The following is a 210,108-nucleotide window of genomic DNA, read 5'->3' as shown; positions in this document are numbered from 1 at the left end:
CTTAAAAAAACTAACAGTCCAATTGTGATGAATCTAGGACTGCGTCCACACGTACACGGGTACTTTTAAAAACAGAGATTTTATGTGTACGTTTTTTTTTTAAGTATCCCGTCCACAGGTGCAGTTTTGAAAAATATCTCTGTCCAATTTAAATGCAAAAAACACAGTCAAATGTTGTCAAGAACATGCCAGATCCTAGCCCTGTGGAAATGTTGTCCAATAAGAAGTCTAGAAGCCTGGGAGGGAAACAGTAAAGAGGGTTTTATGCAGTACTTCTGAAAAGTTTTTCTTTAATAACAAAAGACAGTATTTTGGCTGGTGTAGACTCACAACTTAGGAATGAACAAAATCCATACAGCAGGCCTAAATTTAACTTTTAAAAAAAATCAAGTTTGTTAAAAACTGACGACGACATCAGTGTGTGAATGTAGAAGTTCACCCTGACGCCTCTGTCTTTCTAAATGGAGGTACAGTAACTTTGTGTGTATATATAAGCGTGTAAAAACTGTAGATAATCAGATTAAATCTCCGTTTTCCTCGTCCACATGTAAAAACTGAGTTTTCAAAAATCTCCACCCCGGCAGGAGTTGATAAAAATCTCGGTTTTCAGTGATTGAAAATGCAGTTTACGTTTTGGACGAAAGATGCATAGAAAAATCTTTTCAAAAAACCCGTGTACGTGTGACCATATTCTACGAGAGGGTGGAGCTTTGATGAAGGATACTCCCTTTTAGGTTTTACTTTCTTTCTCTCTGCCAGCAGTGGCTGAACACGAGAAAAGAAACAGTTTACAGTCTGGTCAGTTAAATTCAATTTTATTTATAGAGGACCAAATCACAACAGCAATCACCTCCAGGGGATTTTGTATTTAAGGATAAAGACCCTACAATAGTACAGAGAAGACCCCAAAAAACAGATGACACACTGTGACCAAGCGTTGGGTGACAGTGGGTAGGGAAAACCTTCCTTCATAAGGAATGAAACCTCCAACAAAACCAGAGAGGCGCAATCATCTGCTGCGACTGGTTGGGGTGAGGGGAAATTCAAGAAATATTCATGGAAAATGGAGCAAAGCACAGACAATGGTAGATTCAAAGGATCTCGGCTGATTTAAAGCTCAAAAACATTCGGCTTTTGAAGCCTACCATACAGCAGCATTATAAGAGAGACACAAAGCTGCCACCAAGTGGTCAAACTGGAACACCGCCATCCATAAGTAGGTAAAGGTTAATTCTTGGACATGAATTGACCTGTGGTTTGGGGAAGGCCTTGAAAGGGATTGGCGTCGGTTCCTGGGCCTGGTTATGGTTATCAGGGGTTCCATGGCCCCTGATCCCCATGTACCTAATAGAAGTGAAGAAGTTACAGAATTGAAAAAGGGAGGAAGGGAGGGTGAGGCACGTAAATGAGAATCAACAACTTGCAGAACTGGGGGAACCTATCTAGATGAGAACCGGAAGGAGCGTGTTGGAGACGTGGTCCTGCTCTTGAAATTCCGCTACTTAATATCCAATAATTACTTTCCCACACACTTTCTGAACATATTTAAAAAAGAAAACCTTCGACTCATTTTAAACATTTTGACTACAGAGCATTGTTAAAGACTAAGCAGCACCTTGAAACAAAATACACACGAACACACTGAAGCTCACAGAGCCACTGATAAACACAATAATACAAAAAGGTTTGACAGAGATGAAACACATTTTACATGATTGAAGTCTACAGCTCATTCTCTACTGCGTGCCCAGATTGGTATAAATCTTGACCTTGTTCTTTATCAAAAAACAACAACAGCAGCAGCAATAAGTAGCACACCTAAAAGTGGCAGGCCAACTTTCAGTCCAACAGATCCATCCTCCTTCCCTCCATCCTCTGTGTCTCCTCCTGGCTGACCTGCAGGTGAGAAACAGGTGTGAGGTGTCAGCTGTCAGGTAGGTGATGAGTGAAGAACAGAACAGAATCCATTTCCTCTTCAAACTGCTGTCAGACATTATCTACTGCACTCTGATCACATCACTCAGACCAGCTGCTTTCTACAAAGTCTCATCAACAACATCTTTAGAAACAAACATCAACAACCAGGAAGCAGCTTCACCTCTGATCACACACTCAACTCTACTCACTCACCTGGAGGAACAACTCTCAGGGTGATGTTGCAGATGGGTTTGGTCTTCAGACGAACTTTTGTTGCACTCATGAAGACATGACACTCGTATATTCCAGTGTCATTAATCGTCACATTCTTTAGAATCAAAGACACGTCTCTGTCCTTCATCTGTCTGTCTCGCAGATCCACACGGTTCTTAAAGGATGGATGCTGGTTTTCCAGATCAAGCTTCTCATTCCGATACACAAAAACATATTCTGGTACCAGGTCAGCTCTGCTCCACTCTACAACAATGATGGGGTCCGTGTTATTTGGTGCCTGACATGTGAGATTGACATTCTGCTTAGAATCAGCTGTGATGGTTTCCTGGTCTGAAGGAGGAAACAATACAGAGCAGAGAGGTTAAAGGTGAAAATACAACTGTTCACTTCACAGTGAGGACCAAACAGAGATTCCTGAGCTGTATTTCATGTATTTTTAATCATATTTTACATTTAAATCTTAGGTTTTATTCCCTTCTCAAATCAGTTTTTATATACTTTCCTTATTAATCTCACTGCCTTTACGAAAAAGTACTTTGGGTCAATCCCTGTCGTTTTGTATTCATCTGTTTGTTAATGCAAATGACTAATTAGCCAATAAAATGGAAGCAACCAAATGCATTTAGGCATTTAGACATGATCAAGACAACCTGCTGAAGTTCAAACTGAACATCAGAATGATGAAGAATGGTTATATAAGTGACTTTGAATGTAGGATGGTTGTTGGTGCCACATGGGCTGGGCTGAGTACTGCAGACAGGTCTGATCTGCTCACAGTCATCGCTACAGAGAATAGTCTGAACAAGAGGAAATATCCAGTAAGCAGCAGTTCTCTGGATGAAGTGGCCCCAAGCCTCTTCTTCAACGCCTTTGACATTGTTGTAAGTAAAGAAAATGTGTACAAAAACAAAAATGATTGTAATTTCTTTGAGTTTATTGCAGTTTTTAGCAGTTTATGTTGTTGCTGTCGACGTAATACATACAAATTAATAAAATGTGTAACAACATGTAAAAATGTAAAGATAAGCTGTCGTGGACTTTTTTCTATATTAGGGTTCGCTTCAGTCGCAATAAATATCAGGACTGCCAAATGTGTTACTTAGCTACAAGATATAGTCTACTCCATTTCCACACAGCTTCTTACTTCCTCCAATCAATCAATTGTTCTTAGTGTTATTAGTGAGCTGCTGTTATTTTGTACTTACGGGAAAACATGCAGAAAAAAAGCAGCAGAATGCAGCAGAGCGACTCAGTCACTGCACTCATTTTCTCTTCATCCACTTCAAAGTTCAGCTGTTAAAAATCCAAGAATGCTGATATTGTCAGGAAGACAATCTAACACTGTAAATGTCAGGTAACTGATATAAACAGTCTTGCTTTGACTTGAGGTTGAGGGTGTGTGTGCGGTGTAAAGAAACCAGATAGTGGGAAGAGTGAAGCTGAGAGGCGGGAGACACATGTCTGAGCATGAAAGAGAAATAACAGCAAAATAATGAAGTAATTAAAATTTGAGTAAGTGAGCTTGACAGAGCCTCAATTCTCAGCTCAAATGTTTTACATATATCCTCCACAAGTTTTCTTTAACCCTTTAAGACCTACCATAGAACCAAGGCCGCCAGAGCTTACTTTATATTTTTACAGGCTGTAGTGCCATTTAGGGAGCATTTAAAGTTGCTATACATCAATACAACTGTTATAGCCCACATTTTAATAATATGTATGCATTAAGTCCATAGTAACTACATAAATTGCAAAAAAGTGCAATAAACTACAAAAAAATTTAAAATCGTTTTTGTTTTGTTTTTTACATATATTTCTACTTGGAGAAATTTAAGAGGTTTATCCCTCAAAACTTTAAATACAAAAAAGTTGCAAAAAAAGTAGTTTACAACCACAGGAAATTTATTTTGAGTGTCTTCATAGTTTTATTTTTGAGATACACCAATTTTTATATAATGCAGAAAAAACGAAAAACAATCTTATGATGCAAATTTGCAAAGAAAACAGCATGTGCATCAAAATAAACTATTTAAAGCAGTGCAATTTGAGTTCTTAGCATCACAGAAACTATTCAGAAAAGCATAAAGTCAAACATGACTTATAAAAACACCAGTATAGGCTTTTAAGGCCTACAAGTAAAACACTACATTTTCGGCGAAAATGACGTCACTTCTGGTTTCAGGCAGGTAATGGCGGACATGCGATCGTTCGCGCTTGTCGCTACCTGATCCGTACCGGAAACCCGATCGGTACCCCGCATGCGCAAATCTTACATCACTTCCTCTCTTTGCCAGCATTGCGACATTCAATATATTTGAATGATACGGTTAGCGCCCAGTTAGCTCCTGGCATTTCTCAGCAGCTCTGCCTCCTTTTCGACTACCGGGACATTTAAACAATGGATAATCCGTATACAAACAAATTCATGCTTTTCTTCTCAACAGAGAGCGTTCCCCGATTGAACAACAGCGCCGTAAAATAAGAAGAATGGCGCCTAATTACAGAGTTAATAATACAGACTTTGTAATATGTCACGTGAAGATTCCTCAACCAGATGAAGTGTTTACTGACAATTGACAGTGATAGCAGACATCATCATCAGTATTCCAACAATCCTCTCCACACAGACAAGCATAAACACACTCGACTATCACTAATGCATCCCTTCCGAGCCCTGGGGACCAAAAATGGTCCCGCCCCAAAAAGTGCAATAAAAAGATTATATATTCATATTTTTTTCCACTTTAAATTGGTCAGTCTTTTAAAACTACTTCTCCCTGAAATATTCATATAAAGTTTTAATTATATTTTCGTTGTTTTAACCCTTTAAATCCCAGTTTTATTACATGAGCGCCCTGTTTTTTTTTTACAAAAAACTAAATATTTTCCAAAAAAAACATTTGAAGTAATATTCAATTGTTATTATAATTAGGCCTTTAGATGGACTAAAGATTGGCACCAACATTCATTTCGATCGCCTTTTTTTTTTTTTTTTTAGGACCAGAAAATTGTCTCCAGGCGGCAAATGCTCCTCCTCTAGGCCGAAAACAGTGCATCTTGCCGGGGTAAGTCGCGACGATTACCGGGGCACGATCACCGGGGACCCCTTTTTCCAGCACACACGTCCGATACCACGTGATAACAAATACGTCATTCCCTGTTGACTAAAAAAAAAAAATGCACCCTCTCACGGCCCTAGGGACCGACAATGGTCCCGCCCGATCAGCGGGCCAAGCTGCTGCTGCACCCCGGGAGGAGTGCCTCTCTCGCGGGTATGTGTCGAGCAGCCCCGGAGCAAAGTGGTTGGGTCGCCGCTATTACTATTTTTTTCTAGGAGCACAGTAAATGTAATAAATGGTGATCATGTTTTCACTTTTTGCTTATTAGCACTTATTATTTACTTATTGCTTATTACCACTATATACTATTACCTTGTTGTGTTCTAAAATAAAAAAAATATGAAAATAAAAATACAAGATCACTTTGAACAAGAAAACATTTATTTTTAGAACTATATAACAATGAACATATACTGGAATATTTGGAATGGGGAAAGGTATGAGTGAGAGTGGGGGCTGGAGAGGAGTGAGGGGGAATCGGCTGGGGGGGGGGATCGGCTGGGGGGCAATCCTGCTCAGGTGGAGCAGTTCCTGCAGGTGGTCAGGCTGTGGTCCCTGCATGTCACGTTCCCACATTTGTGGCAGACGCTGTAGACCCTCTTTCTTTTTCCTCGGCACAGCTGACATTGCCTCCTGAGCTTTGGTTTGATGGCTGCAGAGGGACCGGGAGAAGGATCTGCAGCATCGGGAGAAGGATCTGCAGCATCGGGAGAAGCAGCGGCCTGCGCCTGTCTTACAAACTCTGCTGTGAGGACAGAGCGGGGAAGTCGCTCTCTCCTAGCAATGCATGGTTGCACTAAGGCTTCTCCAACCTGCTCTATGTAGACCCTCCTCCTGTAACCTTTATTTCGCTGCCAAGCTGGGTCCACCGCGGTCCACAGGACATAGCCATTATAAAGAGAAATGTCAAGCAGATGGTGGAAAAGGGCTAACAGCCACCGTCTCGTCCGCCTCCTACAGCTGTAGTCGTTAACAGCCTAATAAAAACACAAAACACACACACAAAAACATTAAACCTACGTATATTTTACACAAGAATATATGAGCAAGAATGAATAAATTTGTGCGCAACTGATGCTGACACCTACCTGATCGAGTTTGTCCACACCTCCCTTACATCTGTTGTAATCCCTTATTATGTGCGGCTTTCTCTTGGGTCCGTCGCAGATTCCTGGAGTCCGGTGTTTGGAGCTCAACAGGAGCACATTTTTGCCGCGGCGAGGGACGTATGAGACGGCCGTATGCGTGGAGGTGAAAGCAAACACGGAGGAAAAAACTCCTCTCCCCCTTGTCTGCAGCAGTTCTGGCGGAAGCTCGGGCTTGTTCTTCCGAATGGTGCCAACCAGGGTATTTGTTCTCCTCAGCAGCTCCACTGACAGAGGGTAGGAAGTAAAAAAATTGTCACAGGTGACGCTGTGTCCCTGTAGCCCCTCCGTCAGCTCCAGAACCACTCGCATACCCTGGTTGGTCTCAGCGCGCCCAGTGGCTGCTTTGCCCGTGTACAGCTGCAGCCTCCAGGCATAAGACGTCTCCACGTCGCACACCGCCCATACCTTCAGTCCATACCTCCCCGGCTTTATGGGCATATACTGCCTGAAGCTGCACCTCCCTTTGAATCGGACAAGCTGTTCGTCCACGCAAATGTCTTTGTTTGGGAGGAACATCATTTCGAGACGATGGGTCCACATGTCCCAGATCTTGCGAAATGGACCCAGTTTGTCGTCAGAGTGTGTTGGTCTCGCAAGTCTGTCGTCGAATCGCACAGCTCTGGTGATGTGGCGAAACCTTTTCTCCGACATGGTTGCACGAAAAATCACCCGGCCGGATTTCTTGCTCCAGAGGCTGATCGTGGCTTCGTTTCGGGAACGATAAACACCGGCCAGAATTATTAGTCCGACATAGGCACGCAGCTCATCGCTGTCCACGTCCCTCCAGTCAGCCATAGCACGTCTCCCCTGGAGATTGGTCATTGACACGATGTGCTGGATAATGTCATCCGTGAGGAAAAGGGAAAAGCTGGATAGTGGGTCACTGATCCGGGCCAGGGCGTATAAAGTGGGTCCGGTGCGTCCCGTGGCCGCTGGAACGTAGCGGAACGTCTCAGCGTTCGTAGGTGACCACCGTGTTCCATTTTTTGAGATCCACCCCGCTGATTCTTCCTCTCCGCTCTCACTTTCGGACTCCGATCCATATGAGTCGGAACCGGACTCCTGCTCCTCCGTTTCCTCCTCTGAAGAAGTATCCGATTCATCCCCCGAGGATGGGGCACTTTCCTCGCTGTCGGGGTCCATGATGAGTTGCAGGGCTTCCTCCGCGTTGTACCGTCTTGCCATTGTGAAAAAGATTACTCCCAGCTACTGCTCATTCTTATAACCACGGTTTTAGTGCAGCTGCACAAACAACCCGAGCTTGCAGACAAAACAAGTCTAATTTGGCTTTGGTATTCGTTTCATATTTGATTTGTTTACATTGCAGGGTGCACTGAACTGCAGACTTCAAAAGGAGAAAACGTTTTAAATTAGGCACACACTCTTTGATTCTGAGGTTAGACACACACTCCTTTATTTTTTTTAAGACACACACACACATTGATGATGATCCAAACTCATCATTTGAGCAGAAAGACACTGCTTTGAATGTGGGATTTTCCTCTGTAAAACTTGTATTTTCCAGCAGGCGTCAAATGTGAAACAAGAGCGCCACATGATGGACAAATAAAAAAATTACAATTCTAAGCACACACGTCCGATACCACGTGACAACAAATACGTCATTTCCTGTTGACTAAAAAAAAATGCACCCTCTCACGTCCTAGGGGCCGAAAATGGTCCCGCCCGATCAGCGGGCGAAGCCGCTGCTGCACGCCGGAAATGAGGCTTCGTTTCCCGCAGGTCTGTCTAAGCAGCCCGCTGTTTTCCAGCCGGGATCAAATGTGGAGCAAGGGCGCCACCCGGTGGACAAATAAAAAAATTACAACTCTAAGGCCCATAGACCAAAACGAAACGGAAACATAAGTAATCACCAAGACATTAATGGCAATAATTCTGCAGTGAAAAATAGCGTTTATAATGGAAGTCAATGGGCCAAAAATGGTCCCCAGGGCTCGGAGAGGATGTGTATTGTTAGCTTAGCCACTGAAGCTAATTTAAGGAAGTCAGACTTGAATTTTGAAATGAAATTATGCCAAGTTTTTTTTTTTTAGAGGATTTGGCTATATTCCATTCAACACAGTGCAAATGGCTTGTACCTGAAAACCTAAAGGGACCATTTATGGTCCCAGGGCCACACAGGGGTTGTAATGACGCTAATTCAGTTTACAAAAGGGTTCATTCGCTCGGTCAGCAGGTGGCAGTATCCTCTTACACTGGGGAGTAAACTGCCATTAAACGAACAGAAGAAGAAGAAAACCCCTGCACATGCGTGGTACGGATCGGGGAGTCCTGATCCGTAACTATCTTTTTATTTTTCGTTTTTGTCTACATTATATTGAAATGTTTCATTATTGGAAACATTTTAAGAGATACTTGTTATTCTTAACAGATACTCTGACCCGTAACTATCGTAAAACGCAATTAAAAGTCATAATTCCACACTGAGATTTAATCTGATTCATTACAACTTACTCCCAATCATTCCCATCATGCTGACAATAATGTGGACAATCCTGTAATTTGAACAGCCTCGTCAAGTTTAAGGTGGTCTGGGCACACCTAGCACAAAGGAAAGAGCTGTTTCTGATGTTCAGGTTGCTGTGACATGACATCTTCTGCAAGAGATTGAGGATTTTTCTTCTCTTTAAATATATAGCATATACTCCTTTCCACAGCAGCATTGTCCTCACAGGAAGAACCCTCCTGGGTCATCGGTGATGGGGGGCCTGATGATTGTAGCACATTTGACTGGAAGAGGTCTGTCTGTGTCTGAAAGAGATGCTATTTAGCAATGTGTTTTATGAGGACATGATATTTGTGGCTTTGAACAATGCCAGGTCTTCCTCTGCGCATTGTAAGTCACAAATATCTTTCCAAACTGTATTTCAGGCTTAAGTACAGAGAAACATGTCTGTGAAGAGGATGCACCAAAATCTACCCTCACACAAAGTGGAGCATGTGCCATCTGGGCAACTTTCTGTCTCCTTTTCCATGTCGCAGCCTTGGCCTCTCCAAAGAATTTCAGGATCACCATTTCCATCAATATAGCCTCTTGTGGAAATACCTCTTTCACAGTTTCACAAACTGAATACTTTCAAACTGTGTTGCTCCACTTCACAGACAAGAACAGAACAGAATCCATTTGTTGGATTTGTTCCTGATGGGTGATGGGCACTGCCAGGGCTGCCCTTTGTCACTGATTTTGTTTGCAATTTTTATGGACAGAATTTATAGGCGTAGCCAAGTGGCGGAAGGCTTTCACTTGGGTGGTCTCAGAATCTCATCTCTGCTTTTCGCAGATGATGTGGTTCTGTTGGCTTCATCGGGTGATGGCCTCAAGCTCGCCTTGGAACGGTTCACAGCCGAGTGTGAAGCGGTGGGAATGAGGATCAGCACCTCCAAATCTGAGGCCATGGTCCTGAGCCGGAAAAAGGGTGGAGTTCCCACTCCGGGTCAGGGCAGTGGCGTGTCTAGAAAATTTTTGTTGGGGGGGCCAGGTAGGGGCACAGATTTGGAGAAGGGTGGCAGATTTAATTGGCAGATAATGTTTAAAAAAAAAAAAATTCTACCAACCCTTAACCATAATTCAATAATCCTATAAACCTAATAACCAAATGCACTTTTAACTCTTATTAGAATGAGATTTTAACCACTACGGTGCAAAGTTTTTAGATACTGCGTTGATAAAGTACAAGAGATACAATCAGTGCTTTGTCAGTGTTTACTCAGCATTCAAGGACATCAATATTTGCATAGTATTTTTACTGACATATAGTGCACATATGTTTTGGGCAAAAACATTTTTGAAAATTAAAATACGAACATTTGTAACAAACAATTGACAAATTAGCCAATGCCAATGCAAAACTTTATCTGCCTGTTAAAAAAAGAAGATAATCTTCTCACAAACTGGTGTTTGATTTTGAAACAGGAAAAAAGTGGGGAAACAAATGAAAAGACTAACATTTGAATAAAACCTGAAAGCAAGTAAATACTTTCTATGCTGCCTTATGGTAAACTTTGGTAATATTGATAAAGAACAACACTGGCTGATGATGAAATACAGTCAGCTGGCATGGTGACACTGCCAGTATAACCTGCAGGGCTGGACTGGGACAAAAAAATTGGGCATTTTTACTACAGACCGACCCACCAGGTAGTAAAGCCATAAAGACTTTGAATGAAAACAAATGCTGTTGTGACAGTGATGTACAGTCTTGTTGGTATATGTATGATTTCTATACATTTTACGTCAGATAAAAACTTTGGTTGTAAGATTTAGATAATTATTTAATAAAAACTAGGTATTTTAAATGAGAATAAGAAAGAAAAGTATTTCTTTGTGCCTTTCCCTGTTAATGCCCTACCTGGCCCCCTGGCAAAACTTTGCTAGACCCGCCCCTGCACAGTTACCAGCTGTCAGCTACATAAAAAAGGATCCTGGTGTTATTTATCTCTCAGAAACAGTTGATAACTTCAACTCATTCATGTCACCTAAAAGGTAAACCTGTTTCTCCATCACCTGTTCAGCTCTGATGATTCAGTAAGGACATCTCCTGGTTTCATCTTCATGTTTCCCTCTCACCACATATCTAAACAGACATCATGACCAGCAGCTTTACAGCTGTGGCTCCAGCAAACATCAGCTGATACTAGAAATTAATATTAAATACATTCTAACAACAGCTGATCAAGCTTAAACGTGCTGCTGTTGTTTAGCGCGACATCTGCTGGTTTCCTCTTTCTGGCGCAAAGTGGGCGATAAACAAACAAGAGAGAAAAGCCGATCAGCTGATCATTGATCAGTTTCATGATTGAAGTAGCAACAGGAGAGGGAGGGGGAGAGAATGAGAGGAGAAGAGGCAGCTGTGCAGCATAAAGACAGAATGAATCCAGCTTTGTGTCTTTTTTCCATTCTAGCTAAAGTCCGGGACAAACTGCGTCTCTTCTCAGCTCAATACGAAACGTGTAATATTTTCTCTGAATGAGGGACCATTCCATTTTTTTAAGGAGCCGTTGGCAACTCTACTAACCTTATGAATAAAATAAAGTTCACTATCAGTAACATCATAGCACCCACCCAGCTGTATAAAAACTCCGTCAAGCTGGCTAGAACGCAGTATGAGTTATTGCAACTGACAGTAAAAAGTCAGCAACATGAAAATAAACTCCACCTAAACTTGGTTCATATCTGACCCAGATAGACTGCAGGTCATAACTTCTTACCTGAAGTTCAGTTCACCTGACACTCGGACTGGCGGCTGCTTCGGGTCTCTCCTCCTGCCTCCCCTTCCCTCATCCACCTGTTGCCTCTGTGGAAGCCCCGTCATAGCCACCACCAAACAACGGAGTTATTTCTACACATCGACCTGCATCTGGCCAATCCACCACCTCTCATTGTTCATGCCATTACAAAAAAAATAAAAAATAAGTCACTGGGGATATGCCCGATGCCCAGTCCAGCTATGTTAACCTGCAACCAAATTTGCAGCTCCATACAGCAATGTTACGACTTAGATTACATTTTATAACTCATAACTCTTATGTTAGCTGCCCTCAGTAGCATACTGTCTGAAATATTCCACAGCTGCAATAATTCTTTACGTGTTATTTTTTTCCTTGGTATTCTAATTTCACCGAAGTTTACTAAACTCAACAAACTTGATATTACTTACCGGGACATTTATTCTGTCCTCATTTTCTTTCACCGAAAAATTGTTTCCTGCAGTGCCATCTTTCGCGCTTGGCTCTCCTACCTTTGCTAACGTGATGCGCATAGCGCAGAAGCGATGCTGCATTCACTTACACTCGGATATCTGAGCGTCACCGTGAAAACATAATCGGACATTTGATATTTGATTGAATTTTATTGTTTTGCCTTTGGGGTGGCACCTGGGGTGGCCAGTCTGGTTTGGGGGGTGGCCTGTGCCCCCCCAGGCCACCCCGCTGGACACGCCATTGGGTCAGGGACGAGTTTTTGCCCCAATTGGAAGAGTTTAAGTATCTCGGGGTCTTGTTCACGAGTGACGGGAGGAGGGAGCTGGAGATCGACAGATGGATTGGTGCTGCGGACGCAGTGATGTGGACCCTATACCTGTTGTGGTGAAGAGAGAGCTGAGTGTAAAAGTGAAACTCTCAATTTACATGTCAATATACGTTCCTACCCTCACCTATCGTCACGAGCTGTGGGTAGTGACAAAAAGAACGAGATTTTGGCTGCATCCAGACTCTTCTCACGGTCAGAGGATGGGCAGCATGGTAGGTAGCACTGTCTTTCTGTGTGGAATTTTCATGTTAGGTAAACTGGTTATTCTAAAGGTGTGAGTGTGAATGGTTGTCTGTGATGTCCTGTGACAGCTGGAGTAGACTCCAGCACCCAGCCCGTGACCCTAACTTGGACAAGTGTAAGCAAATGGATCATCTGAGGATGTTGCAGGAATATAAGCTTACACAAGGTTTTATCCCACCACCCTGCATCAAAAAATAACAATCCTGCTGTTTTCCAGAATATAATGAATCAAAGCCAATTCAATGATGTTCAGAAGCACCAATAAAATATTCAACTGTGTACAGTTCTGGCCAAAGAAATGTGATTTTCTTTCTCTTTTTTCACTACAAGTCAGTTTTTTATGGCAAAAAGATGGCATTTCAACAATCTGGAGACAAAACCTCATTAGACACATTTCTCTCATTAACTAAACCGGTAAAGCTGGGAAGCGGTGTTTCGTCTGAATGTGGTACAGGTGTCATTGCTGATGAAGGTTGGGGTAACTGACAGAAGATTTAGATTTGCAACTGCTTACAGAAATAATGCCAAAAACATATCCCTTCATATCATATCATATATTTTATTTTATTTTATTGCATTCCAGTGTTTTCTAATTTCTGCTACAAAGCTTTGCACTTTTGCTGTAATGAAGCAAATTTCCCACCTGCGGGACTAATAAAGGTCATCTTATCTTATCACTGGAATAAGAAAATCCAGAAAAATCTCTTTGTCCACACTCGCAGGTTTTCCACACATACAAACTGAATGAGGAGCCCACAGCTCTTTTTGGTTGCCCAGTTTCATAGCAGAACAAGTACACTAAGCTCTTTTTGTATTTTTTGGGAGTAGAGCTTTACAATACAACCTATGCTAAGATGGTTTAGTGGGGTTATTCACCCACATCAGGTTAACTGATCATTCTTAAACTAAGTGAAACATTTTAAACATTGCAGCAAAATGAGCAGGCTTCATGTGACCTACTGTTTATGAAAAACTCAGACACTGCCTGATCCAAATGTCTGCAGGGGAATGAAAGACTGGGGTATTCATGCATAAGTGAAATGACTTAATTAGAAATAAAAGTGCATATTTCACTGGTGCCTACAGGCACAGTCCTGTCTGGGCTTGAGCTGAAGTCAGTTACTGTATTTTTACTGTATTCTCCCTCTGGTGGCAAAGGTCAACCTCAGTTACAGACACAGATCTGTGTACAGAAAGAAGTTCAGAGTATCTTCAGAGTAACAACTTTAAAGTCATGTTAGTACCAGGGCTCAGTCTGTTTAACTGAAACAGACTGAAACTGAAATCACAGGAAATAAAACCACACAGAGAGGAGAACTCTGAGCAGAAGGTATTATTTAAATAAATAAAAATGTGTTATAACTCATTACTGCAGGCCTGTGTCTGTCTTTATAAGCTCATGTATTATAAATTTACATTTACGTGTATGCTGTTGGTAATCACTGTGCAATAACAGCCATGCACCAACTGTGACAACCCTCCAGTTAGGCAGTGGTACTCTTCACTCTGTAATAAGAGCTTCCTGGGATTGTCTTTCATCACAGATGGATGTCAGAATGGTGACTTAGAGCCAAGCACACTACACAAACATGATAAGAAGCCAGATTTATAAACCTTTTTCTGTCAGACAGTGATAAGCTGTAATTGTGTTTTTCCCTTAGTACTCATTTTTTTTGATGAATCCAGGGTTTAGATCAAAGTCTAAATCAGATTAAACATTCAGACAAAAAAAGACTTCTCACAGCATTATGCATTATATTCAGCTGTTGTTTTCAGTACACAGTAAAAATGAAATGTTACATTTAAAAAATACAAAATAAATGTAGGACACATGTTACTGCAAAACTTTTCATCTGATTTTTAATGGCTCGTGACATTGCAGAGAATAATGAACAAGCTGGACTTTTGTAGTTCAACAAATAAAGGTCAAGGGTTAAAAGTTACAGTAAATTAACATTTGTTTGCACTGGTGGGAGGGTCCTGCTCAGGTTTGAACGCAGGATCAGTGCTCCTAACCTAAATATTATCAAAACGTGTTGCTTCTCTGAATTAAAACACAATTTGCTATCACTGAATTTTCTATTATAACATCACCTCCTGTTGGTTGATGAGCGTGACGACGAGTGGGTTTGACATTCATTGGAATCTTTCCAGTTGTGGGAATCTTTCAAATCCTGAATGACAACAGTGTTGACTCAGAGTTCAGCTGGAAAATTAAAGATAAACATTTTTTTTAAAATTCCAAGACATTTCCAGGCAGGTTTTCTACGGATCAAAACTCACCAACAAGAACAAACAGACCAGCTATAAGTCCAACACATGCAATCATGCTTCCTCCATTGCTGACGCCTCCTTGTAGACCTGGAGGTAAGAAACAGGTGTCAGCTGTCAGGTATGTGATCACAGACCTGAGGCCTGTACTATGACATTCACACGCCATCTTGCAGCTGTCTGCTGATAACTCTGCATTCCTTCACACAGAAAACATCCTACAGCAGAGCCTATAATGAATATAAAGTTTGACATTGAAAAGACATCCACAACAGCCCCTTCAGTGGACCAAAACTGGACATCCAAAAAATACCATATAAAACAACATCACTCTGTTGTTGAGTGGGTTTACTGACACTGCATGATTTTCAATATTTTCTTTACAAGGAAAGATAAAAATCCCAGTTTGTGATCAGTGCCAACCCCATCCCGTACACCCCCTCTGAACACGCTCTCAGCTGAACTGATAAAACCTGGGTAGATGTTTCAACAGACAGTATACTGGGTAAGTTCAACTTTCTTCATAGTACAGTAGACCCAGCTGCTTTCTACAAATGGTAAATAAAATACAAAGTCTGATCAACAACCAGGAAGCAGCTTCACCTCTGATCACAGACACATACTGAACTCTACTCACTCACCTGAAGGATCAACAACAGTCAGCTGGATGCTGCTGATGGGGGGAGTTGGAATATTAAGACTCTGCCGTTGACGGCATTTAACGACACGACAATGGTACGTTCCAGTGTCGTTCGCCCTCACATGCTTCAGAATCAAAGACACGTCTCCATCTTTGATCTCCCCATCCTGCAGATCTACCCGGTTCACAAAGGATGGATGCTGGTTGTCTGGATCAATTCGCTTCTCTCTGTAAAAAAGGACATAATCTGTCCCGAGGTCAGCCCTGCTCCACTCTGCTACGCAGATGGACGAGGTGTTGTTTGGAGCTCGACATGGCAGAGTGACATTCTGTCCGGGCTCAACCGTGATGTTTCTATGGACTGAAAGAGGAAACAACACAGAGCAGAGAGGTTAAGAGGATCAAAGTACGACTGTTTACCTATCCAGCAGCCAATCAGAGGAAGAATCTAAGAGAAAAAGGTTTTCCTCCACACGTGCATGAACTCAAAGCACGGCTTTATTAACAGAAAGGAAAAGGGCGATACAAAACTACACTGGGATGAACTAAAACTAACTCACAAGGAGGCACAGGGAAATCACTGGGAAACGCACACAACACTGAGGGACGACGCGACATGGAACAGAGGGAGACTTTGACATAAATACACAGAAGATAATGAGGGAAGTGGAATCAAACAGGGAACACAGCTGAGGAATTTACACATGACAGGATGGAGAGGACACGAAACTGAAAACACTGACACCAAGATGCGGACCTTAAACGTAACACAGGAAATTTAGAGAGAATACAAGAAACTCAAACTAAGACACTAAACTAGGGCAACTAAGTGAACTTAGAACAAATCATAATAGAAAATCACAAGGACACAAGAAAACTCAAAGTGTAAGATCCTGACACTGTTAATAAATATACTCTCTCGGGAGCGAGTTGTGTGTTTGATGTGCAGTGTGGATATATTTATATTTCACATTTGAAAACAAAGCCACTCTGTAAAAATACCCCTGCATTCAAAATGTTGCTGAAATTTGGAAACATGCATGTGCTAAATCTTGAATAAAAGTTGTCACTGAAGGAAACATTTTATAATTATATAACATTATGTAACATTTAAAGGGTCTCATTGATATTTAGGGCCATATTTACAAAGAAACAAAAAAACTTGTAGGCTGTTAAAAAGGTTGGGGTGAGAGAAGGAAGACAGGATAAAGACATGCTGTGGAAGAGAGACAGAGGTTAATAACAGATATGATTCAATGCAGAGAGGTCTATTAACACATAGTGAGTGAGAAAGGTGACTGGTGACTGGACCAGGTGAATTAAGAAGCAGAAAGTTAGCGGCCATCCAAGTCTTTATGTCTTTAAGACATTCCTGCAGTTTAACTAATTGGTGTGTGTTATCTGGCTTCATGGACAGATAGAGCTGGGTGTCATCAGCATAGCAGTGAAACTGTATGCTATGTCTTCTAATGATGCTGCCTAAGGGAAGCATGTATAATGTAAACAGAATTGGTCCTAGCACTGAACCCTGTGGAACTCCATAATTGACCTTAGTGTGTGAAAAGGACTCTCCATTTACATGTACAAACTGGAGTCTATTAGATAGATATGATACAAACCACTGCAGTGCAGTACCTGTAATACCTACAGCATGTTCTAATCGCTCTAATAGGATATTATAGTCGACAGTATCGAACGCTGCACTAAGGTCTAGCAGGACAAGCACAGAGATGAGTCCACTGTCAGAGGCCATTAGAAGATCATTTGTAACCTTCACTAAAGCTGTTTCTGTGCTGTGATGAGCTCTGAAACCTGACTGAAACTCTTCAAATAAGCCATTGCTCTTGACGAAGGCGGTCCCACTTTTCTCCTCTCCTCCTCTCCCTTAGCTTCCCTGCTTAGCCTTTTATGTCCTTGTCTAGTCTCGTGTTTTTTGTATTACTTTACCCTGGAACATTCTCTCACAGTCTGTTCTCTAAAACCTAAAAGAGGAATTATGGATTTGATCAACTGGTCCCTAAATGCAATTGACACCCCTTTCTCAACGAGAAGTTTGGGCTTGGGTGAGCCTAAGTGCTGAAGATATCTACCTATTCGGAACCATGGTAACAGGCGTTCTGGCTGATCAGAGCTGGCTTGGCCCTGACTTATCGAAGATTTAAGAAACCCCCACAAGGCTGCCCGCTGGGATTGAAACGATGGGAGAGGCGTGAGTTTCTCAAAATGGGCTCATTGAGTGCAGCATGGATAAGATCTTGGAAAAGCTACGGCTGCTGCGAATATTCATAATAAGATCTCTGAGTGCAGACTGGATTACACCTTGGGGAGGCTCACTGTGGTCGTGAGTTCTCAGAATCGGCTCTTTGAGCACAAGAATGACAACATCACAGAACTCAAGTATGGCGAAGCTCACGGCTCTCCAACGGGAGATTGAGAGACCAGTGTTGGACTGTAGAACTGCTTTAAAATTCATATGAGTTGTTCGCACTAAAGTAAAAAGCACCATCACTTCATGCAGATACCCTTTCGGTGCCAGCTGCGGTTGCAAGGCTGGAGCCGAACAAAAAACACCCTGATAACGACTGTGTTTAGACTGTTCCTTCCCATTCCATGCAAGGCCACCTGGGTTGGCTGGCAGACTGTTTACTTAGCCTAGCAGGGCGAAGGACACTGTCTCAGCTGAACTCTGGACACGCGCACACATACATATACACTGATATGCACACACTCATCCCCCCTCCCTTTCCAAGCGCCTTCGATGCTTGTTCCTTCCTGGGAACACGGCGGGTCTGAGCCCGCGGTGGAATGGTAGCGCTGGGCAGGATGGCTGCTGTGTTTGGGTCGGATTACTCTTCACCCCCCACCCGACCCTGTGGCTTGTCACGTGTTCCATACTGTTGTGCTCTGGACATTTATGTGCTTTTTTGTGCAGAGGAGTTTTTTTGTTTCCTGTTCTCATGCTATCCTCCCAGGAGCCCAACAAGAGTAGAGGTCTCTTTTTTTCCTCTTGTACTTTCCCATTGTAGTGTATATTTCAGCGTTTGTTTTCTGTAACGCTACCGATCTCCGACCTGTATCCCCATGTGATGTCTGTGTTGTGTATGTAAGGTCCGGGGGTGTGTGTGTCCTATTTCACTGCAGGAAGGTTGGAGATTGGCCTATAATTAGCTAAGACTGCTGGGTCTAGAGATGGCTTTTTGAGTAAAGGTTTAACTACAGCCACCTTGAAGGCCTGTGGTACATAGCCGATTATTAGAGATAGGTTGATCATATTTAAGATCGAAGAATTAATTAATGGCAGGACTTCTTTTAGCAGTTTTGTAGGAATGGGGTCTAAAAGACACGTTGATGGCTTGGAGGAAGTAATTATTGAAGTTAACTCAGAAAGATCAATTGGAGAAAAAGAGTCTAACTTAACATCAATGGTACTAAGAGTAGCTGTCACGGACCCGGCTCTGGAGGACTCGGGGGTCCTTGAGCAGTTTTGAATGTTGTTGTTGTTATTATTATTATTAGTAGTAGAGATGGACCGATCCGATATTACGTATCGGTATCGGTCCGATACTGACCTAAATTACTGGATCGGATATCGGAGAAAAATAAAAAATGTAATCCGATCCATTAAATATCACGAAAGCACCTCACAAAACTTGCAACACGCCGTAACTCACCTCAGAACGTTAGCAGTCGGAGCAGTATGCATCACGTGATAGAGCGGCTGTGGCATGCGGGACCTGTTGGTGGTCTGGATAGCATTTGGAGCTTCGCTAGCAACCTGGCATTTCATCTACGACAAAGTTATCCCCGAGAGAAGTAAAGCAAGTGTGTAAGTCCATCTCTGAATGTTTGTAAAGCATTCCCACGTTAAGCTTAACGAGCGACTGCCTCTCGCTCTCCGGCTGCTACTTCAATCGTGAAACTGCTTAAATGATCAGCTGATCGGCTTTTCTGTCGCGAGTCCGTCTCTCATTTGTTTTTGGTCCACTTTGCGCCAGAAAGAGCAAACCAGCGGCTGAACAACAGCAGCACGTTTAAGCTTGATAAGCTGTTGTTACAATTTATTTAAATATTAATTTCTACACCAGGATCTTTTTCTACGTAGCTGACGGCTGGTAACTGTGCAGGGGCGGATCTAGCAAAGTTTAGCCAGGGGGGCCGATAGGGCATTAACTGGGAAAGGGGGGCACAAAGACATACTTTTCTTTCTTATTCTCATTTAAAATGTCTAGCTTTTAATAAATAATTATCTGACACCCAAAGTTTTAATTTGATGTAAAATGAATAGAAATCAATTACTGTATATAGTGATTAAGTCTAATATATATACCCTAGTAAGCTATAGTACTTTTTACTTTGGGAAGGTACCATCTGTGCAGTCTGCAATTTTGTTGAAGAAAGATGTTGAATCTATTTAATATTTCTTGAAAAATAATTGATTTCTGTGCATTTTCTTTCACACTGCATCAAATTAAGGTTGATTACGTCGATTAAGCATCATGAGGTGGCGCGTGAGGGGTGGTTCCCTATTTTTTATTTATTTATTTTTGTTGTTGCTGGGAGTTGGAACCCTATTAGTTAGGTTGCTTAATATTTACGCTAAGTACTCTTTAAAATACCAGAATAGGGAGGATGGTGTAGGTCTAAGTTTATTAGATTGATCAGTATTGCTGAACTATGAAATATTTTTTTTGTATACAGGTATAACAGAATAGCTTTAGTGTAGTTGTTGTTTTAAACTTGAGTATGAACTTGCAGACTTGCAAAATGCAGCAAGATATTTTAAAAAACAGTTTTGTTGATTAAAAAACACTATATCGGATTCATATCGGTATCGGCAGATATCTAAATTTATGATATCAGTATCGGACATAAAAAAGTGGTATCGTGCCATCTCTAATTATTAGTAGTAGTAGTATTATTATTATTTGGTGATGTGTGTGTTTTTCTGCACAATGCTGTGTTAGTCTGTGTTCCACTCGTATGTATAGGCAGGGTGTGGGTGTGTAGGTGTGTATGTCTGTGGGTGTGGCTGGAGGATGGAGCACAGCCACCTGCAGGCCTGATGGGTGTGGCCCTGCGGGAGGACTGGCCACACCTTAAGTTTCTGCCACACCTGTTGGTGATCAGGGCTCGTCGGGGGAGCTACTTAGGAGAGTGTTGGAGCTCCCACCGGTGCGGGATCATTGAGTTATCGTACTAAGTTAGTGTGTGTCTCAGCATATGTCAGTGCTGTTCATATATGCCCGCCGAAGGTTAGTGTTGACGGCTGCTTCTATGGTTTCCCTGCAGGAGGAAGAGTGGTCCAGAAAGGCAGCACGCACGGGGTGTGCAGAAACACAACAGCGGGGAGCACGAGCACAGACGTCGGGGGGAAGCACGCACACAGGGTTCAAGGGAGCAACGGGGAGTTATTGTGTTTACAGCTTTTCACTGTAAATAAAGAGCACTGTTTGCATCGCAGAGTCTGCGTTTTGGGTCCTCCTTTCCCCACATCCCCACGGTCCACCAGCCAGACCATGACAGTAGCTGTAGACAATATTACATCTGTGGGATGATTGTTGGTATTTTTTTTCTCTAATGATAAAAATTTTAGTTGTGAAAAAGTTCATGAAGTCATTACTAGTTAACGTTAAAGGGATTGTTGGCTCAAAAGAGCTCTGACTTTTTGTCAGCCTGGCTACAGTGCTGAAGAGAAACCTGGGGTTGTTCTTTTTTTTTTTTCAATCAGTGACGAATAGTAAGATGTTCTGGCTTTGTGGAGGGCTTTCTTATAAAGCAGCAAACTATTTCTCCAGGCTAAATGATGATCCTCTAGATTTGTGACACGCCATTTCCTCTCCAGCTTACGAGTCATCTGCTTTAGGCTATGTGTTTGAGAATTATACCACGGAGTCAGGTACTTCTGATTAGAGACCTTAGTTTTCACAGGAGCTACAGTATCCAGAGTCGTACGTAGTGGTAAATGGCCTGTATTTATATAGCGCTTTACTATTCCCTAAGGACCCCAAAGCGCTTTACATATCCAGTCATCCACCCATTCACACACTGGTGATGGCAAGCTACATTGTAGCCACAGCCACCCTGGGGCGCACTGACAGAGGCGAGGCTGCTGGACACTGGCGCCACCGGGCCCTCTGACCACCACCAGTAGGCAACGGGTGAAGTGTCTTGCCCAAGGACACAACAACTGAGACTATCCAAGCCGGGGCTCGGATACCTTCCGATTACAAGGCGAACGCCCAACTCTTGAGCCACGATCGCCAGTGAGGAGGTAAAATTATTAACAAGATAATCGACCTCTGTTGGGGTAGCGTTCAGATAGCTGCTCTGCTCTGTGTTGGTACAGGGCATTGAAGATGATAACAGTGGGTGGATTATATTCTTAAACTTAGTTACAGCACTTTCAGAAAGACATCTACTGTGATAAAGTCTACTCTCCACTGCTGTGTAATCAATTATTGTAAATGTTATCAGGAAATGATCAGACAGGAGAGGGTTTTCAGGAAACACTGTTAGATGTTCAGTTTCTATGCCATATGTTAAAACAAGATCTAGAGTGTGATTAAAGTGGTGGGTGGGTTCTTTTACATTTCGAGAGAAACCAATTGAGTCTAATAACAGATTAAATGCCATGTTGAGGCTGTCACTTTTAGCATCTACATGGATGTTAAAATCACCCACAATAATTGTTTTATCTGAGCTGAGAACTAAATCAGATAAAAAGTCTGAGAAATCAGGCAGAAACTCTGTGTAAGGCCCAGGTGGACAATAGATGATAACAAAAAAAAAAGTTGTGTCGCGCTGTTGGGGAGATTTGCGGAATTTTCTAAGTTGTGGCAGGATGCTAGATCATGGCTTTCAATGTCGTTTTGAGCACTAAAGGCTCTTCGTAGGGCAGCTGCTACTTTCACTTCACTGTCTGCCTTTAACTGATAGTGTTTAGTTTTCTCCTCCTCCAACCTTGCTTTTGTTTCCAATTCCTTTAATTTCCACTCAATTTCCATTTGTCTGATCTTGGTTTCTTGTGCCAGTATTTCTTCTGTGGCTTTTGGCTGCAAGTTCAGCTTCTGCTTCCACCTCATGACTGCCAGTAGAATCTGCCTTTGAGTATGCAACCGAACCATCTGGGAATGATGTTTCAGTTTCGGTATTACCAAACACAGAACCATATTCCCCTTTGTTTAACATCACTTGTACTCTTTCCCTTTCAATATTTTCCTGTCGTTTAGCAATGACTTCACAAATGTTAGTTGTAAGCACTTCACAAGCATCTGTTCGTTTAACAATGTCTGGAATCATGGATTGGCTGCTAGAATGGGTTCATAATGCCGTTGTACTACAGCGTGCTTATGTCTTATGTCATGACTGCCATTATTTAGCTCTTCAGGTGAGCCAAAATTTTTAACTTTGTTCTGATTTCTTTAGCTGCCTTCTTCCAAGTGTCATAAGTCATAATAATGCCTTCTCATTTTTCCCAGGAAAAGTACAGTTTAAAACATGTACCTTAATTTTGTCTTGTATCACGCTGCTTCACGCTTCATTGAGAGCTGCATTGTGGCACATGTGAGCCACAAAATTGGGTCTGAGCTGGAAGTGCAGCTTGTGGCTAACTACGTGACAGGTCCCTCTGCTGGACACTACCCATAGCTATGCAGGCTTATATCAAGAAACAAAAACTGACCTTTACAAAAATTATGTTGCCGTTTAAATTCTCCTAAATATTACAAAAATACTTTGTTATAAATAAATAATACATAAGCTATAAATTATTAATTCAAAACATCATTTACAACTTTTTAAAATGTTTATTTATTTATTTTTTGTGTAGATGCCTCACTCTGTAAACCTGATCTTCCTCTCGCATTATAGTTTTTTTTAGCACAAGTTTTAAAGTATCCATGAACACAGACTGACAGGCATTTTCAAAAGACCGGAAAATATAAAACAGCAGTGTTATCGCATATTCACTCCTGCAGCTTAAAGCCTAACAGTTGCAAACACACTTGCGGAATGAACTGGTTTCCTGTTCCAGACCCTGCTCAGACTCACCTGCAGAGACCAGCAAGACGCAGGCAGACAGCAAACCGCAGCAGAGTGACGCAGATGTACCAGCAGACATCTCTCCTCCTTCAGCCTTGAAAAACTTTTAACTTCCTTGATGACAGACGATTTAACCTTCGAGGGGGCGTGTCCACTGATAGAATCTAGAAACAGTGCATGAGGAGGAACAGATGTTTTACATTGATCGGTTGTTTAATTTCTTTAAGATGTTCAAACTTTGTGCCCTTCACTGTTTCTCTGCGTGATTAAAAACCTCTGATATCTGTCACCCTCTATGTTGCTGTCTTGAGCCATATGTCATCTCTATATATTTTGCCTCCAGGCAGCCAGACTTTATTGTGATGTTTTAAAGTGGCCTTGAGGAATAGTTCTTCAATCATTCTTCCTCACCATTTTCAGCTGTTGTTGCTTGTTAAGCTACTTAAGACTGACCCTTCACTAGCACGCTGTCGCCAAAACACATTTTTTTTCGCAGCTGCTTAAAACAGATGCCATGATGTTTGCTTAATTGTCTAAGTACTGATGATAATGCAAGATTTTCTTGATTGGTGCTTGCGTTTCAGTAAAACCATGAAAAAAAAAACCAACCTGAAATCAGCATGAAAACACTATTTAAAAAATAGCTTTGTCATTTCTGATTATTACAAAAAATAGTTTTGTTGTCCTGTTTTATTCATTTGGGCTGTTTGCACTTTCTTAGCAAACACTGCAGCTGGTGCAGAGGAACCTGCATTCAGGTTTGATGTGCAGCAGTAGAGTGAAGTGCAGGCCTGCAGGTAACATGTAAAAACATATTTGCAGTGTAGTGTAACACTGCGGTGTCACCAGACTTCTGTAGAAATAAAAAGTGGAATGTGTACATGTTATCAGTGGACTCATTGTTCTGCTCCTTGAGATGAAGTCGTGTCTGAACTTGAGCTGCATTTTTCCACTATGGTTTTAAAGTGACTTTTCACACAAAGTCACTTTAAAAGGAAGCTGGCCCAGGCTCATAAAGGACCAGTGGAAGCACGGTTGGCTCCATCCTGTTGGCTAGTTGATCCCCAAAGCCCAGCAGTAAAGCTCAGTCTGGTGTTCTGAGGGGACCATACAAAAGTATAGCCACCAGGACTCCAACAGGAGCAGAAGAGACAGCTGCCAGTTGGCTGTGGGTTACAAGTGGTGGTGATTGGGTAAAGCTGCTGGGACAGGGCTGGATCATCTAGGTAAGGACGTGTAATGTTGAGAGGCCCGAAACACCCATAGAACCCAGGAAACATCACTTATGATGTGTACCAGTATGACCACTAGATGCGCCTTTCAACAGATCAAAGCTCACTGGTGTCAAGTTTGTCAGTGTGGCAGGCAAGGGTAGGACCCGAACACATAGGAGGAAGTAAATAACTTAAGCAACAGCTCTATTTGCTGTGAAACGGAACTAAAAAATAAAGTACAAAGAAACACTAAAAGAAGCAAACAAAAGATAAACTAGAAACAAGGACTCTTGTAAGCAAGGAACTTGGCATAAACAAGAGAACATGAAAAATGCAGTAACAAGCAGAGGGAGACTGAGGACTTAAATATACACATGATAACAACAGGATGGGAAAAGTAGAAACACAGGAGACACAAATCAGACATAACGACAAAGGGGAAGCGAACCTGAACAAAGTGCATACAGGACAAGAGACAAATCAAAATAAGACTGGAAACACACTGACAGAGACTCTGACACGCAAGCTGGACAAAGAAACTGGGGAGACAAGAGTAAACACGGGGACAAGACTGACTAAATATAGAAGATTAGACAACTAAGGCCACTAATAACAGAAGGCTAACAGAAACACACTTTAAACTTGGCAAATGAATAACCAGGAACCTAAGAATTATAATATTTTTTTAAAACGAACACCACAATGTCCAGAACTAGAAAATACTGAGTCACAGACGTAATGAGACTGGCAGTTTGTGGCTCTGTCTGCTACTCCCGGCACCCAGCAAGGCTGTTTCAATCTGGGACTGATGGGTCTCGCTCCACCCACCAGCAACCCAGAACACGTGCAGAAGGAAGGCTGAGTAAAGGGCAGAGGTCATCGCATCATGAAATTAATCAAAAGAAAGATCCATAGCTGACATCATTACATTTTTATTGTGATTTCTTCAAGATTCACAAGCTTTATTGTCATATACACCAAAAACACAAGTGGTTACGCAGAGCAATGAAAATCTTGCTTTGCCAGTTCCCTTCACAAAACTAAATAAATAATAAATAACAACTAAACCCAAAGTAAACTTAACTCTGAGCATAGAAAATAATAAAACAAGTGCTTTGTAGCACTTGTTAAATCCAAAATTTTCTCAGGTTTTTGGGAAGAAGAGTCGTTGATGATCTGCTGTGTGTTATGGGTCCATGTGAGATGCTCAATGAGGATGTTGGTGCCGAGGAATTTGAAGGTCTTCACTCTCACGCTGAACATTTCATTAGCTGATAAAATTAAATGAATCAAACAGAATTCAAATAGACTCTCACACATTTAAGCAACCCCATAACAGAGTCTATGTTTTCTAATCCTTCTTCTATTTCTCTAATACTGATTAAATACATGTTTTATGACCATTTGTACTTCAAATATAAGGGGATTCAGGTCATGCTGTTTCCTCTGGGAGTTAAAGGTAGACTGTGCCGGTGTTTTCATCTGCAGTTACTTTAACATGGCGCAGTGTGTGTTTTGCTTTCTTTGGGACAGGTTCAGCTGGATTGCAGTGCTGTAACGAATCAGAATCAGAGGCTGACTGAACTGACTGTGGATGAAAAGGTTGGATAAATACAGCCAGCAGGGGGCAGCACTCTGACTTTGTTTATGTTTATGTTTATCCTTGGCAAACATAAATAGAAGAATAATCTATTCAATCTATTCATGCTGACTGTATAACACATTTCTTCTTTGTGTGTTGCATCTGTACTTCTTGCACTTGTTATATGCATGCTGTGTCTTCCTACACATTCTGGGCACACACACTGCAGCTCTTCTTCATGTTGCTGCTGGATCTAGAACACACTTCTCCTGATCCGGATGAATTTTTTGGTGGAATCTGTGATTAAGAGTTTAATGTCCTGCATATGTTACCTGCACATGGGTAACCATCATTTGTGTCGGCCCTGCATGCAAAACATTGGCAGTCATGCAGGGTGGATATTCCTTAAAAAATATAATATAATGAAACCTAAACAGGGACTATCACTTTTCTTTAATATTTGTTTAAGTGATGTCTTGAAGCACAGAATATTATATGCACATTTATATACCCAAATATTATCAGTTCTTTGATCTAAGTGTTCTTTCAGAGCGCTGCAGAATTATTGAAAGTGTCAAAAACAAAACAGAGTAAAAAAGTTTAGCATCATTTCTTCACTCACAGCAGGCAACAGCTGACCCCAGGCCTGCGTCTGAGTGCAATGAGTGAAAGAGGTGTTCCTAATAAACTGGCTCCTCCCTCACAGCTGTTTGCAGACTAAAAGTGAGCTCTGGGTGTTTTGTAAATACAGAGTCTAAGCCCGATTTACTCAGTCCTCCTCTATCCTGCAGACACTGATCACAACCTCAGCAGCAGCTCAGCACTGAAATGTGGATCGTCTCCTGCGTCCTCATTGGCTCTCTGGCCTTTTCTTTGCCAGGTGAGTTCCATGTGTGTTCATACTGCCCGCTTCATCATTTTAAAACTTGAAACATGATATATATTTTTTTTATTTTGAAAATGAAGTGTTTATTTAACCTACTAACAGAATTTAAAATAAAACAAATCTATATTAATTTGCATATTTGAATTTTTATTATATTTGCTAGCGTCTGGTATTTTTTTAAACTCTATTTCCTTAAAAATGGTGTAGAAGTCTCAAAAAAATAACAAAAACTTAACTAAGAGTTAAGGAGTTATTTTTCTGAATGGCTGGGTCATTGTTCAGGACACTCAGCAATTATTTTTATCAATAAATATCTTTAATAATATTAAGTAAAGAACAAATTCAGGAGACAGAGTCTCCAATAAAACAAGTTAGGAAGCCAGCCTTTGCATTGTTTTCTAACCAGGTTTAGGATTTAAGCCATAAGATTTTAAAAATGCTGGAATAAAGTTGTTTCTTGCTCGATTTCTTGCTTCCTTGCCCATCAATGTACAATGAAGACCATTTGTGTCCATGTGGTCTGTGGAATCTTACAGATCTTGTTTCTGAAGTACTGATTGATCAGCGAGGGGTGGGTTTGGACCTATTCATCACTGACACGAAGATTAGGTCTGCAGCATTTGTTGTCATGGTGAAAGTAGTTTAAAATGCTGAAAACACTCAAAAAAAGATTTTCTGCTTCAAACAGAAAAAAATATTAATTGAAGACTGAGACCAACTGAAAACCACATATAATTCTGTAAAGGTCGATAACAATGAAAGAAAAGACACCCTGGCTTCATGCTTCACTACTTTAACATGTGGACTGCTTTGTGGATGTGACTCATATTCAGTGCTTTCTGTAGAAGCCACAGTGGTTTCTGGTTATAGCTTTCTTTGTTATCTATGCCTTTATTTTACATTTTCTTTCTTTATTACTTGTAAGTAAACATGAGGAGGAAACTGTGTCAGGTTTATCTCACAGGATGTCTGTTTCTGGTTTGGTGGATGGATGCACATGAGCGATTTTCTCAGACCCTGTAATTTCTCCAGGAACATGAGATGCTGTAGCATTTTGTGAAAGTCGCATGACTTTGATAGAAGTGTCATATGTAATCGACCTAGTCTACTTTTCAAGTAGGTATATGCACTGTCACCTCAGTTCTTTTCCCCTTTCCTCATTTTTCTTAGTTATTTGCATATTTGTCACACTTGAATGTTTCACTTTATCAAACAATTTTAATTTTAATCAAAGATAAAATGGGTAAATACAAAATGCTTGTGGAGGAATTTTGGTCCACTCGTGTTTGCAGAATTGCTTGAATTCAGACACATTGGAGTGGGTTTGAGCATGAAGAGCCTGTTTGAGGTCGTGCCACAGCATCTCATTTGGATTTGAATCCAGTCCTTTAATGACTGTGTTTGCTTTATTTTAGACAATCACAATCACACTACCACACCTCCACCTACATCTGCCTCCGTCACTCCATCACTCATTGCTGTGTTGTCATCTATGGGATCAGTGTGTGCTGTGGTTTTGCTTATGTTAGTGGTTCTGGTGGTGAAACGATGTGTATGTGGAAAACCCAAAGGTAAGATTATTACATTTTTTAAAAATAATAATTTTATAGATTTATTTTGAAACTTGTAATAACAAACATGTCCAACACTTTTATGTCCAAGCAGTAAAATACATTGCTGTTCATTTTCTTCATTTCAGAGGATGCAGAAGAAGTTAGAGAAAATGACATCACAGATGGCGTCATATACAGTGAAATCATAACCTCAAATTATCAACAGCAGCCAGCCAGACAGAGCCCAGGTAGTGTTTTATATGCTGAGGGTCCATGTTGCTATCTTTATGGAGTCCAGTGTCACTTTAAATAAGTTACAGGGAAAGTTAAAGAAAAGAGGAAAGGGAAAACTTGATTTAAACATTTAAAAAATTCTCCCCAGAACTCCAGAGAAACTCAGATTCTCACCAAAACTCTCTGAACATTATAACCAAACCCCATCAAACAGCCAGTTCATTATTTCAGATCATATATTTCCTACATTCTTGTGTGTCTTCCTGCAATGTTTGAAAGCTCATTTCAGCTCTCGCCTGTTCTAGCTGCAGTGATGTCCACTGTGTGTATTTATTGTGCAGAGAGCGATCCAGCTGCAGTCTACTCCACAGTGAGGAGGGAAGACGTCACTTATGGACGAATCATCATCAAAGACAAGAAAAAACAGTCAAAGAGGAGAGGTGAGGTACAACCACTCTGCTTTGTCACTGCAGACCCCCACAGCTCACAGTGGGGCTTTATCGTGAATCCAGCCTTAGACGCTCTTGGTCTTAAGCTAAAGATTGTTTATTTTAAGCTGAATCTCTTTAAGTTTCTAACTTGCTGTTCTACATTGAAATTCTGCTGCTGTATTTTAAATGGTATCAGGGCAGCTAGAGTCATGTTCACCACATGACCAAAATGACCTGATCTGCACATTTCTTCTCTAACAGCATCAGAGCTATACAAAGTTGCCGATATAGAATCACCACACTGCTGATACTCTTCTCTTCTTTGACAAGTCTTTGTTTTTGGATGTAATTAGACCGATTACTATCGGGTTAAGGCCACACCAAATGAGAAATATCATAAAAATGGTATATTACCCAACATTTTTATTGATCTTCTTCAAACTTCACAACATTATACTGGGCCCTGGGTCACATGAGTCATGATTTCAATACAACGTCACAATGAAGCAGTAAAGTTTCCTAAAATCCCAGTCTGCATGAACACATGTTAAAATCCTCAAGTTTATACAGCTTATAGATTTCTGCCAGTTGTGCTCCAATCATATGGGTAAAGATAATAAAATACACAGTTTTCGTATATAATTCTTCAAGATCTTAGGTCAAAGGTTAGGGTCAGATGAATTAGGAAAAAGCTTTAGTTTCCATTCGGTTATCAGTTTTGTTCTCTGTTATGTTACTTTTCATTGTAAGAATTGAACAAAAAGGCTGCCAGTACAACCTGTAAAAACCTGCAGCCTTTTTTAAAAATTGCTTCATTGTGGAGAGAGTGATCCAGCTATAATCTACTCAGAAGTGTGAACTAGTTATGAACAAATTGGCTTCAGAGCAAACAGACCTGCAGGTACAGTTATTCTTCACTATAAGATGATTAGGATTTTTTTTTCTAAAAGGTTGAAATGATCCTTTAAAGTGACCAGGAAATGTATCTGTAGCATAAACACAGAGCAGGTCCTGATCTGCGGTTTCTGGGTGAGTAACTATAAGATAAAGTTTGGGTGACAGAAACACAGTCAGCACTCTGCTGAGGCTCATTGTTTCTTTTCCATGAACTACTAAACCCAAGCATTTCCTGCTGGCTTTCTTTCAAATTAAAAGCTAATTTATGACAGAAAGGCTGAAAAACTTTTAATGTGAAAATGCTGGAGGAAGTACTGAGCTTCATTCATGGTGTTTTGACATTGATAAGGACAATGAGTTTTAGAAAGATGAACACCCTGCCCTAAAAATAACATTTATATTATTTAAACTGTCTGAGCTTTGATCAATAATGTTTCATTTTGATGACACTCAACAGTTCTTTTGTTGTTTTGTTGCGATTTAACTGCATATAGGTTTGGTTTTGTACAGAGCTGTGGGTTGAGCTGTGCATGTTTGTGTGCTCAGATTTTCTGGAGCCAGAGGTCATTTACTCCAATCTCCAAAGTAGTCGACCAGTCCAGCCAGTGGAGTCCAGCTGCTCTTCTCGTGTTGTCCTGTGGGTTTCATGAAGATGACTGATGGAAAATTTGAATGGACTGATAAAACATCTGTCTTCAGTTCAGATAGGAAACAAACAAATTAACTGCAACCACAGACTATAAACAGCATGAGCATCGCTGCATTGTGTGGGTTACAAGCAGCAATTCATATGACAGTTTTCAGAAACCCAATGAACTGTTTCATTATTAAATTAAAAGCATTCTGTGCTTTCAAACTCAAAATCGTGAAATTTGGTTTGATGAAAAAGAAAACATTTCATCATGTTTAGTCAGCTTAATTGAATTAATTGTTTGATTGAAATAATTCAACTCAGTCAATTCAGTTCCATTTGTATGGCAAATAAAAAGATCACAGCAACAGTCGCCCCGAGGTGCTCAAACTGGACAGCTCCCCTGATCCAGTCCAAAAAATTATAGAACCACAGTTAATCATGCTTCCATCAGATAGCATGTATTTTAAATGTGAAACATAGAGACAACGAACACAAAGAAGAACATAGACATGACGTTAGTTTTGTGGTTTATAAAGGCCTTCAGAGTCTGCTGCCATCTTCTGCTAATACTGGGTATTAGCAAATGAAAAACTACTTAATGTCTATATGTTGTGATATGTTTATAGTTAGTTATTCAGAGTTAAAATGTTTTTATTGTTGATGAAGGATTACCAGACTGAAAATACATCATATAAACACACATTTTTCTGTATCTCTCCCACATGTGATGAATACCTGTTACTGCAGTGGTCTCCAACCTTTTTTGCGCCACGGACCGGTTTATGCACGACAATATTTTCACGGACCGGCCTTTAAGGTGTCGTGGATAAATACAACAAAATAAAACTAGTACCGGTACCGAAAAAAAAGGTTTAGTCATAACACACGTGAAAAGACCCAGGAAGACCGAGTTAACGATCAAAACAGTAACAAAATAAGGCTGAAAACCGATAAAAACCCTGAGAACTATACATTTCACACCTGAGCCTCAACTCTCGCGGCCCGGTACCAAACGACTCATGGACCGGGACCAGTCCGAGGCCCGGGAGTTGGGGACCGCTGTGTTACTGGATGAATCTGAACATTCTTTGTTTAAATGTGACTCTTTGTTGGGGCAAAATAAACAAAAGGAACTGAACTGTTATCAAATGTTCTTCCACATTTTGCTTTAAGATAAGTTTCTGGATGACATCCTACTGCCTGCTGAGGGTAAGTATAGGTGGGTTGGACATTCTTTCTTTTATTCCCAGTTATAGGAATGTTTGAAATCTGGGAATGAAAACTAAAATAACTGGAACAGCAGCAGGAGACTGAGCTGGAGGCTGCTGTGAATCCTAAATCTGTTGTTTTTTTATGTTTTATTTTTGTTTGACGAACAGCAAGGAGGCCACTATCAATCCAGCAGATCCCTTTAACTCCCCTCCAATATTAACCTGTTTTAATAGGCAGTGTTGGGGATTAACGGAATACATGTACCAGCGTTACGTATTTAAAACACAAAATATGAGTAACTGTATTCCGTTCCATTACCATTTAAATAGGTGATATTCAGAATACAGTTACTTTGTTGAACTAAATAGAATACACGGTGGTCACTTCCTGTTCCATATGTTAGGCTATCCCCTCTCTATGCCTTCCAATTTTGGTTTTTTGGGGGTTTTTTTGTTTTTTTTCCCTTCCCGTTTGGAAAGATGCCCAACGGATTTACTTTACTTAGACCCAGGAGATGTTACCCTTTCCCCTGGGGTGGAGACAAGCAGATCGCCCCTGGCTCAGTAGTAGCAGAGAGGCTCGCATCCCAGAACCCAACCGGACGGCCAACACCTCCGCCCAGCCCTGATGGCTAACAGAGAACGGGGGTGTGTGAAGACCCCAAACCTAGGAGGAGGAGTTGGCCGTCCGACTGCGGTCTGGAGTGTGGGGCCTCCCTGCTGCTACGGAGTCGGGGCGGTCTGCCTCCCCCCACCGCAGGGAAAAGGGTAACACCACCTGGGTCTGGGTGCAGTTCCCCCCTCCAGGGGCAAGGGTACCTAGACCCGGTTTGTAGAGTACGCTTGGGGAGTCTGATCGTGTGTACAACGTCTCTTTATGTCTGTCTCCACGTTGGTTGAGTGTGGAGTGAGTGCATATGAGAGCATGAGGGTGGGAATGGATGTTTGTAACTGTGTGTGCCTGTATTTCTGTGTCTATATGTCAGGTTGGGTATCAGACGCCACCTCTCTGGGGACATCTCAGGCCCTCCAAGGTTTGGAGGCCTATCTCCCCCTACCACCACTTCCCCTGCCAGTGGCGGACTCCCTCAGGTGTCGGTGCGTTGGTGGTTCTTTGTGTCCGGGGATGGGCGTCCAGGTACACACCGGCTCATTCCTTGGCGGCCGCTTATCGGGGCCTGGAGCCTGGGGCTTGCTCGGGCCACTTCAGAGGTGGGGTGCCCCCGGCCTCTCGCCCTAAGGCAGCTGGGATAGGCTCCAGTGCCCCCCACGACCCTGAAAAGGATAAGCGGAAGAGGATGGATTTTTGTAACACAGTGAAAGAATAAGGATCTCTAATGTCTGGATTATTGGTCTTGACTGTATTACAAACTGCTTAGAAAATGCTTTGAGCTATTTGATTTACACATGTGTCCATATCCTTTCAGTCTGATCCACAAACAGTTAGTCAGTACAGATGTGTTTATTTATTTGTTAAGCTATGTTATAACATTACTTTTATAATTAAACAGAATATTAGAAAATGTAAAAACAATTAAATAATGTAGTGGAGGACACACACACACGTTTGTGGTATCTTTCTCTTACCACAGTGTAATTCTGGAACTACTGTAACAAACCTGAAACTGCTTAGCAGTTTGTTTGTTTTGGCAAAAACATGCCCAACAAGAGACAAGGAGGGCAGGTTACCACCATGATATAGCAGATGAATTGGCAGTAAGTAGAGGACTGAGCTGGCGTAAGTATCACCTCAGTGATTGCCTCCAATGGATTGCAGCTGGGGAAAACAAACGAGGGCCTTTGGCTCCACCCACAGGGGCGGGCACAGGAAAGCACAGGTGCTAGGCGGAAAAACACCAGACACTTACCCAGGTCATGACAAAAGCTGAATTTAACACCATTGCTGGAGCGAGTTCAAATGTACAGCATGTTTTAACATATCACAGCATTCTTCTGTGTTTAAATATAGACTCGAACTGGTTACATTTTCATTTGTAATGGAGCTGTAAACCATACTTGCCAACCTTGAGACCTCGGAATTAGGGAGACATTCAAAAGGGCTGTTCGTTATATGGGTCGTTATATACATATACACACAAAAAAAACTTGAATTTGACAGTGTTTATTTATCAGACAAAATAATTTAAATTATATAGCTGTCCAGTACCTGTGCAACAGATGGTAGTCATGGTTCAATATTTGGAGGCAGCATTTCCCTTCGAGATGTCCTGGACAAAATCAAATTCTTTTCCCCAATCATTTCAGAACTTGCACACATATTTCCTTCTCTTATTGGTCATTGCAATTTCTCTTCTGCTTCCTCTTCCTTTGTTCTGATTCCCGCGCTTGACTTCGAGGTCTTACCGTTATTATTGTCCAGCCGGAAACAGGAGCCCAGTTAATGATATTTTTGTTCCCAAATTTGGACATCCAGCCACTAAAATTACTTTTTCTGTTCGTGAATGCAAGTTAACAACTGTAATTTGGCATCAAGGATTAGTTTGCTTTGTTGTAAAAATAAAATGATTTTAGGGCATCTGTGACATAAACCTTACACAGGGTGTTAGCCTGCTAAATTTGTGTGTATAAGAAAGGTCGCCATTAACACTCAGCCACGCAGGCGGGCGGTGTGGACACCCAACACTGTGAACACGATAACTTGAAAATGTGGTGATGTAGGATTTTCAAACTGATAGCATAGGTGCATCACCTGAAAGTCTCCTAAAAATGTCAGATACGTTTGAATGACAGTGATCTCGAGGTCAGAGGTCATGTTTTCTAAAAATTTTGCGGGGTTTTTGTGACGCTGTGTGAGTCTGATTATGCTTATCTGTTGTCTGTCTGACCAAATCTACCACTCTGAACCTGAATTAATCCCCCAAACACATATTCACTCTATATAGGCTATTTATGCATTTGATCACTCAATTATTAATTACTATCTTTACCCGTATGAGATAGGTGGAGTGAGACAAGATGAAAATATAAAACAAATGTTTTGTGTCTCTGTCTTAGGAAGCAGCCTCGCTATGACACATGTTACAGCTGATGAATAGAAAGTATCTAGTTCTGCCTTTGGGGCTGATGGAAATAATATAATTGTTATTTATATTAAAAAAATGTTTCAGCTCATCCAGTGCAACATATTGCCCTCAATCACCTAATTAGTCAAAAGTCCTGTTCTAAAAATATTCTGATTAAAATATGACACTGAATGTGTGGAAGGTGATTCAGCTGAAAATCTTTTCCTGTAATGTTTAACAACTGGATTCAATGGGGATACTGTGGCAATACATATTTAAAATCTAATGAAATACAGGATTCAGTTGATGAACACAAGATTCAGTTCAGTTCAGTTCATTTTTATTTCAAACATTTCAAACATGTGCCTTCACAATCATTACAAACTATTATTCCATTATTTGTTTGAAAAGGAGTAGGCTGAAGTATTTACTTATTTGTCCCTACCCCCTCAAGTTTTACCTCTCATTCATTTAATTCTTTTTTTGTCTTAAATTAAACAAACAATATATGCAACAAAAATAAAGCAAAACAAAACATACATAAATCAAAAACAAGAAATTAGCTAGCCCCACCACAGTATAGTTTCTTTCATATGAAAAATACAGAATGTGTATACATATATAATATGTAGATTTAGTCGAAAAAAAAGAAACTAGTTATTGTTTGCGACTATGAAGAGTTAGATGCTTTTTTAAAATGTGTGCAAGGTGTGTAAGTCTACTTTGAGCAGACTTGCACACCTGCACAACACCAAAGCTGTTTTACTTTGAAGCAAACAACTGTGCTGAAACGTGAAGAATAAAAATGTATAAAATTGATTTGGGTAATTTGTGTCATTCAAAGACGAAAGTTGATTATTTCTTTGTAATATTTTGTTACTTCCCTCTGCAGCCCCTAATCTCTTCAGTGGGTTCAGCTGTTGCTAATTGACCTAATCAGGTGTGGATAAAAGGTGACCTGAGGCAGGCTTTCAGGGAAGCTCACTAGTCTTTGCCTTGGAGGGAGCCATTTTAGCCAACCTGCTATGCCATTTTAAGATAAAACCTCTTCTCACTAACATTCTGGTATTCATCTCCTTTTTTATGTGGCGGCTTCTGAGCCGGGTCGCAATATATTTGTCAAGCAAGTCTATAAAAAACTATTTGTTTTTAATCAATTTGAATATTAAAAAGTTAGTTTCAGTAGAAGCAACCAAAACACTACAGACATAAAGCAGATACATAACACTTTGCCAGAGGTCTGTAAATTAGATTTTCATGCATGTCTGTATTACTGTTTTCAAATTCTATATTTGCACTCTCTCCATAAAAACACAAGGTATGCTATCCAATGAGTCATAGATCTACTAATTGGAGCCTTTGTCTTAAAACAATGCCAAGGATAATGCAATAACCTTAAAAGTCAGCTCTGCTCTGAAAAATGGAGGTAAACTATTTCAGACAGCAAAGATGTTATCAATAACAATCTGCGTAACGCTGCCGCCTGGAACAACAGAACGTAGCTGTCAAACAAACCCAAACAGTCCTGACCCGCGACAAAATGAAACAGGAAAGTACCGCAGTGTAATCCATTTATTTCAACAAAGTAACTGTATTCTGAATACCACCTTTTTAAACGGTAACTGTAACGGAATACAGTTACTTATATTTTGTATTTTAAATACGTAACGGCGGTACATGTATTCCGTTACTCCCCAACACTGTAGGTATGAGTGTTTATTCTTCTTCCTGCTCCTTTTCATGCATAGAAACAGTGTTGCTTTAAATGAAAGGAAGGTTTGTGTATAGGACATGGATTACTGCTGTACAATGTGTGAAACAAAAAGAATGAATGAATATGCCTGTATACCACTACATATGTTGTGCATGTGTCATTGTAATTTCTATAAAACAAACCAAGAAAAATGTTTGTGTTTCAGAGTATAGATCGCTTCAGTAAATAATGACTGTGATTTTTTTTCAACTTGTTTTTATTGCACAGAATTAATTAAATTGTAATCAACATTTTGACATACAAAATATTTAAGTGTTTCCTCTGATAGCCTGAGACTGAGCTTCTCTTAAGGAATGTGCAGATGCTGAATCCAGTTGTTCTTCAGCCTGTAGAAACTATTTCAATCTCCTGTCTTCCTAATTAACAATCAATGTTCCCACAACATTTTTAAATGTTTCCTACATGTTTAGTCAGTTTTTATTAATAAAAATCACTCAAACATTAAATAGACCAACAAACAATGGAAGCACCAAAATAAGAAAAAGTTTATCCTGCAACAAATTTAACAAAGGTCTCAAACTATTCTAAAGTTATAGGTTCTATTATTTAAAAAAAAAAGTTGCAATGGTGTACAGATTTATCTGCACTACACCATAAACTGCAAAATGTCCAAAATGTCACATGACAGCACTGAAGATATATCTTCTGTGTAACATAATGACTTATTTTTAGTATGTTACACTGAAAACCTGCCTGTCCACTTTGTTTTTGAATGCACAATAGGAGCCTATGACTCACTGGGTTTGTGCGTCAGCACTGACAAATGTATAGATGCTATTCTTTGACGTCTCCACACATCAGTCAAACATTTCTGTACAAAGTCCCTGCTGCTCTAAAAAACACTAACACAGCCCTGAACACATGTTAGAAACACATGTGAATGTGAAAGATTTACTTCAGACCTCAGAGTACCAGCCTTTAAAATTCTGTGCCACAAACAACAAGTGAACCTGTTTGATTTGTTTATGCTGAGTTTATCTCTGCACACATTCAGAACCCTGAAAACACAGCAGAAAATAAAAACCATGGATATGGATTTATGGATATTACAATAACCTAAATAAAATATAAGCAAAGCTTCCTCTTGTTTTTGGTGGAAGATGATGTCTCAGGCGTTTCCAGTTACTGAGGCAGGAATGCATAGCAATGCACTTACAACATACTAGGTCATTCAAACCTGTTGATCCTGTGTCTGGAATCTATCAGAATATCTAAAGCCTTCCTTCTTTTGTTCTCTCTCATACCTGTAAAACATTCACATGCATTCACTGACACTTTGTCTATGGGGAGAAATGGCACAGAAAGGATTTAAGATTGCTGGTGACAAACTCTCCTGCGCGATCTGTTTGGATCTACTGAAGGATCCTGTGACTATTCCCTGTGGACACAACTACTGCAGGGACTGTATTAAAATTCACTGGGATGGACAGGATCAGAAGCACATTCACAGCTGTCCTCAGTGTAGACAGACCTTCATACCGAGGCCTGCTCTGGTGAAAAACACCATGTTAGCAGAGTTGGTGGAGGAAGTGAAGCAGACTGGACTGTATGCTGCTCCTGCTGATCACTGCTATGCTGGACCTGAAGATGTAGCCTGTGATGTTTGTCATGGGAGAAAGCTGAAAGCCTTCAAGTCGTGTCTGCACTGTGTGGTCTCTTATTGTAAACACCATCTCCAGCCTCATAATGATGTAGATGGATTAAAGAAACACAAACTGGTCAACCCATTCAAGAAGCTTCAGGAGAACATGTGCCCTCACCACAGTGAGGTAATGAAGATTTTCTGTCGCACTGATCAGCAGTGTATCTGTTATTTGTGCTCCATGGGTGAACATAAAGGCCACGACACAGTCCCAGCTTCAACAGAAAGAACTGAAAAGCAGAAAGAGCTGAAGCCGTGTCGTGAAAAAATTCAACAGAGAATCCAAGACAGAGAAGAACATGTTAAGGTGTTTCTGCAGGAAATGGAAGCCATTAATGAGTCTGCTGATAAAGCTGTGAGGGACACTAACAAGACACTTCAACAACTATTCCTTCTCATCAAGGAAAACATTTCTGATATCCAGCAACAGATCAGATCCCAACAGAGAACTGAAGTAAATCGAGCCAAAGAGGTTCTGGAAAAACTGCAGGAAGAGCTCAGGGAACTGAAAAGGAAAGAAGCTGAACTGGAACAGCTCTCTCACACAGAGGATAACACTCAGTTTCTACACATGTTCCCTTTGTTCTCAAATTTTACTGAATGTACAGAGGTACCCTGCACTAAACGTCATCCTCTGCTGTACTTTGATGATGTGCCAGCTGCTGTATTAGAGGTGAAAAATAAACTACAGGACGATCTTCAGGAAGGATGGCAAAAAGTTTCCCGCACAGTGACTGATGTAGACGTGTTGCTACCTCAACCAGAGCCACAAACCAGAGCGGAATTCTTGAAGTTTTCAACTCAGCTCACACTGGATCCAGACACTGTAAACATGCGGCTGTTATTATCTGAAGAGAACAGAAGGGCAACATTTGTGAGTAAAAAACAGGCATATCCAGGTCACCCTGAAAGATTCATGAACAGGTCTCAGGTCCTGAGCAGAGAAAGTCTGACTGGACGTCACTACTGGGAGGTACTGTGGAGCGGGTTTGGTATTTACATAGCAGTCGCATGCAAAAGCATAAGCAGAACTGGAGATGAAAGTGAATTTGGAAATAATGATAAGTCCTGGGCGTTAAGGTGTTCTTCTATTCAGTATGAATTAAGTCATAAAAGAGTATTGGAATTTTTTTCAGGTCCTCAGTCCTCCATAATTGGAGTGTACCTCGATCACAGAGCAGGTATTCTGTCCTTCTACAGTGTCTCTGACACCATGACTCTCATTCACAGAGTCCAGACAACATTCACTCAGCCGCTCTATGTTGGACTGAGGGCTTATCATTTCTTAGGATCAGACTCCTCTGCTGTGTTTGTTTGAGTTTGAGTATGCAGAATGAAGTAATTACTTTTTGTGCTTTGCTTGTGCGTTTTTTGAAATTAAATATATAACCCTTGGTTGGTTGCACCCTTGAATGTTAAAGAGGACATGGTAAAAATGGTAAATGGCCTGTATTTGTATAGCACTTTAATTAGTCCCTATTGACCCCAAAGCGCTTTACTTTCTGAATGACTACGTTCAGTCACTATTGATGGCAGCTACATTATAGCCACAGCTGCCCTGGGGCGCACTGACAGAGGCGAGGCTGCCAGGCACTGGCACCACCGGGCCCTCTGACCACCACCTGTAGGCAACGGGTGAAGTGTCTTGCTAAAGAACACAATGACGGAGACTGTAGGAGCCGGGGCTCGAACCGGCAACCTTCAAGACGACTTGCCAACGCTTGAGCCACGATCACTCCATGGAGAAAACACATTTGCATGCATAAATAAATGTAATAAAATAATTAACAAAAATGTCATGCTTTGACCAGAGATTGTAAATTGAAACATTTACATTTTATTTTCTGTATCTTTTGAAAAATATTTTGCTCATCATTATAGTTTGTCATAGATGAAATGCATTTCATTTTATTTTGTTAAATTTTTAACTCATAAATATTTTCATAAAATGCTGTAGTAATGTATCCACAAGTTGATCACCAGTTATCAAATAAATTTGCTTTAAAAATGTATGTTTATTAAATGAAGTATCTGTGTCTGTTTATTTATAAACATGAGTATTTTGTTCCATGTTTTGAATAACCAGTGGAGTTTTGTTGTTTCATTTTCTTAATTCATGCTTTTAGTTGCTCCATAGCGTAGTGGTTTTTCTTGTTTGGCGAATGCATAGAAATGCAATGGAGCCTAAACTTTTCTTAAGTGGGCAGTATGGAGTAAAACCACTGCAGAAAGTTCTTCTTCCCCTTCTAAACTGACCGTATTTACAAAACAGATAAACAGCCTGATGTATCTTAAAAAATAAGGGTATTTTTTAAAATAAATCTCATATGTTTTTCCACATTCAAAGTTTGCAGCCATTCAACGTTCAAGACCAGTTTGGTCCACAAATATTTGGACAGAGACAACTTTCTTATTTTGGTTCTGTACATTACCAGAATGAATTTTAAATGAAACTCAGATTCAGTTGATTTTCAGACTTTCAGGTTTAATTTAGTGGGCTGAACAAAAAGACTACATAAAAAAATGTAAGGAACTAAAGCATTTTTAACACAGTAGTTGTTTAAATGCTCATTTCTGATTCTTGGCTGAAATCCCTTTGCTGGGAATAACAGTCTTAAATTCATGAGCATCACCAGATGCTGGATTTCCTCCATTTTAATGCTCTGCCAGGCCTTTACTGCAGTGGCGTTCAGCTTTCTGTCTATAACAAGTGAAATGCATGCTCAGCTGGGTAAAGATCAGCTGACTGACTTGGCCATTTAACAATATTCCACTGCATCCGCATCTCCTCTGGTGTGCCACCACAGACCACGCTCTGCCACAGGGATAGTTTTTGTGCCTATGCATATGTCTTTCACTTTGGTTCGGCCCAGGCGGGTCCAGTAAAGACACATTCTTCTTCATTCACAGCTGGGTGCAGGTTTCTCCAAACTTAAAAACAATATCTTTGCACAATGACTTAAACTAGCACCATTGGAGAATAAACTCCTGGGTTGCTTTGACTGTATGTTTTGGGCCATTGTCCATCTGTGTTTCAAACAGTTTTTATAACTTCACACCAATATTTGACATCTGCATGAGCTAAATAGTCTCAATAAAGAAATGATTTGATTTGTCCACCTATTTTTAATCCTGGCATAAATCGCAAATCATTATTTGAGAATTTAATTCCCCCCCAAAGAGGGTAGCATTCCACATTGTTGCCTTTCATCAGAAATAGTACTTAGAGCTCTGCCCAAATACTTCATACCAAATACAAAGAGATGACATTGACCCATGCTCTCATTTCTTTTAAATGCTGTTTGACAAACTTGAAGGTCTGATTGGTTCCTCTTTTTTTGACTCGTGGACTTCTGAGGCTCTGTTAGAGTGTGACTGTCTGCTTGATGGTGATTTCCCTAATCAATGAGCTATTTGTCCTTTTTGTTCTTTTTCACAAATGAACTTTACAGGTTTTTTATACCGTGGTCGTTGTCTCAGTTTTACCATTATGGCCTTTTCTGGATTGTAAAAGAACCACGGCAGACCCGGCGACATGTTGATGCTTTTCAGCATCTTTAAAAAGTGTATTAACCACAGTTGCTATTACAAACACACAAACAGTTGTAGCTCTACATCCAGCCGCACACATCACCACCAACCATAACAAACACAGACAGACAGCACAGCTTTTTATGTCGGTGAGGCGTCTGAACCTACACTGAAGTGTTTTTATATATGAGAATCACCATATTAAGCATGTAACTTATGTAGTTATAAGATTGTGCCACTAATTTAATAATTAGGATTAGTGCGATATTTGACCATGTCATGACCTATTGTGATAAGACAAAGGGTAGCCGGTGTCCTGACTGGCCTCTGGCCAGGACCTTGGCCACTACCTGACCCTGCAGCTGTGTTTGGTGGGAAAGTTACCCAGCATATATTAGGCGACCAGATGACACCCCGGCACTTTTTTCCTGCTGCTACTTCCTGTCCATCTCTGTGTTGCTCTGCTGTCTGTGCTTAAGGCTGTACACCCCGGGCTTTTGCTTTGCTTGATCTTCTCTCTTCAGATCTTCGTGTCACTCTGTCAAACTTCACCTTCACTGCTCTCCAACGAGCGCCTTTTGTTTCTTTTGCTTATTTGAGTAGTAATCATGACTTTCACAGAGATCCTGTCATAGTCAGTCTTTCTAACTGTGGCCTGTATTAGTCAGCAGCCCTGGCACATTACTGCACTTTGAAGTTGAAACAAGAAGCTGTAGACTTCAGCCTTGTAGGGAATTCTGATGTAGATGATCGGTTTCATACACACGGGCATACATTTGATGCTCTGAATCCTTTCTATTCCTTTTATTTGGTTAATGGTACTTTTCACTCTGAAACTGTGATGCTTATGTGCTTAATGAAAAACTGGATCAGAACAGAATGAACATCATCTGACATGAAAGTAAAAGTGAGGAGATCTAGTTTAAATGTTGTTTGTACTGCAGACTGTTTCAAGATGATGTGAAGGATAAAAATAGTATGGTAGAGTCAGTGGGGGGTATATGCAGCCTCCCTATATAAATATATATACACACACACACACACACACACACACACACACGGGGATATATATATATATATATACACACACACACACACACACACACACACACACACACACACACACACACACACACACACACACAGTGGGGCAAAAAAGTATTTAGTCAGCCACCGATTGTGCAAGTTCCCCCACCTAAAATGATGACAGAGGTCAATAATTTGCACCAGAGGTACACTTCAACTGTGAGAGACAGAATGTGGAAAAAAAAATCCATGAATCCACATGGTAGGATTTGTAAAGAATTTATTCGTAAATCAGGGTGGAAAATAAGTATTTGGTCAATAACAAAAATACAACTCAATACTTTGTAACATAACCTTTGTTGGCAATAACAGAGGTCAAACGTTTACTATAGGTCTTTACCAGGTTTGCACACACAGTAGCTGGTATTTTGGCCCATTCCTCCATGCAGATCTTCTCGAGAGCAGTGATGTTTTGGGGCTGTCGCCGAGCAACACGGACTTTCAACTCCCGCCACAGATTTTCTATGGGGTTGAGGTCTGGAGACTGGCTAGGCCACTCCAGGACTTTCAAATGCTTCTTACGGAGCCACTCCTTTGTTGCCCGGGCGGTGTGTTTTGGATCATTGTCATGTTGGAAGACCCAGCCTCGTTTCATCTTCAAAGTTCTCACTGATGGAAGGAGGTTTTGGCTCAAAATCTCACGATACATGGCCCCATTCATTCTGTCCTTAACACGGATCAGTCGTCCTGTCCCCTTGGCAGAAAAACAGCCCCATAGCATGATGTTTCCACCCCCATGCTTCACAGTAGGTATGGTGTTCTTGGGATGCAACTCAGTATTCTTCTTCCTCCAAACACGACGAGTTGAGTTTATACCAAAAAGTTCTACTTTGGTTTCATCTGACCACATGACATTCTCCCAATCCTCTGCTGTATCATCCATGTGCTCTCTGGCAAACTTCAGACGGGCCTGGACATGCACTGGCTTCAGCAGCGGAACACGTCTGGCACTGCGGGATTTGATTCCCTGCCGTTGTAGTGTGTTACTGATGGTGACCTTTGTTACTTTGGTCCCAGCTCTCTGCAGGTCATTCACCAGGTCCCCCCGTGTAGTTCTGGGATCTTTGCTCACCGTTCTCATGATCATTTTGACCCCACGGGATGAGATCTTGCGTGGAGCCCCAGATCGAGGGAGATTATCAGTGGTCTTGTATGTCTTCCATTTTCTGATGATTGCTCCCACAGTTGATTTTTTCACACCAAGCTGCTTGCCTATTGTAGATTCACTCTTCCCAGTCTGGTGCAGGTCTACAATACTTTTCCTGGTGTCCTTCGAAAGCTCTTTGGTCTTGGCCATGGCGGAGTTTGGAGTCTGACTGTTTGAGGCTGTGGACAGGTGTCTTTTATACAGATGATGAGTTCAAACAGGTGCCATTCATACAGGTAACGAGTGGGGGACAGAAAAGCTTCTTACAGAAGACGTTACAGGTCTGTGAGAGCCAGAGATTTTCCTTGTTTGAGGTGACCAAATACTTATTTTCCACCCTAATTTACGAATAAATTCTTTACAAATCCTACCATGTGAATTCATGGATTTTTTTTTCACATTCTGTCTCTCACAGTTGAAGTGTACCTCTGGTGCAAATTACTGACCTCTGTCATCATTTTAAGTGGGGGAACTTGCACAATCGGTGGCTGACTAAATACTTTTTTGCCCCACTGTATATACCAGCAAGACAGTGTACATCACTGTGACAACAGCATTTGTTTTCATTCAAAGGCTTTATGGTTTTTCCTATAATACTTGGTGGGCCGATCTCTAGTCAAAATGCCCGGGCCGATTTTTTGTCCCAGTCCAGCCCTGCAGAGACCTGCCATCTTCAGAAGTTTTCTGATGACTCTGCGGTGGTTGGATGCATCAGCAGGGATGATGAGACAGAGTACCGGGCTGTGGTCGACTCCTTTGTCACGTGGTGTGAGCAGAATCATCTGCAGCTCAATGTGGCAAAGACCAAGGAACTGATCGTGGACTTCAGGAAGACCAGGAAACACTTGACCCCCGTTTCAATCCAGGGGGTCAGTGTTGACATTGTGGAGGACTATAAATACCTTGGACAGTGTTGGGGAGTAACGGAATACATGTACCGCCGTTACGTATTTAAAATACAAAATATGAGTAACTGTATTCTGTTACAGTTACCGTTTAAAAAGGTGGTATTCAGAATATTTGAAATAAATGGATTACACTGCGGTACTTTCCTGTTTCATATTGTCGCGGGTCAGGACTGTTTGGGTTTTGTTTGACAGCTACGTTCTGTTGTTCCAGGCGGCAGCGTTACAGTTGCCATGGTTACAGGGCGACGCTCTCTCTCTCTCTCTCTCTGCGACTGTGTGTTTCCTGGGTGAGAGAGCGCCTTTTCGTTGTTGTTGTTGTTGTGCTAAGCTAACAGGCAGAATGCTACAAGCATAGCTCTAAAGAATGTAGCATCATGGGCAGTGTAGTCCGTGTTGCAGGGAGAATGGACTGCCATACACGTTATGGGTCTGTGAGCGCGAGGAGGGAGAAAAAGGGGAGTGAAAAGGTACGAGTTGTCGTCAAGCAAAAACGGGAGCTGGAAGCATGTAAATATAATAATAACCACTTCAGCCAAGAAGAGTGCCTGACGAGCCCAGTTGTAAGTAAGCTATTAAGACTCGACTGTACGCCGTGTTCGTGTTTTCCTCCGAAAACAATAAGTTCCGTTGGAGCAGCCTTTCAACGCCTCTCTCTGTCTCTCGCAAGAAAAGTTGACCCACACAACAAAGTAAAGCTATTTTTCGGCTACGAGCCGACAGGGACCCCGCCGTATTAGTCAGAGGTCCCTTTACTACAAAGCATGATAATATATTAAGTAATCCAAAGTATTCAGAATACGTTACTGTCATTGAGTAACGTAACGGAATACGTTACAGAATACATTTTGGGGCATGTATTCTGTATTCTGTAATGGAATACATTTTAAAAGTAACCTTCCCAACACTGACCTTGGAGTACACATTGAAAATAAACTGGACTGGGCTAAAAACACCACAGCACTTTACAGGAAGGGCCAGAGTCGTCTCTATTTTTTGAGGCGACTGAGGTCCTTCAACATCTGCCAGAAAATGCTCAGGTTTTTTATAAGAGTTTCTTGTGGTCAGTGCGATCCTCTATGCTGTTGCATGCTGGGGGAGCAGGCTGAGGGTCACTGATGCCAACAATGACTCGATAAACTGATCCATAAGGCCAGTAATGTTGTGGGGATGGAGCTGGACTCTCTTAAGGTGGTAGATAAAGACAATGTTGGATAACACCTCCCACCCACTCCATGACGTACTAACTGGAGCGCGTTCAGTGAGAGACTGAGATTACCAAAAAGCACCAGTATTCTGATTCACATCTTTAGTGTTTCTTTCAGTCTGATGTTGTGCAGCCAAACATTTATTTACTATCTTTCTGACCACAAGTCAGTGGTTGAAACAGAGAGAAGCTAAAGCCCACCTCCAACTCAGACCTCACAGTTGACCTACATTCAGCTACAGGAAGACACAGCCGGTTTCTAACAATCTGCAAAAGGTCTGAAAAAAAAATCATTGAATGTACTATCAATAATATATTAAATAGTTGAATTTTATTTTCTTTAAAAATCTGTAACATGACTGATAAAATCATTATTTCAATAAAACACTCAAGAATTTTATTTTTATTGTGAAAACAGTATTTCAAACAACGCTTGATGCATTTATTTCACAGAAAAGGGTCAGCGAGTCAGTGAGGGCGTCACACAGCTGCTAATGTTGCCTTCAGGCTCTGCTGTCAGTTGTAAATTTTGTTCCTGTCAATCTTTACTTCATGTTCTTGTTCAGTTTTGTCACACCATTTCCTCTAAACATTATGGGGAGATACAGTTTGTTAGTGTGGGAGCAGAAATTGCCTCATAGAAGCTCAGCTCTGCTTTACATCTTTACAAAGAGAATACAGAGTGTGACATGCAGACTCATGCTGTGTAGTCAAACATTTATTTACTATCGTTCTGACCACAAGTCAGTGGTTAGTACACAGAGAGAAGCTAAAGCCCACCTCCAACTCAGACCCCACAGTTGACCTACATTCAGCTACAGAAAGACACATTTCATTTCTAACAATCTGCAACAGTCGTAAAAAAAATAATTGAATGTATTGTCAATAAAATGTTAAATAATTTAGTTGCATTCTATTTCATTTGTGAAAAAAGAGCTTCAAACACTCCCCTTCAGAGGAGGCTGTAGGGTCACTAAAAGCATCACACAGGTGCTCATGTTGCCTTCAGGTTCTGCTGTCAATTGTAGATTTTGTCGCTGTTCATTTCAGCAATAAAGAAAAGAAAAGACATCTGAACTAGTTTAATTTCTCTTTAGTTCTGATCTCACTGCTGAGCTGCACCACAAACCAAGGTCAGTAACCTTCTTCTGTCACACACATTTATTAAGAAATGCAGAAATTGTTTTTCAGTCACATCACTAAACATGAGCTCCCGATACTCTAAATTATGCCATCTGTTTTTTTTTTTCTTCTAGGATTCATGTTAAGGAGGTTATGTGAACATTTATTGGTTCATTGCTTCCTGCTTTAGGCTCGTGCAGGGTTCAGTCGCACTGAAGCCAGTTTTTGATGCTTAAAGTTAAGTAAAGTCAGTGTGTTGCCACACAGTTTATTTATTGTCTCTCTGACCTCAAAACTGAGAAGCAGCAACAAAACCATCTCCACCTCATTTGGTTTCAGCCGACCTGCTGTGACTGACAGGAAGATCAGACTTTGTGCTTAGATCGTCCTCTGACAGCTTCCTGATGAAAAGGATCAACTTTATTTAACATAATGTTGGGTGATTGAGATGGAGGAAACATCGCCGCTATGGCTGTTTTGTAAGTTCAATCTGTGTGTTTTTTGCTGAAGAAATCTAACAAGAAGTTGTAATCAGGGCTGGGTGTTTTTTTTTTTTGTTTAATATAGTGCTTTTCTGCTCTGAGTGCTTCCTATCTAACATTCACACTCTGATGGACACATGAGAGAGCAACTTAGAGTTAATATCTTTCTTAAGTATATTTGGCATTCAGACTTGGGAAGTCAGATATCGAACCACCAACCTTCCAATTAGTAGAAGATGTTGTTGCTCTATCACCTAAGCTACAGCCACTCCTGGTAGAAGTGCAGGAGGAGGGAGCACAGTCCCAACAATAAGTAAGTGGAAGTGACAAAGACGTGAAAGTAACAAGGTGAGAAAATAGATGAAATAGATGGAGGAATGTAATTAGAAAGGGAGAGATTCAACTTTGAACATGAGCCACTCTTAATGCCAGAGCTGATTTTATGTCCCAGTCCAGTCTGTCTATTTTGTTGTCAGTGATCTTTGTCTGTTACACGAATCTTCTTCACGTGTTTGAATCCAACAGTCTTCCTCCTTCCTGCTCTGATTCTGCTTCAGTATTTCCTTACACTCAGCTCACAGAGATGTTGTGTCTGCTCTGCTCTCTGATCACTTCATTAAACACCACAAACTCTAAACTAACCTGAGACTCGTTTCTCTTTAGTTGTGATCTCACTGCTGAGCCTGAACACAAACCAAGGTCAGTAACATCATGTGACAAACTAAAGGACCAGAATGTGTTTTATTCTATTTCTCAGATACTTCATGCAGCTAAAGTCTGACAGTTATGAAATATAAGCATAATGAGGATCACACTCTTTTCTCGTTTCTGTATTTATTCATCCATTTTTACAGCTGAAAAAGACAAACTTACTTGACAGATTATTAATTTTATGAAGCTTTCATAAAGGCTGTGAGACTGAAAGTGTTTATTTCATTATTTTAAGAGTCGTGCTTATTTACTGCCTTTAGAAAATAATTAATTGCACACAGAGATGCATCATGTTGCAGCAAAAAACTTAATGGTAAAACATAGATGAAAACATATTAGCATAATGGAGACTTGTAGATGACTCTGTGATTTTTATGCTGAATTTTGATAAGCTGAGGTAAAGTAAAATACATTTGATGCTTAAAAAAACAACTGGAATACTCATGTGATTGTTATATGTATGGTGTTGGTTGACTTTAAGAACATTACTACAAGAAATAACTGTATTAGAGACAAATCCAATGTAAATACTGTAATGGTATGCTTATGGTAATGTCTTCCTGTCATCCATTAATGAATTCTAAAAGTCAGCAGGTCAATTAATCTAGTAAAAATACACTGAATTCTCCCACAGCTCGTCTGAATTTGAGTTCCAGCAGCTCTCAGTTCTTTGAAGGAGACTTTGTGTCTCTGAGCTGTGAGGAGGACGACAGCTCTGCTGGATGGACTCTGAGGAGAAACACAAGCAAACAACAGAGGACTCAGTGTGGAGATGAGTGGGGAGAAGGTGCTGGTTCTTCCTGTAACATCAGCTACATCTTCATGTGGGACAGTGGAGTTTACTGGTGTGAGTCCAGAGAGGGTCCCATCAGTAACATGGTTAACCTGACAGTCACTGGTAAGCTGAGTGTGTGGAGTTAGTGTTGATGAAGCTGTGTGTAAATGGATGAAATGCTGTAGTTTGTCTCTGTGTTGAGGTGGATCAGTGATCCTGCAGAGTCCTGTCCTCCCTGTGATGGAGGGAGATGACGTCACTCTGCTCTGTAAAACAAAGACCACTCCCTCCAACCTCCCAGCTGCTTTCTATAAAGATGGCTCCCTCATCAGGAAGCAGCCTACAGGTCACATGACCATCCAGCATGTTTCCAGGTCTGATGAAGGCCTCTACAAGTGTGACATCAGCGCTCATGGAGAGTCTCCATCCAGCTGGATCACTGTCACAGGTGAGGAGCTTCACTCTGATTTCACCTCTTATTTCATCCACATATTCACCTGAACAGGTGGGATTCTCTCTGCAGGCAAACATACAACCACAGCTCCACCCACCACCTCAGCACTACCCCCTGACTGCAGCTCTCTCCAGCTTGCATTCAGAGTGGTCCTCCACCTGCTTGTATTCTGTCCATACGTCATCTCCACTCTCCTCATGATGTCTTTATATCGACACAGAGCCAAAGGTAACACTCTGAATCAATCCCTTAATATGCTGATGATTATATTCTTTTCATCTGAACTCTTCATTGGTTCACATCTGATACTTTTTCATATTTTGTATGTGCAGGGAACAAACTTTGCATCTTGAACCTGCCCACTCATCCTGAGCAGGGATTCGATGATGAACATGAGGATGTAATTACTGATGTCACCACAGAGCATCGTTTCTGAAACAAACTTCTGTTGTGTCTCTGTGGGTCTCAATAAATTTGTCCTCTTCACCACTGGCATAGAGATCATCTGAATAAATGGGCTCTGATGTTCATCTCGGGATATTTTCATCTAGCTAAACAAATAAATTGATCTTTTTTTTTCTTTCTTTTTTTTTTGCCTGTCCTGTTTGGCTCTTTTGCCATCAGAATTGTTGTCTAAAGACAAAGAAAGATGCCCAACGGATTTACTTTACCAAATGGACCATCCCAACCTTGCCGTAATGGTCCATTTGATTCACCTTTTATTGTTTAATGGTAAATGGCCTGTATTTGTATAGCGCTTTTCTAGTCCCTAAGGACCCCAAAGCGCTTTACACAACCTGTCATCCACCCATTCACACACACATTTATTTTATTCTATTTTCACTTGCTAAATACAGGACAGACTTGACTGGGAAAGGAAAAGGGAGAAAGAAACAGCGGGAAAGAGGAACTGTCATAGAAGGCAAAAAACATAAACCAAACAAACAAACAGACAAAAAATCCATCTATCAATCACCTGGATCACCTGTTGAGAAAAAAAAAGAGAAAACAAGCAAAAAAGAGAACAATATAATAAACAACATCATTGTGATGATCTATGTGAATATGACAGTAAATACAAAATATTAAACATTATTGTGCAGCACGTAAGATCAACAGAACACAGTGTGCTTTGAGGTAGGAGCCAGAAAGGGTGTAGTTTGTGGGTGTGATCACCCGTGTGTACACCTGTGAGCATGGACGCGCTTGTAATGATCTGCTAGGGAGTGTGGGGGGGCCACAGCCCCGTCCTCCAGGGCATGAAGCAGGTATGGAGGAGATCAAAACTCCAGACATCCAGAGGCCCCCAGAACACAAGAGACCAAGGAAGACCAACAGAGGGGCAGCCGCGCCACTGTCCCAGAAAGAGCTGAGGAGAGTCCCAGATGAGGGCTCACTCAGCAGCCGCGGAGCAGAAGCCAGGGGGAGTTGCAGTGACGCGCCCGTCTGGCAAAGTTGGGTTGCAGCCAGCTGTGCCAGAGTGACCGAGCCCCAGGGTGAGAGGCCGAGGGCACCCCACCCCCGAAGAGGCCCGAGCGAGCCCCAGGCTCCAGGCCTCGACAAGCAGCCACTAGGAGTGAGCCGGTGTGTACCTGGACGCCCACCCCCGGAAACAAAGAACCACCAACGCAGCGATGTCTGAGGGTGTCTGCCACTGGCAGGGGAAGATCAAATAAATTGATCCTAAGAGGCGGATTTTCATCATATACTGTGTGTCTTACTGGAGCTCTGTAACTAAGGGATTCTTCAAAGCATTCAGATTATTTCTAAAAATTCAAACCTGCAGATGCTTTCAGATCTGATGTTGGAGAAAAAACACCAAACATCTGCTATATAGATAATGTTTCCTCTGGATATTTCCTCAGTCCCTCTCCTTCCTTCTCAGGTCCATGGACTGTTCACAGGCCTGGGTCTTTGCTCCAGTACTTTTTAACTTGAAATTTAAGTCATATTTATTATTCTTGCCATATTTTGTTTTGTATTCTAGCTTAAATCTCCTGGTTTGTTTGTGTGTTTACCACTGCAGCTCTGTAACTACTGTTTTGTACAAATAATCCAACTTATTTCTAAATGAAACCTGCAGATGTTTTCAGATCAGGTGTTAAAGGAACATGTTTTGGTACATTCTGTTTTATTTTGGTATTTCCTGTTTTGTCCTCTTTTCTGATGAGCTGATTAGACTCCTGCTGTTTCCTGAAACTACCTGGACTTTGGTTTGCTGATTCTTTTTTTTATTTAACCTTTGGAGTTAGTTGGATCTTTGCAACGTAACCCTTAGTAAACATTCACTATTTGTTAATTCACTCTACCTTGGAGTCTTTATTTGAATCATAATGTACAGCACAGTGTTTTGAACAAGAAATGGACCCTGAGGACTCGTGTAGAGGATGACAGAGAGGACATGATTTACACCACTCTGGTGTTCACTAACTGCTTTCTGGCATAGCTCAGCTAATGGACTCGTTACTAAACAATCTTTATACCTTGATCCTATCTGCTCGCTCTGAGCAGGGATTGAATGATACGCATGATGATGTTGGCGTCTCACTAACTTTGTCCTCTCCATCTCTGTTGTGGAGATTATTAGAATAAATTGAGTCTGATGTTCATCTTTGGATCATTTTATCTAAATTAAAAACCAAATATTCTTTCATAGAGGAAGATTTCTATCATCATTATGTGTACGACAGCAACTCTGTTACTAATTATTGACAGTAGCATCCAGTTTATCTCTAAATGAAACCTGCAGTGATATTTGAGGAACACATAAAAGAGTTATTGATAAGGACTGTTTTATTATAGTTTTTCCTGTTTTGTGATTGAAATCAATGGACAACCTGGTTGCTCAGATGAGGATATGCATCATGCACTTTCCCTCACAGATACTGACATGTTACTTTAAATAGTGTCCAGTAGATGGTAAAAATAACATCATGTGACTGGGAGTGGATTCAGGGATCGCTTCTTATCTTCCTGACTGAGCACAAACCTCTGAGAACATTGAGGATTAAAATACAATTTTAAAAAGCTAATGTTAAAATGTAAGATTTGCTAATGCTGACATCTTACAGCTTTCTCCGTAATTCGCACATTGAACTTTCCTTACATTGTCCAACTCATGTGAAAGAGGATTCTATGTGGATATTGTTGCAGCAAATGCATGTGTGTCTGTAAATGTCATTTTGTGTGTGCACTAAAATCCATGTCTGTACTTGGATTGCTAAATGTGTAGAGGATTTCACAAACGTGTGACTCAAAGTAAGTAAATGTCCGTGTTTTTTACTGTCTCTATTTTTTGTTTTTAGGCAGAAAGTCAACAAATTACCGAGTTGTTAAAAATCTTTATTTTCAGATATAGACACTGACAGAATGCTGATGATGATCCTCTACATCTGTGCTTTACATCTGATATCTGTAGAGGAATCCACAAATGTGTAAGTTTACGTCAGGTAGTGTCCGTGTTTTCTGTTACCTCTGTGTTTTTTAGGTATTGTCCTTTGTGTGTGTGTGTGTGTGTGTATATCTACATATATATTCGTATCTGTAAATGAAAATATATGTAGTGTGTATATATTGTTTTTTGTTTTATATGTCTGAAACAAATAAAGATACAATACAATACAATGTCAACAAATCAGTGAATTTTTAGCCCTTTTCGTTCATGTCACAGCGTCTCCTATAAACATTATTGGTAGATAATGTTTGACTCTGTGTTTTCACTGTAGGTACATGAACACAACTATATGTATCCAACACATGTCTGCTTTACACCTTTCTAAATGTTAACTAGAGCATGATGTGTAGTCTGATGTTTTGCAGCCACTCAATGTGTTTACTCTTTTTGACCACAAGTCAGTGGTTGGAACAGAGAGATGCACAAAACAACTAAAGTTTGCACAGTTAACGTGCACTCAACTACAGGAAGACACATTACATTAGCATAGTCGATATATTTAAAATGTAATTGTCAAGAAAGAGCTGCGTAACTTTCCCTCCAAGGAGGTGAGATACTCAGTGAAGACCTCACACAGGTACTGATTTTGCATTCAGGGTCAAATGTCAGTCGTAGATATTGTTGCTTTTAATTCTTATTCAATATTCAGTTGAAACGTGTAAAACTTTGGTTTCAAGGAAGCAGAGAAATAAACACACAAAGCTTTTTCACACAAGGTTTTTTCTAACCACAAGTCTAAGACCCAGAGACAGAGAAAGAGGAAGAGGAGGGTTTTACTCAGTGTAACCATGAACTGATCTCAGAGCTGGTGTGATATCATTGAGCAGCAGGATGGAGGAAACGTCTCTGCTGTGTCTGCTCTGTAAGCTCACTCTGTGTTTTTCATGCCTCTGCTGTCTTGTTGAATGTGAAATTTGAACTAACCTGAGTTTAATTTCTCTTTAGTTCTGATCTCACTGCTGAGCTGCACCACAAACCAAGGTCAGTAACCTTCTTCTGTCACACTGTAAACCTGACTCACCCTCTTGGGACACATTAATTATGAACATGGTGCCAAACTTCAGTCAAATCAATGTTATCTTACTCCTGTCAGTCTACATAATTTCATGTTGAATTACAATTAAACAGATGTCTTACACTCAAATACATCTGCACCTTAACAAAGACTCTTATGTAAGAAATAATATCTGATTTATTATCATCCAGTAACAATTGATAGTGAATGAAAACAAGGAATATGGGACTAGAAGTTAAGATATGAAATGTAATATGGGCCCTGGTCTATATATCCTCTACTACTCTATTACTCACAGCTCGTCTGACTGTGAGTCCCAGCAGCTCTCAGTTCTTTGAAGGAGACTTTGTGTCTCTGAGCTGTGAGGAGGACGACAGCTCTGCTGGATGGACTCTGAGGAGAAACATAACCAAACAACAGAGGAGTCAGTGTGGAGATGGGTGGGGAGAAGCAGCTGGTTCTTCATGTAACATCGATGTTTTCCAAGTGGACAGTGGGGTTTACTGGTGTGAGTCCAGAGAGGGTCCCATCAGTAACATGGTTAACCTGACAGTCACTGGTAAGCTGAGTGTGTGGAGTTAGTGTTGATGAAGCTGTGTGTAAATGGATGAAATGCTGTAGTTTGTCTCTGTGTTGAGGTGGATCAGTGATCCTGCAGAGTCCTGTCCTCCCTGTGATGGAGGGAGATGACGTCACTCTGCTCTGTAAAACAAAGACCACTCCCTCCAACCTCCCAGCTGCTTTCTATAAAGATGGCTCCCTCATCAGGAAGCAGCCTACAGGTCACATGACCATCCAGCATGTTTCCAGGTCTGATGAAGGCCTCTACAAGTGTGACATCAGCGGTCATGGAGAGTCTCCATCCAGCTGGATCACTGTCACAGGTGAGGAGCTTCACTCTGATTTCACCTCTTATTTCATCCACACATTAACCTAAACAGGTGGGATTCTCTCTGCAGACAAACATACAACCACCGCTCCAGATCTGACCGCTGACTCCTCTCTACAGCTTGTATTCAGAATAGTCCTCCACCTGGTGGTTTTCTCTCCATATATCATCTCCACTCTCATCGTGATGTCTTTATATCAATGCAGAGCCAGAGGTAACACTGAATCATTCACTGATAAATGAATGTGCTGATGATTAAATCCTGTCTCTTCATGAATAAACAGCCGATAGATATTCTACATTTGTTTTGTTTTTTTCAGGAAATGGCATCAGTGATTCAACCAAGCCCACTCTTCCTGACCAGGGATTGGATAACGAGCATGATGATGTAATCACTGATGTCACCACAGAGTATCACTTCTGAATCAGAGCTCTGTTGTGTCTCTGTGAGTCTCACTAACTTTGTCCTCTCCATCTCTGATGTTGAGATTATTTGGATAAATGGACTCTGATGTTCATCTCTGGATATTTTTATGTAGATAAACAGTAAATATTCCTGCTCACAGGAGGAGATCATCATGTACTGTGTGTGTGCATCACTGCAGCTCTCTGTCACTGAAAGACATTTTCAGCTTATTTTTACATGAAAGACATTTTCAGGTCAAATATCAGAGAAAAAGACAAAGTCATGCTACTTCCTGTTTGATTTTGGTATTTCATGTTTCCACATCCTACCTGATCACCTCACTGGAGTAGCTGGTGTCCTGATGGTTCTGACCGGAATAAAATCTACCCGTCACACACAGATGCTGTCATAGCGTTTTGGTGCCTGACTGTAAACACATGATCACATGACTCAGACTGGACTAATGCAGTTTTTGTCTTTTCACCTCTTCCTGGATCAACACAAACTGTGAATTTTTCAGTGAGCCTTGAAATTGACTCTTTCTTGTTGGTGCTTTTTTGTTATTAAAGCCACATCCTGTGCAACATTTCAAACTGCTCCAGTTGTCCGTGTCACTCTTTAGTATCTGTACCTACAGCTCAGATGGTTTGTGCTGTGATGGCCCCCTGCCCTCTTTGTCCCAACTCTTTTTGTCATACTCTCATATGAAATGAGAGGTCCTGGGTCTGAATCCCAGGTGAGCCCGCACATTGTCACAGCCTGGCTCATAAGACCCACAGACAGTATGAAAGATCGACTGATTTTGGATCATTTAGTTTGTAGCTTCAATTATTTCACAGCAGTGTTTCTTGTTGTTGTTGTTGTTGTTGTTGTCATAAGTGACCAAATGTGTGCAACAGGGTGGAGCACGCATTAGCTGCAACATGCTACATCCATAGAAATATGAGTGAAAGTACAAATCAAATCGAAGCAGGATTGAAATCCTAATTTTTATTGTTCATGACTGTCAGACATTTCTAAGTAGGTCAGGGCCAATGTTTCAGGACCACCACATGTAAATCACATTTGATTTGATAACAAATAATTTGTTATCAAATCACTGATTAATGAACATTTTATTTCAGATATTTAGAGACCCATTTAACACTGTTTCTTTTAAACATTATGTGGAGATAAATACTGACTCTGTCTGTGTTTTCACTGCAGTTACATCAACACAGCTCAGCTTGTGTGATGTGGTTTCTGTGTAACACATTCAGTTGGATTTTAGTGAGATTAGAGTTCTGACGACATGGAGAGTAAACACAAAAACTCTGTTAGTGTGAGAGCAGAAGTGATCTGATAGCAGCTCAGCTCAGTTTCTCTGCGTCTCAGAACAGAGGACGCCATCATCTACCTGCTCAATCGTGTCTACACCCACCTGGACCAGCTGGCGAGCACTGTGAGGGTCATATTTTTTTTGACTTCCAGTGCTTTCAACACCATCAGGCCGACCCTCCTGGGTGATAAGCTAACAGCGATGCAGGTGGATGCTTCTCTGGTGTTCTGGATTGTTGATTATCTAACAGGAAGACCACAATACAAACTACACTCTTCTTATACTACCGACACTTTATTCACTTTTAGTCACTTACAGTTATTTATTCACCTTTCAGTCACTTTACTTTTAAAGCTGTGTCATTTTAAAAGTGTATATACTGTATATTCTGTGTATTTATTATTTGTCCTTCAACATTATGCTGCTCTGTTGTTTGTTAATTGCCCCTTGGGGATAAATAAAGTCTTCTGATTCTGATTCTGAATATGTGCGTCTCCCACAGTGTGTGTCTGACAAGTTAATCAGCAACACAGGAGCACCACAAAGAACTCTCCCCCTTCCTCTTCACCCTCTACACCACAGACTTCAGCCACTGCACAGAGACCTGCCATCTTCAGACGTTTTCTGATGACTCTGCGGTGGTTGGATGCATCAGCAGGGATGATGAGACAGAGTACCGGGCTGTGGTCGACTCCTTTGTCACATGGTGTGAGCAGAATCATCTGCAGCTCAACGTGGCAAAGACCAAGGAACTGATCGTGGACTTCAGGAAGACCAGGAAACACTTGACCCCTGTTTCAATCCAGGGGGTCAGTGTTGACATTGTGGAGGACTATAAATACCTTGGAGTACACATTGACAATAAACTGGACTGGGCTAAAAACACCACAGCACTTTACAGGAAGGGCCAGAGTCGTCTCTATTTTTTGAGGCGACTGAGGTCCTTCAACATATGCCAGAAAATGCTCAGGATTTTCTACGAGTCTCTTGTGGTCAGTGTGATCCTCTATGCTGTTGCAGGCTGAGAGTCGCAGATGCCAACAGACTTAATAAACTGATCCGTAAGGCCAGTAATGTTGTGGGGATGGAGCTGGACTCCCTCAAGGTGGTGTCGGAGAGGCGGATGCTGTCCAAGATAAAGACAATGTTGGATAACACCTCCCACCCACTCCATGATGTACTAACTAGTCACAGGAGCTCGTTCAGTGAGAGACTGAGATTACCGAAAAGCACCACTGAACGACACAGGAAATCATTTCTGCCTGTGGCCATCTCCCTGTACAACGCATCCATCTAACACACTGTAAACACTGCAATAGCTACACATTTTTTGCACATGCTCTTCTTTCTTATTCAGATATTTATTAGTAAGTGACTTATATGCATATATATATTATATATATTGTGCTATTTTTTACTTCTTTATTGTCTGTTTTTGTTACTGTTTGTACTGGAGCACTGTAACCTACATTTCCCCTACAAGGATCAATAAAGTACTCTGATTCACATCTTTAGTGTTTCTTTCAGTCTGATGTTGTGCAGCCAAACATTTATTTACTATCTTTCTGACCACAAGTCAGTGGTTGAAACAGAGAGAAGCTAAAGCCCACCTCCAACTCAGACCTCACAGTTGACCTACATTCAGCTACAGGAAGACACAGCTGGTTTCTAACAATCTGCAAATGTTCTGAAAAAAAATCATTGAATGTACTATCAATAATATATTAAATAGTTGAATTTTATTTTCTTTGTGTGAAAAGAGCTTCAAACACTCCTTACAGGAGGTCGGAGGGTCAATGAAAGCATCACACAGACGCTCATGTTGCCTTCAGGTCCTGATATCAGTTGTTGTTAATCGTTACTGTTTCAGTTTGAATCTTTAACACTTTATTTTTCCACTTTTTTCAGTCAATTAATGAAAGTTGCTCATAATGCTTGAGGGAGAGAAAGCCACAACACAGTCAGTCACAGGCTGGAGGAGGAAGGTTTTACTAGATGTGACTGTGAACTTATCTCAGTGTTGGTCTGATTATCAGGAAGCAGCAGGTCGGAGGAAACGTGATCTTTAGTTCTAGGAGACTGAGACACATTTATTATGGTTACAAAGCCATTTCTAATGTTTTGAGATTCAGGTGAAGGACTTCACACATTAAAGTGTTTTTTTTTTTCAGTGTTTGTGTCAGCTTTTCACCCAGTGTTTAGTTGGGTCACGTTTGTGGGTTTAACACTTGTATCCTCAGAGAAAAGCACACTGATGCTCTGACATGTAACAGTGCAGAAAGAGGAAGAAAGACTCCTATCACATATTAGTTGTCAGGGCTGCTGCTGCACTGTCAACAGTCATACCAGCAACAACCAGTAACGACTCATCACAGTCACAGGAGGCTGTGACTCTGAGAAGAAGTGGAGGAGGAGGGAAAGCAGTCACAATAAGGCTACGTCCACTCTAATCTGAATTTGTTTGAAAATGCATCTTTTTCTCTCCATTTTGGCCTTCGTCCGTCCACACTGAGACGACGTTTTTGTTCAAGGAAATGTGAGCTTTTTGAAAACGCAGATACATTTGAAAACAGCGTTTTCCCGTTGCAGTGTGGACTGGAAAAACAGAGGCTTTCGAAAATGATGACACATCTTAGTCATATGATGCAGTCATGTGACCAATTCAACTAAGATGGCGGATGGCATTGTACAGCAGTCGTTTTGTTTGCTTTCAATTTTGCCAGCCCTATTAATGAATAATATCAGTTTGTACTCCAGATAAAACTCGGTGCTTTTCCCCAACATTTTGCTGCAACGTTTCAAAGAGCCGAAAAGTAAATAAATGGCAGACGGAAATGAGGCAGGTCAACTCCTCTTACGTTTCACGCATGCGCAGTACTGGAACATAGGGTTTTAAGTGTGGATGGAAATGACTGAAAACGATAGCATCGATGCAGAGCGTTTTTAGACGAAAACGCCGTTTTCAAATTTATCTGGATTAGTGTAGCCGTAGCCTAAGAGTGTAAGGAAGTGACAAAGATGTGAAAGTAACAGTGAGATAATAGAGAGACATAACTAACCGCTCTTAATGCCAGGGCTGATTTTCTGCCCCAGTCATGTCTGTAGTTCGATTTCATTGATGTTTGTCTGTAACATGAATCTTCTTCATATCTTTGAATTCAACAATGTCCCTACTTCCTGCTCTGGCTTTGCTTCATTATTTCCTTACAATCAGCTCACGGAGATGTTCCTGGCTCTGCTCTCTGACCACTTCATTAAAAACACCACAAACTCTAAACTAACCTGAGACTCGTTTCTCTTTAGTTCTGATCTCACTGCTGAGCTGCAACACAAACCAAAGTCAGTAACGTCATCATGTGACAGTCTGAAGTCATTACTACTGCAGCCAATGAGGAAGCAGGACCAGAATGTGTTCAAATTTATTGCTCAGATACTTCATGCATCTCTAATCTGACAGTTATGAAATATCAGTATGATAAGGATCATCTTCTTTCAGTTAATTCTGCACTTATTTGTTTGTTTGTACAGCTTTAAAAGACCAACCAAAGCTTGACAGATCACTAACTTTCTGATGAACCTTCAACAAAGACTGTATGAGTAGCAGTGTTAGTATAAAGGATTACTTTACTTATTTACTGTAGAACTAATTACACACAGAGATGTGTTGTGTTGTAACTGTCATATTTTAAATAACACACTGAAAAATCCTTCATATGAACACAAACTAGAATCATAATCCTGATGCTCTGTTCTGTGATTTTGGGTTTCCTTCTAGATGAGCTGAGATCACGTGAGCGCTGCAGCAAAGCACATTTAATGTTGTCTGACCTTTGTGCTGATAACTGAAAAACTATATTGTATCCCAAGCAGTGTTGGTCAAGTTACTTGAAAAAAGTAATCAGTAACTAATTACTGATTACTCCCCCAAAAAGTAATCCCGTTACTTTACTGATTACTTATTTTCAAAAGTAATTAATTACTTAGTTACTTAGTTACTTAGTTACTTTTTAAAAACACGATTTACAACCTGAAGAGGTGATAAAGTGATAGATCTTTCAGCCCAATTCTACTTTTTCTACATAATCCATCATACAAAATGTAATCAAATGGAAAAGTCTCTTTTTTTAACTTGTTTTATCAGTTTTAATCTTTTAACTTTATGCATCAAGCAAAACATTTAATTATATGCACCATTCTCTGACTTGAAGAAATTAGTTTAACATTTAAACCTATTTTCTACACATTCCAGCACATAAAATAAAATATTTTTTGTGTTTACACTCAGTCTTTCAAACAGATGCAAGTAAAACACAGCAGAAAATAAATAAAGTCAAAGACTCAGCGGTCCTTTTGCTCTATTTTCACCTGTAAAGCAGGAGCAGGGTAGGCGGAGGGTTACCCTGGTGTAGGTGTGCTGCGGTCAGTTGAAGAATCCGCGCGAGTGTCTCTGTGAGTTTCCCATTACGTCGTAGCTACTCGGTGCTTGCTCGGAAGTTTAGGGGTTTTTTTCGCTGTAAAAAGAAGTTTTCTTCCCACGCACGATGGACGCTAATGTTTTTGTCACTTTTTATGGAATCAAACTCAAAGTAAGGTCAGTACTTCCACACTTTAAACGCTGCACGCTCATACTCTCTCCCGCACTCGATATATTATCCATTGTTGATCTGCACACAGCTGCTGTCACCAACGTCGCACTTGCTTACGTCACTGTCATGACACATTCTCGCAAAAAAAATCACGGTTTTAGTAACGCAGTAACGCAGCGTTCCTACGGGAAAGTAACGGTAATCTAATTACCGATTTTGCAATAGTAATCCCTTACTTTACTCGTTACTTGAAAAAAGTAATCAGATTACAGTAACGCGTTACTGCCCATCTCTGATCCCAAGTAACATAAATGTTTTGATGATTAAATATAGAGTAATGATTGAATGTAGGAATAATAATGTATTAACTTAACTGGCAGATTCTGAGGAGAAACACAAGATTTGTGATCTTGTGTTGTCACTGCAGGTACATGAACACAGCTCGCTGTATGCAGCACATGTCTCCTTCAGACCTTCACAAACATTAACCAGGGCGTGACGTGTAGTCTGATGTTGTGCAGCCATTCAAGTTATTTAGTCTTTTGGACCACAAGTCAGTGGTTGGAACAGAGAGAAGCACAAAACAACTAAAGTTTGCACAGTTAATGTGCAGTCAACTACAGGAAGTTTGTTTGGCTCAATCTGCGACATTATTAATTAAATCAATAATTACATCAATGCAGTCAATATAATTATTTCAAAGAGCTGAGAAAACATCCATTAAAAGAGGTCGGAGAGTCAGTGAAGGCATCATACAGGTACTGGTGTTGCATTCAAGGTCAACTGTCAGTCGTAGATATTGTTGCTTTTAATTCTTATTCAATATTCAGTTGAAACGTGTAAAACTTTTGTTTCAAGGAAGCAGAGAAATAAACACACAAAGCTTTTTCACACAAGGTTTTTTTCTAACCACAAGTCTAAGACCCAGAGACAGAGAAAGAGGAAGAGGAGGGTTTTACTCAGTGTAACCATGAACTGATCTCAGAGCTGGTGTGATGTCATTGAGCAGCAGGATGGAGGAAACGTCTCTGCTGTGTCTGCTCTGTAAGTTCACTCTGTGTTTTTCATGCCTCTGCTGTCTTGTTGAATGTGAAACTCTGAACTAACCTGAGTTTAATTTCTCTTTATGAATGGAAAGCATGTCTCAGCAGCAGCACTCCACTTACTCTGATTTGGAACAAAAATCATACATGATTTTTCACTTCACTGTTGGTGGGCTGGTTCAGGTCTGTGAGCCTCATATTTCACACCACTGGTTTACACTGTAATTGCAGATGTTGTTTGGGTTTTCAGCCACACATTTCTTCGCAGACATGTTCATTTTCTCAGGATAGAGCCAATCAAATGTGGGCCACTGTCAGTATGATGGAAGGTTTCTCCTACATCAAGGTCATAGTCAGAGGAGAGCCACCTAAATCTGAGCTTGACTCCTGTTTATTCTATTAAACAGCTTCTATGGTGATCTTAATGTGACTGATGGTAGATTAGTAATCAGTTTTGTTGTTGATCAGCTCTGAATCCAAACCTTTAATTCAGTGAAATGAGCCCCTTTGTGTTTATGACGTGTTATGTCCCCACCCTCAGTCTGTTTTCTTCCTCAAAAGACAAGCAGCCCTGTCACTGAACACAAACGCATCTGTTTTCACCCTAAATAACGTTCAGCTTTAATGAAAAACTCCTCTTTAAACTCGCCGTCAGGATTAAATTTGGATGTTCTGTTCTCGGTAAATCTCAGTATCCTCTGGATATATAGCAAACTTTGAAGAGTCGGATCATCAGGCGGAAATAGCTGCTGGAGCGTCTCAGCTGGACTCACCGTCTGTGTCTGCAGGTGAGTTTGAACTAACATAAGAGGTTTGTTCGTATTTGTTAGATTTGTAAACTTGTTAGATTTGTAAACTTGTTAGATTTGTAAACTTGTTAGATTTGTAAACTTGTTAGATTTGTAAACTTGCGTGTAAGTAAACCACGTGACCTGTCCGCGCTCTCTGTAGATTAACAGTTTAGGAAACCATCATTTCTGCTCAGATTCTGGAGCGCATTAACAAAACATTTTTTTATTTTTATTTGCTGGCTCCAGAAACCAAAACATTCAGTCAGAGACGGTGTGAGGAGCGGACGTTAAAAACCTTCCGCGCAGACTTTGTGGTTCTCTCTGTGCGCGCTCACATAAAAGCAGGCGTTTTGTTTTTGTGTTGTGCGCGTGAACGACCGTTTGACCGCCGCACACGTCACTGAGAGACAGGATCACAGAGAGCTACAAAGTAAAGCCTTTAAATATACGAGGAAACTGTTGCACTGGTGGTGCAAATAAGATGTGTGAGCAGTGCTGGGCATTAACGAGCAGCCTAATAAGGCTATTTATTCTAACTGCGCACACACTGGAAGCGAGAAAGCGATGTCCGTCACTTTGAACTGTAGCGTGTGAGTAAGACACGGCGCAGCAGGCTTTAAGCTGCAGAGCGATATATGACGGATTGCACTCATCGAACAGATGGAAGATCAAAAGGGCACTTATGTTCAGCTGCTGAGATGAATAAAAGTCAAGCTTTCTCAAGCTGTCAACAAGCTCCAGACTGCGCACCCGGAAGGATTCGTTATTGTGGCCCGGCGACTTCAACCAAGCAATTCTCACGACAGTCACTCCAAATTCCAAATCCGCCTGAATTAAGTTTACAGCAGCTGTACGCCTGCTAATCGGCTCATCTGATCACGCCACTGTGATGCTGCTGCCCGCGAATACATAACTGCTGAAACGCACAAGGTCTGCCAAAAAACTATCAGAGTCTGGCCGAGTGGGACTGTCTCAGCGCTTGGACAATTTTTACCTTCAAGAAATCTCATGCTTACAAGCTGCTAGACTGGTCACTTTAAACCACTCTAAACTGTAAATTGTAGTTTCTCTTGATCATTTAGACTTAAGCGTAGGGGAGACCGGGGATAGTTGTAACATTTTTGACATTTCTGTCTGTAAAGTGAAGCTCTTTTAAGGTAGTGGATTCAAAATGTAATCCAAAGTATTTACATGTCTCTGCTATTAAATAGTGCAGCTATTTTCTCTGCAGCACAATTACCCATTGCATGGTATGGCCTCAAACACGAAGAGTGAAATGTTACAATTAACCCCATAGTCTGGGTTAGTTGTAACATATCCTGGGGTGAAATGTAACACAATGAAATAAGGGTACTAACAAAACATTAACATGTAATCTTTGTTTATTCAACACATGAATGCACTTAGAGCCATTTATGTAGCTGTGTGTGTGTGTGTGTGTGTGTGTGTGTGTGTGTGTGTGTGTGTGTGTGACAGAATGCAGAAATCTAGCTTTTGAACATATTCCAACCCCCCAAAAAGAAAAATTATGGAATTTTCTGCAACTGAATATTTCATTAATTTTGGTTGGTCTTCCTTGAGTTTGGCCTCATTGGCTCAGTGGGCATTATAACCTACAACTCTTGCACCAATTTTGAACATAACAATGAAGCTGAAAAAATGTAGTTGTTCACCAGCATCACAATTCCATTACTTTTTATCATGGCTTACCTTGGTGTGGTTTGCAAAGTGCTTCAGAAAGATGAGGAAATCTGTTTCTTGCATCCATCCTGATTTATTTCCACTACCAGTACTTCCTACTGGTCCATCTCTGACACAGTGGGCTGCATAAGGTATGTGTGGGAACACAAACAGTGGAGGAATTGTGTCGTTAATGGCATTAACCGCATATACAAAAGCGACCAGTGAACCTCTCTCTGCTGATGTCGTTGCCCCAACTTGTTTAATATAAGTTAAAGTAATAGTGTGGTAAGTTGTAACATCTGCATTATTGTTACAACTAACCCAGACTGTTGCTGTTACAACTAACCCAGACTCCTATAGCCATGAACTAGCTAGCATTACAGCCAACGGCTAAAACATTAGCACTAAAGACCTACACAGAATATATCCCCATAGACATACAAATAACATAATTTAAGTTTGATGAGTTTAACTGCAAAGCAGATAATGCTATTAGAAATTGAAATAAAGTAGAAAAACTTACTTTTTGGCATACAAATTACTTTTTTTCATGTTAAATTGTCTGTGTTTGACAAAATGTGCTGATTTTTCACATGTGATAGCAGAACTGAATTGGGCATGCACAGGATGAGTCACATCATTTGAAACTTAGCCCTGATTGGAGAAATTGGAAGTGTTACAACTGACCCACGTTACAACTATCCCCGGTCTCCCTATATTTATTTTCTTACTCCTCTTATATATATTTATTTGGTTTTCTTGCACTGATGTAACCAGAGCCTTGTCGTCTTGTCTCTCTGCTGCACTGGGTATAGCAGAGATGACAATAAAGTTTATTTGACTTTGACTATAAAGTTCTATGAGTCGCCACTTCTGTGGCTTTTCTTCGCTTTCTTGATTAAATGGAGATCTAATCGAAAGAGATTGTAAGGCTTCACAATCACACCTGTGGTCATTTCTTTGAAACAAATGACTGAAACCTCTCTCCTTTCCCGTTTCACCGTTGCCCCATTGTCTCTATTCAGCTGTCATTGATGATTTCTTTAGTCATCTTCTGGTGTTTCTCTGTAATTGCTTCATCTACAGGCTAGTGAAGCTGAACCTAGTTATGTTTTAATTCCTCTAAAAATTAAAAACTAAAGTGAAATCGTGTTTAAAATTATAACATGTTCTTTCAACATATATATCCAAGCGCTGCCTTGCAGTTTTTAAGAAATAGACTCTCTTCTTCTACATTTTTTTGTGTATAAACTTCTTAAGTAAGTAATTCTATGATCCAACCAACATCCATTTACCTGTTTGATCTCAGATCTTATATTTACATTTTCATTTCTATAGATGTTCTGTTATTTATACTTTGAATAGGGACACCCTTCAGATCAGACAGGATTACTGCCTCCTCAAGGACAACAAACAGATCAATGATATCTTCTTCTTTTACCATCACAGTGCCAACTTTCATCCCCTTGATCAATGTGTCTTCACGGGATATAGATGAGTTCAAAAATAAAATGCATTTATCATCATTTAAGGTGTAAACTTTCAACAAAAAGATTTTAATTCAAAATATTCTTAGTTGTGATTTTTTTAAATGGTCTCCTGCTTTTAGTTTTAGGTTTTTACCCTCATCTAAAAAGGCTGATTGGGTATTTTTTCCACACTGTCAGGCAGATGGGGGGGGGGGGGGGGGGGGGGGGAGAAGTAGGGCTGGGTATCGTCACTGATTTCTATAATCAATTCACAGGATCCCGATTTAATTCAATCCATGATTCAATTCGATTCAATTTGAATAAAAATATTATAATTCTGATCACTTATCAGTACATATCCATATTTATATATCCATAAAAAGAAAGCTGACACTTGTGAGACTTTATCAAAGGTGTAAATATCACATCAGTTGCCTTTGTAGCAAATTAGATAAAATACAGAAAAATATGAAGGAGATTTTTCTGGCCTGGCTTTTTATAGGAGATAACCTTAAACATATTCTGCAATAGAACAAAAATGGAAGAAAACAATGAATCAACATATGAGCATTACCTGATGCTGCTGAAGTAAAGAAGAGTAATGTTACAGAGGTTTAATTAGAGACACAGCTAAGTGTTTGGTAATTCACAAAACATAATTTAAAAAGTTTTAACTTCTTCAGTATTTAACAGCAGACGTGAGAGTTTCTTTTCAGAAGCCATTTGAATACAAAAAAAAAAAAAAAACAGTGGCCGCCAGCGCTGAACACAAAGGCAGACTGGTAAACAGCGGTTAAAATATCAACACTACAGTCTAAATATCAGGAGAGAAAATCAATAAGCGTTCAGATGTGTGGCTACATGTTGGTGGCAAACAGAGATTTGAGTAGGGCTGGGACAACGCGTCGACGTAAAAAAAATCTGCGTCGATGCGTCATCACTTTCAAAAAAAAGACATGGCGGCAGCGAGTAGCGGAATCATGAGTGAGGCAGTTGCAGTGAACTTAAATCACTCCACCCGGACACGCAGTTCTACAGTATGGGGATTAGGGCTGGGTATCGTCACTGATTTCTAGAATCGATTCAATTCCGATTCACAAGGTCCCGAATCGATTCGATCCACGATTCGATTTAATTCGATTTGATTCGATTCGATTCTGGGAAATTTTGACAGTCAGAAATATTATAATTCAGATCAGTACATTTACATATTTTTGTATCTATTAAAAGGAAGCTGACACACGCAAGACTTTATCAAAGGTGTGAGCATCACAGCAGAGGCCTTTGTGTCAAAGTAGCTGAAGATAAAACACAGAAAAACATGAAGGTGATTTTCCTGTTCTGGGATTTTATAAAAATATTCTGCAGTACATCAAAAACGAAAGAAAACCATTAATCAACATATGAACATCACCTCTGAAGTTACAGCGGTTTTATTAGAGACACGGCTAAGCGTTTTGCATTTTGCTTAATTTTAAAAAGTTTAAATTTGTTCAATATTGAACGGCAGAAATTAGGTTTACTTTTCGGAAGTAAGTAAAAGAGAAAAAAAAAACGTCGGCCGACAGCGCTGTAAACAACGGTAGACTTGTGTGTAACAAGCAAGCGAATAATGCAGAAAAGAGAGAGAGAGAGAGAGAGAGAGAGAGCTGTGCATGAAGTGTGATTTTTATCCTGAAAAGTCAGCAAAAGTCAGAGGGAATTCATGACGATGTTTATGTGAAGCGTGGTTTGGATCTTCTTTTGCTGCTGGTTCGGTCAATATTGTTTGGAGAGAGATAAAACTAACAGCCATATGATCAGCGCAAAAAGGGCGTAAACACACAGCGCGGACCCGCGGATCAGAATCAGCGAGCTGTCGGCTTTCAGCCCCGACCGTCAGCTGAGAAAAGCGACATCTAACTGATCCTGATCCGTCGGCGCTGTGTGTTTACGTCTTTGTGCAGAAGCCGTGCACCTGCTCTCATTTACTGTCTTAGCTGTTTGGTGGTTGTTGAAATTTTGTGATCTTTCACCTGAGATTCTGGCATTTCGGGCAAAATAAATTTATATTAAAAAATCGATTCAGGATTTTAATGAATCGATTTTACGTTATCCAAGCTAGAATCGATTTTAATCGATAAATCGATTATAAAAAAACACCCCTAATGGGGATATTTTAACAGAAAAGGAAGTGATTCAGTCGTTTGCCGGCTTTGTGAGGTGGAAATGGCCTATCATAAAAGCACGACCTATGCACCAGCACCTCAAACGACGGCATCCAGGAGCAGCTTCTGCAAAGGACAAACCACCGTAAGTTTTCAACTTTTTTACTAACGCTAGTTTTTACCTGTTAATTCATTCAGACCCCCCCACGTAGACGTACACTCACTCATAGACACAGATAAACACTCAACCTCCGTAAATGCAAAACTCATTTAAGCTGCTTAGCAGTAACATATAGCAGCTGCTGTTTAGTTGTTATTGTTTTTTTGTTTGTGGCCCATGCTGGCAAAATGAGTCGGAATGCACGCAGGCTGATTATCAGAATCGGCGAAAGACAAAAATGTGAGACAGCGAATTGGCCGCAGGAGAAATGTTAACAAGGATAATGCACCACCTGCTAAACGTAGCTGTCGTGGACACTATTACAACATTGTTAAAGTGCTTGCAAAAGCAAAATGACAATGAACTCTTGATTTGTCAAATTTAATGTGTTTCATCCTATTTGAACGCTGTTTTTATACATAATGCTTCTCCAGCTTGATCTTATAGGTCAAAGTTATGCCATCTAATGACTAGAAAGCAGTGCACCAGTAAAAGTGCCATCAGCTATGGCTGTTTAAACGTTATCTTTTCCAGTAGGGCTGGGTATCGTCACTGATTTCTAGAATCGATTCAATTCCGATTCACAAGGTCCCGAATCGATTCGATCCACGATTCGATTTAATTCGATTCGATTCGATTTAAATCTGGGAAATTTTGACAGTCAGAGATATAATTCAGATCAGGACATTTACATATTTTTGTATCTATAAAAAGGAAGCTGACACTCTCAAGACTTTATCCAAGGTGTGAGCATCACAGCAGATGCCTTTGTGTCAAAGTAGCTGAAGATAAAACACAGAAAAACATGTAGGTGATTTTCCTGGCCTGGGATTTTATAAAAATATTCTGCAGTACATCAAAAACGAAAGAAAACCATTAATTAATCAACATTACCTCTGACGTTACAGCGGTTTTATTAGAGACATGGCTAAGCATTTTGCATTTTGAATAATTTTAAAAAGTTTCAATTTGTTCAGTATTGAACAGCAGAAATGAGGTTTTCTTTTCGGAAGAATGTAAAAGGGGAAAAAACAGCGGCCGACAGCGCTGTAAGCAACAGTAGACTTGTGTAACAAGCAAGCGAATAATGAAGAAAGCGAAACTGTTCGAGAGAGGGGGGGAGGGAGAGAGGGAGAGAGAGAGAGCTGCGCATCGCAATGGAAGCAAAACAGTAAAGGTCAGAGTGAATTCATGATGATGTTTATGTGAAGCGTTTGGATCTTCTTTTGCTGCTGGTTCGGTCAATATTGTTTGGAGAGAGATCAAACTAACAGCTTTAGAATCAGCGCATAAAGGGCGTGAACACAAAGCGCAGACCCGGATCAGCGAGCTGTCGGCTTTCAGCCCCGACTGTGAGAAAGGCGACATCTAACTGATTCTGATCCGCGGGTCGCGCTGTGTGTTTAAGTCTATGTGTAGAATCCCTGTACCTGCTCTCATTTACTGTTTGGTGGTTCTTGAAATTTTGTGAGATGTCACCAGAGATTCTGGCATTTCGGACAAAATAAATTTATATTAAAAAATCGATTCAGGATTTTAATGAATCGATTTTACGTTATCCAAGCCAGAATCGATTTTAATCGATGAATCGATTATAAAAACCCACCCCTATTTTCCAGCCATCATGATTACTGCATATCATATGTTCAACATTGGGGATTATTATTAACCTCTTACTGTTATGCTATGAAAGCACATGGCATAACAGTATGTGTGTGTCTATCTATCTATCTATCTATCTATCTATCTCAACCAGATCCTTATCAAATTATTTTGATATTATGCTTTCCATATAATTATTTTGTAATTATTCGAATTCATCTGTGTGCTGTGTGTGATTTATGATTTCAGGAATAAACAGAAAAGTCTGGAGGACTACTGTCAGAGAAGAAGTACACCATGCACCCCCCAGGAGGTGGCTGTACTTACTGAGAGCGTCTTATCTATGATTTTAAAAGACAAGAGACCACTTGCTGTGGGTGAGGGATTCAAAGAAATGCTGACCACTTTCCAACCAGGTTACACTCTGCCGTCTAAGCGTCATTTTACAAGCATGATGGAGAGAAAGTATGAAACTTCAGTGGAGAAACTAAGGAAAGAACTAAAAAAGGCCACATCCAAAATCTCCCTTACCACTGATGCTTGGACAAGTCTGGTCACAGAGTCCTACTTAGGGGTAACTTGTCATTTCATTATTTGTTCAAAGACGCCATTGCTGCTGTTTGTATATTATTAATTTTTTGCTATGATTTCCTTTGTTATATTTGTTTTGCAAAACATTTAATTTTTTGTTAAAAACAGAAGATTGTAGTACAATGTTATTGTGGATTTTGTTTTGTGAATGAAGAGCACTTTTTGGCAGAAAGCAAAGTGAATGTTACATTTTGTTTGTTTAAAGACACCATTGTTGCTATTTATTTGAAATGTTTTGTTAACTTTTCCTTAATTTTATATATGTTTGCACATTTCATTTCTTGTTAAATGCTATCTCTATTGTATTGATTGTACGACCTCTACAACTTTATTTTGCAATTTTTTTTTTATTAAAAGGTCTTCAAATGAATAAATTTGTGTTTTTCATTTATATACATGAATTAGTAAATGTGAAATTGCTATACAAGTCAAATAATGGGGAAAAAAATCGTTAATCGAATCAAATCGAAATTGAATCGGATCGAAAAATGAATCATTAGATTAATCGATGCATCGAAAAATTTATCTCTACATTCATCGATTAGGAAAATAATCGTTTTGCCCAGCCTTAGATTTGAGAAACTGTTCGTGAAGTACATACAGAGAGAGAGATGTGCATGAAGTGTTATTTTATCGTGATATCAGTGATGAGGCCAACTACTGCAGAGTCTTCAGAGAACTTATGCAAAAATACATTGTAAGCTATAAAAACTTAGTTTCTGTCTGAGTTTCTTGCTGCTGTATTATGAAGTGCTGGCTCTCCACAAGGCTGTGTACTGAGTCCCCTACTGTACACTCTGTACACACATGACTGTGTTAGTTCCCACCCAGACAACACAGTCATCAAGTTTGCAGATGATACCACCGTGGTGGGGCTCATCTCAGGGGGAGATGAGACAGTGTACAGAGCTGAAGTTCAGAGGCTGTCAGATTGGTGTGCAGATAACAACCTGGACCTCAATACCACCAAAACAAAAGAACTGGTAGTTGACTTCAGAAGGAGGAAGTCCGAGCTGCAGCCTGTCAGCATCAACGGGGAGTGCGTGGAAAGGGTCTCCAGTTTCAAGTTTCTGGGTGTGCACATAGACACAGACCTCCAATGGAGCTCTAACACCTCTGCGGTCTTAAAGAAGGCCCAACAGCGTCTCCACTTTCTGAGAATCCTCAGAAAAATGGACCTGAAGAAGGAGCTGCTGACCGTCTTCTACCGCTGCTCCATTGAAAGTGTGCTGACATATTGTGTGTGTGGTTCTCCAGCTGCACCACAGCACACAGAAAGGCACTCCAGAGGGTCATCAACATGGCCCAAAAAATCATTGGACATCCTCTTCCCTCTCTGAAGGACCTGTACAGCACTCGCTGTCTCAAGAGGGCACGCAGCATCCTACGGGACTGTACACACCCGGGTGGTTAAGCTGCTGCCGTCTGGCAGGAGGTTCAGGCTGCTGAGGTCCCGAACAAATAGACTCAAGGACAGCTTTTACAACAGGGCAACAGCCCTGATCAATGCAAACAGCTGACCTGACTGGATACCTCCCTGGACTTTTTAGGGGGGAGGTAACAATGTTTAAAACGATAACAATAATATTTATATTTATAACAAGGTGCAATAACAATTAATGTGCAATAATAACAGTGTGCAATACACATACACTTATTCTTCTTTTTTATACCAAGTTAATATACTGTGTTGTGTTGTTTGTTGCGTTGTGATGTGTCATATCGTGTCGTGTTGTGTTATATGTAGTGCCGACGTAGGACAGTTTTTCCAATTTCATTGTACTACTGTACTATGTATGACTGTGCAATAACAATAAAGAGTTATCTTATCTTATCTTATCTTTGAAGACAGCAGTTACTATTCTCTTCATTTATTCTTAAAACAGAACACGACGAGGTTGAAAGCACCTAAATGCAGCTTGCAGTTTATCTCAGTTATGTCTCGCTTTGATCAAGCAGCATGTGCTAAATCTATCAGCTGACCTATTTTCATGCAAGCTCTTGCTTAGATAAGATGCGTTGTTACCGCATCTGACATGACTGGTACTCGTTTAGTGCTATTTTTCACCATGTACGACACTCTAACAGAGATCAATAGCAGCCCGTCAGTGTCTGAAATCAACACCAGAGATACAGACTAAATGTTGCTTGTGGTAACCCAGGAGATGTCAGAAAAGATTCTACCAAATATGAGGAGTTTGCCTTTTAAAGTGTGTTTAACATGGTAAACTGTGTTTTTTAACCATAACTGTGATTTTTCAGCTGGACAAGCTAAACAGGCCTAATAAGATGGGGAGTTTTTTAGGGTTTCTGAGGAAATATCATCTGTCCTATCACTGTAATTCCCACTGGTATTGATAGATAGGGGATTTTACTACGCAACGATGAGTTGATGTGAGAGTGATTCATGATAATATGTGGGATTTTCACAGTCATGATGATCAAAATAATTAAAAAATCTTACTCTAAGATGATAAAACATGTTTTTTCTTAAATTATCATATCAACATTAGTAGTTGTGTTCATGTCTAAAATGTGATCCCTGTGTCTAAACGTGATAAGAGAATACCTAAAAATGAAAAATATCTCACAGAAGAATAAAAAGCATTTCCTCAAAGGTTTAAACGGTAAATGCTGCTGTCAGTTCAGCTCAGGATATCACTGACTGTGTGTGAAATGAAAATCATTGACATCAGTCTGACATCAGTCACTGTCTTTTGTGCAACTGTCTTTTGAACTCAGTGATCAGCTGATAAGATGCTTGAACACAGACAAAAGCTGAGGTTAAGCCTGGCAGGCAGCTAGCAGGCCCAGGATTTTCAAACTGATAGCATAGGTGCATCACCTGAAAGTCTCTTAAAAATGTCAGATAAGGTTGAATGACAGTAAGCTTGAGGTCAGAGGTCATGTTTCACGTGACATTTGCGACACTGTGGAATTGTCTATAACTATTCATCTCTTTGTTAAGACTTGGAAAGAAAAGCGTCTGGACTTCTCTAAGTTGCTTGAAGACGTTTCACCTCTCATCTGAGAAGCTTCTTCAGTTCTGGAGTCAAACAGCGGAGAGTCCCAGATTTAAACCCAGTGGGAGTTTCCCCCCAAAGAGGGACAAAAGACCCCCTGATGATCCTTGTTACGACCCCCTCTGCTAGGCGTAAGGGAAGGAGTAAGGCCTCCAAGGCCTCTGGCCGTAACAATCCTCTACCTAATCACATGAGCCAAGGTGTGAAAACAGGTGTGGGTCACAATCAGCCAGGGTTTCAGGTGAGATGAATGCAGCTCTCAAATGAGAGCTGCTCCATCCAAAGTGGGACGGATGCCATCTCTCCTAACAAGACCAGGTTTCCTCCAGAAGGTTTGCCAATTATCTATGAAGCCCACATCGTTTCTGGGACACCACTCAGACAGGGACAAAAGGACCCCCTGATGATCCTCTAATCACCTGAGCCAAGGTGTGAAATTGGGTGTGGGGCCCAATCAGCCAGAGTTTCGGGTGGGTTCATTGTGAAACCTGGCCACACCTTATCATGCAAATTCCTGAGATCAGATGGCCCAGGATGTGAGTGGGCGTTAAGGCGTCTGGGAAGGGATCTCAAAACTGGATTATAGATGGCAGAGAGTTGGTGTCGTAAACCCCCGCCTCTGTTCAAAGATGGTCGCTCACAGTGGACATAGATGGCTTCTTTCACTCCTCTTTCAAACCATCTGTCCTCTCTGTCCAAAATGTGAACATTGGCATCCTCGAAAGAGTGTCCTTTATCCTTAAGATGCACATGGACAGCTGAGTCTTGTCCTGTGGAGGTGGCTCTTCTGTGTTGTGCAATACGCTTGTGAAGTGGCTGTTTGGTCTCTCCAAAGTAGAGGTCTGGGCATTCCTCGCTGCACTGTACAGCATACACCACATTGTTAAGTCTGTGTTTTGGCGTTTTGTCTTTCGGCTGAACCAGTTTTTGTCTGAGTGTGTTGCTGGGTCTGAAATGCACCGGGATGTCATGCTTGGAGAAAACTCTCCTGAGTTTTTCTGATACACCGGCTACATAGGGGATGACAATGTTGTTGCGTCTGTCTGTCCTATCCTGGTGTCGGATCTTTTTTTCTGTGCCTTATTGCTGACTTTATAAACACCCAATTAGGATAACTTATTTGCTGTTGTCTGTCTGTCCACCTACAGGTACAAAGAAAACATATTCACTCTAAATAGGCTATTTATGCATTTAATCATTCAGTTATTCATTACCATCTTTACTTGTATGAGACAGGTGGAGTGAGACAAGATGAAAATATAAAACAAATATTTTGTGTCTCCGTCTTAGGAAGCAGCCTTACTATGATGTGGATAGCTAACAAATAGAAAGCATCTAGTTCTGCCTTTGGGCCTCATGGAAAAAATATAATTGTTACTTATATAAAAAATATGTGTTCAGATTACCCAATGCAATAGTCCTGTTGTTCTAAGACTGTTCTAATTAAAATATGAGCTCGAATTTGTTGAAGGTGATCCAGCTGAAAAACTTTTCCTGAAAACATTTAAAAGCAGGGATACAGTGGCAAGATGTATTTAAAATCTAATGAAATACAGGATTCGGTTGTTGAACACAATCTCATATATTTAATTGAAAAAAGAGACTAGTTATTGTTTTGGACTATGAAGATGAAGAATGCTTTTTTAAAATTTGCGAACTCTATTCAGAGCAGACTTGCAAACTTGCACAACACCACAGCTGTTTTACTTTGAAAGAATGTGGGAAACAACACAAACAACTGTGTTGAAACATGAAGAATATTAGTCTATAAAATTGGTTTTAGTAAATTGTGTCATTCAAGGTCCCAGTTGGTTATTTCTTTGTAATGTTTGTCAAGAAAGTCTGTAAAAAAACTGTATTTGTTTTGAATCAAATTCATTATTAAAAAGTTGGTTTCAGGAGAAGCAACCAAAACACTACAGATATACATAACACTTTGTCAAAGGGCTGTAAATTAGATTTTGGTCTAAAATTGTTTTAAAATGATGCCAAGGATAATTCAATAATCTTAATTCAGCTCAGCACTGAAAGATGATGATGATGGAAACTATTTCAGACGTGTTATCAATAACAATCTGAGTTTCTCAGACAGCTACAACAAAACGAAAATATGAAACCCGCATGGACTGTTCTTGTACTTTGGCATGTAACAGCAAGACTAAGGTTTGATAAAGAACTTGAAAAGAAGCCATATGAATACTGTAATCAAGAGAGATTTGCTTAGCTTCAGTAGGTTCCAGCATATTTGGTATTAACTCCTCCAGATATTGAATCTAGGAGGTGGCAGCGAGTTTATAACTAGCTGCCTGAATACAACAAGCGCACTGTAGTATACCAAAATAAATACTGACGACTGCCAGTAACTTCCAGTTTTGAGTAGGTGGGGTTAAGAGGGAAATTCTAGTATGGCTTCAATCAACAGGACACCGTGAAAAATCACTAAAGTTTCTAAAAAAAAAAGAAAAAGAGAACTATAATGTGAATTGTGTGACTTGAACACACATTCACATGTTAGCAGGTAGCTCACCTGTGTGTTAACGTCTGGGCGGTGCTTCTCTGCTATATAACAGATGGTTTTGTCTTTCTTTTTCATTCACTCCTTTGTCTGAAGCAACAAGCTTTCAGAGCATTTTAAGCTGGTTTTCAATCGAGATTTAAAAAAAACTAAAAGGTAAGCTGCTTGTCTTTTTTTTTTTATTTATTTCACAAGTGGGCTTATTAAAGTATTAGGAACAATATCTTGGTCCAGCTCAGGATATTATGCTATTACAACTTGTCCAAGTCTCCATTTCTTCAATTTTAATTTTGAAAAAAATGAATCAATACAAACAACAGCGTGGACAGGACGTAACAGTGGTGACAACACAACAGGGAAAGTTTGCTCCTTCAACCACACATTCATCTCCCAATTGTTAGTAAAATACTAGCAAACTTTAGACAGACGTGTAATGAAATGGCACATTATGAAAATAAAGAAAATCATGAGCAGGAATAGTTCCAGATAAATATAACATGGGCAATCGTGGCTCAAGAGTTGGGAGTTCGCCTTGAAATCGGAAGGTTGCCGGTTCAAGCCCCTGCTTGGACAGTCTTGGTCGTTGTGTCCTTGGGCAAGACACTTCACCCGTTACCTACTGGTGGTGGTCCCCATAAGGAGAATCATGTGCTATCGGCTGTTTAAATGACTCGGGTAAAGTTTGTAGCATGCATGCTTGTTGTTTTTGTCTGCTTCCACTTGTCTTTGCACTAGGATGATGTCGGCGTAAATGTGCAGTCATATTCGTTGTGTTCCCACTAGTGCTGTCAGCTTTAAACTCGTTAAAATGACATTAACGCCATAACGCGGCAAATCTCTGTTAACGAGTTACCGCGGATCGCCCCGTGCGTGGGGCTGGACGGCGTCAACACGTTAACAAGCTAACTGCGCTAACGCACTAGTTCCCACAAATTGAGCATTGCGTGGCACATCCGACATACTGTTTTACTTTTGTCCATGACGTGCTTACCATCAGGGTCATACTCCACATGAAAACCAAGATAGTTCCAAACGCCAGATCTGAATTAGGGTGGGGGAGGTTCAATTTCAGGTAGCGTTGAGGCAGTTGCCATGTTGCAACGAGCTTAGCTTCTGTCTTGCTAGCTTGTGCTGCGTTCAGTGGATCTGCGCTCAACAGTGCAGCCTAGGCGGAGTAGTCGAATGCAGATCCACTGAGCTCTCAACACAGACAGCATCGTCAGAAGAAAAGTTGATAAAATAAATAAAACATTTTGTATTGTTCGATACATATGCGTACCGAACCGAAAGCACTGTATCGAACGGTTCAATACCGATACGAGTATCGTTGCACCCCTAATATATATATATATATATATATATATATATATATATATATATATATATGTATATATATATATATGTATATTTGGTTTGGGGTATTTTTGATGTAATGTTGTTATTCTTAACAGGGTATAATTATCCCATTACTTTATAATTCTTTGGCTGAGTGCATTAATAGAGTAAATTCTGTATGATTTGCATAGATTATGTATACCTTTCTCCAAAATAGCTTTCATCAGTGTATAACTTCTCTTTCTTCTGCATTATTTATGCAAAGTAGGAAACCTCGAGATAAGCTTTGTATCAGAAAGCAGCAGTGATGGACATGAGCATGAGACACACTTTGCTGGGGTTATTTTGTAAGTATTTTCTACGAATGGCAATAATTAAAAGAAATGTTTTTCTACTGTGAGAGATGAAGTGCAGAAGTGCTGTTTAAGTGCTGTGTGTGTGTGTGTGTGTGTGTGTGTGTGTGTGTGTGTGTGTGTGTGTGTGTGTGTGTGTGAGAGAGAGAGAGAGAGAGAGAGAGAATGCGGATTATGATTTTCAGTTTCATAATGTCTCAATTTAATCTTTGCTCTAGTGCTCGCATCACTCTTCTCTGGCAATGCTCAAGGTAAGAAACTGCTTTCTTTTATTTCAGTCTGAGTAACACTCAAATTAACATTTTCTTTGTATTTATATTTTACACATAAAACTATTAATTCTATGTTTCTGTACTATATTTTAAGTTCACATGTTGTTGGTCACATGAGAAAATATTGCACTCAGCCATGAGGTTTGGTGCAGAGGTTTTAGGTTATCCAGCAGAAACCACTGGTGGAGAAACAAGTGCAACCACAGATACATACTATATTCCTAATTGTAGTGATTATCTCACAAATTTAGATTAGGCCTACTGGTATTTCTACAGGGTTCATTTTTGAATAAGAAATACTTCTAACACTGGCTAAAGTGTGCTATTATGACAATGAGACCATACAGTAAGCCTCAGGAAAGATTTCTTCCTGACAGATAAAGGCTAATACTTGGGCAAAGTAAATATGACATGAAATAAAAAGAAAATAAGAACTATCACAAAATAAAGACTATAAATTTAAGTTGCTTTCATAATAGTTTGTGAATGTGTTGTTGTGTTACAGTTTGTCCTTGACCCAACTAGCCTTCTTACATTTACTTTATTCATACGTTATAAAGATCAGATTTTTTTTTATCTCCTAAATGGATGTTTTAATGTGAACAGTTCATATTGAGTTTATTGTTGTCTTTGAGCCTGGCTAGGCTCAGAAACGATGAGGTGAAACGTCCAATGAACACAGGATATTCAGTGTTCATCTGATGTTGCATTGGTTGGATTGCATAATTTTTAAAATGTTTATTCAAGTTATTAGTTTCAGCTCAATGAGTTGAACATTGTGTTTTGTGCTGCTCAGTGTTACTAGCTATTTTTGTTCAAAAACAAAATATCTGAAACAGCTTTTAAAGTACAATAACACATCCCAAACATATCAGATTAACTTCCTATTAGTATTAAACTCAAAATGCGGCATGCTGTACATGTGTAGTATTATTGTAAGAAACATTATGATACACGTTTGTCATGTATTTTTTTTCTCCTAATCTATGAGCACATGTGCATGGTTAATTAGTGTGGCAATGCATTTTCTGTAGTTTAATTGTCTTAGTATTTATATTATATTTTATATATTATTTATATTTTATTATATTTTTTACAGAGTGTTTAAAAAGAGGTTTCAGATTTGTGAAATTGTTTTCATCAGTAAATAAAACTCACTCAGAAACAAAAAATACCTTTTAGGGGACTGTAACAACTAAAACATTCACTAACATGACAGCATTATTAGTGACATTTATTGTATATACTCTCTATGTAGTACTTTTTCTTGTGAAATAAGTAACACGTTTATGTTCTCTCTCTCTCTCTCTCTCTCTCTCTCTCTCTCTTGCCCTTTTCCCTAAATACTACTGGAAAAGTGAAGTACCTTTTTGAAACACCCACTGCCATACTGAGACCAACAAGGTATCAGTTACCAATAGGGGGCAGCGTGACACTGAGCTGCTCTGTGGAGGGCTCTGGCAACTGGACGATTTTGTGGTACAGTGCTGCTTCATTTGGTTCTAAAGAAGAGCCTATGACAGAATATGAAGGGAAGAAAGCTATTCTTGTATCACAAAGAGGTCTCTACTCCTGCAGAGGAAGAAGTGATTCAGGTCGCCACACATACAACAGTGATAAGGCCATCATTAAAGACACTCGTGAGTTTAGCTATTTATATCGTTGTTATGAAAGTTAAATTCTCTGTCCTTCTTTTTGTCTTTCTGTCAGTAATATTACATTAGTGAAGTATGACATGGAAATAACAATGATGACTTGTGCTTGACTTTGCTATTTAAATCTTTCACTTGTTTCACAGAGTTCTTTTGTAAATTGAAAGATAGAAATTTAAGTACTGTACTGTATGTTCCTGATACATCGGGCTTTCAAGCAGAAGAAATTAAACCACAGCTAACAGATCATCTGCAGAAGAATGGCTTATTTGAAGAGTTTCAGTCAGGTTTCAGAGCTCAGCACAGAAACAGCTTTAGTGAAGGTTACAAATTATCTTCTTATGGCCTCTGACAGTGGACTCATCTCTGTGCTTGTCCTGCTAGACCTTAGTGCAGCGTTTGATACTGTCAGACATAATATCCTAATAGAGCGATTAGAATATGCTGTAGGTATTACAGGTTTTGCGCTGAAGTGGTTTGTATCATATTTATCTAATAGATGCATTGAGTTTTTCCTTTCAAGTCAACTTTCTCACTCACTATGTATTAATAGACCTCTCTGCATTGAATCATATCTGTTATTAACCTCTGTCTCTCTTCCACAGCATGTCTTTATCCTGTCTTCCTTCTCTCACCCCAACCGGTCGCAGCAGATGGCCGCCCCTCCCTGAGCCTGGTTCAGCTGAAGGTTTCTTCCTGTTAAAAGGGAGTTTTTCCTTCCCACTGTCGCCAAAGTGCTGCTCATAGGGGGTCATATGATTGTTGGGTTTTTCTCTGTATCTATTATTGTTGGTCTACCTTATAATATAAAGCGCCTTGAGGCGACTTTTGTTGTGATTTGGCACTTTGGCGATTCTTTAGTGCCTCCTTTATTGCCTCCTTCAGTGGAGTTAAGATGCTGACACGCATTTAGACTAGCATGACACTTCACCTGAAACTCAAAGATCAGGCTGGTTATTTATCCCCACAGGAGAGGATGTTCACTTTTGGATGTATTAGTGAGTCTAGGACTTTTTTTGAAGTGAAGAGATTTGGGTTTCATATATCACCTCATAATATAAAGCGCGTTGAGGAAATTGCTGTCATGATTTGGCATCAAGTAAATTAAATTTAATAGGACTGAATTGAATGATGCTTCTGTCTCTTAATTTAATATTTTCTGTGAACAGTTCCTATTACGGCCATTTTGACTATACAGCCCAACTGGACCAGGATATACACGAGTGAAGCATTCACTGTCAGATGTGAGATCCCAGGAGGAGAAGGGACTTACTGGAGCTATGACTGGAGACCAGAAAGGTTCACCACATATTACACAACCAATGAAAGAACATTCTACAATGTTGGTTGGGAAGACAAAGGAAATTATCAATGCAGGGGCAACATGGGGCTTTCCTTGACAGAATGGAGTAATGTCATTCCAGTCACTATATCATGTAAGTTGGACAGACATGTCTTACCCATATAAACTGTTTCATCCAAATGATCCTGTCCTGTTTTTACAGTCTCTTGTCCTGTGAGCATGTTGAGTTCTTCTTCACTTGGCTCATTAGTCTGATCTTGTTCACTTGTGTTCCCCAGTGTGTTCATTTTCCCTGCTTAGCTCATGTGTGCCACACACAGCGTACTGTGACATGCTGTGGTTCAAATAACATCAATAAATTTAGTCTTATGTATAACAATGGCAGTTTCTAATTTTGTAGCAATTTACTTATTTACTTAATTTACTTATAAGGGCGATCGTGGCTCAAAAGTTGGGAGTTCACCTTGTAATCGGAAGGTTGCCGGTTCGAGCCCCGGCTTGGACAGTTTCAGTCGTTGTGTCCTTGGGCAAGACACTTCACCCGTTGCCTACTGGTGGTGGTCAGAGGGCCCGGTGGCGCCAGTGTCTGGCAGCCTCGCCTCTGTCAGTGCGCCCCAGGGCAGCTGTGGCTACAATGTAGCTGCCATCACCAGTGTGTGGATGACTGGATGTGTAAAGCGCTTTGGGGTCCTTAGGGACTAGTAAAAGTGCTATACAAATACAGGCCATTTACCATTTATGTTCAAAAGTGAACACAGGCCAAACCAGAGTGATGATAAGCTGGCTGTTCACCTCATTTGTGAACCCATCACTTAGCAATGTTATTAGAAAAAATAAAACAAATTTTAAAAACCTGATTTAAAAAAACTCTTTCAACAGTTAAACTGCAACCTGTCCTCACCATGTCCCCTTCATGGCTGAGTCCCGGAGCCTCAGTAACTCTGAGCTGTGAGATTGAATATCCTTCGGAGGGATGGAGCTTTTACTGGTATAAAGCTATTCCTGATTTGGACATAAAAGAAGAGGCCTACAAGTACGAGCTGCTACCAGATGGCAGCGAGACTGCTCAGACTTTGTACATCATTACTGGACAAACACACACAGCAGCATATGTGTGCAGAGCGCAAAGAGGAAGGAACTACTACTACACCTATTACAGTAAACCAAAGTTTGTCTGGTCTGCAGGTCAGTTTGTTTCTGTCTCTTTTTGATAAGCTGTATTTAATGTCAGGTCGAATTTCCCAGAGGAACCCACCCGAGGGATTAATAAAGTTCTATCTTATCTTATCTTAGATCCATGTGCTTTTACTTGCATTTAAGCTCATGTCAATGCTTGATACTTAGTTTTTATGTGTTGTGCCTGTGCTTTCACTCATCTATCCGTGTTGTTTTTCAGATCTTTATTCAGCAGCATCTCTCACAGTCGGCCCTGTAGAGCAAAGATTAGGCTTTGACTTTGTCAGACTGACCTGCAAGGGAAACTCTACTTGGTGGAGAGTGAGGAAGTTCCCTGAGAATAGCGTGCCGTATTGCAGTAACGTTTGGAATCTAGGAGAATCCGTATGCACACTCTACACAAAAGCTTCATATTCAGATGATGGAGTTTACTGGTGCGAGTCTATGTCAAAACAGTTCAGCAATGCAGTCAACATCACTTTACAGGGTATGTAGAATATTTTTTGTATCTTATAATGTTTCATAAATATTTCTCTCAATATTCTGTATTTTAAACATTTTTTTGTGAAAAAACAGGCAAAAATGTAAAGGTTATGTTATCTGTGACACCAAAGTAATATTCCTGAAGATTATCATGTAAAAGCTGCAAAAAGGACCATCTGCAGTAAAAGTATTCACAGCACTTGCTCCACATTTCGTTATGTTACTCTTATAAACTTTCCAAAAGAACAACCAAGCAAAAATGTCAGGCCCGATGTCGAGCATTGTGTCTGGAAGAAACCAGGCACCACTCATCACCTGACTATTACCATCCTTACAGTGAAGCATGGTGGTGGCAGCATCTGCGGTGAGGATGTTTTCACCACCAAGAACTGAGAGACTAGTCAGTGTTGAGGGAAAAATGAATGCAGCCACGTACAGAGACACCCTTGATGATAATCTCCTCCACAGTGCCACATCTTCCAACAGGCCGACGATCCTAAGCACACAGAGTTGGATTCAGGACAACTCTGTGAATGTCCTTGACCTCGACAGTTCAAAGGGCTCTGTGAGCTAAAAGAAAGGATGATTAGTTATGCCTCACTTACTGTTTTGTCCAATTTAGAGCAATGCTGGTGTTATTTTATTAGACATATTCAATAACGTCTGTATCATTATTTTCTCTTGACGTTTTAGTACTGAGTATGGCTACTAATATATTTTTTTATGTTTTTCATATTTTACTCTGGGCTTGTAATTAGGAAAAGAATGTTTTGGAATTTAAAACAGTGTTGTTTCCAAAAAGGCAGCTGGTTACAGGCTGAATCAGGCGAAATGTAAAAAAAAATTCCCTGGCGCTTAGAGGTTAGGTTTTTATATCATTAGACACAATTGGGCAGAGGGGCCGATGGCGCGATGTGGCAGCCTCGCTTCTGTCAGTCTGCCCCAGGGCAGCTGTGGCTACAACTGTAGCTGCCTTCACCAGTGTATGAATGTGAGAGTGAATTAATAGTGGTATTGTAAAGCGCTTTGAGGGGTCCCGAAAAGCGCTATATAAATGCAATCCATTATTATTTCATTATTATTATTATTTAAAAGCTCTATATAGTTCATAAACCTGCTGTTTATTTGGAAATTATTATTTTTATAGAATAGTTATTAAATAAGCCAGGTCACATATCACATCTTCATGCTACAAGACATTTATGAAATCTATTATTATTATTGCAAATAAGCGTTTTTTGTTTTTGTTTTTTTTTCTGAAAGCCGGCACCAGCTGATCCAGTTGAAACAATATATTCTGACTGTTTTTCAGATTTTTATTCAGGTCCTCTCATGGTGATCCCTGATGATCCTGTGAAAAAGGGAACTTTCGTTAGTCTTAGCTGCAACTTGAGAATAAAAAAAAACTTCCCCAGTGTGGCTTTTTACCACAATAACAAACTTATCCAAAATGATTCCCGAGAGGAGCTGAACTTCTTGGCAGTGTCAAAATCTGATGAAGGTTCCTACAAGTGTCAGTACTCAGGAAAAGAGTCGCCATCACGTTACATGTCGGTTAAGTGTGAGTAGCATTGCAACGTTATTTAAACATGACTTTTTTAAAAACCATCTTAATGTTTGAGAAGGAACTCAGTCCTCATGTATTGCGTTAGCAAATATGTATAGCAGATAGAAATGTGTGCCTGTTTAAGTAAAGCAAACTTACTCTGTTTTATAGTTTATTAAATTATATTTTGTAAAAATGTCTCATATAACATCTTTCAATTCTGTTTGTTATCACACTAGCTGCTGTCGGACCTGAAAGCTCTTCATTTCCTGTCAGAATGAAAGTCATGAATGCAGTCGCCTTCATCCTGGTCAGTACTGAAACCAGTTATTATTACCATTTTAATGTGAACTGAGATGGAGTTAAAAGCCAAAAGTAAAAGTACAGAGAATGTCAGGAGTCCTTGTGGATCTAAATAAAGCATTTGAGAGGGTGCCAAAAGAGGAACTGCGGTACTGCATTTTCTTTGCATGAGGAGGTCAAGACTGATAGAGTGGTATGTGAGAGTGGTGGAGGACTTGTATGAAGACAATGAGCGAGGTGAGCAGTAGTAACAAATGGGTTTAACAATGAGGTGGAATTACATCAGGGATCAGTTCTATTGTTTGAAGTGGTGATGGACAGGCTGACTGATGAGGTCAGGCTGGACTCTCTGTAAACTATGTGTGGAGTGAATAAGGCACCACGGCACCACTGATTGTAATTATGAGCCATTTATTTGCATTGGCTGACAATCCCAAACTGCCAGCTGCACATCACACCACAACACACAACAACCCCTTGTGTAGGTCGGTGGGCGTAATTGCCGCGCAGGTGCGTGGGCCCTCCCTGCACGGCACCCCAGACCACGCCCTACCATATACCCCCTTCGCCCGATTGGGCTGGAGAGCCATCTGGCTGAACCTACTCCCCCTGTGACACCGTGATCTGCAGTGAGAGTTGGGAGCAGTTGGAATAGAGGAGAGGTAGAGGTATGGTTTGGAGAGAAAAGGAGTGAATGTCACTAGAAGCAAGACATAGTAACTGTGTGTGGGAAGATGAACATACAAGGAGTAGAGGTCATGAAGGCAGATGGGTTTAAATCCCTGGGGTCAAACATCCAAAGTAACTGACACAACAAAGATCAATCGGTGCCTGTATCGCTTTAAGAAAAATCACATGACCAGGCACATGACCAATAACCCAAACTGAATAGAATTTCTGATGAATCAGGAGGAGAGGAGACTGCTTTTGGTGTTGGCTTATTTATCCTGTACTAAACAATGAAACTACAGAAAAAACAAGATTTTCTCCAGTCTGGGATCATCTGGGATCACAGTGGCCTGAAAGGATTTTTTTCTCAGAGGGTTGGTGTCACTGTGGAGGATAAGAGGGACAGGCTGAGAGGGAGGCAGATAATCTGCTGTGGTGATCCCTAAAGAAGATGATTTGGACTTGCCATTAAGCCTTTATCAACCTTAATGTACATGCAACTCATGGCTATCAGTATTGGTCCACTAACCTTGTTCTTAAAAATCAGTTGCTGAGCAAGCAGTCAAACAGCCAACTGACAAATAGATCAAAGTTAAACAAAATTGTAAAGACTTTAAATAATCCAAATGTTAGTGTTTCACTTCATATCAACAGCATGCAGACTCACAGTACGAAAATATTGCATAATTCTGGTTTTAGTTATATAGTTTCCAAATACTTGGTCTTTGCAGTGTATGACAATGTGATATTTATTGAGTCCAATAACATTAAATTAATTGTTGCTGGATGTTTCTTTTATGTAGGTAATGATGCTGTCTATGAATCAGTAACACAAATGGAAGAAACTGGAGAAGGTACTGTATATTTTTTCGAATATTAAAGAGCAATACAAGATGTGAAAGCTTTTTGATTGAAGGATATCAGATTTTGGAGGATTTGGCTCATCATGACAACTTTAAACTTTCTGTCTTTATGTGGATGTTTTACAGGTCAGTGAGGAGAGCTGTAGCCACAAAGCAAAAAAAGAAGCATTTTATGAATCACTGTTGCTCCTCTGCTACACAAATATCAGACACATATCAAACACATGCATATTTTCTACAGTTCGTTTGTTTGAAGATAATACAACTAAATACAGACTTCATAGTTTGTTTCAGCACAAATAACACCATAAATACATTATTCGGGCTCTATAATCATTTGTTTTTTACAATTAAAAAGTATAAATATAATCATTTGTAGTAAGAAAAATCTGAAATATGTGATCTTCAGTGACTGATAATGCATCTGAATAATCTCTGTATAGATTGTGTATAGAGGGTAGTAGCATGCAGTATGAAAAATCTCCTGTGTCTGTCCTTATGACAGCAGAGGTGAAAGTGTACAGTAAGTGGTACTGAGGCCAATCAGGATTATCCATGATGATTACAGTTTTTTTTACTAATGGTCCATATTTGATTTTCTACATTTCTGTACCAAATAAATGTTTAAAGAAATTCAGTGGGCACATTCATTTGTTTGTTTATTAATATTGTCTTAAATTTCGCATAGATTAACATGGATTTTAGATTTTAGATTAAAGCCAGTTAAAACTGCCAACAACAACAAACGGAGAGGGAAGAGAGTAAACATTCAAAACAAATTTGCAACCACATTATGAGGAAAGTTTAAACAGAAAGCGTTGTGTAATAAGCAGAGCTGTATTTCAATTTCAGTGATGAAATTGCCATAGCAACTGTTAAGGAGGAGGAGGCTCAGAGGAAGTTGGAGCTTGTTACCATTATGGGCTCATCTGGTCAGAATGTGAATGAAGAGTTATCAATTACTTACAGGCTTCTCGTTTTATTCGAATAAACAGTATTAAAGGACACACATGGACTGCCAACTCTGAAAAGAAACAAAATGTGATTTAAGTCACTCATTAACTTAAAATAATGCGTGAACTCAGGAGACCCAAACAAAAACTCACCTCAGTTGCCGCCCCATGTGGGAGTGAAGAAGCAGTGAGCTCTAGGTGGGTGCAGTCCTTTTATAACATGTGACAGGTGAGTGCAATTAAGGACAAGCACCACACCCGGTCAAAGGTGAGAAAAGGAAACAAGGCAAACCTCCTTCTCCTACTTCAGATTAAGGAGCAAACAAAGACCACTGAGCTGTATCATATGATATATATCATCTTGTATTCATTCATTCATTTGTTATCGTGTGTTGCATTTAAATCTCAATCCTGTTCATAGGATTTACTCTCTCTTCAAAGCACATGGTAACCATGTAGGTATCACAGTTGTTATAATGTATTTAATAATAGAAAACAAAGACAAAGATATTGTGAGCAAAGTGGTAACAACTTGATTACAATAGTCTTAGAAGTATATAAATATAGCACTGCATATGTCATATGTGTTTATAAAACAAAATAAAACAAACTTTTGTGTTTGGAGTATAGACTGCTAAATTTATGAAGTGAACCTAAAGGCACCAAGAATTGCGTCCACATATTGAAGCACAAATCAGGGAATTTAGTATTTTGCACTTTGCCCTCTTTCTGAAGCTGGTACAGTGTCAGAATATGTGAAGAAATAAAAGAGGTCGAACATGTCGATATGTTGAATATGAACTCAACCCAGAATGCAAATCTGCTAATCAGGCTCCACAAAAAGTATATTGGCGTGTGTTTATTGAATGAGCTGTACCTGCCTGATTTCTCCTTAACCTTAAACACATGCATGCAAAATCAGCGTGAAAAGCATCATTATTGCGGTGCTGTTATTATGTGCATTTCACTTACTGAACAAACAGGTAAAAATCAGCAAAGTCCAGCAGAGCAGCACAGGTACAGACAGCAGTTATCTCTCTTCCTCCAAGTCTGCTAATCACAAACTTTGATTGTTACAAAGTCCTTTGATTCTAGTTTGCAAGAAGCTGGGCTGAGCACAGATCAAGATCCAAAGTGAAATAATTCTTGGAAACAGAAATCACCTGTTTTAGAGAAAACAGGTGATTTTCTCCCTGTAGAGTGTGACTGTTAGATAAGTCGTTTTAAGAAGTGGGTTTGAGTGGGTTAAAGGAAAAGTGGAGGATAGAGAATAAACAATGCTGCCACCTACAGACCAGTTCAAATAAAAACCAGCAATCAAACACTGATTCAGTTTGTGTTGTTGTAGCTTCTGTACAAAAAGTTATTTAATACATTTGCTCTATGATTGGTTATGACTGGAATCAAGAAAATATCAAAGCTGACTCTGTATTTCACTCAGCTCCTGCTGCTCTAGAAAACAGTGATGGAGCCCTGAATACATGTAAGAAACAGATGTGAATGTTTCCTCTCTCAAAAGTCAGCCTGAGCTTTAGACACTCATCCAAGTACATTCGATCAGACTGATTTATAAATAAAGACAAATAAAGTTTCTCAGAGTTTCATCCTTTAAAATTGCCGAGGTACTAATAATAAGTAAACCTTTTTGATTTGTTTATGCTCAGTTTAGCTTGGCACACAGCCAAACCCCTCAAACAACAGCAGGAAATAAAACCGCAAAGGAAAGCTCTGATCAAAGGTCATGATTGCCTTTAAAAGCTGACTAACATCTACGTGGAATGTATGTGGAAGGAGTGATGATGGAAAAAATAAGTTATGCAATGTTAGAATTAGTGTGAACTGTATAACAGTCGGGGAGACACTCGGTACACCTAGTGCCTGGAAATACACCAACGAGTTTCGGATTGACAAAATGTAATGAAAGGTCACTAAGGACTTTTCCCCTCGAGCACTTGCTTGCAGTTCTTCACCGTTTCTCATTTTTGTTCATTTTTATTCTGACAAGTGAATATATATCTACACTCAACAAAAATATAAACGCAACACCTTTGTTTCTGCTCCAATTTGACATGGGATGGACATAAAGACCTAAAAGTCACTCCAGATACACAATATTGTTGTGTATCAGACCCCCAATAAAGCAAAAAACTGCACATTCCAGGGTGGCCTTTTGTTGTGGGCAGTCTGAGGTACACCTGTGCACTAGTCATGATGTCAGATCAGCATCCTGATGTGGCACACCTGTGAGGTGGGATGGATTTTCTCAATATAGCAGATGTGCCCACTACCACACATTTGGACTGATTTGTGAACACTGTTTGGGAGGGATGGTTATATTGTGTATCTGGAATGAATTTTAGGTCTTTATGTCCATCCCATGGGGAATGGGAGCAGTAACAAAGGTGTTGCGTTTATATTTTTGTTGAGTGTATGTAGTCATATATCGCAGGGCTGAGAGCGGCCAGCCCATGTTCAAGTACAACCCAGGACTCTTTCTTTTTTAAAAAAGAAATTATTTTTAAACTCAATTTCAGTTTGGGATTAATACAGTTTCTCTGATTCTGATTACTGTAAATCCAAACAAAACGAGCAATAAAGGCTGTAATGTAAGTGTCCTGTTAATGTTGGTGGCATCAGTTACACAATGGACAGTGCACAGGCAGGAATCCATTTCCGACACCATTTCATAAGAAGAATGGGATGGGCGAAACTTCAGTATCTTCGATGTATTATTGTTGTGTGATTTTTATTACTATTAATGATGAATGCTCGTTTGGTGAGGTTAGTTCATAGACTGCAGACTGTTAGGCCGTTTCTCAATACTCATGTACAAGAGTCCGTACTCACCTTTTCACTATTCCAGACTTTGTAAGTTGACACAGGAGTCCCGACTTCCCAAGAACGCAGAGCAACCCTTCTACGGGAACGGGAGTGTACTTACTGACATCACAGCTATTTTTAGTTATTTCGTGTAGTTTAGTTTTTTTTTATTTCACTGCTTTGGAAGTGAAGACCTTAAATGTTTCAAATGAAATGAAATCAACAACAATCAAAATAAGACAACACAAAGGACTTTAAGTTATTGCTGAGATTCAGTAATACAGAAAATGTTTTCTGTCAACTCTGTGTGACCGTTAAGCAGGAAACATGCTTTAACAGTCATCAAAAAACTGATTTATAACCATTTTTGTTTCAGCTATAAAGAGACCCATGTCACACCGTCTTATCTGAACATTATGGGGAGATATTCACTGACTGTGGGTGTTTTCTACAGTTACACATGCTCTGTGTGTGTGATGTGGTTTCTCTCAGACACGTTCAGCTGGATTTCTGTCATATCAACCGTAACAGCATGCAGAGTTAATGTTTTGAGGATTTGCAAAAAAATATCTGGTAGTTTGAGAGCAGAAAGAAGAGATATCATAGCAGCACATCAGCCAGAGCATGACATGTGGTCTGATCTCGCGTATTCACACAGTGTCTGTCCACGTTTCAGAGATTAAAACACAGAGAAGCTGGAACTTCTTGGTACTGAGACCAGGTCAGTTAACAGATACAGAAAAAAATGAAATACTTGCCTCTATCAACCTAAAAACATTAATTTATTATTGATAAGACGTTGTCAACAAAACTACTGTCAGTTGTAGATTTTGCTTCAATCCAAGTCTTTCTGTTTCAGCATTTACATTTTCTTTCTGGTTTGTTTTAACCAAAAACTGAAACTTTCTCATGGTGTTCAGTGGAGAAGAAGCCACGACTCTGAGACAGTCAAAGAGAAAGAGGAAGATGAGGGTTTTACTTGATGTGACTCTGAACTGATCTCAGTGTTGGTGTGATGTCATTGAGCAGCAGGATGGAGGAAACGTCTCTGCTGTGTCTGCTCTGTAAGTTCACTTTGTGTTTTTCATGCCTCTGCTGTCTTGTAACTAATAACTATTAAAACTATTAACTGTTAAAACTATAACTGAAAAACTATATTGTACGTAACATAAATGTTTTGATGATTAAATATAGAGTGATGACTGAATGTAGGAATAATAATGTATTAACTTAACTGGCAGATTCTGAGGAGAAACACAAGATTTGTGATCTGTGTTGTCACTGCAGGTACATGAACACAGCTCGCTGTATGCAGCACATGTCTCCTCAGACCTTCACAAACATTAACCAGGGCGTGACGTGTAGTCTGATGTTGTGCAGCCATTCAAGTTATTTAGTCTTTCGGACCACAAGTCAGTGGTTGGAACAGAGAGAAGCACAAAACAACTAAAGTTTGCACAGTTAATGTGCAGTCAACTACAGGAAGTTTGTTTGGCTCAATCTGTGATATTATTAATTAAATCAATAATTACATCAATGCAGTCAATATAATTATTTCAAAGAGCTGAGAAAACATCCATTAAAAGAGGTCGGAGAGTCAGTGAAGACATCATACAGGTACTGGTGTTGCATTCAAGGTCAACTGTCAGTCGTAGATATTGTTGCTTTTAATTCTTATTCAATAATCAGTTGAAACGTGTAAAACTTTGGTTTCAAGGAAGCAGAGAAATAAACACACAAAGCTTTTTCACACAAGGTTTTTTCTAACCACAAGTCTAAGACCCAGAGACAGAGAAAGAGGAAGAGGAGGGTTTTACTCAGTGTAACCATGAACTGATCTCAGAGCTGGTGTGATGTCATTGAGCAGCAGGATGGAGGAAACGTCTCTGCTGTGTCTGCTCTGTAAGCTCACTCTGTGTTTTTCATGCCTCTGCTGTCTTGTTGAATGTGAAACTCTGAACTAACCTGAGTTTAATTTCTCTTTAGTTCTGATCTCACTGCTGAGCTGCACCACAAACCAAGGTCAGTAACCTTCTTCTGTCACACTGTAAACCTGACTCACTCTCTCAGGAGGCTGCAAGAGGCTATTAAAACATGGTGAAAGAAAATGTATAAAAACAGATCAGTCTTATCTCACTCCTGCTGACTGTCTCCATTATTTATATTTTATTTAAATAAGCGGCTTAACTTGTATCCTTGATGGGGTGTTGGAGAATTCATCATCCAGATACTCTTTTGTTCTGAGGGTGCACTGGGAACATCTGTCAGAGCCCTCACTCCACGAAATTTCAACTCCCACCTCCAGCATTGGTTTGATTGCTTTGTAATGGAGGCTGGGGGCACTGAGCCAGATTGGACAATGTTCTGCACCTCTATTGCAGAGAATCCTGCAAGGTTGATGGCACCTGTCTCTGCAGTAATCCCAGAACCAGATGATGGACACTGGAGCTGAAGGGAGCCGTCATGCAGGAGGAGTCTTACTGGGCTTTATTAGTCCGTGGGACTCCAGAAGGAGATAACAGGTGTTGGCAGGACGAGCGGAGTGCGGCTTTGTAAAAACTTAGGTTTGGGAGTTCAGTGGGACAATGAAACGTGACTTTTGGTCAGCGTCAAAGCGATTTTGGCAATTGTCAGATGATGCAGGAGAGGGAAGCGGTATTCTACAAACATTGTTCATTGTTTGGTGGCAAGCTGCTAACCTTGACTGGGATTGATGAGATTCACCCTGAGTTCCTGAAGGCTCTGGATGTTGCAGGGCACCTCTAGGCTGCCTCAGGAGCATGTTGATGTCCCTGGGAAATTTCAGCTCAGAGTGCTTCCCCACCAACCCAGATAAGCAGCATGAATTGGATGTACAGACGGACTTATCTTGTATTTGATATGAAAATGTCACAGCAGCTAACTCTTAAAAAACAAACATAAAAAAAACAAAAAAAAACAAAAAAACAATTAATAAACATTCCAGTTTGTTTCAATATTCAGTTTTCCTGAGAAACATGACTTTTCCCGCCTTGTCTGCACCACATTGCCTTATTTTGCCCAAATTTCGAATCTCCCTAAAAAAGGAAAGTTTAGACACTCATTCATTTACTGAGATGAACAGGAGATATTTAAAATCTCAATAAATTTGTGAACTTGGCTCTGCTCTGTAATGTGTTTCAGCTTCGCCATCATGGGCCACAGGATCGGATTCTTGTGTATTGATTCAACCAAGCCAATCACATGCAAATATTATATATTCTCCCCCTTTCCTCACAGCTCGTGTGACTGTGAGTCCCAGCAGCTCTCAGTTCTTTAATGGAGACTTTGTGTCTCTGAGCTGTGAGGAGGACGACAGCTCTGCTGGATGGACTCTGAGGAGAAACACAAGCAAACGACAGAGGACTCAGTGTGGAGATGGGTGGGGGAAACCAGCTGGTTCGTCCTGTAACATCAGCTACATCTACCCATGGGACAGTGGAGTTTACTGGTGTGAGTCTAATCAGAGTACCATCAGTAACATGGTTAACCTGACAGTCACTGGTAAGCTGAGTGTGTGGAGTTAGTGTTGATGAAGCTGTGTGTAAATGGATGAAATGCTGTAGTTTGTCTCTGTGTTGAGGTGGATCAGTGATCCTGCAGAGTCCTGTCCTCCCTGTGATGGAGGGAGATGACGTCACTCTGCTCTGTAAAACAAAGACCACTCCCTCCAACCTCCCAGCTGCTTTCTATAAAGATGGCTCCCTCATCAGGAAGCAGCCTACAGGTCACATGACCATCCAGCATGTTTCCAGGTCTGATGAAGGCCTCTACAAGTGTGACATCAGCGCTCATGGAGAGTCTCCATCCAGCTGGATCACTGTCACAGGTGAGGAGCTTCACTCTGATTTCACCTCTAATTTAATGCACATATTCACACTAACAACTACGATTTTCTCTTCAGATAAACCTACACCGACAGCTTCACCCACCACAACAACTTTGCTCACATCCACATCCCTGTCCACCACAACAGCTCCAAACCCTGGCTGCTCCCTCTGCCATCCTAATTTCAGACTAGTCCTCCACCTGCTGGTGATCTGTCCATATTTGATCTCCACTCTCCTCTTGGTGTCTTTATATCAACACAGACTCAAAGGTAACTCTGTGAATCATTCACTGATCAATCAATATGCTGATGATAAATTCCTCTCTTTGTTTAAACCCTGTCTTCTCTTGGCCCACCCCACCAGGCTGAGCAGGGACTGGATGATGACCGTAATTACAACATCACTGCATCAACAAAGAGCACCACATCTGAACCTCTACCTTAACTTAAAAAATTAAATGTGTTCTGATGTTTTGAGCTGTGAATCAATTGGTTGCTTTTACTCCGTGTTTTTGTAATGATTACGTTTTTTACAGTGTGTGAGAACATCTGCCAGCACAGACACCAAAAGTGAAGGAGGACGTTTTTGCTTTCTGACGTTTTTGGTGTATCAACCACATGTGACTGATGTTTACTCACACGGTAACCATATTTTGTTTAAAATCAATAAACTAATTATCTTTGTTAGTCCTCAATTCCTCATGTTAAATTTGTGTATGACAGAGGGCTGATGAAGACTGTGGTTTAGATGGAGCTCTGACTGAGGTATCTCTCAAAGTGGAGATGTGGAGGAGGTGGATTAAGTGAATTAGAGTCTAAAAAGGAAAATGACAGAAGAGCACTGAGATTTAAACCGTGCAGAGTGGCAGCTGATTGGCTCAAAAAAAGGTTAAAAAGAAGATGATTGGACTAGAGCAGGGGTGCCCAATCCCGGTCCTCGAGAGCTACCGTCCTGCAGCTTTTAGATGCATCCTTGTTCCCACACACCTGAATCAAATGAATGGCTTGTTATCAGGCCTTTGCCAAACATGATGGCATGCTGAAGAGATCAAACCATTTGATTCAGGTGTGTGGGAACAAGGATGCATCTAAAAGCTGCAGGACGGTAGCTCTCGAGGACCGGGATTGGGCACCCCTGGACTAGAGTAATGATGTCAGTATTGAGACTATGGCTGTGTGCATGCAGAAGTTGCAGTAAGCCGCAGTACCAGCAGAGGGAGATATTTTATTTCAAGCCAACATGAAAATAGTCAATGGCAAATCTTTAAACAGACATTATCAAAACATTAAATATAAACACATATTAGCAGCCTAGCTTAATTGTTTCTGGCAAGTAAGGTCCCTAAAATGTAATCGTGCATTATTTGCTCACTTCTGACTACTTTTTTATTGTAAATATATTCTTCTCCTATCTGCATTGCAAGTTCTGCATGTGTGTCCATTTCACGTTTTCTCCCGGATGCAGTTGGTGGGTTTAGGTTTGTTGGTGATTCTAAATTGCCCACAGATGTAAATGTGAGTGCAAATTTTTAAGCATTTAACCTATATGTTTAGGTCAAGTATTAGCCACAGTTATATCATAAGTTTATGCCACTTGTTGTTTGAGCATCTGTTGATGCATACTGCAGGGTTAATGTGTGTGTTAGGATGTGGCTGCTGCTGTTATGTAAGTCACCTAAAGCAATGGTTGTAAGGAAAGGTGGAGAAGATAGAACTAATGCTGCCATCTACAGACTGGGTGACTTAAACTCACCGATCACACACTGAGTGTGGATGTAGCTTATGCACAGTTTGAGGGTATTGTAATTTACTTCACTGCATTTTCTTGTTGTTCAATAAAGTTTTTGAGTTTTTGATGGTGCACCAGTCTGAGCACATGATGAAACCTCAGATTCAGGGATATGATGGGGCCTCATAATTCACGGCCTTTTACTGTATGAGGCAAGAGGGGGGAATTTGGGAGCACATTTTTTTGAGGAAGGAAGCTGTTGTAATGGTGTAACTCTGAGAAGCAGATGAGTGCAGCTGCCTTACTGAAATAGGGTTTTCTTTAAAGCTGTCTTCACTACTACAGTTAGAAAGATCATTCTTTGAACAGAAATAAAGAAAAGTACATTTTCACATATAATGACTTTTAAATGTAAATACAAAGACTTAACATATCTTTCCAGCAGCTTTGACAAACAAACAAATAGTTTAAATATATATCATAGAGCAGCAATACATCACATTTTATTATAGTCACTATTGGAACTTAGGATGCCAAAGTCAAAGCCTTTAGGTATGTATGTTTATGCACTAATTATATGTTGTTAACATCATTACAGTGCCCAGTAGATTTATTTAAAAAATGAAATAACATTAAATTAAATTAAAAATTACATTAATATGAAAAAAAATATTATTAAGATCACTAATAAAAAAAAGTCCTCTCTCAGTGTACTTCCAACCAAAAGGCAAATAACAAAACCACATGTACATCTAATAAAATATATAAATATTGAAACACTCCTCACAGGTGTGATATACTTATACAAATACTTAAGATAAGATAAGATAAGATAAGATAAGATAAGATAAGATAAGATAACCTTTATTAGTCCCACACGTGGGAAATTTGTTTTGTCACAGCAGGAAGTGGACAGTGCAAAAGTTATGACGCAAAAATTAGAATACAATAAGAATAAATACAGTACACAGCTGTACAGAATAGAATAAAATAATATACTATATACAGTAGAATAAAATAGAATAAAAATATACAATAAGATAAAAATAGAATACGAATGCTATATACAACTGAGTAAAAATACAACGATGCCAGAAAAGATTATTGCACTTAGTGTTATTGCACATGTGTGGATGTGTGTGTTTGTTCAGTTAAAGTCTTTGTTGTGGAGTCTGACAGCAGTGGGGAGGAAAGACCTGCGAAATCTCTCCGTCCCACACCGTGGGTGCCGCAGTCTCCCACTGAAGGAGCTGCTCAGTGCTGTCACAGCATTCATACTTAACAGCATTCATAGAATGGCTCTTCTCTACTATCCAATAATGTAAAATGCACCGTAGTTTTTATACCTGAATTTGTTCTCAGTGGAAATAACAATAACAAATTAAATGATTATCTACTAAAATTTGAACATCTGTCCTCATCAGCAAGTATTATCAGGAAAATTAATTATTTCAGTCACATAGAGAAAACACAATATAGTGAAAACCACAAACACATTACAATTCCTGATGGTTTGGGATGGAGTCAGCGTCCCGACCTGTGTTGTTCAACAGTTTGTCCCTGAGCGTGATTTTCCTCTGAAGAGGCTGTTATATTTATATTCAGAGGGTGGGACATGTTAATATTAATTTTTCGCTTCAGTAAATAATAACTGTGATTGTTCTCATATTGTTTTTACTGTACCTGTAACAGCATTAATTAAGATCTGTAATCTACATTTTGACGCAGACAAATACTAAAGTGTTTCTTCTGAGGGTTTGGAGACCGTCTGACACAGAGCTGCTCTTACACAGAAGAAATGTGCAGATGTGGAATTCGGCTGTCGTTCAGCCTGTAGATGCACGAGTGTGGATTTACGTCCTGTACTAAATATTTGACTTAACAGCCTCCATAAAAGCACAGTTATCTTCATGAACGTTATTAATCTTCTTGGACGTCAGCAGCTGTAAAGTGTCCCAACTAACAAGAAACGTTCCCACAACATTCTTAAATGTGTTTGGGAACATTCAAGGTTAAAAGAGGTTCTATTATTAAAAAAGAAAAATAAGTGTTACACAGTGTTAGATGACATCAGTTAAAGAACATCATCATTTCTGAAAACCTGTCTACCTTGTGTTGGGATCCACGTTAAGGAGCCTCTGGCTCACTGGGTGCGTCAGCACTCAGGAATGTTTTTCTTTGACGTCTCAACACGTCATTCAGACATTTCTGCACCAAGTTCAGTTCCTGCTGCTCTAAAATATATTAATGGAGCCTTGAATACATGTTAGAAACACAGGTGAATGTTTCCTCACTCAAATGTCAGCCTGAGCTACAAACACAGATCTGAGTGCAGAATGAGACCTGATTGGTTTATACAGACATGACAGTTTGGCAGATTTACTTATGACCTCTGAGTAACAGCCTTTAAAATGCTGCATCACTAACAATAAGTGAACCTTTCTAAATTGTTTAAGCACACATTCAGAGCCCTGAAAACACAGCAGGAAGTAAAACCACAGAGAAAGACGAGATCTGATCAGAAGACATGACTAACATCTCTGTGGACCAAACTGTGTGTGGAAAGATTGAATCTATGTCTGTTTAGCTCAGCTCTTAAATGAAGCTGGAGCAAGTTCACATTTAAAACATGTAACACATTACAGTATTCCTGTGTCTTTATAAATTTGTACAGGTTACAATGTCACTTTGTAATGGAGCTGTAAACCACATCATAGACACAGTGCCAGTGTTTACAGCATCTGTTTGTAGAAGGAAGCTCCTTGTGCTTCAGTGAAGTTGAGTCTAATCTTTAATTTTCAGCTGCTTTTCTGCTTCCAAGTGGTTGAAAAAATACACAAACAAAAAAAGACAAAAACAAACAAACCATGACAGTACTTTAATGTCAGATATCTGAACTCAAACAGAATCACTTCAATACAAAACACCACGTTAATACATTCGCAAACATTTCAGGCCTTGTACACAGAAAATTTCCACGTTGTAAACATATACAGTATAATAACTTCTAAGTTTTGTGCTTCTCAATCCACTAAATCAGCAGTTCTCAAATATTTTCTCCTGTGTCTCATTTCAGGAACTGAATCATTGTCAATTAATCTTAAAAAAAAAAAATAATGATGGAGATTAAATTTTATTCCCAGGTCACAGCATCAGCAGATACTTGTTTGTTTTGCACAAGCAGAGACTCGATGTTTGAAAACTGCTGGACTACAAACATGTGGAGTTGCAGATTAAAGGTTTTTATCAACAGGAAGCTGTTTTTGGACAAACTATGAAAAAAATCAGCCATTTTTATCCTGGTTTCCAGACTCTGTCAACTGTGAAGGAGTATAAGCTTATGCTAACAGGCAGCTGGCATCAATAAGTGTTTGAGAGAGGAGCTATTAAAAGGAAAAACAGCTTCCTGTGGACACAGACCCTTACTCAGACATAATACAATCACATTAAAGATAAAAGGTAACCGACTGAGAGAAATGGCTGTATTTTAACCTGTCTATACAACCAAAATGTACAAAAACAACGTTACAGAAAGCCTAATTTGATCATGGTTAAATGTTACTGAATTGCTCTTAGTCTGGCTCATCACCTGGGACCTGTTTGTCATGGGAGACCCTACCAAGAGCTGAACGCTCCAGACAACTCAGCTCCCAGGATCGTCTGAGCTCACAAACCCCTCCACCACGATAAGGTGGCAATTCAAGGAGGGGGACATGCCTTGAATCCAACATGCCAAACACAGCTCAGCTAATCACACGTGGGCTAGCTTAATGAGTGTGGCATGTGTCAGAAAAAGACATGTAAAATAAAATTCACAGCTTGGGAAGAAATTACTGAAAACAAAAAACAGTGAATCAGGACAACAAACTCTTGTCAGGTGAGTCACAGTCGTCTGGTTCGTTTGTATCCTGATGTTTTTGTGTTTTGTAGTAGATTAATATGCCAGTGATCGCAACAACAAGCAGCACAGCGGTGGCTATTGGCAGAACAATCTCGAGTCCAATACGCTGACCTGCAGGTGAGAAACAGGTGTGAGGTGTCAGCTGTCAGGTAGGTGATGAGTGAAGAACAGAACAGAATCCATTTCCTCTTCAAACTGCTGTCAGACATTATCTACTGCACTCTGATCACATCACTCAGACCAGCTGCTTTCTACAAAGTCTCATCAACAACATCTTTAGAAACAAACATCAACAACCAGGAAGCAGCTTCACCTCTGATCACACACACACTCAACTCTGCTCACTCACCTGGAGGATCAACAACACTCAGTGTGATGTTGCAGATGGGATCACCGCCCAGATATGCTCTCTTCCTGCGCTTTGTTTCTGGAATCTTACGGACTGCGTATATTCCAGCATCAGCAGTCATCACATTCTTCAGAATCAAAGACACGTTTCCATCCTTCATCTGTCTGTTCTGCAGATCCACCCGGTCCTTAAAGGATGGATGCTGCTTGAATAAGTCCAAGTGTCCATCCCGGTACAACAGGACATATTCTGTCTCCAGCTCAGGTTTGCTCCACTCTAGGCCATTGATGGTTTTGTTACCATCCAAAACTCGACATGGCAAAATGGCATTTTCACCGAGCACAGCAGTAATATTTATCTGTCCTGAAAGGGAGACAAAAACGGAGCAAATGAAATGTTGATATTTACCCCAGCCAAACAGCGCAAAGATCAACAGTCAGAAACCCCTGAGCTCAGCTGAACGGGACCAGAGTGTCCATTTGATACACTTATAATAACCCCAGTTTATATTAAATAAAATACATAATACAAGTAAATTTCAGGTGTAATTGAGGTATATAACACATTTTCACTACAAACTTCAGTGTTTCAGGTGATGTACATTAAGCCCAGCATCCTGCAGGCCCCTAAAACCTCCTGTAATCATTAGTAAGTGTCTATTGGTGACATTTTTAAAAACAAAAATCATGAAAACCTTTTAGGAATGGAAATAAAGACCTAAGCAAATGTCACTTAATACATTTCAACATGTTGAGCTAATATCCATCCATAAAATAATATGTATATACTGTAAACCACCGATTGCTGCCTAGTTTGAGCTTTCTTTTTTTTAAACATGTTTTTGTCAGTGAGATTGAACTTGCTGAAGTCTAAACATGCTTTACTTATATAAGACGAACAGACAGCACTGAGTCACTGTCTTTGCTTTAGCTATGTACTCACACCCTAATGGCTTATTTTAAGTAGGAAAAAACCTCCGTCCTACATATAATAAGTTATTTCACCATTAGAGTCAAACATAGGCTTAGTGACAGTGTTAAATTATAGTAAAATTGGCTCATAAATATAAAATTAAATATTTCAAACTCTCACTTCAAACTGAAGCGCTCAGGCTGAGGCATTACATAACAGTGAGGTGACGTCGACGCAATAGGGAATAAGGAAGTGGTTCTCAACTGCGCTTATTAAATAAGAACTACTTTAACACACGTACACTGACATTTACCGAACTAACCTAAAAATATTTCACTCAAGTGGGTCCACAATCATTTCATATATCAGGAAACAGCTGAACTCACCAGCCGAGGAAGACTTGATGAAGATGGCGAACACCAAAATCAACCAGAGCCAGACGGAAGACATCTCAGCTGTTCTAAAAACTGAACAGAAAAAAAAAGAAGAGATCAAACCTAAAACATAAAATGATCCGTTTTCGTTTATTTCCAGTCACTTTACTGTCTTTTTAAAAGAATCATCTAGAAAAACGTCACACAACAGGTGTCACGTTGACATGAGGTGTAAAAACGCCACAAGTGACACAGAGGTTTTCACCATGCGTCAAGTCAAATTAAAACTGTCAGTAAACCAAGAACAAACCTTTCATCGAATCCATAAATGCCACAATGACTGAACGAAGTGTTCCTTAGTTTCTATTCGCTCACACTTGGCCGTGCTCGTGATTTTCTTGTAGGCAGGACCTACCGCTGTCCTCAGGTAGCGATCCCGTAGCGTCCTTACCTGAATGTTCTGGAATCTTCCAGGTGAACGGTGAACCAGCAGACTAGGCAGACAAACTGACTTTTATCTTTTGTTTAATAATTGTACTATAAACTAAACATGTTTCCACTATAGCAGCCTATAATCAATTACTACTTAAAAATGTATAAATGAAAACTGTAAGACAAACAGAAAGTAAACAAAGCTCAATAAATGACTACCAAAGTAAAACAGGAACAGATAATCAGAGTATTTTATTGATCCCCAGGGGAAATGATGTAAACAGCTATATCCAGAAAATGAAAAGAAGAGTAATTATGCAAAAGCATAAACTTTTGCATAAGTATTTCCTAGTTTGGTCAAATTTGCCTGATGATGGACATATTCATTGAAACTTTAGGTATCTAAATACTGGGAACCAAGTGCTTTGAACAAGTTCTGTGTTTTTATAAGATAAGATAAGACTTTATTGACCCCACAGCAGGAAAATTTGTGCATTACCTCAGCTCAGGTACAGATATCAGAATAAAATAGAAATAAAATACAAACAAATACAAAATATTAAGATAATAAAGTATATAAAACGATAGCATAAATAGTATGAGATTATGGACAGAAGTTTGTGGAAATGCAAGAAATAAATTTAACCTTTCTTCTTCCTCTCTTCTTCAACTACTATTATTATGTAAGTAATAGATATCTATAAGTATATACATGTACATGCACACACTAATATACATATGTATACATATACATATATGTGCTCAGGCAACACGTCCATACATATAATAGGTGCATTATGCATGGAGAGATGACCGTGGATGTCCACAAAGTCCAGTGACTCAAAACATCGTAATTGAGGAGTTAAAGAGTCTAACTGCTGTCGAGATGAATGATCTGCAAAAGCGCTCCGTCCTGCAGCGAGGGTGTTTCAGTCTCTGACTAAAGGAGCTGCTCAGCACACTCACACTCACAGATTCATGCAGAGGGGGATGTGGGTTATTCATGATGGATGTCAGCTTTACTAACTTCCTCCTCTCACCAACAGCCTCCACAGACAGAGGACAGCTTAGCATGGAGCTAGACCTCTGCACCAGTTTATCAGTTTCGCTCCTGTCCCTGTCCACGCATCCACTCCCACAGCAAGTCACTGGATAGAAAAAGGCAGATGCTACCACAGTGTCACAGAATGTCCTTAACAGACTCCTGCAGACTCCAAAGGATCTCAGTCTCCTCAGTGGGTAGTGTCGACTCTGCCCCTTCTTATACAGGACGTCTGTATAAGAACTCTTGAGCCACGATGACCCAACAAGTTTCAAGAGGAGTTTCTTTTGGTATCTCGGGGGGAAAAAAAGCCCCTTTGGATTTCTCTTTGACCCACTGTCTTATTTGTAGAAATTTGAAGAAACTTTGTCCGGGAAGTTTGAATTTTTCCTTTAGTTGTTGAAAGTCAATAAATGTGTCATTATTGTATTAATCAGCGGCAGTTCGAATATTTCTGTCCTTCCATCTCCCCAATATTGGGTCGGCAATGTGATGAGAGAGATCAGGGTTGCCCCATAGGGGTGTCCTTCTAAGAAAATAGATATTTAATTTCAGAAGCGAGTGAGATTCCTGCCAGGCGCTGAAGGTGTTAAATATTATCAAATTGTTTGTAAACTTGGATAGACATTTTTTTGTACCTAAAATGGAACATATTTTAATAGTATGGGGTTCACCTCATGTTGTTCTATTGGAACCCATCTAACCTCACTCCTCTCTGCACGTAGCCAGATCCAAACTGATCGGTACTGGGAGGCAAGATAATTTCCTAAAGTTTGGTAAATTAAGTTCTCTCCTTGAATATGGGGCCTGCAGAGAGGTGAGTATAACTCTTGGATTTTTCTTTTGCGATATAAAAGAAGTTATATGTTTATTAAGCTGTTTGAAGAAACTTTTGGGAACATTTGTAGGGAGACATTGAAATAAGTAAATGAACATATTGGAGAGTTTCAGTCAGGTTTCAGAGCTCATCACAGGACAGAAACAGCTTTAGTGAAGGTTACAAATAGTGATGTGTCCTGTGTGTCGAAGCGTCGAATCGTGTGTCGGGTAATCTCGGGGACGTTTTTGTGAAGCGCCTGTCGAGGCTTGCTTTGATTACGTATGCAGTGACGTTCGAGGCCTCGCGGGCAGTCCGTACCACGTGACTGATTCAGGGACTGGTTCACTGGTTCGCGCCAGATTCGAAATAAAATGGGGCAGAAAAACACAGCTGATTTCCCATCACACTGTTGTGGAATTGGACTACGTACGTGTTACATAGTTACTTGAGCATTTCTTCTTCGATGGAACCAGCAAGGAAGAGATTTTTTATTTTATTTTATCTCTCCTAATAAAGTATGCACCCAGTAATAAATATCACAAATGATAAGCACCATAATATAAATAAACACTACTACAGATCCAATAATCTGATTTCTGTCTTTTAGTTTATTAAAAGGTGAAGCGCCAAACACTAGTTTGTGTCATTATCCAGATGTACATAAGCATGATTACACAGTTACTAGGGGAAGGTTTTGATTATCGATTAAAGTCGATTCTAGCTTGGATAACGTGATATCGATTCATTAAAATCCTGAATCGATTTTTAACATAAATATTACCACATTTCAACAACCACCAAACAGCTAAAACAGTAAATGAGAGCAGGTACATCGATTCTGCACAAAGACATAAACACAAGGCGCGGACCGCTGATCAGAATCAGTGAGATGTCGCCTTTCTCACCAGACAGCACGGACACGGTCGGGGCTGAAAGCCGACAGCTCGTTGATTCTGATCCGTCGGCGGGTCCGTGCTTCGTGTTTATGCCTTTTTTGTGCTGATTCTGAAGCTGCAGGTTTTATTTCTCTTCAAACAAAATTGACCGAACCAGCAGCAAAAGAAGATCCAAACTATGCTTCACATAAACATCGTCATGAATTTCCTCTGACTTTTGCTGTTTTGCTTTCACCAGGATAAAATCACACTTCATGCACAGCTCTCTCTCTATCTATCTCTGTACTTCAAGAACAGTTTCCCGTCTAAAAATCTGTTTTCTGCATTATTCGCTTGTTTGTTACGCATAAGACCTCCGTTGTTTACAGCGCTGTCAGCCGCTGTTTTTTCCCTTTTAAATACTTCCGAAAAGAAAACCTAATTTCTGCCGTTCAATAGGCTACTAAAATAATTTAAACTTTTTAACATTATGCAAAATTGCAAAACGCTAAGGTGTGTCTCTAATAAAACCTCTATTTGCTCTGCTTCAGTTCAGCAGCATCAGGTAATGTTCATATGTTGATTAATGGTTCGTTCTTTCGTTTTTTTGATCTACTGCAGAATATTTTTATAAAACCATTTTTGTTTTATTTTACTTTGACACAAAGGCATCTGCAGTGATGCTTACACCTTTTATAAAGTCTCGCAAGTGTCAGCTTTCTTTTTATAGATATAAAAATATGAAAATGTACTGATCCATGATCTGAATTATAATATTTCTGACTGTGTGAGGCAAAATTTCCCCGGATCGAATTGAATCGGAATCGATTCTAGAAATCAGTGCCGATACCCAGCTCTAACAGTTACACAATCATACCAAAACTCTGTCCTGATAATTTCCACTTTCTCTTTTGTATCAGACATACTGAGACAATATTCGGGATAAATAACCATGAAAACAATTTATTTATTCAGTTTACACATAATGGTATTATAATCATTTAGCCTGTTTCACTTGAATCGTCCACTTGATGGCGCAGTAGAGCAAATGACCATCACAATGCTTCGAACCATGAGTCAACCAGTTGGATAGAAAGCTTTAGTTCGTCACGAGGTTTCATCTCACCATCACTAATTTTCCATTTAATTTATTAAGACAAATTAACATAACTGTACAAAGACATACTTAAATTTAGAATACTTTCCATATCATTTAGATGAATAAATTACACAGTTTTTACAATGTGAAATGATGAAGCCTTATTTTTTGTCACTTGCAGTTGCCTGCAGCGAAAAATTAGACCTCCAATCATACATATATTACACAAACATCACATTGGGGAAACCGGTCAGAACAGGTAACGTAGAGAAAAACAATGAAATGTTTAACACAATAGGGGGGTGGAGGAGAAAAAAAGAGAACTCTACTCAGACTGAGCTCCTGGTAGGAGATCAGTATGAGAACATGAAACAAAAAAAACTCCTCGCCACAAAAAGCACATGACTTCACACCATAACATGAAATGATAACAGCAACAGGGGTGGGTAAATGGGGTGAGAGTTTGGTGATGTAGACAGCAGCATCCGGTCCTGCAGCATGACTCTGCGCTGGTCCAGTAGACCCATGAGCCCTTCCCTCTATAGTGACTTGCCTTGTGGGGTTTTGAACAGCTGTAACCACTTTCTTTAATCTTCGATATGCCAGGGCCAAGCCAGCTCCGATCGGCAAAAACCCTGTTATCATTCTTCCAAATAGGTATAAATCTTCTAGGTCCTCAATAGACAGTCCCTCCAGGCACACGATGCGCCAATGCTGCCACCCAACCATCATGCATCCGAAAGGTAACGTCCCTTGAACATGGTTGAACTCTCCTGAACATGATTTTCTGTGTCCCTGCTCCAAATCAGGGCATCCGATGTAAATGTTGCAGTCAGGAAAACAAATTCAAAATTATTACTATTTCTTGAGCTTATCAGAAGTCGAAAGCTGCAGACAAGTCAGCTCTCAGGATCCTTTGCACTCACAAAAGAAGAATTCAAGGAGGGAGCTGAATGATTAGTACAGACATGTGGACCAGACTCTATGAACTCTGAGCAGATTCAACAGTTTTTGACCTGGTTCCGTAGGGGATTCATAAAGCTGACTCACACAGACAGACGTCTGTACTGCTGCTGTTGTTTTATAGTGTTCACAGAAGAGGATGCTGCTGCAGGAAACTCTGGTTTGGTTGTTTGAGATTATCTGTTGGTCAGCTGCATCATCAGCATGTGAGTTAAAATGGGAAAAGTTCTGAGGTCTTTCAAACTGGCTGAAGTTCAATTGGAGGCTCGTATGAACCCAGCTTCTGCTGTGCTTTACGTTTTCTGTAGATAAGAAAAAAGCCAACAGCGAAAAGCACAGCAACAACTGACAGTCCAGCTATTAGGAAATACAATTTTTCCTCCTTCCCTCCTGCCTTCTTCGCTTCAACTTCCTTCCCTCCATCCTCTGTGAGTCCTCCTGTCCGACCTACAGGTGAGAAACAGGTGTGAGGTGTCAGCTGTCAGGTAGGTGATGAGTGAAGAACAGAACAGAATCCATTTCCTCTTCAAACTGCTGTCAGACATTATCTACTGCACTCTGATCACATCACTCAGACCAGCTGCTTTCTACAAAGTCTCATCAACAACATCTTTAGAAACAAACATCAACAAGCAGGAAGCAGCTTCACCTCTGATCACACACACACTCAACTCTACTCACTCACCTGGAGGATCAACAGTCAGTGTGATGGTGTTGCTGAGCCTCATTTCTTTTCCGACTAACACTCGACACTCGTATGTTCCAGCATCGGCAGTCGTAACATTCTTTAGAATCAGAGACACGTCTCCATCCTTCATCTGTCTGTCCTGCAGATCCACCCGGTTCTGAAAAGATTGATGCTGGTTTCCTGGAACAAACACATCATCCCAGTACAAAAGGGCATATTCTTCCCCCAGGTCAGTTCTGCTCCACTTTACATGGATGGCTTTGTTGTTTGGAGCTCGGCACGGGAAAGTGACGTCCTGTCCAGAATGAGCTGTGATGTTTTTCTGGCCTGAAAGAGGAAATAACACAGAGCAGAGAAGTTAATGTAAAACTACACTAGGGATCAGAAACCAGTTAGCTCTGTTGAGCTGAAAAAGGGAGAAAATATTATATGAGACTCTGCGTGTGCTGTTCAACCAGGACAAAAGTGGTTTTAAATAAATTATTTAAAACTAAAATTTGTAAATAAATTCAGTTCTGTGGTTTCTAACGTGAACTTTTTTCCTACACATTTCAGTGTTTTTGCCAGTACATAAAACCCCACAGCCCTGCAGGGCCCATGTGTTTCACACGAAAAATATACAGAGGGCAATAAAGAACCAGACAGAAGTCAACCCTTCAAACAATTTGGCATGTTCAGCTGACATCCATCCACTCGGGATGAAGATGAGCTCAGTTATTTATGTGTGGAGGAGGCTAGCTGTGTGAACTTCGAGCTCTGCTGATGGTTTATTAATTTACCAACATTTCCCTGGTAAATGCTGGTAAATTTAAGGAGCTTTAACTCCTCAGTCAGAGAAGTTAAAGCTCCTCTGACTGAGCTTTAACTATTAAACTGGGCTGATGTGCTACAGCTTCTCCCAGAAAGACTGAATCTATTGTTTGTTGATCAAATCTAAAACAATTCCCAGATGCAGACTTCTTGAAAGAGGATGCCGAGTAGACGACAACAGATTGAAGCACAGAAACAAAGCATCATGGTAGTAAGACGCGTATTTGCTGCCGCCATATTGCTGAAGGCATTTAAACACCCGACCTGTTCCTGTAAAATGCAGTTTCCATCATTTTACATGTGTTTTTCATTTTCAGGGAAATAAAAAACAAAAAAATCTAAAAAGAAACTGAGAAAAACGTCCAACAATTAGGAAGCTGCTTGATGATATTTTAATACTATTAGTTTTTAATCAAATGTACAGAATTTAATCTGACTGAAGTTACATCACTGAGTTGGTTGATTGGTTGTGTTCAATAGACTTACATTAGTTCATGTTAGCTAACTAGTAACAGAACCAATAACACAGAGGAAAATAAGGACACTAAAACAAAAAATCAGTCAACAGGGGGTCACTTTTGTGCTGCTCCTGGCTGTAAGTTTAAGTCTAAGTTAAGAAACCGAGGATATACTTTCTCTCTCTTAACAGTAAGTGGTGCTTTCTAGTTTGACAAGCTGCACTGACACAAGAAAATCCAGCTGTTAGTTGTAATGTTGGGTTTGTAGAGCACTTTATGAATGTGAATTGTGTGGAGGAGAGTCTGATCCGTCGGCAAAAAATGCACTTTCTAGTGTTCATTAATGTTGATTAATGGTTTTCTTTTGTTTTTGATCTACTGCATAACATTTTTTTTATAAAATCCCAGGCCAGGAAAATCACCTTTATGTTTTTCTGTGTCCTATCCTACTATCCTACAAAGCTGCTGTGATGCTTACACATTTTATAAAGTCTTGTAAGTGTCAGCTTTCTTTTTAGAGATATAGAAATATGGAAATGTACTGATGCATGATCAAAATTATAATATTTCTGTCTGTCTGAGGCAAAATTTCCCCAATTCAAATTGAGTCGGAATCGAATCGATTGTAGAAATAAGTGACGATACCCAGCCATAATCGGCACTGTTTTATGCAATTAAACAATTTACAACATAACAGCCCACTAACCACTACACACATATCACCCCATCAGCACATCTGTAGGAAAAACAAGTCAAGGTAGATTCCAATTCATTTCCTATGGTGGTCACTTTTGACTGGAAAGACCACAGATGTAACAAAGTTGATTAAAACACACAAAATTCAATGAAAGAGGTGCTCATCACTTTAATATATTCAAGTACATAGTGTGGAGGATGTCATAAGGCCTCGAGGCATTTGGATGTAAAACACAGCTTCACAGACAGGGTTTCATCCATGTATATTACAGGTACTGCGCTGCAGTGGTTTGTATATCTAAGAGAGTCTAATTTGTTCATGTAAATGGAGAGTCCTCTTCACACACTAAAGTTAATTAAGTTTTCATCAGAAGATATAGCATTCATTTTCATGATTTCGTGATTTACTTTCCTGGATGATTGAGAATGCATCAAGAAATTACTTGAAAAGTAACTATTGCGTTACTTAAAAAAAAACTGTTTAACCCTCTGGGGTCCAGGGTATAATTGGCCATTTTTCACTACTTTTGATTTTCCCTCCACATTTCACCTTTAAAAATTATTTACTTTGCCTTCTTTGGTATCATCATTTTCAGCACAACCTCACATGTCTGAATTTACAGTTATGTTTTCATTTTGACATACTGTATTAACACAATTGATCCAAAATCAGACAAAAACCATAAAATCAGAGTAGAAAAAGTTATATTTTTTTACTGTAACAACCACAAACATTTTATTGAATCATATTTCATAACTTTAGATGCAAATATTAATTGTCAATTTTTAAATCGTATGCACAAGTTTTGCAAACAACAAAGTTATTTGAATCCATTTACCTTTTACCATTTTTTTAAAATAACCATTTCAAACTATTTACAGAACAATCAGCTGTTCTGCCTTCAATAAGATGCCTCACAAATTATTTGTGCCACTCCAAAAATATAATTTCTGTCCACTATGAAGGAGAACATCACAGCCTGATACCTGCAGGTCTGAGCAGCAGGTGTATCACGCCTGTTTCTACCTGGAGACAGCAGTCGCCTCATTGTTCTGATACACAACACAAAACTATCCACAACACTACACGTGAACTACACAAGACGACACATTAACTACACACTCCAAACACGCTAAACGTCACAAATCTCTCACATCTCAAAACTCACTCTCTCTCTCGCTGTCACTCCTAAAACTTCCCCTAGTTTTGTTTGGTTTTTAGCTCATAAGCAGAGAGTGCTTGCTAGCGCTAATGTGGTGAAACTATTGAGGAAAAATATTGTTTATCATGACTCTGGTTTTAATTGGCCTATCAATTTAAAAACTGGTATATCTCACCTTGTTGCTTTGTCTTTAAGTGGTCATGTGACTGACTTACCACGACTATTTTATTCTTCCTCAGTCAAACAGCAGCTCTCATGCGATTGTTTTGCCCATGAGCTCCAGGTGTTGTGCTAGACAGTGATGTGATTACCGTCCGCGGGAGCGCGCAGCTGCTTAAAGCTGTAGCGTCCAGATTACTTACAGCTACTTCCTGCAGCTGATATAAGATGTGGTAAACTGAACACAGCTTCACCCGTCTGTTTGTTGAAAAATAGTAACAGACCGCATTTTCTTGTTAGTAACTATAATGGCGTTGTAACGATAGGAATAGTAATTAGTTAGATTACTCGTTACTGAAAAAAGTAACGCCATTATTCCCATCACTGAACACACCAATTAGTTAAACTGCAGGAATGTCTTAAAGACATAAAGACCTGGATGGCCGCTAACATTCTGCTCCTTAATTCAGATAAAACTGAGGTTATTGTACTCGGCCCTGAAAATCTTAGAAATATGGTATCTAACCAGATTCTTACTCTGGATGGCATTACCTTGGCCTCCAGTAACGCTGTGAGGAACCTTGGAGTCATTTTTGACCAGGACATGTCCTTCAATGCACATATTAAACAAATATGTAAGACTGCGTTCTTCCATTTGCACAACATCTCTAAAATTAGAAATATCCTGTCTCAGAGTGATGCTGAAAAACTAGTTCATGCATTTATTACTTCCAGGCTGGACGACGGTAATTCATTATTATCAGGACTCTCTGAAAAGCCTTCAACTGATCCAAAATGCTGCAGCAAGAGTACTGACAGGGACTAGAAAGAGAGAGCATATTTCTCCTGTTTTGGCTTCCCTTCAAATCCAGAATTGAATTCAAAATCCTGCTCCTCACATATAAAGGTCTTAAATAATCAGGCCCACTTCGCTCTCGCTCTGCAGGCCTACTTGTTGTTCCTAGAGTATTTAAAAGTAGAATGGGAGGGAGAGCCTTCAGTTTTCAGGCCCCTCTTCTGTGGAACCAGCTTCCAGTTTGGATTCGGGAGACAGACACTATCTCTACTTTCAAGATTAGACTTAGAACTTTCCTTTTTTCCAAAGCATAGTGCTTGCTCATTGGCGGTCTTATGATTGTTGGATTTTTCTCTGTATGTATTGGTGTAGGGTCTACCTTACAATATAAAGCACCTTGAGGCAACTACTGTTATGATTTGGTGCTATATAAATAAAACTGAATTTAATCCATGCCAGTTTTTGTGAGCAGGGCTCCATGATGTAAATTAGCTAATTACCTTTATACATGTAGCGTTTTGTGTATTCCAGTCGTGCCTTTGGTTATCAATAAAGTAGCAGGTGTTTTAAATAATGCAGTTAGCATTCAGACCACGGGTATGCAACATTTAATGTCAAGAAATGTTTTGAGCAAGTTTTGGCCAAAATTTATCTTAATGGAGCCATAAAACATTTCAGTCTCACGTTTTCACAGCCTGGTAAGTCTAAATCACTCCTGCATCCCAAAAACAGTAGTATAAGAGTTGCTTTTTTGGAAATTTAGTTTTAAAAAAGAAAGGTAATTAATTACATATTTTCATATTTAGTGAACATTGCAATTTCCCACTTGTGCTTCTGCAGTGCCTACTGATTTCTTTTGTGTGTGTGTGTATTTTTTTTTCCAACATTTTAGTTACACCCTCTACCTGTAAGGAGTCTAACACCTGAATTTTAATCACCTGGTGGTGAATGTCGCTGAACCTCAGTACTTGTGGTTAACATGAATGTAAACACAAATGTCTAGTTTTTCGTGTTTCTATGGAGTCCAGATCCATATAAGAAGAGTGTAACAATATCTATTCAGATTTATTTGCTTTCACCACCAACACTGATTACTGTATGCTTCATCTGCTTCTGCAATTCAGTCAAAATGACTGAATGAATTGGCCCTTTTTTAAGCAAATATGTTTAGACTGCCCACCCATCCATCTTTGGCTACTAATTCTAATTCAGATCACAGCAGCAGTCTAGCCCAGATTAGCCCAGACCTCTCTCTGCAGAGCCACCTCCTCAATCTCTTCAGGGGGGACACTGAGGTATCCCCAAAGCAGCCAAAAGATGCGATCTTCTCCAGTGTATCCTGGGCTGCTGGGGGCCTCAACCCAATGGGACATGTCCAAAACATTGCTTTCGTAGAGTACCTTACATTTGCCTGAGCTCCTCACCACCACCCCTCCCACCCCTTTTTTAATACAATGCAGCTACTTTTGACTCTTTTGCACAAACACAGGTAGTAATCAAAATGGTCTATCAAAGTAAGCTTAAATAAATATCCACAGTAATATTTTTTTCTATTTAATTCAATCACTGTTTTGTTGGCTTCAAAAGAAAATTCTCTAATTTCATAAATGACAAAAAGGAAAAATCACAATAAAAAGGCAAATTTAAAGTATCAACTAATCACAAAAACCTGCTGCAAAGTCACATGATGCGATTATGATTAACCATTTCAGAATATGAACAGGCTCAACAGGCTGTGAAAACTATGTTACAAATATGAGTTATGATCTTAAACAGATTTGGTCAAACACTGCTTAGAAATTACTCTTGATAGCAAATTTGCCAACCCTAGCTCTAGGTCACCCTGGCAGGCAAAACAAGTTCATTTGTTTGGATTTTTTCTCCTCTTTTATATGAACTTGTATGGAGCTAAATGAGGGTTTAAAAGTTTTACGTGATTTGAAACTGAAATTCTTAGTTTTGATATATTTTTTAAAAAACTCAAATGAATTATTTTGTTTTGAATACATTTATAAAAAAATGTTTTTCCATACAAATCTTTCTTGGATTTTTATTTTTTTTTTACATTTTTTTCCAGCTTTACACCCTTTTTATTTTTAGTATTGCCTTGTGGGCCTGTATCAATGAAGAGCAGTGGGGCTTTGACTAATGACTGAGTACTAAGTTAATCATTAAGCTAATGTTACAAACATTCACCCAGCGATATAGTCCATCAGGACAATCAGAAACAGTGTTTCCTACCTGTTGGCTGGTGTCTGCAGTAAACTGTGACGGAGCGGTGGCCACCTTTAACTAAAATGTTTATTTTTAATTTGTAACAAATTGTCAACTGTCAATCATTAGTCCACACTCTGCCCCACGATTCATTCCCAAAATACAAAATCGGGATCTGAACATCTGATCTGAAGTCTGAAACTCATCAAAATACCTGGATTATTGAGCATGCACCAAGATATCAAAACTTAGAATTTCAGTTTCCTATTAAATTAAGAAAACCTTTAGCTTCAATTTTGCTCCATAGGCTCACTTCTACTGTTGAAGTTGACTTAGATCAGACACCTGTCATGTAGCCATAGTAGGTTTATGGATGGATGAAGTCTTCTTTATGTAAAGTGCAGGGTTACTATAGTGAACTAAAAATAAAATTCAGATATTTAAAAAAAAGACTTCAGGGTAAAAAAGGGTATGAAAATAACAAACAGAAACCACTGTCACTTGAATGTCTGCTCTGTGGGCCCACAAGAAAACCAACTGAATTACTTTATTTAAATCTGTTAAATTTACCTTTTCTATCAGATCACAAATATGAGAAGAAAAGCTCCTACAGCTGGCTAGAAAGTGACGAGTTTGCAGAAAAAGACAGAACATGTCTTTGTGTGCATTAACATCCAGAATGTTAACATTACTTTTGTAAGTTTATTTAGACTGACTAATGCACAGCATGTGGGCAGTTTATCTTTTTCTTGTCCTTTTTAATTAAATATTTAAAAAAAGTAAAGGGGAAAAAATAAATAAAAATCAGGCATACTACAGCTTATTGTGGTGTGAAGTGCCTTCTCTTGCTCCAAGAATTAGCTGCCCAGGTCACTCTGCTTAAGGACATTTATAACCATTTTACACAGAGAAATGTAGAAATTCCCACAGTAGGTCACTGCTGTCAAATTAGTACATGCACAAACAGGTAATGCAACTTAAACATCAAGGTTAAAAGAGGCACAATTGAAACCGATAAAGAACTTTTGAAAGCTGTCTGAATTTTTTTTAAATATATTTTTTCTTTAATATCATCTTAGAGCAGGGGTGTCTATCTCCAGTCCTTGAAAGCCAGCATCCTGCTTGTTTTTGAGATATCCCTGCCCTACCTGCCGTTGATTACCTGGATCAGGTGTGCTTTGCCAATAAGAAGCTACAATGGCAGGTTAGTTGGAAAACAAACAGGACAGCGGCCCTTGAGGCCTGGTTCGACACCTGCGATTTAGAGCATAACCATGCAGACCAGTCAAGAGCGGCTGATAGTTCTGAGATAAGGGGGGGGAAAAAAAGAAACAATCACATTGACACTTTTCATCATAACACCATCTGACTATCTATTTGCTTTGTTTAAACAAGTATATGCTTTATTCACAGTAAACAACCTGTTGCAAAAGTAACTTTAACAACATTATTTTGGAACTATGTGTTCCCAAATCTTTATGGAAGTATTTGAGCAGATGGATGACTAAGGTGCAGTGTGAAACAGATCATTTGCTGCCCTCTGCTGTGAGATTTCCATACATGTAGAGCATACAAACTCTTAACAGAGTGGTAGTAAATGTGGCTCACCCCTGACAGCTCTTTTCCATTAGTAGTACCTACTCAGATCAGTGCAACTTGAGTTGTTTTCTATTATATTCAAATACCACCTAATGTGCATGGGATCACTATAGCCATGCGGCTGAAAGTCCCATGACATCATTTGTATGCAACAAGAATGTCACAAGGAGGATGTTGAGGCGATGGTATACCTGGTCCTCTATCAGTAGCTTTTTGTCAGACTCGGGGACCATAGATGTGTTTTTTGTGTAGCCATTTCCCTCACTGCCAGGTTTCAAAAATATGTGCTCTATATGTCCCTCTTCACTATGATGTACTCATTTCTAATCCTGTCCTTTGTGGTCATGGTGAGCTCTGCCTTCCATCTTTCTTTGCTTTTAAAAGTATCCACAAGGGGGGTTAATGAAGACTCTTTGTTAGGAATTTAATGTGAAAAGGCCCACAAGTGAGAGTCAATTTCTTCACAGATGAATGAGTCACCTGTAAACAAGTTACTAACACAAACTTCTTCTACTCACCCCAGGCCATTGGATATGTAGAACACAGCTCATAAACTAATTAATCACCAATCACTACCTACTTGATGAGGAATCAAATGTATTTGACAGTTAGGACAGCTATGCGACCGCTGCCAATAAGCAATGCCTTTCTATTGTAACTGTACCAGTCTGAACTTTAAAATACCCTCCATATCACTGTTTAAAAAAGAAGAAAAAAAACTCAATACAAAAAATAAAGTAGAATGAACAACTTAAAATTAATTAAAAATGTATTACAAAATACCTACGTATAGCATCTGTTTTAAACAATATAAATGGCCACATGTTGTGCTTTGTGTACTTTAGTGTGCAGGTAAATCAGGTCCTTGCTCTGTTTGGGATGGCTGGGGAGTGACTTGACTTTGTCAGAGGACATTCAGAAGCTTCAAACGATAATCCATCCACATACAAGAATAGTCATTAATTTACTGCTACGTGGGCTGGGCCGTAGATACATGGTAAGGTTTTAAAAACTGAGCTTTACAACGTGCTGCCGATGAAGTGGTAATAAAAACCGAGAGATGTCAACAGTGATCACTAGATCACTAACTTTTTTTTTTTTCCTTCCTTTTAAATAGTGGGTTGTTAAGATTAAACAGAACAAGACACCACAGCATTAAAACATGTTACAAACACAACAGCCTTAATAAACTCAGAGTATTCCCCAAAGCAGGGTTCACACGTAATCACTTAACCGGAGAATAGAAATTAACTTTAAAAGAAAGGAGAAAGAACTGTTTGTTGAAATGAGCAAAATCTATTTTATAAATGGGCTTCAGGCAGAGACCGGTGCAACCATGTTCTGTATCATACACTATCACCACCTGTAACGAGTTTGGGTTATCATTCACCAAGTTAGTACATGAATAAAAATCGTCCTAACCTCATTAACTACCTTTGCCTGTATACAATATGGCGGCCGCAATGACGCATCATTTAATAAATCGCTGCTACCAGAGCGCCGTATTGACGTACCGACCCAAATTTGATTTGTGGGCTACTTTTAACCAACACAAGACACCGATGTTTTCAGAGCAGAAATGAACAGATTTTTACGGGACTCATTGATTTCGATTAATGATGCTTATTTTAACGCCACAGCGAAATCTCACCGGACACGACAGCCGAGGGAACGACGACGACAACGAATAGCGAAATCCAGGTAGTCAGCGAGCACGCAGCCATTGTTGTTTAACTGAAAACTGCAGACAGTAGGGGAAAACCGATCGTCAGAATAACATTAATCGAACACAGTCAACTTAAACTTGGAGTAAAAGTTTCCGTTTACTTACTGTTTTTACACCGCGACAGGAACCTGAACCGATACGTCGTAGATCGTAACGTAGATCAATTTTATAATTAGGCGTTTACAAAATCCAGATTATTTAGACGGGAAATCATCCGGTATGTAGCGGAGATGAGTTGTCGCTCGATTAAGGACAGTTTAATCGTTTCCGTTACTCACGAGCTGGCGGGCGCCGACGTCCACGGTGTAAACGCTACTCTTAAATGAACACAGTGATCCCGTGACGGGAGCTTACGTAGCTTCCTTATTTTTCCAGAATGTTCTGGAATCTTCCAGGTGAACGGTGAACCAGCGGCTGCAACTAGATAGACTAACTGACTTTTATATTTTATTTAATTATTGTACTATAAACTAAACATGTTTCCACTTGTTAGCAGCCTACAATAACTACTTAACAAAATAAAAATAAATAAAAACATTAAAACATACAGGAAATACCTGTTCAAACAGGAAGTAAACAAGGCTCAAGAATTTTTTTATTCTCTATAAGCTTTATTTAGAACAATGACAATCTCAAACAGACAAGCGACATATATATATATATATATATGTGAATGTAATGTTTTGTTATAATAATGAGATCGTTAATTAAAAACTCACTATTTTTGTCCTTAAGAATTACTCCAATTTGAACATTTTGAAAAGACCGAAAATCAACATCTCCATACTGGGATAATATTAGGACATGGAGAGATTTCCATAAATTCCGGACTGTCACACACCCATAAAACATGTGCTCTGTTGTTTCCAGCGTTGTTTTACAAATATAGCAGTTGTCTGACACAAATTTAAATCTTTCTCTTTTTTTTTTTCTTTTTTTTTTGCCTGTCCCGTTTGGTAGTGATGGTGAGATGAAGCCTCATGATGAACTGAAGCTTTCCACCCAATTGGTCGACTCATGGTTCGAAGCATTGTGATGATTCATTTGCTCTACTGCGCCATCAAGTGGACAATTCAAGTGAAGCGGGCTCTGTGATTATAATGATGTGTAAACCTCTAAACTGAATAAATAAATTGTTTTCTTGGTTATTTATCCCGAATATTGTCTCAGTATGTGTGATACAAAAGAGAAAGTGGAAACTATCAGGACAGCGTTTTGGTATGAAACTGTTAGCCTCAGACAGTCTGTCAATAGTATAATTCAGATCATAGATCAGTACATTTGCATATTTGTATAACTATAAAAAGAAAGCTGACACTTTCGAGACTTTATCTAATGTGTAAGCATCACAGCAGATGCCTTTGTGTCAACATAGCTGAGGCTGAAACAGAAAAACGATTTTATAAAAATATTCAGCAGTAGATCAAAACCAAAAGAAAACCATCAATCAACAAATGAACATTACCTGATGCTGCTGAACTGAAGCAGAGCAAATAGAGGTTTTATTAGAGACACACCTTAGCGTTTTGCAATTTTGCATAATGTTAAAAAGTTTAAATTATTTTAGTAGCCTATTGAACGGCAGAAATTAGGTTTTCTTTTCGGAAGTATTTAAATGGGAAAAAACAGCGGCTGACAGCGCTGTAAACAACGGAGGTCTTATGCGTAACAAACAAGCGAATAATGCAGAAAACAGATTTTTAGACGGGAAACTGTTCTTGAAGTATTGTGTGTGTGTGTGTGTGTGTGTGTGTGTGTGTGTGTGTGTGAGAGAGAGAGAGAGAGAGAGAGAGAGAGAGAGAAAGCTGTGCATGAAGTGTGATTTTATCCTGGTGAAAGCAAAACAGCAAAAGTCAGAGGAAATTCATGACGATGTTTATGTGAAGCGTAGTTTGGATCTTCTTTTGCTGCTGGTTCGGTCAATATTGTTTGAAGAGAAATAAAACCTGCAGCTTCAGAATCAGCGCAAAAAAGGCGTAAACACGAAGCCCGGACCCGTCGACGGATACTTTATTAGGATACTTAATATTAATATTAGGATACTTTATGTGCATACTTTATTAGGAGAGACAAAATTTAAAAAAAAACATCTCTTCCTTGCTGGTTCCATCGAAGAAGAAATGCTCAAGTAACTATGTAACACGTACGTAATCCAATTCCACAACACAGTGTGATGGGAAATCAGCTGTATTTTGCTGCCCATTTAATTTCGAATCTGGCGCGAACCGGTGAACCAGTCCCTGAATCAGTCACGTGGTACGGACTGCCCGCGAGGCCTCGAACGTCACTGCATACGTAATCAAAGCAAGCCTCGATACGCGCTTCACAAAAACGCCCCCGAGATTACCCGACACACGATTCGACGCTTCGACACAGAGGACACATCACTACCGTTTGGCTCTTTTGCCATCAGAATTGTTGTCTAAAGGCAAAGAAAGATGCCCAACGGATTTACTTTACCAAATTGACCATCCCAGCCTTGCCGTAATGGTCCATTTGATTCACCTTTTATTGTTTATTTTATTTTCACTTGCTGAATACGGGACAGACTTGACTGGGGGAAAGAAGGGGAGAAAGAAAGAGGGAAAGAGAAACAGCTGAGAAGAGGGACGGGGGAGAAGGGCAAAAAAGAAAAACCAACAGAACGGGCAGAGAAAAAAAAATGCATATATCAATCACCTGGATCACCTGCTGAGAAAGAAAAAAAAGAAAACAAGCAGAAGAGAACAAGAGTAATAGAATAAACAACATCACAATGATATATGGGAATATGACAGTAAATACTAAATATTAAACATTATTGTGCAGCACATAAGATCAACAGAACACAGTGTGCTTTGAGGTAGGAGCCAAAAAGGGTGTAGTTTGTGGGTGTGATCACCCGTGTGTACACCTGTGAGCATGGACACGCTTGTTTTTTTAAAAGGTTCCTTAATTTAAATCTTTCTCTCATAAATTCATTGGAGGGGTAAATATTTGTGGTAGTTATAAAATGGACTTCTTTAAATTTGGGGGGGAATGGACATTTTAAATATTTGGTTCTGATCAACGAGATCTCAGATTTGTTATAATCTTTAAAGATGAGTGAGTGTTTTTTCCTGGAGAAAGGTGTTAACCAAATACCTCCTCAAAAACTGATTATTGCATTTTTCATTAACCAAGTCAAGACCATCTAATTTAATTTTATGTAAATTTGGAGTTGATATATTTGAAAAACTGTTCTTTATCATATTGATAAGGACTACTGGGATATTCTGTGAAACCTTTTTAGAGAGCTCAAGCAAGCAACTCATGCCATATTTCTCAATAAACCTGTTTAATTCAAGTATATTTCCATTTTCATCCATTATATGTGTCACAGACCAAATTTGTTTTGTCATCCATTCTTCCACAAACATAGATTTCCCCTGATTCAATATCACCCTATTATTCCACAATGGAATGTTGTGGGGACTAAAGTTATGTTTAAACATTAATTTCCAATTTAACAAAACTTGTTGATGAAATTTGGAGAGTTTTATGGCCAGTTTAAAAATTTCAAAATCACATACTAATAGGAATTGGATCCCCCCCCCCCCAACTTTGTTGAAAATAAGAGATGATATCAAGAAAAAAACAATTTGCCTGTTGCCCCTTGCACAACAGAAAAACAGCTTTGCGCTTAATTGAGTCTTTAAGTCCTCTTGTGTTAAAGGAAAACTGCTCCAACTACCACTGGGACCACCTTTACCTTCACCCTCCACAACGTCTCGAGCTATATATATATATATTATATATACGCATTTCCAAACCAATCCACACGTGCAAAGAAAACCATAGATGTCCATTGTCCATAAATGAAGTGTAATAATTAAAAATAACACAGGGAAAACTTTTTGAGCACGTGAAGAAAAGCAGGTGGAAAAAGGTGTGGAAAGTTATGACACCAGTTGAAATCTATCAGTAATTAGTAATTTGCCACTTGGTGGAAATTGATATCAGCTGATTCTTTCCCAACTGATCGTCTATAAAAAGGTAACTTTTTAGCAACTTTTCACACAACACACATCTCATGATGATTGTTTCAAAGAAAACAATAAGCAATGCACTCATCCGCCATGGCCCATATGCATGCTCACCATGCAACACTCCATTGCTGAAACAAAAGCCTGTTGAAGCACGTTTCAAGTTCACTGGACAACATTTAGAGAAACCTTTGAAATACTGGAATTACATAGTCTGGCAAGATAAAACCAAAACTGAACTCTTTGGATGCCATAATACACACCACGTTTGGTCAAAAGGCACTGCATATCATCCAGAAAACACCAAATCAGCAGTGAAGTTGGTATAGTGTTGCTACCAGCCTGACGAAGATGAAATGAGGGCCAACATTTAAACAAGACAATGATCCCAAACACACAACCAAGAGAAATGTGAACTGGAACGTGTTCAGCTGGATTTCAGTGAGATAAGAGGTGTAACGACATGTATGGTTAAAGGGTTTACAAAAAGTCTGTTAGCTGATAGAAGTGATCAAACGTCAGCTCACCTCTGCCAAATACCTTTAAAATCTTTAACCACAGCCTGATGCAGTTTGATGTCGTGCATCCACACAGTTTCTGACCACATGTTAGTGGTTGGAACAGAGAGAAGTCAACAGGAACAAAACCACCTCCAGGTCACTTCCTGCTGTCAGCTACAGGAAGACAAAACTTGTTTCTTTCAATCTGTAACACAATTGATAAAATCAATCAATCCTTTCAGTAACATAGTCAGTAATTTTACTCTATGTGTCAGCTAGAGCTATAACACATCCCTGTGGTTTGTTTGGACTGGCAGTGAAGGCATTACACAGGTGCTGATGTTCAATTTAGTGCATTTCTGGAGGAAACCACAACACTAACAGCCAGTCAACGAGAAAGAGGAGGGTTTTGCTTGAAGTGACTGTGAGCTGATGTCGGTGTTGGTCTGATACCATTGAGCAGCAGGATGGAGGAAACGTCTCTGCTGTGTCTGCTCTCTAAGCTCACTCTGTGTTTTTCATGCCTCTGCTGTCTTGTTGAATGTGAAACTCTGAACTAACCTGAGTTTAATTTCTCTTTAGTTCTGATCTCACTGCTGAGCTGCACCACAAACCAAGGTCAGTAACCTTCTTCTGTCACACTGTAAACCTGACTCACTCTCTTGGGACACATTAATTATGAACATGGTGCCAAACTTCAGTCAAATCAATGTTATCTTACTCCTGTCAGTCTACATAATTTCATGTTGAATTACAATTAAACAGATGTCTTACACTCAAATACATCTGCACCTTAACAAAGACTCTTATGTAAGAAATAATATCTGATTTATTATCATCCAGTAACAATTGATAGTGAATGAAAACAAGGAATATGGGACTAGAAGTTAAGATATGAAATGTAATATGGGCCCTGGTCTATATATCCTCTACTACTCTATTACTCACAGCTCGTCTGACTGTGAGTCCCAGCAGCACTCAGTTCTTTGAAACAGACTTTGTGTCTCTGAGCTGTGAGGAGGACGACAGCTCTGCTGGATGGACTCTGAGGAGAAACACAAGCAAAGAAACCAGGACTCAGTGTGGAGATGTGTGGGGAGAAGGACCAGGATATTTCTGTAGCATGAGAGTTTTTCCTGAATGGGACACTGGAGTTTACTGGTGTGAGTCCAGAGAGGGTGCCGTCAGCAACATGATTAACCTCACAGTCACTGGTAAGCTGAGTGTGTGGAGTTAGTGTTGATGAAGATTATGATGATGACAAAGCTTTTATTTGTCACTTGCAGTTGCCTGTAGCAAGATTGGACCTCTTCCAACCATACATATATTACACAAAAATCACATTGGCGAGACAGGTCAGAACAGGTAGTGGAAAGAAAACAAATGAAATGTAGGACACAAGAGGGCAGTGGAGGAGAGAAAAAGAGAACTCCACTCAGACTGAGCTCCTGGTAGAAGATCAGTATGAGAACAGAAAACAAAAACCCCTCAGCACAAAAAGCACATGAATCTTCACAACATGACACGAAAACACATCACATCATCAGGAAGCTAAAGGGGTGGGTAAATGGGGTGAGAGTTCGCCGGTGTAGACAGCAGCATACGGTCCTGCGGCATGATGCTGCACCCTTCCCATCGCTCAATGAAGTATACATTATTATTTTTATTCCAACCATAAACTTATCCCTAACTTTAACAACAACCTTAATCGTGTTTGATAGAGTTTTCCAAAACTATTCATGAAGAGAAAGTAAAATAAATATACATGTGTTGATTCAGTCCAAACAGTTCTCATGTTTCCTCCTGTTTCTGAACGTGTAGCATAGAGATGTGTTGTCACATAGCGTAATATGTTACGTTTTGGGATCGGGCACTAATGAACCCAGTTACCAGATGATCAAATCCATCTTCTTTAGGTTTTAGAGAACAAGACTGAAAGACTCTCTGAGGGTTAAAGTTACACGAGACGAGACAAGGCCATCAGAAGCCAGGCATTAAAGTATTGATGAAGCTGTGTGTAAATGGATGAAATGCTGTAGTTTGTCTCTGTGTTGAGGTGGATCAGTGATCCTGCAGAGTCCTGTCCTCCCTGTGATGGAGGGAGATGACGTCACTCTGCTCTGTAAAACAAAGACCACTCCCTCCAACCTCCCAGCTGCTTTCTATAAAGATGGTGTCTTCATTGGGAATGAGACTACAGGTCACATGACCATCCAGGATGTTTCCAGGTCTGATGAAGGCCTCTACAAGTGTGACATCAGCGGTCATGAAGAGTCTCCATCCAGCTGGATCACTGTCACAGGTGAGGAGCTTCACTTTTATGTTACCTCTTTTTTCATTATATATTCACATGTGGTTGAAATAACCATATATTCTCTCTGCAGAAAAACATATAACCACACCTCTGCCCCCTGACTCGTCCTTACTCCACTTTGTGATTAGACTGCTCTTCCACCTGGTGGTGTTCTGTCCATACGTCATCTCCACTCTCCTCATGGTGTCTTTGTATCGAAAGAGAGCTAAAGGTAACACTGAATCATTCATTAATTAATCAATATGCTGAAATCTCTATAAATTAATGGCTGAAACACTTCATACATTTTTACAGGAAAAATCTTCCGTGTCCCGATCCTGCCCACTCAGCCTGAGCAGCGACTGGACGATGAGCATTATGATGTCATCTCTGATGTCACCACAGAGTATCACTTCTGAATCAGAGCTTTGGTGCTTCTCTTTAGGTCTCACTAATGTTGTCCTCTCCACCTCTGTTGTGAATCTTGTATGAATAAAAGGACTCTGATGTTCATCTCTGGATATTTTTATGTAGATAAGCAGCAAATGTTCCCAAGAAAATCTACTGGAGCTCTCAATAGAAATTATATTGACTTATGATTGTATGCCCTACACTCAGTCACTACAATCAATTTTAGAGTTTCTCCACCTACTGAACCCACTTTAACCTCTGACTGTGCACATTTTACTGTTTACAGGCAAAGTCACCCTCTACAATGTAGGTGACTGAAAATAGAGCTAATGAGTACATTTCAGAGCCTGCACTTTTCTACTTATACTTGAGTAAGGAACTTGAATCAGTACTTCAACTTTTACTGGAGTATTTTTTTACAGTAGTGTTTGTATTTGTACTTAATGTCTGAACTTTTGCCAACTCTGCTTGCTCTGCCTCCTTCGCGATCATCAGTTTGAACTACCTGGCGTCCTATTGTTGACGTTTCTGACTGAATTCCAACGGCCAGGTTGTTGCTGCTGCTCACTCACAGATACTGACAGAGTGTAAAAGTGTTGAAATTGACTCTTTCTTATTGGTGCTTTTGCTATTAAAATGATATCTTGTGAAACTCTTTAAACTGTTCCTCTCGTTCGTGTACCTACAGCTCATTTGGTTTTAGCTGTGATACCCCCTGCACTTTTTCTCCATCTGTTTTTGTCATAGCCTCGTATGACAGGTTGTGAGAGGTCCCAGGACTGAATCCCACACAAGCCTTACATTGTCACAGCCTGGCTCATAAGACCCACAGTCAGTATGAAAGATTAGTTGGTGTTGGATCATGCAATTTGTCGCTAGATACAGATAGAGATACCTGCAAAATAGTGAAAAGTATTATGCTAGCTTCTTCATCTACAGAGGATGCTACTTGGGCATTATATGGTCATGATAATAACAAAAATGAGAAATTAATCAAACTGAAATACATTCAATAAAAAATTAATTGGAGTCTAGAAAACAGCAGAATTGAAATCATATTTATCATTCATGACTGTCAGACATTTCTAAGACTCAGTAACAGAGTTAAAGTAGGTCCATGTTTTCTATCAGCACTGTGTTTTAGTGCTGATAGGTAGGATGTTCTTTAAAAGCCATCAGTTTGTGACGTGCAGTCTGATGTTGAGCAGCCAAACAGTGAACTCACTGCCTTTCTGACCACAAGTCAGAGGTTGAAACAGAGAGAAGCTAAAGCCCACCTCCAACTCAAAAACCTCGCAGCTAAACTACAGTCAGCCACAGGAAGACACAGCAGGTTTGTAACAATCTGCAACATGACTGATAAAATCATTATTGTCAATAAAACACTTAAGAATTTATTTTAATTTAATTGTGAAAATGTATTTCAAACAGTGCTTGATGCATTTATTTCACAAGTAAAGGTCAGAGAGTCAGTGAAGGCATCACACAACTGCTAAAGTTGCCTTCAGGTGCAGTTGTAGATTTTGTTGCTGTTGATCTTTACCTCATGTTCTGGTTCAATTTTTTCATTTAAAATTTTGTATTTCTGCTTTATTTCCACCAAATAATTTAACTTTTGCGTGAAGTTCAGAGAGGAAACCACAACACTGGCACCGAGTCACAGGTGAGGAGGAAGAGGAGGGTTTTACTCTGTATGAGAGTGACCTGAACTCAGTCTTTGTCTGATATCAGCGAGCAGCACGAGGAAACGTTTCAGAACTCTGAACTAACCTGAGTTTAATTTCTCTTTAGTTCTGATCTCACTGCTGAGCTGCACCACAAACCAAGGTCAGTAACCTTCTTCTGTCACACTGTAAACCTGACTCACTCTTCCAGGAGACTGTGGGACACATTTATTTAAAAAAGAAAAAATCCTTTTCCTGTTGCATCACCAAACCTGATTTTCTGACAGTCTAGATGATGTCACCTGTTTTTCTAAATTAAACATCCACACATAAGGAAATATATCTGTGCAATAGAATATTTTTATTCAACAACCAATTGCAGTTAAAACTGAATTTATAGAAAAGAAATGTGTCATTTACACTTCAGGTATAAACATCAGCTCATGTTCTACTGTGTCGTTCTTCAGTGTTTGAGCCAGCTGGAGCAGTCAATAAGAATAAAGCTGATTTTCTGTCAGTGTTTATTAGGACCACATGTTTGTGTTTGTGGGGTTAACTCTCATATAAAATTGCTTCCTGGTGGAGAAACGCACACTGACCCTGTGACATAATGAAGAAGAAGAAGCAGAGAGACGCGTTTACTGGCTGTCAAACTGCTGCTGATCTCAGTTACTTCTTAGGATTGATGTCAGGGAGCAGACACCATTTATAGATCTGAGATCATGTGAACATTATTGTTACGTTAGGACTCAGACATGTTAAAGTAGATGTGATGATCGGTTCATTGCTTCTTGTTTTAGGCTCGTGCAGGTTTTAGTTGCACTGAAGCCAGTTTATGATGCTTGAGCTGAACTAAAGTCAGTGTGTTGTTGGTGATGTAAGGTGCAGTCGCAGCCACACAGTTTATGTCTCTCTGACATCAGAACAGAAAAGCAGCAACAAGTCTCAGCTGACCTGCTGTCACTAACAAGAAGATCAAACTTTGTGTTTAACATCGTCCTCGTCTCTGACAGCTTCAAAGAAAACTCCTCCATCGTCCTGAAAAAAGGATCAACTTCATCTAACAGAAAGTTTGAGGATTTAAATGGAGGAAACATCTCTGTTATGGCTGCTCTGTAAGTTCACGCTGTGTATTTCTGGAAGATTCAGATGATGAAATCTTTAAAAAGCTCATAAAACACTCTGTAGTTTGTTTTCAGTGATGTTTGTCTGTAATATGAATCTTCTTCACGTGTTTGAATCCAACAGTCTTCCTCCTTCCTGCTCTGATTCTGCTTCAGTCTTTCCTTACAATCAGCTCACAGAGATGCTGTGTCTGCGCTGCTCTCTGATCACTTCATGAAACACCACAAACTCTGAACTAACCTGAGTTTAATTTCTCTTTAGTTGTGATCTCACTGCTGAGCTGGACCACAAACCAAGGTCAGTAAGTTCATCATATGGCGCTGTCACGCAGTTTAAAGTCATTAACATTGTTAGTTGTTACTGCAGCCAATGATGAATCAGGACCACAATGTGTTTGAATTTAGTCCTCGACTACTTCATGCATCTGTAATCTGACAGTTATGAAATATTAATACAATGAGGGTCACATTTTTCTCTCATTTCTGTATTTATTCATCCATTTTTACAGATAAAAAAGACGAACTAACCTGACAGATCATTAATTTTATGAACATTTCACGAAGGCTGTGAGACTAACAGTTCATTATTTAAAAAGCCTATTTACTGCCTTTAAAAAGTAACTAATTACACACAGAGATATGTTGTGTTGCAACTGTCAGCATAAAATCATGATGAAAAAACATAGATGATGACATGTTAGTGCAGACTTATGCAGACTTGGAGATCACGCTGTGATTTTTGTTGTGACTTTTGATAAGCTGAGGTGAAGTTAAATAAATGTGATGCTTAAAAAAACCCTGAAATATTCCTGTGATTGTTATCTAGATGGTGTTGGTTGTTTGCAGTAGTGTTCTTAAGAATAATAATTCATTAAATTACTAATTAGATACAAATGCAACGCAATTACCTTAATGTATGCTTATGGTAATGTCTTCCTGTCATCCATTAATGAATTGTAAAAGTCAGCAGGTCAATTAATTTTAGTTAAAATACACTAAATTCCTCACAGCTTGTCTGACTGTGAGTCCCAGCAGCTCTCAGTTCTTTGAAACAGACTTTGTGTCTCTGAGCTGTGAGGAGGACGACAGCTCTGCTGGATGGACTCTGAGGAGAAACACAAGCAAACAACAGAGGACTCAGTGTGGAGATGGGTGGGGAGAAGGTGCTGGTTCTTCATGTAACATCAGATACATCTTCCCATGGGAGAGTGGAGTTTACTGGTGTGAGTCCAGAGAGGGTCCCATCAGTAACATGGTTAACCTGACAGTCACTGGTAAGCTGAGTGTGTGGAGTTAGTGTTGATGAAGCTGTGTGTAAATGGATGAAATGCTGTAGTTTGTCTCTGTGTTGAGGTGGATCAGTGATCCTGCAGAGTCCTGTCCTCCCTGTGATGGAGGGAGATGACGTCACTCTGCTCTGTAAAACAAAGACCACTCCCTCCAACCTCCCAGCTGCTTTCTATAAAGATGGCTCCCTCATCAGGAAGCAGCCTACAGGTCACATGACCATCCAGCATGTTTCCAGGTCTGATGAAGGCCTCTACAAGTGTGACATCAGCGCTCATGGAGAGTCTCCATCCAGCTGGATCACTGTCACAGGTGAGGAGCTTCACTCTGATTTCAGCTCTGATTTCATCCACATATTCACCAGAACAGGTGGGATTCTTTCTGCAGACCAACATACAACCACACCTCCACCCACCACCTCAGCACTACCCCCTGACTGCAGCTCTCTCCAGCTTGCATTCAGAGTGGTCCTCCACCTGCTTGTATTCTGTCCATACGTCATCTCCACTCTCCTCATGATGTCTTTATATCGACACAGAGCCAAAGGTAACACTCTGAATCAATCCCCTAATATGCTGATGATTATATTCTTTTCATCTGAACTCTTCATTGGTTCACATCTGATACTTTTTCATATTTTGTATGTGCAGGGAACAAACTTTGCATCTTGAACCTGCCCACTCATCCTGAGCAGGGATTCGATGATGAACATGAGGATGTAATTACTGATGTCACCACAGAGCATCGTTTCTGAAACAAACTTCTGTTGTGTCTCTGTGGGTCTCAATAAATTTGTCCTCTTCACCACTGGCATAGAGATCATCTGAATAAATGGACTCTGATGTTCATCTCGGGATATTTTCATCTAGCTAAACAAATAAATTGATCTTTTTTTTTTCTTTTTTTTTCCTGTTTGGCTCTTTTGCCATCAGAATTGTTGTCTAAGGGCAAAGAAAAATGCCCAACGGATTTACTTTTTACCAAATGGACCATCCCAGCCTTGCCGTAATGGTCTATTTGATTCACCTTTTATTGTTTATTTTATTCTATTTTCACTTGCTAAATACAGGACAGACTTGACTGGGAAAGGAAAAGGGAGAAAGGAAAACAGCAGGAAAGAGGAACTGTCATAGAGGGCAAAAAACATAAACCAACAAAACAAACAGACAAAAAATCCATCTATCAATGACCTGGATCACCTGTTGAGAAAGAAAAAAGAGAAAACAGGCAAAAAAGAGAGCAATATAATAAACAACATCATCGTGATGATCTATGTGAATATAACAGTAAATACTAAATATTAAACATTATTGTGCAGCACGTAAGATCGACAGCGCACAGTGTGCTTTGAGGTAGGAGCCAAAAAGGGTGTAGTTTGTGGGTGTGAGCACCCGTGTGTACACCTGTGAGCATGGACGCGCTTGTATTTAAAAGGTTCCTTCATGTAATGATCTGCTAGAGGGTGTGGGGGGGCCACAGCCCCGTCCTCCAGGGCATGAAGCAGGTATGGAGGAGATCAAGGCTCCAGACATCCAGAGGCCCCCAGAACACAAGAGACCAAGAAGACCAACAGAGGGGCAGCCGCGCCACTGTCCCAGAAAGAGCTGAGCAGAGTCCCAGATGAGGGCTCACTCAGCAGCCGCGGAGCAGAAGCCAGGGGGAGTTGCAGTGACGCGCCCGTCTGGCAAAGCTGGGTTACAGTCAGCTGTGCCAGAGTGACCGAGCCCCAGGCTGAGAGGCTGAGGGCACCCCACCCCCGAAGAGGCCCGAGTGAGCCCCAGGCTCCAGGCCCCGACAAGCAGCCACCAGGAGTGAGCCGGTGGGTACCTGGACGCCCATCCCCAGACACAAAGAACCACCAACGCAGCGATGTCTGAGGGCGTCTGCCACTGGTGGAGGAAGATCAAATAAATTGATCCTAAGAGGCGGATTTTCATCATATACTGTGTGTGTTACTGGAGCTCTGTAACTAAGGGATTCTTCAAAGCATTCAGATTATTTCTAAAAATTCAAACCTGCAGATGCTTTCAGATCTGATGTTGGAGAAAAAACACCAAACATCTGCTATATAGATAATGTTTCCTCTGGATATTTCCTCAGTCCCTCTCCTTCCTTCTCAGGTCCATGGACTGTTCACAGGCCTGGGTCTTTGCTCCAGTACTTTTTAACTTGAAATTTAAGTCATATTTATTATTCTTGCCATATTTTGTTTTGTATTCTAGCTTAAATCTCCTGGTTTGTTTGTGTGTTTACCACTGCAGCTCTGTAACTACTGTTTTGTACAAATAATCCAACTTATTTCTAAATGAAACCTGCAGATGTTTTCAGATCAGGTGTTAAAGGAACATGTTTTGGTACATTTTGTTTTATTTTGGTATTTCCTGTTTTGTCCATTTTTCTGATGAGCTGATTAGACTCCTGGTGTTTCCTGAAACTACCTGGACTTTGGTTTGCTGATTCTTTTTTTATTTAACCTTTGGAGTTAGTTGGATCTTTGCAACGTAACCCTTAGTAAACATTCACTATTTGTTAATTCACTCTACCTTGGAGTCTTTATTTGAATCATAATGTACAGCACAGTGTTTTGAACAAGAAATGGACCCTGAGGACTCCTGTAGAGGATGACAGAGAGGACATGATTTACACCACTCTGGTGTTCACTAACTGCTTTCTGGCATTGCTCAGCTAATGGACTCGTTACTAAACAATCTTTATACCTTGATCCTATCTGCTCACTCTGAGCAGGGATTGAATGATACGCATGATGATGTTGGCGTCTCACTAACTTTGTCCTCTCCATCTCTGTTGTGGAGATTATTAGAATAAATTGAGTCTGATGTTCATCTTTGGATCATTTTATCTAAATTAAAAACCAAATATTCTTTCATAGAGGAAGATTTCTATCATCATTATGTGTACGACAGCAACTCTGTTACTAATTATTGACAGTAGCATCCAGTTTATCTCTAAATGAAACCTGCAGTGATATTTGAGGAACACATAAAAGAGTTATTGATAAGGACTGTTTTATTATAGTTTTTCCTGTTTTGTTATTGAAATCAATGGACAATCTGGTTGCTCAGATGAGGATATGCATCATGCACTTTCCCTCACAGATACTGACATGTTACTTTAAATAGTGTCAAGTAGATGGTAAAAATAACATCATGTGACTGGGAGTGGATTCAGGGATCGCTTCTTGTCTTCCTGACTGAGCACAAACCTCTGAGAACATTGAGGATTAAAATACAATTTTAAAAAGCTAATGTTAAAATGTAAGATTTGCTTCCATCGATTGGTAATGCTGATATCTTTCTCCGTAATTCGCACATTGAACTTTCCTTTCATTGTCCAACTCATGTGATAGAGGATATTGTTGCAGCAAATGCATGTGTGTCTGTAAATGTCATTTTGTGTGTGCACCTAAATCCATGTCTGTACTTGGATTGCTAAATGTGTAGAGGATTTCACAAACATGTGACTCAAAGTAAGTAAATGTCCGTGTTTTTTACTGTCTCTATTTTTTGTTTTTAGGCAGAAAGTCAACAAATTACCGAGTTGTTAAAAATCTTCATTTTCAGATATAGACACTGACAGTATGCTGATGAACTCCTCTCCATCTGTAGTTTACATCTGATATCTGTAGAGGAATCCACAAATGTGTAAGTTTACGTCAGGTAGTGTCCGTGTTTTCTGTTACCTCTGTGTTTTTTAGGTATTGTCCTTTGAATGTCAACAAATCAGTGAATTTTTAGCCCTTTTCGTTCATGTCACAGCGTCTCCTATAAACATTATTGGTAGATAATGTTTGACTCTGTGTTTTCACTGCAGGTACATGAACACAACTATCTGTATCCAACACATGTCTGCTTTACACCTTTCTAAATGTTAACTAGAGCATGATGTGTAGTCTGAGGTTTTGCAGCCACTCAATGTGTTTACTCTTTTTGACCACAAGTCAGTGGTTGGAACAGAGAGATGCACAAACCAACTAAAGCTTTCTACCTCAGAGTCAGTGTGCAGTCAGCTACAGTAAGACACAGTTTGTTTGGCTCAATCTGCGATATTATTAATTAAATCAATAATCACATTAGCATAGTCGATACATTTAAAATGTAATTGTCAAGAAAGAGCTGCGCAACTTTCCCTCCAAGGAGGTGAGATACTCAGTGAAGACCTCACACAGGTACTGATTTTGCATTCAGGGTCAAATGTCAGTTGTAGATTTTGTTGCTTTTGATCTTTACTTTGTGTTTTAAAAGTATGGCTCCAGAGTAGCAGACAAATAAACACAAAGTCTTTTCACACAAGGTTTTTTATAACCACAAGTCTGAAACCCAGAGTCAGAGAAAAGGGAAGAACAGAAAGAGGAAGAGGAGGGTTTTACTTGGCGAGAACTGATCTCAGAGCTGGTGTGATGTCATTGAGCAGCAGGATGGAGGAAACGTCTCTGCTGTGTCTGCTCTGTAAGCTCACTCTGTGTTTTTCATGCCTCTGCTGTCTTGTTGAATGTGAAACTTTGAACTAACCTGAGTTTAATTTCTCTTTAGTTCTGATCTCACTGCTGAGCTGCACCACAAACCAAGGTCAGTAACCTTCTTCTGTCACACTGTAAACCTGACTCACTCTCTCAGGAGACTGTGGGACACATTTATTAAGAACATGGTGCAGCTAACTGCAGACAGACTCCTCCTCAGTCATTGTCGGTGTATCTAATCATGTTATTATATCAGTCTAAATGATTAGGTGTCATATAAATGTGAGGTGCAAGAACGAAAGTGATAATTTCCCATCACTGAAAGTCAGCAGAAAACAACTCACAATGTGAATTCAGTCAGTGTAAAATATGTCTGATAACAATGTAATGTATGTGTCCCCTCTTCTTCCTCACAGCTCGTCTGACTGTGAGTCCCAGCAGCTCTCAGTTCTTTGAATATGACTTTGTGTCTCTGAGCTGTGAGGAGGACGACAGCTCTGCTGGATGGACTCTGAGGAGAAACACAAGCAAACAACACAGGACTCAGTGTGGAGATGTGTGGGGAGAAGGTGCTGGTTCTTCATGTAACATCACTGTGTTCCCATTGGACAGTGGAGTTTACTGGTGTGAGTCCAGAGAGGGTCCCATCAGTAACATGGTTAACCTGACAGTCACTGGTAAGCTGAGTGTGTGGAGTTAGTGTTGATGAAGCTGTGTGTAAATGGATGAAATGCTGTAGTTTGTCTCTGTGTTGAGGTGGATCAGTGATCCTGCAGAGTCCTGTCCTCCCTGTGATGGAGGGAGATGACGTCACTCTGCTCTGTAAAACAAAGACCACTCCCTCCAACCTCCCAGCTGCTTTCTATAAAGATGGCTCCCTCATCAGGGAGGAGCCTACAGGTCACATGACCATCCAGCATGTTTCCAGGTCTGATGAAGGCCTCTACAAGTGTGACATCAGCGCTCATGGAGAGTCTCCATCCAGCTGGATCACTGTCACAGGTGAGGAGCTTCACTCTGATTTCACCTCTAATTTAATGCACATATTCACACTAACAACTACGATTTTCTCTTCAGATAAACCTACACCAACAGCTTCACCCACCACAACAACTTTGCTCACATCCACATCCCTGTCCACCACAACAGCTCCAAACCCTGGCTGCTCCCTCTGCCATCCTAATTTCAGACTAGTCCTCCACCTGCTGGTGATCTGTCCATATTTGATCTCCACTCTCCTCTTGGTGTCTTTATATCAACACAGACTCAAAGGTAACTCTGTGAATCATTCACTGATCAATCAATATGCTGATGATAAATTCCTCTCTTTGTTTAAACTCTGTCTTCTCTTGGCCCACCCCACCAGGCTGAGCAGGGACTGGATGATGACCGTAATTACAACATCACTGGCATCAACAAAGAGCACCACATCTGAACCTCTACCTTAACTTAAAAAAATTAAATGTGTTCTGATGTTTCGAGTTGTAAATCAATTGGTTGCTTTTACTCCGTGTTTTTGTAATGATTAAGTTTTTTACAGTGTGTGAGAACATCTGCCAGCACAGACACCAAAAGTGAAGGAGGACGTTTTTGCTTTCTGACGTTTTTGGTGTATCAACCACATGTGACTGATGTTTACTCACACGGTAACCATATTTTGTTTAAAATCAATAAACTAATTATCTTTGTTAGTCCTCAATTCCTCATGTTAAATTTGTGTATGACAGAGGGCTGATGAAGACTGTGGTTTAGATGGAGCTCTGACTGAGGTATCTCTCAAAGTGGAGATGTGGAGGAGGTGGATTAAGTGAATTAGAGTCTAAAAAGGAAAATGACAGAAGAGCACTGAGATTTAAACCGTGCAGAGTGGCAGCTGATTGGCTCAAAAAAAGGTTAAAAAGAAGATGATTGGACTAGAGCAGGGGTGCCCAATCCCGGTCCTCGAGAGCTACCGTCCTGCAGCTTTTAGATGCATCCTTGTTCCCACACACCTGAATCAAATGAATGGCTTGTTATCAGGCCTTTGCCAAACATGATGGCATTTGATTCAGCTCTGTTGGAGTAGGGATGCATCTAACAGCTGCAGGATAGTAGCTCTCAAGGACCGGGATTAGGCACCCCTGGACTAGAGTAATGATGTCAGTATTGAGACTATGGCTGTGTGCATGCAGAAGTTGCAGTAAGCCGCAGTACCAGCAGAGGGAGATATTTTATTTCAAGCCAACATGAAAATAGTCAATGGCAAATCTTTAAACAGACATTATCAAAACATTAAATATAAACACATATTAGCAGCCTAGCTTAATTGTTTCTGGCAAGTAAGGTCCCTAAAATGTAATCGTGCATTATTTGCTCACTTCTGACTACTTTTTTATTGTAAATATATTCTTCTCCTATCTGCATTGCAAGTTCTGCATGTGTGTCCATTTCACGTTTTCTCCCGGATGCAGTTGGTGGGTTTAGGTTTGTTGGTGATTCTAAATTGCCCACAGATGTAAATGTGAGTGCAAATTTTTAAGCATTTAACCTATATGTTTAGGTCAAGTATTAGCCACAGTTATATCATAAGTTTATGCCACTTGTTGTTTGAGCATCTGTTGATGCATACTGCAGGGTTAATGTGTGTGTTAGGATGTGGCTGCTGCTGTTATGTAAGTCACCTAAAGCAATGGTTGTAAGGAAAGCTGGAGAAGATAGAACTAATGCTGCCATCTACAGACTGGGTGACTTAAACTCACCGATCACACACTGAGTGTGGATGTAGCTTATGCACAGTTTGAGGGTATTGTAATTTACTTCACTGCATTTTCTTGTTGTTCAATAAAGTTTTTGAGTTTTTGATGGTGCACCAGTCTGAGCACATGATGAAACCTCAGATTCAGGGATATGATGGGGCCTCATAATTCACGGCCTTTTACTGTATGAGGCAAGATGGGGGAATTTGGGAGCACATTTTTTTGAGGAAGGAAGCTGTTGTAATGGTGTAACTCTGAGAAGCAGATGAGTGCAGCTGCCTTACTGAAATAGGGTTTTCTTTAAAGCTGTCTTCACTACTACAGTTAGAAAGATCATTCTTTGAACAGAAATAAAGAAAAGTACATTTTCACATATAATGACTTTTAAATGTAAATACAAAGACTTAACATATCTTTCCAGCAGCTTTGACAAACAAACAAATAGTTTAAAAATATATCATAGAGCAGCAATACATCACATTTTATTATAGTCACTATTGGAACTTAGGATGCCAAAGTCAAAGCCTTTAGGTATGTATGTTTATGCACTAATTATATGTTGTTAACATCATTACAGTGCCCAGTAGATTTATTTAAAAAATGAAATAACATTAAATTAAATTAAAAATTACATTAATATGAAAAAAAATATTATTAAGATCACTAATAAAAAAAAGTCCTCTCTCAGTGTACTTCCAACCAAAAGGCAAATAACAAAACCACATGTACATCTAATAAAAGATATAAATATTGAAACACTCCTCACAGGTGTGATATACTTATACAAATACTTAAGATAAGATAAGATAAGATAACCTTTATTAGTCCCACACGTGGGAAATTTGTTTTGTCACAGCAGGAAGTGGACAGTGCAAAAGTTATGACGCAAAAATTAGAATACAATAAGAATAAAATACAGTACACAACTGTACAGAATAGAATAAAATAAAATACTATATACAGTAGAATAAAATAGAATAAAAATATACAATAAGATAAAAATAGAATACGAATGCTATATACAACTGAGTAAAAATACAACGATGCCAGAAAAGATTATTGCACTTAGTGTTATTGCACATGTGTGGATGTGTGTGTTTGTTCAGTTAAAGTCTTTGTTGTGGAGTCTGACAGCAGTGGGGAGGAAAGACCTGCGAAATCTCTCCGTCCCACACCGTGGGTGCTGCAGTCTCCCACTGAAGGAGCTGCTCAGTGCTGTCACAGCATTCATACTTAACAGCATTCATAGAATGGCTCTTCTCTACTATCCAATAATGTAAAATGCACCGTAGTTTTTATACTTATAACTGAATTTGTTCTCAGTGGAAATAACAATAACAAATTAAATGATTATCTACTAAAATTTGAACATCTGTCCTCATCAGCAAGTATTATCAGGAAAATTAATTATTTCAGTCACATAGAGAAAACACAATATAGTGAAAACCACAAACACATTACAATTCCTGATGGTTTGGGATGGAGTCAGCGTCCCGACCTGTGTTGTTCAACAGTTTGTCCCTGAGCGTGATTTTCCTCTGAAGAGGCTGTTATATTTATATTCAGAGGGTGGGACATGTTAATATTAATTTTTCGCTTCAGTAAATAATGACTGTGATTGTTCTCATATTGTTTTTACTGTACCTGTAACAGCATTAATTAAGATCTGTAATCTACATTTTGACGCAGACAAATACTAAAGTGTTTCTTCTGAGGGTTTGGAGACCGTCTGACACAGAGCTGCTCTTACACAGAAGAAATGTGCAGATGTGGAATTCGGCTGTCGTTCAGCCTGTAGATGCACGAGTGTGGATTTACGTCATGTACTAAATATTTGACTTAACAGCCTCCATAAAAGCACAGTTATCTTCACGAACGTTATTAATCTTCTTGGACGTCAGCAGCTGTAAAGTGTCCCAACTAACAAGAAACGTTCCCACAACATTCTTAAATGTGTTTGGGAACATTCAAGGTTAAAAGAGGTTCTATTATTAAAAAAGAAAAATAAGTGTTACACAGTGTTAGATTACATCAGTTAAAGAATGTCATCATTTTTGAAAACCTGTCTACCTTGTGTTGGGATCCACATCACTGGGTGTGTCAGCACTCAGGAATGTTTTTCTTTGACGTCTCAACACGTCATTCAGACATTTCTGCACCAAGTTCAGTTCCTGCTGCTCTAAAATATATTAATGGAGCCTTGAATACATGTTAGAAACACAGGTGAATGTTTCCTCACTCAAATGTCAGCCTGAGCTACAAACACAGATCTGAGTGCAGAATGAGATCTGATTGGTTTATACAGACATGACAGTTTGGCAGATTTACTTATGACCTCTGAGTAACAGCCTTTAAAATGCTGCATCACTAACAATAAGTGAACCTTTCTAAATTGTTTAAGCACACATTCAGAGCCCTGAAAACACAGCAGGAAGTAAAACCACAGAGAAAGACGAGATCTGATCAGAAGACATGACTAACATCTCTGTGGACCAAACTGTGTGTGGAAAGATTGAATCTATGTCTGTTTAGCTCAGCTCTTAAATGAAGCTGGAGCAAGTTCACATTTAAAACATGTAACACATTACAGTATTCCTGTGTCTTTATAAATTTGTACAGGTTACAATGTCACTTTGTAATGGAGCTGTAAACCACATCATAGACACAGTGCCAGTGTTTACAGCATCTGTTTGTAGAAGGAAGCTCCTTGTGCTTCAGTGAAGTTGAGTCTAATCTTTAATTTTCAGCGGCTTTTCTGCTTCCAAGTGGTTCAACAAATACACAAACAAAAAAAGACAAAAACAAAAAAGCCATGACAGTACTTTAATGTCAGATATCTGAACTCAAACAGAATCACTTCAATACAAAACACCACAAGTTAGCGTTAATACATTCGCAAACATTTCAGGCTTTGTACACAGAAAATTTCCACGTTGTAAACATATACAGTATAATAACTTCTAAGTTTTGTGCTTCTCAATCCACTAAATCAGCAGTTCTCAAATATTTTCTCCTGTGTCTCATTTCAGGAACTGAATCATTGTCAATTAATCTTAAAAAAAAAAAATAATGATGGAGATTAAATTTTATTCCCAGGTCACAGCATCAGCAGATACTTGTTTGTTTTGCACAAGCAGAGACTCGATGTTTGAAAACTGCTGGACTACAAACATGTGGAGTTGCAGATTAAAGGTTTTTATCAACAGGAAGCTGTTTTTGGACAAACTATGAAAAAAATCAGCCATTTTTATCCTGGTTTCCAGACTCTGTCAACTGTGAAGGAGTATAAGCTTATGCTAACAGGCAGCTGGCATCAATAAGTGTTTGAGAGAGGAGCTATTAAAATGAAAAACAGCTTCCTGTGGACACAGACCCTTACTCAGACATAATACAATCACATTAAAGATAAAAGGTAACCGACTGAGAGAAATGGCTGTATTTTAACCTGTCTATACAACCAAAATGTACAAAAACAACGTTACAGAAAGCCTAATTTGATCATGGTTAAATGTTACTGAATTGCTCTTAGTCTGGCTCATCACCTGGGACCTGTTTGTCATGGGAGACCCTACCAAGAGCTGAACGCTCCAGACAACTCAGCTCCCAGGATCGTCTGAGCTCACAAACCCCTCCACCACGATAAGGTGGCAATTCAAGGAGGGGGACATGCCTTGAATCCAACATGCCAAACACAGCTCAGCTAATCACACGTGGGCTAGCTTAATGAGTGTGGCATGTGTCAGAAAAAGACATGTAAAATAAAATTCCCAGCTTGGGAAGAAATTACTGAAAACAAAAAACAGTGAATCAGGACAACAAACTCTGGTCCTCTGGTTTGTTTGAATCCTGATGTTTTTGTGTTTTGTAGTAGATTAATATGCCAGTGATCGCAACAACAAGCAGCACAGCGGTGGCTATTGGCAGAACAATCTCGAGTCCAATACGCTGACCTGCAGGTGAGAAACAGGTGTGAGGTGTCAGCTGTCAGGTAGGTGATGAGTGAAGAACAGAACAGAATCCATTTCCTCTTCAAACTGCTGTCAGACATTATCTACTGCACTCTGATCACATCACTCAGACCAGCTGCTTTCTACAAAGTCTCATCAACAACATCTTTAGAAACAAACAACAACCAGGAAGCAGCTTCACCTCTGATCACACACACACTCAGCTCTACTCACTCACCTGGAGGATCAACAACACTCAGTGTGATGTTGCAGATGGGATCACCGCCCAGATATGCTCTCTTCCTGCGCTTTGTTTCTGGAATCTTACGGACTGCGTATATTCCAGCATCAGCAGTCGTCACATTCTTCAGAATCAAAGACACGTTTCCATCCTTCATCTGTCTGTTCTGCAGATCCACCCGGTCCTTAAAGGATGGATGCTGCTTGAATAAGTCCAAGTGTCCATCCCGGTACAACAGGACATATTCTGTCTCCAGCTCAGGTTTGCTCCACTCTAGGCCATTGATGGTTTTGTTACCATCCAAAACTCGACATGGCAAAATGGCATTTTCACCGAGCACAGCAGTAATATTTATCTGTCCTGAAAGGGAGACAAAAACGGAGCAAATGAAATGTTGATATTTACCCCAGCCAAACAGCGCAAAGATCAACAGTCAGAAACCCCTGAGCTCAGCTGAACGGGACCAGAGTGTCCATTTGATACACTTATAATAACCCCAGTTTATATTAAATAAAATACATAATACAAGTAAATTTCAGGTGTAATTGAGGTATATAACACATTTTCACTACAAACTTCAGTGTTTCAGGTGATGTACATTAAGCCCAGCATCCTGCAGGCCCCTAAAACCTCCTGTAATCATTAGTAAGTGTCTATTGGTGACATTTTTAAAAACAAAAATCATGAAAACCTTTTAGGAATGGAAATAAAGACCCCAGCAAATATCACTTAATACATTTCAACATGTTGAGCTAATATCCATCCATAAAATAATATGTATATACTGTAAACCACCGATTGCTGCCTAGTTTGAGCTTTCTTTTTTTTAAACATGTTTTTGTCAGTGAGATTTAACTTGCTGAAGTCTAAACATGCTTTACTTATATAAGACGAACAGACAGCACTGAGTCACTGTCTTTACTTTAGCTATGTACTCACACCCTAATGGCTTATTTTAAGTAGGAAAAAAACCTCCGTCCTACATATAATAAGTTATTTCATCATTAGAGTCAAACATAGGCTTAGTGACAGTGTTAAATTATAGTAAAATTGGCTCATAAATATAAAATTAAATATTTCAAACTCTCACTTCAAACTGAAGCGCTCAGGCTGAGGCATTACATAACAGTGAGGTGACGTCGACGCAATAGGGAATAAGGAAGTGGTTCTCAACTGCGCTTATTAAATAAGAACTACTTTAACACACGTACACTGACATTTACCGAACTAACCTAAAAATATTTCACTCAAGTGGGTCCACAATCATTTCATATATCAGGAAACAGCTGAACTCACCAGCCGAGGAAGACTTGATGAAGATGGCGAACACCAAAATCAACCAGAGCCAGACGGAAGACGTCGCACCAGACATCTCAGCTGTTCTAAAAACTGAACAGAAAAAAAAGAAGAGATCAAACCTAAAACATAAAACGATCTGTTTTCGTGTGTTTCCAGTCACTTTACTGTCTTTTTAAAAGAATCATCTAGAAAAGCGTCACACAACAGGTGTCACGTTGACATAAGGTGTAAAAACGCCACAAGTGACACAGAGGTTTTCACCATGCGACAAGTCAAATTAAAACTGTCAGTAAACCAAGAACAAACCTTTCATCGAATCCATAAATGCCACAATGACTGAACGAAGTGTTCCTTAGTTTCTATTCGCTCACACTTGGGCGTGCTCGTGATTTTCTTGTAGGCAGGATCTACCGCTGTCCTCAGGTAGCGATCCCGTAGCGTCCTTACCTGAATGTTCTGGAATCTTCCAGGTGAACGGTGAACCAGCAGACTAGGCAGACAAACTGACTTTTATCTTTTGTTTAATAATTGTACTATGAACTAAACATGTTTCCACTATAGCTGTCATGGTCCTGCGACCATGACTCAGTGACTTTATGTTTATGTACTTATTGTTATTACTTTCATTATTATTCATGGCTGTTTTGGGATGGTTTGTGTTTGGGATTTTAGACACTGGGTTCTGGGTTTGTGCTCCCTCTGTTGGTCCCTGGTGTTAGTGTTCCCCTGTCTCGTCAGGTTAATCAGGTCCAGCTGTTTCCCCCATCTGTGTGTGATTTCCCAGTGTCTCTTTGTGTATTTATAGCGTGTGATTTCCTCTGCTCCTCGTCGCGTCGTCTGTGTTCCTACCTGTGTTCATCCTCTGTGTTACCCTGCATCTACCCTGTGAAATCCTCTGCGTGCTCTCCCTGCTGTTCTCCCTTCGTGTTCAGGTTTGCCACTCCTCTGTGTAGTTTATCCCAGTTTAGTTCATCCGTAGTTCTGTTTTGCCATCTCCTCTTTATGTTTGTTATTATCAATAAATCACCCTCACACCTGAATAAGTGCTGCGCTTTGAGTCCTCCTTCCACTCTCCACACGGCCGCTGCCCCGGACCGTGACAATAGCAGCCTATAATCAATTACTACTTAAAAATGTATAAATGAAAACTGTAAGACAAACAAAGTAAACAAAGCTCAATAAATGACTACCAAAGTAAAACAGGAAATCACAGCTGAGGGAACAGATAATCAGAGTATTTTATTGATCCCCAGCATGAACTTTTGCATAAGTATTTCCTAGTTTGGTCAAATTTGCCTGATGATGGACATATTCATTGAAACTTTAGGTATCTAAATACTGGGAACCAAGTGCTTTGAACAAGTTCTGTGTTTTTATAAGATAAGACTTTATTGACCCCACAGCAGGAAAATTTGTGCATTACCTCAGCTCAGGTACAGATATCAGAAGAAAATAGAAATAAAATACAAACAAATACAAAATATTAAGATAATACAGTATATGAAACGATAGCATAAATATGATTATGGACAGAAGTTTGTGGAAATGCAAGAAATAAATTTAACCTTCTTCCTCTCTTCTTCAACTACTATTATTATGTAAGTAATAGATATCTATAAGTGTATATACATGCACACACTAATATACATATACCTGCTCAAGCAACACGTCCATACATATAATAGGTGCATTATGCATGGAGAGATGACCGTGGATGTCCACAAAGTCCAGTGACTCATAACATCGTGATTGAGGAGTTAAAGAGTCTAACTGCTGTGATGAATGATCTGCAAAAGCGCTCCGTCCTGCAGCGAGGGTGTTTCAGTCTCTGACTAAAGGAGCTGCTCAGCACACTCACACTCACAGATTCATGCAGAGGGGGATGTGGGTTATTCATGATGGATGTCAGCTTTACTAACTTCCTCCTCTCACCAACAGCCTCCACAGACAGAGGACAGCTTAGCATGGAGCTAGACCTCTGCACCAGTTTATCAGTATCGCTCCTGTCCCTGTCCACGCATCCACTCCCACAGCAAGTCACTGGATAGAAAAAGGCAGATGCTACCACAGTGTCACAGAATGTCCTTAACAGACTCCTGCAGACTCCAAAGGATCTCAGTCTCCTCAGTGGGTAGTGTCGACTCTGCCCCTTCTTATACAGGACGTCTGTATAAGAACTCTTGAGCCACGATGACCCGACAAGTTTCAAGAGGAGTTTCTTTTGGTATCTCGGGGGGAAAAAAAGCCCCTTTGGATTTCTCTTTGACCCACTGTCTTATTTGTAGAAATTTGAAGGAACTTTGTCCGGGAAGTTTGAATTTTTCCTTTAGTTGTTGAAAGTCAATAAATGTGTCATTATTGTATTAATCAGCAGCAGTTCGAATATTTCTGTCCTTCCATCTCCCCAATATTGGGTCGGCAATGTGATGAGAGAGATCAGGGTTGCCCCATAAGGGTGTCCTTCTAAGAAAATAGATATTTAATTTCAGAAGCGAGTGAGATTCCTGCCAGGCGCTGAAGGTGTTAAATATTATCAAATTGTTTGTAAACTTGGATAGACATTTTTTTGTACCTAAAATGGAACATATTTTAATAGTATGGGGTCCACCTCATGTTGTTCTATTGGAACCCATCTAACCTCACTCCTCTCTGCACGTAGCCAGATCCAAACTGATCGGTACTGGGAGGCAAGATAAGTTCCTACAGTTTGGTAAATTAAGTTCTCTCCTTGAATATGGGGCCTGCAGAGAGGTGAGTATAACTCTTGGATTTTTCTTTTGCGATATAAAAGAAGTTATATGTTTATTAAGCTGTTTGAAGAAACTTTTGGGAACATTTGTAGGGAGACATTGAAATAAGTAAATGAACATATTGGAGAGTTTCAGTCAGGTTTCAGAGCTCATCACAGGACAGAAACAGCTTTAGTGAACGTTACAAATAGTGATGTGTCCTGTGTGTCGAAGCGTCGAATCGTGTGTCGGGTAATCTCGGGGGCGTTTTTGTGAAGCGCGTATCGAGGCTTGCTTTGATTACGTATGCAGTGACGTTCGAGGCCTCGCGGGCAGTCCGTACCACGTGACTGATTCAGGGACTGGTTCACTGGTTCGCGCCAGATTCTAAATAAAATGGGCAGAAAAACACAGCTGATTTCCCATCACACTGTGTTGTGGAATTGGATTACGTACGTGTTACATAGTTACTTGAGCATTTCTCTCGCCAGGGCGGAACTCATGGTGGGTTCACGCCCTTGGCCCACGCCCCTCTGAAGAGGAAACACCTGGGCCTCATCAGCGCAGCCAGCATTTAAGCCAGGGAGTGGCTTCTACTCATCGCTGGATCGTTGTGTGTGACTCGCGTCAGTGCAGCCCGACTCTGAGCAAGTTCTCTTTTGCTTCCCTGTGCAAAACGTCTAACGTTTGTTTCCTTCTGTACATAGATCCCCTGGACCCGACCCTGCATTCCCCGAGTGGATTCCCTTTTGTGTGAGTGTTTGGTGAGAGAGCCAGAAGAGGAGCAAGTGTCTTTTCCCTGCCTGGATTTCCCCGGAGCTCTTTCCCTGTCACCGCTTTGTATATAGCACTATCCCCTGCACTGTTTGTATATACACCTTGTGGAACTGTAATAAATACTGACTGTGCCTCTGAGTCCTGCGTGTGAGTCCTCAAGCGAACCGTGACAGTTATGCATAAGACCTCCGTTGTTTACAGCGCTGTCAGCCGCTGTTTTTTCCTTTTTAAATACTTCCGAAAAGAAAACCTAATTTCTGCCGTTCAATAGGCTACTAAAATAATTTAAACTTTTTAACATTATGCAAAATTGCAAAACGCTAAGGTGTGTCTCTAATAAAACCTCTGTAATTTGCTCTGCTTCAATTCAGCAGCATCAGGTAATGTTCATTTGTTGATTAATGGTTCGTTCTTTCGTTTTTTTGATCTACTGCAGAATATTTTTATAAAACCATTTTTCTGTTTTATTTTACTTTGACACAAAGGCATCTGCAGTGATGCTTACACCTTTTATAAAGTCTCGCAAGTGTCAGCTTTCTTTTTATAGATATAAAAATATGAAAATGTACTGATCCATGATCTGAATTATAATATTTCTGACTGTGTGAGGCAAAATTTCCCCGGATCGAATTGAATTGGAATCGAATCGATTCTAGAAATCAGTGACGATACCCAGCCCTGCCAACGGTAACAGTTACACAATCATACCAAAACTGTCCTGATAGTTTCCACTTTCTCTTTTGTATCAGACATACTGAGACAATATTCGGGATAAATAACCATGAAAACAATTTATTTATTCAGTTTACACATAATGGTATTATAATCATTTAGCCTGTTTCACTTGAATCGTCCACTTGATGGCGCAGTAGAGCAAATGACCATCACAATGCTTCGAACCATGAGTCAACCAGTTGGATAGAAAGCTTTAGTTCATCACGAGGCTTCATCTCACCATCACTAATTTTCCATTTAATTTATTAAGACAAATTAACATAACTGTACAAAGACATACTTAAATTTAGAATACTTTCCATATCATTTATGTGAATAAATTACACAGTTTTTACAATGTGAAATGATGAAGCCTTATTTTTTGTCACTTGCAGTTGCCTGCAGCGAAAAATTAGACCTCCAATCATACATATATTACACAAACATCACATTGGGGAAACCGGTCAGAACAGGTAACGTAGAGAAAAACAATGAAATGTTTAACACAATAGGGGGGTGGAGGAGAAAAAAAGAGAACTCTACTCAGACTGAGCTCCTGGTAGGAGATCAGTATGAGAACATGAAACAAAAAAAACTCCTCGCCACAAAAAGCACATGACTTCACACCATAACATGAAATGATAACAGCAACAGGGGTGGGTAAATGGGGTGAGAGTTTGGTGATGTAGACAGCAGCATCCGGTCCTGCAGCATGACTCTGCGCTGGTCCAGTAGACCCATGAGCCCTTCCCTCTATAGCGGCTTGCCTTGTGGGGTTTTGAACAGCTGTAACCGCTTTCTTTAATCTTCGATATGCCAGGGCCAAGCCAGCTCCGATCGGCAAAAACCCTGTTATCATTCTTCCAAATAGGTATAAATCTTCTAGGTCCTCAATAGACAGTCCCTCCAGGCACACGATGCGCCAATGCTGCCACCCAACCATCATGCATCCGAACGGTAACGTCCCTTGAACATGGTTGAACTCTCCTGAACATGATTTTCTGTGTCCCTGCTCCAAATCAGGGCATCCGATGTAAATGTTGCAGTCAGGAAAACAAATTCAATATTATTACTATTTCTTGAGCTTATCAGAAGTCGAAAGCTGCAGACAAGTCAGCTCTCAGGATCCTTTGCACTCACAAAAAAAGACTTCAAGGAGGGAGCTGAATGATTAGTACAGACATGTGGACCAGACTCTACATGAACTCTGAGCAGATTCAACAGTTTTTGACCTGGTTCCGTAGGGGATTCATAAAGCTGACTCACACAGAAAGACGTCTGTACTGCTGCTGTTGTTTTATAGTGTTCACAGAAGAGGATGCTGCTGCAGGAAACTCTGGTTTGGTTGTTTGAGATTATCTGTTGGTCAGCTGCATCATCAGCATGTGAGTTAAAATGGGAAAAGTTCTGAGGTCTTTCAAACTGGCTGAAGTTCAGTTGGAGGCTCGTATGAACCCAGCTTCTGCTGTGCTTTACGTTTTCTGTAGATAAGAAAAAAGCCAACAGCGAAAAGCACAGCAGCAACTGACGGTCCAGCTATTAGTAAATACAATTTTTCCTCCTTCCCTCCTGCCTCCTTCTCTTCAACTTCCTTCCCTCCATCCTCTGTGTCTCCTCCTGTCTGACCTGCAGGTGAGAAACAGGTGTGAGGTGTCAGCTGTCAGGTAGGTGATGAGTGAAGAACAGAACAGAATCCATTTCCTCTTCAAACTGCTGTCAGACATTATCTACTGCACTCTGATCACATCACTCAGACCAGCTGCTTTCTACAAAGTCTCATCAACAACATCTTTAGAAACAAACATCAACAACCAGGAAGCAGCTTCACCTCTGATCACACACACACTCAACTCTGCTCACTCACCTGGAGGATCAACTCTCAGTGTGATGGTGTTGCTGAGCCTCATTTCTTCTCCGACTAACACCTTACACTCATATGTTCCAGCATCGGCAGTCGTAGCATTCTTCAGAATCAGAGACACGTCTCCATTCTTCATCTGTCTGTCCTGCAGATCCACCCGGTTCTGAAAAGATTGATGCTGGTTTCCTGAAACAAACACATCATCCCGGTACAAAAGGACATAATCTTCCCCCAGGTCAGTTCTGCTCCACTTTACATGGATGGTTTTGTTGTTTGGAGCTCGGCACAGGAAAGTGACGTCCTGTCCAGAATGAGCTGTGATGCTTTTCTGGCCTGAAAGAGGAAATAACACAGAGCAGAGAGGTTAATGTAAAACTACACTAAGGATCAGAAACCAGTTAGGTCTGTTGAGCTGAAAAAGGGAGAGAATATTATATGAGACTCTGTGTGTGCTGTTCAACCAGGACAAAAAGTGGTTCTAAATAAATTATTTAAAAATAAAATTTGTAAATAAATTCAGTTCTGTGGTTTCTAACGTGAACTTTTTTCCTACACATTTCAGTGTTTTTGCCAGTACATAAAACCCCAGAGCCCTGCAGGGCCCATGTGTTTCACACGAAAAATATACAGAGGGCAATAAAGAACCAGACAGAAGTCAACCCTTCAAACAATTTGGCATGTTCAGCTGACATCCATCCACTCGGGATGAAGATGAGCTCAGTTATTTATGTGTGGAGGAGGCTAGCTGTGTGAACTTCAAGCTCTGCTGATGGTTTATTAATTTACCAACATTTCCCTGGTAAAAGCTGGTAAATTTAAGGAGCTTTAACTCCTCAGTCAGAGAAGTTAAAGCTCCTCTGACTGAGCTTTAACTATTAAACTGGGCTGATGTGCTACAGCTTCTCCCAGAAAGACTGAATCTATTGTTTGTTGATCAAATCTAAAACAATTCCCAGATGCAGACTTCTTGAAAGAGGATGCCAAGTAGACGACAACAGATTGAAGCACAGAAACAAAGCATCATGGTAGTAAGACGCGTATTTGCTGCCGCCATATTGCTGAAGGCATTTAAACACCCGACCTGTTCCTGTAAAATGCAGTTTACATCATTTTACATGTGTTTTTCATTTTCAGGGAAATAAAAAAACAAAAAAATCTAAAAAGAAACTGAGAAAAACGTCCAACAATTAGGAAGCTGCTTGATGATATTTTAATACTATTAGTTTTTAATCAAATGTACAGAATTTAATCTGACTGAAGTTACATCACTGAGTTGGTTGATTGGTTGTGTTCAATAGACTTACATTAGTTCATGTTAGCTAACTAGTAACAGACACTAAAACAAAAAATCAGTCAACAGGGGGTCACTTTTGTGCTGCTCCTGGCTGTAAGTTTAAGTCTCAGTTAAGAAACCGAGGATATACTTTCTCTCTCTTAACAGTAAGTGGTGCTTTCTAGTTTGACAAGCTGCACTGACACAAGAAAATCCAGCTGTTAGTTGTAATGTTGGGTTTGTAGAGCACTTTATGAATGTGAATTGTGTGGAGGAGAGTCTGATCCGTCGGCAAAAAATGCACTTTCTAGTGTTCATTAATGTTGATTAATGGTTTTCTTTTGTTTTTGATCTACTGCATAACATTTTTTTTTATAAAATCCCAGGCCAGGAAAATCACCTTTATGTTTTTCTGTGTCCTATCCTACTATCCTACAAAGCTGCTGTGATGCTTACACGTTTTATAAAGTCTCGTAAGTGTCAGCTTTCTTTTTAGAGATATAGAAATATGGAAATGTACTGATGCATGATCAAAATTATAATATTTCTGTCTGTCTGAGGCAAAATTCCCCCAATTCAAATTGAGTCGGAATCGAATCGATTGTAGAAATAAGTGACGATACCCAGCCATAATCGGCACTGTTTTATGCAATTAAACAGTTTACAACATAACAGCCCACTAACCACTATACACATATCACCCCATCAGCACATCTGTAGGAAAAACAAGTCAAGGTAGATTCCAATTCATTTCCTACGGTGGTCACTTTTGACTGGAAAGACCACAGATGTAACAAAGTTGATTAAAACACACAAAATTTAATGAAAGAGGTGCTCATCACTTTAATATATTCAAGTACATAGTGTGGAGGATGTCATAAGGCCTCGAGGCATTTGGATGTAAAACACAGCTTCACAGACAGGGTTTCATCCATGTATATTACAGGTACTGCGCTGCAGTGGTTTGTATATCTAAGAGAGTCTAATTTGTTCATGTAAATGGAGAGTCCTCTTCACACACTAAAGTTAATTAAGTTTTCATCAGAAGATATAGCATTCATTTTCATGATTTCGTGATTTACTTTCCTGGATGATTGAGAATGCATCAAGAAATTACTTGAAAAGTAACTATTGCGTTACTTTAAAAAAACTGTTTAACCCTCTGGGGTCCAGGTTATAATTGGCCATTTTTCACTACTTTTGATTTTCCCTCCACATTTCACCTTTAAAAATTATTTACTTTGCCTTCTTTGGTATCATCATTTTCAGCACAACCTGACGTGTCTGAATTTACAGTTATGTTTTCATTTTGACATACTGTATTAACACAATTGATCCAAAATCAGACAAAAACCATAAAATCAGAGTAGAAAAAGTTATATTTTTTTACTGTAACAACCACAAACATTTTATTGAATCATATTTCAAAACTTTAGATGCAAATATTAATTGTCAATTTTAAAATTTTAAAAAGTTTTGCAAACAACAAAGTTATTTGAATCCATTTACCTTTTACCATTTTTTAAAACAACCGTTTCAAACTATTTACAGAACAATCAGCTGTTCTGCCTTCAATAAGATGCCTCACAAATTATTTGTGCCACTCCAAAAATATAATTTCTGTCCACTATGAAGGAGAACATCACAGCCTGATACCTGCAGGTCTGAGCAGCAGGTGTATCACGCCTGTTTCTACCTGGAGACAGCAGTCGCCTCATTGTTCTGATACACAACACAAAACTATCCACAACACTACACGTGAACTACACAAGACGACACATTAACTACACACTCCAAACACGCTAAACGTCACAAATCTCTCACATCTCAAAACTCACTCTCTCTCTCGCTGTCACTCCTAAAACTTCCCCTAGTTTTGTTTGGTTTTTAGCTCATAAGCAGAGAGTGCTTGCTAGCGCTAATGTGGTGAAACTATTGAGGAAAAATATTGTTTATCATGACTCTGGTTTTAATTGGCCTATCAATTTAAAAACTGGTATATCTCACCTTGTTGCTTTGTCTTTAAGTGGTCATGTGACTGACTTACCACGACTACTTTATTCTTCCTCAGTCAAACAGCAGCTCTCATGCGATTGTTTTGCCCATGAGCTCCAGGTGTTGTGCTAGACAGTGATGTGATTACCGTCCGTGGGAGCGCGCAGCTGCTTAAAGCTGTAGCGTCCAGATTACTAATTCCTGCAGCTGATATAAGATGTGGTAAACTGAACACAGCTTCACCCGTCTGTTTGTTGAAAAATAGTAACAGACTGCATTTTCTTGTTAGTAACTATAATGGCGTTGTAACGATAGGAATAGTAATTAGTTAGATTACTCGTTACTGAAAAAAGTAACGCCATTATTCCCATCACTGAACACACCAATTAGTTAAACTGCAGGAATGTCTTAAAGACATAAAGACCTGGATGGCCGCTAACTTTCTGCTCCTTAATTCAGATAAAATTGAGGTTATTGTACTCAGCCCTGAAAAGCTTAGAAATATGGTATCTAACCAGATTCTTACTCTGGATGGCATTACCTTGGCCTCCAGTAACGCTGTGAGGAACCTTGGAGTCATTTTTGACCAGGACATGTCCTTCAATGCACATATTAAACAAATATGTAAGACTGCTTTCTTCCATTTGCGCAACATCTCTAAAATTAGAAATATCCTGTCTCAGAGTGATGCTGAAAAACTAGTTCATGCATTTATTACTTCCAGGCTGGACGACGGTAATTCATTATTATCAGGACTCTCTGAAAAGCCTTCAACTGATCCAAAATGCTGCAGCAAGAGTACTGACAGGGACTAGAAAGAGAGAGCATATTTCTCCTGTTTTGGCTTCCCTTCAAATCCAGAATTGAATTCAAAATCCTGCTCCTCACATATAAAGGTCTTAAATAATCAGGCCCACTTCGCTCTCGCTCTGCAGGCCTACTTGTTGTTCCTAGAGTATTTAAAAGTAGAATGGGAGGGAGAGCCTTCAGTTTTCAGGCCCCTCTTCTGTGGAACCAGCTTCCAGTTTGGATTCGGGAGACAGACACTATCTCTACTTTCAAGATTAGACTTAGAACTTTCCTTTTTTCCAAAGCATAGTGCTTGCTCATTGGCGGTCTTATGATTGTTGGATTTTTCTCTGTATGTATTGGTGTAGGGTCTACCTTACAATATAAAGCACCTTGAGGCGACTACTGTTATGATTTGGTGCTATATAAATAAAACTGAATTTAATCCATGCCAGTTTTTGTGAGCAGGGCTCCATGATGTAAATTAGCTAATTACCTTTATACATGTAGTGTTTTGTGTATTCCAGTCGTGCCTTTGGTTATCAATAAAGTAGCAGGTGTTTTAAATAATGCAGTTAGCATTCAGACCACGGGTATGCAACATTTAATGTCAAGAAATGTTTTGAGCAAGTTTTGGCCAAAATTTATCTTAATGGAGCCATAAAACATTTCAGTCTCACGTTTTCACAGCCTGTTAAGTCTAAATCACTCCTGCATCCCAAAAACAGTAGTATAACATGAAAAGAGTTGCTTTTTTGGAAATTTAGTTTTAAAAAAGAAAGGTAATTAATTACATATTTTCATATTTAGTGAACATTGCAATTTCCCACTTGTGCTTCTGCAGTGCCTACTGATTTCTTTTGTGTGTGTGTGTATTTTTTTTTCCAACATTTTAGTTACACCCTCTACCTGTAAGGAGTCTAACACCTGAATTTTAATCACCTGGTGGTGAATGTCGCTGAACCTCAGTACTTGTGGTTAACATGAATGTAAACACAAATGTCTAGTTTTTCGTGTTTCTATGGAGTCCAGATCCATATAAGAAGAGTGTAACAATATCTATTCAGATTTATTTGCTTTCACCACCAACACTGATTACTGTATGCTTCATCTGCTTCTGCAATTCAGTCAAAATGACTGAATGAATTGGCCCTTTTTTAAGCAAATATGTTTAGACTGCCCACCCATCCATCTTTGGCTACTAATTCTAATTCGGATCACAGCAGCAGTCTAGCCCAGATTAGCCCAGACCTCTCTCTGCAGAGCCACCTCCTCAATCTCTTCAGGGGGGACACTGAGGTATCCCCAAAGCAGCCAAAAGATGCGATCTTCTCCAGTGTATCCTGGGCTGCTGGGGGCCTCAACCCAATGGGACATGTCCAAAACATTGCTTTCGTAGAGTACCTTACATTTGCCTGAGCTCCTCACCACCACCCCTCCCACCCCTTTTTTAATACAATGCAGCTACTTTTGACTCTTTTGCACAAACACAGGTAGTAATCAAAATGGTCTATCAAAGTAAGCTTAAATAAATATCCACAGTAATATTTTTTCTATTTAATTCAATCACTGTTTTGTTGGCTTCAAAAGAAAATTCTCTAATTTCATAAATGACAAAAAGGAAAAATCACAATAAAAAGGCAAATTTAAAGTATCAACTAATCACAAAAACCTGCTGCAAAGTCACATGATGCGATTATGATTAACCATTTCAGAATATGAACAGGCTCAACAGGCTGTGAAAACTATGTTACAAATATGAGTTATGATCTTAAACAGATTTGGTCAAACACTGCTTAGAAATTACTCTTGATAGCAAATTTGCCAACCCTGGCTCTAGGTCACCCTGGCAGGCAAAACAAGTTCATTTGTTTGGATTTTTTCTCCTCTTTTATATGAACTTGTATGGAGCTAAATGAGGGTTTAAAAGTTTTACGTGATTTGAAACTGAAATTCTTAGTTTTGATATATTTTTTAAAAAACTCAAATGAATTATTTTGTTTTGAATACATTTATAAAAAAAATGTTTTTCCATACAAATCTTTCTTGGATTTTTTTTTTTTTTTTACATTTTTTTCCAGCTTTACACCCTTTTTATTTTTAGTATTGCCTTGTGGGCCTGTATCAATGAAGAGCAGTGGGGCTTTGACTAATGACTGAGTACTAAGTTAATCATTAAGCTAATGTTACAAACATTCACCCAGCGATATAGTCCATCAGGACAATCAGAAACAGTGTTTCCTACCTGTTGGCTGGTGTCTGCAGTAAACTGTGACGGAGCGGTGGCCACCTTTAACTAAAATGTTTATTTTTAATTTGTAACAAATTGTCAACTGTCAATCATTAGTCCGCACTCTGCCCCACGATTCATTCCCAAAATACAAAATCGGGATCTGAACATCTGATCTGAAGTCTGAAACTCATCAAAATACCTGGATTATTGAGCATGCACCAAGATATCAAAACTTAGAATTTCAGTTTCCTATTAAATTAAGAAAACCTTTAGCTTCAATTTTGCTCCATAGGCTCACTTCTACTGTTGAAGTTGACTTAGATCAGACACCTGTCATGTAGCCATAGTAGGTTTATGGATGGATGAAGTCTTCTTTATGTAAAGTGCAGGGTTACTATAGTGAACTAAAAATAAAATTCAGATATTTAAAAAAAAGACTTCAGGGTAAAAAAGGGTATGAAAATAACAAACAGAAACCACTGTCACTTGAATGTCTGCTCTGTGGGCCCACAAGAAAACCAACTGAATTACTTTATTTAAATCTGTTAAATTTACCTTTTCTATCAGATCACAAATATGAGAAGAAAAGCTCCTACAGCTGGCTAGAAAGTGACGAGTTTGCAGAAAAAGACAGAACATGTCTTTGTGTGCATTAACATCCAGAATGTTAACATTACTTTTGTAAGTTTATTTAGACTGACTAATGCACAGCATGTGGGCAGTTTATCTTTTTCTTGTCCTTTTTAATTAAATATTTAAAAAAAGTAAAGGGGAAAAAATAAATAAAAATCAGGCATACTACAGCTTATTGTGGTGTGAAGTGCCTTCTCTTGCTCCAAGAATTAGCTGCCCAGGTCACTCTGCTTAAGGACATTTATAACCATTTTACACAGAGAAATGTAGAAATTCCCACAGTAGGTCACTGCTGTCAAATTAGTACATGCACAAACAGGTAATGCAACTTAAAAATCAAGGTTAAAAGAGGCACAATTGAAACCGATAAAGAACTTTTGAAAGCTGTCTGAATTTTTTTTAAATATATTTTTTCTTTAATATCATCTTAGAGCAGGGGTGTCTATCTCCAGTCCTTGAAAGCCAGCATCCTGCTTGTTTTTGAGATATCCCTGCCCTACCTGCCGTTGATTACCTGGATCAGGTGTGCTTTGCCAATAAGAAGCTACAATGGCAGGTTAGTTGGAAAACAAACAGGACAGCGGCCCTTGAGGCCTGGTTCGACACCTGCGATTTAGAGCATAACCATGCAGACCAGTCAAGAGCGGCTGATAGTTCTGAGATAAGGGGGGGGGGGAAAGAAACAATCACATTGACACTTTTCATCATAACACCATCTGACTATCTATTTGCTTTGTTTAAACAAGTATATGCTTTATTCACAGTAAACAACCTGTTGCAAAAGTAACTTTAACAACATTATTTTGGAACTATGTGTTCCCAAATCTTTATGGAAGTATTTGAGCAGATGGATGACTAAGGTGCAGTGTGAAACAGATCATTTGCTGCCCTCTGCTGTGAGATTTCCATACATGTAGAGCATACAAACTCTTAACAGAGTGGTAGTAAATGTGGCTCACCCCTGACAGCTCTTTTCCATTAGTAGTACCTACTCAGATCAGTGCAACTTGAGTTGTTTTCTATTATATTCAAATACCACCTAATGTGCATGGGATCACTATAGCCATGCGGCTGAAAGTCCCATGACATCATTTGTATGCAACAAGAATGTCACAAGGAGGATGTTGAGGCGATGGTATACCTGGTCCTCTATCAGTAGCTTTTTGTCAGACTCGGGGACCATAGATGTGTTTTTTGTGTAGCCATTTCCCTCACTGCCAGGTTTCAAAAATATGTGCTCTATATGTCCCTCTTCACTATGATGTACTCATTTCTAATCCTGTCCTTTGTGGTCATGGTGAGCTCTGCCTTCCATCTTTCTTTGCTTTTAAAAGTATCCACAAGGGGGGTTAATGAAGACTCTTTGTTAGGAATTTAATGTGAAAAGGCCCACAAGTGAGAGTCAATTTCTTCACAGATGAATGAGTCACCTGTAAACAAGTTACTAACACAAACTTCTTCTACTCACCCCAGGCCATTGGATATGTAGAACACAGCTCATAAACTAATTAATCACCAATCACTACCTACTTGATGAGGAATCAAATGTATTTGACAGTTAGGACAGCTATGCGACCGCTGCCAATAAGCAATGCCTTTCTATTGTAACTGTACCAGTCTGAACTTTAAAATACCCTCCACATCACTGTTTAAAAAAGAAGAAAAAAAACTCAATACAAAAAATAAAGTAGAATGAACAACTTAAAATTAATTAAAAATGTATTACAAAATACCTACGTATAGCATCTGTTTTAAACAATATAAATGGCCACATGTTGTGCTTTGTGTACTTTAGTGTGCAGGTAAATCAGGTCCTTGCTCTGTTTGGGATGGCTGGGGAGTGACTTGACTTTGTCAGAGGACATTCAGAAGCTTCAAACGATAATCCATCCACATACAAGAATAGTCATTAATTTACTGCTACGTGGGCTGGGCCGTAGATACATGGTAAGGTTTTAAAAACTGAGCTTTACAACGTGCTGCCGATGAATAGTGGTAATAAAAAGCGAGAGATGCCAACAGTGATCACTAGATCACTAACTTTTTTTTTTTCCTTCCTTTTAAATAGTGGGTTGTTGAGATTAAACAGAACAAGACACCACAGCATTAAAACATGTTACAAACACAACAGCCTTAATAAACTCAGAGTATTCCCCAAAGCAGGGTTCACACGTAATCACTTAACCGGAGAATAGAAATTAACTTTAAAAGAAAGGAGAAAGAACTGTTTGTTGAAATGAGCAAAATCTATTTTATAAATGGGCTTCAGGCAGAGACCGGTGCAACCATGTTCTGCATCATACACTATCACCACCTGTAACGAGTTTGGGTTATCATTCACCAAGTTAGTACATGAATAAAAATCGTCCTAACCTCATTAACTACCTTTGCCTGTATACAATATGGCGGCCGCAATGACGCATCATTTAATAAATCGCTGCTACCAGAGCGCCGTATTGACGTACCGGCACAAATTTGATTTGTGGGCTACTTTTAACCAACACAAGACACCGATGTTTTCAGAGCAGAAATGAACAGATTTTTACGGGACTCATTGATTTCGATTAATGATGCTTATTTTAACGCCACAGCGAAATCTCACCGGACACGACAGCCGAGGGAACGACGACGACAACGAATAGCGAAATCCAGGTAGTCAGCGAGCACGCAGCCATTGTTGTTTAACTGAAAACTGCAGACAGTAGGGGAAAACCGATCGTCAGAATAACATTAATCGAACACAGTCAACTTAAACTTGGAGTAAAAGTTTCCGTTCACTTACTGTTTTTACACCGCGACAGGAACCTGAACCGATACGTCGTAGATCGTAACGTAGATCAATTTTATAATTAGGCGTTTACAAAATCCAGATTATTTAGACGGGAAATCATCCGGTATATAGCGGAGATGAGTTGTCGCTCGATTAAGGACAGTTTAATCGTTTCCGTTACTCACGAGCTGGCGGGCGCCGACGTGCACAGTGTGAACGCTACTCTTAAATGAACACAGTGATCCCGTGACGGGAGCTTACGTAGCTTCCTTATTTTTCCAGAATGTTCTGGAATCTTCCAGGTGAACGGTGAACCAGCGGCTGCAACTAGATAGACTAACTGACTTTTATATTTTATTTAATTATTGTACTATAAACTAAACATGTTTCCACTTGTTAGCAGCCTACAATAACTACTTAACAAAATAAAAATAAATAAAAACATTAAAACATACAGGAAATACCTGTTCAAACAGGAAGTAAACAAGGCTCAAGAAATTTTTTATTCTCTATAAGCTTTATTTAGAACAATGACAATCTCAAACAGACAAGCGACATATATATATATGAATGTAATGTTTTGTTATAATAATGAGATCGTTAATTAAAAACTCACTATTTTTGTCCTTAAGAATTACTCCAATTTGAACATTTTGAAAAGACCGAAAATCAACATCTCCATACTGGGATAATATTAGGCAGAGGTGGGACCAAGTCATTGTTTTGCAAGTCTCAAGTAAGTCTCAAGTCTTTATCCTCAAGTCTCAAGTCAAGTCTCAAGTAATGTCAGGCAAGTCAGAGTCGAGTCTCAAGTCACTGGTGTAAAAGTCCGAGTCAAGTCACAAGTCTGAAACTTTGAATTTCAAGTCCTTTCGAGTCTTTAAAAAAAAAAAAAACGAAAAAATAATGTTGCAGTTATGCTAAATGTAAATATTAGACCATGTAATTTTAAAATCTGTGTTTTTCTCAACACATGACAAAATAGTGAACTTAGAAAATATACACAAATTGTGAAATTGCACCTCTTTAAAATGCAGCTCAATTAAACCTAGCTCCAAGAATAATTTTCACCGACAGTTCTGAGATAAGCTGCATGTTATTCTTGGATGCGGTTGTAGGACCGGCTTTAAAATCGCATGACAAAAATATCATACACATTTAAAAAAAAACTGTATCACCAACGTAGCCTGGAAAACATTTGCTAGTTAGATGAAGTCAGCTATCTCATCTTAGCATATTTATATGCATATTTATAATCATACGGTTCTTGGAGTGAGTGCATACACTCATGAAGTTTAGTAACTTCCGGTCACTGCAACAAGCCCAGGTACAGTTTACCGACGGATGGGTGCAGGACCTTGAAATGCACCGTGTAGAACGAAAGACCATCGTACGTATCATAAGTTTACCAGTCTCACAAATTGTCGTCATAAATACACATTCATTAACCGTTTATTAATAGGACCTTTGAGCTCAACGGTAATTAATTAGCAGTGGAAATAATTTCTGGTACCCATCACAGAAATGTAGCAGTGACAACAATATTGTATGCTGTAATCGTACTGGGCAATTAGTGATACAAAAAACCTGTTTTATCCTGTGAATAAAAGTATATGTTTTTGTCAATGTACCATAATAACAGAAGCGAAACGCAATATTGTGTCAGGACAATTCACTATTTATGCACAATAAATAAAGGAGCATAGCGCGACCATTTCTGTTCAGCGCCAGACTTGCTTGTAACCTATATCACCAATTATGTTATGAAAATGACGCATTAACTACAACAGCAGACTGACCTTTGTGTAAATGCTTGGAGCAGACTATCCTGTGAGCTGGAGTGTTCTGGGACGTTATATTTGATCTTTGAATGGCTGCAATCCAGTCGCGTCTTTGTTACTTCGGAAACATGGCTCGAACAATTTCTCTTCAACGACGTAATCCGATAACAACCGATCTCTTTACCCGTCGGCTTCCCGTGGCTGTCATGCGACCGGCTATTGCAGTTAATAATACAACAGCTTCTTGCCATTTTTGTGTTTCTTTTTATCGCTGTGTGACTGATTTCAATTGAAAGCCTGCGTGCGCTAGTACCGCTTGCCACGAGTTCCCAGAATCCTTTGCGGTTCTACCCGTGAATGACGTCACATTTTCAATCTCTATATAATATGCATGTTAAATTTTATATTTGGGGTAAAATATCAAGTCTTTTCAAGTAAACCGGTTCAAGTCCAATTCAAGTCCCAAGTCATTGGTGTAAAAGTCCAAGTCAAGTCACAAGTCTTAGAACATTTTTTCAAGTCAAGTCTAAAGTCATAAAATTAATGACTCGAGTCTGACTCGAGTCCAAGTCATGTGACTCGAGTCCACACCTCTGATATTAGGACATGGAGAGATTTCCATAAATTCCGGACTGTCACACACCCATAAAACATGTGCTCTGTTGTTTCCAACGTTGTTTTACAAATATAGCAGTTGTCTGACACAAATTTAAATCTTTCTCTTTTTTTTTTCTTTTTTTTTTTGCCTGTCCCGTTTGGTAGTGATGGTGAGATGAAGCCTCATGATGAACTGAAGCTTTCCACCCAATTGGTCGACTCATGGTTCGAAGCATTGTGATGATTCATTTGCTCTACTGCGCCATCAAGTGGACAATTCAAGTGAAGCGGGCTCTGTGATTATAATGATGTGTAAACCTCTAAACTGAATAAATAAATTGTTTTCTTGGTTATTTATCCCGAATATTGTCTCAGTATGTGTGATACAAAAGAGAAAGTGGAAACTATCAGGACAGCGTTTTGGTATGAAACTGTTAGCCTCAGACAGTCTGTCAATAGTATAATTCAGATCATAGATCAGTACATTTGCATATTTGTATAACTATAAAAAGAAAGCTGACACTTTCGAGACTTTATCTAATGTGTAAGCATCACAGCAGATGCCTTTGTGTCAACATAGCTGAGGCTGAAACAGAAAAACGATTTTATAAAAATATTCAGCAGTAGATCAAAACCAAAAGAAAACCATCAATCAACAAATGAACATTACCTGATGCTGCTGAACTGAAGCAGAGCAAATAGAGGTTTTATTAGAGACACACCTTAGCGTTTTGCAATTTTGCATAATGTTAAAAAGTTTAAATTATTTTAGTAGCCTATTGAACGGCAGAAATTAGGTTTTCTTTTCGGAAGTATTTAAATGGGAAAAAACAGCGGCTGACAGCGCTGTAAACAACGGAGGTCTTATGCGTAACAAACAAGCGAATAATGCAGAAAACAGATTTTTAGACGGGAAACTGTTCTTGAAGTATTGTGTGTGTGTGTGTGTGTGTGTGTGTGTGTGTGTGTGTGTGTGAGAGAGAGAGAGAGAGAGAAAGCTGTGCATGAAGTGTGATTTTATCCTGGTGAAAGCAAAACAGCAAAAGTCAGAGGAAATTCATGACGATGTTTATGTGAAGCGTAGTTTGGATCTTCTTTTGCTGCTGGTTCGGTCAATATTGTTTGAAGAGAAATAAAACCTGCAGCTTCAGAATCAGCGCAAAAAAGGCGTAAACACGAAGCCCGGACCCGTCGACGGATACTTTATTAGGATACTTAATATTAATATTAGGATACTTTATGTGCATACTTTATTAGGAGAGACAAAATTTAAAAAAAAAACATCTCTTCCTTGCTGGTTCCATCGAAGAAGAAATGCACAAGTAACTATGTAACACGTACGTAATCCAATTCCACAACACAGTGTGATGGGAAATCAGCTGTATTTTGCTGCCCATTTAATTTCGAATCTGGCGCGAACCGGTGAACCAGTCCCTGAATCAGTCACGTGGTACGGACTGCCCGCGAGGCCTCGAACGTCACTGCATACGTAATCAAAGCAAGCCTCGATACGCGCTTCACAAAAACGCCCCCGAGATTACCCGACACACGATTCGACGCTTCGACACAGAGGACACATCACTACCGTTTGGCTCTTTTGCCATCAGAATTGTTGTCTAAAGGCAAAGAAAGATGCCCAACGGATTTACTTTACCAAATTGACCATCCCAGCCTTGCCGTAATGGTCCATTTGATTCACCTTTTATTGTTTATTTTATTTTCACTTGCTGAATACGGGACAGACTTGACTGGGGGAAAGAAGGGGAGAAAGAAAGAGGGAAAGAGAAACAGCTGAGAAGAGGGACGGGGGAGAAGGGCAAAAAAGAAAAACCAACAGAACGGGCAGAGAAAAAAAAATGCATATATCAATCACCTGGATCACCTGCTGAGAAAGAAAAAAAAGAAAACAAGCAGAAGAGAACAAGAGTAATAGAATAAACAACATCACAATGATATATGGGAATATGACAGTAAATACTAAATATTAAACATTATTGTGCAGCACATAAGATCAACAGAACACAGTGTGCTTTGAGGTAGGAGCCAAAAAGGGTGTAGTTTGTGGGTGTGATCACCCGTGTGTACACCTGTGAGCATGGACACGCTTGTTTTTTTAAAAGGTTCCTTAATTTAAATCTTTCTCTCATAAATTCATTGGAGGGGTAAATATTTGTGGTAGTTATAAAATGGACTTCTTTAAATTTGGGGGGGAATGGACATTTTAAATATTTGGTTCTGATCAACGAGATCTCAGATTTGTTATAATCTTTAAAGATGAGTGAGTGTTTTTTCCTGGAGAAAGGTGTTAACCAAATACCTCCTCAAAAACTGATTATTGCATTTTTCATTAACCAAGTCAAGACCATCTAATTTAATTTTATGTAAATTTGGAGTTGATATATTTGAAAAACTGTTCTTTATCATATTGATAAGGACTACTGGGATATTCTGTGAAACCTTTTTAGAGAGCTCAAGCAAGCAACTCATGCCATATTTCTCAATAAACCTGTTTAATTCAAGTATATTTCCATTTTCATCCATTATATGTGTCACAGACCAAATTTGTTTTGTCATCCATTCTTCCACAAACATAGATTTCCCCTGATTCAATATCACCCTATTATTCCACAATGGAATGTTGTGGGGACTAAAGTTATGTTTAAACATTAATTTCCAATTTAACAAAACTTGTTGATGAAATTTGGAGAGTTTTATGGCCAGTTTAAAAATTTCAAAATCACATACTAATAGGAATTGGATCCCCCCCCCCAACTTTGTTGAAAATAAGAGATGATATCAAGAAAAAAACAATTTGCCTGTTGCCCCTTGCACAACAGAAAAACAGCTTTGCGCTTAATTGAGTCTTTAAGTCCTCTTGTGTTAAAGGAAAACTGCTCCAACTACCACTGGGACCACCTTTACCTTCACCCTCCACAACGTCTCGAGCTATATATATATATATTATATATACGCATTTCCAAACCAATCCACACGTGCAAAGAAAACCATAGATGTCCATTGTCCATAAATGAAGTGTAATAATTAAAAATAACACAGGGAAAACTTTTTGAGCACGTGAAGAAAAGCAGGTGGAAAAAGGTGTGGAAAGTTATGACACCAGTTGAAATCTATCAGTAATTAGTAATTTGCCACTTGGTGGAAATTGATATCAGCTGATTCTTTCCCAACTGATCGTCTATAAAAAGGTAACTTTTTAGCAACTTTTCACACAACACACATCTCATGATGATTGTTTCAAAGAAAACAATAAGCAATGCACTCATCCGCCATGGCCCATATGCATGCTCACCATGCAACACTCCATTGCTGAAACAAAAGCCTGTTGAAGCACGTTTCAAGTTCACTGGACAACATTTAGAGAAACCTTTGAAATACTGGAATTACATAGTCTGGCAAGATAAAACCAAAACTGAACTCTTTGGATGCCATAATACACACCACGTTTGGTCAAAAGGCACTGCATATCATCCAGAAAACACCAAATCAGCAGTGAAGTTGGTATAGTGTTGCTACCAGCCTGACGAAGATGAAATGAGGGCCAACATTTAAACAAGACAATGATCCCAAACACACAACCAAGAGAAATGTGAACTGGAACGTGTTCAGCTGGATTTCAGTGAGATAAGAGGTGTAACGACATGTATGGTTAAAGGGTTTACAAAAAGTCTGTTAGCTGATAGAAGTGATCAAACGTCAGCTCACCTCTGCCAAATACCTTTAAAATCTTTAACCACAGCCTGATGCAGTTTGATGTCGTGCATCCACACAGTTTCTGACCACATGTTAGTGGTTGGAACAGAGAGAAGTCAACAGGAACAAAACCACCTCCAGGTCACTTCCTGCTGTCAGCTACAGGAAGACAAAACTTGTTTCTTTCAATCTGTAACACAATTGATAAAATCAATCAATCCTTTCAGTAACATAGTCAGTAATTTTACTCTATGTGTCAGCTAGAGCTATAACACATCCCTGTGGTTTGTTTGGACTGGCAGTGAAGGCATTACACAGGTGCTGATGTTCAATTTAGTGCATTTCTGGAGGAAACCACAACACTAACAGCCAGTCAACGAGAAAGAGGAGGGTTTTGCTTGAAGTGACTGTGAGCTGATGTCGGTGTTGGTCTGATACCATTGAGCAGCAGGATGGAGGAAACGTCTCTGCTGTGTCTGCTCTCTAAGCTCACTCTGTGTTTTTCATGCCTCTGCTGTCTTGTTGAATGTGAAACTCTGAACTAACCTGAGTTTAATTTCTCTTTAGTTCTGATCTCACTGCTGAGCTGCACCACAAACCAAGGTCAGTAACCTTCTTCTGTCACACTGTAAACCTGACTCACTCTCTTGGGACACATTAATTATGAACATGGTGCCAAACTTCAGTCAAATCAATGTTATCTTACTCCTGTCAGTCTACATAATTTCATGTTGAATTACAATTAAACAGATGTCTTACACTCAAATACATCTGCACCTTAACAAAGACTCTTATGTAAGAAATAATATCTGATTTATTATCATCCAGTAACAATTGATAGTGAATGAAAACAAGGAATATGGGACTAGAAGTTAAGATATGAAATGTAATATGGGCCCTGGTCTATATATCCTCTACTACTATATTACTCTATTACTCACAGCTCGTCTGACTGTGAGTCCCAGCAGCTCTCAGTTCTTTGAAGGAGACTTTGTGTCTCTGAGCTGTGAGGAGGACGACAGCTCTGCTGGATGGACTCTGAGGAGAAACACAAGCAAACAGAGGACTCAGTGTGGAAGAGATGGGTGGGGAGAAGGTGCTGGTTCTTCCTGTAACATCAGCTTTATCCTCCCATTGGACAGTGGAGTTTACTGGTGTGAGTCCAGAGAGGGTACCATCAGTAACATGGTTAACCTGACAGTCACTGGTAAGCTGAGTGTGTGGAGTTAGTGTTGATGAAGCTGTGTGTAAATGGATGAAATGCTGTAGTTTGTCTCTGTGTTGAGGTGGATCAGTGATCCTGCAGAGTCCTGTCCTCCCTGTGATGGAGGGAGATGACGTCACTCTGCTCTGTAAAACAAAGACCACTCCCTCCAACCTCCCAGCTGCTTTCTATAAAGATGGCGTCTTCACTGGGAATGAGACTACAGGTCACATGACCCTCCAGCATGTTTCCAGGTCTGATGAAGGCCTCTACAAGTGTGACATCAGCGGTCATGGAGAGTCTCCATCCAGCTGGATCACTGTGACAGGTGAGGAGCTTCACTCTTATGTTACCTCCTATTTCATCCACATATTCACCTGAACCTGATTCTCTCTGCAGAAAAACCTACAGCCACAGTGAAGCCCATCACCTCTGCTCTTCCCTCTTCCACAACACTGGCCTCTCACTCCTCCACCCTCCACCTTGCTATCAGAGTGGTCCTCCACCTGGTGGTGTTCTGTCCATATTTCATTTCCACTCTCTTCATGGTGTCTTTATATCGACACAGAGCTAAAGGTAAAACTGAATCATTTCCTCACTTAGTGTGCTGATGATGAACTCCTTTTGTTCTGAAATCTTCATTGTCTCACATCTGATACTTTTTCATATTTTTTGTTTGTGCAGGGAACAAACTTTCCGTCTCAATCCCTCCCACTCATCCTGAGCAGGGATTAGAGGATAAACATGAGGATGTAATTATTGATGTCACCACAGAGCATCGCTTCTGAAACAAACTTCTGTTGTGTCTCTGTGGTCCTCACTAACTTTGTCCTCTTCACCTCTGACGTCATTGGAGGACTCTGACGTTCATCTCTGGATATTTTCATGCAGACAAACAACAAATATTCATCCTAAGATGAGGATTTCCATGATGTACTGTGTATGTTACTGCAGCTCTGTACCTAAGGTATTTTTCACCAAGTATTCAGGTTATTTCTGAATCAAACCTGCAGATGTTTTCAGATCTGATATTGGAGGAAAACCTAAAAACTGTTACATAGATAATGTTCATGTTTTATGTCCCTGTCCTGCATGATTAAATAGCTGGACTGTTCATGGGCCGAGGTCTTTTCCCCAGCATGTTTTAACTTGAAATTTAATTTATTTATATTATTCTGTCTTGTGCTTGGTATCTTCTTTTTTTTAATTCTTCTCATGTTCTGTTTTGTATTCTACCTTAACTCTCCCTTTTTGTTTGTTTACCACTGCAACTCTGTAACTACTCTATTGTAGGAAGCATTCAACTCATTTCTAAATGAAACCTACAACTGTTTTCAGATTAGGTTTTAGAGGAAGATGCTATTCTACATCCTGTTTTATTTTGTTAATTCTTGTTTTCATCTCCTTTCTGATGAGGATATTACACTCCTGATGTTTGACTGGAATTATAACTACCAGGCGGTGACTCCATCTGAACCTTTTCCCCTGAAACTACCTGGACTTTGGTTCGCTGCTTTTTGAAAATGTAACTTTTGGAGTTAGTTGAATCATTCCAACTTCATCCTCAATAAAGATTAACTTTTGTTAATTTAGTCTGCCTTCGAGTCTGTATTTGATTCTTGATTTACATTGTATGTCAGAGCACTTGCCCAAGAAATGAACCCAGGACTAATGGACTCCTGACTTGGCTAAAGGATTTTGTTGTTGTTACACTTCATGTCCCTTCACCTCCTTTGCTGTGTTTCTTACCAGCTACTTCCTTGTGCTCCCCTCCTCTTTCAAAGAGGAAACTGGACACTGCAGCTCCCTGAACATTCCTCTACCAGGGTAAGGTGATTCCAGACCTAAACGCATCCTCCCTTTGAGGACAATGGTCACTAGACCTCCACAGAGGTCTAACAAACCAGCAGACGACTCCAACAAGGTCATCTGCTGGTCGACCTTCTGAACTGTTTTCACCTTCAGACCATTCCCCTTCTGAACTGCTCCCTACAGCACTTGTCCCACTGACATTTCTACAACTCATTAACAGAGTTAAAGGAGATCAACATCCATGTTTTCTTTCAGCTCTGTATGATCCTTAGGCAGGATGTCCTTTATAAGTCTTCAAATCACTGATTTATGATCATTTGCATTTCATATATAAAGAGACCTACACACTTTTTTCCTCTGAATATCATAAGGAGATGAAGGCCGATTCTGCCTGTGTTTTCACTGCAGTTATATTAACACAGCTCTTTGTGTCTGATGTGCTTTTCAGACATGTAAAAACATGTAGGATCAAGACTAAAGGAACAAGGATTTTCAAAATGTGAAGGCAGAAAGAAGTAGGCACACAGTTTATTTCCTCTCTTTCTGACCAAAAATCAGTGGTTGACGCAGGGAGACGTTGCCTTGTCCAAACCACATCTATCTCACTTATTGTAGATGAGTGAGATAGATGTGTAGTTATGTTGCCTTCAGTTTCTGCTGTTAGTTTGTTGTCTTTATTTTATGTCCTGGTTTATTTTGGTCAAACAAAGAAACTCCTCTCATGATATACAGTGGGGATGAAGTTACAAAACTGACAGACAAAGAAAGAGGAAGAGGGTTGTAGTTGAAGTGAACTATGAGCTGATGTCAGTGTTGGTCTGATACCATTGAGCAGCAGGATGGAGGAAACGTCTCTGCTGTGTCTGCTCTGTAAGCTCACTCTGTGTTTTTCATGCCTCTGCTGTCTTGTTGAATGTGAAACTCTGAATTAACCTGAGTTTAATTTCTCTTTAGTTCTGATCTCACTGCTGAGCTGCACCACAAACCAAGGTCAGTAACCTTCTTCTGTCACATTGTAAACCTGACTCACTCTCTTGGGACACATTAATTAAGAACATAGTGCGGCTAACTGCAGACAGACCTCTTTTTTGTTGAATTTTGTTGTTTGTATTATTTTCCTAAACCTCAATCACTCCTTCCAGCAGTTAAAAGTCAAACACTGGGTCAATTTACCTGGCATTTGAGCTTTTTGGACTTTCTTTGGACTTACTAGTTACACACACATGCATTTTTCCTGTTAGTGTGTAAGTTGTTATTTGAGTTCATAGTTGCATTAGTTTTGTTCCTCTTTCAGTTCCTTCCTTTGTCTTGTATGCTTTGATTTACTTCAATTGTTTAGTTGTCTCATTCTCTCAAGTTTCCTTTTCTTCACGTATACTCTTTGTCAAAGTGTCTGTTCTCCCAGTTATAATATGTCCAGCCTTAGCACAGGTTCCAGTTTTTAATTGGAATGTTTTCGGTTTCAATAAGTTAATATTTTTTGCTTCACAAGTTTGAACTTTATATTTTACCTTTTGTACTTCCTACCATCAGCCGAAATAAACGGCTTGCTTTCAGTTAAACTTAGCCTGCCTCAAGGCCTCTGCATTTGGGTCCTCACTCCTCACACTCAACTCCATGACAGTAACTGACCACTTTGGACCCAGCAGATGCAGATGTCGTTTTTATGGAGGAGAACAATGTGGAGTGTCACGGTTCAATTCTATTCTATTTATATAGCGCCAAATCACAACAACAGTCGCCTCAAGGCGCTTTATATTGTACAGTAGAGCGTACAGATCTGCTGTACTATAAGTATGTACAGGCTGTAGTGAGTGTACAAGCTATGTACAGGGTATAAACAGGATATAAATATGAAAACTATACAGAAATATGAAATATGAGCTATGCAAGTTATAAACAGTTGTAAACAGTTGTAGAATTATAATTATCCTATTGTACAGAATGATTGTGTCTACAGCATTTACAGTAGTGCAGTTTAGATCAGTGAAATATGTAGATAATTCCTACAGAGGCTATATAAAGTGCTAGTGGTTTTGAGTGGTGGTTTAGTCCATGTTATTATTGTGTGTATGAGGGTACAGTTGTCCATTTGTTAGTTTTTTTCCTAAGGTCTTGTTTAGACTCCTGTGGGAAATCTGTGTTGCAACCTATGAAGTAACCGGAAAGTCTATTTTAACCTCAATGTCCTAACTTTCCAACTAGCCCGATGGACACCTCCAGAAAACTGTGACTTCAAGTCGGGTCAATGCAGCTCACGACTATTGTAATTGGCCAGTTTAGCACAGTCGATTTGTCCTGTGCTTTTCTGGCTACTTTTTTTCCTACAATTTTTGAATTTATCAAAATTATCAGAATTAGACTAGGAATGCTAAAAATGTTGCAGATGAAACAAACCAAAGGTCAGCAGAAATTATCTTCCATTTGTACGAGGTTAAGGGTTGTAAAAGATAGCGAGGCTTTGAGAAATACTGAAACCAACTAGCTAAAATTATACTGATCTTTCGAAACAACCTGAAACCGATGTCTGTACAAACGGAGAAATCCCTGTACAACAAGGAAAGAAACATTGAGACTGTTAAAGTAAACAAGCTGACAAAAACAGTGTACTTCAGCAAATACTATTTTCCCCTGTGTTAACATATGTGAGGCTGTTTCAGTTGCTTAGTAATCCAGTACAATGCACAATAAACAAATGTATGAATATAGTGAGAAAAGATGGGCATGTCTGGATGACTGGTTCTCAGTCATCCAGGTCATCGTAGTCTGAGGAGCTTGGAAAGAAAAGCGTCTGTATGTTTCACCTCTCATCCAAGAAGCTTTTTTACATCATGACAGATTCAGATTGTGGCCTACAACTGTTTTCACACCTTGGCTCGTGTGAATAGGTAGAGGATGATGAGGGGTCCATGACCCTCTTGTGGGACACACCCACAGAGCTTAAATCTGGGACTGTCCACCCTTTGACCTTAGAACTGAAGAAGCTTCTCAGATAAGAGGTGAAGTGTCTTCAAGCAACTTAAAGAAGTCCAGATGCTTTTCTTTGCAAGGTCCTTAGAAAAGATGAGCATTTTTATTTTAATAACCACAAACGTTTTTAGCTGTTTTGGTGCTGAATCATTTGCCTGCCCAGTCTTTGGTGTCAAAGTGTGTTTTTGTTTGGCCTTTCAACTTTCTGGTAGTTAATGTCATCGGGTTTGTTGTACACACAGTCAAACAAAGCTAGAAGCTCCTGTAGCTTTGTGCATGGACCTAGGCGCCAGAATCCAAACACTTAAGCAATGGGCCGATCAACTTTCTCAAGTTTAATTTTGAAAATAATATTTTTTTAAAAATAAAAATAGTTTTCCTTCGACAAGAAAGGACATATTTTACAAAAGCTATCACTGGCTAATTCTGGGAAACTGTAATAACTGTAATAGTCCATTTCAAACTGATAAATACCTATTTTCTTTAAATCGGAAGAAACAGAACTTTTTCAGCAAAGAATGAAGAAACTTTCCTAAAACTTTATTTGATATGCATGCTGCTATGGATAGATGACATATGCATTATTTTTCATTTAGTCTGAGTTTGACGTTTTGGTTAAATAAATCTGCATGACTTTCTCGGTTTTTGAGATATTTTCTGTCAGTAAGAAAAGGAAAGACGAAAACAGATGAAAGTTAGAGCTGGAAATTGTTCTGTCTGATTTTCTGATATAATTTAATACAATCACAGCACAGAGCCGATCTCTCTCTCCTGTAACTCTTTGGAGCTCATCCAAGAGTCTCTTTCTTTCCCTCTATATGTCAGTAAATGTTTGATTAAAGCAACTTTTATGAACACTTTTGATCTCAGTGTTTAAGTAAATGAGAAGCGTATATTGCTCTTCACAGCAAAAATAACAATGAATCAGATATTATCCTCTTTATTTGTCCAAGTGTATATGCTTCCACAGAAACCATCGATTCGAAGGAGCTGTTCAACATAGTGTCAGAATTATTGAAAAATGGCTATAATATATTATATATCATCTCCTGTTCCTCACAGCTCGTCTGACTGTGAGTCCCAGCAGCTCTCAGTTCTTTGAATATGACTTTGTGTCTCTGAGCTGTGAGGAGGACGACAGCTCTGCTGGATGGACTCTGAGGAGAAACACAAGCACAGACAAAAGAGCTGAGTGCGGAGATGTGTGGGGAGAAGGACCAGGATATTTCTGTAGCATGAAAGTTATTCCTGAATGGGACACTGGAGTTTACTGGTGTGAGTCCAGAGAGGGTGCCGTCAGCAACATGATTAACCTCACAGTCACTGGTAAGCTGAGTGTGTGGAGTTTGTGTTGATGATGATTATGATGATGACAAAGCTTTTATTTGTCACTTGCAGTTGCCTGTAGCAAGATTGGACCTCCTCCAACCATACATATATTACACAAAAATCACATTGGCGAGACAGGTCAGAACAGGTAGTGGAAAGAAAACAAATGAAATGTAGGACACAAGAGGGCAGTGGAGGAGAGAAAAGAGAACTCTACTCAGACTGAGCTCCTGGTAGAAGATCAGTATGAGAACAGAAAACAAAAACCCCTCAGCACAAAAAGCACATGAATCTTCACACCATGACACGTAAACACATCACATCATCAGGAAGCTAAAGGGGTGGGTAAATGGGGTGAGAGTTCGCCGGTGTAGACAGCAGCATACGGTCCTGCGGCATGATGCTGCACCCTTCCCATCGCTCAATGAAGTATACATTATTATTATTATTCCAACCATAAACTTATCCCTAACTTTAACAACAACCTTAATCGTGTTTGATAGAGTTTTCCAAAACTATTCATGAAGAGAAAGTAAAATAAATATACATGTGTTGATTCAGTCCAAACAGTTCTCATGTTTCCTCCTGTTTCTGAACGTGTAGCATAGAGATGTGTTGTCACATAGCGTAATATGTTACGTTTTGGGATCGGGCACTAATGAACCCAGTTACCAGATGATCAAATCCATCTTCTTTAGGTTTTAGAGAACAAGACTGAAAGACTCTCTGAGGGTTAAAGTTACACGAGACGAGACAAGGACATCAGAAGCCAGGCATTAAAGTGTTGATGAAGCTGTGTGTAAATGGATGAAATGCTGTAGTTTGTCTCTGTGTTGAGGTGGATCAGTGATCCTGCAGAGTCCTGTCCTCCCTGTGATGGAGGGAGATGACGTCACTCTGCTCTGTAAAACAGAGACCACTCCCTCCAACCTCCCAGCTGCTTTCTATAAAGATGGCTCCCTCATCAGGAAGCAGCCTACAGGTCACATGACCATCCAGCATGTTTCCAGGTCTGATGAAGGCCTCTACAAGTGTGACATCAGCGCTCATGGAGAGTCTCCATCCAGCTGGATCACTGTCACAGGTGAGGAGCTTCACTTTTATGTTACCTCTTTTTTCATTATATATTCACATGTGGTTGAAATAACCATATATTCTCTCTGCAGAAAAACATATAACCACACCTCTGCCCCCTGACTCGTCCTTACTCCACTTTGTGATTAGACTGCTCTTCCACCTGGTGGTGTTCTGTCCATACGTCATCTCCACTCTCCTCATGGTGTCTTTGTATCGAAAGAGAGCTAAAGGTAACACTGAATCATTCATTAATTAATCAATATGCTGAAATCTCTATAAATTAATGGCTGAAACACTTCATACATTTTTACAGGAAAAATCTTCCGTGTCCCGATCCTGCCCACTCAGCCTGAGCAGCGACTGGACGATGAGCATTATGATGTCATCTCTGATGTCACCACAGAGTATCACTTCTGAATCAGAGCTTTGGTGCTTCTCTTTAGGTCTCACTAATGTTGTCCTCTCCACCTCTGTTGTGAATCTTATATGAATAAAAGGACTCTGATGTTCATCTCTGGATATTTTTATGTAGATAAGCAGCAAATGTTCCCAAGAAAATCTACTGGAGCTATCAATAGAAATTATATTGACTTATGATTGTATGCCCTACACTCAGTCACTACAATCAATTTTAGAGTTTCTCCACCTACTGAACCCACTTTAACCTCTGACTGTGCACATTTTACTGTTTACAGGCAAAGTCACCCTCTACAATGTAGGTGACTGAAAATAGAGCTAATGAGTACATTTCAGAGCCTGCACTTTTCTACTTATACTTGAGTAAGGAACTTGAATCAGTACTTCAACTTTTACTGGAGTATTTTTTTACAGTAGTGTTTGTATTTGTACTTAATGTCTGAACTTTTGCCAACTCTGCTTGCTCTGCCTCCTTCGCGATCATCAGTTTGAACTACCTGGCGTCCTATTGTTGACGTTTCTGACTGAATTCCAACGGCCAGGTTGTTGCTGCTGCTCACTCACAGATACTGACAGAGTGTAAAAGTGTTGAAATTGACTCTTTCTTATTGGTGCTTTTGCTATTAAAATGATATCTTGTGAAACTCTTTAAACTGTTCCTCTCGTTCGTGTACCTACAGCTCATTTGGTTTTAGCTGTGATACCCCCTGCACTTTTTCTCCATCTGTTTTTGTCATAGCCTCGTATGACAGGTTGTGAGAGGTCCCAGGTCTGAATCCCACACAAGCCTTACATTGTCACAGCCTGGCTCATAAGACCCACAGTCAGTATGAAAGATTAGTTGGTGTTGGATCATGCAATTTGTCGCTAGATACAGATAGAGATACCTGCAAAATAGTGAAAAGTATTATGCTAGCTTCTTCATCTACAGAGGATGCTACTTGGGCATTATATGGTCATGATAATAACAAAAATGAGAAATTAATCAAACTGAAATACATTCAATAAAAAATTAATTGGAGTCTAGAAAACAGCAGAATTGAAATCATATTTATCATTCATGACTGTCAGACATTTCTAAGACTCAGTAACAGAGTTAAAGTAGGTCCATGTTTTCTATCAGCACTGTGCTTTAGTGCTGATAGGTAGGATGTTCTTTAAAAGCCATCAGTTTGTGACGTGCAGTCTGATGTTGAGCAGCCAAACAGTGAACTCACTGCCTTTCTGACCACAAGTCAGAGGTTGAAACAGAGAGAAGCTAAAGCCCACCTCCAACTCAAAAACCTCGCAGCTAAACTACAGTCAGCCACAGGAAGACACAGCAGGTTTGTAACAATCTGCAACATGACTGATAAAATCATTATTGTCAATAAAACACTTAAGAATTTATTTTAATTTAATTGTGAAAATGTATTTCAAACAGTGCTTGATGCATTTATTTCACAAGTAAAGGTCAGAGAGTCAGTGAAGGCATCACACAACTGCTAAAGTTGCCTTCAGGTGCAGTTGTAGATTTTGTTGCTGTTGATCTTTACTTCATGTTCTGGTTCAATTTTTTTCATTTAAAATTTTGTATTTCTGCTTTATTTCCACCAAATAATTTAACTTTTGCGTGAAGTTCAGAGAGGAAACCACAACACTGGCACCGAGTCACAGCTGAGGAGGAAGAGGAGGGTTTTACTCTGTATGAGAGTGACCTGAACTCAGTCTTTGTCTGATATCAGCGAGCAGCACGAGGAAACGTTTCAGAACTCTGAACTAACCTGAGTTTAATTTCTCTTTAGTTCTGATCTCACTGCTGAGCTGCACCACAAACCAAGGTCAGTAACCTTCTTCTGTCACACTGTAAACCTGACTCACTCTCTCAGGAGACTGTGGGACACATTCATTTAAATAAAATAAAAAAATCCTCTCCCTGTTGCATCAACAAACCTGATTTTCTGACAGTCTTAGATGATGTCACCTGTTTTTCTAAATTAAACATCCACACATAAGGAAATATATCTGTGCAATAGAATATTTTTATTCAACACCCAATTGCAGTTAAAACTGAATTTATAGAAAAGAAATGTGTCATTTACACTTCAGGTATAAACATCAGCTCATGTTCTACTGTGTAGTTCTTCAGTGTTTGAGCCAGCTGGAGCAGTCAATAAGAATAAAGCTGATTTTCTGTCAGTGTTTATTAGGACCACATGTTTGTGTTTGTGGGGTTAACTCTCATATAAAATTGCTTCCTGGTAGAGAAAAGCGCACTGACCCTGTGACATGTAATGATGCAGAAAGAAGAAGAAGCAGAGAGAAGCGTTTACTGGCTGTCAAACTGCTGCTGATCTCAGTTACTTCTTAGGATTGATGTCAGGGAGCAGACACCATTTATAGATCTGAGATCATGTGAACATTATTGTTACGTTAGGACTCAGACTGCACATGTTAAAGTAGATGTGATAATTGGTTCATTGCTTCTTGTTTTAGGCTCATGCAGGTTTTAGTTGCACTGAAGCCAGTTTATGATGCTTGAGCTGAACTAAAGTCAGTGTGTTGTTGGTGATGCAGGGTGCAGTCGCAGCCACACAGTTTATGTCTCTCTGACATCAGAACAGAAAAGCAGCAACAAGTCTCAGCTGACCTGCTGTCACTAACAAGAAGATCAAACTTTGTGTTTAACATCGTCCTCGTCTCTGACAGCTTCAAAGAAAACTCCTCCATCGTCCTGAAGAAAAGGATCAACTTCATCTAACAGAAAGTTTGAGGATTTAAATGGAGGAAACATCTCTGTTGTGGCTGCTCTGTAAGTTCACTCTGTGTATTTCTGGAAGATTCAGATGATGAAATCTTTAAAAAGCTCATAAAACACTCTGTAGTTTGTTTTCAGTGACGTTTGTCTGTAATATGAATCTTCTTCACGTGTTTGAATCCAACAATCTTCCTCCTTCCTGCTCTGATTCTGCTTCAGTCTTTCCTTACAATCAGCTCACAGAGATGCTGTGTCTGCGCTGCTCTCTGATCACTTCATGAAACACCACAAACTCTGAACTAACCTGAGTTTAATTTCTCTTTAGTTGTGATCTCACTGCTGAGCTGGACCACAAACCAAGGTCAGTGAGTTCATTATATGGCGCTGTCACGCAGTTTAAAGTCATTAACATTGTTAGTTGTTACTGCAGCCAATGATGAATCAGGATCACAATGTGTTTGAATTTAGTCCTCGACTACTTCATGCATCTGTAATCTGACAGTTATGAAATATTAATACAATGAGGGTCACATTTTTCTCTCATTTCTGTATTTATTCGTCCATTTTTACAGATAAAAAAGACGAACTAACCTGACAGATCATTAATTTTATGAACATTTCACGAAGGCTGTGAGACTAACAGTTCATTATTTAAAAAGCCCATTTACTGCCTTTAAAAAGTAACTAATTACACACAGAGATATGTTGTGTTGCAACTGTCAGCATAAAATCATGATGAAAAAACATAGATGATGACATGTTAGTGCAGACTTATGCAGACTTGGAGATCACACTGTGATTTTTGTTGTGACTTTTGATAAGCTGAGGTGAAGTTAAATAAATGTGATGCTTAAAAAACCCCTGAAATATTCCTGTGATTGTTATCTAGATGGTGTTGGTTGTTTGCAGTAGTGTTCTTAAGAATAATAATTCATTAAATTACTAATTAGATACAAATGCAACGCAATTACCTTAATGTATGCTTATGGTAATGTCTTCCTGTCATCCCATTAATGAACTGGAAAAGTCAGCAGGTCAATTAATTTTAGTTAAAATACACTAAATTCCTCACAGCTCGTCTGACTGTGAGTCCCAGCAGCTCTCAGTTCTTTGAATATGACTTTGTGTCTCTGAGCTGTGAGGAGGACGACAGCTCTGCTGGATGGACTCTGAGGAGAAACACAAGCAAACAACACAGGACTCAGTGTGGAGATGTGTGGGGAGAAGGTGCTGGTTCTTCATGTAACATCACTGTGTTCCCATTGGACAGTGGAGTTTACTGGTGTGAGTCCAGAGAGGGTCCCATCAGTAACATGGTTAACCTGACAGTCACTGGTAAGCTGAGTGTGTGGAGTTAGTGTTGATGAAGCTGTGTGTAAATGGATGAAATGCTGTAGTTTGTCTCTGTGTTGAGGTGGATCAGTGATCCTGCAGAGTCCTGTCCTCCCTGTGATGGAGGGAGATGACGTCACTCTGCTCTGTAAAACAAAGACCACTCCCTCCAACCTCCCAGCTGCTTTCTATAAAGATGGCTCCCTCATCAGGAAGCAGCCTACAGGTCACATGACCATCCAGCATGTTTCCAGGTCTGATGAAGGCCTCTACAAGTGTGACATCAGCGCTCATGGAGAGTCTCCATCCAGCTGGATCACTGTCACAGGTGAGGAGCTTCACTCTGATTTCATCGACATATTCACCTGAACAGGTGGGATTCTCTCTGCAGGCAAACATACAACCACACCTTCATCCACCACCTCAGCACTACCCACTGACTGCAGCTCCCTCCAGCTTGCATTCAGAGTGGTCCTCCACCTGCTGGTGTTTTGTCCATACTTTATCTCCACTCTCCTCATGATGTCTTTATATCGACACAGAGCCAAAGGTAACACTCTGAATCAATCCCTTAATATGCTGATGATTATATTCTTTTCATCTGAACTCTTCATTGGTTCACATCTGATACTTTTTCATATTTTGTATGTGCAGGGAACAAACTTTGCATCTTGAACCTGCCCACTCATCCTGAGCAGGGATTCGATGATGAACATGAGGACGTAATTACTGATGTCACCACAGAGCATCGTTTCTGAAACAAACTTCTGTTGTGTCATCTGAATAAATGGGCTCTGATGTTCATCTCGGGATATTTTCATCTAGCTAAACAAATAAATTGATCATTTTTTTTTCTTTTTTTTTTTGCCTGTCCCGTTTGGCTCTTTTGCCATCAGAATTATTGTCTAAAGGCAAAGAAAGATGCCCAACGGATTTACTTTACCAAATGGACCATCCCAACCTTGCCGTAATGGTCTATTGAATTCACCTTTTATTGTTTATTTTATTCTATTTTCACTTGCTAAATACAGGACAGACTTGACTGGGAAAGGAAAAGGGAGAAAGGAAAACAGCAGGAAAGAGGAACTGTCATAGAGGGCAAAAAACATAAACCAACAAAACAGACAAAAAATACATATATCAATCACCTGGATCACCTGTTGAGAGAGAAAAAAGAGAAAACAAGCAAAAAAGAGAGCAATATAATAAACAACATCATCGTGATGATCTATGTGAATATAACAGTAAATACTAAATATTAAACATTATTGTGCAGCACATAAGATCAACAGAACACAGTGTGCTTTGAGGTAGGAGCCAAAAAGGGTGTAGTTTGTGGGTGTGAGCACCCGTGTGTACACCTGTGAGCATGGACGCGCTTGTATTTAAAAGGTTCCTTCATGTAATGATCTGCTAGAGGGTGTGGGGGGGCCACAGCCCCGTCCTCCAGGGCATGAAGCAGGTATGGAGGAGATCAAAACTCCAGACATCCAGAGGCCCTCAGAACACAAGAGACCAAGAAGACCAACAGAGGGGCAGCTGCGCCACTGTCCCAGAAAGAGCTGAGGAGAGTCCCAGATGAGGGCTCACTCAGCAGCCGCGGAGCAGAAGCCAGGGGGGGTTGCAGTGACGTGCCCGTCTGGCAAAGCTGGGTTGCAGTCAGCTGTGCCAGAGTGACCGAGCCCCAGGCTGAGAGGCCGAGGACACCCGACCCCCGAAGAGGCCCGAGCGAGCCCCAGGCTCCAGGCCTCGACAAGCAGCCACCAGGAGTGAGCCGGTGGGTACCTGGACGCCCACCCCCGGACACAAAGAACCACCAACGCAGCGATGTCTGAGGGTGTCTGCCACTGGCAGGGGAAGATCAAATAGATTGATCCTAAGAGGCGGATTTTCATCATATACTGTGTGTGTTACTGGAGCTCTGTAACTAAGGGATTCTTCAAAGCATTCAGATTATTTCTAAAAATTCAAACCTGCAGATGCTTTCAGATCTGATGTTGGAGAAAAAACACCAAACATCTGCTATATAGATAATGTTTCCTCTGGATATTTCCTCAGTCCCTCTCCTTCCTTCTCAGGTCCATGGACTGTTCACAGGCCTGGGTCTTTGCTCCAGTACTTTTTAACTTGAAATTTAAGTCATATTTATTATTCTTGCCATATTTTGTTTTGTATTCTAGCTTAAATCTCCTGGTTTGTTTGTGTGTTTACCACTGCAGCTCTGTAACTACTGTTTTGTACAAATAATCCAACTTATTTCTAAATGAAACCTGCAGATGTTTTCAGATCAGGTGTTAAAGGAACATGTTTTGGTACATTCTGTTTTATTTTGGTATTTCCTGTTTTGTCCTCTTTTCTGATGAGCTGATTAGACTCCTGGTGTTTCCTGAAACTACCTGGACTTTGGTTTGCTGATTCCTTTTTTTTATTTAACCTTTGGAGTTAGTTGGATCTTTGCAATGTAACCCTTAGTAAACATTCACTATTTGTTAATTCACTCTACCTTGGAGTCTTTATTTGAATCATAATGTACAGCACAGTGTTTTGAACAAGAAATGGACCCTGAGGACTCGTGTAGAGGATGACAGAGAGGACATGATTTACACCACTCTGGTGTTCACTAACTGCTTTCTGGCATAGCTCAGCTAATGGACTCGTTACTAAACAATCTTTATACCTTGATCCTATCTGCTCGCTCTGAGCAGGGATTGAATGATACGCATGATGATGTTGGCGTCTCACTAACTTTGTCCTCTCCATCTCTGTTGTGGAGATTATTACAATAAATTGAGTCTGATGTTCATCTTTGGATCATTTTATCTAAATTAAAAACCAAATATTCTTTCATAGAGGAAGATTTCTATCATCATTATGTGTACGACAGCAACTCTGTTACTAATTATTGACAGTAGCATCCAGTTTATCTCTAAATGAAACCTGCAGTGATATTTGAGGAACACATAAAAGAGTTATTGATAAGGACTGTTTTATTATAGTTTTTCCTGTTTTGTGATTGAAATCAATGGACAATCTGGTTGCTCAGATGAGGATATGCATCATGCACTTTCCCTCACAGATACTGACATGTTACTTTAAATAGTGTCCAGTAGATGGTAAAAATAACATCATGTGACTGGGAGTGGATTCAGGGATCGCTTCTTATCTTCCTGACTGAGCACAAACCTCTGAGAACATTGAGGATTAAAATACAATTTTAAAAAGCTAATGTTAAAATGTACGATTTGCTAATGCTGACAACTTACAGCTTTCTCCGTAATTCGCACATGGAGCTTTCCTTACATTGTCCAACTCATGTGAAAGAGGATTCTATGTGGATATTGTTGCAGCAAATGCATGTGTGTCTGTAAATGTCATTTTGTGTGTGCACTAAAATCCATGTCTGTACTTGGATTGGTAAATGTGTAGAGGATTTCACAAACGTGTGACTCAAAGTAAGTAAATGTCCGTGTTTTTTACTGTCTCTATTTTTTGTTTTTAGGCAGAAAGTCAACAAATCACTGAGTTGTTAAAAATCTTTATTTTCAGATATAGACACTGACAGAATGCTGATGATGATCCTCTCCATCTGTAGTTTACATCTGATATCTGTAGAGGAATCCACAAATGTGTAAGTTTACGTCAGGTAGTGTCCATGTTTTCTGTTACCTCTGTGTTTTTTAGGTATTGTCCTTTGAATGTCAACAAATCAGTGAATTTTTAGCCCTTTTCGTTCATGTCACAGCGTCTCCTATAAACATTATTGGTAGATAATGTTTGACTCTGTGTTTTCACTGTAGGTACATGAACACAACTATCTGTATCCAACACATGTCTGCTTTACACCTTTCTAAATGTTAACTAGAGCATGATGTGTAGTCTGAGGTTTTGCAGCCACTCAATGTGTTTACTCTTTTTGACCACAAGTCAGTGGTTGGAACAGAGAGATGCACAAAACAACTAAAGTTTGCACAGTTAACGTGCAGTCAACTACAGGAAGACACATTACATTAGCATAGTCGATATATTTAAAATGTAATTGTCAAGAAAGAGCTGCGTAACTTTCCCTCCAAGGAGGTGAGATACTCAGTGAAGGCATCACACAGGTACTGATTTTGCATTCAGGGTCAACTGTCAGTCGTAGATATTGTTGCTTTTAATTCTTATTCAATATTCATTTGAAACGTGTAAAACTTTGGTTTCAAGGAAGCAGAGAAATAAACACACAAAGCTTTTTCACACAAGGTTTTTTCTAACCACAAGGGAAAATGTGGAAAAAATGATGCTGCCATCAGCGAGAAGAAAGAAGAGGAAGTTGAAGCAGAAAAGGATTGAGTAAGAGTGTTTATTTCGAGGGTTTCCTTTTTTGCTCTGCTGTTTAAGGAAAAAAAAAAAAGGCGGGGTGAAGAAAAAAAGCAAGATGTCATGAATTCTTTGTCAGTATTGGTCATTGGTCAGCATATTTATGTCTAACTGCCTGATCAATTTTTCATAAGCACTTTGTTGTGATATTTTGATACCATGGTAGCATTTACAGGATATTGTTTTATTGTGATATTATACAGAAAAGAGTTACTCAATAAGGCCCATTTAATAGTTGTTTTTCTCTTTCTCTCTGACCCAAGAATTAATGTGTAAGACTCACAGGCTGGTACCCCAAGGTTGAAAACACCACAGAGACGAGACCACTTCCTTACTCCCATCCTCCCTTCTTTATCTCTTAGAAAAAGGCTCGTTAAAGGCCAGGTGGTTTGTTTCAGAATTCACTAATGAAAGAACTCTGTATTCTGTGTATTTTGCTGGGATGATCATAAATTGTAGCTGAACTGATAAACTACACACAGGATACTTCTTTGCTCACAAGGCAGGAAGACGTTTCCTTATTTAGTCTGTACCGGTTTGAACTGAGAACTTGCTGACACACGAACCTTTTTTTCCTCTATATAAGCTGTTATGTACTAAATAAACCTTTGAGTCGATTGGGAAGGCAACCTAAAGCAGTCTCTGTTTTCTTGTTCTCCCAAGCTGCTCCCGACGTCGTAACTAACCCAGCTGAATGGCATACCTGAGTGTTACTTTAAATAATTAGGAATCTTATAAGGAAAGGACAAAACTCTGCTTATCGCTCGTGCCTTGGAGGGAAAACCGGGATGGACATTTTTTCCTTCACACTTTTTAAGTATGTCACCCAGAGACAGAGAAAGAGGAAGAGGAGGGTTTTACTCAGTGTAACCATGAGCTGATGTCAGTGTTGGTGTGATGTCATTGAGCAGCAGGATGGAGGAAACGTCTCTGCTGTGTCTGCTCTGTAAGCTCACTCTGTGTTTTTCATGCCTCTGCTGTCTTGTTGAATGTGAAACTCTGAACTAACCTGAGTTTAATTTCTCTTTAGTTCTGATCTCACTGCTGAGCTGCACCACAAACCAAGGTCAGTAACCTTCTTCTGTCACTCTGTAAACCTGACTCACTCTCTCAGGAGACTGTGGGACACATTTATTAAGAACATGGTGCAGCTAACTGCAGACAGACTCCTCCTCAGTCATTGTCGGTGTATCTAATCATGTTATTATATCAGTCGAAATGATTAGATGTCATATAAATGTGAGGTGCAAGAACGAAAGTGATAATTTCCCATCACTGAAAGTCAGCATAAAACAACTCACAATGTGAATTCAGTCAGTGTAAAATATGCCTGATAACAATGTAATGTATGTGTCTCCTCTTCTTCCTCACAGCTCGTCTGACTGTGAGTCCCAGCAGCTCTCAGTTCTTTGAAGGAGACTTTGTGTCTCTGAGCTGTGAGGAGGACGACAGCTCTGCTGGATGGACTCTGAGGAGAAACACAAGCAAACGACAGAGGACTCAGTGTGGAGATGGGTGGGGAAAATGGTCTGGTTCAATAATTTCTTCCTGTAACATCAGCTACACTGATCCACAGGATAGTGGGGTTTACTGGTGTGAGTCCAGAGAGGGTCCCATCAGTAACATGGTTAACCTGACAGTCACTGGTAAGCTGAGTGTGTGGAGTTAGTGTTGATGAAGCTGTGTGTAAATGGATGAAATGCTGTAGTTTGTCTCTGTGTTGAGGTGGATCAGTGATCCTGCAGAGTCCTGTCCTCCCTGTGATGGAGGGAGATGACGTCACTCTGCTCTGTAAAACAAAGACCACTCCCTCCAACCTCCCAGCTGCTTTCTATAAAGATGGCTCCCTCATCAGGAAGCAGCCTACAGGTCACATGACCATCCAGCATGTTTCCAGGTCTGATGAAGGCCTCTACAAGTGTGACATCAGCGGTCATGGAGAGTCTCCATCCAGCTGGATCACTGTCACAGGTGAGGAGCTTCACTCTGATTTCACCTCTTATTTCATCCACATATTCACCTGAACAGGTGGGATTCTCTCTGCAGACAAACCTACAACCACACCTCCACCCACCACTACAACTATTCCCACCGCTCCAGATCTGACTGCTGACTCCTCTCTACAGCTTGTATTCAGAATAGTCCTCCACCTGGTGGTTTTCTCTCCATATATCATCTCCACTCTCATCATGATGTCTTTATATCAATGCAGAGCCAGAGGTAACACTGAATCATTCACTGATCAATGAATGTGCTGATGATTAAATCCTGTCTCTTCATCAATAAACAGCCGATAGATATTCTACATTTGTTTTGTTTTTTTCAGGAATTGGCATCAGTGATTCAACCAAGCCCACTCTTCCTGACCAGGGATTGGATAATGAGCATGATGATGTAATCACTGATATCACCACAGAGTATCACTTCTGAATCAGAGCTCTGTTGTGTCTCTGTGAGTCTCACTAACTTTGTCCTTTCCATCTCTGATGTTGAGATTATTTGGATAAATGGACTCTGATGATCATCTCTGGATATTTTTATGTAGATAAACAGTAAATATTCCTGCTCACAGGAGGAGATCATCATGTACTGTGTGTGTGCATCACTGCAGCTCTCTGTCACTGAAAGACGTTTTCAGCTTATTTTTACATGAAAGACATTTTCAGGTCAAATATCAGAGAAAAAGACAAAGTCACGCTACTTCCTGTTTTATTTTGGTATTTCATGTTTCCACATCCTACCTGATCACCTCACTGGAGTAGCTGGTGTCCTGATGGTTCTGACCGGAATAAAATCTACCCATCACACACAGATGCTGTCATAGCGTTTTGGTGCCTGACTGTAAACACATGATCACATGACTCAGACTGGACTAATGCAGTTTTTGTCTTTTCACCTCTTCCTGGATCAACACAAACTGTGAATTTTTCAGTGAGCCTTGAAATTGACTCTTTCTTGTTGGTGCTTTTTTGTTATTAAAGCCACATCCTGTGAAACATTTCAAACTGCTCCAGTTGTTCGTGTCACTCTTTAGTATCTGTACGTACAGCTCATGTGGTTTGTGCTGTGATGGCCCCCTGCTCTCTTTGTCCCAACTCTTTTTGTCATAGCCTCATATGAAATGAGAGGTCCTGGGTCTGAATCCCAGGTGAGCCCGCACATTGTCACAGCCTGGCTCATAAGACCCACAGACAGTATGAAAGATCGACTGATTTTGGATCATTTAGTTTGTAGCTTCAATTATTTCACAGCAGTGTTTCTTGTTGTTGTCATAAGTGATCAAATGTGTGCAACAGGGTGGAGCACGCATCAGCTGCAACATGCTACATCCATAGAAATATGAGTGAAAGTACAAATCAAATCGAAGCAGGACTGAAATCCTAATTTTTACTGTTCATGACTGTCAGACATTTCTAAGTAGGTCAGGGCCAATGTTTCAGGACCACCACATGTAAATCACATTTGATTTGATAACAAATCATTTGTTATCAAATCACTGATTAATGAACATTTTATTTCAGATATGTAGAGACCCATTTAACACTGTTTCTTTTGAACATTATGTGGAGATAAATACTGACTCTGTGTTTTCAATGCAGTTACATCAACACAGCTCAGCTTGTGTGATGTGGTTTCTGTGCAACACATTCAGTTGGATTTCAGTGAGATTAGAGTTCTGACGACATGGAGAGTAAACACGTAGAGGATTTACAAAAACTCTGTTAGTGTGAGAGCAGAAGTGATCTGACAGCAGCTCAGCTCAGCTTCTCTGCGTCTCAGAACAGAGGACGCCATCATCTATCTGCTCAATCGTGTCTACACCCACCTGGACCAGCCGCGAGCACTGTGAGGGTCATATTTTTTTTGACTTCCAGTGCTTTCAACACCATCAGGCCGACCCTCCTGGGTGATAAGCTAACAGCGATGCAGGTGGATGCTTCTCTGGTGTCCTGGATTGTTGATTACCTGACAGGAAGACCACAATATAAACTACAGTCTTCTTATACTACCGACACTTTGTTCACTTTTAGTCACTTACAGTTATTTATTCACCTTTCAGTCACTTTACTTTTAAAGCTGTGTCATTTTAAAAGTGTATATACTGTATATTCTGTGTATTTATTATTTGTCCTTCAACATTATACTGCTCTGTTGTTTGTTAATTGCCCCTTGGGGATAAATGAAGTCTTCTGATTCTGATTCTGAATATGTACGTCTCCCACAGTGTGTGTCTGACAAGGTGATTAGCAACACAGGGGCACCACAGGGGACTGTCCTCTCCCCCTTCCTCTTCACCCTCTACACCACAGACTTCAGCCACTGCACAGAGACCTGCCATCTTCAGAAGTTTTCTGATGACTCTGCGGTGGTTGGATGCATCAGCAGGGATGATGAGACAGAGTACCGGGCTGTGGTCGACTCCTTTGTCACGTGGTGTGAGCAGAATCATCTGCAGCTCAACGTGGCAAAGACCAAGGAACTGATCGTGGACTTCAGGAAGACCAGGAAACACTTGACCCCTGTTTCAATCCAGGGGGTCAGTGTTGACATTGTGGAGGACTATAAATACCTTGGAGTACACATTGACAATAAACTGGACTGGGCTAAAAACACCACAGCACTTTACAGAAAGGACCAGAGTCGTCTCTATTTTTTGAGGCGACTGAGGTCCTTCAACATCTGCCAGAAAATGCTGAGGATTTTCTACGAGTCTCTTGTGGTCAGTGTGATCCTCTATGCTGTTGCATGCTGGGGGAGCAGGCTGAGGGTCGCAGATGCCAACAGACTTAATAAACTGATCCGTAAGGCCAGCAATGTTGTGGGGATGGAGCTGGACTCCCTCAAGGTGGTGTCGGAGAGGCGGATGCTGTCCAAGATAAAGACAATGTTGGATAACACCTCCCACCCACTCCATGACATGTTGGTCAGTCACAGGAGCTCGTTCAGTGAGAGACTGAGATTACCGAAAAGCACCACTGAACGACACAGGAAATCATTCCTGCCTGTGGCCATCTCCCTGTACAACGCATCCACTTAACACACTGTAAACACTGCGATAGCTACACCCTTTTTGCACATGCTCTCTCTCTCTCTCTCTCTCTCTCTCTCTCTCTCTCTCTCTCTCTCTCTCTCTCTCTCTCTATATATATATATATATATATATATATATATATATATATATATATATATATATATTGTATATATTGTGCTATTTTTTACTTCTTGTATTGTCTGTTTTTGTTACTGTTTGTACTGAAGCTCTGTAACCCACAACATTTCCCCTACAGGGATCAGTAAAGTACTCTGATTCACATCTTTAGTGTTTCTTTCAGTCTGATGTTTTGCAGCCAAACATTTATTTACCATCTTTCTGACCACAAGTCAGTGGTTGAAACAGAGAGAAGCTAAAGCTCACCTCCAACTCAGACCTCACAGTTGACCTACATTCAGCTACAGCAAGACACAGCTGGTATCTAACAATCTGCAAAAGGTCTGAAAAAAATCATTGAATGTACTATCAATAATATATTAAATAGTTGAATTTTATTTTCTTTGTGTAAAAAGAGCTTCAAACCCTCCTTACAGGAGGTCGGAGGGTCAATGAAAGCATCACACAGATGCTCATGTTGCCTTCAGGTCCTGATATCAGTTGTTGTTAATCGTTACTGTTTCAGTTTGAATCTTTAACACTTTATTTTTCCAATTTTTTTCAGTCAAAGAATAAAAGTTTCTCGTAATGCTTGAGGGAGAGAAAGCCACAACACAGTCAGTCACAGGCTGGAGGAGGAAGGTTTTACTAGATGTGACTGTGAACTTATCTCAGTGTTGGTCTGATTATCAGGAAGCAGCAGGTCGGAGGAAACATGATCTTTAGTTCTAGGAGACTGAGACACATTTATTATGGTTACAAAGCCATTTCTAATGTTTTGAGATTCAGGTGAAGGACTTCACACATTAAAGTGTTATTTTTTCAGTGTTTGTGTCAGCTTTTCACCCAGTGTTTAGTTGGGTCACGTTTGTGGGTTTAACACTTGTATCCTCAGAGAAAAGCACACTGATGCACTGATATGTAACAGTGCAGAAAGAGGAAGAAAGACTCTTATCACATATTAGCCTTCAGGGCTGCTGCTGCACTGTCAACAGTCATACCAGCAACAACCAGTAACGACTCATCACAGTCACAGGAGGCTGTGACTGTGAGAAGAAGTGGAGGAGGAGGGAAAGCAGTCACAATAAGGCTACGTCCACACTAATCCGAATTTGTTTGAAAATGCATCTTTTTCTCTCCATTTTGGTCTTCGTCCGTCCACACTGAGACGACGTTTTTGTTCAAGGAAATGTGAGCTTTTTGAAAACGCAGATAAATTCGAAAACAGCGTTTTCACGTCGCAGTGCGGACTGGAAAAACCGAGGCTTTCGAAAATGATGACACATTTTAGTCATATGATGCAGTCATGTGACCAATTCAACTAAGATGGCAGATGGCATTGTACAGCAATAGGCTGTATCCCAATTCAGGGTCTGCAGCCTTAAAGGCCGCATTTTAAGCCCGATTACGTCACAGCGATGCGACGAAGGCTGTGCCACTTCGAAGGCTGCTCGAAATGCGGCCCTCAAATGCGTCCTTCATTTCCCTGAATTTTAAGGATGTGGCGGTGTAGACTTCATTGCCCAACATATCCCAGAATGCATAGCGCAGCAGTGGGTGTGGATAATTTTGCCGGAAAAAAATGGCAGATGAGGGGCGCCCGAAGAGTACACATTTAAAAGTAAGTACTGAATATTATGTCACTTATTTGTGTGCAAATGTTTAATAACGAAGAACATTAAAACATTACTGTTGGCCACATATCGGCAAAGTTATGTGACATTAGAGACGTTTGTACTTATTTGGTTTTAAAGCCTTTACTTTAAAATATACGCCGTTCAATAGCTGAGCTTAATCTTACAGAGAATGATCAACACTCATGTAGAAACAAACAAACAAACAAATGAACAAAAGATTCTCTCCTTCTTGTCTGTCAAACAAAGCTGTATGAAACGTTTCCAGCTGTTAGTATTATGGTTGCTAGGCAACCTGGGCAGCCCAGCGGAGACTAGACATAAAGTCAGCCCTGGCTAAAATAAGCCAGGGCTGATTTTATGCCCCAGTCATGTCTGTAGTTTGATTTCATTGATGTTTGTCTGTAACATGAATCTTCTTCATATCTTTGAATTCAACAATGTCCCTACTTCCTGCTCTGGCTTTGCTTAATTATTTTCTTACAATCAGCTCACGGAGATGTTCCTGGCTCTGCTCTCTGACCACTTCATTAAAAACACCACAAACTCTAAACTAATCTGACACTCATTTCTCTTTAGTTCTGATCTCACTGCTGAGCTGCACCACAAACCAAAGTCAGTAACGTCATCATGTGACAGTCTGAAGTCATTACTACTGCAGCCAATGAGGAAGCAGGACCAGAATGTGTTCAAATTTATTGCTCAGATACTTCATGCATCTCTAATCTGACAGTTATGAAATATCAGTATGATAAGGATCATCTTCTTTCAGTTAATTCTGCACATATTTGTTTGTTTGTACAGCTTTAAAAGACCAACCAAAGCTTGACAGATCACTAACTTTCTGATGAACCTTCAACAAAGACAGTATGAGTAGCAGTGTTAGTATAATGGATTACTTTACTTATTTACTGTAGAACTAATTACACACAGAGATGTTTTGTGTTGTAACTGTCATCAAATAACACACTGAAAAATCCTTCATATGAACACAAACTAGAATCATAATCCTGATGCTCTGTTCTGTGATTTTGTGTTTCCTTCTTGATGAGCTGAGATCACGTGAGCACTGCAGCAAAGCACACTTAATGTTTATCTGACCTTTGTGCTGATAACTGAAAAACTATATTGTATCCCAAGTAACATAAATGTTTTCATGAATAATGTAGGAATAATAATGTATTAACTTAACTGACAGATAGATTCTGAGGAGAAACACAAGATTTGTGATCTGTGTTGTCACTGCAGGTACATGAACAAAGATCACTGTATGCAGCACACGTCTCCTTCAGACCTTCACAAACATTAACCAGGGCGTGACGTGTAGTCTGATGTTGTGCAGCCATTCAAGTTATTTAGTCTTTCGGACCACAAGTCAGTGGTTGGAACAGAGAGAAGCACAAAAGCAACTAAAGTTTGCACAGTTAATGTGCAGTCAACTACAGGAAGACACAGTTTGTTTGGCTCAATCTGCGATATTATTAATTAAATCAATAATTACTTTAATGCAGTCAATATAATTATTTCAAAGAGCTGAGAAAACATCCATTAAAAGAGGTCGGACAGTCAGTGAAGACATCATACAGGTACTGGTGTTGCATTCAGGGTCAAATGTCAGTTGTAGATTTTGTTGCTTTTAATTCTTATTCAATATTCAGTTGAAACGTGTAAAACTTTGGTTTCAAGGAAGCAGAGAAATAAACACACAAAGCTTTTTCACACAAGGTTTTTTCTAACCACAAGTCTAAGACCCAGAGACAGAGAAAGAGGAAGAGGAGGGTTTTACTCAGTGTAACCATGAACTGATCTCAGAGCTGGTCTGATGTCATTGAGCAGCAGGATGGAGGAAACGTCTCTGCTGTGTCTGCTCTGTAAGCTCACTCTGTGTTTTTCATGCCTCTGCTGTCTTGTTGAATGTGAAACTCTGAACTAACCTGAGTTTAATTTCTCTTTAGTTCTGATCTCACTGCTGAGCTGCACCACAAACCAAGGTCAGTAACCTTCTTCTGTCACACTGTAAACCTGACTCACTCTCTCAGGAGACTGTGGGACACATTTATTAAGAACATGTCAGAGTTACTCTTGTTCAGTCTAAATGTTGTCATGTCTTATTTAGATCAAACACACCAAAAATTGCTTGTTGGCAATTAGTCTAATGCAAGAAACAACTGATTTATTGACCATACAATGACATCTGGTATGAGGACTTAAGTGGTTGTATAAGACTGTACTGACACTGTAGTTCTATATGTTTTCAGCTCGTCTGACTGTGAGTCCCAGCAGCTCTCAGTTCTTTAAAGGAGCCTTTGTGTCTCTGAGCTGTGAGGAGGACGACAGCTCTGCTGGATGGACTCTGAGGAGAAACACAAGCAAACAACAGAGGACTCAGTGTGGAGATGTGTGGGGAGAAGGTGCTGGTTCTTCCTGTAACATCACTGTGTTCCCATTGGACAGTGGGGTTTACTGGTGTGAGTCCAGAGAGGGTCCCATCAGTAACATGGTTAACCTGACAGTCACTGGTAAGCTGAGTGTGTGGAGTTAGTGTTGATGAAGCTGTGTGTAAATGGATGAAATGCTGTAGTTTGTCTCTGTGTTGAGGTGGATCAGTGATCCTGCAGAGTCCTGTCCTCTCTGTGATGGAGGGAGATGACGTCACTCTGCTCTGTAAAACAAAGACCACTCCCTCCAACCTCCCAGCTGCTTTCTATAAAGATGGCTCCCTCATCAGGAAGCAGCCTACAGGTCACATGACCATCCAGCATGTTTCCAGGTCTGATGAAGGCCTCTACAAGTGTGACATCAGCGCTCATGGAGAGTCTCCATCCAGCTGGATCACTGTCACAGGTGAGGAGCTTCACTCTGATTTCACCTCTTATTTCATCCACATATTCACCTGAACAGGTGGGATTCTCTCTGCAGAAAAACCTACTACCACACCACCACCCACCTCTACACCACCTCCCACTCCATCAACTCTGCATCCTGACTTATTTTCACCTGAGCTTGTAGTTATCCACCTGGTGGTGTTCTGTCCATACTTTGTCTCCACTCTCCTTGTCGTGTCTTTATGTCGACAGAGAACTAAAGGTAACACTTTGAATCGTTCTCTGATTAATCAATATGCAGAATTCTCTATAAATTAACAGCTGAAACATTTCTTACATTTTTGCAGGAAATAACATTCGTGTCTCAATCCTGCCCTCTCAGCCTGATCAGGGACTGGATGATCATCATGATGTCATCACCGATGTCACTACAGAGTATCACTTCTGAATCAGAGCTCTGTTGTGTCTCTGTGAGTCTCAGTAACTTTGTCCTCTCCATCTCTGATGTGGAGATTATCTGAATAAATGGACTCAGATGTTCATCTCTCAAATTTTTTTCTGTAGATAACCAGTAAATATTCCTGCTCAGAGGAAAAGGTCATCATGTACTGTCTGTGTGCACCACTGCAGCTCTGTCACTAATTATTGTACAAACCATTACATTTATTTCTGCTTCCAACCTGTCTTCCCAATGTGATGTTTGTGCAATGTATGTATTTTCAACGCAGGTATGTGTAACATTGCATGTGACAAATAAAGGCCTGACTGATTGATTCACTGATTGATATAATGTCCCATAATGGAGATTTCTTTTCACTGTTGTCGTGTCCACTGTGGGGACATTTTATGAAATAACATTTTACAGAAACATTAGTTGGAACTTCCTTCTTTGAGAGCATCACTAGAACTTGTTGTGGAAATGTTCCCTGATAGCAGGATTGTTGGACGACCAGTGTGGATCATGGATTCTGTCAGGTACTCCGACAGCCCAGACACATGCATGTCAGGTTATTCTGCTCATTCTCAAACCACCTTAAACCACACTATGGAAACCTGAAACCTGAAAAAGGTTTCACAGAAATCTTTCCAGAGCTCATTCAGTTTTTCTGGGAATAACATAAAAACCTGCAGTAAGAAAAGTTGGTAAAAGCTAAAGTAGTTCTAATAAAGTTGTAGAGAAAACATTTTCTAGCAGACTCAGATAATTATCTTTATTCAAAGTTGACCCACCATTGCATCTCCTGATTATTTACTGTCCGGCCTTTCTCAGCAAACAGTGAGCCAGGTGTTAATCCAGTGAGACAGAAAGTATGTAAAGCATAAAGACCACCGGCAGGCAGAAATGTACTGCTGCCTCCATGCACAGGCCTGAGCTGAATTCTCCTGTGATGACATCCAAAGAAGATACATAAAAATGTTCTGCACACCTGTACTCCAGAGAATTAAGTAAATAGTGAACCATGTCAATAATCAGTTTTGCTGGTTTACATATTTATTTATATGAATAATTAAATGATAAATGTAAAATAAATAACTTGATATCAAAGGAGCTTTCAAAGAAAAGTGTCTGGACTTCTTTAAGTTACTTGAAGACGTTTCACCTCTCATCCGAGAAGCTTCTTCAGTTCTAAGGTCAAATGGTGGAGAGTCCCAGATATAAACCTAGTGGGAGTGACCCCCCACAGAGGGACAAAAGGACCCCCTGATGATCCTCTAATCACCTGAGACAAGGTTTGACCTTAGAACTTAGTCCAGACGCTTTTCTTTGCAAGCTCCTTTGACTACGATGACCTGGATGACTGAGAACCTTCACAGACAAATAACTTGATGCACGCTCAATCATTCAGGTAAGTAAATCTCCAAAAGTTGATTCTGTTCATCTGGACGTAGCGTTTTGTAGGAGAAACGTTTCATCACTCATCCAAGTGACTTCTTCAGTCTCAGCTGACTGCAGGTTTCCCCAAATCTTATAAACAGTACATTTGCATAATGACTGAAACCAGCCCACTGAAGGGACAATGAGCTGGGAGGTCAGTTCCTTAATCTTTACTGTGCAAATTCTCATGACCATTGATCAACAACCACTGACCAAAACCCACCGATTTGGGGAAACCTGCAGTCAGCTGAGACTGAAGAAGTCACTTGGATGAGTGATGAAACGTTTCTCCTACAAAACGCTACGTCCAGATGAACAGAATCAACTTTTGGAGAGGTAAAATAAATATCTGTACATTTCCTCCAGACACACCTCATTAATGCGTTTCTGCACCTAGTTTGGTTCCTGCTGTTTGAACAAAGACTGATGGCGAGCTGAGTAAATGTTCTAATGTGTCATTCTTCTGGTTCAAAGGTCAGTCTGAGCTACAGACACAGATAAAGCATGTTTAAAAAACTGTGAGTCTAATTTAAGCTCCGACTTTTTGTTCCTTGATTATGCTGTTAATCATTTCTGGGTGTGTTCACACTGAGTTAAGCCTTTGTCACTGTGTGTTTTCCGTGTTTCTGAGAGCAGCTTTAGGCTAGCTCTGAAAACCAGAGTTATGGACAGATGACACACCCATATGGAAAAGGTATATATAAATCTTATATTTCTCATTTGGCTCTCGGCAAAGGCAGTCACACTTTTCTCCTCTCCCTTATCTTCCCTGCTTGGCCTCTTGTGTCCTTGTCTTGTCTGCATTACTTTCCCTGGAACACTCTCTCACTGTCTGTTTCTAAAACCTAAAGAGAATTATGGATTTGATCAACTGGTCTCTGAATGCTATTGACACCCTTTTCTCAACGAGAAGTCTGGGCTCGGGAGAGCCCGAGTGCCTGGACTTTCCCTGCCAGATACACGATGGACGGGTGGCAGACATGGAGGATCATGTGCCTGGCGGGACTGTCGATCGAGGACGCTGAAGATATCTACCTATTCAGGACCATGATAACAGGGTTCTTGCTGATCGGAGCTGGCTTGGCCCTGGCTTATCGGAGAATTAAGACAGCGGAACCGGCTGTTCAAACCCCCACAAGGCTGCCCGCTGGGATTGAAACGATGGGACGAGGTGCGACTTCTCAGAATGGGCTCACTGAGTGCAGCATGGTTATGAGCTTGGAGATATCTGTTTGTATCTGTCTTGTGTGAAACTTGTATGAACAGCATACAAGAGTGAAAACAGATATAAGATCCCTTGAAAAATTATATAAATGAAACTTGTATGTTTTGGATACTTATTAAAACAATATATGAAAGTAATGAGAAAGTGGCCACTTTCATGAGTAAATCATTTAAGCCTTATATGATTCACTGTATGAAGTAGGCCACATCTTATGCAAGTCTTTTATAATCTTTTTTTTTTAATCTATTTCTTTTCCATATGGGCAGTTACACATCTGTTTCTGTCTTAGTCGCCTGTCTGTGTTAAACAATCTTCTATTTTCCTTGTTTCTGCACTCACTTCTCTGCTCTGTGTTGTAGTTTTTAACCATCTTTGTCTCTATTTCACTGACTCATGGAGAAATGCTGGATTCTGAATCCAATTTTACATCCTAAATTGCTCTCTAAGGATACTGAAGAGGTGATCTGCTGCCACCTGCTGGCTGCTTCAAGAAGCTACTCCTTTACACCCATCAGGAATTCTGATTAGACTTTGAATCTGATCTAGGATAGCCTCTTTTCCTGATGTGACCTGAAAGACTTTTCCCCTTTAGACTACAGCTGTGTCCACCTGTAGTCTAGTATAGAGGACACAGCAAGAGTTTACTGCCTTTTGTTTCAAGAGTCAATGAGAAGCTTGGGATGGACTACATGATACTAATAACAAATACTTTCTACAAAAAGACCAATATGTGGTCAGTGTGTGAGGCAACATGTCTCTAATCTTAATGTCTTCTTTAAATGCCTGAGCTCAGCGTTTTTCTGTCATAAGAGACCAAATAAGATGTTTGATTATTGTTTGATTTTTTTATAATCCAGCCTGTAAATGTTTCCCTCAATTCTCTTTGGTCTGTATTGTCTGGTTATTAATTAGCAGTTTTTTAAAACCCTTTCACAGTAAAAGTCCCAGATTCAGACGTCTGATCACTAATCACCATTTCTATGTCCGAGTAATTCTTTGCTTTGGATTTTATGTTGCATTTACTGACCTTTGACCTTTTGTTGGAAGAGCGCTCTATACTCTCTCCGTTTTTCATGTCTGTGCGTTAGTAAAACTGCATGTCTGAGGACAGCACCCTGCACTCCTGGGCATTAGCCGTCTTTACTTAACTGATCACACCCTGATCTGCGTCTGCCTGGAAGGAACATACAGCTCAGCACAGCTTCTCTGAGTTTTAAAACCTTTTCCTCCTGAAACTTCCTTCTACCAGAAAACAACACAGTCAGCACAGAAACATTGATTTAACACAGTTTTTATTCATGTCTTTAAACACAGTGAAACATTTTACCACAAAGATAAAGTGGAAGCTTCTCCTCCTCCTCAGCCTCTGATGTCACATTAAGCTAACCCTGTGCTCTCAAGATAGGAGCTCTGACTTCATGAAAATACTTTTTCAAAGTCTTAAACATCATAAAATTAAAAAGTGCATAAATTATCTGTGTTAAAATCACAAGTTTTAAACCCCATTCCAGTTTCACTACAGCAGCATACATCATATCCTGTCACCTGTCAATCTGTTAAAGTTTACATAACGACATCTTTACAGCCTGATAGAAAAACTTTGTAAGCTAAGAAGACTTTTATGTAAGTAATTAACGTAAATGTGTTCACTTGGACGTATCCCATGTGTTACACTAAATCCCTGCATTGTATTTAAAGTGGACATGAAACATTACATGTGTAAAGGTTAATTTACACCTCTGTCTCTTTAGCAGCAAGTGATTCTTCAACATCGGCTAGCTGAACTGAAACATGAAAATCCACCTGTTTTAAGAGTGAGGAGGAGAGCCAGTTTGAGTCAGGTACATCTGATCTGTCACTAGTTAGCTAACATAAATGAATAGAAGTCTATTAGCCAACCAACCCAGTAACATCACATGCGGTACTTGCACAACATGGTGCCAAACATACTCTAAAAATAGAAACTTTATTCCCAGCTTCACAGTGTTAAATCTGTGAAAGCTTTTTAGAGCGAGGCTTTGTGGTGTAAGGTAGCCTTTATACATGTAGCGTTTCACTTGATGTTATTCTATTTAATGAATCCTTCCAGTAGCATGAATGTACAGTGATATAGTTTAATCCTTAATTATAATCATTTTTTCTTATTTGGATGTATAAAAAATATCCATCAATTCATCCACCCACCCTCCATCCTCTGTCTACCAAATCATCTTTACCGTTTAGACCCTGTTTTTAAATGTGAACTTCACACGAGACGTTCTTGTGAATTTCAGTGAATACAAACATGTCTATACAGCATCTGCTTCGATCACTCACACATGGAGGTAAAGCTTTATCTGTGCAAAGAGTCATTTTACTGTAATAGCTGCATTAATCTGACAACTTACAGGATATCTTCACATTCACAAATGAAACAGTTTTTGTTAGCATTAGCGTATAAAATATAAAGCTTTGTTTACAAAACTGTAAAAACAGGACATTTTACATTATAATTCATAGAGAGGAAAACTAGCTTCACCTTTAAGAGAAAACACTTAATGGAGAGAAGAAAAAATAGTTCCATGTCTATTAATTACTTGATATAATCTGACTTCATGTGATGACAAATTACTCAGTTTCTGTCATAAACTCTTAACAGCTCAGTTTGATTCTTGTGTTTGTGTCTTATAACCAGCTTTGGTGTCATTACACCGAGTCCCACACATCAACAAAAATCCCTGTCCTAATGAGGACACACATATATGATCTTTCTTTTATTATTCAGGTTTCAACACAAAGCAAAGATGACTTCAAAGTGATCACCACAGCTGCTCTACTATAGAAACACGGACAGGTAGAAACACCAATTTCAAGTCTGACTGATCATCTCTGCCTTTGTTACCTGTGCAAGTTCAGACTCTGGCTGCTGGGCTGGGGTCAGCATACACCCACTTTCAGCAACACTCTGTGTTATTGGCTAACTTAGTGTTAGCATGCTGTCTGTGCAAATGGTTGCAAAGAGCCAAAGTTCTGTTAGCAGGATACTGTTTAGCATTGCTCTGTTGTCCTTCTGTGCAAAAAATAAATAAAAGTAATGGCCACATCTCCACTGTAAACCGCTCCACCATTTTCCTGCTTCATGTAGTGCAACAAAGAGTTTCAGTTCACACATGATAGTACAAACCGTGACGCCTGCGTTTTTTATGTTTTCGGTAAATTAAAAATACACCAGCAATGATGAACATCACAGGAAGAGGCAGACCAGCTCTCAGTCCAACAAATCCATCCTCGTTCACTCCATCTCCACTCTGTCCTCCTGTCTGACCTGCAGGTGAGAAACAGGTGTGAGGTGTCAGCTGTCAGGTAGGTGATGAGTGAAGAACAGAACAGAATCAAACTGCTGTCAGACATTATCTACTGCACTCTGATCACATCACTCAGACCAGCTGCTTTCTACAAAGTCTCATCAACAACATCTTTAGAAACAAACATCAACAACCAGGAAGCAGCTTCACCTCTGATCACACACACACTCAACTCTACTCACTCACCTGGAGCAACAACTCTCAGATAGATGCTGCTGATGGACTTCCCATCTAACAAACGACACTCATATGTTCCTGTGTCCTCAGTTTTCACATCCTTCAGAATCAAAGACACGTCTCCATCCGTCATCTGTCTGTCCTGCAGATCCACCCGGTCCTTAAAATTCGGATGCTGGTTTGTTGGATCGAGCTGCTCGTCTCGGTACAAAAGGACATATTGTGTCTTCAGGTCAGCTCTGCTCCACTCCACACCTATGATGTCGCTGTTTGGACCTCGACACGGCAGAGTGGCAGTCTGTCCACTATCCGCTGTGATGATTTTGCGGTCTGAAAGAAGAAATAATTCAGAGCAGAGAGTTTAATGGGATCAAAGTATAGCAGCCAATCAGAGTAAGGAGCTAAGAGACCACTCAGTGTGGGATTTTCATGTGTTTCACACGGCAGCTCAGGTAACTTTATAATCTTATGAGCCCCTTAAGTCCTTTTATGATCTATCTTTTAATCTAAATTGTTTATTTTCTTGTTTTCGGTGCCGTTTTACTATTAAACTGTTTGGAGATTCTTCATAATCCTTCAAAGATCAGCAGGTCTCCGTCTCTGCGGGAACACTGTGGATAAATGGAACAGAGGGAGTTCTCATGACAGTGTTACAGTCCCCTACAACTACAAATGCATTGGTAACAGCAAGCAGTCTTTAAGTGAGCCTAACACAGCCACACCACATGTGTGGATTGTCAGAGCCCTGTCAATGCTTTCCTGCACAGCTGAAGTCCATGGCTGGCAAAAATGATCCCAAGGCCACCGGGAAATGTCCCTGTACCCTCCCTGATAGAACTCAGCTCACCTGCACTGAGCTATCTGGTCTTGGGATAGGTATTAGGAGCACATCGGCTTCTGAACCCTTCCTATAGAGGTGGGCAGATCCATGCAAATATCAGTACAGTGATGATATTGGTATCAGATTGAAAATGTGTTCAGAATTTTCAATTTGAGGATGACTGAGCCCATAAATCACAACACACTGCTCACCCCAACATAATCTGCCTTTATGACTTAAATGTATAGGTACTAGCATCTGCTATACTGACCCTATATTTACTTGATATTGGTTGAATACAAGAATATGTAGTATTGCACAGCATTACTCTGTGGTAAAACCCTGTTGTAGGCTATAACACAATGTTCCAAAAAAGGGGAACAAAATAAACTGTTGGTGGTGGTAAAAATGCATAACTTTTGCAATTAATTATCCAAAACGGGTCTAGTTATATGCAGGTTATAGTAAAAGCTGTTTTTTAAAATACATGAATCACTTGGAAACATGCAGTCCATATAGTCTCCACCTCCTCCTGCACACCTTAAACTCCTCCCTCAGTGACAGCGCAGAGCAACATCATTTCTCCGGATCTTGTCGCGTTAGTGAAAAGAAATTGTTGGGAACTGAGCGCAGCACCCCGCCGTGCGTATTTCAGAAGAACTGCAAATAAATCGGGTTGCGTGCTGAGTTTCCACAGCACAGGTTAAACAGACACTAATGACACAGATATTATAGGCTCAGTATTACGGACTTTTCAGAGTAATATAAAGTGAACTCTCATACTTCATGTTGCTTTAAAACAGCTTGAGTCTCACCTGCAGAGACCAGCAGGACGCAGACAGACAGTAAACTCCAGCAGAGACACGCAGACCTGCCAGCTCTCATTTCCGTGTTCGGACTTTTCCTTCTTCAGCTTTAAAAAAAAAACTTTAAACTTCCTTATCGATAGATCCTGGGCGTGAGATTATCTGAGTTGGACTTTATTAAAAACATTAACATTTAATGTTGTTTAAATATCCGTGCGTCTTCCGCGTCTTCCGTGATCGTGTCAACGCAAGCAGGGGCGTGGAAGCGGTGGAGGAAGAGTAGGACTACCCAGGGCCCCTGAGGTGGGAGGGGTCTGTCCAAACCTGAAACATTTTTTTTTTTAGTTTGCATTTTTTTTGTTTTTTAGTAATTAGTGTCATATTTAAATTTCATGAATAAATCAGTCAGGTGACTAAACTTTGATTCCTAACTAGCTGTGATAACAGTAGGTGTGATGCCATTTCACCCCTTACAGATAAAAAAAAATGGTTTAGTCCACCCTGCTGTGGGGCTTGCAGCAGCAGCCTATCTATATGAATGCTAGTGCACACAGTGAGTCATGTCTTTAAACAAGAAAGTAAACTGAAAGAACCAAAATAAACAAAGGAGCGAGAAAACAAACTGAGGACAGTCGACTGCTAACAAAACCCCGACTTTCAGCAGCCACAGTGCAAAAAGCTGTCAGAACTGCTGCCTCTCACTAAAATCAGTTGATTTTGTGCATCAGAATAAGTAAAAGTTTTGTTCTTTCAGGAAACTTTCATACTTACTGTTCAGTTCTCATCCCACCACTAAATTTAACCAACTCGGTCACGTTAAGAAAAAGGTAAAATATCAGTGTAGCAGAAACATGTGAAAAAACTTTTGTTTCAGATATTTTAACTGTTACCCGGAAGGAACATTCCCACAACCTCAGTAACATCCATACAGGACCCTCAGAATGCTGCAATCAAAACTTTTAGTCTCAATTAAACTTTTAACCTCACATGAACTTTATTTCATTTATTTTTGGTGACAGAAACCTGGCGATGACTCCAACCTCCTTGGAGCAGTTTCAACAGGAGGCCGTTCCTTCCTGCTGCTGTCAGACTCTTTAATTCAACCACGTGGTCAGATCCACAAATACTGAACCACAGTAAACACACCTCACTGCAAACCGTCACTTTTTGTACACCACAACGTACATTTGCATACCTGTGCAGCTATAATACCTGTTAATATCCCACTAACATTACTGTTAATATGACTTTCCTTTTATATTTTTATCTCTGTTTCTACAATTCTTTTTATACGATTGCTCTGCTGTCTGCTGTATGTGTGTATTCTGCTGCTGACAGTTCATAAAGTTTCTCTGATTCTGATTCTGAAATGATCATATTAAACGGTTTCTTGATAACTTCACTGTAACTTGTTTATAACATTTGCTATGATTGTGTGGCCAGGTGTTTATTCAGAGAGCAGCAGCAGAGCGAATGAGGCAGGTCTACAGATAAAGTGTAAAGATCACCAGTTTCTCTTAAGTCACATGACTTCAACTGAAGTCTTTTACAGAAGTCATGTAATTCAAAAGTCCCTGCTGTCTTTACACACAGGACCATTTGCACCACACTTAGTAAATTCTTTGTAAATGTCAGAGATGTGCTAATGTTTCCTCCCTCTGGTGTCAAAGGTGGGCGACAGATGAAAGAGTTAGTAAGGATTTAAACAGGGTGAAGTCTCTTTGTGGACCAAATTGTTTGTGGAAATATAAAAAAGAAGAAGAGGTAATGTGGACTCAGACTCTTCTTTCAAGCAATGTTGCCACTTTGAGGTATAATTTAATATTTCAAACTCTCAACTTTTCTGCAACAGCTTGGGGATGGCCTCTTCCTGTTCTAACAGTGCACAAAAGCAAGTTCCATAAAGACATGGATGATGGTGGATTAATGAGTTTGGAGTGAAAGAACTTGACTGGCCCGCACAGAGACCTGACCTCAACCCAACAGAACATCTTTGGGATCCATTTGAGTGCAGACTGTAAGTCAGGCCTTGTCATCCAACATCAGTGTCTGATGTGACAAATGCACTTCTGGAGAATGATCGAATATTCCCATTAGCACTCCTAAACCTTGTGGAAAACCTACACAGAAGTGCAGAAGCTCCCATTGCTGAAAATAGTGGGACAACATTATATTAAACTATATGGATTAAGAATGAGATGCCACTTAAGTTCATATCCGAGCAAATACTTTAAAATGTATCTGGCCTGTCTGGTCTGATAATGGAACTAATCTTGTTGGTACTAAGAAAGAGGCTAGGGGGGAAGAGTTGAGATCAGTAAAATACCATGTTTGAGGGGAGTAAGCTAAGGGTCACTGATTCCTCTTTTACACGGCAAACAGGTGACAAAGGTCTCCAAATCCTGTTCAGTGAAGCTGAAGCAATCCTCAATAAATTGCCCAGCACTTCTATATCCTCTGAACTCTTTTGATGTAGAACCTTCTACACCAAAAACTATACTTTTATTCAACCCTCAACCTGTTTTCCCTCAGCTGTCCAAGGCTGGTGGAAACAAGTACAGTACCTGGCTTAAGTTACATAAAACCATTTCATCCTTGCCTTGTTGCTTTAATCTCACTCACTTTGATCTGTTCTTAAAACATTATGTTTATTTCATGTCTTATTGTGTGAAACAGTGCTGGATGTGTTTGATGGTAATGAGGTGTCTCAGGCTAAGGGCCAACTTGAACTGGCACTACAGAAAGCTGTAGAGATGCAATTCTGGAGACAAATCAACTAAATGACTTCTCTGCAGCTCAGTTCAGTCCAAACAAAAGTGGTTTAAATAACGGAGACATGTTGTTCTTTAGCTTTGAGTGGTGAAAAAATGTGGCAGGTGACAATGATGACGAAGGGGAGGGTTTTTGCCATTGTTTGTGGTTTTATGTACTCCAGATTCTCTTTGGTGGTGGATTATTAGTTTGTGAGCAACTCTTGACCAAAGCAAAACCGACAAGGAGCTGACCTTATAACGTAGCAACAGCAACAAATAAATTTATTTTGTTTTTCATTTTCATCATTTTAATTTGCTGTTCTGTGAGGTCACGACAAAAAGGTTGGAAACACAGTTTTTCCAGTTTGCAAGAAGACGAATTGTGTGCCTGTCAACATGAAATATGATCGATAATCATGAATATTTTCAGTAACTCAGTCAGTAATTTTAGTGTATCTGTGAAAAAAAAGCTGAAAAACATCCCTCTGATTTATTTGAAGTGTAAGCAAAGGCACCACATTCAAGAAAAGGAAATTGGGTGGTTGTTACATTTACAGTTTACTAACTTAGAATTTGAACAAAACAATTTAATGTTTCTATGCTCAACATAATTAAATCATGTGGGATCTGCATGAAATTCAACAACTTAATTTGATCTTGTGTCGATGACATGATACAATCTAGTAAGAATAGTTTATTGCCTGGACTTATGAAATTCACAAGATCACACGAGATTTCAAACCACAGGAAAATCACTGGGGTTATTAGAGGAAGACAACTATGTGTATGCTGTTGCTATTTATTGTGGTTTAACCTGTCAAGGACAAAAACGTAAAGAAAATTCTGCATCAAGCCTTGTAACCACAGATTTCCTACTTTTGGGAAGTCAGGCTTGACAGCTTGGTGGCGCGGTTACTTCACAGTAAGAAGGTCCTGGGTTCAAGTCTGCAATCCAGCTAGTTAGCAGTGGGTTCTCTCTGGGTACTCTGGTTCCAACAGTTAAAAGTCATGCAGTTATTGGGGTTAGGTTAGTTGGGAAATATTCTCCAGCGTTAGCCCTGCAATAGACTGGTGGCATGTCCAGGGTGTGCCCCGGCTCTCGCTCTATCACATTTGGGATAGGCCCAAATGACCTGTGTGATTTAACTCAGTTGTTTAAGGTGAAAAACCTCTGTGTGCAACCAATGTCTACTACTGAATTAAGTAAATCCAACATGTTCTCTTTTCATTGCAGAGAGGTTCTGCTTTTTTAAAGTTTTGGGGAAACAAGAATGCTGACACCAAGTCAAATAGAAGGAGGAAGAAGGTGAAGAGGAAGAGTAATGTTTTTATTTGAAGAAACAGTGAATTGATTAAATACAATTTAGATTAAACAGGTGGGATTCTCTCTGCAGGTACACTTACAACCACAGCTACAGTGCGAGCCACCATGGAAACAGTGCCCCCTTCCTCAGCTCCACTCCCTGATTGCAGCTCCATCCAGCTTGCATTCAGAGTGGTCCTCCACCTGCTGGTGTTTTGTCCATACTTTATCTCCACTCTCCTCGTGGTGTCTTTGTATCGATGCAGAACCAAAGGTAACACTGAATCACTGACTCATCACTCAGTGTGCTAATGATGAACTTGCTTCCCTGTGTAAACTAGTCTTTCTACATATTTACAGGAAATTTCCTTTGTGCTTCTCATAATGATGAGAATAATGATGTCATCACTGATGTCACCACAGAGCATCACCTCTGAATCGCCTCTATTGTGTCTCGGTGATCTCTGCAAACTTTATATCAGTAATAAATAAAGCTGTGCATTTATTGTCATTTCTACAAAGAGGTCTTCTGTCATCTGAGTGTTAGAGATGATTTATTTCTAGTAACTTTTGTTTTTCAAAGTAGGAGTCTAGAAAGAGTCTCACTGTGAAACAGACTGAACAGCTGATTGTCTTTGTTTTAAAACTGACTTCACAGCTAAAACACATTTAAAAACAATATTACTGTAAAAGTAGAACAGTGAAAGTTTGTCTCGTCCACATCTGATCACCAAACCTGCTGCCTTTCATCCACCCTCCACTGTGCTCCGCCTCAGTGGTCAACTTCACCTCCTCAGCTCTCCTGCTCAGACCTGATCCTGGATTTCATTCTTTATTTGCTCAGATCAGTTCTCCACACTCTGGACTCTCTGCTCAGGTCCACTTCCCAGCTGCTCTGCACAGTCAGTGTCACGGTCCTGGCTCGGTGACCCAATGTTTTGACGTTTGTATCATTATTCATCTTTATTTTCCTCATTGTTTAGTCTGTTAGTGTTTTGGTTTCTATTTTGGAATTCTAGTTCTTAGGTTTTGGTTCCTCTGCTTCTCATGTCACTCCTGTCCTTGTACCCTGTGTTCCCTTCAGTGTCTAGTCCGTGCCTCTGCTGTTTTACTTTGATGGGCCCTTGTCTCATGTCAATGTTTCTAGTTTTGCTTCCCCTTGGACTCCTCAGGTGTGATTACTCCCTGCTGTGTCTCATCTCCTTGTTTGCCCTCAGGGTATTTAAGCCCTGTGTTTCTTTCTGTACCCTCATGGTTGTGTTTCCCTGTGTGCCATTGTGTGTGTTTAGTTTATATCATTTCCCAAAGTACTTTGTATTGTTTTACCAGCCAGCAAATAAAGCTGGGCTGTTTTGAGTTTACTCTTCGCCTCCGTGAGTCTGCATTTGAGTCCTCTCCTGCCTGCACACAGCCAGGAGCCTGCCCAGTTTCCAGACAGTCGGTCACACACTCCCCACTCTGACCAGCTCTGCTCTGGCTCAAAATCCTCAGCTTAACCACAAACCCCTATATATTTATGAATCATATCTAGCCAGCTTTGCCTCGTGCAACAGCAGCCTTCAAGTTAAAATCTGTGTAAACAATAACCTGACCCCAGAAGTGGCTCCATATTCATTTCTATGAGGTGAAATGACTTCCTTTTTTTCCTTTTTTTTTTCCTTTTGACCCCACTCACCCAAACTTTCAGTATTTGATGATTAACCCCATTTTTGGAAAAGCCATGAAATATGGGATCATTAGGTTTTGTTTCTTAAAGAGTTGCAGGAATTTTAAATTTCCAATGGGAGTCTAGTGTTAACAGAGTGGACAGACAATACAGACACAAACAACATGATGCAGACACTAGCAGCATGTAGGACTACAGGGAGGGTGTGAGACCTTTACAGGATGGTGCAGTAACAGAAACTTGTTCCTGAATGCAGAAAAGACCCCAAACAAAACTGGTATTCGACTTCAGAGGAAAGCGGCCCATGCACACCCCGATATGATAAGGACACTGCTGTGGAGGTTGTGTAGCATGTAAGATTCCTGAAAGTCTGCCCTCGACCCCGTACGCCTCCTTCATTGTATAATTTAAAAAAAGTTTGCCATTACCTGAACGTCCTCATAGAAGAGCTCATCTCACCTGTCCTTTCTACTTAACTTTATTCCATATTTTACGGCCTCAGATCACATACCAATGAAACATCTCAGTAAAAGTAAAAATGAGACAAAAGGAAGATTTCTGCCTTTATTTCTGTCAATAATGGTGCACAAAACAGCTAAAGTGTCCAGATGTGCCGTTGCAGTGCAGGAAGGGTTCTGCATGGGAAAGAAGTTAATATTTACTCTATGAAATCATGATAACATCCACTGCTTGATGGAAAAATCTCACATTACATGGAACGTATTTTTCAGATTTAGAGATTCTCTACAAAGTGATTACATCTGCGATAGCCGTCAGATGTTTAGATAATTTTAACAAATGTGTGTCCTTATTCTTCATGAATGAAGTTTTTTGTTTTTAAACACTCTGCGGCTTTCTCTTTAATAAATGAATGGTTTCCTTTTAAAGGTGGCTGCCCCCTGTTGCCCAAACATGTGCTACACCAACACAAAGAAGCAGGAAGAAAAAGCAACATCTGTCTGTAAAAACTATTTCAACATGGGAATGATCCACTAAAGAGACAGACTCTGTCAGTCCAGAGTATTTTGTAAAACTGGCACAGAAAAGACATCTTTGTATTTGCATAGTATCTATAGAAAACCCACTCAGACATGGAGACTGAAAGTGGAGAGCATGACATGTCCACAGAGAGACCCCAACTGAGGACACTCATATCAGGATCCTTCTACCTGTGATGCTGCAAAAACCTGGAGCAGAGAGTGAGATGAATGGATCTAAACTGCCTGATCCGAATCCTGAAGGTTCCTCAAATCTGTCATGACCCGTCTGTTAAGTTCCACAAACATTTTAAAGATGGATGCAGCATGTGTGATGACACTATCTGGTTTTGGTCTCCACATTTTAGCATCAATGATGTCACCACGTTGTTGTTGTTTTTTTTTGTTTGAAAGCAGAAGTGACCATATTTGGACAGGGGTGGGTGGTAAATTATGAGCTCACGGTGCCAAGCTTAGTTGCTTAGCATGCAGATTGAACAACTTTTAGAGACAGCTTCTAGTGGACATGAGAGGAACTGCAGGTTTTGGCACTTAGGTGCAGGCTTCAGTTTACAGCTCTGCAAGTTGCTGCTGTAAATGCTGGTAAAATGTTCTGTGTAGATTTCATGATGTGGATGACTGATTTATAATAAGTTACATAATTTTATGAATATGTATATAGTTTGTGTTAAAATGTCTTTATTTGAAATGTGCATGTGTACAGTGTAAGAGTTAGTCTCTCGTGAGAATACCCTTAAGGAGAGTACACGAGACTTTTTATGGACTGCAAGGGAGCAGATGTCTCTCATGAAGCCTGTTAAGCTAAAAGTTTACTAAAAGAAAAAGCAACACAAGGACTTAAGGACCTCTTTTCAGGACAAGCAGTCAATGAGGTATTTGTCATTTGAGAAATGTTTTTATTTGTGTTTGGACTTAATATGTGTACTGTAACGTTGCTAATTGGTTTGTACTGTTGACTGTTGACCAGTTCTCACGGCGTATTGATGTAGTGGCGTATCGGCATACTGGTGATGGTGAAGCTGAGGACAGAAAGCCCAAGTAATAAACGCCCGTTTCAAAGAACCGACCTGTGTCTGTGTTGTCGTGAAGAGAGCTACAGCTGCTTTGTGAGGTAATGACAAAAACACTTTTTGCAGTCTACAGGAAAATGAATCTTGTGTCCGTCAATATGAAACAGGATTGATAAAGAAATCAAATATTTTCAGTAATGCAGTCATTAAGTTCAGTTTATCTGTGAAAAAAGAGCAGAAACACATCCCTCTGACTTATTTGAAGTGTACGTGAAGGCATCACAAAGGTTCTGCTTTTGCAGGGTTTCGGGAAAACAAGAATGTTGACACCAAGTCAAACAGAAGGAGGAAGAAGATGAAGAGGAGGAGCAATGTTTTACTTGAAGTGACAGTGAATTGATATCAGTGTTGGTCTGATATCAGTGAGCAGTAAGATGGAGGAAACGTCTCTGCTGTGTCTGTTCTGTAAGTTCACTCTGTGTTTTTCATGCCTCTGCTGTCTTTGACTGGGATGGAGATCCTATGGGCTGTTTTAAGGAGGAGGAGGAGCCCAAAAATAGGGACAGTGGGTCCCAAGAACCGCTATGTTTAGCAAGTTTGAATGTATTTCTTTGAACTGTGTCTCAGGGTTTGCTTCTGTTTTTAATTCAAAGCTGAGATTTTTGTTGAATTTTTTTGTATTTATTCTGTTCTTATTCTGATGAAATAGCACAATTCAATGCATATATACATATTTCATCATACAGTATTCATTTTCAGTCACATGACCAACTCACCACCGTTGTCCAAAACATTACTTCATTGTGACAGTCAGCAGTACTGCAGTCTTTTTCTTTATCACCTGTCCTGAGCCAAAACTACTTGGATCACCTATCCATGGAAGAAAAACAAAGATATGAAGAGAAACTATAAATTTGTTTTAAATCCGGAACCTCTCCTGGTACTAAAGAGCTGATCTGTTTCAAACTGCTGTTTCGTTTCTTGTAGAATAAATTATTTTTTTTCTTACTAATCTTTAATAGTATCGTAGTGTTTCACTGCCAAACATGTTGTACTGACCAGAACTGACCATGTTTGGATAAATGAGTAACATGCTGTGGCCAGCTAATCCTTACTAGCTCAGCTAGCATATTGCCTCTGTAACCAGGCTCAATCACTTTGCTGGCTGTTCAAAAAACATCACTTGTCTCTGTGTTGTGTAGTAAATGATGAACGAGACTTGCTTATCCTTTAGTTCTTATTAACAGTCATCAGTGGAGATTATTTTATTAAAAGTCAGACAATATACAGTGGTCATATTCTCCATATAGTGATAGCAATAATACCAATATGTAATGGTCCCAGAAAGTGTACTGTGATGCAGAGTGCTGTGATCTACAACTCACTTCAACCTTGTCCCCTGTAATCTGGCAATGTTTTAATGCTGCCAGTGGCATTTATTCACTGCTTATGAGAGAGGGCGCTATTGAGCCAATAACCCTCACAATACTGTGGTTAACCTGGCATACACTATAAACATACGACATAAACACTGTTACACGTCCATAGAAAGTGTAAGCCCAGCATACAGACGCCTGCTGGTCAGTGGTAAACAGTAAGTACATCGGCTTCATCATTCATCTCCAGATCTCACTGGTAAGGCTGTAACACAAAGAATGAAAAAACAGGCTTTACAGACAAATGATAAAATCAACACTTTCCATAATATATTCTACATTTTTAAATTGATTTTTAAAAAACATTTCTAAAAAAAAAGAAAAATGCAAACACTCCCTTCAGGTCTGGGGCCCGTTCTTCGTACCTCGCTAAGTAAGTTAGCTGGATTAGATTGTTGACGATTTCGCGTGATCCTGGATCGTTCGGTTCCCCGAAGCTCATCCGGGACTTGCTGTCATAGCAACAGAGCCGTAAGCGTAAACCTGCTCGGGAGCAGGTTTACTTTATGTAAACAGGATTAGATCGCGGCCACGCAGGTATGTCCGCTTCATTTATACGAAAGCAACAGCGATAAATAAATAACATCAATGTAACTGAAGATAATGCAGCACTTGATCCTTTTATTGATGTCACACAGATACATACAGGTCATTTCCTAAAAAAGGGAAATGTACTATTAACATTCTATTACATGTATGTGATTATTACAGATGTAATTCATATTTCAGAGTAGTAATTGTAAATTACTTCGTGTAATCAAGATGGGAGACCACGGCTATAAAAGCGAAGGTGGATTTGGGAAGCCTGTCGCAGCCATGTCCTGTCCGTTTACGCGAGCAACCCATTGCGGAAGGTGCAAGATTGATAAGGAGAGTCCTCAGAATTCAGCGTATATTGCGGGACAGACAGGATCCTTTAGCTCAGCGCGACAGTGTGCTCATTGAGAGATATCGATTTTCCCGTGAGGATATTATTTACTTAACCAACTTGTTGACGAGGGGGTGCAGGACCACCACCTGTCTTTTTTTGCTCTGCCCTTTTCTTGGTTGCTGTTATAAACAAACAAACAGATTATTTCAGGGTCTCTTTCCAAGAGACTAAAAGCAATATAAGTGATAAATATTACCAGTCTATAGAATATTCTTATATTTCACTTTTACTTGTTCCCATGTTCTAGTGGGTCCTGTTGTGGCTCTAATGTGAAAGAGGATATAATATAACAATATAATATAATGTAATATAATATTGGATAATATAGTGTGATATGATAAATCTACCCTACCGCCTACTGGTGTTGGCCAGAGGGGCCGATGGCGCGATATGGCAGCCTCGCTTCTGTCAGTCTGCCCCAGGGCAGCTGTGGCTACAACCGTAGCTGCCTCCACCAGTGTGTGAATGTGAGAGTGAATGAATAGTGGTATTGTAAAGCGCTTTGGGTGCCTTGAAAAGCGCTATATAAATCCAATATATTATTATTATTATTATTAAATTACTTACGAGTTTAATTTGTCAGCAACTTTCTGCCAGCCCTCTCTCCTTGCTTTTGCAGCCTTTGCAGTGTTCCCTTGCGTTCTGATTAAACTCTGAAACTCCTGAAATCCCTCACTCAGGAGTTCTTGCTCTGCTGCCGAAAAATACCGAGCCGAGCGCGCTCCTTCGACATTTTCGCCGACCAATCAGAGGGTTGCCGATCAATGTTTCTACTATCGATGCGTAGCCCCTTTTACGACACCCAGTGATGTCACATTACTGCGTCCAGCTGTACTAATCGTCAACGGAAGGTGTGTTCGGAGAACCGGATTAGCGAGCTCACGGTTAGCGCGATGGTTTGATCTTGGATGTGTCATTTGATCTTGGATGTAGTGAGCGACGTACGAAGAACGGGCCCCTGGTCAGTGAAGGCATCACACAGGTTTTGATGTTGCCTTCATGTTTTGCTGTCAGTTGAGAATTTCTTCTCACTGCAGACAGTCTCCTCTTCAATTATGTCCTGATCTGTTTCAGAAACACAATCTCCTCTGAATGTGTGAAAATCTCATACTTCCTGTCACCTTTACACATTCAAATAAACGTTCTTCTTTCTTCCACTGGATGTATAATATTCACATAAACCTTGATGGTAAGAGAAAAATGAAAGCTGTATATTATTGCTTATTAGGTCTTCTTTTTCATACAGTTACATTTGATTTTCTTTTTGTGACTCATGTGTTTTATAGAGAAAAGCTTAGATTTGAGCCACAAACAATATTATATTTATATGTGCAATGGTGGAGAGCAAAGACGTTGTAATAAAGTATGGATAACTGGTTAATATACATATGTAACCCTACCTCTTTTGATAGTTTTGCTGGCTTTGCTGGTGTGTAATAAATATGTATATTTTGTGAAATTAAAGATTTTATTTATCTATTTGATTCGATTTTAATTTTTCCACTTTGTATAACCACATTTTGATGTTTGATTCATGGCTGACAGAAGTGTTGAAGCAGATAGTTTGAGTCCAATGTGACGTTTCCGTAGAGATGGTTTAACCCCTCTCTGCATTAAAAATGATTAAAAAGGTCAAATAAGTAACATTTTAAAATGAAAAGAACCAGTACAGGCATGATAATCACAAATAGAGTAATTAAATGTCACAAACATAGCTTGGCAAATTAAAGAGTTAAACTCTTGAGTAGCCACTTTTTTATAACATGCTGTGTGATGACAAGGGGTCCAACATGAGCCTGGAAAATGTTTTTCATTATCATAATTTTACACTGCATTTAT

General features: G+C 39.9%; 15 protein-coding genes and 2 long non-coding RNA genes across 25 annotated transcripts; 11 read left to right on the top strand and 6 right to left on the bottom strand.

The window, feature by feature from the left end:
- Positions 1 to 798: 798 nt before the first annotated feature.
- LOC309695661 (butyrophilin subfamily 2 member A2-like) lies at positions 799 to 102,083 on the bottom strand. 2 transcript variants are annotated; one of them, XM_082516443.1, is made up of 4 exons: positions 102,005 to 102,083; positions 101,707 to 101,787; positions 100,409 to 100,771; positions 799 to 1,896 (listed from the first exon to the last, which is right to left on the bottom strand). In XM_082516443.1, exons 1-4 carry the CDS (start codon positions 102,018 to 102,020, stop codon positions 1,781 to 1,783), a joined length of 576 nt encoding a protein of 191 aa, XP_082372569.1. In that variant the 5' UTR covers positions 102,021 to 102,083; the 3' UTR covers positions 799 to 1,780. The 2 variants fall into 2 exon arrangements, with proteins under 2 accessions (XP_082372569.1, XP_082372570.1); XM_082516444.1 differs by lacking the exons at positions 100,409 to 100,771; positions 101,707 to 101,787; positions 102,005 to 102,083 and adding exons at positions 2,131 to 2,481; positions 3,357 to 3,553.
- Positions 12,416 to 23,743, bottom strand: LOC309695761 (butyrophilin-like protein 2). 4 transcript variants are annotated; one of them, XR_014273223.1, is made up of 5 exons: positions 23,671 to 23,743; positions 15,623 to 15,982; positions 14,994 to 15,071; positions 14,805 to 14,916; positions 12,416 to 12,515 (listed from the first exon to the last, which is right to left on the bottom strand). XR_014273223.1 is itself a non-coding variant. In XM_082516634.1 (5 exons), exons 1-4 carry the CDS (start codon positions 23,738 to 23,740, stop codon positions 14,847 to 14,849), a joined length of 546 nt encoding a protein of 181 aa, XP_082372760.1. In that variant the 5' UTR covers positions 23,741 to 23,743; the 3' UTR covers positions 12,416 to 12,515; positions 14,805 to 14,846. The 4 variants fall into 4 exon arrangements, 3 of the variants coding, with proteins under 3 accessions (XP_082372760.1, XP_082372761.1, XP_082372759.1); XM_082516634.1 differs by having other exon boundaries at positions 14,805 to 14,884; XM_082516635.1 differs by lacking the exon at positions 12,416 to 12,515 and having other exon boundaries at positions 14,545 to 14,916.
- On the top strand, positions 27,286 to 32,270 carry LOC309698657 (uncharacterized protein; the record flags this gene model as incomplete). Its single annotated transcript, XM_082521244.1, has 5 exons — positions 27,286 to 27,337; positions 28,759 to 28,914; positions 29,043 to 29,144; positions 29,472 to 29,570; positions 31,005 to 32,270. The coding sequence occupies 5 exons, from the start codon at positions 27,286 to 27,288 to the stop codon at positions 31,106 to 31,108; spliced, it is 513 nt and encodes a 170-aa protein (XP_082377370.1). The 3' UTR covers positions 31,109 to 32,270.
- LOC309703871 (tripartite motif-containing protein 16-like) lies at positions 38,240 to 40,718 on the top strand. The gene has a single exon (XM_082528790.1). The coding sequence runs from the start codon at positions 38,360 to 38,362 to the stop codon at positions 40,058 to 40,060; it is 1,701 nt and encodes a 566-aa protein (XP_082384916.1). The 5' UTR covers positions 38,240 to 38,359; the 3' UTR covers positions 40,061 to 40,718.
- Positions 48,106 to 50,873, top strand: LOC309693260 (Fc receptor-like protein 5). The gene is made up of 6 exons (XM_082512322.1): positions 48,106 to 48,219; positions 48,886 to 48,921; positions 49,568 to 49,831; positions 49,911 to 50,156; positions 50,232 to 50,390; positions 50,495 to 50,873. The coding sequence occupies exons 1-6, from the start codon at positions 48,189 to 48,191 to the stop codon at positions 50,596 to 50,598; spliced, it is 840 nt and encodes a 279-aa protein (XP_082368448.1). The 5' UTR covers positions 48,106 to 48,188; the 3' UTR covers positions 50,599 to 50,873.
- LOC309694975 (Fc receptor-like protein 5) lies at positions 54,412 to 130,865 on the top strand. Its single transcript, XM_082515292.1, has 6 exons — positions 54,412 to 54,478; positions 54,562 to 54,597; positions 54,930 to 55,190; positions 55,270 to 55,515; positions 128,905 to 129,063; positions 129,168 to 130,865. The coding sequence occupies exons 1-6, from the start codon at positions 54,448 to 54,450 to the stop codon at positions 129,269 to 129,271; spliced, it is 837 nt and encodes a 278-aa protein (XP_082371418.1). The 5' UTR covers positions 54,412 to 54,447; the 3' UTR covers positions 129,272 to 130,865.
- LOC309694517 (uncharacterized protein) lies at positions 81,644 to 91,303 on the top strand. 2 transcript variants are annotated; one of them, XM_082514665.1, is made up of 7 exons: positions 81,644 to 81,902; positions 82,649 to 82,954; positions 83,166 to 83,432; positions 84,741 to 84,989; positions 85,214 to 85,284; positions 86,750 to 86,800; positions 91,259 to 91,303. In XM_082514665.1, the coding sequence occupies exons 1-6, from the start codon at positions 81,851 to 81,853 to the stop codon at positions 86,774 to 86,776; spliced, it is 972 nt and encodes a 323-aa protein (XP_082370791.1). In that variant the 5' UTR covers positions 81,644 to 81,850; the 3' UTR covers positions 86,777 to 86,800; positions 91,259 to 91,303. The 2 variants fall into 2 exon arrangements, with proteins under 2 accessions (XP_082370791.1, XP_082370790.1); XM_082514664.1 differs by lacking the exon at positions 91,259 to 91,303 and adding an exon at positions 86,936 to 87,389.
- Positions 92,404 to 125,053, top strand: LOC309694952 (Fc receptor-like protein 5). Of its 3 annotated transcripts, XM_082515256.1 has the most exons (7): positions 92,404 to 92,484; positions 92,569 to 92,604; positions 122,689 to 122,952; positions 123,795 to 124,040; positions 124,123 to 124,263; positions 124,347 to 124,476; positions 124,566 to 125,053. In XM_082515256.1, exons 1-6 carry the CDS (start codon positions 92,436 to 92,438, stop codon positions 124,448 to 124,450), a joined length of 840 nt encoding a protein of 279 aa, XP_082371382.1. In that variant the 5' UTR covers positions 92,404 to 92,435; the 3' UTR covers positions 124,451 to 124,476; positions 124,566 to 125,053. The 3 variants fall into 3 exon arrangements, with proteins under 3 accessions (XP_082371382.1, XP_082371381.1, XP_082371383.1); XM_082515255.1 differs by having other exon boundaries at positions 124,347 to 125,053; XM_082515257.1 differs by lacking the exons at positions 122,689 to 122,952; positions 123,795 to 124,040; positions 124,123 to 124,263; positions 124,347 to 124,476; positions 124,566 to 125,053 and adding exons at positions 93,841 to 94,104; positions 94,184 to 94,429; positions 94,505 to 94,699; positions 94,794 to 95,291.
- LOC309696708 lies at positions 105,864 to 117,646 on the bottom strand. The gene is made up of 3 exons (XR_014273626.1): positions 117,340 to 117,646; positions 107,611 to 107,940; positions 105,864 to 107,372 (listed from the first exon to the last, which is right to left on the bottom strand). It is a non-coding gene; the product is annotated as an uncharacterized lncRNA (long non-coding RNA).
- Positions 126,240 to 165,071, top strand: LOC309703172 (protein turtle-like; the record flags this gene model as incomplete). Its single annotated transcript, XM_082527881.1, has 5 exons — positions 126,240 to 126,269; positions 133,411 to 133,671; positions 133,751 to 133,996; positions 164,683 to 164,859; positions 164,968 to 165,071. Exons 2-5 carry the CDS (start codon positions 133,650 to 133,652, stop codon positions 165,069 to 165,071), a joined length of 549 nt encoding a protein of 182 aa, XP_082384007.1. The 5' UTR covers positions 126,240 to 126,269; positions 133,411 to 133,649.
- Positions 139,537 to 141,604, bottom strand: LOC309698647 (myelin-oligodendrocyte glycoprotein-like; the record flags this gene model as incomplete). Its single annotated transcript, XM_082521232.1, has 4 exons — positions 141,523 to 141,604; positions 141,214 to 141,306; positions 139,915 to 140,277; positions 139,537 to 139,679 (listed from the first exon to the last, which is right to left on the bottom strand). Exons 1-4 carry the CDS (start codon positions 141,536 to 141,538, stop codon positions 139,537 to 139,539), a joined length of 615 nt encoding a protein of 204 aa, XP_082377358.1. The 5' UTR covers positions 141,539 to 141,604.
- Positions 145,539 to 157,285, bottom strand: LOC309696501. Its single transcript, XR_014273521.1, has 3 exons — positions 157,003 to 157,285; positions 147,301 to 147,630; positions 145,539 to 147,062 (listed from the first exon to the last, which is right to left on the bottom strand). It is a non-coding gene; the product is annotated as an uncharacterized lncRNA (long non-coding RNA).
- A 1,817-nt stretch (positions 165,072 to 166,888) lies between the features above and the next one.
- LOC309703852 (low affinity immunoglobulin gamma Fc region receptor II-like) lies at positions 166,889 to 172,491 on the top strand. Of its 2 annotated transcripts, XM_082528771.1 has the most exons (7): positions 166,889 to 166,965; positions 167,050 to 167,085; positions 170,128 to 170,391; positions 171,233 to 171,478; positions 171,561 to 171,701; positions 171,785 to 171,914; positions 172,004 to 172,491. In XM_082528771.1, exons 1-6 carry the CDS (start codon positions 166,935 to 166,937, stop codon positions 171,886 to 171,888), a joined length of 822 nt encoding a protein of 273 aa, XP_082384897.1. In that variant the 5' UTR covers positions 166,889 to 166,934; the 3' UTR covers positions 171,889 to 171,914; positions 172,004 to 172,491. The 2 variants fall into 2 exon arrangements, with proteins under 2 accessions (XP_082384897.1, XP_082384896.1); XM_082528770.1 differs by having other exon boundaries at positions 171,785 to 172,491.
- Positions 172,492 to 172,633: 142 nt separating this feature from the next.
- Positions 172,634 to 177,451, top strand: LOC309703171 (low affinity immunoglobulin gamma Fc region receptor II-like; the record flags this gene model as incomplete). The annotated part of the gene is made up of 6 exons (XM_082527880.1): positions 172,634 to 172,643; positions 173,673 to 173,708; positions 175,700 to 175,960; positions 176,040 to 176,285; positions 176,349 to 176,507; positions 176,612 to 177,451. 6 exons carry the CDS (start codon positions 172,634 to 172,636, stop codon positions 176,713 to 176,715), a joined length of 816 nt encoding a protein of 271 aa, XP_082384006.1. The 3' UTR covers positions 176,716 to 177,451.
- Positions 177,452 to 180,460: 3,009 nt separating this feature from the next.
- On the top strand, positions 180,461 to 183,307 carry LOC309694782 (low affinity immunoglobulin gamma Fc region receptor III-like). The gene is made up of 6 exons (XM_082514986.1): positions 180,461 to 181,262; positions 181,347 to 181,382; positions 181,690 to 181,962; positions 182,042 to 182,287; positions 182,363 to 182,536; positions 182,643 to 183,307. The coding sequence occupies exons 1-6, from the start codon at positions 181,214 to 181,216 to the stop codon at positions 182,744 to 182,746; spliced, it is 882 nt and encodes a 293-aa protein (XP_082371112.1). The 5' UTR covers positions 180,461 to 181,213; the 3' UTR covers positions 182,747 to 183,307.
- Positions 183,308 to 188,939: 5,632 nt separating this feature from the next.
- Positions 188,940 to 190,679, top strand: LOC309694949 (Fc receptor-like protein 5; the record flags this gene model as incomplete). The annotated part of the gene is made up of 6 exons (XM_082515242.1): positions 188,940 to 188,970; positions 189,055 to 189,090; positions 189,358 to 189,618; positions 189,698 to 189,943; positions 190,019 to 190,186; positions 190,272 to 190,679. The coding sequence occupies 6 exons, from the start codon at positions 188,940 to 188,942 to the stop codon at positions 190,370 to 190,372; spliced, it is 843 nt and encodes a 280-aa protein (XP_082371368.1). The 3' UTR covers positions 190,373 to 190,679.
- Positions 190,680 to 194,300: 3,621 nt separating this feature from the next.
- LOC309695741 (butyrophilin subfamily 1 member A1-like) lies at positions 194,301 to 198,435 on the bottom strand. The gene is made up of 3 exons (XM_082516608.1): positions 198,182 to 198,435; positions 196,556 to 196,876; positions 194,301 to 196,329 (listed from the first exon to the last, which is right to left on the bottom strand). The coding sequence occupies exons 1-3, from the start codon at positions 198,249 to 198,251 to the stop codon at positions 196,169 to 196,171; spliced, it is 552 nt and encodes a 183-aa protein (XP_082372734.1). The 5' UTR covers positions 198,252 to 198,435; the 3' UTR covers positions 194,301 to 196,168.
- Positions 198,436 to 210,108: the final 11,673 nt, after the last annotated feature.

Source organism: Aulonocara stuartgranti (assembly GCF_965226115.1).
Source record: "Aulonocara stuartgranti genome assembly, chromosome: 3".
Classification (NCBI taxonomy): domain Eukaryota; kingdom Metazoa; phylum Chordata; class Actinopteri; order Cichliformes; family Cichlidae; genus Aulonocara; species Aulonocara stuartgranti.
The sequence above is the reverse complement of the archived record's forward strand: the minus strand, read 5'-3'. Positions and strand labels throughout refer to the sequence as shown.

What these genes read in the sequence shown, in the direction of transcription:
- LOC309694782 (XM_082514986.1), top strand. Translation starts at nt 181,214, where the DNA reads ATGTCATTGAGCAGCAGGATGGAGGAAACGTCTCTGCTGTGTCTGCTC. An exon ending in GTCTCTGCTGTGTCTGCTCT is followed by an intron (nt 181,263 to 181,346) that starts GTAAGCTCACTC and finishes ATTTCTCTTTAG; the next exon opens with TTCTGATCTCACTGCTGAGC. An exon ending in GGTTAACCTGACAGTCACTG is followed by an intron (nt 181,963 to 182,041) that starts GTAAGCTGAGTG and finishes CTCTGTGTTGAG; the next exon opens with GTGGATCAGTGATCCTGCAG.
- LOC309703852 (XM_082528771.1), top strand. Translation starts at nt 166,935, where the DNA reads ATGGAGGAAACGTCTCTGCTGTGTCTGCTCT. An exon ending in GAGCTGCACCACAAACCAAG is followed by an intron (nt 167,086 to 170,127) that starts GTCAGTAACCTT and finishes TGTTCCTCACAG; the next exon opens with CTCGTCTGACTGTGAGTCCC. An exon ending in CAGCTGGATCACTGTCACAG is followed by an intron (nt 171,479 to 171,560) that starts GTGAGGAGCTTC and finishes TTCTCTCTGCAG; the next exon opens with AAAAACATATAACCACACCT.
- LOC309695761 (XM_082516634.1), bottom strand. Translation starts at nt 23,740, where the DNA reads ATGTCTGCTGGTACATCTGCGTCACTCTGCTGCGGTTTGCTGTCTGCC. An exon ending in GACTGTTGTTGATCCTTCAG is followed by an intron (nt 15,072 to 15,622) that starts GTGAGTGAGTAG and finishes TCTTACCTCCAG; the next exon opens with GTCTACAAGGAGGCGTCAGC. An exon ending in TGGTCTGTTTGTTCTTGTTG is followed by an intron (nt 14,885 to 14,993) that starts GTGAGTTTTGAT and finishes GTTGTCATTCAG; the next exon opens with GATTTGAAAGATTCCCACAA.
- LOC309695661 (XM_082516443.1), bottom strand. An exon ending in CATCAAGTCTTCCTCGGCTG is followed by an intron (nt 100,772 to 101,706) that starts GTGAGTTCAGCT and finishes TCTCCCTTTCAG; the next exon opens with GACAGATAAATATTACTGCT. An exon ending in GAGTGTTGTTGATCCTCCAG is followed by an intron (nt 1,897 to 100,408) that starts GTGAGTGAGCAG and finishes TCTCACCTGCAG; the next exon opens with GTCAGCCAGGAGGAGACACA.
- LOC309693260 (XM_082512322.1), top strand. Translation starts at nt 48,189, where the DNA reads ATGGAGGAAACATCGCCGCTATGGCTGTTTT. An exon ending in GAGCCTGAACACAAACCAAG is followed by an intron (nt 48,922 to 49,567) that starts GTCAGTAACATC and finishes ATTCTCCCACAG; the next exon opens with CTCGTCTGAATTTGAGTTCC. An exon ending in CAGCTGGATCACTGTCACAG is followed by an intron (nt 50,157 to 50,231) that starts GTGAGGAGCTTC and finishes TTCTCTCTGCAG; the next exon opens with GCAAACATACAACCACAGCT.
- LOC309694517 (XM_082514665.1), top strand. Translation starts at nt 81,851, where the DNA reads ATGGGGCTTTCCTTGACAGAATGGAGTAATGTCATTCCAGTCACTATA. An exon ending in CATTCCAGTCACTATATCAT is followed by an intron (nt 81,903 to 82,648) that starts GTAAGTTGGACA and finishes CTCTTTCAACAG; the next exon opens with TTAAACTGCAACCTGTCCTC. An exon ending in AAAGTTTGTCTGGTCTGCAG is followed by an intron (nt 82,955 to 83,165) that starts GTCAGTTTGTTT and finishes GTTGTTTTTCAG; the next exon opens with ATCTTTATTCAGCAGCATCT.
- LOC309695741 (XM_082516608.1), bottom strand. Translation starts at nt 198,251, where the DNA reads ATGAGAGCTGGCAGGTCTGCGTGTCTCTGCTGGAGTTTACTGTCTGTC. An exon ending in CGTCCTGCTGGTCTCTGCAG is followed by an intron (nt 196,877 to 198,181) that starts GTGAGACTCAAG and finishes TTCTTCTTTCAG; the next exon opens with ACCGCAAAATCATCACAGCG. An exon ending in TCTGAGAGTTGTTGCTCCAG is followed by an intron (nt 196,330 to 196,555) that starts GTGAGTGAGTAG and finishes TCTCACCTGCAG; the next exon opens with GTCAGACAGGAGGACAGAGT.
- LOC309694975 (XM_082515292.1), top strand. Translation starts at nt 54,448, where the DNA reads ATGGAGGAAACGTCTCTGCTGTGTCTGCTCT. An exon ending in GTCTCTGCTGTGTCTGCTCT is followed by an intron (nt 54,479 to 54,561) that starts GTAAGCTCACTC and finishes ATTTCTCTTTAG; the next exon opens with TTCTGATCTCACTGCTGAGC. An exon ending in GAGCTGCACCACAAACCAAG is followed by an intron (nt 54,598 to 54,929) that starts GTCAGTAACCTT and finishes TATTACTCACAG; the next exon opens with CTCGTCTGACTGTGAGTCCC.
- LOC309694952 (XM_082515256.1), top strand. Translation starts at nt 92,436, where the DNA reads ATGTCATTGAGCAGCAGGATGGAGGAAACGTCTCTGCTGTGTCTGCTC. An exon ending in GATTAACCTCACAGTCACTG is followed by an intron (nt 122,953 to 123,794) that starts GTAAGCTGAGTG and finishes CTCTGTGTTGAG; the next exon opens with GTGGATCAGTGATCCTGCAG. An exon ending in GTATCGAAAGAGAGCTAAAG is followed by an intron (nt 124,264 to 124,346) that starts GTAACACTGAAT and finishes ACATTTTTACAG; the next exon opens with GAAAAATCTTCCGTGTCCCG.
- LOC309703871 (XM_082528790.1), top strand. Translation starts at nt 38,360, where the DNA reads ATGCATTCACTGACACTTTGTCTATGGGGAGAAATGGCACAGAAAGGA.